This window comes from Mytilus trossulus, chromosome 3, assembly GCF_036588685.1.
Source record: "Mytilus trossulus isolate FHL-02 chromosome 3, PNRI_Mtr1.1.1.hap1, whole genome shotgun sequence".
Lineage (NCBI taxonomy): Eukaryota > Metazoa > Mollusca > Bivalvia > Mytilida > Mytilidae > Mytilus > Mytilus trossulus.
Window position 1 is genome coordinate 56,779,502 of NC_086375.1, and position 288,358 is coordinate 57,067,859.

A 288,358-nucleotide genomic window follows, 5' to 3' on the forward strand; every position below is an offset into this window, starting at 1 on the left:
GATAGTCAACAATAACAACAAACACCTGGATCCTCCTTAAAACAGACCTTGAAAAAAATGAGAAATATGATCCAGATAGACAGAATTTTGATACAGGCACAAAACGTGATGGGGTTAAAGTTAACCAGTTTTATGTTCTCACAAAAATACCCTTATGTTCTCATACAAAAATGACCTTGGATGGTTTATATTGTTCTGCCCTGCTTGTACGACAAAGTTTTATATTTTGGCTTTCCAAACTTTTGGTAAAGAGAGTAAGTTCCAAATGATGCTTATTTCAGAAACTGTACAGTGAGTGACCTTCAGTAGTTAATTTCTGAAATTTGGTCTCTTGTTGAGAGTTGTCTCATTGGCAATCATACAACATCTTCTTAGTTTTATATGGAAATCGTGGAATTCAAATTAGTGGTATATGATCTTTATCTACAAATTATCGTATAAAATCAATTCAATTTTTTAATAAATCCAATCACATTTTTGTATCACTTGTTTACTGTCTGCGCTCTTAGCCATAGTTCAAATTAAATTTTAAAAACTTATTTTGGGTTTTGGTATTAAAGACTTTTAAAGAATAATACCATAAATGCTCTGATCATTTTTCTTTATTTCAGAGAGATAAGATTTTTTTAAAACAAATTAAACCCATCTGTTATAATAAGGCTTAAAATCAATCACTCCTGCATAAAACTTTCTCAATATATTGTACAGTACTTAACAGCACAACTAATTCATATCACAATTGACTTGAATTTTCTGGTATTAATTTCAAAATCCATTCTCTCAACATGCTGATTTCCTTAAAGTTCATTTCATGATAAAAATTAAATTTATGAAACTCTGTTGATATTCCAATGTCTTGTAACTGTTTGCTTGTATTCAGTCCCCATTCTGGTAAAACAAGTTGGTCCAGATCACCATGACAACAAAATAACTTGGGTAATTTTGATTTGTCACTTACAGTTTCTAATGCCTGAAATGAAAATTTAGAGTCATGTGAGGGATAGCATTTTCTATCTTACAAATGCAAAATGTGTCTTACGGCTTGTTACACACATTCTACAACTTAGGCTGTGTTCACATTGACCTTAACTCGGTGTTGTGTTAGTTTAACTCACACATAAACAAAACATAATTTTTAAATGTAGTTTAAATCATGTTTTGTCTACATGCAGTCGATCATTGATGTAGGCCTTGTGAAGGTTAAGTGTACACAAAACTAGTCATTCAGATCTTTAATTTCCCCATGTATATTTAAAAAAGTACTGATTTTTATATAAAATTGATACCTATAACACTTATTAATAAAGTTCTTTACAGAAATATTTGTCTAAACTTGAAATATTTATTTGTTATAAAAACAATTTATGTAGCCTTAGGGCTGTTCCAGAAAATACTACTAGTATGTCCCCCCAGGGAAGGCAATTTTTTTTAAATATTATGTGGGGGTTGTATTTGAAATACAAAAATGCAAAGGGAGTGCTGTTCTAATTAAATTTTATTTCTGTGGGTGGTGGGGGTTAAAAAAAAGTGCTGTCCCTGGGGGGGACATAGTATTTTCTAGAACAGCCCTTATAAACCCCTTATCAAGACTCATCCATCATCATTGTCGAACACATAATTCATTTGAAAGGTTCTTCCCGAATCAACTGAATGCCACTGATTTTTACTCAAACAACGATTCACTCATAAATGCATTACTGAAAAAGGGTGAGGTTAAATGTTTGTTTGTGTAGTATCTCAGATCCGTTAAAATACAATTAGAAATAAAACAAAACATTACCCCCACCCTTTCCAAATATTCCTTGAAGAAAAATACCATTTGAAACAAACAGAAAAGAAAGAAATGTAGTCTTTAACATCACAATTCTTTTTCTTCGTCTGTAAGCTCGCTGATGCAGCCTACGTTTAAAATGCGTAATCAAGACATCTTTAAACTACTGCAAATCATCCAAAATGACTTTTTTAAAGGAGCAACCACTTTAGTAAAAAAAAAATGGCGGGGTTCTGAGTCAGATTTTTTTCTCACACGAAAGTATTTAGTTGGTTTTTTTTCGATGGTATCGATTCAATATTTAACACTATCATGTATGGGGAAACTTGGATTCAGAATATTTGTTCATTCTAATTATCTGTTTTTTTAATCAAATTGTGGAAAAATCCACCCCCCCTTTTTTTTTAAAGTCAAATGATCATTCCCTTACTGCTAGAAAAGTTGTTCGAAAATTTGGTTCTACATAATGAACATTTAAATGACATATAGTTTACAAGTGTGAACAAATCTTATGTACAGGTAGCTAAACCAGGTGTATAGATGTGAACAAATTAAATGTGAAACTAGTGTACATTACATTAAACCAAGGGTAAACATGTTTACTGTACACAGCATTTGGTGTGAACACAGCCTTAGACTTTTTTCTAATGTGATCAGCTGCATGATCATTTTTAAAACAAAAATACAGAGTCTTCCCATAAAAAAATAACATAAATTATGTTTTTTTTACAACTTGTCAGTCATAATAACTTTTTTGTAATAAGCCAATAAAATTGAGAATAGAAATATGGAATGTGTCTATTAATATTTTACATTAGTGTTGTCTTTAAAGTTTTTATTAAGATTTGTTTCTAAGTTTAATATAAGTGTTATTGCTTATTTATATACCTATTTTTGGTACTTCTTTTTACGAAATCTTCAAACAAGGACAGGTCGATAACAACATGCATAATACCCAGGGAAATCAATTTGAAACCTTAGCTATGGGTTCTTTGAAGGTTTTGAACTTAAAAATAAATGTTTAAGTTTATATTTGACATATATGTCTCACCCAAGTTTCGATGGGAATGTCATGAGGTACCATAAAAATAATATGCAGTTAGGGAAACACACCTTAAACACCGAGGATCCATTATTTAGAAAACTGGAAAGGGCAAACACTCCTGGAACTTGTGGAAAATATCTGTATCCCATGTGGTATGACATAGCACCTCCCATTGAAAATCCACCTAAAATAATAAAGTTACAAATCTGTATTTAGACCAGGATGTCAGTTAAATAAAGCACTTTATACAATTGAGTGAATTGACATATCAATAGTACTATACATATATCACGCTAAAAATTAGTCCATCTGTAAATTGTTAGTAACAAACTTTTTTCTTTTCCTTATCAGATTTTTAATCCTATGCTCCTGTCTCAAGAACACTGTTATTTTGTAATGCATTTCTTGAAGACAACAAATTCAAATAAAATCAAAATCACAGGCACTTGTCTCAGAAAAAAAAAATATCCTGTATACCTTATTATAACACTATAAGGTATAAAGGAGGTTTTTTTCTGAGGCAAGTGCCTGTGATCAAAATGCACCAGCTCTATCTCAAAAAGATTTTTACAGTGTAGTTTCTACTTTTGGGACAAATTATATCAGAATTATATAAAAGTCTACCAGCTGTACCTCAAAATATGTACAGTTCAATATTAAGGTCAACTAAAGGGGGTCTATGAATGATTCAGTTTACTTACTTCAGACATACTTATTTTTTGCCATTTTCAACTTGATTAAAGCACTTCTTGATCTAAAAATTCTTCACCCATTTTTTTAGGACATGTAATTTCATCGACCTTCTTAATATTTCATGCATAAAATAGAAATAAATAAATTTGGAAAGTGTATTAAAAGAATAAGCAAGTTTTACTCTGACCACACTAGGAACAATATTTGTAGACAACAAAATATCAAAGGACAATAACTGTGTCCTCAAACCTTCAGTGACAGTGTGATATCTACTCTCTAAACTATGGTCACTGACCTAGATAACTCTGCAAACTTAGTTATATAAGAACACATATTTCTGTCGTTATAAATGCTTTCCTCAATGACTATATTAAGGTGATGTAAGATGGCATCAAGATAGATTATCTTACAAATCAGCTGTTTTTGAAAGTTGTCGGGTGGAAAATACATACTATGCAATCACATCAATTGTTTATTATATATCTTATATGTTTAAATATATGACAATTTTACCACTAACATTTTCCATGGTTAAACAAAGGGATACATGAATCAAAGAATTCAAATTCTTGTAAGGTTTTATGCAACATTCTATTACATGCAGATAACAATGGTACATTATCCCATTTGATTCTCCACAAAGTATTTCTTTCAATAAGCACTTTAAGGGTGCAGTAAACATGATTACTAAGCACTGCCTTCCCACGAAAACATTCTATTGAATAACACAACAACAAAATATTAAATTCTTTGAAAAAGGCTTTATTTGACATTTCTATTTTATATAAACAACAATGGTTAAATTTTGACATGTTTGACATTTTAACTTTTCCTTTATATAAAAATCTTTGAATGTGTAGTGTAGCCATGTGCTAAGCTCCCTCTACTCAGGTAGACAATCTTTTGATTGATAGGTCAAATACTTTTAATGAAAAGTTTTTTGTTGACTATATAACGAATCAATGAAACATGACTGGAGCCCCTTCTTAGGCATTCAGTGGACCCCTCTTGTAAAAATTTCTTGATCCACCACTGATATATAATATACAATTTGTGCAAAGCTCTTCCTACTCAAATGAACAGACTATTGATTGACAGGTTCAAAATACTATCAGGCAATGAAAATCTTCTCCTGAAATACTTTATTTTAACTTCACCAAAATAAAGTATTCAACTTAATTATTAATGAAATTTTGTGGTGTTGTAAAAGCATGCTTGCTAATTTATCTCTTACACTTACACATTAAAAATCTGGCTCCGTATGTTGGTCTAGTACTGAGCATGAGTTTATATTTTTATATTCAATTCACATTATCATGTTCTCTTCCTAAAAATGTATTTATTTTACCATCCATCAGTATCAATGAACATTCTTACAGAAAGTTTTATGATAAACATGTTAGTTTTTATTGATATATTTACCTATAATAATTCTGGATAATGGAATGCCACCGTCTACTTCAGTCTGTATCAACTGAGATAAACTCTTAGCTGTTTCATCTAATGTTTCATGTTCAGATACAAACGGTGAAATATTTTTCCTGTCAAACCATACATAGCTTTTCCCTCCATTATTAGGTGTGTAAGGTCTAGAAATGAAAAAATATTGGTGAAAAAAAAATCTTGCAAATTTCTAATATACAAATGATTTTAAACTGAAATTTTTTGGCAAAAAAATAGTTCAGTTAATTCAAACAAATATGTGCTAAATGTGAACCATTGCTCATTTTGGAAAGCTGTTACTGTAAATTCATTTTTTGTGGGATACCATTTTTCACAGATTAATAGGCTACAGGTCAACTACAAATTTAAGTTTTCAATAAAGTACTAGTTTTCTTTAAGCTTTTTGTAAAATTATGAAATTAAATTACCTGGAAATGATAATTTTCCTTAAACTACAAAGTAGGTTTTTAACAAAAATAAATGAACCCCCAGAAGTTGCTATCAAAATCTACATCATTTGGTGTCTGGTGGACAGTAGTATCATTACACAATAATAATAATAATTTCCACATTTATAATAATGAAGTGCACTGACAAAGAATAACTTATACAGCTCAAAATCAAAATCATAATGATGCAACATTGTAACCTGCACTTTTGAGTGTTGTTAACAGGTTATGTTACTTTTTTTGTTTTACAACTGTAACATTTTTATCAATATTACCTTAAAGGAGCAGTAGGAAAGATAACCTTCAAATGAGGGAATTTAAAGTCATCATCTAGAATTGACCTCAACCAGTCTTGTATTCCTATACCAGTGTCACCTGCAATAAAGTTTGATACATAGATTATACTAAAAATGTGACTGGTTGTTGTTTATTCAAAGGTCAGAATGTATATTATATCTTTATTCATGCTAAATGTGTTTTCAGTATGTTAAAAATTTTAACATTATTGTATTATCATGTGTATTCGATCTACTTAAACTATAGTGTGTGATAACATTGTGTGAGGAAATTCGACGTTTGCTGTACCACTGTTCACTCCAGCGCAATTTATGACAATACCACTGCATCAATCAGAATGAACTTTTTTGCAGTGTTTTAAAAAATGATTTTACTTTGTTATCGCGTATTATTTGTGAAACATTCAATGTTGTAAAAAGGCGAATTTTCTGTATAATGTAAATAATTATGTTGACTTTTGAAGCCCAAACTTTCTACAGCCTTAAATTAGCAAATAAAAGACCCAAAAACTATACCAATACAGAATGAGATGTTTATGGAATTATAGCAAATGTTTTGGTTTACAAATTTTTATTCGTTATTGCAAAATAATGAACTTAAAATATCAGACATTTTCTCCCTTCTTACCCCTAATATGTTTTATGATGTGGACTGGTCATTGTTATTAATTCGTACGCAATTTGATTGGATTAACTTGGTATTAGTTTACCTTCAAACTTGTTTATGCTTTTCATATGATACATGACTATTGATAATAAGAACGTGCATACATGTGTACGGTAACTAAAATTACCTTCAAACTGGACACTGGACGAGTCAATATTATGTTTTATTAATGAAAGTTAAGGTATGAAAGGTAAGAATTGCCACTTCTTCTATTTTCACAAAATTTTCCGAAAACACAGTTGATAGTTTACTTTTTAAAAACCTATTGTGTAGATTACAGAAAAAGTTTACAAATAAGACGTTTTGTTCCATTAAACAAGTCATTTTTTCAGAGAAATGCAGAAACACAATTTACGCAAAGCTACCGCAGGTAAAATTAGTATTTATCATAACAAAAAAAGGCATTTTCAGTCTCATTGGAATAAGTAAATGAAGTCAAAATATGTCAGATCTGCCTAATTTTGGACATCAAAAGTCAATACGATCGTTTTAAAGTCAATTTGTCTACCTCACAAAATCTTGTTAGGCACTATAATAGAAAGTAAGTTAAACTGTAAGCTATTGCTAACTTATGATACCCTTATAATTAGGGAGCTGATGAATGATGAATGTATAAAACACATTACATGGTATAATTTGATAAAAATAAGCTTGCTTCTAAATTTCAATATCTTATTTCCTATTCTTCCTACCAATATTGTAAACTTACTAATATAAACAAAATCTAGTTGGGTTTTTTTGCACTTGCAGAATTATTTTTTTTACTATTTAATAGTGTGTCTTATAATATTTCCAATAGAGCTAGACAAGCAGTAAATTTGTATAACAAACCTGATCCATGTAGAAAGAAAACTGCTCCTTTACAAACATCTTTGGTTTGTGGAACAATTCTTGGCATTAGTGACAATGCCATGTCCTAAAAAAATGATGTGCTAGATTTTGACACCAGACTAGAGTTATCTCCCATCTATTCTTTTTGAATGCTCTCCCTTAGCAAAGTTCCAAATGTCAATTTATTTGAACAAGCTGCACTTAATTCCATGTATTTATATTGTAAGACTTGGAAACTTGAAATTAATGCTACAAAAACAAAAGTTGTTGTATTTAGGAAACGTAAATCCCCTGATAAACCTGTATTTACACTGAATGGGGAGGTTTTGAATATTGTTGATGATTTTGCTTATTTAGGTATTATATTTATGTATAACGGTTCCTTTAAAAATAACCAGAATAAATTGTTAGAACAAGGTAGAAAAGCCATGTACAGTATGTTAAGAAAATGTAGAAGTCTAGGATTGCCTATTGATTTGCAATTACAAATGTTTGACACAATGGTAGCACCTATATTGTTATATGGGTGTGAAGTGTGGGGTTATAGTAACAATAATACTGTTGAATCTTTATTCTTACAATTTTATAAGATTATTTTAAATGTTAAGAAGTCAACTCCAAATTGTATTATATATGGAGAACTAGGTAGATATCCTATTGATGTATTTATTAAAAGTAGGATGATTGGTCTATGGAAAAGATTCATGTGTAGTAAGCAAGATAAGATTTCATCTATTTTGTATAAATTGTTATATACCATGCATAACAGAAATATGTACCATTCAGAATGGATACGTTGTGTCGAAAATACTCTAAATGAATGTGGTTGTTCTGAATATTGGTTAACTCAAAATGTGTTTAAATCTGTCAACCTAGCTAAGATTGTAAAGCAAAGGTTATGTGACCAATTTAAGCAGAAATGGTGTGCTACTGTGTATGAATCACCTAAATGTCTCAATTATAGAATTTTTAAAAGAAAGCATTGTTTTGAAAAATATTTAATAGAACTTCCTACAGATTTAAGGAAATCTTTATGTAATTTTAGATGTGTTAATAATAAACTGCCAGTTGAAAAGGGCAGGTTTTGGGGAATAGCAAGAGATGATAGAATTTGTGATATTTGTGACTGTAACTCATTAGGTGATGAATTTCATTATTTATTCCAATGTTCTTATTTCAAAAACGAGAGGAAAATGTTATTGCCAAAAGAATTCACTACAAATCCAAATGTTGATAAATTTCATGCTTTGTTTAACTCAGAAAATTATAATGTAATATTCAAAGCTGCAAAGTTTTGTAAAATCATACTTTCTTTAGTAAAATGATTGAAGTTACTGTTTATATAATATGTTCGTCTTCCATATATTTGGAAATGTATATCATGTATATATGTTAACTTGTTCATTTAATCAACCTATTTTGTTATATTGTGTTAAATTGTATTCAATTGTATTTGTTCACATACCCTGGTTAAGGGTCTTGAGAAATAAAAACTTGAAACTTGAAACTTGAAACTGGATTATTTTCATTTTCATAGCATATAAATTTTATTCAATGATTATTATTATAGTTCCATTTTATTAACAAGAATGGATTCACCCCAAATTGTTACTTTTGAAGAAATCATCTATATACAGATCTATTAAATGTCGCTTGTTCTGTGACATGCGTCCACAGCACCACAAATAAAAAATAATTTAAGATAGAAATGCCAACACAATCTTTCTTTAAGCAATGTTCTACTATGCTTATTTGCCAAACTATGATTTTGAAAAGGAGGGGGTCTACAGCTTGGTAATATTTGATATGGGACATATAAAAAGTCCTGCAGTAACCGTAAATGTAGCTGCAGAACCGTAGCTCTTAGTTTCTAATTTTTTTTTACTATTTGCAGAACGTTTCTACCATGAATGTAGGTACATAAGGGAAAGTGATCAACCTGATTTGTGTTTCTAACACTTGCTGTATTATTGTTATAATAAATTGTTAAAATAATGAAATCAATCATACCTTTTTTACTGGTATAGATTTATCAAAATCCTTTCTGGAAAAGGGAACAAACTGCATCTGAAAATTTTGCTTTTTTTTTTTATCTCTTTTGAAATCTTTCACATTTTGTCATCCCAATGCCTAATATACTATAGCTTACTATACAGTATGGATTTTTTTCTAATCGTTGTAGGACGTACAGTCACCTTTTATTGTACACATTTTTGTCTTTTATTCTTAATGGAGAGTTGTCACATTGGCAATCATACCACATCTACTCATTTTCATAATGTATGGTAAATACAAGATTTTCAAAGGTGTTGTCTAAGGGCTATTCCATTTAAACATAGATCAACCCCCAGGAAGGCATTTTGAAACCACTTCTAGTGGTGGGTGCCCTTTTCAAAGTTTTGATGAGGACAATCCTTCAAAATTTGTAAAAATGCTTCTCTGGGTGGCTGCCCTATTGTCATAGTGCCTTCCTGGGGGTTGATGTATGTTTAAATGGAATAGCCCTAATTCATAACTAAAGCTTTATTTTCTTTATAAGATTTATTTCAAATTTTAGTCTACATGTTAAAAATTTGACAAAAAAAGAAAGATAAGATAAATTAAAAAAAGTTGTACATATCAATAATTGTTAGCATTTCAAGACATGTTTTATGTACTGCCATATAAAAACGAAAGCTCTATACATTTTTGAACACAGAATAGGTATATTTTGATGTGAATGATATAACACTAAATGCACAACACAGATCATAAAACATCTTAACATATCAATATACTTAATCATAACTTAAAAATCATTAATATAATTTCAAATCAGAAATTCAAATGAAAATGAAATATTGATTATAAAGCAGTTACATTTTGCACTAAATGTGGTTTTCAAAAACCATAGGGTATAAAATATTCTAAGCAAGACTAATTAGTTATTATTTCATCCATGGGTATTAACCATAATGTGTAACTTTACACAAACCACTGTTGTAAATGAATTAGATATTTGTCAAATCTATTTATCTCTTCTTGAAATACCAGAATCATGAAAGCTATAGACATGTTTTTTTTGGAAAGGAAATGTGTTAGAGGAGATGTATTTTTCATGTTTAAAATAATGGAAAAGGATGGGGTAATGAATGTCTCCCCAGTTGCTCACTCCTACCACAAAAGTTTTGTTATTAAAAATCTTATCCTAATTTGGCAAAATATTCAAGTATGGAAAAGTGTACTGTAAATTCAGAAAATATTGCATACAATTATGATTGTTATTTGAAGAATGAGAAAAAAAGAGATAAATAATTGTGATTTCAAAAAAACCTGTGTCAGAGAATATCAAGAATCATATCTTATAATTTGATACTCAACCAGTCACATTATCTACATGGAATTATGTATTCAAAACATTTTAATTAAAAAAACATTCAAATATATTGAGTATGGAAAAGTGATCTCATGACAATTTTAATACATTAAGTATGGCTAATGTACTCTAAACATTTTAATAGATTGAGTATGGAATATTGTACTAAAAACATGTCAATTAAATAAAGTATTGAATAATGTACTGAAGAATATTTATAGATTAAGTATGGAATAATCTTCTCATTACATATTAATAAACAAGAATGTGTCCATAGTACAGGAATGCCCCATTGGCACTATCATTTTCTATGTTCACTGAACCCTGAAATTGGGGTAAACTCAATTATATCATAGGGAACATGTGCACTAAGTTTCAAGTTGATTGGACTTCAACTTCATCAAAAACTACCTTGACCAAAAACTTTAACCTGAAGCAGGACATATTGACGAATGGACAGAAGGAAGAACAAACAGACAAATGAAAAAACACACGCACAGACCAAAAAGATAATTTCAGTATGGAATAGTGTACTCAAAACATTTGATTAATTAAGTATGGAATAGTGTACTCAAAACATTTGATTAATTTTAAGTATGGAATAGTGTACTCAAAACATTTGATTAATTAAGTATGGAATAGTGTACTCAAAACATTTGATTAATTAAGTATGGAATAGTGTACTCAAAACATTTGATTTATTAAGTATGGAATAGTGTACTCAAAACATTTGATTTATTAAGTATGGAATAGTGTACTCAAAACATTTGATTTATTAAGTATGGAATAGTGTACTCAAAACATTTGATTTGTTAGGTGTCGAAACATTTAAATTCTTTAAGCATAAAATTATGATCTTAAAACATGGTAATTCATTAAGTACGGAATAGTGAACTCAAAACTTTTTAATTTATCAAGCATAGAATAATGTACTCAAGAAATCTGAATTTATTAAGTATGGAATAAGGTACTCAAAGCATGTTAATACCATAAGAACGTAATAATGTACTCAAAAATTTGTAAGACTCATATTGAATAGTATACTTAAAAATTTGCACTCAAAAGCTTGTTCAACTTACAAAACACTACTATAAATAATAAATTCATACTGATACAAAAATATGCTACAGATTCTAATTAAAAACCAAATATATATTAGATTTGATCCACAAATTGGAACACTAAAGTCATCAGAGCTCCATATTGTAATTTATAGTTTCCTCACAAAAGCAGCTGCCATTAGAATTGCACATTAAGGATATCTTAACTTGGCTGCTGTCATGATAACTTGCTGCTATCTGATAGTACATCAAGATCTACAGAGTCACAAAGTTTAACAAGATAATTATGTCCTCTTGAAACACTATTTATCTGGTCTTGTACATCTTCTGCTCTGTAAAATAAAGAGAATGCATGTTTTACATAAGTGTTTTGTTGTATACATATTTATTATGTTATTTTTTTTTTAATTTCAATTTGTAAATGCACTCATTATAATATATCAAACAGTTGAATTTGGTCCTGTACTTTTTGCAAATGTAATAATTAAATTATTTCATGTAACTTATAATTAATTTCAATCCCTTAAAAAAATCCTGTTTTTAGACTGTTCGCCATTTTCTACTTGTTATTTGCATTATTATTTTCTAGTGTTTCATTCTATAGGGTTATTGCATGAATATTTGGGAATATTGTCCCGAGTAGAATTTTATATTGCATGAGCTTGCGAGTGCAATATATGTTTTACAAAGGACAATATTCCCCAGTATTCATGCAATAACTCTTTTATTGAATATCTATATAATATTTGAAAGTAAAAATTGGTTCAAACTAAGATTTTGTCGTTGATGACGTGATGAATTTTGAAGATTTATTGCACTAGTGCAATATTACCATTTATTGCACGCTAACTTTTGGTTACTTTCTGTGGGAAATATTTTATTGCTATGCAATAAATCTGTATATTGCACCTTCTTAGTATTCATCATGAGTCTATTTTGTAAGATATGAAGGTGTTATTCATTAAACTAGCAAACTGCATAAGTATTTAGTGATTAGATTATCCAAAAAACATTCTAATTTTGTATTAATTCATGAATTTGTATCTAAGTTAACTATGCCAGATGAGTTCTAACATCACAGCCAAAACTTTGACATTTTCAGTATGTATCTTCTATGCCTAGTTTAGTTTCTTAGCTTTCAACCTACCACATATAGGATATTAATTCTACTTTCAACAACAAAAATAGCTATATAATTACTATGATTATTTACCTTATTCTACCCATTTTTACAGTAACTTCAGGCAATATGTTACAGCAAGTATCCTCCACACTAAACCGTAATTTAATGTTAACTTTTCTTAAAGATTTAAGTGTCCACTTCTCAACCACAATACTGAAAAACAAACATGTATATCAAATATTTAAAAATGGCAATTCCTTAAATAACAAAAACAAGCAAATTATAACCTAATTCTTTATCGCCTACCACTGTCAGACTTGAAACTTTACTAGACTCTGGACCTATAGGTTATGCCATAATAAATAGACATGTGTTTATTGTTGAGGACTGTAAGCTGACCTCAAGATGTCTTTTGGTTTTAAAATTTTGTTGCGTTGCTGTCTCATTGATGTTTTACCCACAGCTTTTTTTATTCAATGGTAAATAAAAAAAGTGTTTTTGTTTTTTTATTTATTGAGAGCATAACTCTTTTCAAATTTTGAAACAAGGATTCATCATCAATTTCACTTGACTTATTACTGAACTAAAGCTTATGAATGATTTCAAATAATAATTTGATAATTAATTATTTCCTAACATACTTATGATGCAGAAAAACCTATAAGGAAGACTGGCATACCCATATACCCTAGTCCATGTTACAGTGCAGGACAATTATGAACTAGGATTTCTGTATTACACTGAATGAAGCCTCAGATTCAGACAATTGTATTCTATCAAACAAAACAAAATAATGAAAACACTTTTTTTTCCATTAAAATAACAGCCACATAAGATACTTACAAGTTGTTATAAACTGTCACTATATAGTTTAAACTAAGAGACGTTATTTGTCGTTTAAGACACCTAGCATTCAAAACAATCTGTGACAGCTTCTGCAACAACTGAAAAAGAAACTACTAACAATGAAAACATAATCTAAATTTTCCATCTATATACATTTCACATGTTTCCACATCGATTGTTATTAGGACATAAAATTTTGCATTTAAATGTTTCTTTAATTTATATTTCAACCTTTCAATAGAATGTTAAATTGGTTCTCTTACGGTTGTTGCTTGTTTTCAGATAACCAGATGTATACAAGCAATTTATACAAGGAGTGAGTCTAATAGGCTGATCCATCATCATGAGACAATATGCCACATTTCACCTATTTCCTAGCATCATGAGACAATATGCCACATTTCACCTATTTCCTAGCATCATGAGACAATATGCCACATTTTACCTATTTCCTAGCATCATGAGACAATACGCCTCATTTCACCTATTTCCTAGCATCATGAGACAATATGCCACATTTCACCTATTTCCTAGCATCATGAGACAATATGCCACATTTCACCTATTTCCTAGCATCATGAGACAATATGCCACATTTCACCTATTTCCTAGCATCATGAGACAATATGCCACATTTCACCTATTTCCTAGCATCATGAGACAATATGCCACATTTCACCTATTTCCAAGCATCATGAGACAATATGCCACGTTTCACCTATTTCCTAGCATCATGACACAATATGCCACATTTCACCTATTTCCTAGCATCATGAGACAATATGCCACATTTTACCTATTTCCTAGTATCATGAGACAATATGCCACATTTCACCTATTTCCTAGCATCATGAGACAATATGCCACATTTCACCTATTTCCTAGCATCATGAGACAATATGCCACATTTCACCTATTTCCTAGCATCATGAAACAATATGCCACGTTTCAGCTATTACTCAGATTTATTAAGGTTCATCATAACCTTTTGGCTAATATGGCCGTATTTACACCCCAAATTTTACTCTGAGTACAGACTAACCTTTGCACCTGCAACAGTTTTAAGGGATGGCAGGAACTAGATATATAAGTTTTAAATGCATTTTATGTTTTAGAAAATTATAAACTTTTGTAGATTTTACCTTCCATTTTTTTTTCGTTCCTGCAGAAGGTGCAAAAATTAACTAAGAAGTGAAAACGATTGAGAAGCTCCCCTCATATAATCAATGTTGTGAGTAGTATTAATTTAAATGGACAATGGATGGACAATAGACACCTATAAACAATAGGTGATTTAAACTGTGTAACTGAGTGGACCCTATCAAATGAAACTCGGGTGTTTGTTTATTTGGCTATCTTCTGCAGACTGAAAAAAACTGGACATGAAAATCCAGGTAAGTTTTTAATTTTCTGAAACTTAGACTTCGTATAACTTTTATATATCTAGTTCCTGCCATGCCTTAAAACTTTCCTGGATGTACCAGTTTGTCTGTACTCATAGTAATTTTTGAGGTGTAAACATGGCCATATTTTTCAATTCCTTATGATGAACCTTAATGAATTTCAAAGGTTACGAGGATGTACATTTCACCCATGGCAACAGAGATATATGCCATTTTTTTCATCAATAATATAGGAAACACTAACACTATATTATTTTTTTTAAATTTAAAAAATCCTTTCAATTTTCCTCACACTGACAAAGCCAATAAAATGCTTCGATGAGCGCAACCTGATATGACTGCAGAGGTGCAACCATGAACAGTTGGGGCAAATATGGACACAATATTCAAGCTTGATACTGTCAGAATTTGGATTGTGATCAAATTTTTTTGACATAATAAAGGTTTTTGACACAAATAGCTGTGTGTGGTTAAAGATCAGAAAAATCTATTGCGCAATACTGTGCAATTGAAGATTTCTTCTTAAAACTTTTCAAAATTTTTGAGAAAAAAAACATGAATCCTTTAAGAAATTATATGGAAATAATTACCCCCCCACACTTTATAAACCCCCCTTGGAGTAATAACCCCAACTCAATCCCAGCCTTTCCTTTATTATATAGATATATGGAACCTTGTGGTACAATGTAAGAAAGATCCATACACTTACACACAAGTTATTACAAGTCTTAAAACAAAGAAAATGCTTGTTTTAGACCCCTTCTTGGCTCTTAATTCCTAAACTGTCGCCTCCATAACCCCTCAAATGAATCCCAACCATCTACTTGTGGTATTAAACAGTGTGGTACAATTTCAGAGCAATGAAAATACTTATACACCAGTTATTATCCTGAAACTAGAAAAATGCTTGTTTTGTTCCCTTTTTGGACCCTTAATTCTTTAACGTTTGGGACCATCACCCCCAAAATCAATCCCAACCTTCCTTTTGTGATATTGAAACTTCTTAAAAATTTTTTTTTATAGAGATTGATTCACTCAAACTTAAGTTATTGTCTGGAAACCAATGTGTCTTTGGATGATGATGACATCATACCATTATATGATCCTAAATTTTTTTTTGCAGTAGTACAAAAAGTCAACTTCTGAAATAATATAACTATAACTTTACCTCTGGTAGGTCTGATATATATCTGAAGGTTTGATGTAAGGAATCTCCATCATTTATTTGTTGTAATATAATAGCCTGTATCAACTTCATGCAGGGACTGGTAGAATCTGAAAATAATAAAGGATATTCATCATTAAGAGATTTAACATCTGATCTCCAGAAAATTGGGAAAACATGGGGTGAAGCAAAGAAACTAGCAAAGGACAGGAAAAGATGGAAAGCTACTGTAGTCGCCCTATGTCCCCCATGGGACGAAGTGGATTAAGTCATCATCAAGCTAACATACCAAAAGCAAATACAATTATTTTTTATAAACTTCTCTGATATTCATACTCAACCAAGGTTCTTTTACACTTGAAGGGTATTTGGCATGAAATAATATACTATCCAGACAACAAAATTCATAACCAAAGTAGAATTCCAAAGTTAAGATAATTTTTTGCAATCTGTATGGATTGCTGTATCTTTAAATGCTGTCTCGTTGGCATACATATCCTTTCATTGATATCATCATTGAATAATGTTAAAACTACTTTGAAATCATGAAAGTCTCTCAATTTGTTGACAATTAAATATTCAAATACCAATACATTAACATTCCAAGTATCAATGGTATATCATAAAGCACTGACATTCTTCATAAATATGTCTCATCAGGAATCTTTAAAAACAAAAGTATAAAAAAGCAGAAAGAAAGAAATTTAACTTATGTGAGGGCACAGTATTCTCTTTATATTTGGCATCCATGTATAGATGCAAAATTGGTGCACCAACTGCTAATGATCTATTGTATAAATTACTTATCCATAAACCCATCTAAAAAAACTAATTGATACAAGACAAACCAACAGACAGATGCACAAACTGTAAAAAAATAATCCCCCCTTACTATGATTGGTGAAATATAAAAAAATAGAATAATAAATCTGACCTTGTAATAATGATTCCACATGGGCTGAAGCTATTTTTGTTTGTCCATTATCTGGTTCTCTTTGTTTATTAATTGACAGTCGCAAGGTTTCATCATAAAATAAAAATGTAATGAAGTCATCTTCATAACTTTCAATATGCCATTCTGTCAAACTGAAATAAATGTAAAATATCTGTTTTAAAATACGCAAGTGAGTCTGCGAGTTACTGCTTACTAATTATATCCCACCCCATCAAGTATAAGGTAAACAGTGATAAATCTGAAAAGGCATCACACTGTATATGTGATGTAAATCCTGAAACCAAATTTAAGAAATCCTTGTAATGTAGTTCCTGAGAAAGATGCCATGATTCATGGGGCGGAGAGACGGATTGACATGCATAGGTAAAACAGCATATAAATATGTTATAGAAAATATAGTAAGACCGAGCAAAACTGATTAAAAACACAATTTACTCAAATTTAACTCCTCTTTTCTGTTCTGAGGCAATTTTAAGTATTAGGTAAAATACTTTCGATTGTAAACTGTATTATGCTATAAAATATCATTCATAAATATATTTTTTTCTTCAAATTTACCAAAAAAATATGGTCTGATAAAACAGTACAATACAAAATAAATTTCTGCAATAGCTTAAAACATTCTTAAAAATTTGCAATATATTTCAGAATTTAGTCATGTTTGTGTATATTTATTACCTTTCAATGGCATCAAGTTTTTCCTCTAGTTCTTGAATTTCCAGTTGTACCATTATATTGTCGTCTGCCTCATCATCATTGTTAATATTTTCTTCCTCTTTCTGTAGTTTGGATTTTTCTGTCTGAAGGTTAAGTTTTTCTCTGTATAATATAAATTTCATTTAATCCTTAAATAACTATAAGATCAGACAATCAAATAAAGTCATTAAACTTTAATGGTACACATCCAACTACATTCAATATGCCAGTAAACTCATCAATACCCTCATCTGGTATACGTGTATGGTGATAATGAAGCAATTTTTTTGGCATTAAATTTCCTGTTGTAAACTCAAATACAGATATTTATAAGTTGCAAAAACTTCAAAAACTCTGGAGTATGCTGATAAAATATTTTATATTCAACTGTAGATCTCTCACAGGATTAAAGAATGCATTTACTTGACTCCCACCAAAATCTCAGAAACACTATATGCACAAATGAATTAAATAAATAATAAACTGTTGTATATGGTTAGATGATACAATTTGTTTAATGTTTGCAGAAATATTATTTGATTGAAATTATGTTTCTCTGCAGAGGTCTGATATTTTGTCTTGGATTTAATTTTCACAAATCACCACAACTAGGTGCTGACCATGGCAAGACCCTCATGAGTTTCTTAGGTCGTTTAACAACCCCCTAGTTGAACTAAGATAGAACTAGAGGCTCCAAAGAGCCTGTGTCGCTCACCTTGGTCTATGTGAATATTAAACAAAGGAAGCAGATGGATTCATGACAAAATTGTGTTTTGGTGATGGTGATGTGTTTGTAAATCTTACTTTACTAGTCTTGCTGCTTACATTTATCTCTATCTATAATGAACTTGGACCAGTAGTTTCAGTGGAAAATGTTTTAATAAAAATTTACAAATTTTATGAAAATTGTTAAAAATTGACTATAAAGGACAATAACTCCTTAGGGGGTCAATTGACAATTTCGGTCTTGTTGACTTATTTGTAAATCTTACTTTGCTGAACATAATTGCTGTTTACAGTTTATCTCTATCTATAATAAAATTTAAGATAATAACCAAAAACAGCAAAATTTCCTTAAAATTACCGACTCAGGGGCAGCAACCCAACAATGGGTTGTCAGATTCATCTGAAAATTATAGGGCAGATAGATTTTGATCTGATTAATAATTTTACCTCGTGTTAGATTTGCTCTAAATGCTTTGGTTTTTGAGTTATAAGCCAAAAACTGCATTTTACCCCTATGTTCTATTTTTAGCTGTGGCGGCCATCTTGATTTGATAGTTGGGTCACCGGACACATTTTTAAAACTAGATACCCCAAAGATGATGATTGCCAAGTTTGGTTCAATTTGGCCCAGTAGTTTCAGAGTAGAAGATTTTTGTAAAAGATAACTAAGATTTACGAAAAATGGTTAAAAATTGACTATAAAGGGCAATAACTCCTAAACGGGTCAACTGACCATTTCGGTCATGTTGACTTATTTGTAAATCCTACTTTACTTAACATTATTGCTGTTTACAGTTTATCTCTAACTATAATAATATTCAAGATAATAACCAAAAACTGCAAAATTTCCACAAAATTACCAATTCAGGGGCAGCAACCCAACAACGGGTTGACCGATTCATCTGAAAATTTCAGGGCAGATTAATCTTGACCTGATAAACATTTTTACCCCATGTCAGATTTCCTCTAAATGCTTTGGTTTTTGAGTTATAAGCCAAAAACTGCATTTTACCCCTATGTTCTATTTTTAGCCGTGGCGGCCATCTTGGTTGGTTGACCGGGTCACGCCACACATTTTTTAAACTAGATACCCCAATGATGATTGTGGCGAAGTTTGGTTCAATTTGGCCAAGTAGTTTCAGAGGAGAAGATTTTTGTAAAAGATAACTAAGATTTACGAAAAATGGTTAAAAATTGACTATAAAGGGCAATAACTCCTAAACGGGTCAACTGACCATTTCGGTCATGTTGACTTATTTGTAAATCCTACTTTACTAAACATTATTGCTGTTTACAGTTTATCTCTAACTATAATAATATTCAAGATAATAACCAAAAACTGCAAAATTTCCACAAAATTACCAATTCAGGGGCAGCAACCCAACAACGGGTTGACCGATTCATCTGAAAATTTCAGGGCAGATAGATCTTGACCTGATAAACATTTTTACCCCATGTCAGATTTCCTCTAAATGCTTTGGTTTTTGAGTTATAAGCCAAAAACTGCATTTTACCCCTATGTTCTATTTTTAGCCGTGGCGGCCATCTTGGTTGGTTGACTGAGTCACGCCACACATTTTTTAAACTAGATACCCCAATGATGATTGTGGCCAAGTTTGGTTCAATTTGGCCCAGTAGTTTCAGAGGAGAAGATTTTTGTAAAAGATAACTAAGATTTACGAAAAATGGTTAAAAATTGACTATAAAGGGCAATAACTCCTAAACGGGTCAACTGACCATTTCAGTCATGTTGACTTATTTGTAAATCCTACTTTACTAAACATTATTGCTGTTTACAGTTTATCTCTAACTATAATAATATTCAAGATAATAACCAAAAACTGCAAAATTTCCACAAAATTACCAATTCAGGGGCAGCAACCCAACAACGGGTTGACCGATTCATCTGAAAATTTCAGGGCAGATAGATCTTGACCTGATAAACATTTTTACCCATGTCAGATTTCCTCTAACTGCTTTGGTTTTTGAGTTATAAGCCAAAAACTGCATTTTACCCCTATGTTCTATTTTTAGCCGTGGCGGCCATCTTGGTTGGTTGACTGAGTCACGCCACACATTTTTTAAACTAGATACCCCAATGATGATTGTGGCCAAGTTTGGTTCAATTTGGCCCAGTAGTTTCAGAGGAGAAGATTTTTGTAAAAGATAACTAAGATTTACGAAAAATGGTTAAAAATTGACTATAAAGGGCAATAACTCCTAAACGGGTCAACTGACCATTTCAGTCATGTTGACTTATTTGTAAATCCTACTTTACTAAACATTATTGCTGTTTACAGTTTATCTCTAACTATAATAATATTCAAGATAATAACCAAAAACTGCAAAATTTCCACAAAATTACCAATTCAGGGGCAGCAACCCAACAACGGGTTGACCGATTCATCTGAAAATTTCAGGGCAGATAGATCTTGACCTGATAAACATTTTTACCCATGTCAGATTTCCTCTAACTGCTTTGGTTTTTGAGTTATAAGCCAAAAACTGCATTTTACCCCTATGTTCTATTTTTAGCCGTGGCGGCCATCTTGGTTGGTTGACTGAGTCACGCCACACATTTTTTAAACTAGATACCCCAATGATGATTGTGGCCAAGTTTGGTTCAATTTGGCCCAGTAGTTTCAGAGGAGAAGATTTTTGTAAAAGATAACTAAGATTTACGAAAAATGGTTAAAAATTGACTATAAAGGGCAATAACTCCTAAACGGGTCAACTGACCATTTCAGTCATGTTGACTTATTTGTAAATCCTACTTTACTAAACATTATTGCTGTTTACAGTTTATCTCTATCTATAATAATATTCAAGATAATAACCAAAAACTGCAAAATTTCCACAAAATTACCAATTCAGGGGCAGCAACCCAACAACGGGTTGACCGATTTATCTGAAAATTTCAGGGCAGATAGATCTTGATCTGATTAACATTTTTACCCCATGTCAGATTTCCTCTAAATGCTTTGGTTTTTGAGTTATAAGCCAAAAACTGCATTTTACCCCTATGTTCTATTTTTAGCCGTGGCGGCCATCTTGGTTGGTTGACCGGGTCACGCCACACATTTTTTAAACTAGATACCCCAATGATGATTGTGGCCAAGTTTGGTTCAATTTGGCCCAGTAGTTTCAGAGGAGAAGATTTTTGTAAAAGTTAACAACGACGACGGACGACGGACGACGGACGCCGGACGCAAAGTGATGGGAAAAGCTCACTTGGCCCTTCGGGCCAGGTGAGCTAAAAAGGAAATAATTAAAATTTGTATACCTCTCTAGATCTACTTGAGTTTCCTTTAATCCTTTCATTTCTGAAATAAATAAGAAATATGTTGAAAAGAAAATTTCATTTTTTATTAAAAGTTAATGCCTTGTTAACAATTTTTGCTGTGTTAGACCTTGTAAGTAATAATTTGATAGGTGAAATTAATGGTAGCGTCTATAGTAAGGTATGATGACTTTGTGTGCAGTCATGAACTTAATCACCATGGTATTTCCATATTTATATATATATAAATTTATTCTTGGAAGTCCAAAAATCATAACAGGATCCCATAACTGTATTTTTCATTACACCTATCTATCATTTAGATATTACTGCAAAAGACTCATATAAATTGTCAATAATTGAATTCTTTTCACACTAACCTTGTTCTTTTTGTTTAACTTCTTGATCTAATGAATTTAAATATTCTATATCTTCTGGTTCTGGTAGAGGTTTCTGCTCTAATTCTAGGATCAATTTATCTAACTGATTTGAAGCTGAAATTGCAATATACAAAGTTTAAAAAGCACATACTAATACTTATTCTAAACCAAACAGTACAAATATTTAGATACGTACATAGTTAGTCATGGTAACAAGCAACCCGATTAAAATTTATACATTGTAAATACTTGGCGGCTTACAGATTACTGTTTGTAGGGCTGGTAACCAACTCAATCATGATCCCATTGATTCCTTTATTAAATCCTGAAATTTCAATCTTCATTACCCTTGTCTTGCATCAAAATAATCCCAGATCAAGGATTGTTTGACATAAAAAACTAGAGGCTCTAAAGAGCCTGTGTCGCTCACCTTGGTCTATGTGAATATTAAACAAAGGAATCAGATGGATTCATGAAAAAGTTGTGTTTTGGTGATGGTGATATGTTTGTACATCTTACTTTACTGAACATTCTTGCTGCTTACAATTATCACTATCTATATTGAACTTGGCCCAGTATTTTCTGTGGAAAATGTTACCGGTAGTAAAAATTTACAAATTTATGAAAATTGTTTAAAATTGACTATAAAGGACAATAACTCCTTAGGGACCCAATTGACCATTTTGGTCATGTTGACTTTTATGTAAATCTTACTTTGCTGAACATTATTGCTGTTTACAGTTTATAATCTCTTTCTATAATAATATTCAAGATAATAGCCAAAAACAGAAAAATTTCCTTAAAATTACCAATTTAGGGACAGCAACCCAACAACAGGTTCTCTGATTCATCTAAAAATTTCAGGGCAGATATATCTTGACCTGATAAACAATTTTACCTCGTGTCAGATTTGCTCTTAATGCTTTGGTTTTTGAGTTATAAGCCAAAAGCTGCATTTCTCCCCATTGTTCTATTTTTTGCCACGGCCACCATCTTGGTTGGTTTGGCGGGTCATGCCACACATTTTTTAAACTAGATACCCCAGAGATGATTGTGGCCAAGTTTGGATTAATTTGGCCCAGTAGTTTCAGAGAAGAAGATTTTTGTAAAAGATATTTAAAATTTATGAAAAATGGTTAAACATTGACTTTAAAGGGCAATAACTCATAAAGGGGTCAACTGACCATTTTGGTCATGTTGACTTATTTGTAAATCTTACTTTGTTGAACATTATTGCTGTTTACAGTTTATCTCTATCTATAATAATATTCAAGATAATAACCAAAAACAGCAAAATTTCCTTAAAATTACCAATTCAGGGGCAGCAACCCAACAATGGGTTCTCTGATTCATCTGAAAATTGTAGAGCAGATAGATCTTGACCTGATAAACAATTTTACCTCATGTCAGATTTGCTCTAAATGCTTTGGTTTTTGAGTTATAAGCCAAAAACTGCTTTTTACCCCTATGTTCTATTTTTAGCCATGGCGGCCATCTTGGTTCGTTTGGAGGGTCACGCCACACATTTTTTAAACAAGATACCCTAAAGATAATTGTGGCCAAGTTTGAATAAATTTGGCCCAGCAGTTTCAGAGGAGAAGATTTTTGTAAAAGATATATAAATTTACTAAAAATGGTTAAAAATTGTCTTTAAAGGGCAATAACTCCTATAGGGGTCAACTGACCATTTTGGTCATAGAGATTTATTTATAAATCTTACTTTGTTTAACATTATTGCTGTGTACAGTTTATCTCTATCTATAATAATATTCAAGATAATAACCAAAAACAGCAAAATTTCCCTAAAATTACCAATTCAGGGGCAGCAACCTAACAAAGAGTTGTCTGATTCATCTGAAAATTTTACAGCAGATAGATCTTGACCTGATAAACAATTTTACCTATGTCAGATTTGCTCTAAATGCTTTGTTTTTTGAGTAATAAGCCAAAAACTGAATTTTACCCCTATGTTCTATTTTTAGCCATGGCGGCCATCTTGGTTGGCGGGTCATGCCACACATTTTTTAAACTAGATACCCCAATGATGATTGTGGCCAAGTTTGGTCTAATTTGGCCCAGTAGTTTCAGAGGAGAAGATTTTTGTAATAGTTAACGACGCCGGACGACGACGCTGGACGCCGACGCCGGACGCCAAGTGATGAGAAAAGCTCACTTTGGTCTTCGGGCCAGGTGAGCTAAAAATCAATTTACCCTCAATTGCATTTCAGAGAGGACATTGCTTGTCTGAAATCCAGAAATAAAGTTATTTTAAGAATGCCCCTGCTAAAGCCCTATAATAGTGCCTTTTATACCTTAAATTACAGAAGATTTAAACACTATTAATAAAACATTGACTGAGAGGAAAATTCCTAGTGAAAAGTATGTCACAGTTGCAGATTGAATTATTTTGTTTTAAATTAGAGTAAAAACATAGTTAGAATCTTTATTAATGCCAAAATCTTAAACAAATGGTCAGGACAAAAATGATCTTTGAACTTATTAATTAAATTACCATTTGACAACACGGTAAGCTCTTCTTGTATTGTATCACTAGCTTGAACCACTTTATTTACTTCTTTGCTCAATTTTTCACGTTTTTCCTGTAAATAATTTAAGTCAAAGTAAATAAAGGTGTCTAGGAACTTGTATTGGTCAACTGGATTTATTTTTTCCATGAAAATTTACTTGAAAAAAGACTTAATAGTTGTTTACTTTTTACAGGTAAATCATGGCTGCAAATGGAAACAATATATTGCATTTCTCAAAGAATATAAATATTCTAAACAATTGAAAACAACCCTTTTTTCACCAGATACTATAACTAATAAATTAAAGGATTTTCAACAATAAAAAAACCAGCAATAAAGCATTTATTGAGAACAAAGGTTTCATCAAATTACAGTACTGAAATATTTCAAACTATACTATACAAATACCTTTATTACATCATAAAATTGTTCATGACATTGTAATTTCATATCTTTCCACCTTTTATCCACTTGTTTTGAACAATATTTTCTCATAATAGTGGCTTTTTCTTTCATTTCATATTTCTAAAATAAATAAAAATAAGGTAATACACAAGACATTCATTAATAAAATATGTTAAATATGCGTTAAATTATAAATCTAGTTTTAAGGACTGTTTTTAAAAGCACAGCATTATCCTAAATCTACAAGAACCATTTGTTGATGAGGTCTTGCCTGTAAGTGATATTCCTTAATTGACTGATTGCATGTTAGTGTTGCCATTAGTAGGTAAATTGGATTCCTAGTAAGTTTAGATCAAAGTTGAAGACACATTCACAGAAGAGAATTTAGGCTGTTTAGGAAATTTTAATGTTTTTACACAAATGCAGTATTCACGATGAAGTATTAAATCTACAGGCCCGAAGTTCAATTCTAAAATATTTTTAGTTATATTCTGTTGGCCTATAGATATGATTTTTACAGGCCTGAGAGCAGTTCTTCTAGCCTGGGCTGCCAGGGCTGCCACTCAGCGTGAAGACTGCAAATGCAATAAAGGGCTGCGCTTTAGCGAATGATACGTCCGTTGCTCTTCTAACTAGTCTTTTATTGGAAAATCCCCCCTTTTTAAGCATAAAAATTCATAACACGGAAATGTAAAATCTGAAATTTATAAAAATTGAAAGGGAGCTTACATCAAAAGATATAAACAATTCACCAAAGTTTCATGGACATTAATTGGTGAAAGCCTTTTTGAGTTATTGTCCAAAGTGTTAAAAATCCCCCTTTTTTTATGAATAAAGCCCCATAAATCCAAAACTTAAAATTTAAAATTTATAAAAATTGAAAGGGAGCTTACATCAATAGATATAAACAATTCACCAAAGTTTCATGGACATTGGTGAAAGCCTATTTGAGTTATTGTCCGAAGTGTTAAAAATCCCCCTTTTTTATGAATAAAGCCCCATAAATCCAAAACTTAAAATCTGAAATTGAAAAAAACCCAAAGGGAGCTTACATCAATAGATATAAACAATTCACCAAAGTTTCATGGACATTGGTGAAAGCCTTTTTGAGTTTTTGTCCGAAGTGTTAAAAATCCCCCCTTTTTTATGAATAAAGCCCCATAAATCCAAAACTTAAAATCTGAAATTAAAAAAAACGAAAGGGAGCTTACATCAATGGATATAAACAATTCACCAAAGTTTCATGGACATTGGTGAAAGCCTTCTTGAGTTATTGTCTGAAGTGTTAAAAATCCCCCCTTTTTTAGAATAAAGCCCCATAAATCCAAAACTTAAAATCTGAAATTAAAAAAAAACGAAAGGGAGCTTACATCAATAGATATCAACAATTCACTTAAGTTTCATGGAAATTGGTGAAAGTGTTTTTGAGTTATTGTCTGAAGTGTGGACGACGGACGGACGGACGGACAGACAGACAGACGGATGGACAGATGGACGGACAACGGTATACCATAATACATCCCGTTAAACAGGCGTATAAAAAGTGTGAATTCCTCATGCCAATATGGAAGACAAATTTACATCAAAAAGTAATCCTCTTCATATCCTGACCTGTCTTAGTGAGTTTTTTGTACAAATGTATGGTCTTACAACTTTATAGTTATAAGAACGTTTTATTGTATACCTGTTCTTCTGATCCCTTCATACCCACATCAAACACTGCTGGCTGCTCCTCCTTAATTGTGTCATGTAATTCTTTTGTCTGGGGTTTTAACCTAAGGAATAGATATTCAACAACAGGTTTTAATACTTTAAATTAACATTGAAAACTGCCAAATTTATTTTAGCTCCCAGAAAAAATTATGTATGTTCCTTACGATATTCCATAATGCTTCTTCTACTTCCTCCAATTTTGGACAACTTACAGCCAAATGATTTTAGTGTGTAGGTTAAATTAATTCTTTTGGTTACCTTGCTTGCTATTAGAACCACAAAGTCATTATTAGGTTAGCTACTACCCTCCTTTAAGAGTAGACCATTGCGATAGATAACCAATCTTTCTGTCTGTTAGACTAGACTACTCCGATAGGGTATTATACCTAAACTAATAACGGTTTAGCTGGCAAGCAAGGTAACCAAAAGAGATAATTGAACCTACACACTCAAATCAATTGGTTATAAGTCCAGGAACAACAAAGTGGAAATCCACATCAGCACTCTTATCAAACAGTCATTTCAGTTAATCACCAACTCCATCAAGAGAGGTTATAAAACCATAGGCATAGATGCCAACCCCCTTTTGACCCATTCAGTAATTAACCATCAAATTTTTTGTATTTTTGAAATGTTTTCAGTAATCACTCAAAAACGTGCATTTACCAATAAAAAATACTGACGAGTGATTGCAAACTGATGTGCACTAACATGTTTCATTAAACATGTTATCTGTAGTATGTATTCTATTCATTAATTGTTCAGATGTTCTCGACTCGTACATTTTCATTTTGTCAAGGATAAGTAGAGGAAGGGCGGAAGCTACTCATAAAATGCAAGTTTGCCTCTTTGGAAGTCAGTTAGTTACCCAACAATAGGTCGATAACTCCTGAAGAACCGGCATATTGGCGTATATTAAATACCGGACCAAGACGGAAAAGCAATGGTAAAAATCCATGTTTTATACAATTGAACAGCGATGATTGGAAATCCGTAACTATTCGACTTTGACCGTAATAGCGTAGTTTTAATCACAGATAGGAAAAATTACGGGAAAATCGTAATGGTTGGCATCTATGCATAGGACTCAGATTGAATGTCTAATAAATTATTATCTAACTTACACAGACAATTTCTCCTTGGCTTGTTCTATCACTGTATTGTATATAGAGATGTATGGTTCATGGACATATTTGGCCTCAATCTGACCTCTGATGCTGTCTTTATCTACTTTCTACAAGTAAAAAAGAATATATATAGAGAGATCTAAAGTAAACATTAACACAACTATCTGCAGATCTTCAACATGTACAAAGATTTGGAATTTCACATACAATAATATATTTGTGTACCTTAAACAGACAGCATTTTCCCCCATATAACTATGGGATGAGAAAAAATAAAATTCTACATAATGATTAAAAATTGTAGAGAAGTATGTAGACCAGCAAATTGGAAAAGCTTTATACTGTTTTTCATTAGGAAAAATTTCTAAGGGTTCCGAGGAACCCAGTGTCTCGCCTACTTTTGCTGAAAATCACAGGCTCAACAAAAGTGAGGAAAAAAATCAATAAAAATTTTCCTATTGATACTATCTTAAGATTGTAAGAAGCTTCTGTCGGAGTTTGGTAAAAATCAAGGATAGTTTATGAATCTAATAAATGTTTAAAAACTTTTACTGCAGACTGTATGTAATGTTATCTGAAAGAAAAACTAAGTCCATTTATAAGTAAAATTCAGATACACAGGTACAAAATATTAACCAAATTTCCTTCTAAATACTAGCTTTTGATCATAAACAAGCTTCTGTCTAAGTTTGGTACAAATTAAAAGTAGTAAAAAAAAGTTATTAATTTTTTTTTAAATTTAACCACCAAGTGAATGTGTTGTTTCCTGGCCAAAAATCTGATATAAAAAAGAAGATGTGGTATGATTGCCAATGAGACAACTATCCACAAAAGACCAAAATGACACAAACATTAACAATTATAGGTCACCGTACGGCCTTCAACAATGAGCAAAGCCCATACCACATATAGTCAGCTATAAAAGGCCCGATAAGACAATGTAAAAAGTCCATTTAAAAGTAAAATACGATAAAAATGGATATATTTTTTTACAAAATTTACTTCTGTATATTCTATCTCATGATAAAAAAGAAGCTTCTGTCCATGTTTGAAAGTAAACCAGTATAGTTTAAGAAAGACATTAAAATTTCAAAAACTTTAACCACAGAGTGAATATTTGTGGTTGCTGCAGACGACAACAGAATGTTGGGTCGCTTAGTCTCGCATTTTCGACAAAGGAAAGGCTAGACAAAAATCAAATTATAGAACAAGACTTAGAAAATATTAAGAACTAGGAATCAGATTAGCGTGGTCAAATGTCTTACTGTCGCATTTTCGACAAAGGAAAGGCTAGACAAAAATCAAATTATAGAACAAGACTTAGAAAATATTAAGAACTAGGAATCAGATTAGCGTGGTCAAATGTCTTACTTTTGATGTTGCAATACTTTGTCTTGCCATCTGAATCCTTTCTTTCAACCAAAATGGTACAAGCATATTGATCCTTTTACAGAAATGTTCTACGGTCATGGATCCATCATCACTGTCGTTCATCTACAAAATAATAACAAATCAACATAGAATCAGCAGGGTGAAACTTGTAAGAATTTCAATCATATATCCTCTGACTAAATCTAAATTACAATTTTTCATCACAGACACGGCTGGTAATCTACACACGCAGAACATTTGGTTCTGCAATGAAAACCGTGAGAGGATTTTCCGGTTGTGCTTGAGTGGAGCAATTGTCACTGCTTCAAAGGGTATAGACATTTCTAAATTGCAATTTTCTTATTCGACTGATCAAAATATTGAAAATCGGAGAATGCTATGCTGTGGTGAATACTTTAACGAAGATATACATGTATCATTTACTGTTGTACGTGGAGTTGAACTCCTACAAAATCAGTTGCCGCACGAAATTTTGCCTAAAAAAGTGACATTTAAATTTTGAAATGGTTCTAATTACAGATCAAACAGTTCAAATTTACTTTTTATTCGGTCAATGGGTATGAATGTCGATTTGGGCAGCGTGTATGCTGTCCCGTGTTGATCGACATCTTAATAAATCTAAAAACCTCATATGTTTATTATGTCATGCGTGAGGGGATCGGTTCTGATTGAGGACATCGTGAATGCGTGAGGGGACTTGTAATCATAATATTATTTCCAAACTATGAGTCTTTGAAAGTTGCCTAAATGTGGTCAGATTGTTCGTGAAAAAACACATTTGTGTGCATAAACAAAATAAATGAAATAGAATTTTGAAATACATTGTGGGAAGATATGTTTTACGAACAATAAAAGGAAAAAATATGTCAACGATTTGTTTCTAGCTACAAATAAAAGTTGAAAAATTTCATATCAGCCCATCAGCCCAGTATATATTTTTTACGAAAAGAGTTTACTCCCCTGATATTGCATATTTTTAAAAAAGAATGGATTGCTTAAACACAAATTTTGATATTTGTTTGAATATTTTGATTTATACAATACATCACAAAGTTTTCTGTATATGAATAAACAGTCTAACCAATAAATTGCAAATATGTTTCCAATAAAGGCAACAGTAGTAAAACTCTGATCGAAATTCATAAATTGATTAAGAAAAACAAATTCGGACTACAAATTAAAACTGAGGAAAACACATCAAATATAAGAGGAAAATTACGACACAACAAAAACACAAGTTAACATTAAACTTTAACACACACAGTTGGCACAGGACATTTTAAGAAAAAATGGTGGGATGAAACCCGGTTTTGAGGCACGCCAAACCTCCTGCTTCTAGGGCAATGGTAAATATATCATGTAAAGACAACATTACATGACAGGACTACAATACAAATAAATGAGAGAACATATATGACAAGAGAAACACGCCAATTATAGCTAACAAAAGGTACCAGGTTAAAAAAAACCTTATACCTCAGATGCGTCTTTCGTCCACACAAGGCTTACCAGTGACGCTCAGATGAAAAAAGTTCGAAAGCCAAGACAAGTACATTGAGAGACAAAAGCTCTAAAAAGTTGTGCCTAATACGGCTTGGGTTTCTGCCTGAAATAAGAACATCTTTTTTTTTCGAATAATTCATAATTTTGCAACCAGTGAAGTTTTATAAAATGACTATATAATAGATATACATGATAAAATCGAAGTGGTGACTAACTATACAATAAAAACGGATACATAAAACAACCTAAACCAGCACATAAAAATTCACAGCCGAGTTACTCAGTTAGCCATACCATCAACGCACAAAGTGACGTCACATGCATTTCTTAAACAATATTCCAAAAATAGGATAGACAAAATTCAGGATTAGATTTGCAATACTGATATAACAATGAAAATTACAACATTAATTAATATCAAATTGTGGGTAGTAAACTATACCGATTATTTGCCCAAATCCACGAATTTGGATGAAATTTATTGGTTAGACTTTTATTCATAAAAAGAAAACTTGATTTATTGTTATTTCAAAATTCTATCTTATAAGTTTTATTTATGTCCAGTAAGACACAAAATATAGCAGTTTTACAAAATTGTTAAAATGTAAACTTATAGTTATTTATTGGATAGAAGCATGCTTCTGCTACATAAATATGGGCTGTTTTTGACAATGCAATGCAAATATATCGGGTAGTAGCACCATTAAGTAATGCTAAATTACTGAAATCTCCACAATTCTAGCATTTTAGTTAAATTTTTGATGGTTCCGTGTAAAACGAAAGTGGCCGCATTCGTGTTTATCCTTAATATTGAAATGTAAGTTGCATTTGATGATAATACATAACATATATAAAGGTTATGGATGAACACGGATGCGGCCACTTTCATTTTTCACGAAAAACATCTGAAAAGTGACATTTTTCGGCATATTTGGTAGTTTTTCATATTTGAGCTTAAATCAGATCGTTTCTTATGACTAAATCAGTTAAAATCTTTCACATAAACTAATTGAACCAAATGAAATAGACACTTAAGTGTTTAAAAAGTGGTCAAATTTTTTCAAAAGATGAACCTGAAATTGAAGGCCAAAACTGGTCCTTACCGGACCTACTCCTTTGTTTCTTCATAAACAATCTAACCATATCAAGGCAACTTTCAATGACTGATAGCTTATATATAAAGATATAATTACAAGTCCCCTCACGCATGACATAACAAACATATGAGGTTTTTAGATTTATTAAGATGTCGATCAACACGGGACAGCGTACACGCTGCCCAAATCGACATTCATACCCATTGACCAAATAAAAGGTAAATTTGAACTGTATGATCTGTAATTAGAACCATTTCAAAATTTAAATGTCACTTTTTTAGGCAAAATTTCGTGCGGCAACTGATTTTGTAGGAGTTCAACTCCACGTACAACAGTAAATGACACATGTCTATCTTCGTTAAAGTATTCACCACAGCATAGCATTCTCCGATTTTCAATATTTTGATCAGTCGAATAAGAAAATTGCGATTTAGAAATGTCTATACCCTTTGAAGCAGTGACATTTGCCCCACTCAAGCACAACCGGAAAATCCTCTCACGGTATTCATTGCAGAACCAAATGTTCTGCGTGTGTAGATTACCAGCCATGCAGAAGAGATGAAATAAATTCAGGTTGACAATTATATAAACATATTGCAGTGAATGAATAACCAGGCATAAAAGATCCATAGATGTGCAGATTTTAACGTTACATATTCACTATAAATCAATTCAGTTTTTTTTTTAATTTGAGTTCAAACCCTGCATCTGGCAGGTACATTTAACTCCACAGTCTCAATTGACTAGGAATGAGTTTTTCATAGAGCCAAGATAGTTGAAAGTGGCATTAATCATCCAATCAATCAATCATTTTTTCTGTTTTGGTTTTTTTTAACTTTTGATTGCTGTCTTATTGGTCATATATTCTACATGCATATTAAATCATATTGTTATATCAAAAAGCCTTCTTACTGTAATAAGTTAAATGTAAGTCATATTCTTTAGATCTACCATAAGACATTGTGACAGATTATTATGCTCTTTTATGTTGCATCAAGATATTAATCAATTATGTGTACTTGTTTCTTGGATTATTTCTAAAAATAATAAACAAACAGTGTGTGAAATATTTAAACTGGAGTGTAAGAAAGTAAGGACTAAAATATTGACCATAGATTGTTTGAGATAGTCCTCCATATTTATCTCCATGATAGATCTGGAACCACTACTACATGTGAGATTAGAGTGGCTACTATCAGACTCCATGATAGCACCACTGCTAGAGGTCAGGTTCAGCTGGTAGTTAGTTGTTTCTGGTGGAACACTTGATATTGTAGTACTGGTCAACAGTTCTGCTGGCATATATATATCTGTTATTCCACCTGGTAACTCTGAAAATAGCAAGGAATGTTTGAATGAATAGTTATGTTTAACATGAAAATTTGAACTGTAACAGAGAATGATGTCATATGAAGTGAATCACTGACAGTGATTTTGCTAGCACTCGTCACTTTCGTAATTTACGAAAGTGTTTTCGCATTGACGAAAGTTTTTCAAATCAATTTCGTCACTTAAATTTAGAGTGTAAAAATATTTTCTCATTAAAATACTATAAATCTACCTGTCTTTATGTTTTTGACAAGTTTATGACCCCCAGGTTATTAACATTTTCAACAGGTGTTACAAGTTGTGATTACAACTAATCTGCTTTTCGCCATCTGATGGGTCACTTATCCATTAATTATTAATAAATCTCATAATTGACCATTATAATTATGTCCTCATGAAAATCAGTCAGTTGGTATTTCAACAACCAGGAGTATAATTTCGTCATTTGATCGAGAAAAAAATTTTAATATTGAATACTCCGGGAAAGTTTGTATTTGAATTTCATTATTTTTCAAAAGATCACAATTTGAATTTGGTTTGTTGTAGATTCGTCATTTTAACGCATTTTTGTCACAAATATAAATTGCCATCAAAAAAAGAACTTTATTGATCTCTTTATTCAAAACGTTTAAATTATCTTCACGAATTAAACAGGTGCTTCCTGTACTTTGAGCTACGCATGCTTGAAAGTAGTCCTATAACTATTTTTAGAACCGGATAAAAAAACGTAAAATACGAAATCATATAGAAGCAACTAAACGAGAGAGACAAATATATATCTCTAACAAAAGGAATTAAAACCGAAAAATGATTATTTCCTGATGAATCCGGACTCGTTTTGAATTTACTATCCACGTGTCACTTCCCGTTTTCGTTTCATTTTAAAACCGAATTCTATTCTTGATTTGCTTACAACATCCTTTCATTCTTTAATACTTGTTCCAAAAAGGATTTTATACAGTTCCAACCTAATAGAAATGATTTCCAGATATCTATTTATACGATTTATAAGGATAATGATTATGCAGTGATAAAATCATTGCAAGTTAATTTCTACTGTGATTCCTTGTTTAAAAAAAATGAATCCAACTTGTGTTGTTCAGGAATGTTCTCTGGAACAAACTGAATAGAAATTGTGAACTAAGTTTCCACATCCCATGTCATAATCTTTCATAATAAGGGCCAATACAGTCAAATCATACAATACTGACTGCCAGTTATGCCTACAAGTCCTTTAAATCTGACAAAGTCAAAGATGAAGCTAGTTTTAAACATACACCCTTGGTTCCTTGCTGTTACACAAAAAAAAAAATGATTTTCATGGTGTGCAAAAGGGACTAAAGCCCTTAAAATCCTAGCTTAAACCCTGATCACTGAGGTGCCTTTAAAATCCTTTTTTCTGGAAAAAGGTTTTAAATTGCTGTTTGCTATATAAAGATATTCAAAATTGTCCTTAATTCATTTCAGGTACTTAAATTTCGTGCATTTGCTTAAAATCTATAAAAACTCAAACCTGCATGATTTCAATACTCATGTTTGTGAAAGTTAATTGTTCATCATCATCCATTAGGACATATCATAAAAAAAGAAAAGAATTATTTAGTCTTTAAAAAACCTTGAATGTTCTCTCAGCTTCTTTTGCAAAATTGATGTTATTTAGGTATACAATGCAATTTCAGGCATGTTGAAGTTAAACAAGCATTAAGGGTGTAAGAAATAAAAAAAAAATATATATAAATTAGGTTAATAAGTACCCAATGAATCATCAGCCCTCCCTTCACTTTTTGATCTTCCTCTAACTGTGATGTTGGTGCTGGATTCTAACAATGGCAAGGGAGATTCTCCATTCTCAAAGTTTGGATCATTATGTGAAAACAACTCCTTTGAACAATGCATTAGTTGATGCTGTCCCATTTCATTAGTTGGTTTATGTTCTGTTTGTATAACTCGTTCAGATATCTTTACGGTACTTCCTCTCAGAGGTGGTCTCATCTCAGAAGAAAAGTCTCTGGCTGTCACAAACATTTTACCACTAGGAGTTCGTGTTTGTAAGCCCAAGCTCTTACATGCATTCTTATCCATTCTTTCTATCATATCTGTTAATTTTAGATTGCCACCATTAAAGTCATTGTTAACATTCTCTGCATTTTTCTTTACACTCTCTAGTTGTGCTTTATACTTAAAGAAGAAACCATCAGTTTTATCTGGACTGGAACTTTCTCTTCTATTTTCAGTGTTATCAGAATTTTTATCTTTTTCTCCATTCATATCCTTTCTTATTTTTTCAATCAAACTTGATATTCCTCCTTTTTTCTTAATTTTCCCACCATTTTCATTGTTTTCAATCTGACTGATTATTTGTACTTCATGCTCTAACATATTCAAACCAGGTGAATGATTTTCACTAATAACTTCTATGTCTTGATGATATTTATTTTTAACAATGTCATTTTCTGTTAAAGATTTTAACCTCTCTGCTCCTGTATTTGTATGTTCCATTTCTTCACCATCTTTGAATTGCTTTGTCTTGTTTTGTGTTGTATCAGAGTCTGCGTCCGACAACCTGTTAATGGCATCTGGCTGATTAGTTTTTTTATCTTCATTATCTGGAGAACTATTGAAACCAACCTCTAATTTTCCAGTCAAGGCTTGAGTTTGTTCCATTTCATTATTATCTTTGAACAACAATGTTTTATCTTTCGAAAGATGAGAGCTAATCTCTAATTTTCCAGTCAAGGCTTGAGTTTGTTCCATTTCATTATTATCTTTGAACAATGTTTTATCTTTTGAAAGATGAGAACCAATCTCTAATTTTCCAGTCAAGGCTTGAGTTTGTTCCATTTCATTATTATCTTTGAACAACAATGTTTTATCTTTCGAAAGATGAGAGCCAATCTCTAATTTTCCAGTCAAGGCTTGAGTTTGTTCCATTTCATTATTATCTTTGAACAACAATGTTTTATCTTTCGAAAGATGAGAGCCAATCTCTAATTTTCCTGTCAAGGCTTGAGTTTGTTCCATTTCATTATTATCTTTGAACAACAATGTTTTATCTTTCGAAAGATGAGAACCAATCTCTAATTTTCCAGTCAAGGCTTGAGTTTGTTCCATTTCATTATCTTTGAACAGCAATGTTTTATTCTTTGAAAGATGAGAACCCATCTCTAATTTTCCAGTCAATGCTTGAGTTTGTTCCATTTCATTACCATCAGGAAATATCACTGTTTTATTTTTCAGTCCATCACTACAAGATTTAGAACTCTGGCTCCTCTCTTTGGAATCTAGTTTTATTGTTGTATTTATTGGTCTGGTTTGCTCCATCTGATTCTCTTCATTAAACACTATGGTATTGTTCCCTTCAAGCGATGATTTATAATTTCTATTTACAGCGGTTCCATCAGCCTGATCAAATATGGTGTTCCCTGTTGTAAGTGATGTTGATCTTTTAACACATGATAGATATTCAACTTTTGATGTTAGTGCACAGGTTTCTTCCATTCCATTGTCTTCGGTAAAAATTGTAGTTTTATTTTCTTTAACATATGAAAGCTCGCTCAACTTGGATGTGACTGTGCATGTTTCTTCAACAAAGTTTGTTTCATTGAATAGTTTTGTTCTATTCTCTCTTTCTTGCTCTTTATCTGATTTATTAATATCAATTTTGCCTGTGACAATTCTTGTTTCTTCCATATCATTACTTTCATGGTACAACAATGTTTTATTGTCAATGTTGACAAGTCTTGATACATCTGTATTTGTTTCTTGTTTAGGCAATTCAATTTTTTGTGTAAGTACATTTGTTTCTTCCATACTATTATCTGATATCTTTGTGTCTTCCTGTTTATTTGATTTTCGTAGGACAGGAAGTTCTATTTTATTTGCCAACACTGTTGTCTGTTCCATATCATTGCCATCAGGGAACAAACATGTTTTGTTCTTTTTTTCAGAACCAAACGACTTTCGATATCCCACAGGATTGATACCAGTTAGTACATTAGTTTCTTCCATATCATCATTCTTATACAAAACAGTTTTATTTTTTTCAAGAAGTTTACTTGAATGGACAAGATCAATTTTACCAGTAAGGAGACCAGTTTCTTCCATGATACTGTCATTTAATTTAGCTTTGTCAATAGTCTTAAGACATTCATTATAATTCAATTTTCCTGTTAACATTTCAGTCTGTTCCATGTCAAGTCCCCTGTCAAATATCTGGGTCTTTTCTGTCTCATCCTTAGCCATGATGTTTTCATTCCCCTTCACACTATTAAATAGAAATGTATTTTTTGATTTCTGATTAGGCAATGCATCAAAATTAATTTGGCTTCGTATAACCTCAGTGTCCTCCATATTGTTATCCTCCCCAAAAAACACTGTATGGTTGCCCATCTCATCACCCTGCCCAAAAAACATATTATTGTTGCTTCTTCCAGATGTCGTCTTTGATTTTAAGAAACACGGAACTTTAACAGACTCTGGAAACAATGGTTCTTTCTCACTATTTTGAATACATTTTGTGAGAACTTCAGTCTCTTCCATGTCATTGCCATCAAACACAATTGTCCTTTCTTCATATTTATCTAGAGGTGACTCAGGTGCTTTGAAGGTCAACTGTTTTAAGAAAGATAATCCATCAACTTTTGACACTGGTCTATCAGCCTCATCAAGTGGATTATATGATTCTGTTGTTATAGGTGTAAATGCTGATCTATCACTGATACTGGTGAGAGGTTTGCGTGATGTGACATTTGTGGTAAATGTTACAGAAGCTCCTGCTATTGTTGTAACACTAGAACTTAACGCTGTGTACTTGTTTATTGAGGTATTAATCAATGTATGGAAATCTGATTCTTGTTCCACTTTATACATGTTGTTGCTGTCAGGACTGGAAAACTTCTTTTCTGGTAAAAATAGCTTCTCTGAAATACTATAAAGAAAAAAAATATATTTTAGTGCAATGTACATATCTGATTGGAGAGAAATAAAGCAAAATGTTCATTTTAAGGATTTATAATTTCACCAATTAAAGTTAATGTTTTATGAAACAGACAGAACATACTACAATGTACTAATCGATAATTGTTTACACAAATAAATACAGTTTACTCTCAGAACAATTGATGGATAAGTTTAAATACACAACTGTACAAATGTACCATTTTAATGGCGCTGCAGATAAATTTTTCTTATTATCATTTTTCAATTATTTTCATAATCTCTGTCAATGCTTTGTCTCAATTGAATAACTATTGACTGATGTATGAGAAAATATAAAAAAAACGTTTGAAAATACGATAATGATTATGTAAGTCAGGGCATTAAATAACCCTCTATATTGTTTTTGTCTTGGATTTTTTTGGTTTCCTGCAACTGTTTTCAATATTCTTTTGACATTCAAAATCTTTGCCTTTGTATCTTACTGTTCACATGTTTAAGGTTTCATGTACTGGTTATTGTATTGTATTTCTACCAGAAAATTCTGTTTTCACACTTTTGTCTGCTCAAATTTAACATTTCAAAGTTTAAAGCTACTAGTTATATTCGTGAGTATATTTACTTTTCCAAATATGGTTTTCCTATGCTTGTAAGAAATGATTTTGCATCCAATTTATTAATGGAAAAAGATGCACCATAGTTGTCACCAAAGTCATCAACAAGAGGTTTTTCTACATTTGACCTTGACTTCTCAAAACAGTCTGTCATGTCCATATCATCAGTTTGCAATATTGTGTGATTAGGACCACTCTGAATGAATGGAACATTCTCATCAGGTAAAGGTAATTCTGAATCCTGTAAATGTAGAAAGAATTGAAAACCAGCCAATAAGTTATTATTAAATGTGGACAAATTAAAGAATTTTCTTTAAAAAAAAAGTATATGTACGTAAGTTTTATAATGAAAACTATTCATTAGTTATAATAAATAAAACATATGCATCATTTTTTTTTAATTTGAGGTTTCATTTGACTTTAAATGAGGCAATGTAAGTCCTATCAATTTTATCAATTAGCAAGTTACTGTCATTTTGAAAAATTCTTAGTATGAAGTAATTATTTTCATGTCTAAGGCATTGCCCTTTAATTTCCCGATAACTTTGAAAGCCTATAGTCAAAAAGTCTAGGGATTAAGATTAGATCGGAAAAAAAACAAATGAAGTCCTGTTTCGTGACAACTTCTGCTTTTTTATAATGAATTCTTTTTCAATATAACAGCTATCTTTGAAACAATACAAATATTCTTCTTGTTAATGAATTATAAGTTAACTTACAATTTGCTCTTCAGAAGGCAAATTGTTCTGTATAGGTCCTGTTAACAACTTATCTAAACCTGAAAACCAAAACATTATCCTATCAATAAAACAATGAATCAATGTTTCATGCTTACAAAATACAGCAGCTTATCTCTCAAAACATCCAATCAGTATCATGAGGGTTTTTTTTAACATATTTGTCTTTCTTTGAAGATTTTTTTGTGCATTTTGAACATTACAAGTCATAATTGTTGAAATTAGAACAATGAGTTTTTATGAAATCATGTTTTTATAACTATAAATTCAGAAATAATTGCGATGTTTTAATATTGCAAAAAAATTGCAATAATTTAAAATAAAAAAAAATATTGTTTTTTTTTAATATGAATTAAACAGGATTTTTCTCAATATCCCAAAAATTCAAATAAGATGTTGGTCTTAAATGACAAAATCACAATAATAAATGCTGAATTCACAATAGTTATTTTTTTTCTTAAGACTGAGTGTACAAATTATATTTTTTGTGTTGTTAGGCCAGGATTTTTTAATTTGTTGGTTTGCCGACCCGATTTTTCCGATTTCCAGAATAAAAATAAAATGGACTTTTAATGCTTTTTTTTCTCGCAGACCCTAACAAATGTATTATCCCTGAAAAATAATTAAAATAACATTTTTTTATGAATGAAATGCATTAATCACTAACAGAAGTGATGACAAATTCTGTTGTGAAAAATGAAACTTCGAGTTAACGTTTCTAAAAATAAATCAATTATTAATGACCTTGAAATGACGTTTGCGCAAATAATTTTGCAGAACGAAACCTGTGTTTATGGCTTATTTTGGTACGATGTTTTTACATTTTTTTTTCTTTATCAGTTTTCGTGCTTATTATTATTCACAAAGTTTTTATTAAGAGCTTCAGACGTTCATCTGTTGTTCTTGTTTGTGAAATGACGATTTAACTTCGTCTTTGATCATGTACCCCCCTTTTTTACGGGAAATTATTAGACAATGTCATTTGATGTTTACAGCTGAGCAATAATATTTCATCAACCTAAAATTGAAGAATGATGACAAAATAGTATGACTAACATATTATTAGAAAGATGAAATATATTTTTATTTTGCATTTCAGGTTTCTGTCTTGAAAGATTTTTTTTCTTTTTTTTCCCCGACCGACCGACCCGACTTTTTCATGGAGAAAATCTGTAAACCAACAAATTAAAAAACCGTGGCCTTAGTGTTGCTTAGTCTTTGGTTTTCTATGTTGTGTGTTGTATAATTTTTTTTGTTAGTTTTTATTTTTATTCTTAACCATTTCTTTGCCAGTTTATTTTGGATCTACAAGTTTGACTGTCCCTCTAGTATCTTTCGCCCCTCTTTTGTATGAGTAACATCATATTAAATAAAACTCAAGATTGGAAAAGCTATATGTATAACTTCAAATGGAGGTGAAAAAAATGATATAACAGCTGCATATAGTTCTTCATTCTGCAAACAATCATTTTCATGTAAGAATCACAAATTGAGGGTATGTCAATGCAAAGTCAACTCTAGGTCTTTTGAAAACAGTGCTTAATTACTTGATTTAAATGAATCATGAATCATTACAAAATGGACTTATAATGTAACAAAAGGTGTCATCTTTAAGGTGGTACCTAACACTACAGGGAGATAACTCTGTAAAATCAGCAGAACGTTTTAATGACGTTGTGTTCATAAGGGAATATTAACCTTCTCAATGATCAAAATAAGTGTTTGCCAAACTGCTATATAACCAGTGTAATTTTTCTGATTAAACGGTTGGTTCAAATTTTTTGAAATTTTTATATTTTTGTCAAAGGGTCAAAGTAAATACTTTAGTCAAAATTTTAAGAAAATTAAACGAGCCAAATTAATTTTAGTTAAAGTCTTAGGTTCCACCTTAAGCACAGTTTGTAAATTAACAGGATGTCTCATATTCTAAAAGATGTTAGCCAATATCCCACATAAACTGTACCTTGAATTTCACTTCTGCTGGTATGCTGTTGAACATCAGGCAGTCTGAAAACATCCATTAAATAGAATACAAATTATAGACTGTGCAAACCATGGAGACAAATACACTTAAAATGACATGTTGATATTGTGTCTACCAGATTTATTAGTGTTTAAACATGTTAAATATATAATACTTTTAGTAAAGTATAGTAAGTAATATTAGATTTAAGACGATTTAAGACAGCAACATTTCTCTGTCTAAAAATACAGTACTCTGAGCTTTTTTTCATGCCACTCAAGCCTTTTTTTTTATTAAGAGTCTGATATGGTATTGGATTTCAAGTTACACTCAGTGTTCTTTGAAATTATGTCATTTCTAGAGTGTGTCAAGACCACACTCATTTTGTTTAAGGAATGACTGTAATATTTTTTCTGTCTATTCGAAATAACATAAAAATTTTGGCCTGTAGCGGGTTATTTACAGTGTGCTCCACAGTTTTCATGTTATTTCAAAAAATATTACAGTCATTTCTTATAATTTAATTCTAAATTCCATTTTAAACTTTAGAAAACCATGAAAAAACGTTGATGACGTCACAGTCACATGACTAAATTATGTCTATGAGCTCATAACAAAATAACGTCAGCCAATCAGAAGACCTGTTACATCCAAAATTAAATTATTCAATAATATGGAATATATGCCCTTTTTCCTAATTTGGCAACCAACATAAGATTGAACAGTTAAATCACACAGGGTGTGTGGTGCATACTGTTAAAAACTATTTATTTCATGGCTCTCAAACAATGTCATGAATGTGTATCGTCTAGTAAGAATTTGACTTAGGTGATAATTCACCAGTTATTGCTTGTCTAAAATAGGGGTGATTCAAAGCTTGACATCTAGAATGGGTACTTGTTTAATATTGACAGTTTTTTTTTACACCTAGTGTCCTATGGTTTGCATGTTTTATAGGATTACTGTATTGTTTATGTTTAGCCTACAATTCAAATTATAGAATAATTTGTTCAATGAAATTTTTTCAAATTTGACAATCTTGTACAAAGTGCTTTAAGGGTAGAGATTGCTTTCATTTTGCAAATTTGTGATTTCAAAAATAAACATTGAATTGTATTTTGCTGAAGGCAAAAAACATTTGAGTAAGAGTTATCTTCCTTTGTTCATGATTATACATTAGTAGTTGAATTCTTTTTTTTATACTTATCATGTAATTTTTAATTAAAAGAATCTTTTCTTACCAAGTATTGTTATTCAAATATAAATCAGATTGTAACTAAGATATCAAGGTACACATAATGTATAACGTATCATCAATAAATCGTATGGTATTGAGTGGATAGGATCTATTTAATCACTTCACTTCACTGCACTTTTTTGCTTGAACTATCAAAGGCAGTGACCAACATTGGAAGATATAGATATCTAGTCAGTACCATAGGGTCTTTATTGCAGTTCATGCAATCATAACCCAAAAACTAGCCTCTTTGGGGTAAGCTTACCTCTCAAGTTCTGGACTAGAATCATCTGAAATATAACAAAAGATGATATTAATCTGGTTTGATTCCTTATAAGATGATATACATTTAACTTTTCATTCACAAACATCTGCTTTTAGTTTTCGTCTTGAAAACTCTATTTTATTCCAACATCTGATAACTTGTAGGATAGTTTTTCAATAAATTACAACATTAGTATATCCTCAAGATACGTTTTTGCCCATTACATTCATTGAATAATTTGATTTCTGGTTTCATTAATTGTGCCAACTTAGGCCACGGTTTTTTAATTTGTTGGTTTACGGATTTTCCCCATGAAAAAGTCGGGTCGGTCGGTCGGGAAAAAAAAGAAAAAAAATATCTTTCAAGACAAAAAAAAAATTCAAAATAAATATACATTTCACCTTTCTAACAAAATGTTTTGTATGCTATTTTGTCAGCATTTCAAATTTTAGTTCGATGAAATATTCTTGCTCAGTTGTCATAAATATCGCATGACATTGTCTATAATGATTTGCCGTAAAAAAAAAAGAAGGGGGGGTGTTCACAGACAAAGACGAAATTGAATCGTCTTTTCACAAACAGGAAAAACAAATTCGCGTAGCTCTTAATCAATTCCAGAAAACTTGGTGAGTAATGATCTTCAAAAACGAAAACTGATTAAAGAAAAAATGTAAACAATGTCGTACGAAAATAAGTTTCAACACACGTGTCAAAAATGTAATAGACTCGTCCACGGAAAAAACGAGAATATCTGCTTAATCTAGTGTCATGCATTCCAGTTTTTAATCCAAATGGACGATATTTTTTTTATTATCCATGAAACAAGAAAATTCTAAATGACTTGTTGATATTCAGAACTTTTACTTCCAATGTGCTTTCCACCTGTCCACATTTGGACAAGTCTATTTCTATGAGATTATGCATCTTACAGACTGATGACAAATAAGGGAAACGAACTTATTGTGTAATGGGTTTTAAACACAGATTTCGTAAACGACATTTCAAGGTCAGTTATAATTGATTTGTCTATTTTTAGAAAACGTAAACTGGAAGTTTTATTTTTTCACAACAGAGAGTGTTGTCAATTTTGTTAGTGATTCATGCATTTCATTTCCTAAAAAAAGAAGAATTTAATTATTTTTCAGGGATAATGTATTTGTTTGGGTCGGCGGGAATAAAAAAGCATGAAAAGTCAATTTTATTTTTATTCTAGGAATCGGCAAAATCGGGTCGGCGGATCCGTAAACCAACAAATTAAAAAATCCTGGCCTTAGTGTGCAAAATATAAGAACTGGACAGACTGCAGTCATTCTAGATGCTTAATCCCAAATATAGCATAAAAATCATAACCTATAATATATGAACAGTTTGAACCCTTAGTAGATATACAATCTAAATGTATGCTAGTTTTAAGATGGAAAAATAATAATCTTAATAGTACCTTCAGATTCAGGGTCTGGTAGCCATCTATGGGGAGAGTCTTTTTGAAATTCTCTGTAATGATATAAATGCTTGGATTTTTGCCTTGTAACTACATGTTAATCATGCCTAGTTACAGTAGAAATATTTTTGTTCAGTCATACCTCAAAAGTCACATTTTTTATGTTCCACATGGTTGCCTTTTGTCACATACTTGTGTTTCTGTAAATTGTGTATAAAACAAGTCCTTGGTTTTCTCAATTGTTTTACATTTTGTTATGCCAGATCATTTATAGCTTTCTATGTTTTAGTTTTTTTTTTCTCATTTTGAAGGTCATAGAGTGACCTATAATTACCTTTATCCACATCATTTGAACTACGGTGTATAGTAGTCTTGTTCTATGTTCAACAATTAGGATGGAATAATTTTTGTCCAGTAAAGTTATTTGTTCTTTGACATATTGTCTTTTCTACAATTTATCTTTTTGTCTGATTGACATTCTTAGATAAACAGAGAGAACAACTGCATCTATCATTAGGCTAAATTTAGAAGGCTTGTTTAGAAAGAACACCTGTCACACCATGTCACACCATGTTACAAAAGATGCATATAAGCAGTTGGACGACTGGTTAAAGGTAGTAGATAAGAGTGGACTCCCAGGAAAGTACAAGGCATGGATTTACCAGCATTGGATATTGCCTCGGCTGCTGTGGCCACTTCTTGTGTATGATTACCCATGACAACGGTATAGGGAATGGAAAGAATATCAAACAGTTACTTATGTAGATGGCTTGGAGTACCACACAGTTTCAGCAGTGAGGGCCTATACAGTTTAGGAAGCAAGTTACAGCTACCACTCAAGTTAATCACTGAGGAATTCAAGGTGACCAAGGTTAGAAAACATCTGACATTAAAAAACAGCAGGGATGAGAAAGTACGGTCAGCAAAAGTAGAAATAAGAACTGGAAGGAAAGAAGACAATAGAAGATGCTGAGTCACGATTAAAACACTGTGAGATAGTTGGCAGAGTCGCAGTTGGAAGACAGGGGCTGGATGTTACACCTACAGCAAAATGGAGAACAGCAACAGTGGAAGAAAAAAGACACCTGGTACAGAAAGAGGTACGATCAATGGAAGAAGAAAGTAGAATGGTAAAGGCAGTGAGTACGAAGAAACAGGGCAGCTGGTTAAACTGGGAAGGAGCAAGACAGCAGAAGTTAGGATGGAATGAGATCTGGAAGATTGAGCCACAAAGGTTGCAATTTAAGCTGAAGTCAGTATATGATGTATTGCCAGGCCCAACAAATCTAGCAACATAGGATTGATAGATGAACCAAAGTGTGTTTTTGTGGTAAGCCAGCAAACTTGGAGCATAAATTATCCTCATACTCGAGTGCTTTGAAAGACGGGAGGTATTCATAGCAACACAACAAGGTATTAGGGACATTAGCAGACACCCTAGAGAGAAACATCAGGAAGCCAAGGAAAAACAAGAAAGTACTTACTTTTGTCAATTTTGTCAAGGAAGGAGAGAAAGGACAGAAGAAGAAGGTGGAAGGAAGTGGTTTACTGGGAACAGCAACTGATTGGCAAATGTTGGTGGATCTCAAACAGAAGTTACAATTCCCACCACAGACTGCAGTAACAAACTCGAGTCCTTACATCATCTGGTCCGCCTCAACAAAACAGGCAATCCTCCTGGAACTAACCGTACCATGGGAAGAAAGAATAGAAGATGCCAACGAAAGAAAGAGACTGAAGTACCAAGACCTACTTGCAGAATGTGGAGACAATGGATGGAGGGTTTGGTTATTTCCAGTGGAAGTGGGAAGCAGAGGGTTTGTTGGACAGCCTATGTGGCGAGCATTGAGAGCACTTGGTATTGTTTGAGGGGAAAGAAGTAAGCTGATTGGGAACTTGTGTAAAGAGGCAGAGACAGCATCGATGTGGTTATGGAGAAAAAAGTCAGAACAGTGGAAGCAGTAAAGTGTAAAGGCAGGGATGGATGGCCATGTGGTTTTGGGCTGGGACTTGATCACCCCAGTCGGCACACCTCTGGAGGTTGTAGTGGACAGCGCCGAAACAGCTGAGGAAGGAGGATTCACCTGAAGACGGAACCACGCATCTTTCCAACAGGATGTATTAAGGTAAAAAAAAAAAAAAAAAAAATTGTATCTACTTATAATTTGATTATAGTAATGTCACAAAAAAAGTTTCCTTGAATGATATTTCCATGATCTATTTATTTTGGTTTGGTGATAACTACAAGCCAGACACATGTTTTCTTCTGACTAGTCAGAGTCTGAGAACCAGAAAATTAACTTTAGATGGCCTAAAGGAATAAGCCAAAATATCATTATAAACTGAGAAAATTAACTTACTTTACTTGATATGTTTCAGCAAAGCTCACTCTCCTTGATGATGAAATTCTTGCTTTTTTCCTTGGTATAATCTCTATCGTCTGTTAAACAAATGCATGAGAAATCATTGTTTATAATGAATATCAATGTGACTATAAATTCAAAGTTATATTTAATAGTCTTTTCATTGAAAATATAGTAACTATTCCCTAAATAATTTTGTCAAGAGTTTGTACTATATCTATATATATATATTCAGTTTTTGGAATGTTGTCTTTTTCTTAGTTTATTAAAAGGACTCTGACACAAAACTTTTTACAAATATCAAGTAGATCAATGGATTGTCTTCAAACAAGCCAGTTTCTCTGCTGCAATCTCAACAGGTGATAGCCCTTAGATAAGTTGTAGCTGATAAACATGGTTCAGAACATGCAGGAAATATTAGCCACTGGACATTAAACAACAGTTAATCAATCATCTCATAGTTTGAGAGACCATTTATTTCGTTTTATCACTATTTTCCAAAGCAAAATCAATCAATGGTGTACACTTATAGTGTCATGAATTATCTTTCTACACAACTGAGAAAAAACATCTCACTTGAGTAGCATGATACAGAAATTATCATACAGAAAATCATGGAATTTCTGTGAAAATAGCAATAAAGTTGTTATAAACATTACATACTGCCTGATTTGTATCAATATCTAACAGAGGAGTTTTTGTCTTCAAGATCTGAAATAAAAAATCAAATTTTAAACATTAAACTCCTATTTCACAGTGTAATCAAATAGATGTTTTTTCAGGAAAACATATTTTCTTTTATACGATTGAGAATGGAAATGGGGAATGTGTCAAAGAGACAAAAACCCAACCAAAGAGCAGGCAGCAGTCGAAGGCCACTAATGGGTCTTCAATGCAGCTAGAAACTCCATCTAGAAATGCAAACCACATCTTTTTCATGTAGGAAATGTTATTTTCTCTTTACATTTGGTAAATAAAATCTACACTAGAATTTAGTGAAAATGTTTGAACAAGTGAAACTGCGAGCTACTGCTCACTGATGATACCCCCACCGCAAGTGGATAATATAAATAGTGTAAAAATATGCAAGTGTTCGGTAAACAGGAAGTTGTCAAGTGATGAATCTGAAAATGCATCACACGGTTATAGCTGACTTATATAAATCCTGAAACCAAATTTCAGAAATCCTTGTATTATAGTTCCTGAGAAAAGTGTGACGAAAATTTTCAACTTGGCTATCATGTGTAAAATCATACAAGTGTTCAGTAAACAGGAAGTTGTCAAGTTATCAATCTGAAAACGCATCACACGGTATAGCTGACTTAGATAAACCCTGAAACCAAATTTCAGAAATCCTTGTATTGTAGTTCCTGAGAAAAATGCGACGAAAAAATAAATAGTGTAAAAATATGCAAGTGTTCGGTAAACAGGAAGTTGTCAAGTGATGAATCTGAAAACGCATCACACGGTATAGCTGACTTATATAAATACTGAAACCAAATTTCAGAAATCCTTGTATTGTAGTTCCTGAGAAAAGTGTGACGAAAATTTTCAACTTGGCTATCATGTGTAAAATCATACAAGTTTTCGGTCAACAGAAAGTTTTCAAGTGATCAATCTGAAAACGCATCACACGGTATAGCTGACTTAGATAAACCCTGAAACCAAATTTCAGAAATCCTTGTATTGTAATTCCTGAGAAAAATGCGACGAAAAATATTCATGGGACAGACTGACTGACGGACTGACGGACGGATGGACGGACAGACAGAGGTAAAACAGTATACCCCCCCCCCCCCTTTTTTTAAAGCGGGGGTATAATAAAAACTTTTTGTGTTGATTTTTTTAGATATCAAGAAATTGAAATGAGTTTGTTCAAATGTTTTGCTGAACAAAGAAGCTGTACATGTATACAAACTTTGTTTTTTTTAACAGGCAAGTTTGATTTTTTTATAGCCTAGATCTGAAATCAAATCTCAATGGTTTATATGATAACAAATGATAAAGTGTTATCCATTGAAAGTACTCTTCCTAAAAGTTCAATTAACATCATCTGTTTATATGTACAATAACATTTATGTTTGGGATCCCCCTATTTCAGTATTGACATATTTAACCCCACCGCATGTGTTACATTTTGTATGCACATTTTTTGTTTGTGTGTCTCAAGTCAGGAACCTCTAATTCAGTGGTTGTCTTTTTTTGATGTGTTACATATTAGTTTTTTGTTCCCTTTTTTGTACATTAATTTGGCCTTTAGTTTTCTCGTTAAAATTATTTTACATTTGTCTGACATTTTGGGGGCCTTCGAATTCTATACAATGTAGCTGACTATGCAGTACAGGCTTTGCTCGTTGTTGAAGGTTGAATAGTAACCTACATGTATAGCTGTTAAATATGGTCTCTTCTGAAGACTTGTTTCATTGGCAATCACACCATATCTTGGTTTTTTTTTTATAAAAACCAACAAAAACATTGTTTGACAATCAGTTGCACTGAAATTATAGTTATAGCTCATTTCTATAAACTATTTAAGCAACATGTTATGTAACTTACAGATGATGATCTTCGTCCAGATTGCCTTCTTCTAAATCTGTGATCTAATGTATCTTCTTCCATTTCTACTATCTAATACATACAGGTAGTACATACAGTATTATTAATTCATCTGGAAAAAAAGTTTCTAAACATCACATAATGGCTATTTCAAGAAAAAACATATTGAAGGTTCTACACAACATGATATTGCAATCAGGGTTTCTGCAGCCACACACCATTATCTATTTTGTAAAACAATAAAATTGTTGCTTTTAAAAATCATTATCATGATCATTGGCGAAATATATTGCAAAGAATTATAAAAGGTCAACATCATCTATCAAGTCAGGATTTTCCCTTATCAGCCAACACTCAGAATATTTACCTTAAACTTATATGTTTCGAATTTGACAGGATTCAGCTGACTGAAATAAGGTACAAACAGTGTTCTCCCCCTGGCCTTATACCACTGTGGTACCCTGGTGCTATATTTTGTACCATGGTGGTATCTTAGAACATTTTCTAATATCAGATTATTACATGGCATTTTTCATATTGCATGTATTATCAGCCCTAGGTTCAATATCGGCCCAAGAGCTGCATGGCTCGATGGCTGATATTGACTGAGGGCTGACAATACATGCGATATGAAAAATGACATGTTATGATCTATTTATCATATGCTTCAACAATGGAGAAAAATGACATATATTGATCCTTTTACATGGTTTCCAAAAAGAAGTTTTAAGAGTGAAAAGTTCACGGACGTCAAACCCCAAATTTAGTATATTCGATATGAAATCGTTTTACCATTTGCCTCAACAGAGAAAAAAACACATTTGAATATGACGAATCGACAAAAAAGTATCAACAATATACACTATGAAGACTGATAGGAAAAGTCAACATTTTCAAACTAACTTTCTAAATTATGTTTGAAACTTATAAAAAAATCATTTATTTAATAATATGTTTGTTTTTTATATTTTTATGCCCTACCTACGATAGTAGAGGGGCATGATGTTATCTGGTCTGTTCGTCTATTTTTTATATTTTTATGTTTGTTTTTATATTTTTGTGCCCCACCTACGATAGTACAGGGGCATTATGTTTGCTGGTCTGTGCATCCGTTTGTCCGTCCGTTCGTTCGTCCGTCCCGCTTCAGGTTAAAGTTTTTGGTCAAGGTAGTTTTTGATGATGTTAAAGTCCAATCAACTTGAAACTTAGTACACATGTTCCTTATGATATGATCTTTCTAATTCTAAAGCCAAATTAAACTTTTTACCCCAATTTCACGGTCCAATGAACATAGAAAATGAAAGTGCATGTTTCAGGTTAAAGTTTTTGGTCAAGGTAGTTTTTGATAAAGTTGAAGTCCAATCAACTTGAAACTTAGTACACATGTTCCCTATGATAGTATCTTTCTAATTTTAAAGCCTAATTATGTTTTTTAACTTGCTTCTACGAAACAGAAAGTTAGTAAAACATCTTATCAATGTCAAAAGGTATTCCAAATACGTTAAAATCCAAGAAATTTGCACAGCATGTGCTTCAAAAACATCACAAATGGCCCTCTTCCGGTATTTAAAACTAATAACGGACTCTGACTTTGGAAAACCATGATAATTTTCCAGATTTCGTTTACAATGTCAAAACAAAAAAAAGAATTCTGACCTACCAACCCTATTTATCAAAATGATGTTACTGGAAACACAGATTTTTTTTTAGGCTTAATTGTTTTGTACACTATTTTGTAATGTTTTTCACTGCAAACGTAGCATTGAGGTATATTTTCTGGAATTTGCCGAATATCACCAGAATGCTATGCTATAACGTTATGGAAAGGCATGTGATAAACTTTTCATATCAGCCAGCTATAACTTATAAGCACCAATTCGAAAAATATGGAATTTACGTAAATTTAATGCTATTATCATACAGTAAAATTCATGTTATTTAGTCTAAGTATATGATAATAGAACCGGGGCCATGGTGCTATATTTTTCTGGTTTTCCAGTGTTATGTAAATTAAATTTCTATGCCTATGCTATGGTGCTATAATTTTCCAAAATCTGGGGAGAACAATAACAAGACTGTCAAGAGTTAATTGAACTTTATAATCTAATAATATGGATTGATAATTTGTTTGTATGTTAAAATGAGAGTTGTGCTAGTTAATGCCATGATTGTAAATTCAGGTATGATCATTCAAATATCCGATTTATTATTTTAAAATATGTACAGTACTAATTAAAATAGGTCACAAGACTAAAACAGAAATCACAAGAATACCCTTTCCGTTGTTTGGTGTACTGTTTTGTACCTTATATATAGAACTATCAAGAAAATTCGAGTTATTGCAAGTGTCATTTGTTTCCTTTTTGGTTTCAAATACAAACAAGCGATGTATTTCTATTTATGTTGACGTTTGAAGTTCGGAATAACCCGCTCAAACAAAAACGCCACCTGGAATTAAAGGGACAATACTCTTCGGTGCGTTCTAAAAATTGTATATAAATGACAGAATTTATGAACTGCTGGATTAAAACACCTTTCCAATGAAGGATTTGTATCACTATTAAAATCCTTGTTCCAACAAAGAAAAAGAATTTAAAACAGTTGAAGACATTCAAAAGCCAGGTTGGTTTAGTTTTATCAAAATTTATCAAATGAACATTGCTAATGAATTATTCACTTGCAAGTTAATAATTCGACCTCATTAAATCCGTATTAACGTGAACCTCTTACCTAAATATTGGTTACTCAAGAACAAGGCGTTTTCAGGTAGTCAAAGAAAAAGAATGTCAATATTGAAAGTGAAACAATTGTAAACCATTTGATTGACTGATACAATATCTCGAGTTTATGCATCGTGAATCGTTTATTTTAGATTTTTTTTAGATATAACTTTAAGTATGTGATACGTCGAATATGAAAATTTTAGTCAAAACGATGAACATAAATTTAACACTGAACTGCTGCCTCTTTACCCTATGAAATAAAGTTGCATTTGCCTGATTGCATTAAAAAAGACTGAGAAATGAGACTTCAACAAATAACAGTTTTAAAAATTGTTTGATTAAAAGGTGGTGCGTATTTCAATATGAAGCCACTTTAAGCTGTTGAGCTTTAAAAAATACTAGAACAGACCCGCGAAATCGCGGGAATTCAGAGCGTAGTTTAAAGTATGTAAAGAGTTGTTGGAAGAATTTTGTAAAAATTTTGAATGACTGCAGAATTTCAGCAAAAGTATCATAGGATTGGGGACAGGAAAATGGTTTTTTTTTTATCCCTCCTCCTTTATTTCCAAAATTCCCAATTTTTTTTTTTCTATCAATTTCAATATGAACATACATTTAGTATGTTATGATTATTTAAGAAAAGAGCCTGTAATTCAGTGGTTGTCGTTTGTTTATGTGTTACATATTTGTTTTTCGCTCATTTTTTGTACATAAATAATTAAGGCTGCTAGTTTTCTCGATTGAATTGTTTTACATTGTTATTTCGGGGCCTTTTACAGTTGAGTATGCGGTATGGGTTTTGCTCGTTGTTGAAGGCCGTACAGTTACCTATAATTGTTAATTTCTGTGTCATTTTGATCTCTTTTGGAGAGTTGTCTCAACATGGCAATCGATCATACCACATTTTCTTTTTTTGTAATCAATGAATTTTGCATAGGCGGAATCAGGGGGTGGGAGTGGGGGTCCTCCCTTTCGTGTGAAAAAAATGATTTATTATATAGGGAATCACTGAAGCGTGACTGGAGCAGGTGGCCCCACTGAGGTCAGTCAGCCCCTCTCCCCCTTTACAAAAAGTTCTGGATCCGCCACTGTTTTGTCAAAGATTTTTAATGACTGGATAATTTCAGAAAAGGTATCAAAAGTTCACATGAATAGAATTTTAGCGCTTTAATATCTGTACTATATTATGAACATTCATTACTATATAAGTAAAGCGTATTTATTTTCAATTCTAAGTTTACTAATAAATCGATCCATGGTGGTCATTAATATGGTAGAAAGACCCTCTTTATTTAATAAACTCTGTGACCGCCGTGAACAGTTAACTTGAAAATACACTTTATTCGTAGTATACATGTATGTTCAAAGTATACAGTAAAAGGCAAACCGGAAGTCTAATCTGACTTAAAATTTCACCCAATGACGGGACAATATCTGAATGCCTTCTCGTTTTTCTCCCAAAATAACTAAATCTGAATAATCATATGAATGGATGACAAATGCGACTATGCACTGTACCTATAAGACACAGAGGCGTGTTGATTAATTTACTCTGGGAAGAAGAGAAGCGACACACGAAATGAGGTCTTCTCGTTTAATAGTCATAGATATAGCATTTGACACAGTGTAAAGAAACACATTTCGTAAGATATTGCAACTATACTGACGATATCTTTGATTTGAGACATAAATCCGTGTCATTAATTTTTCATCCACGCAAGAACTTGTCCCAGAAAAAAACATATCTGAACATTAACATCACTTCCAAGTATAGGGATGAGATTTGTTTTCTGCTTGTCGGACCATCCACAAGACTGATGTTCAGTTCTTTAGTACTTTGATTATCAATAATCTTATTCTGTTTCCTGTCGAGATTGATTTGGCAGCTGGAGGAATTTTGTATAGACGTCAAGTTTTTGTGAATAATTTAAAAAGTTATACAGCAATATAAGCGTAAGGAAACTTTGTGACTTTTGCCGTTGGAAATTTTGGAAACTTTAAAATTTGACAGCACAAGTGCATATATATAGTTACAGTATGCCTATCGGACATAAATAAATGAATATATAACTAATAATTTCAGTCGTTTGCAAAACATACCATTCATTTGAGCAAAAATAATACGTGACATTTCATTTACGTTAATAATACAGGTACATGTAAATGGAAGAATATATTAGATCTATTTTTTAGGAGATACTTTAAACAATCATGAATTAATGTTACGACATATTTTTGATAGAGTTATATAACATATTCTGACTGACATCATAAAAAATAAATCACATTCAGAAAAATAAAAACATTAAAAGACGATGTGAGATCTGAAAAAATAAAGACGCTTTCCTCTTCTATTTGCCTCCGAGTGATGATAACGTCCATTTTGTCACATTTAAACATTTGCTATCTCTACCCATGGAAGTATTATATTGAGTCAATATAATACTTCCATGCTCTACCACAACGAACTACAGATGCTGCAATATATGTTTTGCTTGGAGCAGAATCCATTGAACAACTCATCCACAAGGCAATGATTTCTCTATTTCTTAGAATTTCAAAAGATACAAATTAAATTGAGTACAAAATAGGAATGAGACAATTAGCGACAAAAGATGATAACTCATGCAACCGTCGGATACCAAAATCTCAATTAGTAGCTATAGAAAGAGTCTGCAAAGACTGGGCCATATGCATTACTTACCAAGAGAGTAGAATTACAGCGAAATATATAACATTTATACTCTGCATATCAACTGCAAGAGTACAGAAATTCCGAGTGAAAGATAATGAACAATTAATATCTAAAATGACCCTCAATGTTGTATTTTTAACATAAATAATAATACAAGACAAGACAATTTTTTGTTTTTAATGAGGAACCTCGATTGATGTTAACTTTTTATCATCACTGACATAAATAAATCTTAACAACATTTCTGATAAAAATCTCTTATTGAACCATTAAACCATTTTCGTTATATTTCACAAATGATGATCAATGATGATTTGCGCCGCCGTAAATTCTGTGGCTAATTTGGGCAAGGATTTGTATAGTTAGACTTTACAAATCCTTGATTTGGGGTATTCCTAATTTGGTCGCAAATAGAATACAGCTCTATGGGACAGATGGAATCACTGCATTTCCAAAATAAAAAAAAATCATTATAAAATCAAAGTTCATGAGTTGTTATTGTATTAATTATTGTTCCAAAATATAAATGAACATCGTAACGGGTGCAGAAAACGATTACAACACGGTTATCTGCAACGAGAAACCGAACGCAAAATTCCGGATTTACAATACATTTCTATGCCGGATTTGATTTCTATTGTTTGCAGTGCGCTTGTCCCAACTCGCTCAGAGGGAACTTGTCTGTGGTTCACAGTAAGTTTTATTCAATATACATGGGCAATGTCGAATATTGAAACAGTTAGGAAAAGCTCACAACACAACAAGTAAACTAAAAAGATTCTCTAAGCTGTCAAGACAAAAGACCGACAACAGCGACAGTGTCTGTAGGACACATTTACATTTTTTTTTTCAAATCAAAACCGTCGGAATCATTTTTAAATATAAAATGGTTTACGTTCTAATATTTTATAATCAAATATTTGTCGATTATACAAAGTTAACATTACACAAAGCAATGTAAGCTCTTTTCAACAATGTTTTTTTTCTACTTCCGTTTCAGAGATAGTTGATTGATGCCATGACAACATGAGAATGTCAATATTTTCGTTTTCTTTGATTTCTGCCAGCGACCTAAAATTAAAATAAGAATTTTTCATTGTTTCAAGGATGAAATTGAGATATATTTGCCCAAACTGTGAAAATGTAATGCAGTGAAAATAAGGAATAATTTATCATTTCTGATAATCTTGTAGTGATTTTGGGGTAAATTGTTTGCTTATTACAATAAACCTCTTAAAAGGTTGTTTAGTGTCCTACATGATACATTTTATCACTATCAGCCTACTCGGCCGGCTGACCGACCGCTTGACCTTTTGACGCATACAACAATCACTTTTCCATTGTGGCATCAGATATTTTGTTTTATGACGTAAAAATTTTGCGGGAACCTGTGTGATATCCAGTAATGGCGGACAAATAGCGATAAGGTGTATTTAATAGGAGTTAAAGGAATCAAACAATTTGGTACTTCTTCCGAATACATTGAAATCAAGCGATTTAGTTTCTATAGTCAGTGAAAATTAAGCCTTGTACAACTTTTGGTCTTTCACTTATTTTGCGATTCCACCCTTAGCAGAGTTACATGTACATTATACACATCCTAGCTCTAACCTGGGCTTACCCATACATAATTGTAAAACTAGCTAGTTTTAACCAAAAAACCTATATAAATTCAAACAAATCCTTACCTAAACTGAACTCTTAAATATATTAAGGTTGGAAGTTCTTTTCTGGTACTCTGGCTAAACTACCAGTACAAACTGACTGCCATGAAAAGCAAAATAGTGCTTAATGTGGTATTAAACACCAATCAATCAACCTTAGAGTACAATGACCCTAAGTTAAAATAACCAGAAATTCACCAATCTTTTATTTCAAATACTCTATTGCTATACACAAATATTAAATCAATGGAATGAAAAGCATTCGTACATACATGATTAATTTAAATAGTGAGTCAAACAGCAGTGTTGAAAGACATTTGCCATCTCAATTTCATTTGTTTATTTTTGTCATTCGGTTGCTCTCTCAATGATCCATAACCCACATTAACATGCATACATTAAATTTTTATACATGAAGCTACAAAACCACATTTTTTTGTACATTTAAGAACTGGCATGTAAATGTATTTTAAAGGCTGCTATTAATTAAAAAAAAAAACTTCATTTATCTGTTCTGGCTAGCTCTTCTATAGATCCTTAAGATTTAAAACATTGTACATGTAGGTAGAAAATAATTTTAGATAACTTGCTTGTACTTTCAGTTTTACTTGTAAATTTTACTGTAACACAATCTTATACAGTGTACTGTACCTTAACTTTTTACAACAGATGTACATTTTTTGTGGACAGTTGATGAAAAATGTGGGAAAAGTTTCAATAAATTCATCATATTTGTGATCATTTGAAAAGTAAGTGTAGTAAATGTTCATTTAATTATCAAGTAGTATTTTTTATATAAATGCTATTTCGTTGCAGACAAAACTGAGCGAAAATGTAAGGTATGAGAAATAAGAACTTAATGGGATCATACTGGACTGCCATCGCAAGAAGAAAGATGAACTTGTAATGGAAGATTCCTAATTCAAACTAAAATAAATAAAAATGTCAGACAATGGATCAGGTACACCATCAGAACACAGTGAAGGTAGTGATAACACAGACAGAGATTCAGATTATGAATCTGAAGAAGAAGAGTAAGTCTAGATACTTAACATAATTATTACAAGGTGTTAACACAAGCATGACAAGGTGATATATTCAATGTCATAGTTTAGATTTTGTTCTTGCTTTATTTCTGTACATCTTGTTAAGATTTGAGTTACACTTCACTCAGTTGTTGACCTTGATGATCTCAGATGACCCAAGAACCAGTTTCTACTTTACAACTGCTGTATTAATTAAAATAATGAAAAGTTGTGATACCTTATGTATATACATGTAGTACAATTTCAAGTTTCAAGCTTACAGTTAATATACTTATTCCCCTGCTCAATTGATTGGGGTATATTGCCGCATACATTGTACATGTATGCTCTTCTTATTGAGGGTTGCTGCTCACAAGGAAGCTATTAAACCAAGAGTTCCAAATGGTGAAGTTGAAATCATCCCTTCGTAAATTTTACGGACGCCATCAAGAGTTGGTTGACCACTATGGAATCACCGTTTCACAAATGATACCACTAAAATGTCACCTACTGTACAAGACTATTTACAGGATTTGTTATCACATAAGCAATAGACGGGTGCAACATGTGGAGCAGTGTCTGCTAACCCTTCCAGAGCACCTGAGATCAACCCTATTTTTTTATGCTTATTCTTTAGTTTTCTATGTTGTGTCATGTGTACTTGTGTTTGTCTGTTTGTCTTTTTCACTTTTAGCCATGGGGATTTCAATTTATTTTCGATTTATGAGTTTGACTGTCCCTATGATATCTTTCGTCCCCCTTTTATTGAAATTGATGCATACTGTTATACTGAATTTCATCTGCAACATTGAATCAGAGCTTCTTGATATTTTTGTGACACATTTTCAGATCGGTCACTCACCTACTCTTATGTTTGCTGCATTTATGTATGCTTTACATATTCTATGCACATATTTGCCACTGAAAGTTAAGCAACCATCAATCAATCAATCAATTTAATGCATATTTTAGAATATATATGATGCTTTATGTTTTTATGTATATAATAAACCTGTCAAGATGATTTTACTAAGACACTTTTTGTTAAAAAAAGACTATCTGGTCCTGCAACTTTTTGAATTGTATTTTAGGTATTATAAAAGGTTTGTTACAATAAAATTTGAACTAACAGTAGTGCATGTATCTTACTAGACATTTATTTCTACACAACAAAGTTTGATCTATCACAATGATCACACCTTTTAATTACAAAATAATTTACTTTATCTACCATTAACAGTTTACCAATAAATATTTAACTAGCATCTTTTTCAACATTTTTACTTCCTTCATAGTATGTAGCATCAATTCTGTTATTTTCACAATGCTAAATCATCCTCAAGTTTACAAATCACATTGAAATATAGTGATAGAAACAAAAGCTTTGATCTTTTTGTCTTACCTGTTAAAAAATATTACCAATGTGAAAAAAAGTCATAATTTATAGCAGCTTCTGCAAAATAAAGATAAAATTAAAAGTTTTTTTTTTTTATGAACTGCAAAACCTTTGTTTAATAAATAGTGAAAGAAATCAACAAAGCTTGAATGTGAAAGTTTATTTGTTGCCACTAGATAACTGTTATTCTTCAAAGTTTTATGAAGAAAATGAAGTAAAATTAATTGTTATTGCTGTTTTATCTTGAATTACATTGAATAATGTTTTCATTAGTTTCACATTAAATTAATTTCAGTCAGGCATGTCAGGTAAATGAGTAAATTATAGATTTTTTTTTAATTTAATCGTCTTCTTAATAAATAAACCATTTTTTTTTTTTACAGGAATAAAGAACAATTAAACATACAATGGACAGGGTATGGTAAAAAGACTCCAGTCATTACATTTAATGCAGATGTTGTACTCAATAAAAAGACAAATCAAAGGACAGTTGGAGGTATATTTAATCATTATCAGTTTTGTCATATTTATATCATGTACATTTAAAATGACTACTTATAAAAGATAGCTATAACCAAGAGTGATTTTTTATGCTCCATTTATGGGGGCATTTTGTTTTCTGGTCTGTGCATCTGTCTGTTCATCTGTTCGTTATTCCGTTCGTCTATCCCGCTTCAGATTAAATTTTGGGTGAGGTAGATTTTGATGAAGTTGAAGTCCAATCAACTTGAAATTTAATACATATGTTCCCTATGATATGATCTTTCTCATTTCAATGCCTAATTAGAGATTTTTGCACATTTTCACGTCCATTGAACATAGGAAATGATAGTGCGGATGGGGCATCTGTGTACTTTTCTTGTTACATATAAATTTGCCTTATGTTACTTCATTTACTCACTAAAATTTTTATTTAAATGAAAGGGACAACATCAAAAGCTCAATGTACAGTACACACAGAGAGGATGTAATCTCATACTCCCAACACTGTGAAACACAGATTTTCCCTCCCAAAAAACACCAAGTAATTACTCCCATCTGGGAGGGTTTTATGACCTGTTGATTGCAGGTAAAAGTAATAAAAATCAACAAAGCATGACTGCATGATCTGACAGTGACATATAATATAACTTAATTTATATACCCCCCCTCTTAACCTAAGTTGGGAAAATCGATTGTCCAATAAGGATATATATAAAATTGATGTCAATTAAACATTAAACAAAACTTGCAGCAATTTTGACCCCCACCCCAAAATTGTTGCCCCATAGTTATTGTCCAATGTATATATTAAATGATAAACATGCATACTTTTACAACTTGAAAAAAGGGTAACAATAATTAGTTCCAGGGTTTCCCCTGGATCAATTATTTTTTTCGCCACCTCTTTCGCCAAAACAATATGTTTTTCGCCACTTTATTATTTTTTTCGCCAAGTAACAAAACTATATTTTTTGTTTTCAATTTACCTTTTTTCTACCTCCCTCCCTAAATAAGATGATTTTGCCCACTGTGTCTATGATTATGCTCTCAAACTTATTTTAGTGTCTACATTTTAATGAATAAACACTTAACATTTACTTTAAAACAACAGATTTTTATTTTAAAAAATATTCATTGTCAGTGCTCTAGCTAGAATTCAAAAGGGGCAGGGTGCCAGTGGAGGGCAGGGCACTTTTTTTATGATAGAAGGCACTGCTCATTTTTTTGTCTACGTCCCTGTGTGTATCACGAGTTCACTTATTTTTTTACTGTATATATTGTTAACAAAGATGCATAAGTTGTTGTTTTGATTATTTGTTCTATAAAATTTGCATGAGAAAAGTCATTCATACTACATGTTCATAAAACATGGCAATACACATTCATACTATTATCCAAAAGAGGCAAAATCAACTTACTATTCTCTCCCACCCCCTCTCCTTTTTTCATGTTTACGTCTGCTTGTTGCTCACAAGTTGAGATGGACGATGTTTCTGTGAAGGCATAGTTTTATTTTGATTACTTCAATTCAATTATAAATTCATGAAAGTCTTCATTCATACAATCTTCCATTGTGACTTGAAGATCGAAAAGAAAATGCCGATGCATTCATCATATTTATGACAAAGAGGTACATTGTCTTAATTAAGTTACCTAGTAATTAACCTTTGAAGTCTTATCCACAATAATTGATTGTAATGACATGATTAACCTCGTAACCTGGGGGACAATCACCAAGTGTCATATATGTAATTTAACTTCTGATAAGAAATCGATGAAACAAAAGGCAATTTTACCAAAACGGCACAAGGGTTTTTGGAAAATGGCGTCATGGCAGGAGTGTGCAGCTGAGGGCACACAGGGCGCGGCTCAGGGCACCCAGGGCATGGTGCCCTTCTATTTTCGGATTACGAGACCACTGATTGTATTAAAACAACTTTTCATAATGAGGGGGCCTCTACACTTTTAATAATAAACAAGATAGAAGTCCTGGAATATAACAAAATCAATTGGTATGTTTTGATCATATAATACCAGTATAGTTCGTAGGAAAAGTTTCTTTAAAAAATATACTGATGTGCCCTTTTGTACTAAGAAGTGGTTTGTACAAGATAAAAGCTGTTATCACATGAAATTGATCCCTCATTTCATGTGTAATCATTGCATTGAAGGTTACTCTCATTCGAGGGGTTGTTCCCAAATTTTTGGAAAGATTTTTTCATAATGACAGTTTTCTTTTCTTGACCAACGTAAATGAAAAGGTTGATACGTAAAACTATGCTTGAAACATGTGTGTCACTCAAACGACTTTAAAGCAGTCTCCCTTCTCAATTACCTAAATTAAAGTCGAAGGATAATTAAAGTTTTAAATCGGAGATTTTTTTTGTGTTTGGACATTTTTCATCACAACAACAGCTTTCTTTTCTAAACTTTTTTAAAAAGGAAAGGAGACGTCAAAAATTTGCTCCAAACACGTGCATCGCAAAGTGGATAAAAAATTCGGCATGTGACATTTAGTGGAAGCCATTTAACCATATCATTTTGTCAACACCTTTATTAATTAGTCCTTTGTTGTCACTAGCTATAAAATGCAGTCTAATTATTGATTTTCTGTCCAAATCTTAATGAGGTCAAGGTGAATTCCGAGTATTGTCTAATCGGGTAGAGTCCAAGAAACTTGAAAAAAAAGTAAATAAAAAAGATGGAGGAAAATAAATCGTTATATATATTTCTTTCGCCAAATTCTTTCGCCAATGATGATTTTTTATCGCCACAATTATGATTTTTTCGCAGAAAATGGTGACCGCGATTAGTACACCTACATGTACATGTTTTAATTTGCCTTGCATAGAAAAAAACTACTTTTAATAATGATTGTTTAATTTTCTTAGTAAATTGGTCTTATAAAAGTTACATTGCATTTATATAATTGATTATATGTTTTATTTCAGAGCGATACCATTTAGCCTATAAATTTGGAGGATCAGAAACTAAAGTTGTCAGAAACATTCTGAATTTCCATGGCTTTCATGAGGTATGTAAAATGAGAAGTTTTAGCATTAATTCTTCAACTTTTCAAATGTCAACTTATTTATTTGTAAATTTAATAAGGCCTAGGAATTTGGCATGCAATTAAAATTGTCTTTGACAGACATTTTATTCAAGAATTTTTAGTTATTATTATGTTATTTATACTGTTGGTGAATTTATATGTTTCTTAAAGCTTTTAAGGACACTATTTTCATGAATTCTAATTCTAATAAGGTTTAATACAATGTAGATAATGTGTTAATTGTAGAATATTTCCATTATTTAGGTTCACCCAAACAGTTCTGATTTTAATGTTATGTGGACTGGTTCTCATCTCAAACCATTTACATTAAGAGGTCTCACAGAATTTCAGAAAATCAATCATTTCCCACGCTCATATGAAATCACAAGGAAAGACAGATTGTTCAAAAATGTTCAACGAATGCAGCAAATTAAGGTAAGCTTAACTCATCTTTATAGAGTTTTAGAAAAATTATATTTCCGTTATCATGATTGAAGAAAAATCTTAATTTTGATTTTCAGGATTTATTGAAACAGTTAGTTTTTAATTTGTAATATCAGATTTCCCGGATAACATAAATTATAGCAGTTCTATGGTTGTTTACTGCTGGGTTTTGTAATTCATTTACCTCATGAATCACAGAAGCAAAAAATAAGTACTGTACAAAAGAATATTTTCATAGTGTTAATACATCAGTTATTTGATGCCATTAATCTGTATAATAGTTATATGTTAATTTTCTATTTATACTTTCAGGGTGTGAAACATTTCGATTTCATTCCACCAAGTTTCATTCTTCCCAGTGAATATCAAGACTTTTGTGGTAAGAATTTAAACATAATATTTTATAAGATTAAAAACAAGCTGACATGTCAATCTTCTTGGACTTCATGTAGAAATAATTATCATTCATTTAAATAATACATTAACGAGGGGGGTAGGAGGGATCCTGATCCCGAAATCCCAGGCTTGAAAATACGAAATCCTGAGGTCCCGATAAAGGTCCTGTCACCCCTTATTAACAAGATGAAAAACTTAACGAAATTGGAATAAAAGAAATCCAGAATCCCGGAAGGGTCAATCCTGAAATCCAGAGGGTAAAAACACCCAATCCTGGAGTCCCGATTAAGGTCCTATCCCCCCTCATTAACAAGATGAAAAACTTAACTGAAACAAACAGTGTAGACTGTGTATATTACATGCATAGATAATGACATCATAGATAAAATGCATGAGAATATGACCATCATTGAGAGCAATTCTGTATTTCAGCTTACTTTTTCAACAAAAAATTATTCTATAAATTAGATCACCCTAATTATTTTATTTGTGTATCCTGAATTATAAAGGCAATGACATATGGGATTTCTATTATAGTTTTCTCATTATTGGGAATGATTTTTAAACTGTCAGTCTAAAAAGTAAAAAAAAAAATATGATATTTCTTATTTATTGGAATAAAAAAATATTTTATAAATAAAGTATAGATAATAAGTAAGACTGTTTTACATGGCTAGCCAACAGACTGTCCTTTTTCACAGGTAATACATTTGTACTGGCTTGTCTCATACTACCTTAGAAACACACTTAAAATTGAAAGTCAGTAGATCCTAATTTATATCTCAACAAATTATCTGACTTTAATAAATCACTCATTTGTTTATTTTGGAGTTACTGTAAAATGTGAAAGAATAAATAATTGATAAAAGTTTTAATATGTCTAATCTTGTGAATGTGTTTAACCCTCGATAATTGGATTAAAGGATTGAGATAAAGACATTTAGTCAATTTAAATCGATAATTGTTTGAATAATTATTTTGTACTGTGTAAAGTTAATAAATTATACATTGTAAACATTAAATAACAGATTCTTTCTGGAATGAATTTTGTTTTGAAACATTTTGACATGTACATTTTATAGTTGTTCATTGTGTTAGCTTTTTAAAAAAAATACCATATTTAATTTTTTGGGCTTATATTGAATGACGTATTGGTATCATTGTTCATTTGCTGACATTCGGTTTTTTTTACACAAAAAGAATCTAATTCATTAGTTGGCAGATACTGATCAAATTCTTTACACTGTTTGATTTTAGGAATTGTGGTCCCATTGCTTTAAAAAAAAAACAGGAAAGAAAGGGACAAAATAAACAAAAGTATTTTTCATCAGTTTTAAAAGCTAATTTTGATAAATTTGATTTTTAAAATGGCTTTCTTCTGAAAGCTAGAGATGTAAGAGAACCTACTGTAAGAGATTGTTATGATTTTTTGTGTTATTAAAATTTGCTGTTACAAAATATTAGAAATTATTATAAATTAAGGAATGTATCTCCCTCATGCAAAGCTCTGATTCCTTTCACGAATTTGGTTATACTTTTTGGACCTTTTGGAATATAGCTCTTCATCTTTTATATATGCTTTGGATTTCAAATATTTTGGCCACGAGCATCACTGAAGAGACATGTATTGTCGAAATGCGCATATGGTGCAACAAAATTGGTACCGTTGATTTTATTACTACCACTGGGTCGATGCCTCTGCTGGTGGACTATTAGTCCCCGAGGGTATCACCAGCCCAGTAGCCAGTACTTCGGTACTGGCATGAAAATACGGATTTTTTGTGTTATTAAAATTTGCTGTTACAAAATATTAGAAATTATTATAAATTAAGGAATGTATCTCCCTCATGCAAAGCTCTGATTCCTTTCACGAATTTGGTTATACTTTTTGGACCTTTTGGAATATAGCTCTTCATCTTTTATATATGCTTTGGATTTCAAATATTTTGGCCACGAGCATCACTGAAGAGACATGTATTGTCGAAATGCGCATATGGTGCAACAAAATTGGTACCGTTGATTTTATTATGGCAAATAGAAATTTTGAATTTCAAAATGTATGACTTGTCACTTTGCTTAACACTTCTGATATCATTGTTTAACCTCAATAATGACCTTTAGCCTATGCATGCAGTGGCATGGTTATATGCTTAATCATTTAGGACAATTTATAGGCTTCTTTTTAAAGAAATTCTGTTATTTATGAAGATTTTGAAAAAGTATTCAGTTAAAGAGAGGTGAAAGATACTTTACAATATGCGAACTTATGAATATGAGTTGAAAACAAACTTTAAAATGAAATGACTTATTTTGAGTTTGTTGTTCTAATTAATATCAGTACATGTATTATTATATTTTACATTATAATTTTTTGGACAAAGCACATTTATTTATCTGGTGTAAATATTTTACAGCTTGTTTCCTGAGAGAGAAAGGAACATGGATAGTTAAACCAGTGGCATCATCCAGAGGTCGAGGTATCTTCCTTGTAAATCATGTATGTATAATAAAAGTCTTGTATAGTGTTAAATTAGATATAGTAAATTTTATATATAAAAATAATAGTTTATTTAATAGAGTTAAATCCAAATGCCAGTTCTCTGTATAAGCATTATAAGATAGATGTGGTTCTCCTTTAACATATTGCAGTGTGATGGTCATTTAGATTTTGTATTTTCAGATTTTTAACTCTCTTCTGGAATTATTTTTCTCAAAAGTTCCTACAACAAAAATTTATATTCTGTTGTGCTGAAACATTCATAATATTTTTGTGTCCCCATTGACCGGGGGATTAATTGTATTTATGTCTGTCCTGTCTGTCCGTCACATCTGTCCCAAAAATTGGTTTCAGTTCTGTAACTTTGGTTTGTCTATATCAAATGATATAAGACTAATACACAATGCTTATTACCACAAAACACAGATCAAGTTCTAAATTGGGTGGCAGTGTTTTTATACCATTCATGAGTTATGCCCCTTTAAAAACTTAAAGATCAATGAAATTTCCAATTTGGTTTTTCTAACTTTAATTTGCCTCAACCAAATACTATGAAACTTATCCACAATGCATATTACACACAAAACACAGGTCAGGTTTGAAATTGGGTGGCATCACTTTTACTGTTCTTGAGTTATACCCAGGGGTCCAATTTAAGCTTTTTAGTGTACTGGCCAGCCGGACCAGTGGACTTAAAATCTACTGGTCCGGCTCAAAGTTTACTGGTCCTGAAAAAATGACATTCATTTGATAACCACTAAAAGATATGACAGATGTTTAGTTTTATTTTCCTCAGCTGCTTTCCTCTTCTAATTTCCCTTAGATTGCTGTGCTGTTCTGTTTGTTCATGAGCAAGTACAAAAATCTTACTTAACATTTGAAGATCCCGTTACAAAAATATATTTCTCATCTAGGTCTGTCACTGCAAATTGTTCACATGTTTTACAATGCAATAAATTACGATCAACTTTACAATTAAACTATAACCATTGGAGATTTTTTCCCCAGGATATTTTATATAAATTTACGTTTCCTTTTGTCAGTTAAATCTTCCTTTTGAATGTCGCTTTATTAATTAATTTGTTTTGCCTGCCTTAGTACTCCATCCAAAAATTTCCACATATTGTATTGTTGTGTAGTGCGCTCACCTGGGATATTAATTAAATACTTTTAAAATAGTACCCCCCAGTACCCTAAACATAATTTCTCCTGGTTATTTTTGTAAACAAACCGAGATATAGATGCAATCAGTAATTTAAACAAAATATTGCTACTGGTCCGCTGGACCACCAGCTGACAAAATCTTCTGGTCCGGCACTTATTTTACTGGTCTTGGACCACTCGACCAGCGCCAATTTCGACCATTGGTTATACCCCTTGAGTTATAAATGAAAAAATTGCTAAAACTATCGTTTATTCTTTAATTTTAGTTTGCCTAAATGTTATGAAACTTATACACAATGTTTTTAATCACAAAATAGTCTTAATTTCATGATTCATGCATATTTATAAGCCCTTAAATTAAATTAAAAAGTGCATGCAGATGTTGAAATTCTGATATATTAATACACACCCTTGTATTTTGTATATTAAAACATACTTTACTTGTATTTCTTTCAGCCTGACCAAGTTCCTCTTGATGAGAACTTAATTGTTTGTAAATATTTAGGCAATCCATTACTGATAGATGGTAAGTTTATCTATTGCAACAGTTCTGTTCTGATGATGCCAGTAGCAAAAATAATAATATTTGTTATCTAATATTTTGGAGTATCAAGCACTGTCTATGATCTTGCAAATATTAGGCAGTAAGATTAAAGCAAAACTTTACATATTGTCCAAACAGGAAATGTTACTTATGCAAGAAGAAAAGTTTTATTGCTGCTCTTCATCTCAGATATACAAATGAATCCAACTGTCATACCATTTTCCCTACAGATAGATGAAATAATCTCTGCAACTTACTTTTTAATTGTCTTTAAATTATTTGATGAATTTCATATAGTTGAGAAAAAAAGAAAGAGATGGTCATCATTAATGTACTGCTGAAAATAACAACTGGTTTTGATCTTAAAATCAAAATTATTTAGTTTATTTACTGAGCCAAAAGAGCTTATGAACCCTTCAATGTCAAATCAATTTTGATATAGCATTGTACCTGAAATAAGGAACCATTTAAAAACAATATACTTTTTATCTGAATTTTGCTATTTCTGCACAAAGTTTGAACTATAAATTTAAAAAGAAGAAATGTTAAAGTTCAGTGTATATATCTTTTTTTCCCTTTTTTTGTAGGATTTAAATTTGATGTCCGGTTGTATGTTTGTGTGACTTCGTATGATCCTTTGACTATTTATTTGTTTGAAGAAGGTCTTACAAGGTAAGTTTTTTCATAAATGTATCTTATTGTTACAAGTCATTTTATCTTCCTTGTTAAGATATTAGGTATAAAATATATTCTCTCAAAGACTCAAGCTGGGAAAGAATAGGTTTCGAAAGAATAAAATAATCAAAAAGCCATTCTTTATTCTTTTTAAAATAAAATTGAGAATGGAAATGGGGAATGCATCAAAGAGACAACAACTTGACCAAAGAGCAAATAACAGCTGAAGGCCACTGATGGGTCTTCAATACAGCAAAAAACTCCTGCACCTGGAGGCCTACTTCAGCTGGCCTCTAAACAAAATCTAAAATCCCATTTTCTTGCTGTTTGTGGTGAATAGAAATCCATCAGTAATGCTATCTTTGCATAGGGAAAGGCTCAGGAATTTCTCCATTTCAAAGTGGAACATTATTTTATTCTTTCATGTCTTTAAAAAAAAAGGAATGTGATCAAAAGATATGTAAATTACATCTTATCTAATCTATAAATCAAAGATGACATGACCACTTTTCCTGGATATTGAGATATGATTTTATTTTCAATAATCTATAAAACACATGTATCACCTGTTGATATATGATGTTTATTTTTGACATTTTTTAAAGATTTATGAGGTCATATGATTTTGATGCAAAGACCAGGAAAATTGTTTCAAGGAATATTTTTTCCCATTGGCATGATCATTATTATATTGAAATTAACACCTTGAGTTGATATCCAATTGTCACTTATTATGACACCTTAGTATTCAGACGATAGTAGTTTTATGAATTTTTTTATTAAAGAGAATTTTAATTCTTTCATACTTTAATCTACAACTGGTAAATCCTTATGTCCATGTTTCTGTGGTAATTTCAGATTTGCTACAGTGAAATATGAGAAGAGCAATAGACATATACGCAATCAATGTATGCATTTAACAAACTACAGTGTCAACAAGAAAAGTGATGATTATGTCAAGTAAGTTTGGAAAAAAGCAATATTTCAGTTATCCTATAAAATTCTGTCTATAATATATTGTAGCCACAAGTATAACTATGCAATTAAGGAATAACAGTACTGTAGTTAAAGAGTTGCTTCCCGGACCGTCACTTCGCTTTCCCTGACCCCCAGAAGCGAAGACAAGTCGTCCTGTTGTTTACGATACTCGCTTTCAGTCGCTTCCGTCATCGGACATTTTCAATTTTTACCAAGTTACATCAACTTTTTATTGATAATTAAAGAATTTCAGATATAAACGATTCATTATCTTATAAAAAGAGGTTGAAGCATTGTTTTTGCAGTGTGTAGCAAGTTATTTAAAAAAATACAACTTCTTATCACTTCGTGCACTTCTGAAAGTTCCGGTGCTTGTTACTCGAAAACTTTCGGCTGCAAAATAAGTTTGTTACTTCATTTTAATCTGATAACAGTTGCCTCCAGTAAATGTTCAATCCATTTATTGCATTAAAAACGTCATGATCCTTTCCAAATAACTTATCAAACATCGTTTTTTTTTGTAAATTTTCTTGCAACCATCCGCCATTGACCGATTTCTAAACTATAGATCGGAAATGGACCAGCTATGACCGATATCCGTATTTTTACGAAAATTACCACGAACGCACAGATGGAACAGCTGACAGAAGAATATTGATCCCAAAAGGAAAAATTATGCATTCCACACGCATTAAAAGACTTTTGGTTACATCTAAATAAACTCATCATTGATTGGTGTATATAATTCCCTATAATTTATATGGATTGTTGTAAACTATTGTAAAGTTGCTTAACTCTTAGACTATTACACTAATATCAATATATTATGACCCAGCTTACCTTTATATATCTTTTGATGAGAAACACTGAATTTCATACATAAGATAGTTTTTAATTAAATTGTAAATGATATATTATAATTTCTTTACCTTTTTAAAAAAAAATTTTAGTGCTTGATATTTAGTTGGTAGTTTCTCACAAGGACCTTAGTAAAATTTAAACAACTTTTAATTTGAAATGTTACTTTAATTGTATACTCAGATATGAATTGAACAATATAAAAAGAACATTATTTACAAATGACCGTTTATACTACAGTAAAATCCAAACATTTTAGCGCACCGCACGAATGAGCACTTCTCTTTCAAATCTCACCACTTCTACCTATCAATTTCAAAAAGAGAAGTCACTTCTCCCTATAATTCTGAAGTAGTGTGAGCCCTGTAGATTTGACGGTCGCAAATGCAGTTTTACTGGCGACATAGTTTATATAGTAGTTATCGAACATTTGTTGATTCCACAATTCAAAATGGGGGGTCCATCCTTAGTTACACCTGTCAACTGTGGATTAGACGGCAGCTTTTAGCCAATGAAAAAAATTGTTACATACAAATTGCATTAGAATTAATTTTAACATGTCCGATATATAGTCATATGAATGATGGTTATAAGTTTGTCTGTCTGTCCATCCATCAGTCGGGCAAATAAGTTTCCACACTTTTTATCTTCATTAAAGATATTGATCTGATATTTGGTTAGTTGTTGTATCATGACAAGTTACAAATCAAGTTCTTATACTGACTTTATTTTTGTTATGCCTGCACATCTGCAGCAATTTGATCACTTGAGTATGATTATTACTGATTGTTGTTTGGGGTGTTGATGAATTTTTTTTGTACATGCTATTATGTATTTGTGACCCATTTGTGTCTCATTGTAGAAATGATGATCCAGAAGTTGAAGATTATGGAAACAAATGGTCATTGGGTGCCTTGCTACGATATCTGAGATCTCATGGGAAGGACACTGCAGGTAAGTTACTTGAGATTATAATACAAAGGCAGCAATGCAGTTGAACTATGGAATAAGAATGTAGGCAAAATCTTTCATACTTGAGCAATTATTATTATATGTTGGATACCGTTTTTCATGGATTTGGTTGGTTAATGCAAACACATTTAAATATTCAACAAAGTATGAATTTCCTATAGGTATATATGGAAATTTGGCAAATCAAAAGAAAAGAGTTTCAACAATATTACATTTTATCTTCAATCCACGAAAATTAGTAACCACCAAAATAAATGAATCTCACAAATAGTGACATTCCTGATATCAAACATGTATTTAAGCTTAAAGAAATCAATTCATATCAAATTTCATAAATATGAAATGATAACAGAAGCTAATTGAAAATTACTTAATAGTAATCGTATATCAAGGACATGTAAGGGAGGTACCTGAGATCATTTCCATAGGCAATTTTAGTTCATTATGAAAGATCACATGGAGTTCAATACCTAAATTTCTACAATGTTTTATTTTACAGCATTGATGATGAAGATTGAAGATGTGATCATAAAAACAATAATCTCAGTAGAACTTCCAATAGCCACTGCCTGTAAAATGTTTATGCCTCATAGAGGAAATTGTTTTGGTAAGTTGGTAACAGTTATTATAAATATCTTATCAACCTGTAGGACAATTTAACAGATTGTTTACCTTTATTAACCAGGTAGCTGTAACTTATAAACACTGATTTTTTAGAACATAATTAGAACATGTTGAAGTTTAGATAATTTTTTCTTTACTTTTGTTTAGAGTAAATTGTATAAGAAAAAGATTTTTTTTTTTAAAACTATGATATCTTACTTCTGAAAAAAAAGCAAAATTCAGTTTAACTAAGACAATATTCTTTTAGCAGATGACGATATTTACAATGACAGTGGCTCTGTTCTTCCAGTACTATGCATTTTTATGTTCTTGAATGAATTATTTCTATTTCATCCAATACAACAATTTAAAATTTATTAATTGTCTTCATTAGACATTTTAATACTCACAAACATATATTATTTTCAACTATCATGTCATCTACATGAATGTTTTGTATATATTTTATGACACTGTTTTTCAGAACTATATGGTTTTGATCTTCTTATTGATGATAACATGAAACCTTGGGTGCTAGAAGTCAACTTATCTCCGTCCTTAGCTTGGTATGTATGTTGTTATGTCAACATTCTGTCATCCGCTCTGTAGGAGATGATAAATTATATGCATGTTTGAATTTAAAACAAATTAATGTTAAATTTCCATACAGTTCCAAACACGAAACACAGAAAAACATTGAAGCAAGACAGACAGACAGACAGACAGACAGACAAACAGAGTGGCAAATGAACAATCAAACTGACACACAGACTCACATATGATGTGTAAAATTGTTCAACAGGATTTATTGTTTTATGATTTGATAAAATAAGAATTTCATATTTGTATATAGTTTTATTGGCTTATTTTATATTTTATTGGATTTAACTTACATGTGATCGAGATAAATATTCTTCTTGGCAGTTTTCTACTCATTAACTGACAACTTATCCTTCCTTTGCTTTTATTTCTAGTGATTCCCCTTTGGACTCCAAGATAAAAACAAATATGATCTCAGATTTACTGAGCATGTCAGGTTAGTATAAAACAGTTTAAACTTGAGAATATTACAATAGAAAGATGGGATCTTTTCTTTTTTGTATTCCAGTACCGATCAAGTTCAAAACTAATACTTAATCTATATTGTGTATTACAGTAAAAGGATTACAAACAATATTTGACAGTACAACAGACCACATCAACCCCTAACATCTGACTCAATGGGATATTTCATTACACTGCAATATTTATTTTTAAAAGATGGCTGAAAAATTGTGAATTTTGAACACAAATAGTGAATTTAAACACAGACATATACCTAATATACATGCTTGATTTGAATAGGGAACTTCTGAGAAATTAACTGTATCCTGTATCAATAAAAGTAATGAAAATCTTGAAGGGATTTTATGTCATGAAACATAATTGAAGAAATTTTACATCATGAAGTCATTATCATTAACAAATATTGTCTTTGTAGGGATTGTTTGTCATGATCCTATGATGAGAACTTTACAACAGAGCAGAAGAAATCAAGATGTGTCCTCAAAGATGGGAGCCAGAGCAAAAGTAAGATTATTTTAACACTGACATGCTATCATTTGTAGTAGACACATAATTTTAACCTATGGGTTATACAAACCTTACACTGTACAAGATGAAGTGGTTTGTCACAGATCATTTTAGCGCACATAGCTAGTTCCTAATCAAAATAATTTGATGTTGACAAGTAGGATTTTTAGTCGCAGTCAATTAAAATTACTGAAATTTTATTTTCTGCATGTTTTTTCCTGAAATAATGATATGAGTAATAGTAAGGTTATCATTATAGTTAAAGCTGAATATTTTTGATAGTTAAGAATTTAAAATTGATATTTGAAAAATAAAGTATTAAAATGTTGTTTATATTTGAAATAAATTTGATGTTTTTGAAATGAATTCATTATGAATTGACTTCAGTTATTTGAGGCCTTAAAAGGGTTTGATATGAAATTTCTTTTTTAAATAAATTCATTATGAATTGACTTCAGTTATTTGAGGCCTTAAGGGTAAGTTCTATCAAGCTAAACATTATTGGCTCTAATGGTATAGAATTTCTGTTAATTAAAATGGCTTAGTATTAGCTATATAGAGCCAAGTAACATTTATGCCACAGTAATCAATTTCCTGCTCTCGCTGCATTGATGGGGGAAATCATTAAGTGAATAAAAAATGAGACATGAACTCAATTATATTTTATTGGAACTATAAAATAAAAAAACTGCATACCACTTTACTGTTTCATTTTCAAAATTTTGAAAAATATGCATGCTATTGTATTGATATATTATACTTCATCCTACACCCAACTCCAAAAACATACAATTCCTGCATTTTACTGCGTATAAATGTTTTCTTTTGTAAGTGCTAATTTGAATGGTTTATTTCCTTTATGTTATGATATTTTCCAATTGTAAATTAAGAAGTTTTAAACTTTCATATACAAAGGATAATTAGATGAATATACAAAAAAATGTAATGCTTAGGTCATTTATGTTCAATTGTTCTGAATTACTAGAAAGAAAGAATAACTGGAAAAATAACGGTGAGAGGCCTTTAAAGACTATGTTTCTATATAACTTTTACTCTGACTTGCAAATCAGATATATCAAATTGAAAAACTTACATGCTGCTTTTCAATAGTAGTTCATTCTAATTTTTTAGCTTTTACAATGAAGATTAAAAAGTTAATGTCACAAAATTTAACTTTAAAAAACTATAAAAAGCCAACTGATACATACAACTTATATTACACATTTTGATGTATCTGATTGAGTAACATGTATTTATGTATAATAATTAAGAAGTTCTATTATGTAGCAAGTTTGTTGCACGAAAATGTTCTTTAATTTGTGATATGATTTCAGCACCGTTCCCCCCTTATTTCAACCTCTTTAATTTGAATGTTATTAAATAGTATCTTCTTGATATCCCAAGACCTACTGACATTTATATAACAGTTTATATTTGTAAACATCCTCATGTCTTTTGCATGACTTTCTGTTTCAAATCTTCAACTTAGTTATGATTATGAATTCTTTATTCTCTGGTTAACAGTGCAATTAGTTGTATTTCTAATTTCGTTAACTAAAAACATTATTTTTTTTACATATTTGTGTACATACAAAATGTACCCTGGTCAATAGTTTAACACCCAACTTAATTTACAAAAAGAAGCATTCAATTCCTAAGTGCTTATGGCTGTTGCATTTAACCCACACTGCATGAAGGCGCATATAAATGAATTCTACTGTTGATATCTTTGTATTCATGGCTGTTCCATTTATCCCATACAGAATGAAGGCACATATAAATGACTCCTACTGCTGACTATCTTTAAAGTTTAACCTAAAAAATGCCTTTATCAAAGATATGTTCGAAATTTAATGATGAAAATAGAGTAGTATCATCCAAAACTCTTTTAGTCCAGGTCTAATTTACAATGCCATGGCAAAATGGGACAAACTGGTCTAATTTCTTTGTTTTTCTCAATATTTGCTACTTTTTGCTTAATTGCATTTATTTTTAAAGAATTATTTTTCATAAAAGCCTACTACTACACAATAGCTCACTGACTTCTAAAAACTCAAAAGCAGAAATCTCTTACAAGACATTTAAAACAGATGTAGAAATATATATGTTAATACATAGACATGCATGTTTTATCATTTTTTGCATGCAGAAATATTAGCTTTACTTTTCTATACTTCTTAAACCAGAGCTTAAGTCTTTAATATATATAGATACATGTATTAGGCAGTTTCAAAAGAGTTTTTGTGTTTATAAACAGGATAGAAGGAAGTGGAGACTATCTGCTGATAAGTTATTAGAACCGAAGGAAGATATTAATTCGGTAGACTCATTGATTAAATCTTTGGTACACTGACTAATACTAAGAAACATTTCATAAGTATTGAGAAATTTTGTTGTTAAAATATCCCAATTATATATTTGGAAAGGGCAGATTTAGGATTTCAAAAACTTAAAATACAAAAAATGTAAGAGAGCGTTTATTGATTGACATGTTAAATGAAGGAGTTCTACTTTTTAACAACTAGAGTTTTAAAAACACTTTTATGACATTCTTTGGCAGAAATATTTGAATATTAGAATTTTACAATAAATCACTGTGACTGATTAGATAAACACATTGATATGAAACAATACTTACGAAATAAAAAGTTTCTCAGGATTATTTGGGGTAGAATTTCTTTAAAGCTAAGGCTTTGGTACACAAAACAATTTCTACTAGCTTGATGTTGTGTTCTGAGCTCAAGTATATAGGTATATTATTTATATGAAATGTTTGTCAGCATAGCAGTGTGTTTGCACATGTTTGAGAAATATGTTTTGCCTATTACAGTCAGTGAGAATGGCCAGAGATGCATACAATAGTGTAAATATTGTTTGGTTTTGTGTTTATGATAATAATTGTTTCATGTTAACCAAGTTAACAATGTAAATACATGTAGCATTCTGTTTTCTGTAGCATCATCATGGTATATTACCATGATATTGAAAGTACTGTAGAACAGGCAATATTATTGTTGCTTCCATACTGAATACTTCATACATGGTTAGGTTTATTTAAACAGTTTGTATTTATTGTAATCAGTATAAAGAATAGAACATTAAGCAAACTCTTTAGACAGCCATGAGGATTTGATCGTCAGCCTGAATTCTTGCACATCTTTTAATCTGTTATCCTAAAGCAATTGATTACATAGGAGGTTAAATCAGCAATAATTGATCAATAATAAGGTAGAATTAAGTCTCATCCATCTGTATGTTTTATGGATATAAATTTTGTGCACATGTTCATTATAATATACACTTTTTAAAAATTCATGCTAAAATTAGAGTTGTGACCCAGATCTTATGGCTCTTTACACAAGGAAGTGTTATATTGTGAGTGGAGCATGATGTTATGTAAACATATAGCCCCTTTTAGCTGTAGGCATATAATGAGTTTCTTGGAGAACAGAGGCAGCTGAAGGAACTTTGGCTTGAAATAAATGAGTCGCACTTGATTGATGCTCTGTTAGCCAACAAGACATCTTTTGAGGTGTTTGAGATGTTCATTATACATTCATTTAGGGTGTCATTTGTATTTGTATGTTTATAACTATCTCATTAAAGTTTGTTTTAGTTTTGTTGTTATACAAAAAGTCTTTAAAATGCTTAAAGACATTGCAAAGCTTTTGGGTTACTTTGTTTAAATTGTGGTTATAGATTATTTTTGCTTAATTAATTCACATGCATTATAACAGTTGCTTATTTTAACCCACAATTTATTTCCAGTCAGCACGATATCGCCCTTCATCTGCTACCAATGTGGTAAGTCATGTGACCTCTGGTGTTTTGTAATATCATAAAACGTGTCTCTCTTCATACATATTTTGGTGTTCTCAAACTATTTTGGAAATGTTTTATTCTTTTTAAACAAAATACCACTTATTACTTATAAAATACAATCATGCAGAAATTTTACTGGTATAGTTCAACCAGACATTGATTGTAAATAGTAGGCTATACATGTATCAGAGTAGCATTACAATTTCCCCTTTTCTTTAACCAAACTTTATTTATTTTATCTCTAAATTGATTTATTTTAAAACTTGATTAAATTATGTTGCTTGCTTTAGTAGACATCATCATGAAATTGAATAAGGAACAAACTGACTACAGATTTTCTATTGAAAGACATAGATTCAACAGACTTAATAAGTGTTCTGAATATTTTTAAATATTATTGAGCCCTTAGTTCAAAGTGCCAATTTCAAACATTTTGTTCATGAAATGTTTCTTTTTGAACATATTGAACACAGAAAAATCGATAGTATGAAGAGAGACGATCGTTACCTGAACTAAAACACATGTCATTTCATACTCATAAATCACTGTAATCAGTGGAGCTTTAGAACAAAATAATCAGAATGGTGATTGAATTAATTCTTTATGAAAAATGTTGATTTATAAATCTGATTTTATTTTTATAACTGTTTTGTAAATTTAAGAACGCTGTGAAATAATGAACATTAAGCCTTCAAGGATATTTTGAACCATTACTTCCTATATTTAATTTCAATTGTTGCTTTTCATAGATTGGTATTAACTTTAATTAAGGTGTTTAAAACAGACATCAAAAAACATTTTATGAAAATATATTTTTTATGAAACTAAGCTTAAAAAAGAAAAAATTATATCCCGTTTAATACTGTGAGAATGAATAGTCAAGTTTGAAATATTTTGGGGTTCCAATTAATAATATTACAAATATTACATTAGCTGAAAAAATTTCAAATTTATTACATATGCATTGTCACTGGTTTTTCTCATATCATGAAAATCCCCTCCCTTCACTGATGTTAATAATTGTAAACTATGAACATTTTGATAAAGAAACAATACTTTTTCTTCACTTTTTTAAATTTATTATAAAAAGGTATAAATGAACAAAGTAGTATTGCAATATATCAAAACAATATAAACTAATTAATAGTCATTAATAAAATTCACAAGAAATTTATTAGAATAAAATTTGACTGTTTTTGTACATTTTTTCAAATCAAAGTAAAAATAATTTCTGAAGAATAGAAAAGAATTTGAAATGCATAAAGAACATCTGACTGAATTTTTAAGAGAACGACTGTTAGAGTAGAAGGAAGTGTTATTGAAGTGGAAAGTTATTATATTTCAGGATTCTTGGTATCAGTTACTGAGGGTTTGTACATTGATAGAAGTTCTGTAACATTTGGGCTAATATCTAAGCAGACATGGTGTTATTGGTTTTTTTTTCATAATGATAATTTTAAGGAGAAACAAAAGTTTATTGTTTGTGGTGCATTTATCAAATAATTTGTTTTTAAGGATTCTGGTTGGACATGGATTGAGTGGTGTATTTTATTTTCGTTATTTTGTTATTTCAAAGAGTGATTTTTTTTCATATCAAATATCAAATTTATTCACTTCAAATATACAATTGAAAACACATGGTATATGGCTTATGATCAAATGATGCAGAACTAAAATTAATCAATAAACCTGTGGAGTGAATTATCTAATAGGCTGTTTCCTTCTGCATGCTCTAATAGATGAGTAACACAGACACATTTATTGGTTGATAGGGTCTTAAAATTACAGTGAAAGGTTAAGAGCTGGGCAGACATTTGGAAGGTCGAGCCAATTTAATTAGCAATTTCTAATTTCTTATATATATATTTTTCTTGTCCTTTATCAGAGTTAATAAAATTACATTATGTGCAAATATGGTATTATTTTTTTTTAATGGCAAATAGCTATAGGTTTAAAGCACCATTTTTATATAGATCTTTTAAAGCTTATTTGAAGGCTTTTATAGTACCATTGGAAAATTTCAAGGATTTACATAGAGTTAGACAATTAGTATACATCTATGTCACTTAGCCTGTTAGCAAGATGTTCGCTCGTTGCAGACAGCTACTTATAGGAACTTATAGTACTGTTGTCAAACAGTTGGTTGATATAGTTTATAATTTAGTGACTAACAAGTTGGTGTAAAATGGAGCTTTAACATACCATCAATTTTAGGAAGGCATTGAAACTGTTAAACAGTTTTTATAACTGCATGGTAAATAAGACAATAGTACTCATTCCATTTCAGATGAAAATTTAATGAACTTAGTGTTACATGCCAATTATTGTATCTGTTTCAATATTTTATGATATTTTGACATTTTGCACTTATTTTATGGGTTTATTTTTACATTGAAAAATTATCTTGTTTGTTTTTCAGGGAAGGGTTTTAATATGACAAATTTCCATAATTTTAAACAATCATTGTATTTTCTCTTCAGCAACGACAGCGACCTCAGTCAGCTTCAAGTACTGGAGGAGGAAGTAATAAAGGGGACAAGAATCAAAATAGCAATGCTAACAAAGGAATGGCAGGACTGAATAGTGATGAAATAAAAATTCTCAGAAGAATCAAAGAGGAGGATCAAAGAAAAGGAGGCTATGTGAGAATATTCCCTACAGCAGATTCTTGGGATATCTATACGTAAGTAGCTACTCTTGTGTTAATATATGCAGAACATTGTTTAATGCTTTTTGAAGGAATACATGTAGAGTGATGCTATTTCTCTTAGAAAAAAATATTCAATGCTCATAAATACAGTTGTAAGTTGGTGGTTTTCTCTTTACACAATACTGCTGTTAAAAAAGTGTAAAGACAGAATCTTGTATTGCAATTTTTTAACAATAATAGATAAATAGTTGTCACCATTAGCCAGTGATTTCAGTGTAAATGTCAGCTGCATATAAATTATCACGAAATACTTGAAATGTATGTAACAACGTTTTTATTAAGTCAGCATTTTTTACCAAGTATTGAACTTTGGTGGTTTTTTTTCAGGAATTTCTTGCAGTTTAACACGACCAATAACTTGATGGTTCATCAAAGATTATATCCAGAAAGGTATTTATGATTAGGCCACACCAATTTAATTTCTTGTTCTACGGATTTTTGGACTCCAAAAATTGGGGCGAGCGAGCGATTTGAAAATTTTAATAAAAAAATATTTAATTTGCAAATTTTTGAGGCGAAGCTTAAAAAGTAAAGGCGAGCGATTATAATTTTTTTTTGTAAACATAAAATAGTAGGTTTTGACTATATTAAAACTTGATTTATCATTTGTACCTTGACATTTCTTTAATATATGAAGTATTTTTTCCCTGTTCAACAAGAAATAATTAAATCTGGTATATGTATGTGTGACTGACAATGAGACAATTCTCCATCCAAGTCATAATCAGGTTCAGAACAACCCCTTAATGTTATAAATATCCCTTTTATAAGGGGTTAAAATAAGTTATAATATATTTTTTTTGTAAAAACACTTGTCCAAGAATTTTGTAATATTCCTGGACTTTAACCATGTTAACACATTTACTTTAACAGTTTAATATTATTTTTAAAATAAGTGGACCCATCCCTCTTTTAGAAAAATTGTTTAAAATATAATGTATTTTTCCTCTTTTTGAGTTGTCAAAAGTTTTGTATAGTAGCACTGTACAAATCCTTAGTATTTCTATTTTCTTTTCTACAACATTAAATATGGTAAATTGACCCCTTCAAGGCCCTTGTCTGAGGGAGGGTTGGTCCCAACCTTATAATAACAAACATAGGTCAAAGTACGGCCTTTTACACAGAGCTTTGATCAAGACCAACCAGCAAGCTATAAGGGACCACAACTTAGTATTGTACACAATTCGAACAGGAAAACCAACGATCTAAATTATATTTCCAAAAGGGAAAATACCAATGAACCACATCAACAAACGATAACTGCTGAACGACAGGTCCTTGAATCAACCATGACAGGTGCACAAACCTGCAGCGGGTATGACCGTAACCATACATTATAATTGCAGTTGAAGGCAAATCCTTCAGAAGTTCTTTGTAATTTTAACAACAAACATTTTTTTTCTAGGGAATATAAGTTAGGGGAAAGAAACCAACGTTTTGTTCTGTACTGGTATTTCTATTTATATCGAGCACTCCCGATTGGAATAAATTGGTTTCATGCTGAAACAAATATTCTCGCAGATATTTACAGTGTTGTGGGGTGCTGATAGGTTTAAAATCGTTATATGTCTTATATAAAGTCTAGACTGTGATTTTAAAAAACAAATGTTGAGATCTTTATATAATATTTACAAAAAAACGGTGCGGGAAATGGACATAATTTCATTTCCGGATGCGGGAAGCGGGAATATAATAAAAATTAAAAAAATTTGTTTTGAAAAAAAAAGGTGCGGGCTGGTCCGTCGAACAAGGAATCAAATTGGTGTGGCCTTAGTTTCTTATACAGTAAAAATAAATATAAAACTTTTATACTGTAACATTACATTGATTCTTAGAATTTAGTTGAACTTTTGTGTCCTTACAAATAAGGAGTGTAATTTCAAAATTAAAATGTCAGAACTATTAATTATAAGTTTATATGTGCATTTGTTATTGCAACTGTTATTCAATGGAGAAAACCGTGAGAAAATGTTGTGCATTTTAGAGATATGAAGCAAACAATAATACTATCAAAATAAAAAAATTGTCACAATTTTCTCAATATAAATAAAAACATGGCAAACATTTCTGAAATTACAATAGTATAGTTAGAAATAATCATTTTTTAATAATACTTAAATTCAAATATCTTTTTTTTTTTTAGACATAAGACTAGTGGTGTATCATCCAGTGGTAGATCAGGGACCACTTCTGTTGGTGCTAGAGCTAAGTATGTCTTTTAATTAGATATTACGGCTTGGTCTTTTTTATAACTGAGGAGGTGATTTAAATCTGGATACCAATATTTTCCGATCATTTTCAGATTTATTGTGCTATGGGATATACTTTGTCAAAAATATGATTTTATTAGAGGATTCAAATTCAACTAGGTATTAACTGATTGAAATAAGCATCATTCTGTAAATGTGTAAATACACATAAAAAGACCTGTTGGTGACCTTCTGCTGTTGTTTTTTATTTGGTCGGGTTGTTGTCTCTTTGACACATTCCCCATTTCCATTCTCAATTTTAAATATAATGTTTTATAATATGTGAAAATGGGCCTTTTCACATACATAGAATTTTCAGACAGTACATTTTAAATGGTAGTTAAAGATCGATTTTGGAGATCCTGTCTTGAATTTTATCCAATCGACAATGGGGCGACAAGAAACTGTTTAAAACCTCTAGATATTTAGTATGATAAGAATATATTGGTTTCCAGCCAGTGGTAATAATGTTTTTCACATTTGCACAGTCTGATTTTTTATACAGGAATATACAATTCACAGCATAGTAGTTTTTGCATAACATAGTAAAATGGATATTTTTTTATGTTTTTTTTTTTTTTAATCTATGTGCAACTTTGATTTCTTAACTACCAAGTAATTAAAGAAATAGTTGATTATTTTGTACCCTTTTTTAGCTCACCTAACCTGAAAGGTCAAGTGAGCTTTTCTCATCACTTGGCGTCCATCGTCGGTCGTCCTGCGTCCCTCGTCTTGCGTCCTTCGTCCGTAAACTTTTACAAAAATCTTCTCCTCTGAAACTACTGGGCCAAATTTAACCAAACTTGGCCACAATCATCCTTGGGGTATCTAGTTTGAAAAATGTATCCGGTGACCTGGCCATCCAACCAAGATGGCCACCATGGCTAAAAATAGAACACAGGGGTAAAATGTATATTTTGGCTTATATCTTTGAAACCAAAACATTTAGAGCAAATCTGACAGGGGTAAAATTGTTAATCAGGTCAAGATCTATCTGCCCTAGAATTTTCAGATGAATCGGACAACCCGTTGTTAGGTTGCTGCCCCTGAATTGGTTATTTTAAGGAAATTTTGCAGTTTTTGGTTATTATCTTGAATACTATTATAGATAGAGATAAACTGTAAACTGCAATAATGTTCAGCAAAGTAAAACCTACAAATAAGTCAACATGACCAAAATTGTCAGTCAACCCCTGAAGGAGTTATTGCCCTTTATAGTAAATTTTTAACAAATTTTCGTCAGTTTTTGTAACTTGTACAAAAATCTTCTTCTCTGAAACTACATGGCCAAATTAAACCAAACTTGGCGATAATTATCATTGTGGTATATAGTTTGAAAAATGTGTCCGATGACACCGTCTACCAAACAAAATGGCTGACATAGCTAAAATTAGAACATAGTGGTAAAATGCAGTTTTTGATTTATATCTTTAAAACTAAGACATTTAGGGCAAATCTTTCAAGATTTAAATGTCCATCAGAATAAGATCTATCCCCTCACAAACTTTCAGATGAATCTGACAACTCGTTATTGGGTTGCTGCCCTAAAATTGGTAATTTTAAGGAAATTTTGCAGTTTTTGGTTATTATCTTGAATACTATTATAGATAGAGGTAAACTGAAAACAGCAATTTTGTTCAGCAAAGTAGGATCTACAAATAAGTCAACATGATAAAATTGTAAGAGTACCCCTTAAGGAGTAATTGCCCTTTATAGTCAATTTTGAACAAATTTTTGTCATTTTTGTAACTTGTACAAAAATCTTCTTTTCTAAAACTATGGGCCATATTAAACTAAACGTGGCCACAATCATCACTATGGTATCTATTTAAAAAAAGTGTCTAATGACCCCACCTACCATCCAAGATGACCGACATCAGTAAATACAGTAACAGGTGAGCGACACAGGCTCTTGAGAGCCTCTAGTTTTATGAAATGAAAGCTGCAAGCAATGATTTAACACTCTGATGTCTCAGGTGATGTTAACGGCACTGTCATCATAAACAATACTGAAAGTTAAGGTTTAATGAGATCAGTTTCTGAATAAGTTCTACAATTAATCATTGATATTTAGTATTTTTGGCATTAATATCCAGAATAGAATGTGGGACCCAGTTATTGAAGCAGTTGTTTCCTTTGTTACATTCTGCAAACTACACTTGAGTTCTTATTTTTTGTTCCAAAAGTTGTGTTTTGATTAAATTTTGTTTAAAGGAGCCATTTTATTAACTAATTATATCAGAAAGCTTTTGTGTCTCTAATTGAATTTCTTATTTTTAAGAAAAAAAATCTGATTACCTGAATCCTTCAATCTGACATTTTCTTTTTCAAATTGCTAAGACATATCTCACTCAGAGTGCTAATTTTTTCATAGTGCGATTCTTGATTCATTTAATCTTCGTTGTTTAAGCTGTCAAGGTTGTACTATATGCCACACTATATAAAATTTATACACTAAATATTTGATAATTTATGTTGATTACACACATTCAAAAAAAATATTCTTACAGAATTTACACATGTTACAGAGTCAAACTTTTATAAAACACTAAATTCAAATCAAACTCTATAATTTCAAAAAGTAGTTTTACATCTTTGACCCAATAACCATACATATCAGTTGACTTGCATTTTACCAATGACACTGCATTAGAGGGAAGCTAAAGCAGTATAGTTTAAAGATCTTATAAATAACAGATACCATTGGTACATTTCAGATATGACCCAAGGTAATTACTAGAGCTGAATAGATATTTTGCTAGTAGCATGTCAATCAAAAACTGTATTATGTTGGGGAAATATGTAATGAAAAAAAAATGAGTAAATATCCCAGTTTCACATGTAGAAAAACTCATATTGGTCTAGTGAGAGGGTAACAGTAAACTATTATGACAGATAAAATCAGGCATTATACATTTTGTAATCTGTGCAAGTTTTGTAGTGATAATGGTAATAGATTTTATAATTAAAAAACGAGCACAATGCATTTTTTCTTTCACTGGTATACACCTTATGTCTGCTCAATTACATATTTCCATCATAATATAGTAAGTTTGATCGTTTGAAAGTATAGTAAGAAAGAAAAATTGTGTTCCTTGAACAATTTTTTGTTGTTTGCATGTTATCAGTTCGATGCAGAACATCATAAACCAAATCAATTGGATTTTACTAATGTTAACAGCTTTCCATGATGAACATACAAATTAATTAGGCATGTTGAGTGATTTTTGCAAAATATGAGTATACTTACTTGTGACATACAAGTAAACATGCAGTAGCTTCATCAGTGTGAATTGATTTTCAGAATTTCTTCTATTTTCCGCTCAAAGTAAGTAAAACATTTCCACCAATCAGCAGATCTAAATTTAGACGCATACTCACATTATCTTCTGTTTCATTTATAACTGATTCACATTCTTTCAGCAAACACCATAAATTTCTTGCATGTAATAAGTTGCAGTATTTGCGGTAAATATTTTGAGTTTGTAGTCGAAAGTATATTTAGTTATGACGTGTAGTTGTTTCTTATTATTATGCTTTAGCTTTTTCTCTTGGTGGATATAATTATGTTGTTATATATACATTAGGTGTAATTTTATACTACCATTAAGTTTATATTCCTAGTTGTAGCTATTCTACTCTTAATATGAACTTATTTAAATCGAAAGTAACTGGGTCAATTACTGTATTTACTCACATATTTGTAAAGCAATGTAAATTGAAGTTGACCGAGAAAAGTTTTTCCATACCAAAAAGATTTTATTGTACAGTATTTCCAAACAAGTGAGCATCTTTGATATAAAGGTATTGATTGTTCAGAAATGTTTTAATGTAGACCCTGTAATTATTTTTTTCTAAAAAAAAAATAATGGCCATCAACATGATATTGATAACCATTTATTGCATTGACTAGACAGTCACAACAGCTATCATGCTGATGTCAAGGTTTAGAGAATAGACACATTATTGGTCCTAGCATTTTATAATGGAAAAGAACTGCTAAAGAAACAAGGATAAATGGTATGATTGAAAATGAGACAAATATCCTTATCACATTGAATTTCTCCTTTGAACTCTCATCCAAATATTTATTCACCTGACCTCTTGTGGGTTTATATTTCTGGTTCTTTACTTTTCTATGTTATGAGACTATAAATGTCCTAGCCTACTCTATTATTATTGGTTACTTTCAGATTCTGGTTGTCCCTTTTGTCATGTTCTTCAACTCTGTCTTTTTCATGTATATCATGTTACCATACATAACAAGCTTGTAAGAGAGTTTAATTAAAGAATATGTCTAAAAAAAAAATTATTTAGTATAGTAGTCTTTTAATAGATCTGTCCAGTAGCTACGAAAAGTTCAAATAGTAAATGCATTTATGTTTACGATTAGGCCAGGTATTCTTTTTGCATTATTCCTGTTTCCTCAGTACATTAGACAGTTTAACTGATATTTTTACACAACCCATTTTTTGTCTTACTTATGTCATTTTTTGGGGTTTCCCTAGTTGAAGGTCCATGATTTTTAGTATGCTGCTGTATAAGCCTTGCCACATCTTATATCTATGGATATTATTTTGCTCCTCCCCTCAGTCATGAACTATTAACCTTTAATGTTTTGCATAGTTTCAAAGTTTGTGATTAGATTAGTTTAAATGAACCACTTATGATAAGTAAATGTTATTTAGTATGCAGTTTTATAAGCATTCCCAAGTCTCTTTTCCACAGAGATCATATAGCCCTACCTGTCATCATGGTTCATCCACTTTAACTTTTGCTCACTACACAAATGAAAGTTTTAGTATAGGTCAGTTTAAAGGGAACCACTTATGTAAAGTCAATAGTATTTGGTATGCCGTTTTAAAATTATCGACATTTCTTATTTCCTTGGAGGTTATTGTGCCCTGTCCCTTTAGTCATGGTTCATTGACTTTGAAGGTTATGCATAGTTTCTATATTTAGATATTGCCATTTCACTTTCAACATTTGTGTTTTAGTATCAAAATTTTAAGAACCAAGACATATCTCATTGTTGTTGTGAAGATGCATGAAGAGTTAGTAGTCATTGTACATTTGTAGCATGTAAATATTGTCTGGGAAACTTCTTTGTAAAAGAGTGACTTTGTAAGTTAGCACTACTCCCACCTTGACACATTTCAGCTGAATGACATGAAAAAAGGACAGTAAAAAGTTTGAATTGCATAAGAATGATTCACAATCACATGGCATTTTATATATTTCCCACTCTTTTTTGAAATTATAAGTTTATAACTAGTAAAGCTAACATATTCAAAACCTCAATATGTAACATTTTTAAAGAGAAATTAAACAAATATATGTATAGTTCATATCACATGCTAATGTCTGTTTTAAGGTAGATTGGGGTCATCTAATATTTTGAATTGTAAAATAGTAGAAACAATCTGACTAGATTTTTAATGAAATATGCAAATTTTGAGACAGAAATGTAATTCAGTTGTTTTGATCTTTCATCTTAATCTTTTGACTAGAGCACATTCTAATAACTATCTTTGAATATTTTATTATAAAATTCTGTCTATTAGTTTTCTGCCTTTTCATACAAGTAATTTAACAATTTTGCTCAACCAGTTGCTTGAAAAGAATCCTCAAGACCTGTACATTTTATATTTTTTTCAAACAACATTTAACTACATTTTGGCAAAGTATTTAAAAAAAATTTGTGTTTAATTCAACACCCTTTTCCCCCATCTGCTCAAAATCAAAAGGTCTATGTTAGAAGATTACTTTTGTTCTTTTCTGTTGTTGAACTGCTGCAGTTTCTTTACAAAGTACTATGAATTGGTTTAACTTACCAAACATGCATATGATACATGTTATTGATGCTGAAGAAGAGTTATCCAAAACCAAAGAGAAGAAAAGTTCATGATTTCTTTTTAATATTTCAGTGTCTTTTCATTTTGAAATTGGCATTTGTTATTTGATTTATTTATTTTTACAGAAGTGCCTATTCCTCACTGAGTGGTACATCTATCAAGTCAGATTCTGAGGTAGGATATTTGCAATATCTTTTCAGATCATAAACATATTATCTATTTATTCACTTTGAAATATTCATCAGATAAAAGAACAACATTCAAATGTTCGTGTAGCTGTTTATATAAGTGATCAACATACTAGAATAGGCATACAAATGAACACAAAAAAATGCAGGACTATTAACAACAAAGTCTTAGGTAGAGGCTTTCATGTTTAGTTGTCGTCAAATACCGTAAACAATTAAAAATATTTCAGGGGTCAAATAAAAATAAAGATAATATATATGATACAGCAACCCAACAATATCTTAATATTTGTGTCAATCAGCCATGAGCAGGTAGTTATAACCTTTTATTTGAGGAAGAATCATTTTTATATAACCAATAAAGCTTATTAGGACCAATATGAAAAATTCTGATTTGAATTGTAGTATGCTGAATGTTATGCTCAGGCCATTCTAAGGACTAGACAGTATGAAAGGAAGTTAGGATCTGGCAGACGTGGCAGACGAAGAAGGAGAAAAGGTATTTACAGTTATTGATAGAAATTCATTTCTAGTTTGTGAAAATATTGGCTACCAAATTATGTTCATATTTTTTTTCTCAACTATAAGGCAGATAATAGATATAAGGAGAACCGTAAAGCTAGATTATCAAACCATAGTATAAACCTTGTACATTTATTTTGTTACATCTATATAGATAAATGTTAATATTTAGATAATGTGGGGAATCAACAATTTTAATATCTTTTTATATCTAGCGAGAAGGAGACCCAAATTAGCACAAGGCGTGGCTGAAGAAGACGGCGAAGAAGAGGGAGAAGATGAAAAAGATGAAAAGAAGTCAGATGAAGAAAATGATGTAAATGACAATGAACTTAAAGAGTCTGAATCAAAAGAAGAGGCCAAGAAAGAAAATGTAGTAGAAGTACAGGTAGAGAAATCAGTGTCAAAGTCCGATCAGAGTGATGTAGGTAAACCCCCTAAACCACCAACTACCAAAACAGCCGTCAATCAGGAAGTACAAATAGAAATACCTGTAGAAGAAGAACGACCTCCCACTCCACCTAGAGAACCTAGATATAATGTGGTAGAACTGCTACAGAAAGGCTGTACACTTAGGTAATGAAACAAATATGTCGAAGGATTTGAGGATAGGATATAATGTGTCTAGATAATACCTTAAAACTTTTCTAATGTAATAGTTGAATTACATCCTTAGACTTCCTCATTTATATAGAATACTACTGATCCATAGCTATTCCTTCAGAACCAGCTATTGCTGATTAGTAATTGATACCAGTAATTTTATGAAATAAGAAGTAGATTTTATTTGAGAGGCTGAATTGACATTAACCAAAATAACAGAATAACTGGTATCTGAGAAAACCCAACAAAATGGGGCTCCATTATGTTTTAATCTAATATCTGGTCAAAATTGAGCAATGTTACTTTAAGTGCAACCACAATTGTATGTATTTTTCAGATGCTCCACAGTCAGGTACAAAACAGCACTCTTTTATTAGAGATTGCAAGTGACACACAGTCTATATATTCAGGAGATTTCTCCCTTTTGTTCATTAAGCCTAATTGTATTTTCCTGAAAGCGACGCTTCATATCATATGCTTTTATACTATAAAAATAATTTACTTTTGTATCATCAGATTTTAAAATATAGGGCAATTTTGGCAATAAAGTGCATAATTCTCTTTTGTTTTTTGTTTTACATGCATTTGTTTAATTTATCTAGATGTTATTTTCCTTCTAAAAGATAATTTGTAAAAAAAAATCAAAACTGAGATTAAGATTATTGTATGTATACTCTCTTATCTGTGGACTCTCTTACTTTGTAATATACAATTATAGCACACTCTTATCTGTGCAGAAAATACTTTAGTCTAAACAGTGTAGAACAACTGAGCAAATTTAGAAAAGGCAATTTATTCTTTTCATAAGTATTTGAAAATATTTGTTTTCTGGCACAAAATATAGTGAGTCACTTGCATGATGAAGAGTAGTCTACATGTATTTTCTGTTTGCTGCACATTTCAAAGTGCTGGTAGATTATTTTTCAGTTGTTTTAAAAGTAAAAATACTGGTATCTAATTTATTATGATTTTTTTGTTGTTGTTATTGCATACTCTTGTATCACTCCATATTTAAAGAATTATACTATAGTTCACATATCAGTCAAAGCGCAGCAATAGCTTTTCCCCATGCTTGTGGAATTAAGTTTGTTTAAGTGTTATCTTACTTTCTAAAACCCAATACAAATATTGTGTTCTAATGCAGCTATGTTAGCAATTTTGCTATTATGACAGTTTTCCAAGAATAATTAATTATCAATCAACGACATTAGGCAAGATTCATATCGTGCCTGTCACGGAAACCAGCAAAGCTTCAGGATTATGCACTAGATTGATGATATTCTGTTAGAGCTAACAATGAGGTGGCCACATGAGGAGCAAAGAATTCAAATTCACAAATGGCATTATATGCATATGCTTTACCTGCAATTTGATATGTCCACCCAATATTACATACTTATGCTTCAAGCATTAGAGATATATGATCAAAGTTTATAAAACATTTTAAAAAATTGTTGTGCTGTAATTTTTTGCTTGATCCCATATTAACGAAAATAGGAAACATAAATGAGTTATTCAAGAGTCACCTGAGTAAAGAACAAATGAACAGTCTTAAAGAAGTTAATCCTGTTAGATTTGACAACTTTTATGATTTTTCTCTTATATATGAAAATAAGCGCATCTCTCTTATATCTTTAGTATATATGCATTATAATACACAAATATTACAGAACTTATAATATTAGTAATATGTTTTGTTGACCTTATATCTATGTTCTGCATTGTTCTTAGTTGAAATGTTCCTGTGTATGTTTTCAGTAAAGTACAAGCTAGGTCAGCCTTTGCCATGTATTTAGTGAGGGTACAACAAAGATTGGTGACAGAGGGAAGTCCATCCAGTCAGGATGATTCAGATGCTCTCAATGAACAGATGGTAAGATTATACTGGTAGAAAGGTATATTCATTAAAAAAAAAAATCAAATTCAAACACCATCAGAAGTCTTGAATGAAATTAATTCAATTTAAGAAATTGTATGAATCGGGTCAATCAATAAACCTTATTGCTATTTGTCCATTACTGGTTATTACACAGGTTCCCCATAAATTTTGATGTCATAAAACAAAATATATGACGCCACAATGGAAAAGTGATTGCTGTATTCGTCAAAAGTTCAAGCAGCCGGGATTAGCGATAAGGTGTATTACCAGGACATGCATGCAACAAATATGTACTGGCATTTGTTTCAAAATGTTATCTTCAATAAGGTTGTGTGGTGTTACACACTTAAAACTCAATCAGATAATAAGTATAGATTATTACATGGTATTTTTCATATCAAACCCTTTATCGGCCCACGGTTGTGATATCAGCCCAAGAGCCGCAGGCTCGAGGGCTGATATCATGAACGAGGGCCGATAAAGGGTATGATATGAAAAATGACAGGTAATTATCTTTTTATCATATTCTTCAGCAGAAGATATACAGACAAGAACTATTAAAATTTAATTTTCAGAAAATATTTACAGACAACCAAAACAAATTCTTTACTTTAATTGTTTTATTGATAAAAAAAAAAAAGCATTTTATTTGGTTTTTTTATGTTCTTCAATAATATTGTCACCTCATTTAAGTCTTTCAAAACAAGTTTAACTAAATTCATTTTTGTTCCTCAACTATTTTGGGAAAAGTCTTATCACTCAGTGCCGTTTTCCGCGTTCTGTTGTTTCAATCAAATTTCCGGAAATGCACGAAGTTGCATGTGATAAACGTCACGGAAATTAACAGAAAGGCATGTGATAACATTCCCGAAGCAGTCAATAAAGGTACCTTTATCATATACTTGTATAAAATATTGCTAAAATTTTACAGTTCAATATCATTTGAAAATATCAAAAGGCTATAAAAGGATTACTAGGTTTATTAACCAGATTCCTTAGAATTTCTATAGCTGCTGATAAAGGTACCTTCATTGACTGCTTCCGGGATGTTATCACATGCCTTTCCGTTAATTTCTGTGACGTTTATCACATGCAACTTCGTGCATTTCCGGAAATTTGTTTGAAAATGGCAAGTGATAAGACTTTTCACAGAATGGTTGAGGAGCAAAAATGAATTAAGTTTATTATGTTTTGAAAGACATAGATAAGGTGACAATAATATTGAAGAACATGATAATTGTTGTGACAAGATAAATAAAATGCTTGTTATATCAATAAAAACAATTAAAGTTCGATTTATTTTTGGTTGTCTGTAAATGTTATCTGAAAGTGCAAAGGCAAACAAAATTAAATTTTAATAGTTCTTGTATGTATTTCTTCTGCTGAAGAATATGATAAATAGATTATTACATGGCATTTTTCATATCAGACCCTTTATCGGCCCTCGTTCATGATATTAGCCCTCGAGCCTGGGGCTCGTGGGCTGATATCATTACCTTGGGCCGATAAAGGGTCTGATATGAAAAATGCCATGTAATAATCTATACATATATTATGTAAAGAAAGTTGAAAATTTTGAGATTAGCAGCTTTCTTCATCTCCATTTCTCCTGACAATAAGATATTTTCTCCGGCAAAATAAAAATATTTTTATTGTATGATTAGTTTCATTGATTCCTATTTGAGATTTAGTTTGAATATCCATTTTCCAACTTTGAGTTATGGATGCATTTAATATGGTATGATTGCCAATGAGACAACTGTGCACAAGAGACCAAAATGCCATTTACTCCTTATGAAAGTCAGTTCTACTCCATTAAATGCATCCATTACTCAAAGTTATGATTATTTAGCATCAACTTTCTGAAAATTGATATCTAAATCATGATTTAATGTTTTTTTTTACTGTTTATAAGGTTTCAATTATTTCAGTCATTGTATTTTGATAGCTATATGGTGACCTATAATTGTTAATGTTTGTGTCATTTTGGTCTTTTGTTGATAGTTGTCTCATTGGCAATCATACCACATCTTCTTTTTTATATATGACTGCATCCCCAGCCTTAAAACACAGCTTGAGAGTGGATTACTTTCATGTAATGTTTATGTAAACTGTGCATGTATGTCAACTTTATATTCATTTACAGGACCTTGTCTTAAGATTTTTAAAGAGAGCAGCAGTTAACTTGCAGCAGCCATTCAAAGTTGTAGTTCCAAGTAGAAAACTTCCACTAAATGACAGACGACGAATTCTAGCCAAACAGTTGGGAGATTTTGTTTACATTTACAACAAGGTTTGTTTACTTTACATTCCATTATTTTGCTCTTGTACTTAACTTGTACACATACATAAATCTATATTCAAGAAACACAATTAAAACTCTAATGTTAATTTTTTGTTGAAGTTGTGATAAGTTTCTATGATGAGACCTTCATGTTTTTCTCTTTATAAAGTAGTCTATGGAAAATATTCTTGAAAAGATAGTATAGAGTTTGGATTCATTGTTATTTGTGAGTTACCAATTTTCATGTATTTTCATGAGAATAAATCAGCACCAAATTTCATGGAGGCTTTTATGCAGACTTAGGCAAAACCAAGAAACCGAGTAATTCACAAAAAAACATGATGAATCTACTGTAGAATAAGTAGTAGTAGTTTTATTTTGAAAATTAGGCAAACTTTGAAATGTTTGAATGTCTCTAAATAGTGTTTCCTCATTACTGATCATACTATAATGTTCTTGCATGCTGGAGATATTAAGAACTAACATTCTGATCTGTCTAACAAAAGCTTGCCTAAATCATGTGCATGCATTAGGACTTTCTTGCATGATTTGTTCATTTATAAATAATTCCATATATGCTCTGTTGCTTTGTTGTATTGTGAAAAAATTAATACTTCTAGTAATAGATTTAAAGAAACAGAATTTATGTTAGACTTTGGTTTTATTTGAAGTTTCATATTTACAGTATTTCATTTGGAAAGTGTTTTCGGTGTTATGATAACATTTATAATTCAAAATTTAAAACTTTTACATGTTACTTAAAGAGCGCATGGTGATCCTTATGAATTTTCCAGATTTTTAGTTCAAACAATAATTTACGAGAATTCTACACCGAAATTTTTTTTTTTTAGTTTTAATCTGTAATTGAAAGTAAGTTTGAGTTGGGGTTAGTTAATCAACAGATAGTATTTTAATATGATACTGCATTTCATATTTCTATCAATTCTATATCCTTTATGCCTCCATTTGTAGGACAAAGTAATTTCCACTCAAAAATGATTCATATAAAGAATTCTGCTTGCTATGTATTTTTTTCCATTTTAGTAGAAATATATGGTCAACTTAAGACAACCTGTTATAATTATTGCCAGTTAACTAAAACTCAGTTTACTTGAGAGTACTGAAAGAAATTATATGCATGACTAGAAATAAAGTTTTATATTCAATATGAGTGGAAATTCTTTGTAGATACGACTTCAGAGGACCCATCTTCTATTTTCTATGTAGAAGTAGAGGCTTATAGCTTTGTACTATGCACACAACTTTTCCTATATTTCAGCTGGTCAGGCAAGCTCATCAGGTATGACATGGGTTATGGTTCTTGAACATATAACTGCTACTTCATAATGAGTGTACCCAATTTGTCTGTTATGAAAATATTTGCATGTTTGTAGTTTATCTAAAAAAAATAGTACTAAAACATTGTTTTCTTTTGCTGAAGGGATAGAAAAGTAAACTAAAATTACATTCAGACTAAGTTGAACTTTGAATTAGTTTTTGATAAGTTTGCACTGATAGATATTTAGCTTTAAATTATTGATATAACACTAAAATACTCTGATTATTTAACATGCAAAATATTTTTTTCTGTAACCTTGAATATATCATTTGCTGGCTTTTAGTTTCTGCTTGATGTTCATATTACATGTAGTTAGTGTAAGCTTATTTGTAGCGCTGTCTTAACATTTTGTATATTTGTCTTCCTAAATATTTTTTTTGTGATATTTCATTTTAGATGAGTTACTAATGTATTATGATTTAAGAATTTTCAAGTCAATTACAGGTTGCGTGTTGCACTGAATGCATGCATGAGAAAATATTTGATGTTTTTTACTCTTTTGGTCAAAGGCCAAATTAGTTATACCCCTCACCTGGCATACATCACCCAAGTTGGTTTTTGTTTAGAAATTCCAAAAGGTAACAGGAACATTTCTGAAAAGCCTTTCAAATTTGTTTCCCCCTCCCTTACCTTAACCTGCTAGCTAGCCTCTTGTTTAAAATAACTATTGAATCAGTTGGTACCAAACATTTTTTCTTTCCCTTATTCTGTTTCTGATTGGCTAAAAGTTAAGAACTTTTTCACAATAACCTTTTAGTGTCCTGTCTCATTCTGCATGTGCCTGTTCTACATCAAAAGCCGGTAATTCAGGGTTTTTCGTTGGTTGCTGTATATCATACTATTTGTTTTTAAAGCATTGTTTTATAAATAAAACCTGGTAGTTTGTTTTCTTGTTTGAATTGTTTTATGTGGATGCTAGTTAACATGGACTGGTAGAAATAAGGTACACAATAATGTTTGCTACTGTATTACACATGGTTATAGTTTATTTATTTATAAGCATAAATGTTAAAATCCATACCTTAAATTTATATGTATGATATTTGTCTAGTATATATTATATAAGGCTATCTTTAGAGATTTTATTTTCATTAGCAGATTGTGTTCACCTATTGTTTTAATCCAAGTTATATATTTACCTAAGTGAAACTGGTCTAACAATGCTTCTTGCATTGGAATTACAACTGTTTGAAAAAATAAAGGGGGGGGGGGGATAACTGGTTGTCAGTCAAAAAGAAAAACTGATAAAAAAAAAAGGGTACAGATAGTATTTGAGTTTATAGGTATTGAATTCAGCAAGTGGCTAAGTCTTATAGTTTTGTCACAAAACATATGTGTTCAAGTTGTAATATATATATAGAATAGTATGATGGTAATAAGTATATATGTTTGTTTTCAGGAGACAGAACAATTAAAGGTAAAGAGGCTGCAGGACAAAAAGGCGGGAAAAATAGCAGAAGCCTTTCCTAACCAGAAGGAAGTTCTATGTGAGAAGAAATTTGAAGAGTTTGTCAACACAGCTAGGTAAAATTAACTGTATCCTATCACTTTTACGACTTTGATATCTTATATTATCGCTATTTTGTGCATTTTTCCTTTGATCTTTTTTTGTGATAATTTTCATATCATGCTTCTCGCTTGATATGGAAAAATTATCACTAGAAACTAAGGAGGCCACGTGGGGTTGCTAACAGAATTGACATTGAAATTGACAACGTCGTCATAGGTAAAATAGCGATAAACAGATTATCATTGGTCATCTCAACTCTATTGCTTTTCTCACTTTTGCTGTACCAGCTCAAGCGAGAAAATCAATCTCGTTGAGATAATCAACAATAATCTATAAATATATGATGTTAAGCAACCAACTATTAAACAATCAATCTTACAATATTTTATACAAATGAACATTTAAGTAAATTTTACACTCCATTATCATGAATAGATAAAGGCAATATTAGTATAACACTGTTCAATTGTCATAAATCTATTTAAATGAAACAAGTCAGGCCTGTAGCCAGGAATTTCCAAGGGGGGATTCGTTGGACTCACAAACTCGACTTTAACAGTCACAATTCGAACAGAACATTGACTTTATCAGTGCTTATTTGCTTTCAAATCCTTGTCACAAACCAAAACTGAGGAAACACATCAACCATAAAAGAGGGAAAAACCTAAACAACAGAAACACAGAACTACTGTAAAAAAAACACCAAAAGTGTTGAAGACGGGCATTTTTGCAATGTCCTTAATATGTCTGTAAACACACAAATTATAAGAAGAAAAATATAAAATAAGAACAATTGATATTGCAGTGAAAGTGAATTAGAGGATGTTCTTACTACGTATACAAAGATAAACAAATCAGCCAGTATATTCTTAGGAGGCAATCCTAAGCATAGCAGTAGTGATACATCCAATCACTCCAAAGGAACGTCTGTATCCTCTACAACCGTGGGGGCAGCTAGAAATCCTCAGAATGAAGGATCTAGACAGGTCTTGTCAGGATGGGACGACATTCCTAAAGGTTTGTAATAGGAATTAGTGTTAGGTTAGGGAAATAAATCAAATGAATCAATTATAATTGTATTATCTCCTGTATAGATTTGTAATCAGCTTTTAGTATCGATAGTTAAAGATATGCTATTTTTGCATCTGCATGTATTCACATAAAGTAATGTTTTTTTCATGTTGATAAAAAAAAAAAAAAATGACTAAAATAAATTTTTGAAATAAACTGTTTGTCATTGTAAAGTATTTGGATTCAGTGATGTAATAGAAATTATATAATCTCAGAAAGATATTATATAGATATGTTGAATTTATCTTTCATAGGTTCATTTAAAAGGCAATAACTTTTTTTTTAAATGAAAAAACAACCAGAAAGTCTAAATGTGCGTTGTTTTACTCTCAACATATGACAAATTATATTCTGAAAAACCTATAGTATGATGAAATGCATTGACAGATTTTTATAAGATGGTCTTTGTAACATATTGAAAAGTAATGGTTATCAGTACATCCATAGGGCCAGAGAACACAGTTATTTCGTAGCCCATTTCTATTAGTCAATAAATTCAAATTAAAAAAATGGCACCTGCTCTCTCTCAAAAAGATTTTTACAGTGTAGTGTCTAGTATTAGGACAAATAATATCAAAATTTTAGAAACTTCTACCAGCTCTAACTCAAAATATTGACAATTCTGTGTGGGGTTTTAAAAAAATAGTTTGACAGACATACTAACTTTGAACTTTTTTAATTGGACTAAATCATTGAATATCAAGAAATAAATTGGGAAAGTGTATAAAAAAACGTGCAAGTAATACACTGTTCACACTAGGGACTATATTTGTAGACAATGAAAATCAAAGGAAGATAACTGTGTCTTTGGACCATAGTATTTTAATTCTTTTATACAATTTATTAAATATCAATTGCAAAGTCATTAAAAATATTGATTTGATAAGATTTGTTCCAAAAGTTTGGATCAGCCTTTGTATATACCTTGTTATAGATAGTACAAATATCACTTATCACCAAAGGCTCTGAACAATTATTGCTTCTATAGGACAATTTGATAAGAAGGGAATGTATATATATTTATCAATACTCACAGTTTACAAGAATAAGGAATATGTTTTGGAACTTAACATTTTTTTTTTTGAATATACGGTTTCATATATCAGCTTTCAGTTTTATAGTTCATGTTAAAAGATTGTATATAATAGTCAAACAAAATATATCATCTTCAGTAACAAGAAGTACACAAATGAATCTTGTGTCCTCAAAAAGTGTGTTCTTTAACACCTGTTAAAATATATTTTATAGTACACTGTGAAACATCTATGACCTTTCTTTTACATTTTGAATGATAACTCTCCTTGCTTACAGAGAAAAATTGACATTTGTTCCTCAAATAATTTTATGACAGAGGTTTGTTTTACAAATGGTGGTGGACAGGGAATTTTTTGTCACATGTTTCTTTGCATATTTTTTTATAAATAAATGTCACAGAAACTGTGAAAACTCTTTAAAAAAAAAAGCTGAAATCTGTAAAATTTATGATATTTTTTAAAATATTTTTATAAAAGTTTTGGAATAACTTTGTCATGTTTCTTAGGTTATTTGAGCTTTGAAATTACTTGTAAAATTAAGAGTATTAGACTATTAACAAAGGCAGAGTTTCATTTAAAACTTTTAATAGAAATGCTCCAGCAAATTTAACCTATTATGAAAATATCTGTAGAAACATTTGGATTTACATTGCTTGTCTAGCATTCTTCTGAAATATAAAGTCTAACTAATTAATGCTCATTAGTGTTAAATAGTACACAACTGTGCGACCAGACATTAGTAACTAGTGCTTTATCAATTCAATGTTAAATATAAACTGCAAAGCTTGATCATCCCAAAGACATACTAACAAATAAATCAACTACTAAACATGTTCATTTCTGTACCTGTAGTTAGTGGCACAGTGGCTTCCACATCCACCGGCGGCACAGCACCTACAACCAGTGAATCAAAATATGGTTCATCATTGTCTTTAGCATCAGAACAACCGCATCGGTATCAAACGCCCTCACAATCTTCCTTTGCTAATGCTGTACATTGTTATACTCAGAAACTGACTACAAATAGACCTAGATCAGCTTCTACTAGTGGCCAAAGACCAGGTACATTGAACAGTGTTACATTAGAGAGCAATAGTAGAAATAGTTATAGGTAGCTGCTGTTTTTATTGGCAGATTATCTGAAATTTAGAATAGAACATTATGTATCATTGTTTTATAGCTATTTATTTACTTTTGTTAAACTTGTCCTTACATCACAGAATTATAAATTTAACTACTCTGTTCTTTCTTTACTTTAGTTTGCAATTATATTTGATATTTTAAATTCTGAATTTTGAGCAGTCTAGAAGTTGTTTCATAATCTTTTATTGATGAAGCATAGATTGCTTTAGAATGACTCAAGTTTGTCAAGTAGTAAGAGAAATATATTATTATATGCTAAATATACATGTTTAAATATTGAAATTACTTTCATTCTTATCTTTCTTTGGCATCTGATCAAAAAGCAAGGATAACATATAGATGTATTAAATAGTGAATATATCTTAATGTTCATAAACATTTGAGTCAGTAGTCCAATATATTAAAGACATTAGCCAAACTTTCCTTTAATACACTGCTTCCTTCACAAGCATTTGGATAAGGATGCATTACTCATTGGGTTATGGATTATTTTTCTAGCATGTATAATCTCCACACCTGAAAAAACATTTTATACAATTGAAATATGATGTACCTATAATTTGTAGGATCTGGTGGAATGGGTGTCACAACTAGAGCCCATATGAGACCCATGTCAGCTGCTCATGCGAGACCAGTTTCTGCTTATGCCACAACAGATCCAACTGTAGGTAAGTCATCACAACTTATGTTAGCTGTTACTTTCATCTATCACATTCATTTTTAAACATATGGATCTTTGGAACCCTTTACAACTTTCTGTTAGGAGTTGTACTTGTAAAAAACCATAATATAGAGTTTTCATTCAATCAGACTTTTTTTCAAAATTTGAATAAAGGTTTCCAATCATCAACATCTCAAACAATTCAACAATAAAAACCATACTTGGAGACCTTTTTGTGAGAGGGAGACTTTTTAAAATATCCCATTATTCAGTGCAAGGGGTATTTCAGATTGGTCACTAAAAAATCATTAAAAAAGTAAGTAAGTTTCATGTACGAATTCATCAAGATTCAGATCTGAACAATTACAATATTCTTTACATAGCAATAGTTTAAAAACCTCACGACATGAACTTGAACATCCGTTTTTTCACAGAACACACAGAAAATTATCTTTCATGACAGAAAAGCTATTTATATGTTGCTTATATAATCCATAGTAAAATTTATTCTGTTTCCTTTTTTATACAGATTCCTACAATGATGAGGCAATACAGAATGCATTGCAAAAATTAGCTTTACGACAACAGGCACGACAGTATTCTCCATATAACAGTACTACAATTATTCCCCAAGATGTTGAATCTAAGTCTCGTATTGGTACAGCAAAGGGCCAGAGATCATCTGACATGCTTCAGTACAGAAGTAACTCTGTAGAAGACAATACATATGTACAGACAAACACATACATGCCTGCTGGTAGGACACTAGATAGTGCCCAACGAGCGTTTGTATCAGCTGAAGAAGTTGGAATTAAGTCTCGTCCTTCTTCAGCTGCATATCAAAGACAAACAGGTGATCACACAGGAAATAGTCAAGCTGTTCAGTCTAATGTTAATTTACAAAGTGCTAATGCAACTTTTAATAATTTCATTGATACAAATAGTGGCCATAACTTACAAAATGACTTAGCCATGGCTTATAGTCAAGTGACCGGTGTAGCACCACAAAATTATCACACTGCCTCACAAACAAGTAAACAATTCCAACTGTTACAGCAGCAACAGGCACTTAAACAACAGAGCAGGGTTCTGTTAGAACAGAGTAAAGCTAAACATCAGGCAATGATAGCCCAGGCTGTTCAGAAAACTAATCCTCCAAGACCAACCATGAGGAATATTAATGGAGAAATACATATTGAAAGTGCTATACAAAAGTATGCTCCAAAACCACCAATACAACCCGCCCATCAGAGGAAACCAACAGGGGTGCACAGAGCTCAAAGGTAAGTTGTTGAATAATTTACATATGTATACTTGGATATTGTCTTCATTCCATTTCCCAGAATGCACTTTTAATATGCTTTTGGTATTATGAGCAGTATAAACAGATGTGGTGTTGTTCTCCAACCCTTCACTGCACATATTGATAACTATTGTAAATGTAAAGATAATGTTAATGTTAAGACAAATGCATACATGTTTTATTTATTTTAATGAATTACTTGCAATCATTTCTTTTCTTTGAATTGGAATCTTAATTTTATATGTATTTTATTTTTGTGCATGATTGGAAAAAAAATTAATGAAATTAAAATTATTATTGTTTATGTTTAAATTGCATGATTTGATATTTGGATTATACACAGTTTACTTCAAACCTTATCTTATATAGTCAGGGATGTTCAAATAAAAAGTGCATAATATAACAATATGCTTGTCATTAAAATATATTGTATTCTTAATCCTTAATTTCTTAATATTAATATATTTGGAGAGTACTCAAGAAATCTATACATGGTTTACTACTTATCAGCTCCTAAGGTTGTTTAAATTTAATTCTGTATAAAAACGTGAATCTGCGACAAATGGCAAAATGTAAGAACTAATAATAGAACTCCTGTATAGTACTTTATGTACTGGAAAATTACTTACAAACATAGAACTCCTGTATAGTACTTTATGTGCTAGAAAATTATTTAAAAGCATGAGTTTTTGTTCTTTAGATGTACTTGCAATTACACTTTTGGTCTTAATTGTCAGACAGAGGCAGATAAAGAGGGAAGAGGGACAGGGAGCATATAAAAAGTAGAGCTGAAGTCATGGATAATGCTGACTTTTTACCTTTCTTTTAATTTTGAAAACAATGTGGAAGCTTTTCATTTTAAATTGTCCTGTTTTTAAGAAAAGTATAAGTTTTTAACAGAATGCTTTAGTAAATGCATAAATGCTGTAATTTGTAACTAAAAACAATACCTGACTATATAATATAACACTATATGTATATACAGAAAATGCAATGACTTGTATTACTTTTCCTGCAATGCCAAACTTGTGATATCTGCAAAAAAAGAAGTTCATTCTTAATACAAACTTCCAACATGTTGGTTTGTTTAATGTTTTTATTTACTTTTGCTTCAAACATTTAGACTGTCCAGGAGAATATTTTAATCTGATCACTAATACAAAGAAAGAAATTCTTCTTGAAATACAAAATAATTTGATTGGACTTTACAAAAATTTTACATCAAGTTTATGGCAATGCAGAAAAAACTTGCATACAGACTATTTTGTTTGCATCTTGGCATCACTTAGAAAATATTGGAGCTTTATGGAGCTTATTTATTGGTCATAGATTAGTGCTCAGTAGTTTTCTATAGTCCAAATATACTCAGTAATTTATATTTACTGCTCAACTGTTAAGCAGTATGTTAAGATGAAAGAATTTTCCATTTAATAATAACAATTTAATAAAAAAAATTAAAAAGATGGAAATTAACCAATTTTTAAAATCAAATAATTTGTTCATGCCGTTCTTTATGTTTAACAAGGGTAGACATATTTGTCAGTATTTTACACTTTGTAAACACACCAAGTGTCAAGATATTTGCAAATATAATGCCTACCCATGTGAAAATTAGCACAGCCAGGAGGATATGAAGGAATTATTTGCATTTTGTATCATTTCTGACATGAGATTGGTTTATTTTTTTCTTATGTTGAGTAATTCTCATGTTTATATCAAAACTGTTCAAATTAGATTCACAAAAAAATGCCTACAGAATTTGAAAATGTGTCTTTGGATGACATCTCAAAAACTGCTTGCTCTTTAGTACTGCTATAACCATAAAGCTCTAATATATGTGTGTTGTTTGTGTTTGGCTTGACACCGCATCATGGTGTGCTTCATATATTTTGTTGCTAGGCAACCATTGACAGAGGAATCATTGACTTTTAATTTCTACAACAGCCTCAAGCACAACCCTAATGTTGGATCATCACGACCATCGTCAGCGTCAGGTATTCATGGTGTTATGTATTGTTAGTTATTAATATTTGCATTGCCTTATCAAGGTTTCTCAATATGTTTGAAACTCAAAATTTATTTTGTTTGGTACTTTTTTATCACTGTTACTAGTTTCAAGCTTACGTAAAAAAATAATTATGCATGCTCTTTTCTGTAAAAAAAAAAAGAAATGAATACCAGGAAAATATGATAAACAAAACAATAATGAGAAGCCTTGGAATGTGGCTAGATCAATTCTTATCTTATCCTTTATTGAAAGTTTCGTATGAAGAATCCTTCAGTAACATTGAAGGAGTCTCAATTGTTTTTGATCCTATAAACTATCAACAGCTTTAATAACTTTAACAAGAGTTAACAAATTAATGTCAATGACAGAAAAAGCAATACATGTTACAATTGCTTTAAATTATAGAAAATAAATTTAAAAAAAAAGATTTCAAAATGGTGGGAGATATTATAGATATGGTTTAGGTTGCTAGTACTTGTATAGTAATTAGAAAATGATATTAGATTAAATGAAATCTGTTTTACAAATCATAATTATTCTGAAATTTAAAATGTTCATTCCACAAGGATGGTAAACAGGTTTCATTTAATTTCCTCAAGGGTTCAGATTTCATTTGATTGCAATTAAACTATAAAAAAAACCTATTGGAGCTCTATATCGAAATATTGATTTTTGTTTCACTTGCAAGAAATATTTCCCTATTACCTCTATTTTTACAGAGAATTGATTCTTTATTATTCGATCTAAACAACTACATGTTACATGAGGAGGAGTATTGTGCCGTAGCCATTTATGCTTTAGAAGACTGTGCAAAATTTATCCACTGTGACCTTTACTTTATAATATTTCATGACGTCTTGTCTTGATTCAATATTCTGAAACAGAATTTAGTATTTATCAACCTGAAGATAGTTAACCATGAATTGGTGGTCATGTTAATAGCAAAGTTGGTACACTCTGTCATTAGAATGTATTTTTTCCTCTCATTTTATTTTTATGCCCCACCTACGATAGTAGAGGGGCATTATGTTTTCTGGTCTGTGGCTCCGTTTGTTCGTCTGTCTGTGCGTCCGTTTGTTCAGGTTAAAGTTTTTGGTCAAGGTAGTTTTTGATGACGCTGAAGTCCAATCAACTTGAAACTTAGTACACTTGTTGCTTATGATATGATATTTCTAATTTCAAAGCCAAAGTAGACTTTTGACTTCAATTTCACGGTCCACTGAACATAGAAAATGAAAGTGGAAGTTTCAGGTTAAAGTTTTTGGTCAAGGTAGTTTTTGATATAATTGAAGTCCAATCAACTTGAAACTTAGTACATATGTTCCCTATAGTATAATCTTTCTAATTTTAATGCCAAATTAGATTATTGCCCGATTTCACGGTCCATGGAACATGCAAAAGGATAGTGCGAGTGGGGCATCCGTGTACTTTGGACACATTCTTGTTTAAATATATGCGAAGTATGTTTTTTTTCTCTTCTAAGCCAAGAACAATCTTAATTTGCCAATAGGTTGATTGATTGGTATTTAACACCACTTTCAACACTATCGTGCTGTTTCATGGTGTTTATTTATTTATTGGTGGAGGAAGTGGGAGTGCTCAGAGAGAACCATGCATGACCTTCGGTAGGAAAAATGACAATAATAGTCAATTAAGATTGGAAACTATTCTGTATGAGATTACAACTCACAGCCTCAGTATTGACTGGCTAGTGAAACAATAGTTGGACTTCTTAGATCAATCAGCCACTGAGGCCCCAAAAATAAGGTTGAAGATCCACTAAGTTAGCTTTCTAATTGTATTATTTTCTTGTTTCAAGTTGTCTTTAATGTGCATGAAACAGTATTTGATAATGATGGTTTCAACTCATTTAAAACTGTAGCCAGAAAATTTGTCTTAAAAAGTTATTAATCCCATTATATACGCATAAAAAAGTTATTAATCCTGTTATATACGCATAAAAAAGTTATTAATCCTGTTATATACGCATGTTCTAGACATAATGATAATACTTAACTTTTTGATGGGATTATGTTTAATTTGAAATAATAAATTAAGGATTATTGGTTTTTATGTAATTGGCTTTTGAGAACCGGTAATCGGCAGACAGTATATATTAAATTTCTTTTGTTCCTAAATATTGTTTGGTTGTCAGGATGATGGAGTATAAATTGATTCATTCTTTAGTCTTGTTCAAAATGTCTAAAGTTTAATGTTTAACAGTTTAATTGATTCAGAAATTACATAATTTTTTTCAACAGTGCTCTTTTGGGAAATTAAACATTGGTCTCTTAAATCTATGCTTCATGTTTAATTAGATTTTATGGAAATTTGACAGGTTTTGTTTAAGAAATTCAATCAAGGCAAAAGTAATTTTCAGATTACTTAGTTAATATAAAATGTGGACAACTTGATCAGTCATGTCAGTGTTTTATAAAAATAATATTTCATCATAAATGTGCTAAGTTATTTTATATTGATTTATTCCCACCGAGTTTTAAATGAACAATGAATTATTGAAACAGCAATCATAGTTAATTTTAGTCAAAAGTTGTAAATATTTTATTGCTTGAAATGAAATTGCCATTTAATGTATTTCTGCTTCAGTAAGATCACATAGCTGTATAAAATTCTATGAAATTTCAATGATTTTTTTACAGATACAATCAGAAAATTACAACATTTTATTAATGACATACTTTATGCATTAGAACTAAATATTATCTTTTGACATAATTTTAGCTTTTACTGGTTTAAAAGAAGAATTAAATACAATGTTCTTTGGAAAAGGGAATACATATTATGCTACCAACATTTACTGGATATTTTTGGAAAATTATAATTTAGTTTCAAGTCACGTTGGATTATTGTTAACAAAGTGAACCATGAATAGACGTATTTACACTTGTATGCAAATTTGTCCACCATTACATAAAATCACACAGGTTCCCGTAAACTTTGACATCATAATTTAAAATATTTGACGTCACAATTCAAATTCAAAAAGTGATTGTTGCTTGACGTCAAAAGGTAATTCGGAGTCGATCTAAGGTCTTTCAGAGGCAAGATACAGCTAAATACCAAAAGTGTAAATACGTTTATTGTTACATAGAAACACTATTTAAAGTCAAACACAAAATAAGCAATTCTGTTACTCTAAAAATTTCTTGAAATAAAAGAAAAATATATGTTAAGTTAATATGCACTGAATGCAGAAATATCTAAAATTTCCTGTTGAAAAATTTAAAATTTATTAAAAAAAAAAAAGTTGACTTTGTTTTTTAGAACTCTTTTGGTCATTGACATTATGCTCTTAACATATCTTCATACGTTGTATTTATACAATCCTGGCTTACAAATATTTTTTAATTCCCATTATATCTAAGGGCATAATATATACAAAGTCTAACCAAATTATTTACCACAGTGTTTGTCTATTTGAAAAACTTTCCTCAAAATATTGACTTGGTTGACATCCATGTACTCCATATTTCCCACTAACAGTTATGTGTCAAAATTATGTATTTTCAAATTGATACAGGAACATTAATATTTATGCCGCCCTTATCCTTTAATTTTGTGTGTAGTGTAATTTGTTTGAAGACCTTACAGTATGAACTTCCAGTCAATAACTTTTAGGCAAAAGGGCCCTCTTCCTTTTATTTGAATTAGTTCTCATTGAGTATTCACCCAAATCAATATATTTGATTTATATTTAAAGGTGTTTGGATTTTTTTGTGCCTCAAGTTTTATTTTTGTACTTTCTAATGTTGAGTAAAATAATTTTTGTTCCAGTTATGAATTTCAAAGATAGTATACAGACTACTGTAAGTTGTTGTTTTTAAGACAACTGGTGCTTATTTACAAAAAAAATTCCAAGTGATGTAAACTTAAGGAAAGGTGAGTTAAATTCTTGATGAAACTACTTGTGTCAAATGTAAATATTTGGGGAAGTTTTTTTTAAAAATAAGCTATTGATGAATATGAATTATTTTACATTAATTCAGGCAGAGTTTGAATTAAATGTTTTTCTTTACTTTTTAGGATGGTAGTACCTCATCCTTTGGAAACCATGCTTGAATATTACTAAATACAGAAGAATTGAAAAACGCCATTGTATTCCGTCCATGTAGATGACTTGTCCATTGAGATTTTAATGTGATATGAACAATGTTTTTAATTTTTAAAAGACAGAATAATATTTTATTTGATTTTATCACCATTTTTAGTTCAGATATTTATTGTTTTATTCATTTTATACAATGAGAATATATTCAGTTTATCATGTATTTTGCTGTCAGAAAAGATGGTCCTACAATTTTCTGTATATCTAGTATGAATGTTTATTTTACAGGGTCTGTACACAATAGAACCTTTATTGATATATTGTGTTTTATATAATATATATGTAAAAGGAAGCAAAACACAGTATTGAATTCTTGTTTAGTTTATCTAACTATTAGGTTTTATTATCAATTAGTATCAATCATCCATTAACTTTTGAAAAGTTTCTTTCAATTCTTTGGGGCAGTTTAGAACACTATGTGTTCTGAACCAACCCTAGGGTTTTAAGATTTTATTTAACGGTGCCACTGATCAACCTGAGTAGTCATAATTAGATTATAAATAAAAATATGGAATAACACACCATTGTTCATAATTTTCACTGCAGTTATGTATATTAAGGGGTTTAGATTCAAATATATATTAAAGGTGAAAAGTCCTCGATTTTGGGACTCTTGTATCTTATTTTTCAGGACGCTGGGAAGCAAAATAAGCAGCTTAGAGGTTATGTTTTCAGATGTAAGAAAATAGATTATGTTTATTATAGAGACATTCCAAATATTTAGAGATCCTAACTTTTTGTCAGGCCTGGGACCAACATAGCTTACCAAAGACTTTACATACCTTTTGAAAATGTTATATTTTTTTCTTTCTCATGCTATTTCATTTTTTTTTTACATGTAATATGCTGCTCAGATTAAAGCATGACAGTTTCTATGATTTTTATATTTAAAACTAATATTTTAATTTTTACTTAATAAATATTTTTATTGGAGCTCTCAATTGAGTGAGGCAGGTATGAAATAAAAAAGAAAACAACATTTCAAATTCAAATACATTTGATTTTTTTTTTTTTTATTTAATCCAACAATAAAAAGTTGGAGCCTTTATATTTCAATTACATGTAAAATATCCAACATCCAAATTAAGATATTTGCCGTATTTTGTCAATAAGAGAATTAAAAATAGCAATTATGTGACAACTTCCGACATTAAGTTGTATTAAAAGATAAAAGTCATTAAAGGAAAAGAACATTTTAATTTCAGAAGTAATTCCTTTTTTTGGAGGCCAAAATAATGTGTAGTAATATATGATCATATGTTTTGAAATTGGCAAAACATTCATTCGTTAATGTTAGTTTCATTTGCTTGAAGTAGTTAGCTATGCAACTCATGAATTATACATGTTACAATGTAACAAGCAAGTGAAAACAAATGTACTTTGGACACACTGTTGAAGAAAAACTACAAGGTATAGGGATATATTTATTGAATGTGTTTATGTCAAATATTTTGAATAAATGATTTATTGTTTTTACTGTTTTGACACTGTTGAACTGTGATAGTGTATAACAATATTGTAGAAACTTTACATTTTACTTATCAAATGTCCATGTTAATTTATAATAAAATATAAATATAAATTTTGAGTTCATATTTTTACAAATATAGCTATTGTAACACAAGTGGAAATAGATGATTTACCCAAGTTTTAAGTTATCATTAAGTCTTCAACATTGCGCAAAATACTTATGCATATGCCAAATAGCCTTTGGGATGTTGAGATACTGTCTTTTCACTGCAAAGGAAGTTTACGACTTTCTTATCTCTTTCCTCCATGGCATTTTTTTCTCTTTCATACTTGATTTGCTTAGGATTTTTTCAATAAAAAAAAATCCTCAGGATTAAAGTATTAATGCATTGTGAAAACAAATATTTCATCAATGAAATTCCTGTCAGATATTCTGATGAATATCTTTTTCATATTGGATATTAAAAAAAATTAAGTCTGATGCAGACATTTTGTAGTCAAAGCATTTCAACTGAGGAACTACACAGGCGTCAAAAGGCGTCATTATGGAGGAAAGGGTTATATTCAATAAAACATTGTGTGAAATTGTTACTATGTTATGGATAGGATAGAACTTATTCATACCAAGTGTTTCTTAGTTTAGAACAGTCAAATTCTGCACAATTCTTTTGATAATGTCCACTTAACAAAGACTAATAACAAAAAAAAACAATGGTCATATTAACACCAACATAGAAGCTTTATCAGGGTCATATTGAATGGATCTTTTACTATTTTTGAAGACTCCTATATACCACTTGATGTATTCTCATTTTTGGGGTTATTGTGTTTCAAGCTACTTGATGTACCATATAATTCACATCACCTTTAATTCAGTAAAACGTGGTGGAAATAAACTAGCTCATCTTCACTGAGCTCAAACCCTATTCATTTTGTCATGTCTGCCTTGATCCTTAGTGGCTGCTTGTAAGATGTTATTGTTGCAATTTTTGTTTTCACTTTTAACAAAACAGCTATATTCATTTCGATTAGGGTATATTAGAGAATGCCATTTTTAGAAAATTTAAGCTATAATTTTAGGTCAGCTGGCAACAATTTCTTTACAAAAAAAATTTATTATTTCCAAAACCACTTAACTCCTGTCTATCACATTTGGAATAAGATATGATTCTTATCAAATTACTTTTGATTTGTTTTTGATGTCTCCCAAATGAGCACATAAAAAAAACTTCTTCATGGCTAAAAAAAAATGAAGACTGACAAGTTAATTTGAGGGATTGGTATCTCTGGTAAAGGTAGTATATAAAAAAACAGGAGTAGGAATACCCTCTGTGATAGTATTATACATTAACTATTTCTTTCACATGAGAAAAACGAAAATAGATGACTTTTAGATAAGGAGTAGGAAACTCAACTTTAAAAAAAACGAAAAGTTCTCAGTTTGGAGGATTACTCCCTGGGATCCATCTTTTTGTATAAATAAGAAGTGGTAAAATACCAATGAGACAAACTCAGTCTTGGCTCACACTGAATACCAAGATATACAAAGGATCCCAAAATGATCCACACAGAACGGTCTAACCACTGAGCAACAGACACCTGACTTAGGACAGGTGGATACAAATGGAGTGGGTTTATGCGTGTTTTAACAAGCGCCAAACTTCAACCTTACCTGATATAGAAGTGTAATATTGCAACACAAATACACCATTTGATAAGTATTGAGACAAGAACCAAACAGCAATGACAACATATGAAGCCTTCTATTAGCTTTACATTGTGTATAATTGAAAACCAGACAGGATACATTCAGACCAAGGTTAGGTGGTAACTTGGCATCGAAAACAACTTAACTAAAAGAATTAATTTGTATACCTTAGTCATAATTTACAGTTTCACTTCAAATAGGATTTTGCATAGACAAAAAAAAAATCTTTTTTATATGTGCATATTGTAAAACTCTAAAATAAAATAAAAAAACATTATCAATTTTGCAGTCTGGAATCATGTTTTAGTCTATGACTAGCCTTTCAGATCGCCATTTTTTAATGATTTTTCTTATTGAATCATTTGTTTTAGGTCGATTATAAATATAGGTCTTATCTTAATACAAAAATTAACAGGTTAAATTGTTTTCATGCAATTGTATGTCGATTTTAGCACGACAAAGCTTAGTGTTTTAGTGAAATTAATTGGTTTGTTAAATCACGGTGCCACGCAACTATAGACAACATTTCCATGTTTTTAATTTTGCGTTTCCAAATAAAACTCAGGAAATGGAAAAATCATTGGCACATTCAATGAGAAAATATCATTCTACATCTTTGGATCGAAAAATCAACAACCGGTCTATTGTAGTGCAATCCCAATCAACAATATCAAGACTATATAAACCAACTTGAAATCAATCACCAGCTATTAATCAACAAAAAGTTCTACAATGGATTGAGATACCAAGAAGTGATAACATTGGGTGTTTCCAAGGACTCTCGAGTTCGGCAATTACGCACTTCCGTCTTTTGCTTGTTTCGTACTCAGTTCCACTATAGCTGTCCGTCATATCTGAAGTCAGTGGTGCGAAGAGATAAAGACTTCATTTTCCAATAGTAATTTAGAGTAACTGTAGTAATTGGAATTTATGATTTCAACTTTTCTCGTTGGAGAATAGCGATTTTCAGTATTAAAGTACTAAGGGAATGCTATATAATTGTTTTCAAGCTAAAGTATATATTCTTTCAAAATTTGTTGATATATAATATATCGTGTTAATTTTATACTTCATGCGTCGTGATATGTCAAATAACTAATAGTGTTTGGAGATATTTAAGTAAATAGAAAATGTATTGAAAATTAATTCACTGATGCTATCTTTTTAACGCACATTAAAATGTCAGTTGTTTCGGAAAAGAGAACACCTGCAGCTGCAAGGAGAAATACCGAGGGAAAACTCAAATTAGTGAGGTCTAAATCGAAACTTCCAAGTGACAATTTAAAAGGAAAAGAATTTGAAAAAGGAACGTTTGCTGAACGAAAGAAAGAACATTTGAAAGATGATAAAAATCAAATTAAAGATCAAGATCAAATAAAATTAAATAATATGACTGGGGATAATAAGTGTTTTAACGATTCTTCGACTACTGTAGACATTAACTCTATCATGAAATGTGAAAAAATCGAGCCAAATCAAAATGGAAGAGTACCAAAAGTGTCAGATGTTTCTTTTAAAACAAACCATGTCAAAAAAGAACAAAATGAAATTAAAAAAGCTACCAAAAAGGATTCCGAGAAGAGGATTCTTATTCCAAAAGAAATAACAAGACTTTCAATTGACAACCAATCGGTATTATCAGTCGACGGTGCTATTCAGTCGACATCCGTCCCAGTGCAGATAGAAAACCCGCGATCTATTATAGTTCCTAACGACTCCTGGATAATGTCAGTGATTCCATACCTTCCATTAGGACTTGCCGTTGTTTATTTAATACTCAATATTGTTATACCGGGCTCAGGTTAGTAACACTTCAATAGAAAACTTTAAAAGAACATTTTCATTTGTGTGTGCAAAAAATCGTCCATTTTCAAACTTTTGCATTTCACTTAATCACATTTTTAATGCAATTTAGTTTTTGAACACTTGGAAACTATGCATTTTTTTTCTTTGCCGTATATTTAACACATCATCGTCAGACGCAGAGACATAAACCTGCTACTTTGGTGTGTATTTGTCGGTTTTTTTTATGTGGTCCACAAGTGTTTCTCGTTTTTCGTATTTTTTGTTGATGTATAGATTGGTTTTCTTGTTTGAATTGTTTAAACTAATCATTTTGGGTCCCTTTATAGCTTGCTGTTCGATGAGGGCCAAGGCTCCGTGTTGAAGACCGTACTTTTATCTATAAGGGTTTTCTTTTACACATTGTGACATGGATGGACAGAATTGGTACTCATACCTTATATTCTTATTATAACCAGCATTTTTTAAGTAAACAAGATAATATTTCTTTCTTGACTACTAGTATATTAGTGTTTTTTCACGATAGAGAATAGTTTGTGTAAGGGTTTTGTTATTATTACCAATAAGAATGAAACCATAACTTCATTAGGCGACGATTTTCGTAATTTCTCTACGTTCTATTTTATTTATATGTCATAAAGGAAAGTGAAGTGTTCTTTTCATTGTTTTTTTTTTGCATCTTGTTCTATTGGTAAAAACGCTCTTGAACCTTGTGGTCGTAATTCATGGTGTGTAGACCGTTACAAAACATGTGGTTAAAACACATCATGGGTATTCAATATGTATTTCCTCAGCCAAGATTAATTACAAATTAATCAAAATAGAGGGTGTCGCATGCAAAAAGCTTACTCATCGCTGTTTCGCAGATCCTCATCTTGTGCTATAATAGTATTTTTTGTTTGTTATGCTTCTGTTTTAATGGTAATTTTTTCATTGTTGAAATTTTCAATGTTTAAAAACAAAAGAATTTGACTTATCATTTTTAAAACTCATAAACAGTTTTGTCTTTTCTTTATCCTCAAATATAATCCCACTGCTATGGCCAACCCGGAGTGTATAGAGTATCAATTATAGAGCAAGAACATTTGACTTGTCATAAATTTGACAAGTTCGATTCATATGTTTTCTGTGTAGTATTTTGTAGACCGCTTTTTTCTGTGGTTTTTTTTCATATCTCCGATTTTTTCTTTGATGTTGAATGTCATTCTTTGGCTGAATTTGACTGCTCCCTTCATATCTTTTACTTTTTTTACATCACAGTCTTATATAAGAATAAACATTTCACAACTTAATCAAATCAGTGTGATATGCCACAGCCGTTGATATAGATGATAATTATGGCAAACTTGTATAGTCGATTTAAAAAGAGGTACAGAAGGGACAATCAAAACTCATCGTTCGAAGATAACCGACAAAATCATGGCAAAAATCGACTTTAGACGAAAAAGCAAACAACAGCCCATACAACATTAAAGACTGAGCAACACAAACTCCCCTACAACCGGGGGAATGTCTTCAGATATCCGGAAGGGTTAACCGAAGAGTATAACTACAGTATGTTTTGTACACAAGATACCTGCAGAATCTCAAAACTTTTGTTGCAACAAACACCAAACACCGTTTTAATTCTCCCTAGTCTTGTCATATTTGTTGCATTACGCTCATTGAAAAGCAACGCGCTTGCTAACCCTCAACAGAGAAGTCTGTCTAACCTTTAAAACATGAGGATTCACAGTCTGATAATTACCAAAGTGGTTATCATAACATATTGTTTGCCCAAAACACTCGAGTTCTTATAAGGTTATCGACTTGACATTAAAAATTGATGTATTGTAGAAAATTATTGACTGTTGTTATACTTCTTTTATCTATTGTCACAATTAATGCTTCAGTTATTATAATTAAAAGAAAGGTAACTAAAATTCAATCACCTGTAGTTGTAAACTTGTAATTGTGACAAGATAACAAGTTTATCAGTGACACTTTACAATCGATTTCCAATGCAGCCCTCTTCCAGAAACATGCCTTAATTACTTATTTAATGATTATTGTATGGAAGCAGGACAGGGCGACCAAATAAAAAAAAACTCAGTCGAATAGTGATAAGGCATTTTATATTTTTACAATAATTATATTAAAGGATGGAAACAAGACAATTAAAAAAGACCAAACCAATTTGACCCCCCTCTCAAAAAGTTAATGAAATCATCATGGAAGTAAAGATAATAAAAAAAACTAACCAAGGAAATAGATTCTAGCACACGGCAGTACAGAGTGGCACTGAGTCCATTGCAACAATATGTTCCCTTTTACTTTAAGTACTAAGTTTTCATTTTGATTCATCCACTGAACCAAGGCGTAAGTGAATGTTGTTAGAAAAAGTGCCATGCAACTTCATATAGGTGTTACTTTGTGTCCAGATTTAGTCTGTTGTTTCATGCTCTTGAAATAAAGTTTGAAAATTTGACGATATTTTTTCACCATATAAAAAAGAAGATGTGGTATGATTGCCAATGAGACAACTATTCACAAAAGACCAAAATGACACAAACATAAATAACTATAGGTCACCGTACGGCGTTCAACAATGAGCAAAGCCCATACCGCTATAAAAGGAATCGATAAGACAATGTAAAACAATTCAAACGAGAAAACTAACGGCCTTATTTATGTTAAAAAAAATGAACGAAAAACAAACATGTAACACATAAACAAACGACAACCACTGAATTACAGGCTCCTGACTTAGGGCAGGCACATACAGAAATAATGTGGCGGGGTAAAACATGTTAGCAGGATCCCAACCCTCCCCCTAACCTGGGACAGTGGTATAACGGTACAACATAAGAACGAACTATAAAAATCAGTTGAAAAAGGCTTAACTCATCAGATGGACAAAAAATACAAGTGGACGTGGATAATCCACATCAGCTGACTGAATTAATATCGACATCGTGAAATTCTTATAACAACCAATCAGTGAGTTTGTGCATAGATGTAATACCCATGAGTACTACATCTATGGTTGGTGCTAGTGTATGTAAATCCCAGGATATAAGCCAAGCTTTTTTTAAATATGAAAATAGCAACAGAAGAATATTTACAGCCCTATTTGTTTTATTGTAAGATCACAATTTTTTTCACTCTCTAATTGTAGGAACAATTCTTAGTGGATTTTCAATTCTGTGTTGTGGGAAATGTCGAGTTCAAACTAAAGATGACCAGAGACTTGTAACATTATGTGTCAATGTGTGTGTTGGTGTGTCACAATTGTTTACTGTAACATTTTTATTAGTGGGTTGGTTTTGGAGTATTGCATGGGGAGTCAACATGGTTTTACTTGCTGGTAAGTAAATCATATAAATTATACATCATGGATAGAAAAATCAAACTTCCATTTTATGGAGTCTGCAAAATGTTTATTAGATCATACCGTAAATATGAAATATAAAATTGAGAGTGGAAATGGGGAATGTGTCAAAGAGACAACAACCCGACCATAGAAAAAAAACAACACTGAGCAGAAGGTCACCAATAGGTCTTCAATGTAGCGAGAAATTCCCGCACCCGGAGGCCTTATTTATCTCTTTAACAATTTGCATATTTTCAAAAAAATCAACGACAATGGAAACCAAATATCGAAAACCACACGTCTGAAAATTTAATGCATCTGTTAAATCATGGTTTTCCCCTCTTTACCTGTACTCATAACTTTAACTATTCAGACTTCCTTTAAGAGCATTTGAAAGAGATAATACAAAATTGCTAGATCCTCGAACTCTCATCATTATTTTACTATGAGAAGTAAAGTGATAATACTTTGTGCACTAACACTCTTTCTTTTACATTTCAGTGGAACTTAACAGACAGAAGAAACAAAAAAGAGAACGCGACCTACAAGCTAATGTGCTGAATGCCTTTGGAAATTCAATGCCAGTAAAATCACTCTTTCCTGGAATGAAATGAAAGATTGATTTTAAAATCAACAGCATATAAAATTCAAATGTATTTGTCTGGCGTAATGTTGTATTAAAAAACTATGGATTTGTTATGGTTCGAATGAAATCAGATACTTCATTAAATGTTGAAAATGCAAAACATGACTGTTAACATGTAGCTCTAAGCAGACCATTCAAGCTTATAATATATCGTTCTTGTTTACATTAAGATCTCGGATCTGTATCCAAATTTGCTTGATAAATATATAATAACGATCACTTATACCGTCATGTTTTCTCATATGCAGAAGTAAGCTAGGATAAGTGTTGCTCAATAACCACTATATAAAGATTAAAACATGTGAAGCACTTGTTATTTTCTTTTACATAGATACGGAATTTTAAGTATAGAGAGAACATAGTATAGCGTGCCAATAGATTTATAGTCAAACAAAAGATAACAAGATGCGACAAGGAGCATTGGACATTACTATCGAATTTTACCGTTTTATCTGCTGTAAAATGTAAATATAATCTCAGAAAATCCACTGTCACTGCTTGGTCTTAGTAGATAAAATACAATGGCTAAACATTAAGTGGGATTAGAAAGAAATTCTACCACAATGGTATTTACAATTAAGAACATGAAATTGAGACATCTTAGAAGTTAGAATTGATTTCTTAAAATTTTCTCTAACTTTCTTACTTCTGACAATATACCAACCATAGTTGTCAGTCATTATAAGGAACAAATAATCAGCTTAAATGTTTTCAGAGCTTCCGCTTACATGTTATAAAGAAATTCATAGAGACATTTCACAAACTACTTTATTTCATAACAAGACGGCAATACTGATAAAATAACACATTCTCGAATATCCTGACGAGAAAACATTCAGTATGCCTTCGGAATATACAAAAATTAACATATTGTCAAGAATTTCAATAACGGCCGGCAAACTATATGGCTACCAACTTGCCTATTTGCATGTATTTACAACAGACGTAAAGAATGGTAAACTTCATCCTTTAAGGTTACCAGCCGACAAATTTGTGTACACCGATTTAACTCAAGTTCTCATAGTTGATTTATAACAAACTAAAACATTTATCCAAATTATAAAAAGTCTAAATTAAACGATACATAGGCACGATAATATGTTTCAAAATTTCTTGTGAAGTCAAGTATAGACTCCAACTAATTAACTATCGAGATGGTCATATAAGCGATATAAACATAAATATAGATACAAAAATAGATAGCAAACTCATGCAATTGGATTTTCTATGTCTGTTTAGTTTCAAATTATTGACTACAAATATATGTCAATCGTCGTTTTACCTGTATAAAAATACGTAATTGTGTATTGAATCAGTCAATGAAATGATTTACCTTTGTTTCATTTGCAATATTGACATTCAAGTTTTCCCTTTAATAACTAAAGCGACATCCATCTCTAGCTAAGCGGTCAATTTGAAGTTCATATGAATACGGATTCAATGAGGTTGAATTATTCACTCGCATGTGAATAATCCATCATCTATATTTCGTAGCATATTTTGACAAAATTGCCGGAACCATAAAAGCGAATTATTATTTCACCATTCCATTTTCATTAATGTATTGAAAAACAAATCTTACTTTTTTATATCTCGTAGTTAGTGCCCCTTTTTTACTGACAATTTGGTCATGGTACCTTTTTTTGTAGATTTGGCGTAGCTGGCACTTTTTGCTGATTAAAATATCTTTCCGATTAATGCAGTCTTTAACAATGAGCAAAACTCATAATTTTATAGTCACCCACAACAAGGTCCCAACATCATGACACAAATGAAACACTATAAACGAAATAACCAACGGCCTGATTTATAACAAATCTCTTGAGGTGGCTTACAAAACGTAAATGATTTTGGCAAAACGCAAACATCAAGGTAACCAATAAAAGTATACAAAACAAAACGGAACATCAAGGGAAAGAACTATAATAACATGGAAGGAAAATGTTCTTATTATTTATTAAAATTGTGTTTTAAATGTCGAAGTTTGATCGAGAAATGTGTATATGCTGTAAAAGACACTAGCCACTATTGAATTCAGTAAATGTCAAACGAGGTTGACGAATTCCATTTCTGTGTAAACCTTCAAGTTGATTGATTACGTAGAATGCATGGACTGCATATCTGTAGGTATTATCGGAGGTTTTAAAGAAGGAATCGGAGTGCCCGACCCTTTTGTGAGAACAATTTGGTTAATCATATAGGGAATCACTGAGACATGACTGGAGCGACCCTTTCTTTGGCAGTTTGTGGGCCAAGACCCATTATGAAAATTTCTGGATTCGCCACTGATTATTTAACTGTTTCAACAAGCCGCTGATATACACTTATAATTGTAAAAGTGAAGGAGTAAATCTGCAACAAGTGTATTTCATTCTAAATCGGACATAATATATGTGATTAGCCATGAGATGTCCAGGAACATATATATATATTATTTCCTTGTATAAACTTAGCATATCCAGTACATGAACAAAACAAAACAACACTCGTGGTGTTGTGACATATTTTTTGTGATAACAATAAATTAACTCTTTTTAAGTGTCGGCATAATGAGTCTGTGTGAAATGACGACTTATTATTTAAAAACTCACTTCCACATTATTGTTTTTAATCGGTGCTTAGTAATCTCCCAGTACAAACTTCAAGTGTATTAAATTTATTACGAAACATCCAGTTCGTTGCCCTCTTTCGAAAAATGAAACTAAAACTTGTTGAAGTAAGATACAAAAATGATCTCAATGAAGGCTAAAAATGGTGTTGTTAATGTGTCTTTTAAATTGTTTTCATACTGCATTTCTCACTACAACACATCATGACCATACGGAGCGTAACTCAGCTATGAAATAGCTTACAAAATGACTTTGCATTTGACACAGTACAATATTATGAAATATCATAGATTATATTTACGAAAATCGATAGAGCGTTGAACTTTTTAATGTTTGAATCAAGTTATGCAGTTTCAAATAATATTCACATCAAACAGAAAAAAAAACTCCTTAGTCCGAACTTATGAATCTGCCACCCATAAACTTCCTATATGATCCAACCAACATAGATTGGGATTTTTTATTAATAAGAATCATATCATTATTTCCACACAAAATTTTAAAAGTTGCTATTTCGTCATTAAGTTTATCACATAAAATGACAATGATACATAAATTAAAAAAAACACACTTTTAGTATGCATCAGTAAGCATCACCTGAATATAGGAAGAGGTAGATACCTACATTTAGAAAATACAGACATAAAACATAAACTGTAACTAATGTTATCAAACAGCAGAAGATGAAAGGCATTTTCTATAAGACTTTCATGTGTTCTTCAAAAATGTAGAACGCCATTCATCAATGATCTTATATAAAATTATCAAGCTTTTTCATTAGTCATTATAAAATCATAAAAAAAGTCATTTTTGCCTAATGAACATAATTATCTTATAAAACTTACCATTAAATAAAATATTCTAAGCAAACAGAAAATGGCAAAAACCTCATCTGAAAAAAAGTTAAATCACAAATATTCCGAACTCCGATAAAAAAAAATTATTCCCGTTAGTTGGTAAACTTCATCAACTTGGGCAAAACTTTGATGACATATCTCTATGGATTACATATTATGGATTCGTAATAACTGTTTAAAATAGTACACAGAGGACTCATTTTAAATTAATATATATACATGCATTTGTTCCATAATTTCTCTAACTGGCATTATTATTCCAAGAAACTAGTTCGATATAGGATCTTTTAGCTTACTTGATTTTCTGTTGTTTGAACCGCTTTTGGACTATTTGGTGGCGACCAGTTTTTATTGGTGGAGGAAGCCGGAGTGCTCGGAGAAAACCACCGACCTTCGATAGGAAATCTGACAATCCTAGTCAATATTAAGATCGGAGTCGAGTGCACCCGCATAGAAGTTACTTGAAGTCTGGCGTTGACAGTTTTATACCACCATTACAATTATTATTTATTCTTAATAACATGGACAAATCATGACTGTATAATTCGTTTTTTTTTCTTTATATCAGTTCGGTTAAAAAATGCTGTATCAATGTTTTCACGATTTCTATCACAGGCACTTGTTTCTGTCAATATGGGGTTTACTATCCATACCAGTACAAAAAAAACACTATCTGTATTTTTATTTTAATAGGGAACGTTGGATATCATTATGTAATAACTTGTTGGTATTTATCTCTCTCGTTTTCATTCATGATCATTTGTTAACTGATATTTGATTGGTTAATTTTTGTTATGCAAAAGTTAAATTTAGAAATTTCACATGCTGTACGATGTGACAACACCGTCTTTGAATATATATACTAGTATGTCAGAATATAGAACATTGTCACAATCGTAATGGGTTGAAAGTGAGTTTTTAGCTTGATGTTTGGCTGATCCAAATTTACAGCCGGGAATTATGCCATAATTTAGATTATGGACAATTCTACTTTCTTTTCAAAACCGGAGAATGTCATATTTGTTTCATCCTGTTGTCAACAGGATACATTGTTTACCTGTCAAATAATTTAGACATGATACATGTTTATCATGATACAATAGATATATTTTCTGGTAACTGCAGTCAGTCTTGAAGAAATGCCCTTGTTGTTAAAATGAGGACTTCATGATTATCAGATTGTCATGGTTGCATGTAATCCAAATAATTATGATGTCTGGCAAGGCTAATTTTTTTTCTGGGCGGCTTCCTGAGTAGGAAGTCATAATTAGTTGGACGAGGTTGCATGCAGCTGCTAATGGTAACTCTTATGGTCCTTTTTATGTATTTTTTAGATTTTGCGGACGGTCCGCATATAGTTAGAAAATAAAATCAGATTTACCTGAGTAAAAGCTACTGTTTCGCAGCTAGGTAGCAAGGGGACGACTCATTTCATACAAAAAACTAATAGTTGTTATTGTTTGTGTCATTTTGGTCTTTTGTGGATAGTTGTCTCATTGGCAATTGTACCACATCTTCTTTTTTATAATGTAATTAATGTATTCTAACTAAAGTCTTTAAGACACAAACTAAACAGTAAAATAAAAGATATACTTGCCAACCCTCATGTTTGGCGCAGGAGTACAGAATCTCTGGCTTTTGGATATTTTAACCTTGAATGACAATTCAGCATTTATTAATTTGGTGTCACTGATGAGTGTTTTTGTTACCTGTAAATCACAGACCATGTGAAATTAAATGGCTTCACTAGATAGCTTGGGTGTCAAACATAGTACTGATTAACAATCATTAACGACTTTTGCCTCAAGCTTTGTGTTATTGAAAACAATTGTGCAAGAAAGTTCGGGTTATCTCCCCTGTTTAATCCTGTTTTAAGTTACCCTTCTTGAAATAATGTGAATTGATGAAACAATATAAATTAAACACAAATTGGACAAAGAATATAAATAAAAAGGAAGGCAATTAAATGATTTTGTATGCTTAAGGACCAAAAAAATAATTATAAAGCACTTTTATAAAAGAATTATACTTCTATTCAATGTTTGAATTGAAATTTATAACAAATGTATTGAACTCCATTTAATTAATGAAACGTTAATGTTCATACACATATAACACCATGTGTGACAATATGGTTGAACACTTGAAACAGAGATAAATTATTGAATAGCTGATGGGATGCATATGAGAAAGAAGATGACAAAGGAAAGATACCAACAAACACAACTTGTACAGGATATAACCATATTAAAAGAAATAAAGTATATCTATTAACTTTTATATGTGTTTTTAGATGGATAAATAAACAGGTCATATTTTTCACTTGAAAATGTCATTCATTCAAAATATAATCCCACACAGCTGTCATAGCTGAGTGGGAGATCTCCCTATTTAAAGGTTTCAGAGGTTGGCAGGTATGTCGAAGATATTATAATTATCATTATTTCCTGTATATAGTAATACATTTTTGGTTCTCATGATGGTCAAATGATCTGTATACTTTTTTTTTAAAAAGAGGGGGGGATTCAAAGTTTAAATTTAGAGCTATTGAGTTTTTTGCTGTTATTTCAGGCTGCACTCAGTTAAGCAATTTATTTTGCTTTAGAATTGTGTTTACTTAATGTCTTAAATGTAACAGAATCACATGATTATGTCAGTATTATTTATATTATTATACCGTACATATATATTTTAAACAATTCTATATCAATAACATGGAATAATTCATTTAATTTTCATATAATTGCAAGGATTGATGAATAACCCTAAAAATTCACAACCAATAAACCTATTATTCACAAGCGCTGCATGTGAATACACCTTTTATTTACCAGCAAATTATTACATGTAATAACCTTTTGAGTTCCTTGAGACATGTATGTTCACAAATTATCTCCCATGAATATGACGTCACAGACGTAAATAAACAAAATGGCAACGCCACATTCAGTTGCAGGAAGCCCATCAAGTGAAAAAGAAACAAGACCAAACAAACGATGGGAATTTTTCTAGTGTTGATGATTTCTCTTCTTAAGTCCTCGTGGAATAACCCTTACTCGAGTTGACAATTTTGGATAATCAACTCTTCAGCGGGCCATAATTGTATTATATGCATGTATAATGAAAAAGAAATCATTCCTGCAATATATAATAGAAAAAAACATTCCTGTAATGTATAATAAAATGCACACAATGTGTACAAAATTTGACAACTGGATCCAAGTTAAATGGTGATACTATAACTCTGTCTAATAGTTGTCTTATTGACAGTCACATATCCTGATTTTTGCCTGGCTTTCAGTGGCGGATCTAGGAATTTTCATAAGTTGGGGCCCACTGACTGACCTAAGAGGGGGCCGCTCCAGTCACGCCTCAGTGATTCCTTATATAAGCAACCAAATTTTTTCCCAAAAAGGGGGGGCCCGGGCCCCCTGGGGCCCCTCCCCTAAATCCGCCTCTGGCTTTGATTAAGTAAAACATTGAAACATACATTTAGATAATATCTAATATTATGCTGTTTTTGGTCTTGTGGTCGGTGGCAGTGGCATCAACAATGAACTAGTTTGTGATTAGGTCTAGTTTATGGGAAACCACTAGTGGTAAGTCAAAGGTATTAATAATTTGGTATGCAGTTGTATTAACATCGGCACATCTCATTATTACCATAAAGATTAATTGGCTCCACCTATCAGTCATTGTTTTATTGATTTTAAAACTTTTGTCTAGTTAACATGTATTAGTTTGTGATTAGGTCAGTTCAAGATGATCCATTAGTGATAGGCAAATGTTAATTGGTATGCGATTGTATAAGCACATCTCGTTTCCTTAGAGAATATTGTTCTCCATCCCCTCAATCATGTTTTATTGACCTGTTTAAGGCTGTTAACTTTTGCTTAGTTAATATATATTAGTTTGTAATTATATCAGTTTAAGATGAACCGCTATAGCTAATGTTAAGTCAATAATACAGTACTTGGTATGCAAATTTATTGGCATTTGCAAGTCTCATTTCCATGGAGATTATATATATAGTCCCCTCATCATGGTTCACTGACTTTGAAACTTTTACATAGTTTACAAGTTAATGTTTATGTTTGGGTTTGTTTAAGGGTAACAACATATGATAAGTCCATGGTATTTGGTATGCAGTTGTATTAGCATTTACCCATCTCATTTGAAAGGATATTGTTTAGCCCTGAACCTTCAGTCATGGTTTATTGAATTAAGGTAGATCATAGTTATATTTTCCCTTGGATAGATTTTTTTTATACTTTGCAAAAATAAAGATTTTTCTATGCCTTTTCCAAATATATGATAAAGGTTTGGGGCACCATGCTAGTTTTCAATCTAAGGGACATTCGAAATTTCCAAAATTTGCTTGTATTGTTAATGAAAAAACACTTTTTTCTGCATAAAAAGAGATTTTTTTTATAGAATTTTGAAATAAATTTGAGTCAATACGTTTTATACAGTGCTTTAAGAAAATGAAAATTAAAAAATGATTTCACTGAAGTTGTTTTCTTGTTGCAAGTCAAAAATAAAATTTCTCTATCAGTCCAGTACAATTTTTTTTACTTAAAGAGTTAACTCCCCTCAAATGGCCAAGTTTGAAAAAATTATTTTAAAAACACAAATACTTATTTAAACATTTTGAAATATGCAATTAATCACCAAGTTTTCTTTCTATAGAAAAACAGTCTGGGCTTTGCTCATTGGTGAAGGCCGTAGGGTGACCTATAGTTGTTAATGATTGTGTCATTTTGGTCATTTGTGGATAGTTGTCTCATTGGCAATCATACCACATCTTCTTTTTTATATTATCTTTAAATTGCCAATCTGTTTCCAAATTTGCAGATTTGGGCTAAAGGTCTAGACCAATTGTGAAAGTTCTGTGATTGTACAATCTTAGAGGGCTGCCACTAGTGCCAGTATACATGTACCATGAATTCACTTTAAGATATTAGCATAACTTGTATGTTAAAGTAATGCTATTTTGAAATGGTTTTACGATGTAAAAATGGGTAATTGATTCCGGGATGTACAGCTGGCAGGAGACAGCCAAATGTTTTTGATGCATTCACTCATGAACTGTTCAACCAAAGCTTTTAAAATTTTAATATGTTGTTACGGACAACAAAATGGAAGTTCAGTAATGACAATTTTAACTTTTACCGTTCAGGAGTTATGGTAATTGAAATATTGAAAAATGGAGTTTTGGTCCTTGTGAAATTGATAAATGCCAGGACACAAATAAATGTTGAGAAATCCGGTTTACAGTCATTCTGACAGCTCTTGTTAATTTCAACATTTGCATATCAAAATTACAAAAAAGGTGAGGTCAACCTCTGTGTTAAAAGTTTATTATATATATATATATATTATCTCAACTACTTTATTTAGGTGACTGTGTCATTGTAATTGTAGATACTTTTAAAGAAAATTGTACTTCTGAGACATGTATAACATGACCAGTTCAATCATTTTAACACCACTTCATCAATGAAGACAAGCTGACAGAGGTGTAGTAAAGCAAATCAAAATGGCAGTTAAGCTGAGTATAAAGGAAATTTGGGATATTTACAGTAGTGCTAGAAAACATCCAAATCAGGAACAGGTTGGTGCTTTATTTTCATGTAATATTTAATTTTAATTACTGTAAACAAACTTATTATTGCTAAAACTTTATTTAGTGTTTTCAGTCCATTTCAGAAGACTTTGCCCCAATTTCTTTTCACAATTTTCTTGATCATGTATTTATACATGTGTAAGAGAAGACCCAAGTGTTATATTTTCACGAGTTTTTATTAATACTTTATTTTTGTCCCCTGTGTAATGTGATGTTGGTGACATTAATGTACTGGGCATCCATCCATCCATCTGTGCTTCGGTCTGTCCAGTCTTGTTAGCACTCTCACAGGTACAATTCTTGCCAGTTTTCTACAAAAATTATACATAGGGTATTGAAATCCTGTTCTTTTATTTTAATTTTCAAAAGTACTTTGATTTACAGTATATAATTGTTGAAAAAGTGTTGAGTTAGATACAGTCTGTTTCTTTAATATCTTTATTTTGTTAACTCATGAATTAATTTATGGTCAAATGAAGTGAAGTCCATAATAATTTGTCACAAAATTAATGTTATGTATACATTATTTATTTTAAACTCTTCAACATGATCATATGATTAAATTCTGATGAAATGATTTAATTCAATGTTATTAATATATATTATTACATGTCATCATTCTGAAACAAAGATATTGGAAAATTTTGTTTGCTACATCCATTTCAATTTTCTGTTTATTTGAGATCTATCTAGTAGAAATAATCACTAGATATGACTTAATTTATTTAACAGACATATAAGTTTCGAATATTTCAAGTTCTTGTTAATTATATCAAACTTTGTGTACAGTTTAACTTTTTTCTTCCCAAATATGTAGTCTGAAGGCCTTCTTTTGGGACCAAACATTTTAATGTTGCTTGTATATCAAAAACAAACACACATTATTTTTTGAACTTGAAATTTGAAGAAGAAAAAAATAAACATAAATTTTATTGTGAATTTTTAGGAGCAAATATCATTAAGTCAATGTCACCAATTGATTATTAAAACTACTGTGTTTATTACAGATAAAAAGCTTGGCCTTGGACACCTTCTTAGCACTTTGTTGTAAGGAGATTGATGAGAATGGAGATGTACCTATTATATAGTAAGTCATTGTAAGATAGTGATGAACCCCAATAATTAATGCGTCATTGTACCTGGTCATTATGATCTGTCATTATGGTTTGTCATTATCTCAGGTATTTATTCAGTAACTCATTATTACACCTCATTTCCATTGACATGATCTGAATTCATTAATTTGCATTCATTGACATTATAGTTGATTAAGAAATTAAACCCAGACTTTGACCTATTATTCAGTATTTGCATTTTCCAATGATGTGTTTTGGGCTCTACTTTGTTAAGTGATTTTACATTTTGTTGTTTGTATATATGCAAAGTTACCAGATAGAAATTAAGTATATCTGTTTATCACTAGAACATTTTCCTTCATGGCAAATGTTCAGTTCTTTCCATCTGAAAGGCTCAAGAAGACAAAAGGTCAATTTAAATTAAAACACCTTCCTAAAATTTGAAGGAAGGAGGTATGATTAGGCAACTCTTCAAATAAGGCTTGAACTGAAAATTATAGTGTCATGAACATGCAGTCTTTTACTCACTCCCCAGATAATCACTTTGAAAAAAAGCTGTGAATCATTTATAATATATACTGGTTTACTTATATATATGATATACAATGTATATGTTATTTTGCCCTATAATCATTGAAAACATAACCTCAGTGATTAAAGATCTATGAACAAAATACTTACCCAGGAAGACGATTTGTTGATAACCTGTAATTAAAGTTAGGTTAGGGATAGTTAAATATACTGGTAGTTACACTTCTTTTCAACGTGACATAGAAGCTGGCTACAATCACATACCTAAATTTGAATTTATATGGAGACATTTATGGTATGTCCAAGATGACCCTATTTTTAATCTGTAGAGGTGAGCAAAAGAATTTTTCTCTGAAGAAATGTTCCTGCCAGTTCAAAACTAAGAGTATTTGAATCTATGAAATGAATTAAATTATATAAAAAAAAATAAGAAATGTATCGGAAAAACTAACAAAATGAATGAGGGTTAGTCATGCATGGCTAAGTGGGATTAGATAGTTCATACTGAATTATCAATGAAAGTTAAACCCTCTTTGGTATGGTTAATTTTCATCATACATTTTCTTATCAATTTTCCAGAGTATGAAATTATTCTTGATTCAAATCATTCCCTGTTTCAACAATGTTTTATAATATTTGATGTCTGTAATATTTTTTTTAAGTTGATATGTATCGTTTTGCCATGTCGGAGTCATTCTTATGCCCCTGCCACATCAGTGTTCAAATGGCTTTTGGACTCAAATGATTCCTAATGTTTCAACAATGTTGTATAATATTTGTGGTGTCTGTAATAATTTTACAGTTGCTTTGTACCATTTTGCTATGTCTGAGACATTTTTATGCCCCTTTACAAACGGAAATTGTGTTTGACTTCTCTTAACTTTAGTTCACCACAACCAAATGTTATGAAACTTATAAATAAACAATGCTTATTATTACATAACACAGATCAAGGTTGAATTTGGTTGGCCACACTTGTACCGGTCTAAAGTTATGCTCCTTTACAAATGAAAATCTTGCTGAATTTTTGGTTTCTTTTCCCCAGCTTAGTTTGATACAACCTATTATGTAATGTTATAAATATATATACACAATGCTTATAACCACAAATAAATTATCTAGCTTGAGTTGTGGTGGCATCACATCTACTGTTTTAGAAGTATGACCCTGTACAATTGAAAAAAATGCTGATTTTTTTGTTTCCCTTCTATAACTTTAGTTTACCTCAACCAAATGTTAGGAAGCTTATACACAATGCTTATAACCACAAAACATAGATCAAGTTTGAATTTTGATGGCATCATATTAATTGTTTTAGAGGTATGCCCCTTTACAAATAGAAAAATTGCTGAATTTTTTGTTTCCCTTCTCACTGTAGTTTACCTCTTCCAAATAGTATGAAACTTATAAACAATGCTGATTATTACATAACACAGATCAAGGTTGTATTTAGGTGGCGACACTTTTACTGTTCTAGTAAGACTAGAGTTATACCCCTTTTTAAATGCAAATCTTGCTGAATTTTTAGTTTCCTTTCCCTAACTTAGTTTGCCTCAACCTTACTTTATGAATTTAAATACACAAAAATTATAACCTCAAAACACAGATCAAGTTTAAATTTTGGTGGCATCTTATTAACTGTTTTAAAGGTATGCCCTTTTACAAATTGAAAAATTGCTGAATTTTTGGTTTCCCTTCTCTTACTTTATTTCATCTCTACCAAATATTATTACATAACTCAGATCAGGTTTGTATTTTGGTGGCATCATATTTACGGTTATAGAGGTATGCCCTTTACAAATGAAAAAAAAATGCAGAATATTTTGTTTCTGTTCTCTAACATCAGTTTGAATCAACTATACTATATGAATCTTAAACACAATGCTTTTTATACGACCGCAAAATTTGAAAAAAATTTCGTCGTATATTGCTATCACGTTGGCGTCGTCGTCTGCTTCGTGGTCGTCGTCATCGTCGTTGTCTGCGTCGTCGTCGTCGTCCGAATACTTTTAGTTTTCACACTCTAACTTTAGTAAAAGTGAATAGAAATCTATAAAATTTTAACACAAGGTTTATGACCACAAAAGGAAGGTTGGGATTGATTTTGGGAGTTTTGGTCCCAACATTTTAGGAATTAGGGGCCAAAAAGGGCCCAAATAAGCATTTTCTTGGTTTTCGCACTATAACTTTAGTTTAAGTTAATAGAAATCTATGAAATGTTGACACAAGGTTTATGACCACAAGATGAAGGTTGGGACTGATTTTGGGAGTTTTGGTTCTAACAGTTTAGGAAAAAAGGGCCCAAAGGGTCCAAAATTAAACTTTGTTTGATTTCATCAAAAATTGAATAATTGGGGTTCTTTGATATGCTGAATCTAACTGTGAATGTAGATTCTTAATTTTTGGTCCCTTTTCAAATTGGTCTACATTAAGGTCCAAAGGGTCCAAAATTAAACTTAGTTTGATTTTAACAAAAATTGAATCCTTTGGGTTTTTTGATATGCTGAATCTAAAAATGTACTTAAATTTTTTATTATTGGCCCAGTTTTCAAGTTGGCTCAAATCGGGGTCCAAATTTTTAACTTTGTTTGATTTCATCAAAAATTGAATAATTGGGGTTCTATGATATGCCGAATCTAACTATGAATGTAGATTCTTAATTTTTGGTCCCGTTTCAAATTGGTCTACATTAAGGTCCTAAGGGTCCAAAATTAAACTTAGTTTGATTTTAACAAAAATTGAATCCTTTGGGTTCTTTGATATGCTAAATCTAAAAATGTACTTAGATTTTTTATTATTGGCCCAGTTTTCAAGTTGGCCCAAATCGGGGTCCAAAATTAAACTTTGTTTGATTTCATCAAAAATTGAATAATTGGGGTTCTTTGATAAGTCAAATCTAACTGTGTATGTAGATTCTTAATTTTTGGTCTGGTTTTAAAATTGGTCTACATGTTAAAGTCCAAAGGGTCCAAATTTAAACTAAGTTTGATTTTAACAAAAATTGAATTCTTTGGCCTCTTTGATATGCTGAATCTAAACATGTACATAGATTTTTGATTATGGGCCCAGTTTTCAAGTTGGTCCAAATCAGGATCCAAAATTACTATATTAAGTATTGTGCTATAGCAAGAAATTTTCAATTGCACAGTTATAAATTCAGCAATAGCAAGAAATCTTCGATTGCACAGTATTGTGCAATAGTAAGAAATTTTCAATTGCACAGTATTGTGCAATATCAAATATTTTCAATTGCACAGTATTGCACAATAGCAAGAAATATCTAATTGCACAATATTGTGCAATAGCAAGAAATTCCAATTGGATTTCAATTGGAGTTATCTTTCTTTATCCGGATTAGTAGTTGAATCAACTTAAATCATTGTTTTATACAATATACAATGTATATTCACTTTTACTACCAACTGATAGATTAAAACAATCTTTACCATTCAGTCATTGTCAGTGATAACAAGCACTTTTTTTTACATTTTAATATTTTATGATGTATTTAAATGAGTAGATATTGTTGCAAAAAAAAGAGCTTTTTTCTGGGTAGGTAGCGTTTGGGCAAACAAACCTTTTATTTATTATGGCCCAATGCTTATTACCACAAAACTCAAATCAAGTTTGAATTTTGGTGGCATCACTTTAACTGTTCTCAAGTTATGTCCCTTTATAACTTTGTATACAAGCATGGCCATTATCTGTGTCCAATGGACACATTCCCCATTTATTTCTTCCTGCTAACGGCACACAGGTAATGTCTGTAATTGAAAAGTTTGAAGCCTTTACGTGTACAGTAGCATAATCTTTTTACAGACTTCCTGTTTAGTAGTAAAATTAAGAACACTTTTGTGACTTTGTGACTTAAAAAGTTTACTCTAGCATTTTCAAATAAATTAATGTTCCAAATTTAAGCATTTAAAGTGTATTTAAAACCAGCTACTGTGAAAATTAGATTCACGGATATGACTCTAATTCATATCTGCTTTAGAACATACAAAAGTTTGTTCCAAATTTATTAACTTTTCAATGTCATCATTCTTTTCTCAACCATCTCCAGCTAAGGGTTAAATTGAAGGTTGCATGAATTACAGATTCCAATGAAGTTAGATTATTGACTTGCACACCTATCTAATTAGTCTATGCCTTATACAAAAATTTTGCAATAGTAATTATAAATTCAAAAATAGACTGATTGATTTTTGGTGTTTTAAGCACCACTTCTAAGGGCCACTTTTAAGTGCCACTTTTTGGCTATTGCATGATAATGGAGGAAGCGGGAGTGCCCAAAGAAAACCACTCACCTTAGATAGGAAAACTGACAATCATAGTCAATTAAGATTGGAGTCGAATGCACCAACATGAGTGGGGTTCAAACTCACAACCTCAGTTGACTGGCTAGTGATTACAGTAGTAGACCACTAGTCCATCGAGGCTACTCAAATATGAGTTGAGATCTGTGTGCCTCATAATTAAATAGACTGTCTGTTCACCTTTACATGTCTTTTTTTCATTTTTTTTTTTTATTGGTATGACGTTGTCGTCGTCCGAAGACATTTGGTTTTTGCACTATAACTTTAGTTTAAGTAAATAGAAATCTATGAAATTTAAACCCAAGGTTTATGACCATAAAAATAAGATTAGGATTGATTTTGGGAGTTTTGTTCCGCACAGTTGAGGAATTAGGGGCCAAAAAGGGCCCAAATTAGCTTTTTTCTTGGTTTTCGCGCTATAACTTTAGTATAAATAAACAGAAATGTATGAAATGTTAAAATAAGGTTTATGACCACAGAAGGAAGGTTGGGGTTGATTTTGGGAGTTTTGGTCCTAACAGTTTAGGAATAAGGGTCCAAAAGGGTCTAAAATTTAACTCTGTTTGATTTGATAAAAAAATGAATTATTGGGGTTCTTTGATATGCCAAATCTAACTGTGTATTTAGATTCTTGTTTGATTTCAACAAAAACTAGATATATATGGGGTTCTTCAATATGCTAATCTAACCATGTATCTAGATTTTTGATATGTGGGCTCGCTTATCAAATTGGTCCACATTGAAGTCTTAAGGGTCTAAGATTGAACATTATTTGATTTCATCAAAAAATGAATTCTTGGGGTTTTATGATATGCTGAATCTAATCATGTATTTAGATTTTTGATATTGGACCATAATAGGTAAATGTCCAATTTAAAATTTTTAGGTTTTTAAGTTTAAGTTTTTAGACCACATTAATGATTATGTGTCAGAAACCTATGTTGTGTAAACTATTTAATCACAATCCAAATTCAGAGCTGTATCAAGCTTAAATGTTGTGTCTATTCTTGTCCAACTGTTTAAGGTTCGACCTCTGGGGTCGTATAAATCTGCGCCCTGCGGAGCATCTGGTTTTACACTTGTTAGAAATACTTCTCAATTTGAAAATCTGTTATAAAAAATAATTTAAATTTGAAGGTACACATTTTGTATATAAAGAAAAAATCCCTATACTGTATATATAAAAAAGTTCATTAACAATCAAATAACATACAGTATAACATGCACTGGTTCATGAATAATGGGTTTTTTGTCTGCGTAAAGGATGTTTATGTATGATGTTTGTTGATGATGTAAAAAAGAAATGTATACAAAATATACGTAGATAGCTTATAGATAGACACGTACTTGAATGGCCTTGTTTTTTTAGATCTTATAAAACGTTTGCCATTTAAAATGTTTACATATTTATTATGAATAAATATTTGGGTTATACCTGTGCTACATATATATAAAATCCCTTATACTGTTTCAATTACATGTAGTACAGTATATCAACGTTCAGGGTCACAAAACAGTAAGGAAGGAAAGCATATTTAATTATTTTTTTTAAAGATTTTGATTTCCTGTTTATAATAGTACGGTACATGTATAGGTATATTGACCTGTAATCTGGATGATATCAGACACCACTGACATCTGATAACTGTCTCTGTAAACTTTACCTTTCGGTCAGTAGCTGTTTAATTATTTAAGTTTATAAAAGTGAAGTACACTATATAAAGTGTTATCTATGAGCAGTTAAAAACTACTAGAAACAGGTAAGTTCTTTCAATTCAACCTGTTAAATATATATAGATTGTTATTCATTTGAAAAAATTATGAAAAAAAAAATGCTAAAAATCAGTTTGTAACTTAGTTAAAAAAAGAGAAGAAAAAAATTGTCAGATATTTAATGAGTATATTTTATCAATGAGATAAAAAGGATTTGTATGACAAAACTTTGAAGAAAAGGAAAACAGTCCTATTTCAATGGCAGATATATGTGAAAATATCATCCTGCTTATGGTCACTTCATTCATAAGTATTAAGAGGAAAACTTTTCTATGCTCCACCTACGATAGAAAAGGGGCATTATGTTTTCTGGTTTGTCAATCTGTTTGTTTGTTTATCTGTCCATTAGTCCTCTCGTTTGTTGGTTTGTCCTTTTGTCCCGCTTCAGGTTAAAGTTTTTGATTAAGGTATTTTTTGATGAAGTTGAACTCCAATCAACTTGAAACTGTTCCCAATGATAAGATCTTTCTAATTTTAATGCCAAATCAGATTTTTTACCCCAAATTCAAGGTCCACTGAACATAGAAAATGATAGTGAGAGTGGGGCAGACATGTACTATGGACACATTCTTGTTGCAGGCTTATGATACCAGGTAGATCATACAGTATTATTGTACTATGTTGTCGTAAAATTAGTAACGTTCTCCCTATCATTGATTCATCACATCAGAATTAGGAACAAGAAGGGAAAAGTGTAAACTTCATGTAACAAATAAAAAAAATGTCACAGATAAAAATAGAAAAAGTTGTTACCTCCCTTATTCAGTATTGTTTCTTCAGTGAAGAGCATAGATTTTAGTGTGGTTCCTTTATTTAACTCAGCTTTATTTGAAGGTTTGACTGAACAATTGCTATCACCTGGCCATCATATGTAAGATAGATCATTTACTTTATAAAACTAGGTTTTTTTTTCACTAAAAGTCATCATAAAACAACAGGAAAATAAACCTTTTAACATTTTTTTCAACAACAAAAAATTTAAGAGAAAAAATACATACTGAAATGCATTATAACTGCTAGCTTATATATGCAATTTTAATATAAACTTTTTATGGAAATAATTGAAGGAGATTACCCAAAAATGCCACATATATAGTCAATTAAGAAAACAAAATGATTATTCTTTTTGCATAAAACTATTTCTTTGTTTTTATATGACTGCAAATATTCTTTTGTATTCATATATAATAAATAGAGATTGATATTGGGGGTTATGATACCAACAGCTTAAGAATGAGGGACCAAAAGGGGCCTTTCACAAGCATTTTTGTAGTTTAAGGACAATAACTTGTGTTTAAGTGTATGGATCTCTTTAAGTTATACTGCAAGGGTACAAATCACAAAGGGACTGCTTGAATTGAGATTTGGGGTAATTGGGTTAATCGATCTCTGCAGTCGAATCAGGCTTTGCTCAGCAAAGCATTTTTTTGGGTCTATTATGAAGAGTTATCTTTATCATGTTGGTTAGAAGCATTTATGTCATATTATCATCCTATGTTATCTAAATGGATTGCTGCTGAATATGAATCAATATCTTTATAATATATACCTATTGTACATAAATCAATCTTATTACTACCTAGACCAATAATTTTTAAATATTAAATATTGATGTATTGATGTATTATTTGGAGACATACTTTTTAAATTTTAAATATTAAGTTCAAGGGGTACAATTAATGGAGAGACATATCCTTCTTATGTTTGTGAATGATTTCATCAGTAATTGCAATGTAGAACAACCTGTAAAATTATGCTGACACAGAGTTTCAAAAAGTTGCAATGTGAAACCAACCTTAAACTTTTATATAACTTAGAGTACACAGATAATGTTAAGGTCAATATGCAGATTGTTTCTGGACGAAAATTTATTAAATTTAACTTCTGTGTCAGGGTTTGATTAATTATTTAGAAGGGCAAATACTGTCACAGTAGATAAACTAGTTTGATTATAAATAAATGACAGCTTATTTTTTAGTGATTTGAATTAGTTGCTAAACAAAACATTTTTCAACCTTGAACATTTAGTGATAGTGTCATGGTGTGTTATTTGGCTTAAATTTGTGTTAGTGTTATTTTGGATAAAAAAAATGTTTTATTTTATGAAAGAAAATTTAATGTTTGTATTTTGTAAAAGTTTTAATTAATCTGTTTAATTAACTTTACCTATGCTGTGGCATTAGTACTCGAAATGTCACAGTTTGCTCAAAGCACTTTATTTTAATTGTAATTAGCATATGTCACTAGGATTAGGCTTTGTTAATTAAAGTCTATTTTTACTAATGAGAGTAATATTAACATCTCGTGTCAAGTAGAGCTATTTCAGGTTTTACTATAAATAGCATTGTGAAATTTAGGAAAAGCAGTCACCTTTCGGAAACCTAACCTTGCACTGCTAAAGTCTGTTATACTGGGTCTGTAGGACTGTCGATCAGTCTCCCAGTTGACTTTGTAGTGTTTAGACAAAAATGTATTTTTGACTCACCTTTTATTTTTGGGAATTTTTAAGATAACAATCAGTGTTTCGGAAGCGTAACCTCACACTACTCATGTCATTATACTGGCCCTATAAGACTGTCTACCAGTCTACCAGTTGACTGTGTAGTGTGAGACTAAATTTATCTCTGACTCATAAATTTTAAAATTAGAAAATACTTTTGAGAAGCTTTTATTTTGAGACTTTGCATTTTTGAATTTGAGATTAAGTATATTTTATGATTTAGTAATTTTGGCATTTATTTTATATTTTACATTTTAAAGAGAAATAGTTTTACTTGGGATTTGATATTTAGATTTGATACTTTGTACTTTAATTAGATTATTATTATTCTTTGGAATTGTTTACTAATTGATTTGTTATCATCATTCGTTTAAATTGTTACAGTAATTAAATTATGAAAACCTTCCTTGCGTTTTAGCTATGCCTATCAGAACATTAAGTCTAGCGATAGACTGACCCCCTGTCCCTTGGTTCCAGCACAAACGAGTTAGCTCCCCCTTATCTAACAGTGCTCTGGAGGAACCTTGGTGACAGATATGGCGGAGTTGACCCGAGGCATGATACAAATTAGATTCTGAAACTGCATAGCTAGAATGTAGGTTGGCAAAATTCATTCAAAATTATTTAAAACTTTAAAATTTCAAAATTGAGACAACAGAAGGAGAAACAATGAGAGGAAGAGAGAACCAGTAGCAGGAAAGACAAGTTGCAGATTAAACAACACATAACTAAAAGATAAGTACATCTTGCCTATTATAATACACTTTAATAACTTTTAAGTGAAAAGTATAGATGTATGTTGATTCTTGGTGTGAATCTGTTAACTTTAAATAAATATTTGTTTGTGCAAAAACTTTACAGGAGTTAAAATTCAGTTCAGGAGAAACTGTACTTGTGCAAATAATTTTATACGATCTGGAAATTTGACTCATAGTAGAGAGAATTTAACATTTAGTTCAGGAGAGATTTTATTTGCGTAATTAATAGAATATGATGAGTAACTTAAGGTAGAGAATAGAACATAAACAATATACTGACAAAAATACTTTAAGTTTCAGTTTGGTAATTGGAATAGAAATATCATCATGGGTAGAAAAAGGATTTCAAAAGGATGGTGCTGCCAAAAAGACAGATGTGCCAGGCTATCCAGTGTAATACCAGGAACAGTGGGTTTCCAGTTTACTACAATAGTGGAGAGGAGCTTTGTGTAGATTGGACTGGAGAATCATAGAGTGAGCTGTTTTTTTGACAGTAGACCATCTTGGAGCTGTATCGGTCGACGTCAGTTGCGTCATCTAGCCGCCACTGCAGCAGTGCACGGATCAACGAGCAAGGATGCAATAGGTGTCCTTCGACAGGTGTTTGCAATAATCGGAGAAAAAGTGCTTTAACTTTTGGACATCTTACCAGAAATTAATAATTTTGAACATTACTTGCTAGAGCTTATTTATAGGATTGAACTTTTGTGAAACAACAAAGCAAAAACAGTTTACAAGAACAGAACTTTGACATTACTAACTCAGATCATTTAGAAATTTGTGAATATCATGATGGTGCTTATTATGTAATACCATAGCAACCTTCCAAGACAGCAGGATTTAGAAAAACAATCAGTTTCTATCTTTATTTTTTTGTGGTTCTAGGAATTAGTAGGAGTGCACGCCTGTTGGTTCTTTTCACTACATCAATTTGAATTTTGGATTACTAGAATGTTATTTTATTTTTCATCTGTTAAACACATGGAATATAGGTTGCTGGGAGCTAGCAAGTTGAAATACATAGTTGTTGCTATATATTATAAGTATATATTTTGGCGCCAGGTTATATATAGTTTATTGGAGTGCATAAAGACTATTTTTAAGGTGTTAATATGTGAATGTATATATCATGTTTGGGGACAAACATATTGGAGTAGGGGGGAATATGTCATGGTGTGTTATTTGGCTTAAATTTGTGTTAGTGTTATTTTGGATAAAAAAAATGTTTTATTTTATGAAAGAAAATTTAATGTTTGTATTTTGTAAAAGTTTTAATTAATCTGTTTAATTAACTTTACCTATGCTGTGGCATTAGTACTCGAAATGTCACAGTTTGCTCAAAGCACTTTATTTTAATTGTAATTAGCATATGTCACTAGGATTAGGCTTTGTTAATTAAAGTCTATTTTTACTAATGAGAGTAATATTAACATCTCGTGTCAAGTAGAGCTATTTCAGGTTTTACTATAAATAGCATTGTGAAATTTAGGAAAAGCAGTCACCTTTCGGAAACCTAACCTTGCACTGCTAAAGTCTGTTATACTGGGTCTGTAGGACTGTCGATCAGTCTCCCAGTTGACTTTGTAGTGTTTAGACAAAAATGTATTTTTGACTCACCTTTTATTTTTGGGAATTTTTAAGATAACAATCAGTGTTTCGGAAGCGTAACCTCACACTACTCATGTCATTATACTGGCCCTATAAGACTGTCTACCAGTCTACCAGTTGACTGTGTAGTGTGAGACTAAATTTATCTCTGACTCATAAATTTTAAAATTAGAAAATACTTTTGAGAAGCTTTTATTTTGAGACTTTGCATTTTTGAATTTGAGATTAAGTATATTTTATGATTTAGTAATTTTGGCATTTATTTTATATTTTACATTTTAAAGAGAAATAGTTTTACTTGGGATTTGATATTTAGATTTGATACTTTGTACTTTAATTAGATTATTATTATTCTTTGGAATTGTTTACTAATTGATTTGTTATCATCATTCGTTTAAATTGTTACAGTAATTAAATTATGAAAACCTTCCTTGCGTTTTAGCTATGCCTATCAGAACATTAAGTCTAGCGATAGACTGACCCCCTGTCCCTTGGTTCCAGCACATACGAGTTAGCTCCCCCTTATCTTACAGTGCTCTGGAGGAACCTTGGTGACAATAGTACAATGTACAATAAATATTTCTGTAGCAGTGCAACTTTGAAAAGCTTAAGTATGGGTATTTATGATTTACAGTATGTCCTTGAAGACCCTTTTAGAAAGGTTGCTTTCCGTAAAAGTTTCTGTGCCCGGACTGAGGAGTAAAAATCATACTTAGCTCTTATTATTCTCCATTAAGTCATGCATATATTTATCCACTATGCTTGCATGGCCGTGACTGCTTCCAATAATATTCAAACATAAGTTTTCATATGACCCCAATTTTTTTTGGCGGTTTGTATAATGCTATGATGTTGTGGTTGGCCTTGTCTGTGTTGTCGTCTTTATTGTCTGAAGACATATTTGGTTTCCATACAATAACTTTAGTTTAAGTAAATGGATATCTATGAAAGTTTACAAGAATGGTCAATACCACAAAAGGAGGGTTTGGATTGTATTTGGGGGTTATGGCACCAACAGTTAAGGAATAAGGGGCCAAAAAGGGACTAAAAACAAGCTTTTTTTTGCAGACACACGAATCAATGCATGTGTTTGTAGATAGAAGTTTTTGTGTTCTGTTAAATTGTTCCTTTTAAAATTGTTACACAATGATGACTGCTGTACCCATATTTTGACTATTTTATTTATTATGTCTGTTTAGTTCACGCATCATTGTAAATATAACAGTATTTGATGAGACTGTCATCAAAGTGAGAGGGTTAGTGCTATAAAACCAGATTAAATCCACCATTTTTTACATTTGAAAATGTCTGTACCTAGTCAGGAATATGACAGTTCTTGTCCATTCGTTTTTGATGTGTTTTGTTATTAGATTTTGCCATGTGATTATGGACTTTCCAATCAGATTTTCCTCCAAGTTCAGTATTTTTGTGATTTTACTTTTTTCTGACATTGTACCACAAGGTTCCATATCACAAAGGGAAGGCTTAGATTGAGTTTGGGGGTATTTAATGGCAACAGTATTTGGGAATTGTACATAAACACATTTAATTATCAACAAAGGGGTGATGATTAAAACTTACTGATGCTTTTGACCATTCTCTGAAGGTCGACACAGGGTCAACAAATTTGTTCTTATTTAGAAATAATATTTTGTCAAATTTTTCTTAACCCGAAAAATTCAGTCTTACTAGTCCGCTGATCTACGATTACTTTATTGCAAGTAGGAAAGATTGAAAACAGTGAGGGACTGAATTATTCTGGGACTATTAGATTTCTCAACATTGTTACGTAACTAACAGTTCTGGTGATGAAAATATTTTCTCTGATGTTACAGAGGTAGTGGAATGACTTAGTCACGATTAGCTACATGTAAAAGTGTTACCTTCTTTGGTTTTCAAAAAAACTTGTGTACTCGAGTACTCGTTGATATCCCTAATTACAACTGATCTTACATAAAAACTTATTTTGAAACAATGCAGCTACACAAGATTTAAGAATGCACAGTTCACACTTGATTTAAGGCTGATTTTTAACTCGTCTTAACAGAGTCATAAAGGGAGACTCAGGTATGCTGTTTCCTGCATAGTCCATGGTAACACAAATGTAATATTTTCTACATTTGAAAATGCCTGTACCAAGTCAGGAATATGACAGTTCTTGTCCATTCGTTTTTGATGCGTTTTGTTATTTGATTTTGCCATGTGATTATGGACTTTCCTAATTGATTTTCCTCTGAGTTCAGTATTTTTGTGATTTTACTTTTGGTCAGTTAATGGGGAACAGCCAGTAGGTCAATGATATTTGATATGCAGTTGTATTAGCTTTTGCATATCTCATTTTCATTTTCATTATTTGGCACAGCATCCTCAGTCATGGTCTATTGACTTTGATACTTTTGCTTAGTTTACATGTTTAAGTTTGTGTGATAAGGTCAGTTTATGGAGAACCACAAGTGGCATGTCAATGATATTTGGTATTCAGTTGTATTAGCATTTGCACGTCTGATTTCCATAGATATTATTTGACCCTGCCTCCTCAGTCATTGTCTATTGACTTTGAAACTTTTACTACTGCTTGTAATTAATTAATGACATAAAAAGATACAGGTATAATATAAGATAATTAATCAATATTCATTCAAACAAGTAATTTGGTGCAAATAAATTCCAAATTCTTGCTTGATTGAAATCAAATTAGTTGCAAAGTATATAGCTCTAAATATCTATTGGCTCAAAAGTACTGCAGCCGGGAAAACCATGTTAAATGGAAGATGAATTATTATCTGCCCTTGTTTCTGAATTGTTTGCCCTTATTTATTATCTGGCCGGTATACTAATATGCAGATATTGGGCAAACATTTATTTAACCCACTTTTGATATTGCTAAATTTAGATTTTGGTTACCTTTATAAATTAATTTTAAATAAATTCATCAGATAATGAAATTTAATGTGATTAATATTTGTTGAGTTTGATTTTTAGGTTTAATGAAGAATGAAATATTAAATCAGGTATGATTTATTATTTTCATGAGAAAGGTATATTTTTACTTTTAAAGAAAATATGCCTCATGGATCACATTTCATTTGTTCGGGTGACAGTGGTTATTATTGTTTATTTTTTTAATGTGTTTTTTTTTTTTTTTAAATATTACACATGAGTTTGTATCTGTATTAGATGATCAGTTAGAAAATTGAACATTTAGCACTCAAACTTTATTTATTTGAAATAAGAATGATATATCAAACGATTTTCAATAATTGATTATTTCTTTTTAGTGACATGAAGACCATTGTGAATCAGTTGTGTAATGAGTTTATGAATGATATTATCAGGATCACTAACAAAGCAGACGATGACGGTGACCCAGCAGCACTCGAATCATATCTTGTTAAAGACAGAGGATGGCAGTTACTGTATGTCATATATAAAAATGGTATTCAGGTATGTTTCACAACTAACTAAGGAATATCATGGTGCCAATATATATAGAATGATAGGTAGTTTCGTTTTTGATACTGACTATATCATGTGGAATATCTAGACGAGCCGTTAGGGCGAGTTAAGATATTCCACATGATATAGTCAGTATCAAAATAAAACTACCTATTATTCTGTTTATTGGTAATTATGATGTCACACAATATTTTGCCTAATATTTTCAGTGATACAGCCAGTACGTTGATACCAGAAAATATAAGCAGTAAGATCAAAGGGAAAATATATGAACTACCGATAAACTTTGATTAAAGATATGATGTGCAAGTATCACATTTAAATATGACCATAAAAATCAGATTTGCTTATTAATTTGTCCCCTTTTGAGGAAGAGGAATGGGAACTTTCTGATTGGTTATTTACAAGACTTTTTTCTGTTATACTTGAGTCTTCAATCTATTATTAGTTAATTTCTTGGTATATAGTCGTACCATAAGAAGTTACATTTGAAGTTCTATTTTTGCTTTGCTTTAGCTGTCAGATGGATTTTTGTAATGTTTTGAGAAACTTTTATGCTAATGTTTGAGTGTTTGCAATGTGATATGCAGGCAGGTGTATGAACATTAGCACATCTACTTCCCATTGATTTTATTTTTACCAATCCCCTCAGTTATTGTCCATTGACTGATACCTTGAAACTGGAATGGCATGTTAAAAATCATGCTATGTATATTATACTAGTTCAAAGAAGAGTTCCTATTAATATGGCACTAACATGCTGTAGTGTTGAATATGCATTTAATTTTGAATTTAAATAGCCATCCATCCATTCATCAAAAAGTTGAATAGACCCTAAATAAATGATCACTAGTCTTGAGTTTTGAGGTTTACAGATGAGAGTATGAGAGGTTTTGATTCAAAGTAGATGTAATATTGAGGTGAAATATTGAACAGATATAACATGTTAAGGAGGGGTATTTGCGAAAAACACCAGTCGAGAGAATGTTAAATTTCACGAGCCGTAAGTCGAGGGAAATTCATTCTCAAGACTGGTATTTTTTCGCAAATACCCCTCAAGAACATGATATATCTGTTTAATTACACCGAATGTTAATGTACTAAAACGCATTGATGATCGTGACGTTACAAGCGTGCAGTCGGATAGAGTATTTTTTGGCAAATACCACGGCAGAGAGGGTAAAAAAGGCATATCCTTTAAGCAAATACCCCGGCGTCGTTAAAAATGAACGATATTCAGTAAACAGTAAATTGGTGAAAAATACACTGGCTATCAACCAATCAAAACCCCAGATTCTTACATAAGGTGCAATTATGTCACATAAAGAATGAACTGTTTAAAGTATTTGTCAAAATATTAATAAACAATGTATATTTGGTTGTTGATATTAGTGATAATTTTTATAAAATGAATATGATGTCAGCATCTCATGTTGTCCATAAATAGAAAAAAAGAGGAAATTTTTTAAAATATATATTATTTAGTGAAAATTTTACTAATTCTTCATCAGTTTATTGTAACATTTCCAGTTGATAAGGAAGTTTTCACTCAGACCTTGACTTAAGATCAGATGAATAAGGAAGTAATGCATGATGTCAAATTTTATAATTTACTATTATTAAGTTCAAAGGCCCAATCTTAGGATTGAAAAAATGCTTGCAGTTTATCATATTCACTTTACTTTACAAAATGTTACCTATGTCTGAATGATAGTGGGCATAATTGAAATTTTCATTTCGGAAGAAATTTTTAATTGCAGTGATTTAAATGTAATATCATATATCATAGTAAACTCTTTGGAGACTCAATTACTTGAGCAATTTATGGCCATATTTGTAAATAAAATGAAAATGTATCTGTATTGGCTCCCATTGATAAAACCTTATCTTCATTCTGTCAAATATCCATAGAATTCTGTTTAAACTCAATTTTTTCTGCGAATTGAATATGCATATTTATTATATGCAAATAACAATCTTTCAATCTTAATGTTTATATTGAGAGTTTCGCATATTGAAATTTAAAGAGGAAAATATGTATTGTTAATAAAACATGTAGTTACACACATCAGGAATTTGAGCAGCTAAGTATGATTTAAGTTGGTCAATATAAGCTCAGAAAAATTGATGATGAATTATTCACTTGCTAGTGAATAATTTGACCTCATTAAATCCGTATGCATATGACCTTTAATTTAACCCTTTAGCTAGTGATGGATTATGCATGAATTATGCTTGTTCACTTATTAAAGGGAAAAGTATGTCAACATTGAAATTGAAACAAAGGTAAATCATTTGATTGACTGATTTGATCCACAGAAACTCATACTTATACGGGTAAAAAACAATGATTGATATATATATATATTTTCATCCTTTTATATGAAATTTGACAGACCTAGAAAAATCCAATTGCAGGAGTTCAATATCTTTTTTATATGTATATTTATGTTAATTTTGCTTATATGACCTTGGTAGTCTTTGGAGGTCAACTTGATAGTTAATTAGTTGGCATCAAGTCTTTTGAATACACATGAAACAAGGATACATATTATCTAGTCCATGCCTTGTATATTGTTTATTTTAGTCTTTTAATAATTTGGAAATACATTTTAGTACGTTATAAATCAAATATGAAATTTGAGTCAATTTGGTTCACATGAATTTGACCGCCATTGTTCCTTTAATGTTGATTGTTGAAAATTCATAATCCACAATTTGTTTATAGGTGTATTTGATAATTTTAGATATATGACACAAGACATTTTCTGTATTACAGGGGCTTACAGTTGGAAGAGATTTCAGTAACTTAATTGTATCATTGTTACCATGGTGTTTGAAATTTAAAACTAACTCCAAAGGTAAGTGTAAGATATGAAAGAATATACAAACTTTGTTTTGAAATATGTTACTTTTAAAAGAACATGCTAAATTATTTGTAAGTACTTTTCAACATCTCTAGTTTACACTGGGAACAGTATATCTAACAATATATGTTCCTGGTTTACAGAAACTATCAAGATCAATACTTTTCTATCAGTTTAGCAAAAACGATTTCTGTAAAAAGCCATCAGTCGACAGCTGCACCAGTAAACTTTAATGTTCATATTGAAATGTAACTTCCAATATCCACCCATGTTTAAATTATATATATTATGTGAAATGTTCTCATTTCATATACTTGAAATTATTATACAACATGTATGATAAATGGAATAACTATATTTTATAGATTTGAAATCTGAATCAGAAGAGGATGTTCTTCCATCTATCAGCTCATGCTTCTATAACCTACATAAATCTAACAAATGGATGCAGTCTTGCCAAAGAAGGGATAAAGTTGTTCCTAAAACCAAGCATAGAAAACCAATTAAGAAGCCAGTAAACTATAGACCCAAGAAACAAAGAATAATATCTGAGAAAGAGCTTGAAACCACAGACTCTGAAGAAGATACATTAAATGTTCCAGCTTCACCCCCTAAGTATAGAAAATCTAGAAACATGTTCAGGCATAATCCGTATGTTAGCTTTGGTGGAAAAACTATTCAGGATGAAGAGAATGCCTCAGAAGAAGAAAGCGAGGAAATAGCATTGATTCTATCTAGGATTGATATAGACAAAAAGGAAATGAGCCCGCCAGAAATCTCACAACTTATACTTGATTTATTATTAGAAATTTGTTTGCAAGATTTAAACCAAATATCTCCTTCTAAAGTTCTTTCACCCTCAGTCTTGCCACATCTTACCCATGTATTAACTAGCTTTTATCCTAAGTCAAATATTGACAATGAAAAGATCTTAGCCAGTGAATGGACAAAAACTAGTAATATTCACTTTCAGAGGAAACTTTTACGAGTAATTATAACATTATGTGGGGCCATAGCCGTTCAACAGAATGGAATTAATATTATTGCTGGTCACAGGTGCTTACAAGATTTATTAGATATTGCTCAACAGATTTATAATTTGCAAAATATCAAGAAGGAATTATCAGCAGGAAATCATACAGAAGCAGAAAATGGGAGTCAGAATAATTTTGATTTAGATCTTTGTTTTCTAACAGAGATTGTTCTCAGTTCCACTATTTTGCTTGACATAATATTCCAGTGTTTACCACTAAATCTTGTTTTTATCAGCAATGCTGTCAAACTTGTAAGAGATTTTATAGATGGAAATGGTTTCACCTTGCTCGACTTTGTCCTGTGTCATTTGGACTTTTTGAGAACTCAGTCATATACACATTCTGATTGGTCTCATTCTGAACCAATCAGACTTATTGATTCATTTTTGAATACACTGAAATCAGTAAAAGTTAACTATATACATTCAATGAAGTGTCTGAAGAATAAACACCAAAGGTGTGAATTCAGTGTGTATTTCAATCACCATCACAATATTCTAGGTAGTTCTTACACTGTTTTCCAAGAGATGACATCTGTTGAAAAACAAAATGGTGGAAAATCAGAAGGTGTGTGCCTAATAGCATCATGGTGCACTTTTCTTTTGGACATTTTGTTTAAATTAGAATGTAAGCTATCAAGAATAGAAATATTAAAGACATTAAGTTTGTCTGGTATTTGCTGTTGTATGAATTTAGAAGTAGTAGTTAGTGGGGTACTAAAATGTTTGCCAAAATTTTCACCTCCTGTACAAAACTTTGCTTTAGAAACTATGAATGCTATAATACTGGATAACTTTTCTGGAAGAAAATTGAACCGCAGTGTCTATGTGGAGTCTAAATCTCCACCTTTTGCATGCAGTGTTTGTTTTGATAGAGGAAGCTTTCAGACAAATAATGAATTGGGGAATGCCCATCTTGCTGTTGACAGTGGATTTTCTAGTCATGGAATGAAGATTGAGAAGAAATTCTCTGATTTTGAATTTTCAAAATGGTCAGTATGCAACATGTACAAGAACATCTTATTTTCCCAAAATCAGCAGTTAGCTGAATTGACTTCAAAACAGTTATTAAATCTTGTATTAAATGGAACGGAAGATTTGAAAGAGGAACTTTTCTTTCGAGTCTATACATTTACGTTTAGCTCATTTTTAGGAACATTAAGGTCAAATTCACCCTGTTCATCTGAGGAAGAACAAAACAAAAACATTGAGTTTTCAAAAAAAGTCAAAGTTCATTGCTTGTCAGCTTTACCCAACCTGCTTGAAGTTGAATCTGTTTTGAATGAATTCTTAGAAAACAAAGGCATAGGAAGAATATGTCAACTCTTGGAAGATGAAAGTTTGAGAAATCCAGTTTTAAAGATTTTTGAAGCATTGGTGATTTTAGATCAAGGAAAGTTAACTGATAGTGATATTATATATTCTCAAACAAGCACTTTTTCACAAGTCTTGCCAAAAAATGGCCTAGTCATGAAAGCATTTATTGGTGGTCTTGCCAGTAAGACGGCCAAGGATGCATGTATGAGTGAAGAAACAGTAGATTTAAATGATTTTATTCAAATGTTTGACTGCTGTGATGTCACATTTTGCTGTCAGAATTTTGCCCATGTAATGACTACAAATTTGCATCTGCTTGTAGACATGTGGGAAACATGTGCCAGAATTTGCCTTTACAGCAAAAGATTTGTTTTTCACTTTCAAAACTCTCCATGTCTAAAGATAGCTGAGAATGCCTTGTTAGTGATTATCAAGCAATTACTGTCTTCTAATAAATGTGATTTAACTGAAGGATCTGAGGACTCTGGACTAGACCTGGACATCAGTAAAGTCCCAACAAACTCCAGCCATTGTTATCTTAAACTGATGTTGATGAAGTCTCTACTGATTATATGCAGTGCTTCATATAAAAGTCTTATTAAAAAGGTATGTCAAAAAGCAATTTAAAGTGACCTATATTTAGATTTTGCTTTGTTTAAACAGACCAATCACGTTTGAAAAACATGAGATCAGGAGTAAATATCTTTGAAACAATTATCCTTGATAAAACACAGTAAAAAAAATGTCATCTAAAGTGGAACATACACAATACTCCTGCCAGACTTGCCCATCTTTAACATGTGTTTATGAGGTTTATCTAGTTTAAGTCAGTTATATTGATAATGGTAATCAGCCTTCTTTATATTTTTTAATTCTTGACATGCACATTTTATAGTATTAGCATTATTTCTTTTTAAAAAGTTTACCCATCAATTGATAAAATTACAAATACTGTGAATATTTAAAGTTAAAGAGTATTTAAAGAAATGATTAATAATTAAGATATAGGATGATGTACATGTCATATGACTTTTCTCTCTTACATCACTTTTTTGGGTCAATGTTTACTTTAAGGATACAGTTCCTTAGGTATGGGGTGTTTATGTTTATCTCCTGCACTTCTATTACAGACTGGTTTTGTACACAAATTTTAGTATCATTACATGTCATTGTATCATGCCACTCTGTGTATTGTAATATATAAGTTATCAATGAAAAATCAGTTATCAACGAAAAATCACCTATCAACATTCTGTATCAGTCACTAAATACATTCAAGATTAAATAGTGCACTTTTGTTAAAATTCAGTCAAGTTCAAATTTTGAAAGTTTGTAAACATGAGTTGGACATAATGAATGTAGTGACCACTTGAAATGTTGACACAATGCTATCTGGACAAGAGTTATCTGAGGTAATTCAGTTATACAAGTACATTCAGAAGATAACCTGAAAACCTTGTTTGCAAGTACAAGTACATTATATGTAGATAATTGGTTAATTCAGCATCTGAAATATTTAAATACAATAAATGTGTTCATAATTTTTGTTTTGAAAATTAAAAAAATTACTTGAAACAGAATTTTGAGGACTGTGAGGAAAATACAGTTTGAGACTGAAGACTATAGCAAATTCAACTGTGTAAAAGACATTTTCACAAGAATTACCCCTAACGGACATCCACATGTTCTTTTTCATGTGTTGATAAAGTTTAAAATCAGAATACAACAGTCTTTCAACTTTTATTAGAGGTTTACATAAAAATATATTGAAGTGTTTCTTAAAGTATTTAAGTGAATGTTTCTGTCAGTGTTAAATTGTTTGATAAAGATTTTTTTTGGGCATGAATCTCTACAAAGTAGCAGTCTTTTCATATTGGCTAAAAATAGAAAAGAGATTTGCTGATAACCATTCATATCAACTACTTCAAAAATAAAAAAAATGAAATGTTCTTGGCCTAAATCTTGGGTATAAAATTGTCAATATAGAGATAATTTATGCATTTATTTACATAAGATGAATATCATTATCTGCAAATAATCAGCATAATACTACTAAGAAAGAAAAGAAACATTTTTATAAACGGAAAAATCATTTCACATAACTGATATACATTATTTTTTAGGATGGACAAGAGATTAGCATGTGGTCACGGTTGAAAGAGGCATTCCAAGGATGTTCAAAACTCCCCCCAACCAAAGTAAAGACAGTTTGTGACATCATCTTGTCGTCTGCTATGCCAAAGAAAACCACAGTGTTTGATCACTCTAAACTGGAAAGCTTAAGTGAATTGGTAAAATTTCAAATAAATATTGTAAATATAACGTACGGCCATGCATGGACATATTTTCAATTCAACTGATTAAAGTTGTTTTTAGTCTTAAATAGATACAGATAGATGAAAAAAAATAATCTTTTGTAGGTGGGTCAATGTAAATGTGATTCAAAAATGAGAAAGAAAAAGATGAAAAAAGTTTACACTGCACAGAAAACTGAACATTATGGAACACAAATTCCCACAAAATGGAGGGTAAACTTGGTTAACTGGGAGGGGTGACCAACTTCTTTTCAACTAGAGACATCTGTCAAATTGTTCATCACAATTTCTATTGAAACTTTTTTACGCAAAAAGATAAATACCAAACTAAAAGTATTTGAAATACTGATAAGCTGAAATCCATACATTCAGAGTTTTTTTCAGTGAACTTTTAAAATGTCCCATTTTAAATATATTTTTACATGTTACTGTCCTCATATTTTCATGTAATGTAAAATTGTTCTTTTATATTTCAGTTCATCAAAGATGATGACATTGATGATGATGAGATACGCCAGTATTTACATACAACAAGTGATGAAGACTATGACTCTTTGATGTTTGGTGAAGGTGGTTACTATGGTGACACTGAATGTGGATCAGATGACAATAACATACAAATAAAATCAATGGAGAATGGATATGGAATGGAGATTTACCCGGCTGTTTTCAGGATTCTCGTAGAATTAATGATTAAAATTCAGCATGAAGAGAATATAACAGATGTATTAAGTCAAATTCTTCATAAGTTGTTACAGACATTGAGAGCAAGCCATAAAGCAACACAGGCAGTTTGTCATGAGGTGAGTTTATGTCAATTACTGTTAAAATAACCTGTGTAAACTTTTAGACAATGCTTATTACCACAAAACTCAATCAAGTTTGAATGTTGGTTGAGTCACTTTTACTGTTTTTAGAGTTATGTCCCTTTACAAGTGGAAAAATTACCAAATGGCATGAAACTAATACACAATGCTAATCACCAGAAAATTGCAGATTAAGTTTGAATTTTGGTGGCATCACTTTTATTGATTTAGAGTTATGCCCCTTTACAAATGGAAAAAATGCAGAATTATTCATTTCAGCTCTCATACTGAAGTTAGCATCAACCATATGGTATGAAACTTATAAACAGCGCTTATTATTACTGGGTTACATCTCTTTAACAGTTCTTGAGTTATGTCCCTTTATAACATTATATGTAAGTGAGTGCTTCATCTGTGTCCATGGGTCACATTCGGATTCCCTATTTATTCCTTTGCAAATCAAAACTAATATGTCTGTTATATTGTCTTCAAACTGAATTTTGATCATTAAATTGGTTAATATATTATATTATAGGGACTGCTTGAGGACATACTTACAGGATTTTGGACATTATTGATAGAAGACAATGGAGGAACTTCAGGTATAGAATGAAATAAGACTTTAAATTGGAAATTTGAGTAATTTAAGCAAATTAAATACCTTTAAAAACATACTTATAAATGCAAGCAGCAACTCAGACAAAATAAAAATATTTTTATTCTGATTTAGTTTAAAAGAAAAACAATTCTTTTGCAATAAATTTTCCGAATTTTGCGATACAAATGATATACTGGTCATGTGACTCATGTCTGTTCTTATTATGTTTCAGTAAGGAATTCTCTTCTGTCTCTTATACAACTATTGGCTCAACACAGAGTTACTTCAACAGAGCTGCAGAAAATACTTCAGTTGTTTAATTATGCTAACAGTCCTCAGGTAATGATATTGTTTATGTTCATGAAAACCTCTTAAAGGAAAGGAAGTTAACAAAATAAAATCACTTTTTTACTTGTTCACCTGATTGTTATTTTTCTTCACAGTTTTAATAACAGATAAATATAGGATACATGTATTTGTCAAGTACATAACAACCCAATGACACAAAAATATCATGATGTATTTTGTACTTACTTGAATATAAGAGACTTTTTTTAAATATTATATGTGAAATAACAGAGGTTGACACTAAAAACATTTGATTGTGATATATTAAAAGAAACGACTTTGTGCACACAATCAATTTAATACCTAAAATATGATTTTCCCTTCTATAGGAATTACTGTTATCAACATTTCTATCCATCATTGAGAACTCAAACTCACAGCCACATTGCAGTGTAACATTTCCTTGTAAACGTACGTTTGAGGTGTCACCTAAGTCTGGTCTAGTTCAATCAACACTAAGGATAAAAGATAGAAAGCTGTCTAGTGGTGAGTAACAATTACCTTTTGACCCTCCTGCAAGTGCAGTTACATATGTAAAATTTTATGTCAAAAATGCCACCTCTCAGACCTGTGCCATCCATATCAGTTTTATTTTGTAAAGGAGTATTTTTATCAGTAAAATAAAACCCATAATGTAAATTTTAAGATTAAAGGAACATGATGTTCAAAGTAGCTGTGTTAAATAATTTATTAAAGAAAATGATTGAACTAGTAAAAAACTTTTAAAAAGATTTTTTTTATTCATAGCCATAATCAGACGCAATTTCAAGCAAAGTTCATGCAAAAGTTTCAAAGGTTTTAATGCTCATTTCTGCATTAGAGTGAAAGACTCCTTATATCTTACTTATAAAATTTGTATTTAATTGAACATTTGCTAATTGCAGGATCCTATTCCCCATTCTTTGCCAGTGTATCTTCTGTAATGAGCACCTCTCCAGATGTCAATGAGAATGGCCTAGATTTATTTGATACTACCAGTACACAAGATGTCTGGGATATTGCAGCTATGTTTATTCCAATAAAGGGGTTATCATGGCCACCATTAGAGCAAGGGTTGACAGTTGCATCATGGGTAAAACTATCTGAAGACCAGGAAAATATAGTGAAGATTTCAAAGACAAAAAGCGGAAACCATGTCTATTTTTCAAGTTCAGAAGGTAAGTTGATATTTGTTTGCATGATTATTTTTAGAGACCAATTAAATAGAGAATAGAAATAGGGAATGTATCAAAGAGACTAAAACCGAGCAAAGAGTAAAAAAACACAACCAAAGGCCACTAATGGGTCTTCGAACTACTAAAACAAAGGTTCCTGGTTCGATTCCCATTCCGGGATGAAAATTTCAGGGACTGAATTTCCGTCTCTCCCTTGACACAATTTGCCAGTATGGTCTTGAGGAAATGATGAAAGTCTATTGGAAGGGGATGATAAATGGCTGACCCATGTTAAGAGAGAGCCATATTTCTTGCACGTAAAAGACACCTTGCAGATTTCGAAAAAGAGCAGGCTAATGCCGCTACAAAGCAGCACTCTCACCCAAAAAGTGGAAATGGATTAATATAAGTTTCAAAACTTGTTTCCCAATCCACTATCAATAAATATGTTTAAACTAAACTTACCACAGCCAGAAAATCCTGCACCCGGCGGCTGACTACATCAGACCTCTAAACAAAATATGTACTAGTTCAGAGAAACAATTTTTTTGTAACAAATGTTTGAGAAAAATGAGTAAGACTTGTCATGTACTTCATGAAATTCTGACTTATTAGAAGTCAGTTTTCTTTTATTTTAACATAGTTGAGTTTTTACATGAACTTTTTAAATAAAATTACTACATGTATCACTGTTAGAAATAAGGGTGTTGGTTTCTGATATGAATTAGAACAGAAATTTCTTTTATTTTCACAGTATTTGGTTCTAAAGAGCACCTGTTTCATGGCAAATGTAGCTTTGAAATATCAGACTTCCTTCATCTTGTATCCATTGGTAACACAGAGAAAATGTTAGAAGTATGGGTTCATAGCAATAGTGGTTACATACTTATAAGGTATGTTTTTGTGGAAAAAGTAGCATCTTATATATTTTACTGTACTGTTAAATTTTAAGATAGTGAAATTGTCTTATGTTGATATGGATTTTTGTTTATTTAGTCAATATAAATATATAATTGTGCCTGTTGATTTTTTTTTATTTATCTGTATCATAATTTTTTGGGGGTTATGGTTCATATTATTACATTTCTTATCTTCTAACTTATCATATACATGTATTAACCCTATAGATTAACCACAGAATATGGCAAAAGTGGTCACATACTTCAAGATGTGATATCAAAAGAATGTCTTACGAAAGGACATTGGCACCATGTACTTGTCAGTTATAATGAGAAAGTAGATGCCACTAAAACAGACTCAAAGGATGACATTACTTACTTTGGAAAGGTAAGATTTTTAAGGAACTAATATGATATTGTTTATTCTAATGCAATTTGGATGTAACAACTTTTTTCATTGGCTAATAGTTGCCGTCAAATCCACAGTTGACCAGGCGTAACTAAGGAGGGACCAGCCATTTTGAATTGATGAATCAACAAATGTTCGATTATTACTATATAATCGAAAATAAAGCAACACCTACCTCGAATTCGCCATTTAAATGTAATTTTATCCGAATTTGAAGCGTACAGGTAACGTAATAACGTCCAGTTTGTAAGTTTTCATTTGTATGACGTCAAGTTTAGCTATGACGTCTTTGTGCCAAAATCATAAATGCAATTTCGCGGAATTTTTTTATTTGACATATTTAGACATTTTTTACAAGTTTTATCGTACTTTTTTCTTTTTGTAATGCATTAGAATCGGAATAACAGTACTGTAGTTGAAGAGTTGCCACCGTCAATTTTGATTTGACGGTCGCAAATCTCCGTTTTACTGTCTCCGCTACGCGTCGCCAGTAAAACTGCATTTGCGACCGTCAAATCTACAATTGACGGTGGCAACTCTTCAACTACAGTACTGTTATTCCTTAAGTATATTCTGGACGATCAATATTCACATTATTTTCTACACACTTGTGAAATAAATTGCTTGCAAAAATTAGTTGGTAAACAGTAATTCACTCAGAGTTGAAGAGTATGAACTGAACATTATCTAAGGCAATGAACATGTACGCACTGTAAGTCAAGTATTTCAGAAGGATATGCAATCAGAGAGCATGTAAGAGAATGTGATTGTTTTTTTAGGTAAAACTTGTAATAGACGGATGGAGGTCACAAGAAATCAAATTAGAATATCAACATTCTGTAACTAGAAAACAGATGGACAGGATTCCCTTGCTTTGTATTGGACATTCTTGTACTGATCCTGAACAATCCAGTCAGACACTTACTCTTAGTTCTCTTATGATACTTGAAGGTGAGTACATTACCAGTTAATGCATGATGGGAAATTATGGAAATTAAAGAATTGGTCAGATTACAAACTTCATTTTGACAATTTAGAAAAATATTCAAATATCCCAGTTGATGGTGATTGGGTAATGGCTAACTTAAATGATTCAGCGCCCTTTATTGGTCAGTGTCTTTTGTCGTGATCAATAGTGAGCTGGAATATAAAGACTGGATTTGTCAGGTTAGGTAATGGCATGATTGAACTAGTGCCTTTTTTTCTTCAAATTTTTAGTCGTTTGTCCTGAACAGAGTTTACAATTTCCTCAGAAAAATTTCTCTTTCAACAATTTTAACTGTAACTTACACCATATCAGTTTTACTCTCTCAAATGTCTTTTACATTTTTGTTTCTTTGAATATACTGTGAAAGTACTTTAATTCGTGGGTATCAATTTTCGTGGTTTGAGCAATATTGCCATGTTCGTGGGTTTTTAAATTCGTGGATTTTAGTTTTCATGAAAAAAAAATTGAAAAATTATATAAATGAAGGTTACATACAAAAAGTCAGGATTGAAGGAAATTGCAAAGTAAACATTGATCGTGTAAATCGTAGTGATAACACTAATTAACCTATGATAAAGTAATCAACGGATTAAAGACCATCAAAGGTGTTAATTAGGCCATAAACATGTCACCTTAAGAAAACAGTTACATTAACAAATGCCATAAGCGTACCTTGAATTGTCAAATAATTCTAATCAAAATCAAGCCAAGCATGAAATTATTATTTCCCATATGTACCAGAACAATGAGGATATAAAATGAACAATTTATCATACTAGCATATCAATAACGGAAATCTGACTTTTATCGAAATCTGATTTTTACCGATCAAAATATTTGTTTATGAGAATTAAAAGATCAAAAGTTGTACAGTTTAGGTTATTTAAGATTTATAATAGGGTATACTCTTGCATGCAGTTGTAGTTCTCTGACTGCCATGAAAGTATTCTCAGATTTGGCGTTATTCAATATATTCTCTAGATCGTAACAGTATTAAAACCTTCCGATGGGAATCTGTCCGTGATTATTTGGACAATGGTTGTTTTATTTCGTTGGACACTTAAATTCGTGGATAAAGTCATCCATGAAAACCACGAAAATTGGTACCCCACGAATAAAAGTACTTTCACAGTATTATGTTTTATTCATGTTTGATGAAGGTTTATCCAAAACGTGTTGGAAATCAGTATCATTCATTTAACCACATCTTGGCAGGTACCCCTATTAGTTAATACCAAATTTTGTATTAGATATAGTATGGATAACCCAATTTATAGCTCCAAAGTCAATGTTAAACATGCTATGAAAGCAGCTGTTTGAAGTGCCTAGTCAACAAACACAACTTGTATAAGTTGAGTAAATTTTCTGTTTTTATTTATAATGGAGTTTGGTATGAAAGATTGTAGAAGATCATGCAATTACAATGTTATTGACTGTTATCTTTTTTTAGGGAGCAACCATGGTAGTGATGAAATATTCCATTTGTATGCTTTGGGTCCTAGCTGTGTTACTATAAATAAATGTGATAATGTGAATATGGATATCAGCTATGGGCCTTTACTTACAAAACAGATGGAGCTTCACTCTAAGATGCCATCAGACATTTTGGTGGGATCAAAAAGAGTGGATTTAGATTCATTAAGGGTAAGTGTTATTAAAGAACTAAAACAGATTTAGGTACTAATAATCGTAAATATATTTTATGATATAGACCTCTTTGTATTATGCAAAGTAACTATTTCTCATTTAACTTTTTATTGCCAAAGATCATATTTATTGAAAAAACAAATGGCTTTGTTGTAGTAAAATTATATCCCCTTAGGGAAATCTGATACATTTGATAAATAATTTTTATTTTAATTTCTGTGGAAAACTTTTAAATGAAATGCAAAGGAGTATGTTCGATAAGGTCCTAAAATGGCCCCCTTTTTTAGCGTAAATTTCAAATTCAGATTTATCGACCAATATCACGATAAATTATAGCTAATACATTGACTAGCTAGGATATAAACTATTTTGTTGAAAATTTTACGTTTCTGCGTTTCATTATGACGTCACAAGTTGTACTCATATTGATTTTTCACAAAAACATCAATGAAAATGGGTGAATTTCCATAGATTCTTGGACAGGAAACATAGAGCGCATACGTCGACAACAAAGATCTTTCAAAATATTTTTTGTGAAGACATTTCACATGTCTTATTTGAATCTTAAGCTTGTCGAGGCCTGCGCTCTATGTTTCCTGGTCCTTCATTTGGTTGAAATCTAGCTGATTTTGTCAAATTTCATCAAAATCCTTTATTTTGACCTTTTTTGGATGTAAAAATCAACATGTTAGAATCAAACTTTGACAAAAACAGTTCTGTTTAACTTTCTAACATGTCTTTAAGGCAACTTAAAACATTTATTGTCTTGTAACTATGAACTTTATAATTGGGGCCAAATATGGCACTTACCGAACTTACTCCTTTCTGTTTGATTTATTTTGAAACAAAAGCACGAAATTGCGGACAGATGAAAGGAAATTGTATGTCAAACTTAAGAATTGACACTCCTGAATGTTAATTTTTAGTTTTATGTACTGATCGTACTGAGTTACTGTTTATATTTCAGTCATCTCTGATTTTGACATTCAACCCACTGATGCCTGATATAGCCTGTTTCTACAGAAATACATCATCACAAGATATGCAAATTCTTGGTCCAAATCTGGGTATACCTCAGCGTCAGGACAGTGGTAACCTGCTGATCCAACAGCCAATCACAGCTCAGTTTACATGTCAGGCCAAGCTTGTGACCCACAGACATCATAGTCTAGAGAAAGCTTTAGAGGGAGCTGGAGGGATGGAAGCAATTTTGTTTCTTGTTGCCAAGGTGAATAGATTATAAATAACTAGGTGCATGTGTATCTAAAAGAATAAAGTAAAGTAATTCAAAGAATCATTATCATCATAAATTTCACTGTTTGTGATTTGAAGAAGACAGAATTTTTGAAAAGATAATAATAGCTCCAATATATGTTTACTTCTATTGATTTAATCTGAATTTTGCCTTCAAATTTTAACTATGGATATTTAAAAAAAAAAATTTACATAACATTTTCAGGTTTTTGAACTGAATAATTGTGACAACCATCAGCAAGAATCCGTACATGAGCTGCTGCAGGCCAAGTCTTTACAGATCTTGTTTGCCTTAGTAAATTTTTCTACATATTTATCTAAAGACTTCATGATCATAAATGGAAATCAACTTCTGAATAGGGTTCTTACAAGCTCAAAGGCTGTTCTAGGATTTCATACACTGAAGGTCAGTAGCTGTACTAAAGATGGAGATCTTGACTCATTCAATTTAAGTTGTCTCTATAGTAAAAGCAAACTCACTCAATTGATTTACTTGATTTTGCTGTGGTACAATTGGTTGAATTGACTATGTAACTCATATCCTTAGCCATGGACCCCCCCTTGAAATTAAAAAAGCACTGTTAAAGTCAACGTTCTTTTCAAATTGTTACTGTTAAAGTCGAGTTCATGAGTCCACATAACCCCCCCTTGGAAATTCCTGGCTACGGGCCTGTAACTAGCTACAATTAATGGAGTTTTTAACAAGACAGTTTCCATGCTTGTTTTTTTTTCGGTTCAATTCTTTGTCCAGTGGATAATGGAACATCATACATGTGTATATTAATTTATTTAGGTTTTGCTTGATGCTGCAACATCTGAATCAATGCTGCGTTTTGAACCAGATGGTACGTTAGTTATGAGAAGGAAATCAGAAGCCATGATTACAAACATTTCAGTGATTGTTGACCTTCTGCTAAACTGGAGGATTTGGGAGGGAGCAGACGACACTATACTTGTGATGATATTCCATGTCTTAGCATCATTAGTTAGAGATGATCATCCACATCAATCTTTTAACCTAAAACAATTTCATTCTATAAACCTGATCAGTAAGATTTTTAAGATATATCAGGTAAGTCAAATCTATATGCAAAATGGTTTTTTTTTAAATTGCTTGAGGCTACTGTAGCATTTACCTAATGTTTTCAGGTCTTTAGGTCTATCCAATAGTATGTCCATTATTCAGTTTGTCTATCCTGTTTAAGTTTAAAGATTTTGGTTAAGGTTGTTAATCCGAAACTTGAAACTTAGAAAGAGTGTTCACAATGATATGAACTTATTAAACTATATGCTAGATTATATTTTTGATCCTGATTTTAAAAAGATGCTAAATCAGGTTTGTGGATATAGCGATTGAGAGAGTACCCTAGCTACCAAAAGATGTTTCCAAGATTGACATTCTTTTATTATTAGTTCAATTATTAATGTATTTAACCAAAAATCTAGTTTTTCTCATAGTCTAAACACTGAATCAATGAATATTTGAGGTAACTTATGGCCTGAATTCACACAAAATTACACAATGGGTTAAAGAATAAAAGATAGATTCGTTTTAATGTATGCAACTAATCAAAAGAAGAAAAAAACATGGTTAGGATCAGCTTTATAATTAAATTTTGTGCCTATATTTTTTAATTTTGACATCTTTTATCCAATAGGAAAAAATTCAAGACAACATGAAAGCCTACTCTGCTGAGATTGCCCAGTCTGTCATCAGTATATTACAAAGCATGCTGGGAACACCACCTGACATTCACCTGATCATGTCTATATGTGATTTTCTGTTGTTTGTACATCCTGCAACAAATTCCTATGTCAACCATACAAAAAACAGCTTTTATTTTGTACCATGGTGGAGTAAGTTTTGTTATAGCTAGTTAACTTGTTAGGTCAACAGAAATGTCCATATTAGGTATTGATTAAGCAGAGAAAAGCATAGGATCCTTACATAATTTAAAAAAGAATGAACATTCAAATTAAAACTTTAGAAGATTGACATATAGTTTCATGTTGTCTAACAAAATGAGTATATTTGTACTACAAAATGTAATACTGAAAGAAAAGAGAAACAGATGACTTCGTTCTTCCAAGCTGATAAAAGATTGCTATAAAATTTCAACAAGATCAGCATTTTCTTTGAATTTATTCAACATGTATTGTTAACAATATTTGGAAAACGTCAAAACAGTTTTTGTTCAGAAATCTTTTCATTTTAAAGATAGGAGTATATTTATGTTATGATATTATTTCAGATGAAAAGTCTCCAAGCAAGAGAAAAGACAGTATATTTGTGAAGCATTCTATGAATATTACAAGCACCCCTCATAGTAAAAAGATTGAGAGAACGACTTCGAATGAAAATACAGGTAATTTTTGATATGATAGGGCTAAAACTTAAACATCTTAGATATTCATCTACAGTAATGATAATATTATTTTACTAAAATTTGTATGTCATGAATGCTAGGGATTTTAAAAAAGTGGCAAATAGATTTAAGACCAATTATCAAAGATCTACCGACAACACAGAATTTTCAAAAGAAAAAAATAATAAGCCCAAACTTATTAAGATAGGACATATAAATATCTCTGATAAAGTTTTCTTTACTGGGGACATGCACATGGCCATTGGTGTGGTATGTTTTAATAAGCCTTTAATACCTTTGTCTGTCATACATTTAATGTTTTGATATAGCTACTTAGTTGAAATCTAAAAAATCTATCAACAGTCCCAAATAATGTAATGAACACAGTCTATTATGTCAGATGAGTTACAGTTTGTATACAAGACTTCATAAGTTTACAATAATTTTTTCATACAGAAATGAAGGCTAAAAGAACTTTAGATTGGAATGCAGACAACTCAATTACTAATCCTGAAGATTCTAGTAGTCCAGGTTCTGATATAGATAATACTGTACAGACAACACAAAGTGATGATTTATCTAACGAAGAGACAGTAATGACTAAACTTAATTCATCAGAAGAAAATGAAGAAATGATAGAAACAGTATCCGATTTGGAAAAATCAGATAGTGGAGGCAATATGACACCTACTTCTGAAGATAATAATAAACATAAGGAAAGACAACTTTCAATTGGTTCCTCTGGTGAAGGGAGATTTTCTATTGGCTCTTATGAAGGGACTTCACCTGACAAGATCACTAAGTTATCTTTGTTAAAAAAGATTGGAGCTTATGCCTCATCTGGTTCCCTGTCAAGAGAAATGTCCACAGATGATGAGGAAGGATTGTATGCTCCACGACCAGAGGTGGATTTTGATGAAGATGATGATGAACTAGAAGCAGAAAAGGGACTGGTTGCTCTTTGTGTTGGTAGGTAGTTCAAATGTCGTCTTGTTTAATTGCAAAAAGTTGTATAGTAGAGTTCCTTGTGTAAATATCTAAAATATTGGTAGATCATAAGATTTTAATACTCTGCACATTGAAGTGAGCTCAAATGTACATACAAACTTTGGAGAAATAATTGAAAATTCTGAATATCATGCCCAAAAAGTGAATTTTACTTTGAGGTAGCTATGTTTGTTTGCTCCATTGTTTATCCTATGATATTTTCAGTCCTCAAATAAAACAAGATATTGAACAAACTGAATTATAACTCTTATATGTATCAAATATTTATACCCATGCTCCAAGGAAGGGAGTATACTGGTTGCTCTGTTTGTCAATCCCATAAAAAAGTTTGTTGCATTTTTTAAGGAACTACAATTCAAAGATTCCTGAAATATGGTACCAATGCTCCTATGAGTATGCATAACTGTGCAATTGGTTTTCACCATGAAACTTACTGTTTTTCCCAATTCTTAAAGCTGGGTATCATTAGTGAGCATTATTTCACAGTTCATTGTGTCTATCTGGTACTTATAACTGTAATTTTTTATCTTTATTACAGGTTTACTAGAAACTTTGACAAATGTGATGCTAACACTGCCGGACAACAAGATCAGTAATGTATTTCAGAAAGTTATCAAACCTGACATAGCTCTAGTCCTGGCCCATCATAGTTCTCCTCAGATTAGAACTGCTGTCATACAAGTAAGTAGTGGGGCTTTGATGGTTAACATATGCCCTGAATCATAGCCTTCTTGTAATTTTGAAATTGAGTGATAAGGGTGTCTATACCAGTAAAAATAGATTTACTTTTGTAATAGAAATCTCTTCTTATTGTTTTGACTTGACATTTTTGTTTTTGATACTGACTTTATCAGCAAGAAAATCAAGAGAGCTTGCTTAAGATAAGTAATATTAAGACTATAAAACTCTTTCTTTGTAGGTTATTAAAGCCTATTTATTAAGAGCTGGAGAAAAATTAATTGAAGAGTTTATGCAAAAACAAAGTTTCCATCTACTAGCAGTACAGCTACATAATTACCCAACGCATACAGAACAAATAGAAGAAGTGGTTTCTTTTATTCTTGGAAAACCTTTCACATTTGAAATGAGGTATATTTAGTCATTGCCAAATGAATAGTTTGAAAGTGAAAAGTTAGAAAAGCTAGATTGAAGAATTGACATATTTATTATTTGGAATAAGGCATTGTATGTTTATGTACACAAACTATATTGCATAAGAAAAATTATGGAAAATTATATTTTTGTTATCAAATAATGAATTTTTCATCTGCCAATATACTAGAATATTCACTTACCTACAATTACCTGTTCTGTAATTTATCAACATGGCCAATTACAAAAAAAAGTTAGAACATCAAAACAATGCTTAATAAAATGGAAATATTTCTTTGTTATTGTCACATTATGGAAGAAAGAAAACAATGAAGTTTAATCTTTTTGTATAAACCATTTAATTTAAGATACATATGAACTTAATATCTAGAAAGAAAATAATGACTTAATTTATTTTAAGCAGAAAACTAATCATTATAAAGAATAAACATTTGGATTATTATTTATTGCAGCTCTATTACAATTGAAGAGATAGAGGAGCCCCATGAACTTCAACAAGCTGCTTTTGCTGTTTTCCTGTCCCTTATAGAGAATACATACAGAGATGTAGCCTTGTGTCATAACACCCTTACTCTTGCTATACAGGTAAGGACGGAGCAAGCTACTGATAGAGAATACATATAAAGATCAGTCTTGTGTTCTAATTTTATTACTCTCATATTACAAGTGTGGGCAAGGCTAAGTATTCTGTCCTTCCATCAGTGTGTCTAAAAGAAATAGTTTCTTGATTGCAACATGTGTTTCCTATGCTTGATTAGAATGAAAATTATACAGATTAAAGACATGTGATGAAGGAAAAACCTTTTGATTTTGGCGCCAAAGTTCATTGTAACTGTTACCCAAAATAGAAGATTTTATGAAAAATAGTTACCTGATGATAATTCAATAAAATTGAGAATGGAAATGGGGAATGTGTGAAAGAGACAACAACCGGACCATAGAGCAGACAACAGTAGAGTTTTCTTTCCCTGATAGGATGAAAACTTATACAGATGAAAGATGTGTTGAATGGGAAGAGGCCTATCAATTGTGTGTTCAATATGTCTTTGTTTAAGATCGTTTTTACACAAAAGAAAACAATATTTGTTTTTGTGGATTGTAACTTGAGTTTTCCTTTCTTAGAGATGGAAGATATAGGGTAAGGGAAGGCACCTATTGATTGGGGTCAAAAAGGTCAAATTTCAAGGTACTTGTTACTGAAAAATTTGTTTCCAGATAGCAAGTTGAGTTTCAATTGCCTGATTTAATTTGAACAAATGAAAGATTATATGTGATTCTGGGAACATTTGTTTAAATTTATTTTGTAAAATTTTTCTCTTTTCCATTACAGATGTTTGAGAAAAATGATGTGATAAGTTCATTGATGTTAGAGAACAGAATAATTGAAGTGATAACAAATCTAGTGGCTAGAATTAACAGTATAACAACAAGGTAAAGTTTTGCTAAGATAAAATTTCAAAGAAGCACTAAGATATTAGGATGCAGAGCTGTATGTTTTAAAATATTGTTGAAGTCATGGACTTAAAAAGGCTAGACACGATCAAATTTGATTTTAATATGCCAAATTTTTAGTATATTTGAAGGATGTGTTTATGAAAAATCAACCAATTGACACTAAACAATAACCTAAAGACATGTAGAGGTCAACTTAATAATAAACAAGGTTAATACATTATGTAAAGCTTTTTATGCCCCACCTATAATAGTAGAGGGGCATTAGTATTTCTGGTCTGTGCGTCCATGCCGCCGTTTATCCGTCCGTCCGTTCATTCATTCGTTCATTCTTTTTTTCGTCTGTCCAGTTTCAGGTTAAAGTTTTTGTTCGAGGTAATTTTTGATGAAGCTGAACTGAAGTCCAATCAACCTGAAACTTATTATATATGTTCCTTATGATATGATCTTCCTAATTTTAATGTCAAATTAGAGTTATGACCCCAATTTCATGGTCCACTGAACATAGAAAATATTGTGCAAATGGGGCATCCATGTACTGGGGACACATTCTTGTTTTTTGCTGCTTATGCATTTAACCATATATTTCCAGGTATACTATTTCATTGTTTAATAGTATCATTATATAGATCTAAGAAGATTTGGAATGAGTGCCAATGAGACAACTCTCCATCCAAGTCACAATTTGTTAAAGTAAACCATTATAGGTCAAAGTCTTCAATACAGAGTCTTTGCTCACACAGAACAGCAAGCTATAAAGGGCCCTCAAATGTGACTACTGTAAAACCATTCAAACAGGAAAAACAACAGCATAATCTAAAAAAAAAACAGAAAGAGGAACATTTATAAACCACATCAACAAACAACAACAACTGAAAATCAGGTTCCTGACTTAGGTCAGGTGAAAACAAATGCAGTGGGTTTAAATGTTTTAACCTTCATCCTTACCTGAAACAATACAGAATGTATTTAAAAGGTTAAGTTAAGGATTCTTAATTATACAGTGTAAGAAGAAAACAAAATGAGTACATTGCAAAAACATTACAAATTTTGCAATAACTTCTAATTTATTATAGTTTGGAAGTAAATAAAAAAGTTTAATATTTTGGATAAAAACTAATTAAAATGATTCAGTCGCTAATTTTCAGCACATATACATTTCATAAATATGCAGTAAACTACTGATGGAAATGTTTGACATTGTTGAAACTTTTTGTTTGTGTTATTATTCTTATAAATTCTGCACTAACTGAATCTTTATGCTTACAGATTTACAGATATGGAAGGTATTGATGAATACCAACTAATTCTTGAGGATATTCAGATGCTATTGTGTAAAATTGTTATTAGAGAGTTCAGGTATGAATTTTGTTTTTAAGATTACTAGTTATTACAACTGGATAATCTGTGACCAATTTTCAAGGATTGCAGAACAATTGTATATTCAAGGATATTTGATCTGTTGGTTTTTCTGAGTTCTGTTTATAAACCTTTAGATAATTTGAATTTAATTTTACATCTAATTTTGTGGTTTAACTTTGCCCTTGAAATCCCCCAACATTGAGTCTTTATTATTAAAGAATCCAAGATATAATGTATATATTTATTTCGATGTTTATTTAAAAAAAAATGTGTATCTTGTTTTCTTTACACAATTTTCTACTATATCATGTGATCTATCTTTTTTGCAGGTGTTCAGGAATTAACCATATACAGCAATGTGAAGAAATTTTAGACTTATTAAAGTTGTTAGAACATGTTGAAGAAATTGTATATGGTGTGTATAAACATTTAAGACAGATTTTGTGCTTCTCCTAAAAAACTGATTAGAATTAAATGAAATTTTCTTAGAATCTTAGCAATATACTGCCATTATTCACTTTTTATTTGTTTTTTAATTCAGATTTTTGTTATTGCTTTTCTTAAGAATAATGGACTTTTCCATTGCTTTATATGGTGCTAGTATATTATTTTGTTAGCCTTGCTCACAGTACTTCTACTTTAAATTAATGATAAATAATTGAACGTTTTGCTGTACCATACTTTATGTACCTTCCTAAGTTCAGATTGTAATTCAAACAAGCTTTATGAAAAATGTGTCTAAATACTTTTAACATATTATTTTATTCTTCTTTTTCAGGAAAGAATTCCAAACAGACACAAACTGTGAAGGCTCTTCAGTTTGTTGTTGTTTTGTGTGTATTGACATTTGTTGAAAGTGAAAGTCAAGAAGGAACTACTACTGTTAAAACTAAACCATACAAAAGAACTACTAGTATCAGTACTTATGGTAAATTAAATATAAACACTATATTAAACAAATTAGTCATTTAAGTCATCCCTTATAAAAAAAAAAATGTGCATATGTTATTGTTACTACCCATCAAAGAAATGCAAGTGATATCATTTCTATTTTTGAAGGAATTTATATACTGTTTTCTGAATACATGATAGTTTTATAGTTCCATGTAAAATTTGAATTCTGTAAGATAAGGGACAATTCAGTGAAAATTTTCAGCCATTTTTTACTTAAATAATTCAAATATATGTGAAATATGTTCACTTCTTTTGCTTGTAAAATAAGGACTATTGTTTTTCACTCATTGCCCATTATTATATTTTTATAGCAAATTGAGTATTTTCTTCTGGCCACTCTCTTCTGTATTATTTGGAACACTTTTAAATAAAAATATATCAGCACTATATATCAAACCACCATCCTAATAGAATATATGTGTGCACAAATGGAATATCCTGCATTAATCATCCAATGAAAATAAAACCTTATGTTTTGTCTTATCTCACGAGCAACATATTTTTACTTAAATATGCCACACCTGTTACAATATAATTGGTGTATAGACTCGTATTCTATGTCTGTGTTATCCATTTCAGTCAGCTTAATGTCTGGATTACATAGAACTTAGAATATAATCATGTATCTCTGTAAAGATCACAATAAGTGTTCTGCTTTGTATTACTGCAATTATCATTGCTTTAAATGGATTTATGAAATTTCAGAGTTAACTCAAATAAAAAAAAATGTTTAAAAAAGTTTCAAATTATGAATTGATAGAAAACAAATTCTCACTGCATTTTGAATTGAAATTTGTATCCTGTTCACCTTGTATATATTTCCTTTGCAGGCAGCAAGATCACCATGCTTTTCCCTTCCACCTCAATCCGACCCTACCAATCCTCACCTTCCTTCCAGATTTCAGGTATCAACAAAGTGACTACTTTTGTAGATCAGCCATTTGAAGACAGCGGGGATAAGAAATTTCACATCTCACAGAAACCAAATATGGTTAGCAGGGCATTCTCTGTAGACAGCAAACCGACAGGTTTATTAGGGACTATTTTAGGACTAGGAAAGAAGAAGAAAAATGAGTTCATACCATTTACTCAGTCTGAGTTTATTGATAGACTGAAGAAATGGGTGGTGATATCCGTTGACCTAATTGTTTTATCAAGTAAGTTGAAGTAATAAAGATTTTGCTATCACCATTTGGCTCTTTAAACAGTAACATTGTTTAATCATTCCTTTTTATGCCCCACCTACGATAGAGGAGGGGCATTATGTATTCTGGTCTGTGGGTCCCTTCGTCCGTTCGTCCGTTCGTTCGTTCGTCTGTCCAGTTTCAGGTTAAAGTTTTTGGCCGAGGTAGTTTTTGATGAAGTTGAAGTCCAATCAACCTGAAACTTGGAACATGTATATATGTTCCTTGTGATGTGATCTTTCTAATTGTAATATCAAATTAGAGTTCTGACCCCAATTTCATGGTCCACTGAACATAGAAAATGATAGTGTGAGTGGGGCATCTGTGTACTGGGGACACATTATTGTTTTAAATATTGTTGATTATAAATTTTTTCAAGGGTTTGAGTATTAAAATATGCACATTTTATTAATCTGTACTGAAAAAAAAAGTGTATTTTATATTGAAACAGATCTTTTTAAAGTAACTGCTAAGTGGTAAAGAGTGATGGAAGATACCAAAGGGATAGTCAAACTTGTTAGAACAAAACATACTGACAATGCCATGGCTAAAAAAACAAAAGGACAAAACATTCATTTGTATATTCTTTCTTTACATTAAAAAGATAAAAACAAAAAAAGTACAGCAATAACTTTCAAAAATTGCAGAAAACATTTTCAGTTATGTTGAACATAATGAGTAATGAGTAAATAACATTTCTACTAATTGATTACAGAACTTGAAGAAATAAAAAAGACACCTGGCAAAAAGAAACTAAATTTACTGGAAAAATCTGAGCCTATCACCATAGAAACAAAATATATTCGTCGATTATTTGAGTTTCTATACCGAGCATTGGAAGTAACATTGTCTCAGGTAAGATGGAGTGCATATGTATAAACACTTTGATACTGATTTAACTCCTCAGCAATTGATCTGCTAGAGTTTTCAATTGGATAATGTAAATGAGGTTTTTTTTGGCACAGGTGAAAATGTTTTTTTTTATTTTGACAGGTGCAAATATACTCAAATTTGTTTGTGTGCATCATGGGATAAATGATATTGTATATTTTCCTTGCTCTGCAATTTGTTAAATTCATGATTATGAATTTAACAGACCATAGTAAGAATTTCATTTGAAACAAATCTTGGAATAAAATCTCGATATGAAATTTGAATAATTTTCATTTGAAAATGAGGCATGTGCTACTTCATATTTTATGAATGACATTTTCTTAATGGTTTAAAATTTAAGCTACATTGCAAATCTGAATATGGTGTCATTGATGAGTTTCTTTACTTATATTTTATTCCTAAATTTCAGGACAGGATATTACCAAGAAAAGAGAAGAATTTGATCATGTGGGGAGCTAAAGATATTGTACGAGTTCAGGTACATTTGTTTCTATGTTTTTATGGTTTTATAATAGTACAGTTGTATCAATCTGTGGACACATAGGTATCTTTGTTGTCACATTTGTTGCAGTTGACAAATCTTTGTAGCATTTAAAAGCTGTTTTTTGGTGTTAAAAATAAGGCTAATATATTAAGTTTTGGTAAGTTTTGTATCAGGTTAAGGTTGTGGGCTATCATTGGCGGATCCAGAGGGGTTCAAGGGGTTGGAACCCCCCTTTTTTTGCCAAATCAATGCATTTGAATGGGAGCACATAGTTTGAACCCCCCCCCTTTACTCTGGGTTGGGAACCCCCCCTTTTTCAAATGGCTGGATCCGCCCCTGACTATGGTATTTATCCATGAATTTTGTAGTCAAATCAACTTAAAACTTAAAACTGATGTGCATTATGTAAAATGCTTTTAATTCATGACTTGCAGGGTTCACTGAAAAATGGAAAATATGGTATTGTGGACACAGCGTTGTGTTCTATAAATTTTTGTATTTGAAAAAAAATGATTATCAAGTATAATTATTATAAAAACTAAAATGTTTATTGTTTTTATTTTTGATCATTTGAACTCTGATTGATAGTTGTTCATAGGCAATCATAGTAGATGCATGTATTTTACATTTTACACTTTTATCATTGCATTCATCCAAACATTAACTTTACAGATTGGTCGATTGATGACGTTTATGTTATCACCAAGATGTCAGTTTGACGACAGAACATTCTTGTTATCTTACATCCAAGGAGAACTTAGGGGCAGAGAAATACTCAGAACTGTGTTGTCAACAAACTCAGAAGTGGTGAGTACCAGTGGGCGATCTGAAGAATCTTATTGCCAATATAAAAGTCTTTACTCAGACATTTTAAAACTTATACAAGAAAATCCTTATCAGTTTTGAAACAGAACTAAAAGCTTTTATGGATTGAGTACTGGGTAATAGTTTGGACTGTTTACAATAGATTCAGAATTGGTGAAGTATGAGTAGAGAAATATTCAAGACAGTTTTAGAAATAAACAATTCAAGAAAGAAGGATCAAAAGTATAATAATGACTCAGAAAGGAAATTCTCTTCTTCCATAATTATGAACAAAAGGAGTTTTGATAACGAAGACGGAATAAGTTTTTCCCTATGTTTGTTCATTTTATTTCCATTAATGCATCTAATATGACCTTAGATTAGGATGGTTAAATCTTTATTTAAAAATGAAAAATGGATCCTAATTATAAAATAGGGACATTTAAGTGACGTGTTTATTAGGCCACGGTTTTTTAATTTGTTGGTTTACGGATTTTCTCCATGAAAAAGTCGGGTCGGTCGGTCGGAAAAAAAAAAGAAAAAAAAGATCTTTCAAGACAGAAAACTGATATGCAAAATAAAAATATATTTCACCTTTCTAATATATGTTTGTCATACTATTTTTTCATCGTTCTTGAATTTTAGTTTGATAATTATTATTGCTCAGCTGTAAACATCGCATGACATTGTCTAATAATTTCCCGTAAAAAAAAAGGGGGGGGGGGGGGGGGGGGGTACACTGACAAAGACGAAATTAAATCGTCAAATCACAAACAAGAAAAACAGATTCACGTCAGTTATTTGACTTAGCTTTTAATCAAAACTTGGTGAAAAATAATAAGCACGAAAACTGATAAAGAAAAAAAAAGTAAAAACGTCGTACGAAAATAAGTTTCAACACACGTGTCAAAAACGTAATAGACTCGTCCATTGGAAAAACGAGAATATCAGGTTAAATAATCTGTTGTCATGCATTCCCGTTTTTTATCCAAATGGACGATATTTTTTTTATTATCTATGAAACAAGAAAATATCAAATGATTTGTTAAAATTCAGTATTTTAACTTGATGTCTTGAACTTCCACCTGTCCACATTTGGACAAGTCTATTTATATGAGAACATGCATCTTACGGACTGGTGACAAATAAGGGAAACGAACTTATTGTGTTATTGGTTTTAAACACAGGTTTCGTTCCGCAAAATTATTTGCGCAAACAACATTTCAAGGTCATTAATAATTGATTTGTCTATTTTTAGAAACGTAAACTGAAAGTTTCATTTTTCACAACAGAAAGTGTCATCACTTCTGTTAGTGATTAATGCATTTTATTTCATAAAAAAGGATATTTTAATTTTTTTTCAGGGATAATGCATTTCTTAGGGTCGGCGAGAATAAAAAAAAGCCTGAAAATTCGATTTTATTTTTATTTTGGAAATCGGCAAAATCGGGTCGGCGGATCCGGATCGTAAACCAACAAATTAAAAAATCCTGGCCTTAAATGGCAAATCTTGACAATGTAATATATTTTTAAGATTGACTTAGAAACCTAGAAAAATAATAACATAGTTTATCAAAAAAAGACAATTAATATGATTACAAAAAATTATAATATCTGTAATTTATTTTTAAAGGGAACAGAAATGGGTTTCCATATCTATGACTTGTGCACATCATGGAAAGATTGGTTAATCAGTCAACAAAGGGATTACGCTCTTCAGTTTCTCAATATACTCAAATCAGAGAAATTTACAGTATTCTCACCGAGTGCTGCACTTACAGAAACCCAGATTGTACAACTTAATGATGTGAGTACATTTGTGGTGAATGTAAAACTCATGTAAGATTTGACCTTTGTCACTACCAATTTGAGACTATTTTATATTTTAATGGAAAATATCATTTTCCAACTCAAATAGAGATGTACATTTTAGGATTTTTAATCAGAAAAAAAGATACCAGACCTTGGTGTGTTTATTTTTTTCTTTTTATACAGCAATTATCTTTTGAATCTTTTAAACAGTTGGTAAAATCATTTTATTATTTAAAATGGAAAGAAAAATGAGTCGGTGTTCTTTTTTTCAATGTGTATTTTCATATTCATGATTCAAATATTGTATCTTATATAGTATAAGAGATATAACAATGATATAAACTATTTTGTAGGAGAGACGTTTAATGGCATCAAAATTGGAACTAGGAAGAGAAAACTTAAGAAAGAAGAAGAAACCAATATATGATAGGTATTTTTTTATTTTTCAGTTTTGAGAATACTACTAAAATAAAAAGGTTAAATTGTTATTTTCAATAAGGCCAACAATTAAATAGTAGAAAGTAGTAAAGCAAGTCTATTAGACTTTCTGAAAGTCATTCAAAAATTTCAATGTGGAAAAACTCCATAACATGCCAGTAAAACATGATATTTTTAAGGACAGAAAGCTGATACTTCTGGTCAAAAAATTATGTTTATGTCATTTCCCTACATTCACCATAGTGAATATGTGCCTTATAATGTCATGGAACAGAAATTCTGATAATGAAAGTAACAATATTCTCCACAAGAAAAAATATTACAGAATACAGGGTAAAATATATTTGTTCCAAAAAGAACCTATATTATCACATTGTTATAATAATTTTCCCAGGGATTTTCTATTAAGCGGAGAAAAATATACATAAAGATTACAACATTAAAATGTGAGAATTTTTTTTTCTAATATTGATGTTTATATGCAGATTAAAAACAAAAAATGAAAAGTTATATCAAGAATTGTCAAAGCAAGCCATGGATGTCACACAGAATGTTACTCAGTTACAAACTCATGAAAGAAACAAAATGATTGAGCATGTCAAGAAAAAGATGACAGAAAAAATACAGATAAAGAAAATGTGGCAGGAACTTGTACAGAATCTCACACATGAAAGGTAGCTAGAATTATGATATATATTAAGAACAAATCTGATAATTAACCATTTCTTGTACAAATGTTACATATACTGATGTAATGTTCAAGTGTATGAATCCTCCCTGTATAATCTGAACATTTTAAAACTAATCTGAGAAGCATGAAACACAGGTTGCAGTAAGGAATCATGTTTCAACAAAATGCATATTAATTTTTTTTTAAATTTTCACAGAATGTTTTAAGATTTATATCCTCTCAACTATGTTCTACTTTTTGACACATGATATGCATAATATTATTAAAAGTTAATATCAAACATAATTTTGTGTGTTTTGTGTTCAAATGTTTAAAGAAAGTCAATTAAGAATGTGAACTTTACTTAAAAATTTGTAAATTATTTTTTACCAGGGCAGTATGGCATTGCCAAAAGTCTTATCCAAAATCATGGCAGTTAGATCCAACAGAGGGTCCTGGTCGTGTTAGAAAGAGATTGAAGAGATGTCATCTGGGACTGAACCCAAGATTTCTACTGACACAACAGAGAGAGAAATTAGGTATTAAAACAACTCATTTTATCTGTAAGATTCTAATTTATTTTATGACTGTAGAGTAATTTATTTTGTTAGTTGTTGAAGCATTGGGATTGTTCTCCCTTTCAAAGATTTAATCAAATTTGGTCTTTTTCAGAAGATAGTATCAAAACTGGTAATGTCTATAAAAATTTAAGGCTAATTCTAAGAAGCTTTTGTTAAAACATTTCTTTTGCTAATTTCTTTAAGGCTTTGCCATTAATAGCGATCTTAGATACACGCTTTATTCATTCTGATTTTTCTTATGTCTGCTCAGTTTGTTAGGAAAGTGTACTAGGGCTACACATTTTGCTCTACTACTGCATAGTGATGGCCAGGTTCTATTGGTAGAGTACATGTAAGCTGGAGTACCTCACAATTTTGTTAATTATGATGGGGGTTGAGCTTGCCTCACATGAGAGGGTTTGAACTAATAACCTCAGTGTTGACAGGAAAGTAGTGATAGTGACAATTCATCAGAACAAATGGTTACAGTTTATGATTGAGCCTAAACAAGAATTAGGTTTATTCCTCATATAATCAATGATGATCTTCATGCTTTTATTCAGACTATTTATGCAGACTTATATTAACTATACTAGCTTGCTTAAACTCATTTGTGTTCCAAATAATTGCTTATGGTAATTAATCTGATCCTATGTAAAAAAAAATCTCATAAATCAAATTTGATTTAATGAATGATAATTATTAAAAGAAATCACCTTAATTTTAACACTTTTTGTAGAAGAAAAAAAATGTAATTTATTTCAATAGACTGTGCATAATAAACTTTCAAGGTACAATGTTGAAAACATTAAGGAACATTCTCAATGTAAGTTTATTGTCTACAATTTCTACCACTTTCTACAACCTTTAATATTATTGGTTATTGTTTTACAGAAGCTGAGAATATTGACCCACCATTGATTTATTTGTTTGAAGATGACCATCAAATGTCAGACTCAGCAGCACTTATATATCAGCTCTATAGGAATGAAAAAATACAGTAAGTGTTTAGCAATACTAAAATGTTCAAAATTCAGGTAACGTAAGGGTACCCAAATTGCACCGTGTACCCAAATTGCACCTATTTAGAAAAAAATAGCCACGGAAATCTTACAAGATTTCCTAGAGACTTAAAAATTTGTATTTTTATGATTTGATACTATGCACGTCTTTCAACATAGGTAAACATATTTAGATATACACAAAACGTTCACAGTATTTATCAACAGGTGGACTGTTTACTGAAAAAAACAAAATGTACGAAAACGTCAGCATGCGACGTCATCAAAACGTCATCTTTTTAAAATTAGCAAATACAATATATTATAAGTATTTATTTCGTAAAATATGAAGAGTAAGCATAGACTAATATCCAATTGTTCAAAATATTTGAAGAAATTAAGCAAAAGCTCGGTTATTAGACTTTTGACGATGTGAATTAAAGCATGGATGCAATTTGGGTACTCCTCATTACAGAATCATGGACAGTTTGTATGTTGATTCAAACCCATTTTTTTATGACTCAAAATGGGATTAAAAATTAAATTGGTGTACCTATACAATAAAGAAGGATAGGGCTACAAAATAGACACATTAATGACATTTATTTCTTGATCATACAAAAACGAAGGTGAAAAAACTGTCAAAATAGGTGCAATTTGGGTACCGTCACGTTAAGTTAAATAGTGAAAAATTTCTTTATTTTTTTCAAATTTATTCACAGAGGATCTGAGAAAAAATTAAAATGCATACATTGTGCAAGTTTAAAGATATCTTGTAATTTTATTGAAAGTACCAGTATATAAATAAAATTTACATATCTAGCAAAGATATATTTGTATTTGTATACTTGATGACAAGCAGAGTTTTTGATGTTGATTATTCTGAAGTTTGGGAGCTGAAAACTAATTTTTATGCCCCACCTACGATAGTAGAGGGTCATTATGTTTTTTCTGGTCTGTGGCTCTGTTCATCCATTCGTTCTTCCGTTTGTCCCACGTGAGGTTTAAGTTTTTGGTCAAGGTAGTTTTTGATGAACCTGAAGTCCAATCAACTTGAAACTTAGTACACATGTTTCCTATAGTATAATCTTTCTAATTTCAAGGTCAAATTAGATTTTTACCTGATTTCATGGTCCATTGAACATGCCAAATGATAGTGCGAGTGGGGCATCCATGTACTTTGGACACATTCTTGTTAATCCTCAAATAAAAGGTCTGATAACTGTCTTTTACTTCAAATTATGAGTTGCTGTTGAATTGCTCACCAGATTATTGTGAAATTACTAACCTTGTGAATAAATGTCTATGTTTGTAATAATGGTTCACTCAAGCATAAAAATGTCATTGTTTGTATTTTGATAAAGAGGTTCTATGTTCCACGTCATTGCAACTAAATATATAGTGTATTAATTATATTCAAAGAAACTTGATTCCATTATGGGAACAGCTTTATTTAAAAACAGAGTGGATATTTAAGCTTGATGTAGGCATGTTGACACTTATTGATAAATGTGTTGTGTTGAAATATGCTATCTAAAATTAATAACTACATTTTCATGGGAATTTTTTTTTTTACACAAAATATGATTACTTATGGTAAATGTAAAGATGATATAGTTGAAAGCAAGAATATACTTGTTTAATTTCAGACACACTTGTAAATGTACTGCAGTTGCCCCTAACAGCCAAAGTAAAGGAGAATTACTTGTAGGTAAGGTACCTTACAGTATGTGGTTGTATCCAAAACAATATATTATGATGTGGCATTAAACAATGTTCATTCAATTGAAATGTCTTTATTTTGAGTTGCATTTTTAAAAGTAACAGTTAATCAAAGCCACTTGTATTGTAATTCACTGAACATGGATATTTGATAAGTGTTAGTGGGCATGGTGTCCTATTGAAACATATATTATTGTTTTTTTTAAGTTTTTATCTAAACTAATTTAAATCCTTGCTTGACATTACTATTTTGTGATCTTATCGTAAATTGATCTCTTTATTAGGTGAGAACTCCGTGTTTTTTGTTGCTGATGAAGCCATCACTGATGCAAACTACACACAAGTGTTGCTAGGCAACAAAGACCAGTTATCCATGACCTGGCCTTATGATGAAATCAGAGAGATTCATAAAAGATGGTACCAGTTGAGGGACAGTGCACTTGAAATATTTCATACCAATGGGAAAACTTGTTTACTTGCATGTGAACACAAACAGGTACATTATAAAATCAGAAGAGATCTTTTTGACCATGGAAAAAATAGTAGATAAATTTTCTAAATGATACCTTTCGGGAAAATTAGATTCTATGCAGATTTTAAAATCCTGATCTTCAGAGTTTTAAAAAAACAAGTTAGAATGAATAAAAGGCAGATACATGCAGCATAAGGCTTTCCCCTTTACAAACCACAGATCTTAAATCATTTCTAGGCTCATAATATTTCATTACACAAATGTCTTTACACAGTAAAATATCAAACTTAATCAAATAACTTTCTCTGTATCAATTATCTTGTTGTACAAGAAGTGATTGTTTTATTTTGTGTGGTATTATTGAATAAAATTTGCATATTAAATTGAAATACAAGGGGAAAAAAGAATTTTAATGAATGAAAAAAATTGTGATTTTTTGTTTTGTTTTAGGAGAGAGATGATCTCTATGAGAGGTTTATGAAGTTTGAGTTATCTAACTATGTACAGACAGAAAACATTGAGGATATAACAAGAATGTGGAAGGACAGTCTGATGACAAACTATGATTATCTTACACACCTAAACAAATTAGCTGGAAGATCATTTAATGATTTAATGCAGTACCCTGTATTTCCTTTCATTCTCAAAGATTATGTTAGCGAAAAACTTAATTTACTTAAAGGCGACTGTTATAGGTAAGGAGATTGAAGTCAAATGGTAAAATTGTGAAGATTTCAGTAATTTAGCATGACTTAATTATGCTATCATATGATATATGTGCATTGTATTGTCAAAAAAGCCCATATTTATGTAACAGAAGTATTCTACTTTTTAACAATTAGCTATAAAGTTACGTTTTAACAATTTTGTAAAACTGCTATATTTTTGGGGCCAAAAAGGGGTCTTACTGGACCTACTCCTTTGAAAATCAGAAATAATCAAAAACATGAAAACTACATATAATCGGTTTTCAGTAACTTGCTTTATATTACAGAGATTTTTCTAAGCCAATATCTGTACAAGATGAAAGCAAGGAGAGGAAATATAAAGATAACTATGAGGTATTTTTTTCTTTTTAGATATGTTTAAATGTGTACATGAAATCTTACCTCCCTATCATAGTTACTTACGTTAAAAGTACAAAGTATTAAAACATTTACCCTTTTGCAGAGAATATTCAGTTTTCCACTACTAGTATAGGCAAAAGACTTTCAATAACTGTAGGGAAATTATTTGTGTTTAAGGTGAAACCTGTTTTTCTGAATGTTGTTGTATATTTGAGCTTGCATTCCAGATGTTTTAGGAACTTTTGATGGCATATTCTGAACAAGCTAAGATGTGAAATTTGTCATCATTATTGTCTGACATGCAAACAAACTATAATTATGAAGTTGATATAAAGGATAACCAAGAATTGAGAGTACTTTTTTATCACCTAAAGAGATGAGATATGTACTGAGTGAAGAAACTTTTAGTATTTTATTCCTTTTATATTTTGTTTTAAAACAGGCATTAAAGGCAGAGTTTGAGAGATATGATGATCAGTCTACTATCGGAGTTGGACCATACCATTATGGCAGCCATTATTCCAACAGTGGGATTGTATTACACTTTCTTGTTAGACTACCTCCATACACCAAAATGTTTGTCAGTTATCAAGGTATGTAACAGTACTCGAATGTTAATGTATTTTTATTGCACATTTTTATGCCCCCACTGTAGGGTAGGGGCACATTATGTTTTACCCTTATAAAAATAAAGAGATGTGGTATGATTGCCAATGAGACAACTATCCACCAAAGTTCAAATAAAAATTGTTGTCTATTCTCTAATAACTTACCAAATGTTATGAAAGTAATACACAACTTATTGCCACAAAACACAAATCAAGTTTGAGTTTGAGTGGCGTCACTTTTACCTTTCTAGAGTTATGACCTTTACAAATGCAAAAATTTCTGAATTGTTCTTTCTCATTCTTTATTTTAAGTTTCTCTCAACCAAATGTTATGAAATTTATACACATTGCTTATTACAAAAACACTCAAGTCATGAAGGAACTTAGTAGCATCACTTTTATGGTTCTTGAATTATGTCCCTTTATAAAGTTATATGCAAGTGGGGGCATCATATGTGTCCCATGAACACATTCTCTATTTATTTTTTACAGCTTTTCCAGAAGTCTTCCTAAAGTTTTTACTACAATTATTCTGTTCAAACTATACTATGCTTTTTAATAACAGGAAGAACCCAATATTCTAGTATGAAAATATTCCCACAGATTGTCAACAAAAATAATATTTTATAAGAAAAAAAAGTTTTCTCACATGAATTTTAAGCTTAAACAGTTAATAAGTTCAGAGAGGGTAGTTCTATCTTACAAATGAATCATTGTATTACACAGTTTTAGTATTATTCATTCATTTGTTTCAGTACAAAAGTTAAAAAAAAGAATTATGCTTCTATCTATGTATCACAGGCTTTTAATTATACTAATTTTATGGTTTTTGTTTTCAAGACAATAACTTTGATATACCAGATAGAACATTTCACAACATGGAGACCTGTTGGAGATTAGCTAGCTCTCAGTCAACAACAGACTTTAAAGAAATGATCCCTGAATTCTTCTTTTTCCCAGAGTTTCTCAGGAATTTTGAAGGCATGTTATTTATTTATTACATACTTGATGAATTCTATTCAGTTATTAAAATATGCTATTGATGGTATTTTCAAGAATGAAGAAAATAAATGAATTACCGTAGTGAAAATTTTGAAGTTTTGTTTTGATTGCATCTATTTCATTTTGTAATTTTAAAGATTTAATGGGAACTGAATTTAGTTCAAAGTTGAAAACATATAGACATTCCTATCTAAACAAAATAGAATTGTTAAAACAGTTTAAATCCAAATTCAATAAGCTGGCAAAGTTAAGAATTTGAGAAACTTTAACATAATAGATTTCTTTTTTTAAAGGTTTTGACTTTGGTAAGAGACAGAACAATGAAGAGGTATCAGATGTTACTTTACCGGCCTGGTGTAAAGATAATCCACGATTGTTTATAATGATTTTACGTCAGGCCTTGGAATCAGATTACGTCAGACAAAACCTCCATAACTGGATAGATCTAGTGTTTGGTTATAAACAGCAAGGAGAGGCAGCAATAAAGGCTGTTAATGTATTTCATCCAGCTGTAAGTAGCCATTGTTATAGTGATTATAAAGTATAAGTTTTGTTTTCTTAAACTATGAAAGTTGAGGAACAAAATGCAATTTCTTTTTTTTATGCATGTATGGTTTGTTGAATCAGTTGAAAGCAAATATGACATAAGGTTTATGCATGCTGTTGCTTTCATGCTAACATAACAGTTGCATTTGAGTTTATTGAAAATCAGAATAAAAATCTACTTCTTGAGCCCTACTACTCTTAGTTGAAACCATATACTGGAAGGATTCTTTTAAAGTGTTAACTGAGTGCTGCAGTTTAAATTTTATTTTACCAGCCAGGCTGATAAATAGCAAGGGACAATTGTTTTTTTTTTATTTCTATGAAAACTATACAGAAATAACTTCTTTCAAAAGGATTTCATGACTCAACCCTCCTACCAGATAATTAAGGTTATATCAAGCACATTTACTGTAATTTCAGACATACTTTGGTATCAATGTGGATGGTGTCCAAGATAGACTGAAGAGACAGGCCCTGAAGACCATGGTCAATACATATGGTCAGACCCCTAAACAACTGTTCCGACATCCACATCCACCAGGAAGTATTGTTAGAGAGAGTATGTCGAAAGTAATCTCCCAGTTAGTACAGCAGTCGTATAGTGTCAGTGTTGAGAAAGATTTTGATCATGGCTTTGTCTATGTAGTAAGTAGCAATGCAACAACAATGAACTTTATCATTTATGACTAGTCAGTGAAATATGTATAGCTTATACAAACACGATTAGTTGGTATTTTGATAAGATATATAATGTTGCTACCAATAAGACTTGTCTTTACTATCATATCAAAAATAGATTTAAGGGAGAATAAGTGGTTTCAGTAGAACTTATGGAAATAGTTTATGTTTGATTTAAGCATGATGACAAAAATTTACCTTGCTACTCACTAAATGTTGTAGGTATATACTGCTTATAGTACACATATTGTGCATATATGAACAATTACACCGCAATAAACATTTTTGTGATATTTAACATGCTATTCCTTTTAGATTTTTAATGAATTTTTATTATAAAAGAAAATTCAATACCTCTATATACAATATGTTGTCTTTTTTAAATTCAAAGTGGATATTTAATTCATTGTTATACATTTTATTTAGCCTAGTCCATTAGACACAGTAGAAGGTTTGAAGTGGGGTAATTACATTGGCTCTCCAGCAAATCCACCTCCAAAAGTAGTATGGCAGGAAAAGTATTCACAAGTAGTTGCCTCCCTTTTACCACTTCCTACTGGTGATGTCATCGGTGTAGGTGTTGATACCTGTTGTCTTACAATGCACAGCAAACAGAAAGGTATTTTAAAACATGTATTTGCCATTACAAACTTACAAGCACTAATTATATTTTGATTGTATTAAATTTAAATGGAATACTAATGGATAGAAATTATTTATTAGTGTTGACGAGCATGCTTCAAAATGAACTGATGCATAGAGAGAGCATAACTCCAATGACTACTTTGAGCAGGAATTTTTATTTTGTAATTGCTTTGATACCATGAAATGCAGGTTAACAGTCAGGAAACCATTACTCCTTTTATTTAAAAAAAAAAATGTTTTAATTGTCAAAGCAATCAGATTACAGTTAGTTATTTCAAATTTTAGGGTCCAGCTTGTACAACACAACAGATGTAGTATGGGCAGCCATTGTCACATGGAAGTTTCCAGATGGTATTATTAGAATAAACAACAAACCAGAGCAACCATACCTTAATCTCATACAACACAGTCCTTATGATCAGGTAGGAGCCATTTATAAATAGTTGAAATGTTAATTTATGATATTTATGTAGATTTATATGTTATATAATCTTTCAACCTTATCCGACTGTAGAAAATATTATTAATTTGGTAACAAAATAAACAATGCTGCATAATACACAGATATACTCATCGGGCTAAAATATGTTTGCTATCAAGGTAACAGTCTGCTAGAAAACATATCACTTCAACCTAGCATAATATTAACTCTATAATCTAAGCTATACAGCCATTTCTTGTTACTCTGAAATCCACCTATTAAGGTAGAAGCAGGAAATTTCATTTTTAGAATTACAATATCTGGCAATTCTAAGAGTTTACATTTACCTTTTGAAGGTTTAAATCTTTTGCTCCTTGCTTTGGAAGATACTGTAATGAAACATACATTAGATGCCAACTAATTTACAACATGCCATAGGGAAAGTGCTTTTAAATTAAGATTTCTTAGTAGGATTAGAACAACACTATTTAATATCAAGGTTAAAAGTTGATGGTCATTTGATAGAATTTTAGAAAGTAATTTGTGGAGCTGAATGATTGAGTCCAATAATACTTTAATATTCTAATTTTTTTTTCTCTCAGGTTACCTATATAGCTGCCATAGCAGATTGTCCACATCTGTTTGTTGGTTGTGAAAGTGGATCTATTACTGTTTATCAGACTGTCTTTAACCAAGCCAAGGTATTCAAACATAAAATTAACTCAAGATTGTTTCTACTAATATTGTAGATTGATTGATTTATTATGATTTACTTTATGTCCATTGACAAGTATTTCTTGCATATTCATGATAAGAAGAGTTTACAGAATGAATCAAACAAGTAGTATCTTCAAAACAATGTAAAATTGAGAATGGAAATAGGGAATGTGTCAAAGAGACAACAACCCGACCAAATAAAAAACAACAGCAGAAGGTCACCAACAGGTCTTCAATGTAGCGAGAAATTCACGCACCCGGAGGCGTTCTTCAGCTGGCCCCTAAACAAATATATACTAGTTCAGTGATAATGAACGCCATACTAATTTCCAAATTGTACACAAGAAACTAATATTAAAATAATACAAGACTAACAAAGGCCAGAGGCTCTTGACTTGGGACAGGCGCAAAAATGTGGCGGGGTTAAACATGTTTGTGAGATCTCAACCCTCCCCCTATACCTCTTACCAATGTAGAAAAGTAAACGCATAACAATACGCACATTAAAATTCAGTTCAAGAGAAGTCCGAGTCTGATGTCAGAAGATGAAACCAAAGAAAATAAACAAAATGACAATAATACATAAATAACAACAGACTACTAGCATTTAACTGACATGCCAGCTCTAGACTTCAATTAAACTGACTGAAAGATTATGATTTCATCATATGAACATCAGGCACAATCCTTCCTGTTAGGGGTTGAGTATCATACCATCATAACATATATGAGAACATAACCCGTGTCATGCCAACAACTGTTTTTAGAATAAATGTGTTTATTTCCGATGCAAAGAATTTATCATCACGTGACTCAATATTAACGCCAAAATGTGCATTGATATGTTAAAATAAAACTACCAAAGAAAAAGTTGGTTAGAAATCTTTTAAAACAGTTGTAATGTTGACTTTTGCAATACAATAAAAAAAATGGTATCCATTATAGCAGGGGCCTCTGTTTAGTGGTCTAAGTAGTTCAACTACTGTATTACTAGCCTGTCAACACAGAGGTTGTCAGTTCGAATCAAAAACACAATAGTACTAGTGGTGTTAGGCACAAAACAATCATTTAATCAAGGTAAAACATTAAGATTAACCATTATACTTACAGACAAGTGATATACAGATAAAAGGAGTAAAACATGTGTTATATGGTCACACACGAAGGATTACACAGATAGTCATATGTAAGGCATACAGTATATTTGTTAGTGCCAGTGAAGATAGATCTTGTATTATATGGGACTTAAATAGGTAAGTCTTTATAGAACTAATATACCATACTTATACTAATGGATTTTTATTATTAATTAAAATTGAATATATGGTCTTAAAAATAAAAAAAATAAAGATTTCATTCGTCCCGCTTCAGTTTAAAGTTTTTGGTCAAGGTAGTTTTTGATGAAGTTAAAGTCCAATCAATTTGAAACTTAGTACACATGTTCCCCATGATATGATCTTTCTAATTCTAATGCCAAATTATAGTTTTGACCCCAATTACATGGTCCACTGAACATAGAAAATGATAGTGCGAAGTTCAGGTTAAAGTTTTTGGTCAAGGTAGTTTTTGATGAAGTTAAAGTCCAATCAATTTGAAACTTAGTACACATGTTCCCCATGATATGATCTTTCTAATTCTAATGCCAAATTATAGTTTTGACCCCAATTACATGGTCCACTGAACATAGAAAATGATAGTGCGAAGTTCAGGTTAAAGTTTTTGGTCAAGGTAGTTTTTGATGAAGTTAAAGTTACATCAACTTGAAACTTAGTACACATGTTCCCTATGACATGATTTTTCTAATTTTGATTCCAAATTAAAGTTCTGACCCCAATTTTCATGGTCCACTGAACACAGAAAATGATAGTGCGAGTGGGGCATCCGTGTACTATGGACACATTCTTGTTGTACCTGATATAGGACAAATATATTAAGATTGTACACATTTTGTCAATTACAGATTAAGCTATGTGAGGTCAATTGAAGGTCATAAACATGGAGTAGATGTTGTAGCAATAAGCCCAACAGCTGGAGATATAGCTTCAGCAAGTAGACAAGGTAAAACATAGTGCAAGTACATAGTCTCAATAGAAGTTGCCTGGCAGCTTGTAGGAAGCATGATTCTAATGCAATTCGTTTGTAACGATTTTTTTCATTGGACATTGACATATATTTTGAAGGGGTAAATTCAATGTTCTTACCGTCCATAAGTAAGAAAGCTACCATTTTGAATTCCTATTTATTTTTGTCATGTAAATTCTCACAAAAATAAACATGAAAGTCACATTTTGAGCCTCACTAAGTACTTTTTGTCAACATTGAAACCATTATAAAGGGTACAAAAGGTATATATTCCTTCTAGAGTTTTATGTTTGACATTGTGAGTATACATATGACATCACATTATTTAGTTGCTGTAGACAATGCAACAGTTTCGCAGACTTTTTCATTTGTGTCATTTTACGGCAAAATATTTGTTAAATGGTATCTATTGTCATATGCTGCATGAGAATGCAGATAACTGTATTGTATTTGAAGCTTGGCCTTCGTAAAACTTGATTTTACTGTCGCAAATATCCATTTACCTAGCAGAGCAATTTGCGACAGTAAAATCTACATTTTAAGAAGGCCAAGCTTAAAATACAATTCAGTTATCTCCTAATTTTTGTTTTAAAGAATTTTGTTTAATAGTTGTATTATTTATGTTCACATAGGAAAACTGTTTATCTGTCTATTTATTTTTAGGGCTTGGAAGTTGTTTACTACTACATAGTATAAATGGAGAATACATAGATATTTACACATCTCAGGACCATGTGATCAACTGCCTTGCTTTTTCTACAGCACCAGAAGGACAGTCTATTAATGTGATAGCAGGAGGTCTAGATAATGGTGTAATTAGGTATTTTTTTATTATAATACATTATACCCCAAACAAAAGTTTTCATGGATCAGAATCAATTTTTTTCAGTAGAACTTCAATTTGTCTAGTATAAAGCTGTAATTTATTTCCAGTTATTGTAGGAAGACTTTCAATAGTCAATACATCAACTCATGATATTGTCATTTTGAAACAATTTGTAAATCTAGATCTAGATTATAATTTTTTAAAGAAAATTTAAGAAAATAAACATTTTTCAAAGAAAATGTTTTAGATTTTCTGAAGTGATGAATATTCATTAGTAAAATATTAAGATTCAATTTTTTTTAAAACATGCTGATAATTTAAATACGCTGTCTGTTGAGCAGTTTTACAAGTTCTTGCATTGATGATATTTTCATATGAGTTTGCTTTGATTTTAAATTCTTAAATAAACATGCAAAAAGTATGTGTTACCATGCTTTTTTAAAAGAAACCTCTAAAAATTATTCCTGATAATGTGTCCAAAATTGCCACCTCATATTTTACATTAAAAATCACTACTCAGATTTCAGAAAGTTTAATGGCTTCTCCTACTAGATTCTAAAATACAAAGTGAACTAACTGGCAAACACAGATAATTTGTCTTCTGTTGGTAATTTTGAATATATTTTTGAACTTTTTATAGAAGTCCTTTTTAACGATTCAATTATCTTGGTGTCATCATAAATAAGGGTAGTAAGATGTTCACCTTTTGTTAATCAATTATCTTTCCTCAAACTATATGGACTTTCTGTTAAAAACGACTTCTGTGCTTGAAATAAATATTTTGTTGAACATTGTATTGATAGAACATACATTTCTGTTTAATAGGATATGGAGTACAGTTGATTTAAGACATCTCCGAGATCTACAGACAGAGAATCTCATGTTAAAACCAGTTATCAGGTAATGTAATGATTTTCTATGTATTCTTTCTTTTGCTTTTAAGGTATACTGTGGATTCATTATTATTTGTGGAATACCAACTTTCGTTGATTTTGTGGGCACAAATAAACCACTAAAATAAATGTTCAAAGAATCACAAATTTCATTTAGGCTTGTATAAAGACTTAGCAAAACCATGAATTTAAATATCCACGAACATGTAAGTTTTCCTTAATCAACGAAAATTGATACTGACGAAAATAAATAAATCCACAGTAAATAATTTACACCCATTTATATTTAGACACTTTTCCTTGAGTGTTTTTTTTTTATTTATTAGTTCAAAATCAGTATCCTTTTAGAAGGGCATTAGCTGTCAAATTGATGTTCACCGATTTCACTCAAATGCTAATATTTGATACATAACATGCTTAAGCAATCAACAATGCATGGACTTGATATTATGTATTAATATTTCGTGTGAATTTTTATCTAGACGTCATCTAATTAAATATCTAGATCTGACTCATTGGACTGTAATGATGTCATTATCATGTGATATTGTGCTATCTAATGATGAAAATCAGAAGTTTGATTATTTTTATGCCCTCACCCCAGGTACAGAGGAATTAAGTTTTATTCATGACCATCCGTCCTTCTGTCTTTCTTCTGCCCCATTTTGGTTGCTAAACTTGAGTAGGGGCATGAATGTACATGTTTTGATAACAAATATTTTGCTCAAAGGGTGTGGCAAATGTTTTTTTCAGAAAGAAGTTAAACCTTAAAAATGATTTTTTACAGGAAAATATTGCTTAATCATGTTAAGTATCATACTCTCTAAACAGTCTACTTGATCTTAAACTAATTAAAGATGGAAATCATGTCTGGTTTATTTAAATTTGGAATTTTTAGATCTTAAATAGTTGTTTTCAGATGTGATATTATTTAAGATTTCATGGCCCTACTCCTTTATTGTATTTTCATTTGAAGCATACCTGTTTATTTTTACTTTTTTGTATATTTCAGTGTTGTGTTTACGTATGATTCACATCGTTTGTATTCAACGTTATCAGATGGAACTGTTGCATTGTGGGAATCGCCATCCTCAAGCAAACAACTCTTACCACACAAATTTGTAGCATTTCTGTAACATTAACAACCATAAGAAGGCGACAGCAAAAGTGTTTAGTGATATAGGGACGAATTCAAATGACCGATTGTGCAAGGGCTGTATAGCCAGTCAAAGTTGTTAAAAAAAACTTCCATCATCATCATTGAATTCAAATTACTTACCAGTTTAAACATTGTAAAAATACAAACAAATATTGATGCATAAAATGTGAACTTTTATGATTTTATTGACGAGATGTTGGTTTATTTTTTTAAATTCCTTTGTTTTAATGTTGAGATGTTCTTCCATTGTCAAGTGACATGTACTGCACAGTACACTAAATATTTGTGTATTTTGATGGATACTTTTATTTTGGCTTATGAAATAAGCTCTTTATCTGTATACAGGTAGATATTTATAAAGTTTATAAGTGTGCATTACTTAATATTTATTTCTGTAAATTGCTACCAAGTAACAATTTGGAATTTGATGAATACATTGTATGTCAGAGCTAAAAGGAGGCTGGTGGAGAGAGCCTTTAATTATATTTTCTTTTTTCAAAAGTGTTATTTATTATTAGTTGCATCCAGGGCTTTCATTGCAAATATTGTAAACTATTATGTATACATATGTATATGCATGTTTATATGTTAAGTTGATTTAAAAAAAAAAATGAAAAAGAGTTGTGGTGTTTTATTAATTTAGGCAATATAATTAGAAAAAATAAAGATTATATGATTATTGGTAAGGATTTGTGTCTTTCAATACTCATCTTCTTCTAAAGAGTAAGATTTTCAGTTTCTATGAGAAATTGATTACGTATTTTATATTGTTTTTAAAATGTTTTTTATCATGTTTCTATTTATTCATATGTTCTACACGGTGCAAACTCGTTATTTCTATATTTATGAAGAAATGTAGCAAAGAAATATTTGTAATACATTGTAACTGTAAATATCCTATCAAAGTACTTCAAAAGTTAATATTTTTACAAATGTATAAGAAAAAGTATGTATGTATACATGCATGCATATGTAAGGCAGCATTTCTGACATGTAAATATATTAAACATGAGATCCCCTATACGCTTTTGACCAACCGTGGAAGTTCTGTATAGCCAGTCAAGGTCGTTAAAAACTTCCATTTGCATATGCTTAATTTTATTTATATCTTATTTTGCTATATAACTATATAAAGATTGTTCTGTCTCACTTACTCAATAGTTTTAGTTCTGTTTTTTATCTTTATTTTTTAGATATAATTAGTTATCAAAATTACCAGGATTATAATTTTATACGCCAGACGCGCGTTTCGTCTACATAAGACTCATCAGTGACGCTCAGATCAAAATAGTTAAAAAGCCAAATAAATACAAAGTTGAAGAGCATTGAGGATATAAAGTAGATGCTCTTTAAAATTTTCAAATATGATTATTGCTTGCTTCTGTAGTCTTGGTTTTACAAAATCTTTGAATTTTAATCATCTTTTATCATTAATTATAATTTTGGGACAATACAAGCTGAGATGTTGACATATATTTTACATAGTATTTTGACAATTCAAGATATTAGCCAATGATGATTTGATATGTGTTTTAAAGGATAGTCTTAATCCACAAGGGCAATAAATGATTTTTTTCGATATTTCCCATTTATAGATATGTGTCAAAATTAAACAGTTATTGATTTTTTTAAAGAATAAATATTAAAAAAAAATTGCAATTTTTAGATATTAAGATCTTCATGAACATTTCCAGTTGTAAGAAACCTTTTTGTTGGGACTATCACATACACATAACTATTCAATATTAATTTCCCACAGGCTTTATCTTGATTTTCAAATACTTCAATTTCTATGATATATATGGCCCATTGTATGCCTTTCAAACATATTTAGGTTGGTTTATATGGTCCCAGACCACAATTGTCGTCCCTTGATTTTTTCGTTGTTCACGAATATAGTCCCTAGTGTTAACAGTGGGTTACTTGCCATTAATTTTTATACCCCTTCCAAATTTATTTCTCCATGTTTAATGCCTCAAATTGTAAGTAGGGGGGTGAAATTACACTGTAAAAAATTTTGGGTGCAGGAAAGTAGTGATTTGGTCCAGCTGAAAAAGGTTAAAAATCAGCACTTCGGAAGCTGTCTAAAGATTTCAAGACACCTTAAACACAAAATTGTCCATATTATGAGTTTGAGGTGATGACGTTTTCTATAATTTTGATATAATTTGTCCCAAAAGTAGTACAACACACTGTAAAAATTTCATTGAGAAAGCACAGGTGGGATTATTTTGATTTTCATTTATGTTCTAAAAGAAATGCACTACAAATTAATTGTGGTCTCGGACCATGTGTAATATGAATTAGCCTTTACTTAACTAGACATGAAAAACAAAAACAGTCCAATATGTACCCCAAATGCCAGCTGTTTCAAAACCAAAAGTGTTTTAAATGATCATTTAAAGATTAACACATATTTTTAATAAAGATGAACAACTTTGATAAAATTTTTGTTTCTACATGTATCAAAATACTGTGGATTTAATTATTTTTGTCTTCTGATTTTTGTAGATTGAGGGAAAATTTTATTCTTGTGGATATTGATTTGATGGGTTTGTCAAAGTCTACATGTATATTTAAAATATTGAGCATGTAAATCTGTGTTTACCTATAACCAAAAAGCAAATCAAAATATTGTATCAGTAATGAACCAACAGTATTTTTTTTTATTGCTTTATTTTATAAAGCATACTAGATGTTGTAAAATCTTTAAGTTTGATTATTTATGGGAAATCCTTTTATTTCACACATTTAAAATTGAGTGAATAATAAAGTATTCATTATTTAATATAATATAATGCAAGATTTATTTTATATATTAATATAGGTGTCTGTTAAGCACAGAAATTAAATTTCTTTTAAAGAAATATTTGTGGGTGTCACCTGCTTAGAGTGTTTTAGCTCTGTCTTGTATTCTTGATTTTAGATATTGGAAAGCTACATGTAACCCTATATTGTAACAGTTGTACCATTTTGTTAAAAATGTTATTGTATTCTGTTATATTTGTGAGAAAAATCCAATAAAAATATGATTGTTTATCTTGATCTACATTTATATATTTCCTGAACTTAAAGCTAGATAATTGTACAAATCATATCACTGGCCGTGAACAATATTTCTGTTTCTTTTCAATCACCTAATTCACTTATCAACTTTTCATTCTTTTGATTATTTAAGGATTTTTTAATGAATTTATAGTGTAAAGCAGTTATATAGAATCTTCAGACATTTTGAGATCACCACCTACTATTCATCATTATAAAATGTAATGGTAAATTCAAAGATAGTGAGAATGATAAGTAAGTTCTCACACTGTAAGGTTGTGAAAATATCCATTTCGTTTAATCAACACCTCCTACAGCTCCTTTGAGTACTGTATGGACACATTTATAGATTTTGTTTTTTAAGATATTCTTGATATTCAATTGTCATTTATTCTATTCACGGAGGGTGACCCATTTGTGTAACCTTTTCCATTATTATTTTCTCATAGCAATGAACCCTTGTACAGACAAAATATTTATAAAAAATGGAGTTTACAGTGATAATAATTACATAAACATATATACACACAAGTCATTTGACCAAGCAACATTGGTTTTGTCTCTTGTTTTATTTGCAATGGTCTACCAGACCAGTCCTTAAAACAAGCCTCATTAGATTGCTTGATGGTAAAAAAGTAAAATAACAAAAATACAAAACTCGAAGGAAAATTTAAAAAAGGAAATCCAAAAGCTCGAAAACACATCAAACGAATGGATAAAAACTGTCATATTCCTGACTTGGTACAGGCATTTTCTTAACTAGAAAATGGTGGTTTGAACCTGGTTTTATAGCTAGATAAACCTTTTTAGGAAAAGCAGTTAAAACGACATCAGACTGATCAATTGTTGAAGTTGTTTATAAAAATCTAAAGGTTTTTTTTTGCAAATCCTAATTGAAAACGATGAAAACTTTGTTGAGAAGGAAATATGTAAAAGTACATGACGAAACACCAAAAAGAGTACCACTATTCGAGATGCTAATTTTGCAAAGTAAATAGAGCATTTAAATAGGAAAAGAATCATAGGGAAAGCATGTAGTTTATTGTCTGCTCCTATTTCCTATTGTCTTAATAAAAAAATGTCATGAAGATTATGTTTGGACTATGGAAAACTAAACGAAAAGATCGTACATGATATGTTTCCGGTACTAAGATTGACTATAGTTCGGATGCTTAAGTTCAAATGAAACATTGAAAAGGAAAAAGCGGCGTTTTTTACTCCAGTTGGTGTACTTTCTTAGTATACATTTATGTTAATGGGATATCAATGCTCCATATAATATTAAAGAAGCAGTAAGCATACATAAGTGGCATGTTTCAGTGCTTTTCAAGAAAGATTGAAAATGAGTTAAAATCCTTCTAGCTGGACCTGATGAATTTATGGTAATCAAAAGAAAGATGCAAAATACAATTGCCAAGTTGATGCCCGGAGATAATATATGCTGTACTTTTTCCAGGGCCTGACAACATAATGCCTTTACTATAGTTTTTTATCATATAAACAATTTAGGTTTAATGTTTGTAAATTACATCATATATACTGAATGATAAAGGGAAAACAAATTACGATTCACTTTGAAACAAAACACATAAAGCAACACCACTTACCGAATAGAAACAAAACCAGAATTATTATTCCTGTTTTTTTTGGGTATTTCTCACTTTTCAATTCAAATTATACAAGAAACTGAATCGCCGTTTAAACAATTGGATACACAAATTACGTTAGTGTTTTTTCCAAACAACTTTACATAGCTGATTCTGTCAGATGCTCCACAAACATCTGAATCTATTCTATATATCAATGAACAAAACCGGCCTGGCTTTAATGTTCCCATGAAACTACAAAGTCGGAAGGGGGTCCAGTATGAAGTTGATGGGTTGAATCAAATGATAATACTAAAAAGTTAATTTTCTTTGTTTTTGTTTTATTCACATGAGCCATTAAAGAAAAATGAAAAGAAGGTGAAATTAGAATTTTACTCCATTTACTACTGTATAGATAATCTTCTTTTACTAAATATTGAAAAGTGATGAATATAATGATCGCATTATAATGATCGCATGTATCCCTTGGACTTGAATTAAAGGATACTATAAATGGGAATGCTTCATATTTTGACTTAAATATAGAAATTGACTATAACTTTAAAATGCAAGTGTAAGTTGAGAACTAACTATTAACTTAACGCCAATAGAGATGATTTCAGTGTTCAATTTCCATACCTGGGTAACTACATTTTCACAGCATTTGCATAAGGCGTTTATAACTTGTTTCCCGATGAAGGATTTCTGTGTTCAAGAAGGTATTGAACAAAGTGTTTAGAATAATATTGATGGATTCATCTCGTCCAGCGTTTTATTTATGTCGCCATGATATGTTAAGCAATTTTGGAAAATCTTTGTCGCAGAAGGTGATATCAAAGTATGATAGATTCTCAGAAGTAATCTTGATTACATTTTCATGCTTCAATTATTAAAGAACTTCTACTTCTACTTCTACCGGTAAGGGACCATCGTCATCATGTTGATTATTCTATCACTTTGGGGTGTGTTCAAATATAATTTTACTTGTTGTGTTATATGTTAGGATTTTAAAGATTTTGTGCAGCACAGTAGGCATCACTTCGTTTGTTGACATGAATATCAATTAATTTATATGGTTGTTTTTTTATAAATTTCCTGTTTATAAAAAGAATGAATTTTTCGAAATACCAATACTACAAGACATATATTTCCTTAGCCATATTTGGCACAACATTTTGAAATTTTTAGTCCTCAATGCTCTTCAACTTTGTACTTGTTTGGCTTTTACAACTATTTTGATCTGAATGGGTCTGATGAGTCTCATGTAGACAAACCGCGCGTCTGGCGTATTATAAGCCTGGTACCTTTGATAACTATTATGCTCATATTTTTTAAGATCCTTTCCGGTTTTACAAGTTTGTGGCTTGCTGCAGCGTTGACCTTCTTGTTGTTGATCTTATACAGTATTGATCGTCGTTCGTTTTTCCTTCTATCCCCTTACGGTGTTCACTTTAGTTGTTCAAACAATAAGTAACGGATGATCTGTTACTGTACCGGTTTGTTCCGTATCTGGCCGATCTCCTTTTTATTGTACCATTTCTAGCTTGTGTTTATCTTTTAGACGTATGGATTACATAGAAAGCTGACATATTCGATTGCTTGTCTAACGAGTTAAATGTACAGTAGGCATTTTCTTTGATATCACTGTAAGAGATATTGAGGTTTCTTTTGAGAAATCCGATGGTTTTATTTGCCTCGGCACAGATCATACGGTTTTTGATATGGTTTTCCAATTTAAGGTCTGGTGTTTTGCAGTTGTTACGTGCTTCAAAGTGTGACTATGTAAACGATAATCCTTTATAATAGGTGTTCTGTTCTTTGCTACTGATAGTATCTGACATTTATCTGTATGGAATTTCATCATCCATTTTTCATGGTGTTATCTGCAATTGCCTCATAGTCGATTTAATATTTTCATGCTTATCGTTTATATAGAAGAGCAAGAAAACAATACATCCTGGAATATCAAAGTCTGTTGATTGAAAAAATAAATGATTAAGAGTTATACAATTTCGTATATATGTCAAGAAATGATCATAAAATCAGTTATAACCGTTTTACCCTTTTCTTATACGTTGTTGATATAGACCTAAAAAATTATCATAGTTTGTTTATAGTAATATTCTTTTTTTGCTTTTACATCCGACATTCACCCAAACATGGATGTAACGTTATCTATGTTTAGAAACAGATGCGAGATTGTGGCCGTCTTAAACTTGCGGAGATACGTGTGCCTTTGCTTTGCATTGAAAATATCGTTATGTTGTGACTTCGTGCAGGGTCGGTGAAGAACAACAAAGGCAGCGATGTTCCTATATTTTTTTTTTTAAATGCTTATTTTGGAATTCTTTGCGACCAGTTGATATGCCATTGATCCATTATTTACCATTATGAATTTTTGATAAGTATCGTTGTTTCTCAAGAGGTCGATATATCGTAATATTATCTTCCAAGAACATTGAAATCTGATATCTTTATTCACTGTATTTGGGATTTGAGCTGTTTTGTAACACATCGTGACCAAAAAACCCTAATATGGAGAATAAAGATATTGTTGTTCATTGACTATTTAACTTGAGATTTAGCAATTATATTATAGTTCTTGTTCATATAACTTATTGTTTGCATTGTATTGACTTTTCTTATAAATTCTGGAAATTTCACAAAGAAATTTAACAAAACAGTTGGTATCATTTGTTTTTGGTAACTGAAATTGATTTCAGAAATGATGTTTCGGAATGTCAAATAATACACTAATGCCAGTCGGCACTAAGTTTCTTATATCTGTAGTACTACTTATCTCCTGATACTATACTTTCACATGCAGACAAGACTGTGAAATAGATAAGTCACACTACACATACATTTAAATAGATCGTTATACAATGAATGGAATAGTAAAATTATCATTATTTGTCTTTTTTCAAATTTACTTTTTTTACAGGTAAGAACGTTTACTCAATAGTATTTCTTCAGACCAAAGATACTTTTAAACGTTCACTGTAAATACTTCACAATTAAACATACAAGTAAAATATGAGGAAGACCAGATATTTCTATGACACATGTGTAGTCTCAGAATAGATGCACATGAAACACTACGCAAATTAACTAAATTAAGAATGTCTTTAGCAGTCCAGATTAATTTTCAATAACTACGTAAAACAATAAAAGAAAAACAAAGAATAGTTGAAATTTTGACCAAAATACAAACTCCCGTTCATTTATCATGTTTAATCATTTACCATGCAGGGTTCATTCAATATAGACTATTGTTTGTTCACTGAATGTCGTTCACCTTTCCATTTTCTGTAACTTTAATAATTAGAAACTGTTTATTTCGGGCAATTGTGAGCGTAGTACCATGTAGCTCATGGGTGTAGCTACTTGAAAATAAATTGTAAGCAGGGTGATTTTGTAAAATTATCTAAAATTAATTAGCGAGTGAAGGAAGAGGTGATGTGCATGTAAACAAGTCAGGGAATTTGCATATCTAGGTAACTAGCGTTAAAATTTTTAAAAAAGAGGGTGGATTTGTCCAACTACAGGGTGTGGAGCCACTATTGGTGGGGTATTCATTTTGGATGGTAGACTTGTCCAAGTATATGGTATGATGTGACTATTAGAGTCCTCATTTGAGGGAAGCATTGTCAAACTAAAGGGTGTGACGCCACTGTTGGCGTCTATTCTCCACTTTCGACTAAAGAATAGTCCAATAATAAGGTATGGCGTCACTATTGGCGTCCGATGTCATATTTTGAATGTAGAATGGTTCGAAATAAGGTAAATCGTCACTATTGGTGTCCGGTATCCACTTTCGAGGGTAGAATGGTAAAATAAAAAGGTATGGCGTTCGCGTCCTGTGTCCAGCTTCATGGGGGTCCCTTCGATCAAATATAACTAATTTCTATTTGGAAATAAACATAGTATTTGAATTACGATTAAGCAATAAAAATCATTATATCCTGTGGATAGTTTGAAACACGCTTATCCTGTATAACAACTTAACAAGTAGTATTTGGTTGGGAGCAAACAGCTTAGGGCAGTCGGATAGGCGAAACTACTGATTATCCGTATTATTTATAATCATTTTTATTTTAAAATTTTACATTCGTTTTATTCTATTAGTATTCTGTAACTGTCCCAGCGGATGGTCAAGATACGAACAATCATGTTACCACGTCAGTAGAGATTCAGCATCGTGGGCAGAAGCCATGGTAAGTATGATCACCACGAGCGGTATTGCATACTCAATCATTAGAAAAGTTAACAAAACAATAGAATAAATAAAGTTATACCTTCCAAGGAAAATATACATATATTATATATACAATGTATAGTGGCCGTTTCAACTAGATGCTTAGCACATGCCTACTACAAAATAAGGACAAACGTAATCATTAGTGTGGTGGTATCAATTATTCTGCGATCATATGATTTTAAAATATGCAGAAGTATTTCTGCTGAAATATATATTGTTTTAGTATTTATGAGTCTTTTGTAGACGAAACGCGCGTCTGGCGTATATACAAAATTTAGTCCTGGTATCTATGATGAGTTTAGTTACTACCACTGGGTAAATGCCACTGCTGGTGGAGACTTATTTCCTCGAGGGTATCACCAGCCCAGTAGTCAGACATGAATTATCACTGATTTGGTTATATTTATAAATTTACTGTTCACAAAATTTAGAATTTTTTAAATACTAAGGCTTTTCTACCTCAGGCATATATTTACCTTAGCTATATTTGGCAAAACTTTTGGGAACTTTGGTCCTCAATGCTCTTTATTTACGTTCTTTATTTGGCCTTTATAACTATTTTGGATTCGAGCGTCACTGATGAGTCTTTTGTAGACGAAACGCGCGTCTGGCGTATATGCAGAATTTAGTCCTGGTATCTATGATGATTTTATTTGTTATCGTTTAGAAAATGTGTGAAATACACGGGAGTTTCCTTGCAAGCATTGAAACTGTTGCTGAAGACCAGTACATGAAAACCCTACTTGGAGCTCAACGTCATAGTAAGTACATAATAAGAACATGGAGATCTGATGAGTTAAGCAAATTCCAACTGGTTTGTTCTTATTTTGTCCTGTAACGCAACTGAATGAATGACTCGATTTGTCGATTCTGAAGAAATTTTATTACACTTGTTAACTGAATGAATAACTCGAATTGTCAATTTTCATAAATTATTTCAGTCAAGTATTAACTAAAAAGTTTGTCATCGTAGCTGAATTCAGTGGTCCATATCTGGATTGCATTGTGAAAGTATTATCAACCGATAGATGTAGTTCACCTTGTTTTAAAATACTTTCAGCTTCAAGCTTTTGGTTAGGTGGATCAGATTGGGACAACGAAGGAGAATGGAAATGGGAACCACATGCAATTCAAATGAATTTCACTAACTGGCACAAAGGACAACCAGACAATAGTGGAGGCAAAGAGCATTGTTTATCTGTACACAGATCCTACCGTTACGAGTTTGTCGATAACAACTGTCACGATTCACAACACTATTTGTGTGAAAAAACGTACGTACTTGTGCATATAGCAACTGATTATCCAAAATGTAAGGAGCTATCATTTTATTTTAGTTTAAATTCAGATACTAGTATGTAGGACTCTAAAGTGTAACGGGGACGCTAAAGTACGATATTCACGTCAAAGTGCGATGGTCTGCGTTAATTAAAGTGCGATGCCTCCATACGCGGAAGTCCGATGTTTGCGAAAGTATAGACGTACTTAACGTTGGATTATGACGTTAACAGTCGTTTATACAAACCAATAAGATTTAATCAAAAGCAAAATACTTTTGTAAAGTTTACAGAAATAACCAATAAATTCATTAAAATTGTATAATGACTTTATAAGGACAATGACACATCAGCTACAAAGAAACAACACTTGATTAGAACCTCAAAAGAAACATTCATACCAAGTTTGGTTTCATTCCATTAAGCGGTTTTCTAGAAGAAGACTTTTGTATATATTTCCAATAGGGTCCTTTGTTAAACTAAGTCTCTCGTCGGTAGTCATCTTGGTTGATTGATTTGCTTCAAAGTAACAACACTTGGTTGGCATCTCATAATGAACATTCATGTCATGTTTGGTTTCATTCCATTCAGTGGTTCTTCAAAAGAAGACTTTTGTATGTATATCACATATGGTCCTTTGTTAAACTAAGTTTCCCGCTGGCAACCATCTTGGATGATTGATTGGCGACAAAGAAACAACACTTGGTCAGCACCTCATAAGGATAATTCATGCCATGTTTGGTTTCATTCCATTAAGTGGTTCTCTAGAAGAAGACTTTTGTACCATCGTACTTGGGTTTAGACAATCGTACTTTAGAGTGAACCATTGCACTTTAGCGTGAGACACCGTGGTACTTTAGCTTAAATCATCGCACTTTAGCGAGATCATCGCACTATAGAGTACCATCGCACTTATATATATATATATATCTACTTTCACATTTATCTCAATGAAAATATTACACAGGATAAAATAAAACGCAGGTGGAAGCTATTTGATAATTAAGTGTAAGCTTAACGCCCAACGGCATATGTTTCAAGCACATCTAGTACAAGATAAAAAAAAAAAAAACAACGAAAAAAACATTCACACTATTGTTAAATCATCCCAATTGTCTCATCTTATTAGAATGTGTTCCAAATTTTGAAATAATCTGAATTATTTTGGTTTGCTGACGTCAGTGACCCCCTGCTTAAAATTGAACTCGACTCGATTTAACTCTAAAAAGATGATTTTCGTGTCCTAGAAATAGTTTTAAAATGAGCTCATCATTTGCCAAGTTTTGCTAACAAAATTATAATGTTTACAAGAGAAAACATTTATTAAGATACATTTGTAAGCATCACGTCTAGCAAAGAAGGAGGTCCATTAAAATAACACCCCCAAACCATTTCAAAAACAATATCATATGTATGTTTCATTTTTTTATTATTATTTTAGGGACACCAGTAGCACAGAAACAGAGGTTCTTGGAAAATGATAACATATTATTACTAAATATCTTTTTAATATCTTACTTATTTATTGATAAATCAAGTTGGCTGCTTTTAGAGGCAGATTTTATTTGATGTACCTTGAGTAATACCTCTGGTCTGGGACTGGTTGAGATAAAATAAAACTTACTGGTATTTGAAAATTACCATAGTTAATCTCTGCAAAATGTTTGTGTGCCAGTATTAAGTCAGACACATTATTAGTTAATACCATTTATATATATATATATATACATATAGACGGCTACAGTGCAGGCGATTTGGTGTTACGATATCTCAGTAGCATGGATTCGAATCCCGGGGAGGGAAGCAAATTAACAGATCTAACATTGTTGGGTTAATGTTTAGACAAGTTGTATATACATAATGTACACAGACATGTATTACCATCACTGCTGGTGATCCGATGGATAAATCTGTTGTAGAGTTGTCACTGGCACAGACGTACTATTTTCTATGACTGTATCTTACATTAATTTGTAGGATCCTTTACTATAGATAATTTAGCTGATCTGTAAAAATAACATCTTCATGCCTTATATATCATGTACTGTAGTACGACGCTAGATTAATACTTGACGCATTTTTTTTGTTCTTCCCTCGCCGGGATTCGAACCCATGCTACTGAGATATCGTGACACCAAATCGCCTGCACTTTATCCGGTGCGTTAGACCATACGACCACCTGGGCTTCACAATAATAAAGCTTTCGGTGGCCGGGTGTTACCTTTCCTCGTCAGTTTAAATCTGGGCTTCACAATAATAAAGCTACGGTGACCGTGTGTTACCTTTCCTCGTATATAATATGCATTTAAGAGTCCTTTCAGAATTTTTTAGGGGAAAATATCTCTGGTAGCAACTCTTAATTTTTAGTAGGGTCATGTAATTCCTAGCATTTTATGCAGACACTTCTGGCTAACAGTCAGTCAGATTTGACTTTTACCCAAAATTTGCATGCATAGCAGAAAAGCAGCAATCATTGTTATTAAACACACAACATTAAGCACTCTTTGTTGATAGGCGCACCACCTTCACAATTAACATGTTGCAGCAGATAAAAGATAGGCACAACACCTTCAATATCAAAACATTGCAAAAAAAAAAGTAAAATCACAAAAATACTGAACTTAGAGGAAAATCAATTCGGAAAGTCCATAATCACATGGCAAAATCAAAAATAACAAAACGCATTAAAAACGAATGGACAAGAACTGTCATATTCCTGACTTGGTACAGGCTTTTTCAAATGTAGAAAATGGTGGATTAAACAGATAAAAGACATGCACAATACCTTCGCTATTAACACATTGCATCAGATAAAAGATTCCTTTTGTTTTGTTTTTTTAATCCTTATATGAGATCATTTGCCACGAATTTGTACGCCATATTATCCATATATTTCAGTTTGAAATAATAACTGGTATCGACGTTTCTTAAGTAGCCGCAATATCGTAATATAGTATTTCAAATCAACGACTATATCTTTATCCACCGTATTTAGGATTTTTTGTCACGAGTTGATTTATAATATATCGTGACAAAAAATCCCAAAATATGGTGCATTAAGATAATGAAGTTCTTGGACTACATACCATGAGATACAGTTAGTTTAATCTTGTTCTTCTATATATTTCCAAATGTGTGAATACTATTTACTTTTCTTATAAATATCGGAGGTCCAAAAGAGGCCAGATTTGACATAATCATTTGGTTTCTCTTGTTTTTTTATAAACTGAAATCGTTTAAGAAAATGCCTCTGAATGCCAAGTAATATACTATTGTCAGTCATTGGACTATTTGAACAGCGGTATACTACTATTGCCTTTATTGGCTCTAGGTTTCTTATATCTGCAGTCCTTATCTCCTGATGCTATATTTACACATGCAGATAAGACTGTTTAATGGAATAAGTCACATTTCATACATGTACACGTATAATAGATCGCTGTACAATGAATGGAATAGTTAAATTATCATTATTTGTCTTCTTTCAAATTTACTTTTTTACAGGTAAGAATGTTTGCTCAATAATGTTTCTTCACACGAAGGATTCTTTTAAACCGCTCACTGTAACACTTAAGCATTTTATGTATAAGTATAATAGGAGGAAGATCGGAGACATCTTTTATACACTTATTGTCTCAAAAAAGACAAACATGAAACGCTATTGAAACTTAGACTTGAAGATATCTCGGATAATTTATTTTCAATAACTACATAGAGCAATGAACTCAGTGAAAAGCTAGAAACCCGGTTTACAAATTAACAGAAATTTGACCTTAACCCCCAATCTCAAACATTTATCATGTTTTTGGTTGTTGCTATTCAGGTCTTATTCGATCACTATGATATGTGAATAATAGTTACTTGTAAGTTGACTGAATTGCTATGCAGCTTTTTCGTTTTCTGTAACTAATTCAGAGTTATGTTAATCGTGAATGTAATAAAAAAAAAAACAATCAAAGGTAACGGATGTACAGATCATATTCTGCTTGGACGAATATCATTGTGTCGCTTTCGATTATTTACCCACTTGTTAAACGAGGTTTCATCTGCCCGATCAGGTTTAGTTTTGCGCAAAATTTCAAAACTAAGAAACTACTTACCTTTTTTATATAGAAGAACCAACTGGTGTCAGTTGAAGAAGACCCACATTGAAATGAGATAATTTTGCATTATTTTCACTCATTTAAATGACTTTGATTGACAGGCAATATCTAAGAGCTGAGTACTACTATTGAATTATCAGTCAGTTTGTGTGTATTATTTAGAGATGCATGTACAAATTAATACGTTCATTGGTAATTAAGATTAAACACAAATAAGGGCGATGGAATTCAAAACATTTACAGCGGTCAAAGTTCTTGATTTTTCAAATACAAAAATGTATATACACCTCCTTTTAAAATTATCAACGATTATGTATAACTACCAGAACTCAGGGTAGCAGTAATAATTTTGAGCAAATCATCCTAAAAGGGAACAGCAAATCTTTTAGTCTGAAAATAATTAAATCTCAAGTTATATCACTCTGAAAAGCGAAACTATAGATAAGGGGTCACTGTTATAATTATTCTTACTTTAAAACTACGCTATTGTTTAATTGTATTAGTGTTCTGTAACTGTCCAAGTGGATGGTCAAGGTATGATAAATCATGTTACCACATCAGTAGAGATTCAGCATCGTGGGCCGAAGCTATGGTAAGTTAATCAATAACCGCGAGGGAAAGATGTAAATATTGATAATGTTGTATCTTTTATTTGTGCAGAATAATCACCAGAACAGTTATGAAAACCAAACATTGAAATTAATAAAGTTATAACTTCCAAAACATAAACGCCCGTCGAAAAGTTAACTCATCAATGATGGTCATACAGTAACATTCGTGTTGTCTCTTGAATGGTTTTTGGTATACAGAACCGTAAGACTTCACGCGACCTCTTCTCGTTTACAATATTATGATGATATTTACACACGATATACCAGAACACTAGATCCAAAATGAAAAGGACGAATAGACAAATAACAGCCCACAAAACACCACATAGAAAACTATAATAACGGTAAAATGAACCCCAACAATAAAAATAATAATCTGTGGTAACCACTAACGTCGTCTGGAGGGGAAAGCTACATTGTACTATTGCAAGAATTAAGGCAACACGGAACTTGGTGATGGTGCAGGTAAATACTGACTACAGTATGATGCAGAAGCCTTTGGTATTAGCACAAGAATTTACCGCCTTTTGTCTTGATAAACATTGAATATTTGTTTGTTTTAAGATTGTGACACAGTGATGACTGCTGTGCCATATTTTGACTATTTTACCTATTATTTCTGTTTAGTTCACGCATCGTTGAAAACATAATGGAATTTGATGCGATTGTCATACGAGTGAGAGGTTTAGCGCTATAAAACAGGTTCATTTCACCATTTTCTACGCTTGAAAATGCCTGTTCCAAATCAGGTATATGACAGTTGTTGTCCATTCATTTGATGTGTTTTATCATTTGATTTTGCCATTTTATTAGGGACTTTTTATTTTGAATTTTCCTCAGAGTTCCTTTTTTTTTGTCATTATATTTTGTGATTTTATCATGTTTGAAGGGAATGCTATATTTTGAGTAGATTTCTATTACAAAATAAAGAGTGTGTTGGTGTCAAGTAAACTGCGATCATATGTTAAATACGCACAGAAGTATTTTTTTCTAAATAAGATACTGTTCCGTATCTATTGTTATCTTTTTAGAAAATGTGTGAGATACATGGGAGTTTCCTTGCCAGCATTGAAACGGATGCCGAAGACCAGTACATTAAAACCCTACTTGCAGCTCAACGACATAGTAAGTAAATACTAGTAATAAAAACACAGATAGGAGTGAAAGGTAATAGACGAATTTGAATCAAACCTTTTCCTTATATATTGACTATTATTTTAAATTTCGTATTTATATTGATCTCAATATCTTCAATAGTTGCAGGAAATTTCAGTACATTGGTTTTGGTAATTTAATATGCAGTGGCCAATATTTCAGACAAAGCCATGTCTCAGATCCAACATTACAAAAAAATCAATACAGTCTAGATTCTGAAGAAGGTCGGCTGGTTTTGTTGTTTTTTTAATTCAAAGATTTGTTGATTCAGAGACCTATAATATCTTATGTCTCTGGTTAATTTCATTCACAAATTCTGTCAAGCTGGTTTTTCTTTGTGGCAGTTGTTGCTCATTTATGAAAATTCGTTGTTTTGAACTGTTAGTCATTTATTCAGACAAAAGATGTACATACATTCATCACGATTAGGGATCATGATATCCTACAATTTTTATATCTAAGCATATCAATCATAACAGGATTAAAATGATATAGCTCTAAACGGGAACACACGATGAAGAAGTATTTTTTAGATGACTTCTCAAATCACCCATCCTATAAAAGTAAACGGAATAGTCCTGTACTGTAAGATGACAAAAGAAATCTGAGTACACAGATTAACAGAATAAATAATTCACCCATCCTATAAAAATAAACGAAATAGTCCTGTACTTTTAGCTTACAGAAGAAATCTGAATACACAGATTAACAGAATAAATAATACGAGCGGACGATTTTGATTATTTATTTCTGTCAAAGAATAAGATTTACACTGCTGTTTCTGCGACCCATTGTAGGATTGAAATGAGAAAACGGCAACTGCTAAAAAAGTATATTTACCATCTTGAAAGGATTTGTGCATGCAACCGTCAATTTAGTTTAAAATTTTGAAAACCATTACATACTTTAAAGTTAAAATCAATTGACAGCAGTAGTCCATACAGGACCTTTGGTAGATAAAACAGTAATTTTGCACCCTTTATGTTTGATACATTTAGCTTCAGCCTACTGGTTAGGTGGATCAGACTGGGAGGTCGAAGGTGAATGGAAATGGGAACCACATGCAATTACATTTAATTTCTCCGACTGGCAGAGAGGACAACCAAACAATGGTGGAAATAATGAGCATTGTTTATCTGTTCATAGAGTCCATCATTATGAGTTTACAGATGACAACTGTCACTATTCACAACACTACTTGTGTGAAAAACCGTATGTACTAGTGCATATTATGTGTTATATTACAACTATATAAGTGCTGTCTCCGGTTACATTTGCCCTATTTATAATAGTTTTAAGTCAGATAATCACAATAATCCCAGAAACAACTTTACCCATGTAGGTGGAATGTTATTGATAATTGAATGTTTGCTTAACATCCAATTCACATATTTCATGCACTGCTTAATGTCAAACGACATTATATATTTCATACACATCCAGTCCAAGATAAAAAAAAAAACAAACATTGGCTCTAGTTGAATCATCACTATTGTCTAATCTCAGAGGCCAGCTTGCTTATAATTTAATTCCATCCTATTTATCCTACAATGATTATTATAGTGAGCTAGAAATAGTTTAGAAAATGAGTTCTTCATTCCCAAAAACAAAAGCAAGTTTTAAGATTTTGTTTTACCAAATAAGATAATGTTTACATGAGTTAAGATTAAATGTAATTATATTTGTAAGTAGTATGTATAAAAGTGGTCTTTCAAATAACATCCCAAACCATATCAACCATAGCATCATATTTATGTTTCCTTTGTTTTATTTTAGGGACACCAATAGCACAGAAACAGAGGTTCTTGGAAAATGATAAATTAATACTATAAATTATCATTTCAATATCTTACTCATTTATTTATAAAGCATTGATTTTTTGGGGGACAGGTTTTTAGTGTGTTGTTTTTATGTACCTTAAGCAATTTCCCTGATTGAGGTAAAAATAAAACTTACTGGTATTTTCAAAATAACCACATTTTAACTCTGGAAAATGTGTGTGTGCCTGGCTAGTCAGGAACCTTATTAGTTGATACAATTTATATATATACATGTATTCTTGTCCATTAAAATTTTTCAAATCTAGATTTGGGGTGATAAAATTACTGGCATATTTTATAGACACTTCTAGCTTACAGTCAGTCATATTTTCTTTTACCCAAAATATGCATGATTGGCAAGGAATAGGAAAACATTTGTTATTGAACCAACAGCACCAGGTAGCTTCCACCACTATCACATTGCAGCAGATAAAAGAAATGCACAACACCTTCACTCTTTAACACATTACAGTAGATAAGAGATATGCACGATACCTTTACTATTAATATGTTGCAGGTGATTGAGGACAAATATAACACTATTACAAATCAGATAATATTGCATTGAAGAAAATTAAACTTTGATTGAAATCCCTTGAAAATATAAACAACCTCATGATGTCTTTGGATATACCACTATGTGTACGTTACCTTGATATACTGATATATAAAACCTCCCTGTTTTAATGTAGGCGTTGTCAAAAGATTAAAACATATATTGACTGAGTAGTATTTTATTGATACCCTTTGTAACAACAAATGTATATATAAACTATCAAATCGTAAAATTTATTTTCAAAGTTTTACAACAGTTTCATATCAACAACCTCTCATGTTATTTATCTCTTTTAAATATCAATATTAAGATAATTTCTAATAAACAAACTTGTTCATAATCTGATTTTTTTTTCAATCAGGCAAGTTTGATCTTAGATATTTTTGGTCGTCTTATCAAAGACTTTTTTGTAATTAGATTTTTATGTATTAGATCATAAACAGTTTTTGTAGCAACTGCTTCCAATGCATACATTACAGTATCCTACTGGGAACCAATATCAAATGTATATATAGAACTTATATATAAAATATTCACTGTCAGAAAGCCAGGGTTTGTTCTATAACAAAGAGCTGATAGTATGTTTTTTTTTTGTACTTGTAAAACTATTAAACTATAAAGAAGTCTAGAAAAATGCCATATTATCTGTTTCAAAAACATAACATTTGTTCACAAAAAATATTTGTTCATATTTTAAGTAGAATAACATTCATGTATGTTCACATGCATGGATTTCAATATTACTGCAAGTTGGGACTTTTGAAGCATGATCAAAATACATGAAATAAAAATTAATAAGATGCAATACAATTCAGTTCTCATTTGTAAAAAAAGAATCTAAAAGTACCTAATAAAAAAAGGGAGATGTGGTTTAATTGCCAACAAAATACAATCTGCCAGAGACCAAATGATAGCAACTTTAGGTCACTGTGTCTGTTCCATCTCAGGAGCCTTTACTTTATTGGTTGATAGTTGTTTCTATGTATTGGTAATCATACAACATCTCCTTAGTTTTATAAGGATAGGAATTTAAAGCATGATAATAATAAATGAAATATACTTAATTATAGGGGCAAACATTTGATACTAATGGTAAATTTCATTTTTTTACTGAAATTTATATTTTCTATCATTTTATTTTTGGACAACTTGATTTTGTTAGTCACTATGACAGTTATATTTTTCAAATGTACATTTGCCTTTTGTTTAAAAGATAAATAAAAGGAAGTTATGAAAATAAAAATATCACACAGTTGACTTTCAAATATTAAACACAATTCACACAACATCTAAATAAAAGTAGTCTCTAATTGTTAAATCTATTTTTAGCTACCTTTAGTTGATCTAATTCTATAAACTAGTGTGTTATACAATTACAAGATAATTTAGACAACAATAACAAAATTTATATGCCATTCTATTACAATTATTAAATAACAAATCTTTTTAATTTGTTTTTTATCAATTAAACACAACATAATTTGTATATACTAGAAAAGATATCTGAGTATTATTTGACAACAACTCTGATTTAATCAAATCATGAAACTTTGTATAATAATGAAAAACAGTAATAGCATAAGTTCAAACATATGAATTGTAATTGCTTACAAAATAAATCATGATTTTAAGTATTTTACTTCAATAAAACTCTTGAAGTTTCAAAACTATGGACAGTACAATACTTAAAATGCACAATCTCTTTATGGTGGAAGGATACAAATTGATAATCTTAACATTTCAGGAATTTTTCAAATCACAATGAATTTTCTTATTAATATTACTTTCAATAATTTTTTTTTTATCAACATTGATTGTTAGTATAAAAGAAACAAGGGAGTATTCATTAAAAAATAAGCTGAACAAAATTCAATGAAGCCATCAACTTGAGAATTTTCTTCATGGCAACTCTTAATATGGGACAACTTGAAACTTAAAAAAAATCAAAAAAAACCACACACAAAAAAACTGACAAAAATGTTATAGATAAAACAATTTTAAAGTAATGTAAGAAAATTATCTGATGCAAACTAAATTATGCAAATTTTGAAAAATATATTCTCTCATTTTTAAAGTGGTGTCTCTGGTTTTCTCATTCTAATCCATTGAATTATTGGGGAAAGCTCAAGATCACATGATGCAATAGCAGATACTGAAAAAGACTCTTTTACTAAGGATAACATTAGTCTGTAATGATCAAATTAGACTATCATACAAATACACTTATGTACCCAAATAAATCAGCTTCAGTTCTGTGTGCATCATGAAATACACAAACTGATAATATAAACATTTCAAAAAATTTAAACTTCACAAACAATTTATTTTCTTATTAATATTACTTTCCATAAAAAAAATATATTTTCTTCTCAAAAACAAGTATACAATAAAAACTTATGTTATTAAATGTAATAAAGCTAAATGTATAGAGACATCAAAACAATTATATAACAACAAATCTGAATGATAAATTTCTTGATTGAATTCTCCTGAGATCAAATTAACAATATCAGCCTGCCCTTCACTTTCCTCCATATTTTGCCAGTAATGATTCTATTTCAATTTCTGCTGTCTTGTCCTGTCAAGAAATACACACCAATCAATGACATAATAAGTATATAAGCTTAAAGATTATAAAGTATGGAAGGATTTCTTATAAACCCACACTACAATGAAATAAGGTACTGGTACCTTTGTTATTTCAGAAGCAAAATTTTTGGTCTGTAATAATTTTTTAGAAAACAAATAGAATAACACTTAATACCAATAATCACAATAACCACCATTATCTTCCATCAGCAACCACAAAAAAACATAATTAATTAAATAAGGCTAATTCAAATTCTAATTCATATGTAATTTTATATCAAATATTTTTTGCTAACATGTATGAAGACATTTACCCACTTTAAAGGCCAAGGCAATAGTACAAATTAATAATTACATTAAATTTATGTTTCATTATAATACTTTATTCTGATTTGCTAACTGCACATCAAGTGTTATTTCTTAAGCAATTGCATTACTTAATAAATATTTAAGAAATAATTCATGGGGGCTTGAATATATCGTGATTTTACCACGGGTTGGCCCTTTATGACAAATATTTTACCCTGAGCGATAGCGAGGGGTAAAATATCGGCATAAAGGGACAACCCATGGTAAAATTTAGATATATTCAAGCCCCCATGAATTAATTCGATTCTAATAAGACAAATTCGGCAATTCTTTTGGATCGAAGCGCTCTAGGTGGAGGCAAATATTTGCCGTTCCCATAAATAAACGCACTTTTAGATTGGCGGTAAAGAACGGAGGAAACAGAATTAGTGACATGCTCAAACTATTTACAATAACATATTTAGATAAATTTGGATGAATTTTAATGATAATTTACCAATATATCTTCTATGTATATAAAAAAGGGCTTATACCACATTTTAGCATCGTTTGTTTACGTTTCTTTGTTGTGATGATTTTCGGTATCAGAAGCGTGAATTTTCCCGTAACATGCTTAAATTATTACGTCATTATTCTTTGACGTCGTGTACTTCATTCATAAACAATCATGTGACGTGGGAGTACAATCGGAACAGCCCAAACAATATATCCATATTTTACCACGGGTGTGAACTCAAAGCGTTTGAAGGACGTCATGTTAGAATATCATTTATAACAAGTGGTCTCACAATAAAGTGCACATGTGAATTAAATAAAACAATTATAAAATTTGTGTTTTCATGATCATAGCTAAAAAATGTAATTATAAGAATTGAATGCTTCTTTTTGTAACTTCATAGGGTTGAAAAAGTGTTGACCTTGCGCACATTTTTATAATGAAGTGCTTCTGCGCTTCATACAACATGTACTTCGGTCAACGCTTTTACACTCCAATAAAGTTAAAAAAGAAGCATTCAATTCTTAAATAATGAACATTCTTTAGTATCAACAGAATTTCAAATAATGAGGTGTACAAACAAAATAGATAATTAATAAGAACAAGTGTTAAACTTACATCTTGACTAACTACAGGCAGAAGACTGGCTTTTTCTAACCATTCTACAGCTTCAGGGTACTTGCTTAGTTCTACATAACACTGAAAAGTAAGCAAAAGTTTGATGTAATGATTCTTATTACTTAACTAGATATTGACAATGTCCCCTACTTTAAAAATTTGACACAGGGACTCAAATGAAAAGAAATAACATAAATACTGAGCTTGTACTCAAATTCAAAAAGGGGAATTCCATAAAAACTTACCAAAGTTTTGTTGTGTTTCATTATCATGTTTTCTAACATGCAGTTATATATAGTGTTTCCTTAGATTGATTACTGGTATCTTATCAATTGGGTTTCCTTGAGTTGTGGTTTTACTGAAGACTCATATATTTCTAAGGATAACAAATTTTGAGGATCAATGTAAAATGGGATTTTCAAGGATATTTGATTTCACATTTGATATTTTAAACAAGCTTACAGAAACTTACTTGGTTGAATATTTCAAATCCTGATAATTTACCTCTTCTCATGATTTTTTTTCTCTCAAATAAAAGTGATATTAAAGTGTGTTATATTTTGCAACTTTATATCTGACTAAACAGGGAAAGCATGAATTTGCTGTGAAATTCATTTTTATCAGATTTGCCACTGAGTTATATTGTATTTTCTTTACATTTTCAAATGTTCATTGCAGAAGCTTACCTTTCCAATGTATAATAAATTTTCTTTCCATACACCTGGGTTGAGTCTGTCTGCCTGTAATAAAACATTGTAAAGATTTAATTCTCTAAACATTTTATGTGTATACTGATTCAACATTAAGCATTAGAAAGTAGGTATCAACAACTCAAAGATGTGTTTAAAAGCTAAAGAATTGATGGTGTTTTTATATTTGTAAAACTTTCAGATGAGTTTTACAAAACTAAAAACTCCATTTTAATTTTTATAAACACAATATGTATAGAGGATTTTGTAAAATTAAAAAAAAAACCCTCACATTAATATATGTTGTTGAACAAACACTAAAAAAACACACAAAAAAATCTGCATTTACTGCATTGAAAACTCATTAAGATAACAATTATAACATTGCAGACCACAACTATATAATTAATATAAATACTTCAAGGTCAGTGAACAAAAACATCGATTAAAGCGCTGTAAGCACTGTAGGCAGTTAACCAAAAACCAAGGCAAATATAATAATGAAAACTGTGGCAATGTTGCTTCAACTTTTTTTTAAAGATTTAAAAGAACAAACATTAAACATTCATATTATTCATTTAATGAATTAAACATTAAGGCAAATAATTCATTTTTTATCAAGGTTTTCAATAGCAACGCACATGAGCACGAATGGTCATGAGTCTTTCATGAGTCAGCAGTGGTACAAATTTGCAATGATTGCAATTCTTCTAGTTGAACGTAATTGTTCGTATTAGTTGACTGTTAGTAGTTCAAGTTGACTTTAGTACGAGCTTGCAAAAGTATGAATGGACTTGCTTCCCTGGAAAGAAAACTGAGATTGTGTTTTACAGTACAAAAGTTATGAGACACAAATCAGACATATGTTTACTACTACAGGGATCAATGGTGAGGTCTGACTGACCTGTCCATAGTAAATGTAAATGACTCCCACCTTCACCCCAAGTCCATGATGTCTAAGTTTGGAATAAAATGACAGGTGGTAGGGTCTAGAAAAGTGATATGCATATGTGTGGCTTATGAGATTGACCTTGTATGTCATTCAATCTTTTTGAAATGAAAAACAGGAATGAATATGGTTTAGGCATTGGTATCTAAATCTTTTACAAGTTCTCAAAACACACACAAGAGGGTGTGGGGTGACCCTAGGGACTACCCCTTTTTTTCATTTGATTTTTTATATTGTCCCATACATGAATATACATAGTTGATGGGTGGGGATCTCGACCGTTATCAAGTTTTCAAACAGGAGGGGTGGGGATCTGGACCGTTATCAAGTTTTCAAATAGGAGGGGTGGGGACCCCCATGACTTCCCCTATATTTCATTTGATTTGTTATATTGTCCAATACATGAATATATATTGTTGAGGGTGGGGATCTCATCTGTTTCTAAGTATCAAACAGAAGTGGGTAGGGTGACCCTAAGGACTCTCCCTATATTTCATTTGATTAGTTCTCACACATGAATATATATGGTTTAATTTAAAGGTGGGGATCTCAACTGTTTCCAATTTCTCAATCAGATGACTGCAGGGACTCCCCCAAAATTTCATTTAATTTAGACTGACCTATCAAAATTGAGAAGAAAAAAAAAACCCTTGAAATTGCAGTAATATGTTTAATTTGAAAAGAATTTAACATGCATTACAAACATTTAACACTGATAAAAAAAATTATACTGTTACCAGGAACATATATATTGTTAGATAAACTGTTCCCAGCTGTCACTTGTATTGGATTTTGACATTAAAGTTGGTGTACAAAATAATTTCTGCTTTTCTTTCTTTTAAACAATTTTGGTTTTCAATTCTTATGTTTATATTTATTTACCATGCGTAGCTGTATTTTGTCACCTGTCTGGATTTTTTTAGTTGATAGCCCCAAAACCCCGATTACCCTTATCCGCTTCCGGAATCGAATCCGATATTGTAATCTCACGGCAGCCATTTTGTATACAATGTTGTTTTTGACAGAAAGTGAGATATGATTTTACTTGGATTTACACATTATTTATCAGCGATTTTCTGTATAAAGCTAGCGTATCAAATTGAACATCGCTGTCATGAATAGTAATGATGAAAATAAGTTTGAGATCGTTTTTTAGGAAACTTTGGTAAAAATGTTTGCAAAGTTATTTTTTTATTTTCTTTCAACTCAAGGTCCGTCGGTCATCGTAGCTAGTAATTAAGTAGAAAGTCTGACTGCAAAAGTGGAAGGTCACAGACCCTAGACCACAGCTAATTTGAACCCCTGCGTCCAAATTAAAAAGATTCGAAAATTTCGTCTTCTAATTCAAAATTGCAGCCAATAGCGTGATCAGTTGAACTTATATATGAAGTTGACTACGTATTGACGACAAACAATATTCCTACGAAATCTTAACTCCTTGTCTTTAGAGATTTTCGGCGATTAAATATTTCATACATTTGTTCTTTGACATCTTAGCCAAAAGCTCAACAGTCAGGGTTAGGATGGAAATCCATCCAAACTTAAGATTTAGGTATTTGGATGGATATTCCATCCAAAAGAAAAAGGATGGACTTACCATCCATTTGTTTAACAGTTTTAATGGATGGCTTTCCCTTCCAATTAGAAGATATATGTTTGATGGATAAACCATCCATTTTTTTTCCCTCTGTGCTTGAAAATAGTAGTATACATCTTACACAAATTCAGCAGTTAGAAATGAATACAGAGAGGATCATCAAGATTGAATGGTCAATAAAAGGATACCATGCTTTTCGGATAAAGCCTCACTCACAAATTGAGTTAGATGTGTTGCCCGAGGAAGGAAATCCTTTCAGCCAATATGCAACAAAGGTAGTAATGCCACTGCTTCAAGAGATTTCTCCAGATCTTCACAATGTTTCAACCGACATGAGAGAAGAAAACCACCAAAGGGGACAGCTTATGAAAGATATTGCAGGTTTGTTCATGTTGTTGTTACTCTATTTATATAGTTCATGTACTTTACCATGTTTACATTTACCTTGGTTAAAATTTTACTGACACCTACTCATGACAATGTGTCCCCTAAACATGCTAAATGAGGCTAAGTTATACATGTTATATATTCTTTTAGTCATTTATATATAATAAACACTTTGCAAATTAAAAAGGATTAACCAGTTTTTATCAAAGCTTGGGTAGCTCAATAAAGTCAGTCAGAACATCAGAAATCTATTATTTTTCTTTTTTTTTGCACAGGAAAACAAGTGGGGAGAGTTCCTGCAAATCTTTGCACAGCTTTCAGAAATATGATTTCTCGGAACACTATCAGATGCATTAAGTGTAAAGTCACAGGACCACCAAGACTCTCAGCAAATCCACCATCAAACCAACGATACCGGTCAAACAATAGAGGTCATGACAGACCAGGTGGGGGAGCAGACATTCCTTGTTCTTATTATTTGCATATACGTGACCGGATGTTTGCAGATACAATGCATATTCTTGAAGACTGTGTACCTCTTAGGGAACTTGATGAAAGAGTACACGCATGAACATCATGTAAACAAATTTATTGATATCAATTCATACAGCAAGTTCAAAACAACAAGCATTTGTATTCTTAATCATGTATGATACACAACATATTATGTAATCATGTTAGATATGTAATATTTTTTTAATATGTATATAAAAATACAACAATATGAAGAAAACATACCCCCACTGTAAGGATCACCAAACTTTTATAGAATTTGATAATAATCCAAAAATAATCAGAGCATGAAAATTAAACTTGGTAAAAATGGAAGAGACTACTGCAGCATTCATTTATAATTCTTTATTTCTCGAATGTCTAGTTGCATTGTTTTTACATAGAATGTCTTCTTAACTTGTAAATAGACATTTGTTGCTCTCCTTAAAATTTATATATATACATATCATTAAATCAAATCAATACAGTTTTACATTCCCAAACACAATCATAATACATGTACTGGTGCGTGGATCCTTAAATTAACATGTTTATTTTCTTTTCTTAACACTTTAAATACTGTATGAAAAGCAGGGTGAAAACAAAACAAGTACATGATGAATATTAACAGTAGTAAACATTGTGATTAAGTACAACATATGAATATTAGGATAATCCCAAAGTAAGAATTGGGTGGAGCATATAGAAAATAAATTTATCAAAAATATTGTACACACAGTAAAACAAGTAAACAATGTAAAGTAAAAAACAGTTATCAAAATACATGAAAATCATAGTAATTCAAACAAATGTAAACAAATTTATCAAAATACATGTAGTTTATAACAAATGCAAAATCAAAAACATGGTAAATGGAGGAAGATTATAATATAAACAGCAAATTTGGTACTTCAATCATAAATGAATATGACAATCACATTTATTCAGTACATAAAATACAAATTAAAATATAAAATTGACATCATTGTACAAATGTCTCTTTTGTGATCATGACGTTATCAGACTACAACAAGTTAATTCAAGACAATGTGATTTTTTATTTGAGAGGACTTTTACTCATTATGCTTAAAGTAAGATTAAAACATCATAAACAATTTTTGCAAATACTGCCCTCAATATCAACATGATCAATGAAATATATACGAGATATGGAATATCACTAGGGTTGATGATGATTGGAACATAAAAGACACAAATTGTAAACATTTAACATTGCAATTTGTAATAATTAACATCATGAATGGATGAAAAAAGCCTACACTATCTTGATGTACATAAAAAATGATTATTTGTTTGATTCAGTGCCTTTCTTTCTCCCTCTGCCCTGTCCCCGACCTCTGCCCCTGCCCCTTGTTTCAACTCTTTCTTTTGGATTAACTCTGTTTTTCCTAACCCATATACGTTTTTTTATATCTGCTATTCTGTCTTTGTCCAAAGCAATTGCATTTTCACCAGATACAAAAGCTTCTCCCAATTCCTTCCTTTGGGATTCACCTAAGCCTATACCTGGCAAAAATGAGAACTGCTCTGGTGCTTTCAGGGGAGAAGGTTCTACAGCTTGTTTTTTAACAGTAGATTTGTTCAATTTCAGGAGCAATGATTCTCTTCTTGTCTCTATCATTCCGTCTTTAAAATCAAGAAGACTCTCATTTTCTTTGAATTTTTTGATGAAATCGTCTGTACCTGTATAGTGGACCTCTCCATTTTCCCTTTTTATTAGGCAGAAGTAAGCTAATCTCTCTGCCCCAACTGATGCATTTGTTAACTTGTCAAAAATTTTAAGATTTCGGTCAAAATGCTTCCTTTTTCTATCCTTCTCTCTTCTTTCCATCTGCGTGGGCGTACCATTTTGTTTGCTCATAAACTTGCCCTTTTGGTTTCTTTTTCTTCCTGTCAAATGACAAGAAGTTAAAAGTGTTATCATTCCATCAAAATGGTATCATAATTATTTAAAAAGTTTATATAAACAAATGATAAAATGGACAATACATATACATATTAATTTTATACCAGTTTGTTAAGATTGAGTTGTTGTTTCTACTTATCAAATGTGTTTTTAATAAAGTTATCATCTCTCTAACTTAGTATGTTTTTTTCTAATGAAAAATAAAATAGATTATAGCTACATGTACAACCAACAGATCTGACAGCTACACAAGGTGTTGGTGTAACCATATAGATCTTGAAATGTAATAATTATTCAAATTGGTACTCAGTTCATTTGCAACACTCATAACTAAAAGAAAGTTTAGCGCTTCAATACTGAAAAATTATGTAATCAGTCATGGTTTGCACTATTGTTTAGAACATAAATTGTTGGTTTTCTTGTTTGGAACACATCATTTTGGGGTCTTTCCAGCGTGCTAGGTGGAAGAATCTTTTGCTCCATGTTGAAGGTAGAAGTGACCTATAGCTGTGTACATCATTTGGTCTCTTGCAGAGAGTTGTCTCATTGGCAATCAGACCACATTCTTTTCATTTTTAAAATATGTACTTACTTGGACTTGGTGTTTTTGAGGTTGATGGCACTTCTTCTACTGCATCTAACATAAAGGTTGATGGTGTTGGTATAACTGGACTCAACTCTTCAGGCATTACGTCATCTCCTAAGTCCACCTCATTACTATCAACTATGTCAATAGAAATCGGCATAATGGTAGATTCTCCTCCTAAAGTATCAACAGCCAAGTCATGAAGAGAAGGTGCATCTAGATCTTCGTCATTTACTGTGTCCATAGCTATATTATTTAGGTGGATATCTATAATATTGCCTTCATTTTGTAACCCATCATCTTCTGCAAACACTGTTCATAAAGAAAATAAAAGTACAAAAAGTCAATAAATGTTTTGTCTCAATTTGTAAACATGACGTTTTCCCTGTTTTAGTATTATGGCTTCTTATATTCATATTGTAGTTGCCATTTATCAGGTTGAGGAGGGCCCAAGGCACAGAATATGGACATTTATTATAACTGCAATTAATATGATAAACATGATCAATATCTGAGATTTATACTTTACTAGTCATGATAGTGGCAACATTAATGAAACAGAAAGATGCCATGAATTAAGAACATTTTCATCATAAATTAAATTCAAAAATGTTTAATATTTACTATATATGATAAATTCAAAACAGATTGTATTAGACATTGATAAAGAAGTTGAACTTTCGCAATCTTACCTAAATAATTTTCCTGATTTTCTGCTGCAATCACAAGGTTATAAATAGGGTCATCAATTCCTTCTGAAAACAGTAAAATTTATTAATCAGCTGATTGAAAAAATGGATCAATTATGCATGCTACAGTCAAATTATTTCTTCTAATTCGAAGATGCAATTATTAGTAATTTTTTAAGCATGCAATCAGGCAACTGTACGTGTACAAAAATCATGCAATTATCAATATTTTGTTCCTTAATAAATAAAGTTGTTAAATTATCATACAAATGGTAGTGTCATCTAAATTTAAAAAAAAAATAACGTTCATTTCAAAGTTCTCCCTAGATAAAAGAGTCCAGCAAAGTTCTAAAACACATTTAAATTGGTGTCTCGATTTTAACATGGGATAAAATTTAGTGAGCTTTACATACCACACTAGCATTATAAGTTCTCCAACTCTTCATTTAAGAAATTACTATCCCCATCTACACTGTCAAGATAAGCAGCAGCAGTTGATATTTCCTCCAAAAACTTTATATGATCCTCCTTCCGAGTGGTTTTACTTCTTATCATTTCCCTATATAAATCAAGGAACATGAGCTTATTAATTTCATCAAGATCATCAATTGTATCTAAAATTTTGTTGTCAATCTCTTGAATTGTAAGTGAATCAACAGACAAATATTTTTCTCTCTCTGATGGAAGAATGTAGACAGGATGGTGAATGGATGGATCATTTGGTGGTGGCTGATGTAAAAGCATATCCATTATTCGATAACCTCTCTTTCTATTTGATTCTCTTGTAAAATACAACAGTTCTTGATCTAGAATATCAGCTGAAATTGATGTTAATACTGGTCCATGTTTTTGGTCACTTATATAACCAGTTTGTCGAAGGCGTAGTCTCCACTCATTTATAGGAGCTTCTAAATCTGGTTCTTTTCCATGCAAGTCCTCATATACGCTTCCTACAATACTGGTTACAGATTTTTTAATCTGTTTCAGTGATTGATTATTTCTACAAGTTGACAACCATACTTTTTCAGTTGGAACACCTCGTTTCAACCATGTCTTTACAGATTTATTTTCTTCTTCAAGAATGAAGTCAAACCCTTGACCTTTGCTCTTATTCCCTGATTTGGATAGACTACAGTGAGAGGCAAAATGTGTTTTTAGTTCAACTGGCATTAGCTGATGTACAAAATGATCAAATACTTCAATGTCTTGGTATTTGGGATGGTTCCTTCCATGAAAGAGCTCCTTACTCATAAATTTTCCTGCTTGCAGAAGAATGTAATTGTTGCGTCTCACAGCCATTCTTATATTTATGATAGCTTGAGTATACCTACATACCATTTCAAATAGATACAGATAATTCGCATTGTCACTTTTTGTCTTTACATATGAAATGTAGTCTTGAGGACTAGGATCATGCTTTTCATGTAGACATTTTTCAACATATGGCTTGACCAACTCTAAAATTGTACCTAAATGAAATATCATGATGAGTTGCCATGTCTTGTGGTTGTCAGAACATGCCAATGCTGATTTCTGGGCCTTTTCAGATCTAAATCCCATTACCTCAACTAATGATTTCATGCATACATTCCAGTTCAATTCCATAAAGCTCTTCATAAGGTTCATTTCATAATGACCATCACCACAAATAAGGAATACCCAATCAAATTCTTGAACATATCGTGATCTTGTATTAGGATGTGCTTTGACTTCATGATCTTCAACATTCTTAATACCTAAAAATCCTTCTTCACATTCTAAGCATACAAAGTACTCTTCAACAACTCTTCGTACCAATCCATGCGGAAGCCCATCACAGCAAACGAATGTCCAAAATCTTTTTGGGGTTTCATCATCGTCTTTCAAATATTTAGAAATTCTTCCTTTTTTACCAATATGTCGTAGAACTAATACGATGCTGTCAATAGAATTGGGATTTACAAATACAGGATCCAACAGACAAATTTCAGCTGGAATGTCATTATGTGAAGATTCAACATGGCTATATTTCTGTGGATTTTCAACAACTGGTTTGGAAATACCATACTCATTGACAGTGCTTTTTCTTGAAAAGTGTTTCTGTTTGACACCATCAGTACTTTTAGTAGTCTTTGCTTCTATCAGCGCCTCATGACACTGTGAGCATTTTCTCTTGTTTTTCTCAAATAAGCAGCCACACCTTGGACATTTTTTATATTTCTGTTCTATCTCTAATTCAACAATAGTTTTGTCCACATGATCCTTCCATAGATTATTTTCCTCGTCAAATATAACTTCCTCTGACACTTGTTGGATAGCTAAGTCCAATACATGATACAGTTCATTGTAGTGATTTTGCTTAATATCCGAATAAAAATCTGTACTTGTATCTTGACTATCACCTGACTGACACATACTTTCTATAATGTTCTCTTTTCCTTCAGAAGTTATCCACTTTCCTGGTGTTAAACTTTCATTCTGTTGAAGGTTTTTGTTTTCTGTTACCTTTATTGCAGCAACATTTGTAATTACAGACATTTTGACCTTATTATTAGCATTTATGTTCCAACTTCTCCCTATGACCTGTTCATTATCAAAAACGAATATTACATCCCCACTTGGACAATTGGTCTCTCTTCCAATATTTATATCTGAAACAAAATTATATACTGTGGCATATTTTGCCCCTGGAATAGCAGTTCCCAAAACATTACAAGCCGTTTTGTTTTTGGTAAAGGAATAAACAACTAAGTTCTGCATAAAAGACCAGGCTCCAATGAACTGAGGGTCGCATAAACGATAAATACTTTCAAGTACCGGAATGAAATTTTCTACTTTAATTGTTGTTGTTGTTTTTCCAGTGAGTGCCAAAACACATTGTATAACAAGCTGATCAAACTGATTAATGTACTCATTGATATCGATGCTCTCAAGTGTTTTCAGATTGTTGTAGGGAAAAGACTTTTGATGATTTTGTATAATATTTTTCATTTCCTGATTAGTATGAACATGTCCAATCATTTTAGCTATACATTCAAGTTTTTCAGATATTTCTAACGAGGAAAATAACTGTAATAATTCATCCATAACATTGTCAGTAGAACATCCTGGATTGTTCGAACTGCAAATTTGACAATCAATGGAATGAGCATGGTACTGGTATAGTTTTATATTAACTGTGGTATTGGAGCTTTTTTTCCGAGTAGATCTATATCTAAACAGAATGCTTCTACATGCATTACACAAAAAATCTGGATGAATCAAAGGGTCATCTTCATGCAAACAGATATCAAATATATCCATTAGTTCCTGCGTAAATTTAAATTTTCCTACTCTTTTTTTACACTCAGTCTGCCTGCAACAGAGACGGCACAAATTTTGAAGCCTTTTTACATGCTCTGAAATAAAAAAAGAATATTATAGGACAGTTGATATCAAGTGAACGCAAAAATTTTGAAGTCATTAATTTGTTTCTGAATTTATCACAGCTTAAAATTTACACTAAATATAAAAAATAGAAAATGTGGTATGATATCCAAGGATCCAAGATTGTTAATGTCAGCAATTATATATATATCCGTATTGCCTTCAATGAAGAGCAAAAGCCCACACCTCATAGCAAGTTAAATTTTAAAAAATACTGGCCATGGCCATCTTATTTCTTCAAAAGAAATAACCAATATCATAGATTTAAAACAAACCTTCTGTCTGTAAACTTATAAATTAATAAGAAACTAAGGTCTGGTTTTGTTAAGGGACTAAGGAAAAAAGTATAATTGTCTTGGGGCCGGATTCAGAATAAAAGCAAAACTATCATTTGACTATGTAAAATGTAGGATTTTAAAAAAAAAAAAAATTTCGGGACAGACTATATGTGAACCAAATCTAGTTTAGTTAAAATTCACTACTTAAAATGCCAATAAAACTTAAGGGTCGACGTTTTGAGCATGTTGTTCCATTAAAAAAAATATGGTACGCTTACGGAACACCAGTATACTTATTTTATTTCATCCTCCTTCATCAAAGTTCATTATAAACCATTGAATTTATGTATACTGGAGATAAATGGGCAATCATTCATGTCAGACTGTTAAATCATGACAATTATGTTCTACATCTAAAATCCATGCGGGGTATTTAAGACATCATGCAAAACATGCAACTTGTACTTTCATTTGGTTTGGGGTGGGCTACATGCACTGTTTAAAATTCTGTACACAAAAGTAAATCTTAACAATTCTGACAATATCATACACTGAAAATGATAATTCATACTCACTTTTTAAGTAAAATTGTAAGACATAAATTGTGACAATTATTTGGGTTTCAGTGTGTCATACAATTTTTCTTCAAAATATTGAGGACAGATTATTTATTAAAAATATATAGCTTTCAGACATTAAAGCCAAATTTGTATCTGTAACTTTGTGTATCATGTTTATTATCACATGCCTATTCAGAAAATGATCTGATAAGGACAAAAAACAAAAGTTGTGTTTACCATATGTAATGTAATCTGTTGAAAAAAAGGGATGTCACAGTAAGTCAATTTTTATTTTATTGAACATGTTGAATTGCTATTTAGTTTATTTATTGCATGTTTTAGTGTGTTATTGCAATATCAGATCCAGAACAGGTGAAACTGTTATATATATATAGAAGGGATAGGCAAAGAACCCTTTAAATAAGTGAAATTCCGTTGAAATAAAATTTAAACGTCACGCAAAAAAGGGGGGTCCACCCAATCATGTCAATATAACAGCACATGTGGGTGAAAGACAACCAACAGAATCGTAAAGCAGACGGATGGAATTTCCATCCACTTTATGTATAAAATAATGGATGGATTTCCCATCCACTATTATTAACAAAGTGGATGGATTTTCCATCAAATTTTGTCTATACGCTTTTTTAAAATAGGATGGATTTTCCATCCAAATTTCAACGATCGTTTTCATGTGGCAGAAATGCATCAGACGTTCGGTCAACGTTCGGACATTTCCCGTTGATATTTTGGGTCATTAGGCTATTTTATCATTAAATGTATATCTTATGAATGAAAATATGCCTGTTTTTATCATGAGGAAATATTTTGAGCTCCACAAATAGCTATATTCTTACCAGGTATGCTCGGATCGTTTTCAGGTTCAGTCGCCATTTTTCCGTGTTATTGTTGATACGAAAATCACGTGATCGATGACAAAACCTCGTGATAACCTATGCTATTTTTACCACGGGATTTTCCTCTAAATTAACACCGATATGCAACGTACACGCTTAAAATATTCGATTTTCTTTAATACGCAGTATTGGATGGATTTAACATCCAAATATGAGGGATGGATTTCCATCCTAACCCTGACTGCTCAATGGATAATAAACTACACAAGGATTCATAATGAGCTCTACTTCCTATGGGCAACTTCAAAACTTTTGGGAAAATCAACAATCATTTAAGGTTTTTCTTGTCATATTTTTTGTAATCCAGAATGAAAAGTATGAAAAAAACTGTCCAATAAGTTATAAATAATAAAGTAGCCAGCAAGATGATAACAATGGCACGTATTTCAGCATTTATTGGGTAGCACACAAATCGAGGGTGCTCGCATAAGGCAGCTTAACTGCCTAAAAATGAGAGATATTTTGAATGCATTTTCCTGAAATTTGACCTGTCTTTAAAGTAAGTTATTTGAATTTTGACAAATGAATGTAGTTAAATGTCAATTATTTAAAACTTGTACTAAGATAAATAATTAATCAACAATCAAAACTAATTTTAATACCTATGTGATGTGATATCTGATGAAATTTTAAAACCTTGAGATCTATATAAAAATCTGATGACCTGATGGAAAAGATTTGATTAAGTAAGGTATTGGTTTTGAATTCCTATTAATAGCCTATACACCTATTAGAAGAGTTCCAACAACATTATATCACATGCAATGAATTAGATAATAGTGTCCAACCTGATGACATATTATTTCAACTTTGAAATTTATCAACAACTAAAATAATGCTATACTTCTGTGATTCTCTATCATAATTAACTCAATATAAATCAAGCTTTCTCCTTCTAAATTAGTGGCACAAAAAAATATACAGGACATTACCTCTAAAAAGTGTGTCAAAGCTTCCCCAGCTGTTGAGGTAGGTGGTGTAGCAAATAATGTAGCTGCTGCCTTCCTCTCTAACCAAGATAACATATAAACCTACAATCAAATGTAAACAGTAAGTATCCTTGTCTCAGGGGTTTAAGTGCTATTTTAAGAATAAAATTGAGAATGGAAATAGGGAATGTGTCAAAGAGACAACAACCTGACCATAGAAAAAACAACAGCAGGTCACCAACAGGTCTTCAATGTAGGGAGAAATTACTAGTGTTGTTCCGATGATCGGAATAAGTCGGAAATCAGTTGGTTGGGACTGGCGATGTCGATAATCGATTGGGATTTTGTTCAATCGATTGTCGTTAAAGTTTCCGGACTTTGAGCTTGTCAACTTCCGGTCCGTTTATTGTTTGCATTTCATATGCGCAGTCAAACAATATTAACAAAAAATATCAGTCGATGACAGTAACAATGTCATACATCCTATAATTAAAGAAATAACTAATTTCCTTCGTTATAAACGTGACAAAAAGCATTTGCAGATTGATGGAATGGTATTTAAGATTAATAACTTTGTATGAAATACTTTCTTTCAATTACTTTCGAAATCATGAAAATACATGTATCATAAAAACATTTTATTAGGCTAATGATATGGTATCACACAACACAATTATAGTTCAAATAAAGAAACAATTACAAGAATTATCAAGGTATAAATTCTAAAAATGTAATTGCATACAATTAACCCTAAACTACATGTAGTATATAAAAAATCATCATATAACACTCTTATATTTAGGGTATGGGAGGGCGGGTTTATATTTTTCTCTTAAATCTATCGAAATCGTTGATCGACGCTTCAACTCGAAAATAGATACAATTTATATATAAAAAAGAACTAAGTGTTTACCGTGTGAAAACCAATCTTGAAGTGAAAATTGCAGGTATGTAAATTCTTTCTCAGTAATTAATCATTTTTATTAAAATAAAAATTTCCAAATTCCGGTACTTGTTACTTGAGAGCGTACAAATAATTCTGATTTTAGACAAAATAATTCCGTTGCTTCATTAAAACGTGTTGCAAGTTGCCTTTTATTAATGTGTTATCCATTTGTAGCATCAAAAACGTCATATTCCTTTCCAGATTGCTTGCCAAACATCGTTTACTTTTGTAAATTTTCCGAAATTTGTTCGCCATTTATAAAAATATAACAATCACGAATCGGATACGGTTCAACTATGTAAAAATTCTGCATTCTTGCAATTATAAGTTCAGACACACGAATGACACAATTGAAAGAAAATAATGATTACAAAAGTAATAAAAGCGTTCTACACGAATTAACAGACATTGGCTTAATACCCATGTTTACTGTAAAATGCAAATGCATTGTTTTATTTTTTTCTGGTAATTTTAAATTTCTAAAAGTTAAAAAAAACTTTATATATCTTTTCCTAATTTGAAGCATCCAAATGTTCATACAGCTATGTTATTGAATTTGTTTTGCGAGTTTCACCATTTAAATTTAGAAATGTTAGCGTCACTGTTGGTAATTATGAGATAAAATATGTTCAATATGAATCTTGATTCTTATTAATTCATTGTTTTAACTGCTAAATAGATAATTATCAAATGTACTAGAATTATAATTTAGTAGTAATTATGCCAGAATATGAAATGGAAACAAAAGATCAAATATGAATACTGGTATATAAACTCTACAGTGATATGGATAGACACATTAGACAAGTACAATGAGACTAAATGCATGATTTCCTTTAAAAAAAAGAGGGCAAGGTGTTATGATCCGATTATAACCGATATTCGGTTGGTTGCTGTCAACCAATTGTAATAGATAATCGATTGGTAATTTTTAATTGTACACAAGAAACTAAAATTAAAATAATACCAGACTAACAAAAGCCAGAGGCTCCCGAATTGGGACAGGCGTAAAAATGTCGAGGGGTTAAACATATTTATGAGATCTCAACCCTGCATTGTGACGTCACAATTTCCAATGAAAAAACATGCATATTGCGGTGAAGAGTGTGTTACTTACAAATATTTGTCTTACAATGCATTTCTTCATGTTTTATGCCTCAAATAGCAAGTACAGGAAAGAAATTACATTGTACAAATTTGGGTCATCTTTTTTAAGGTGAAGTACAAATTTGGTTCAGTTGAAAAAAAGGTGAATAATATATGCATGTCACAGAAACAGTATTTAGCCATGTAATTTAAAAGAGTTACATTAACAAGATGTATCACATGCAAGGGAGGTAATATATATATCAGAAGTCGGTATTTTACAATTTATTTACAATGTAAACTATTTCATTATCAACTATCAACAATGTTATAACTTACACCATAGCACCATCTCCCAAGTAAATGATGATTAGAAGGGTCTGTTTTGTTGAGTTCTATGGCTTTTTCTATATGCTCCTACAAAAAGTACAATATACAGCCAAAAGGTTACAATAATTTCAGCAAATATTGATTATTATAAGATGCACATTCACTAAGTTAAACAAAATATTTTTCATTATGAACTGATTGTTTCTATACAGTTATTAATATAAGAAGGATAAAATAAATTACAACAACTCCAACCCACAGTGCTCCAACTAATATAACTAAGATGCAGAATATGGAGTGCAATAAATTTAAACTACTGGTTTATTTCTTTTTAAAACTCATTTTAAACAATTTTAACATGTTAGTATTTTATTACATCTAATATTTAGTCAAAATAGCTATCTCACATGTCAAAACTGTAGTAAATCAAATCAGGTGTAGCTTGACCATGACTTTTTTATTTATCTTATACCTGGTGGTGGACAGCTTTAGCCTACATTGTAAATCACATGTGGGTTTGCCACTTTAATATAATTCAGAAAAAATATTGAGATTTAGAATGAAAAATATATGCTGTACTAAAAACAATCTCTTGAAAAAAGACAAAACTGTAAAGCAACAAACATTTTTATTATATTTCTCTTTTATTCAGATTCCTCCAAAGGCTTACCTTAAATGTATAACCATTCTTTATTTTGTTCTGTGTTCCTTCATAGTCACCAATACTTCCTAATGTTATGGAATACCTTAATAAAACAAAAAACAAACCAAGTGTGTGAGATAGGAAAGGGAAATTATAATTAACTAACTCTTTTCAAACTAATCCTATTTTTTTAAAGTTCCATGTGATGGTTCTTAATTGAATAAAAAAAATATTAAGTACACATTAATTAATCTCAATATGGTAGATCTCAAACTACCGTTATGGAAAGCTAAAAGTGACCACATGTAGTTACTGGAGATACAAACCAAGTTACTGGTCTGGAGATACCAGCCAAATAACCTTTAAGGCTTATAAACATAATAAAATGTTTATAATTCAAAGATAGTTGAAATCAAAGAGCTGAAAGCTCTGAAGAAAAATGACGCCACTGTCTCTAATATTGGGATAGTTTTTATGCAAGTCTTGATTTTCACATACCGTAATTAGTTTAACTTTGCAACATGTATCGTAAGCATATAATTGATATTCGTATATGTGTATGTGTGTGAAGTGAAGGTGACAACAGGCTGGTTTTTTAAGACAAATGAATAGGTCAAGACTAGCTGAATTGTACAAATAAATACCGTAGAAAGGCTTGTATATTTCTCACTGGTACATAGTCTGAATCTGAGTCCGTTCGCTTCCATTCACGTTTGCGCCCACTCATTTTCACCCCTTTCACTTTCACACCCTACATGTTCGCACCCAATCTTAATTGGTTTTGTGTTTAATAACTATGTAAGCAAGTGTTTTCTTATAAGTATAATTGTTGTCATTGTCTCAAAATAAAGTGAGACAGCAATTTTTTTTTTGTGTTGAATAAATCTTAATTATGTTTTGGATAAGGTATTGCTAAAAATAATAATAATCCTTTCTAAATAAAGTGGTATTTTGTCAACGTTTTATTTTGTGTTGAATAACTCTTAATCATGTTTTGGTTAGTGTATTGCTATAACTTGTTTCATTGACTTGTTTCAAAATGAAGTGAGATTCTGACTATGTTTGTTTCTGCGTGTTGAATAAATTTTATCATGTTTTGGTTATATTAGTGGATTGCTATATTTTGGTTTCTATGTTATATTGTTTCGTTGTTTCAGATCAATGGGACCAAGCTGTTAAAAACAATTATCTTTTGTGTTTTTTCCTTTAAAATCTTCAATGTTTTACTCATACCAAGCTATAAATACATTCAGTATTTACACCAAAGCAATTTAAATCAACAACCATAATTTTCCAATTATTCAACTTGAATTTGAATTAAAATTGGGCGTGAATGAGTAGAGTGTGAATGTGCGAACGTGTAGGGTGCGAAAATGTATTGGGCACAAACAGACCTGATGCCACACAGTCTGAACCCCCTTCTCCCACAAAATATTAAGTAAATAATCTTTTTGTAACTGCTATCAAAGGTCTAATGAAACTCAGATAGTTTCAAACATTTGTCAAAGAATTCTAGTCAAACTGGCACCTAGTTAAATTGGCACCTGAACGTCGTAGGAAGGCGTCCCAGAAAAATAATAAAATAGCCTTGCCAGACGTCATAATTATTTGGACTAATACATGAGATATTGTGTATTTTTCTGCATTATTTTAACCAGTTGAGCATTTTACAGGATTGTTGGTTTAATGCTGTTTAAACCTTACTAAAAAAAAAAACCACCTTAAATTTGCTAATTATTTGGCATGAAAGTTTGATTTATTGAAAGGGACTCATAGTTTTCCATTTTATTTTAATAATTGACTTGTTTTTACAATTACACAAATTGTCGAATTGTTAAAACAACAGCTTTGGTAAGGGCTTCGTTGTTTACCTTTATACACTACATATTCACTTTCGTTTCGTGGTTTACCAAAATACACAACAACATATTCACTATGTACTTGGTAACAGTAATTAATTAATTGAATAGAAAATATTATATCAAATATTATTGGATGCCGAATTGACGTCCAATATGTGCCGATTTGACTAGATGCCAATTTAACCAGGTGCCGACTTGACTTGTACGTTTCAATTCCTCTGCGATCGTTTGCGGTATTTTCTTGAGAAAACCTATTTTCCATCATCAAAGAGAAGAAGAAACTGCTTTAAAATGATTCTGGAACGCTTCATGATTGTTAAAATAAGTTTAATTCACTCAAAAACAATTTTAAAACTTGCGATTAAATAGGAAGTTTCCAAAGCACGTGTAAAAGAAGAAATTAACCTGTGAGAGTGGAAATCCGTATATGACAGATATCCCTATAGTACGACTTTGAAAGTAAAACAGTTCAATCCTTTTGTAAAACAATCTTTGATATACCTATCACATTAATGTTTGAATGGTCTTAAGCTTATTCAAACCATATAAGTCGGTATGAAACACCAAAACGGAATGAACAATAACCGATTACGTTTTGTAGTTTACAAATTCTAAAACTGGTTCCCGTCAAACTACAACACTTTGTTCGAGTGTAGTGGAATACAAGCAAAAACCAGTGTAAACTGGGTCCTGGCTGGTTTAATACTACACAATGATGCATAATGATAACACAAGCAGATTCCAGTTTGTTTGGAAAATAGGAAATACGAAACCAAGCGCGGTAGGCAGAGCAATGTAATGAAGTTCAGGTCGGCAGTTATGGAACAATGACTGCGTCATTTTCCAAAAACCCCACAGCACTGTTCATCTAAACTTTAAATGATGTCAGCCTGGAAGTTAACCAGTGCTTTGATAATAAGAAACATTCGACTTACTGCCCATAAGTGCAGTTGCCTCTAGAAAAGGCTTAGAAATCTAGAGGCATTTTGTGAATCCTTAGAACATGTAGAACCCAATAAGTATTACAGACCAAAACACATCTGGTTTACCAGGGCAGGGGTACCACATTACATAAGCAATTTACCATTAATGACTGCTGCACTTACATATACTCTACTCCTAGTAGAATTTAAGACCAAAACAATTCTGTAGATGTGAAGATATTTTTATATCTTTTGGTCTTTTTAGATATTTGTCTCCTCAGCAATCATGCCATTATTTTTTTTTATATTTCAAATATAATGAAAATTCTTTAATAAATGTAATTTTTTGATGCAAAAAACAAGAAATTATCAATGTTTCAATCTTTGAATTGTTTTACATTTGTTATTTGGGGCCATTCATAGCTGACTATGAGGAAGGGGCTTTGCTCTTTGTTGAAGGCTATACAGTGACATATAGTTATTAATTTGTGTGTCATTTGGTCTCTTGTGGAGAAAAGTTTTCATTGGCAATCATACCACATCTTCTTTTTATAGATAAAGATAGATTCAAATTATTGTATTCTGAAATTTTTAATATCCAAACAGTAGCATTATGTATATTTAAAAATGAAACCTTATTAAATAAATTACCATTTGTGTGAATTAGCTGATTTCTGATTGAGATGTAAGGCCCTTTCAGCTGTATCTTTGGCTGTGTAAAGCATTTCTTTTTTCTTTTCAATATTTCCTTTCCCTCCTTCTATCTGTGCTAACTGGTATGTACACTTAGCTAATCTCCAATGGAAATCAGCATCAGTGAGATACTAAAAAAAATTATATGATTAGTGGCATATTTTTTTCACACTTTACCAACATCAATTTCAACAATTATACTTTGAAAAAAAGACCCTTATTGCAATGTTTTAAACAGGTCACATGAGGTGTCATAATGGACCCTCTGAACATTTTTTCCTGCTAGGTATCAAAAGTAATTTCTTAGAGGTACTAATTGGCTCATAACATATTTGAGGCATATCCACTTTTTTTTCTTTTTCTGAGGGGTTTTTCTTGTATTAATTTGTAAATTTGTAAAAATGAGGGGTTGATGGCATCAAAAAGATACGTGGGGTTTAAACCTAAGGGATTGAAAATTGCCTTAAATTTTTCTTCAGTTTTTTTTAACAAGGTATAATAACCATCCACCCCACCCCCTTTCTGATAATAAATGGAATGGCCTAATGCCCCACAGTTGTCATGTAGCACAAAGAAGAAAATATTGTTTTTTTATTTTGTTTTCTTCCTTCCTTGAAATGATGAATAAAATAAGTTGTTAATTGTTATTGAAAACTAAATATTTAATTGTAATGTCATAAAGCATAATAATATTAATTACCAAACAGCCCCATCAAATTTTAATTTTGTTCTTCACATCTTAATATGTGACAAATTGTAAATGTATAAATTTGAAATATATGTGACCATAATGTCTCCATTTTTACATATACAAATACCTTAGTTTTGTTGTTTTGAAGAAGTTCATATGCTTTTAATTTTTCTGTTTCTCCCCCATCTATGAATGTATCAATCTCTGTATAAAGGGCAGGGACATCAGCACTTTGTTCAACTTTTACTATATCTTCAGTATCGGAATCCCCTTCTGTTGGAGTTTCAAATTCACTGGAGCTAAAATATAAAGCATAAATTTATATATTTCACTATCATATCTGTTCAAATGAACTTTTTGTTTTTTGTTTTTAAATCTAAAAAGATTAACTAGCTCAGCTCTAAAGAGCCTGTGCCACTCACGTTCGTTTATATGCATTTTACCTCTATGTTCTATTTTAAGCCATGTCTGCCATCTTGATTGGGTCATCGGTTTATTGTGTTTCCTGCCATTTAAATGTACGCTATTAGTTATAATAAGTGTTGTGAGTTGACATGGTATGTATTTACAATGGTATCAGTTAACTTGTGTTATGTACATGTATGTGTATGGTTGTATTTGTTTTGTAGTTAAATTGTGAGAGTTGTGTCCCTTTGTATATTGATCATGATGATGCATATTTGTCATGTAATTTTATCAGTCTCTTAGGAATAAAGGGGGTCTCATTGGGGTTTTGGATCCCTGATCCTGCTTAGTGTTTTGTCAGATTCCCGTATCCCACTTACACTATGTACTACACAAGCAATTCTCATTTTTTTTGTAATTTCCAGTGTCCAGCTAGACTTCATTTCCCGCTTTCACAGCACAATAATTTGAGTTTTAAGTGTCACGCTTACAAAACAAACGTCAAACCCACATCATGCTTAGAGCCCAATGAGACCCACAATAAACGTGCCATGGCATTAGACTGTTAGATGTTTTTTTGTTGCTTAAGCAAATATAAATTTAACGGCATGCAGACGCAAGTATATGTCTCCAAGTACATATTACTTGCTTCCCCTTTTATCATATTCATAATATTTATAACCATGATAACGTAAACCATCATAAAATCGTACCCTCCTAGAGCATCTTCATAATTGTCAGTTTCATCACCACTACTTGCACTGATAACAGAATAGTATCCAGATCTCTTTTTTCTCCATTTTGACTTTCCTTCAAGTTTCTCATTTAGGATACTGATTTCTGCTTTCAAAGTTTCTATTGACGACGACAATCTATGGATTTCTCTCAAGAAAGCACTCGTTAGTTTGAAATAAAGAATGGTGCCTCCTACACCAACACATAAACCTGTACCTAATACCATCATCAGGTTTGAATTGTGTTTAAAAAAGGTTGACATTGTGTTGGTTTTTATGTTTTTAAGTATTATTTTAGTTCGAAAAAATCGAAACTTAGGAGGGAGGAAAACCGGAAGTTTAAAAGAATTTAGGTGAAAACCAACAACGGTCCTAATTGCATAAACAAACTATATTCATTATTTTAAGACTTTTAAATTTAAAAACTCTAATTAACCTACTATAACGTTTTAAGAAACTAAAAATAACTTAGATGAAAATTGCACCAATCAAGAAGTTGAAATCTCTGAGTTGTTGAAAATCATTGTGACAAGGGAGACAACTAAGACCAGCAACAGATTTTGACATTTAGATTTACAAAGTACAAATATCTTCTCTTTGCAATGCCACATATAATCATCAGTACACAAATACGGCTGGTAATTTTTTTCAAATATACTTATTTCAATCATTCACTTCACAAAATTTGAAGCAACATATTAGAGGGTGATATCCACAGTCTGGTAGTGGTAGGATACAGACAATCTCTAGAGGGTGATAAAGGGGGGGTTACTAAACACGGAAAAACGTGAATTAAAAATCGCAAAAACGTAGAATGAAAAATTAAAATAGGGAAAAACAAAGCACGAGAAATAAAATTGTAAATATTAAGAAAAAAAGTACCAGCAGTTATTACTCAGCCGTTCTTGGAGATCATGTAGACATTGTTAATGGACATAAAGACCTTGTGGTCACCTTTAAGCGTATGCTACATTTGTACTCACATATGATTTGAATTTTTTTTTTTATTATGATGGACTTTATTACGTGTATAGCATACAAATAATTATACAATAGAAAGTAGAATGGTAACAATATACATCAATTTCTATTATTCTCATGTATTGTTTTTTCGACCTACTAACATATTTTTCCGAATTTCCCTGTGATATGTTTGAACGAAGACATACCTAATATTTTGAGAGTCGCTAGTATACTTGTGCATAAAATAATTGTATTGGAAATATATTTCGATCTTTAATTTATTTTTTCATTTGAGTTCATTAGATCGATGGCACCTTTGTTGACAAAAACAAGCGTCTTGTGTTTTCGACCTATTTAAAAAAGGGGTTAAAAGTCAGAAACGACATGTTTATAAATTTGATACTAAAGTTAATATCAAAGTGTTAGAGGCGATCAAACTTATGACTTAAAGAATTTAATGGTTAAATAATATACAACTATAAGATACAAAATATTATTTTTATGTCTTTTTTGGACAATTTAATGTACACATTTCAGAATGAGGCACTTTGAAGCCTTGTATGGTCTTGTATACATTCATGTTTTTGTTAAATACTTTGGTTAATCCACTGGTGAAGTGAGGTTGGTGAGTATTGTCTGTAATTTCTACTGACACTGTTTTTTCTGTAAATAAAATTTAACTGATATTTTATTTTTTCGGTAAAAAGCTGTAAGGAGCATGCGTATTTCCGTATTCAAATTAACTTTAAGTATTACAACTAACCACCTGACAGTCATGTGACTTAATGACCTTGAAGTTAACTTTGCATGCAAAAAGACCTCTGCCATAAGTTTAGAAAATTCGTTTGTTTTAGACCGATTCTTTTGGAAGGTAAAACTAGCATTAGTGAAAAGGGTACAAAAATGTGATATCAAATAAAAAAACGTAAATAATTAATATAATAACTTTATTTGAAAAATCTTCACCACACATAGTATCATTTGCTATTGTTACTATGTATAGCAGCAGAATATGACGTCATGCGGGCATGCGCAGCATACAGGAAGTGGAAGTAGGATTAGGTTGAAAACGTCGGACGGTCGAAAACACAATACGAGACGATATATTAAACAAGTTTTAAAAGGTACTATAACTCCCTGACTTTGAGTTAGTTCCAATTTACTTTTTAATCAATTGTGGAACAATGCAAGAAGTAGAAATTAAGAGCACCGACACGGAACACGGAAAATAAATAAGGGGAAATACGAAGCACGCACATTGAACCAAACATGAGAAAACGAGAAATAAAACATCAAAACACGAAAAACATGTGAAATAAAAAGGCCGAAAACGTTGCACGAAAATAACCCTTTACCACCCTCTCTGTAAACATTTATAAAAATAACTTTTTTGTGTTTTGTTGAGATTCTCATAATTGTGTACTATACCCTTAAATGGGTATTATAATCCCAATCAGGTATCAATTTACATTGACAAATTTTTTTAAAGTGCCAGTAGAAGGTAGTTCTTTGCATGTGTGTCAATGATGTGAATTTGGTCAAAGGCAGAAGAACATCCATTTTATAGTTCTTATTCTTCTTCTGAAGGTGTCTAGCGATCCTTCAATTATTGAAGATTATTCGCCGGGTGTCAACTATAAAATTTATAATTTACACTTTAGCAACTAAATCAAAAATAACAAAATTAAAAAATCAACATAACGTACATGTACATTTGAAAAATTAAATTGTGATAAAACTATATACATTTGATAACAAAATAGTTAGGGATAGAATATAGAACGCTAGTTAAGTTATACTGTAGATTCTTTTATTTTCATGGATACAAAATATTTTTGTTGATTGTTGAAATGTTGTGTTATCATGAATATTTGATTTTGTGGTTTTGCCAATGACGGAATAAAATTGAGACAGGAAATAGGGAAATTGTCAGAGAGACACCAACCTGACCAAAGAGCAGAAAACAGCTAGCTAAATGTCAGCATATATGAGTATTGAAATTCGTAGTTCACCCACGTTTGTGTTATCCCACAAAATCCATGAAAAATTGGTATCCTGTGAATATTATTGAAACCACAGTATGGGACAATTCTAAAGCTCACTGCATTTAATGGAAAGATTCAACCTTAATATCTTGAAAAGGATTCAAACTTTAAAGAATTACTGACCAAGCAGATTAATAATAGATTCTATTAAATTATTCTTGGCTGGTCAGATTTGGAATGTAGTATACATATACAGATCTTATATAATTATGTTTTTAAGCATCACATTTAAGGCAAGGTCTACCATTGACCCACAACAAGAGATCACAATTAACTGAATATTCTTTTGTTCTTTTTGGTTTCTTTTTATCTAGAAAATGGCATACATGTATATTTCCTTTACTTGGTTAAAGTTTCCTTTGATAAATACATGTACTTACTGATTGGCAAGTGACTCTGATTACCATTTGGTTCATGAAAATAAAAGTCTAGGTCAGTAATGAGTAATTTTGGTGTACCATGTTTCTTCTGCTAGATTGTTCAAACCCTGTCTTTTATCCCATTTAAAATGGTTCTGTATGAAGACTTTTAGAACTGCATTACCTCCAAGCTCTACCTACAACTTCTGGATTTTTCATTCTTATATATATATTATTTATTTGTAGGAAAGTGGTCCAACATTTGTTGGTGATGAATGGAGTGAACCTAAGTTGATGGAATATCTTGGTGCTACCAAAATGAAAGCTCTCGGAAATAATTTGTAAGTCTTTATTTAAAATGCTAAACTTTAAAGCTGATTATACTATTTTTGCTCAACTGCAAGAAAATCATGAATCACAAGACACTGGTATTACTTTTTCTAGTACAAAGTTATACACCAGTCCTTTTGTTTCTTTCACAAGGGTATGCATGCAGCTTATGATGTGAACTTGTTAGGAGGTCATTATCACCTGACCTGGATTTCTTTCTTATACTCAAGTGACCATTTTAAAGTTACTTTGATTTGATATATGTACATGTATCTCAATAGATTTATTATTTAACAGTCACAATAAGTCAATACAATTTGGAAAATTATATGAAATTTTATTGAGAAGTACTTGTCTTTTATGACCTATGAATATCAAGTTATTAAAGCCAGCAAATTATCCTGTAAGACCTAATGTTCCATTGACCTAATTAATTATTCTTTATATTTAGACTTTTGAAGGACAAGTACTTCTCTAGATTTAGAATTAAATTATAAAAGCTCACTTAAATGTCTAGGTCAGCTATTATCGATGCTATCCAAATCAATTTATGAAATCAGCTTTGATATTAATAAAGGGACCATACACAGCCTTAAAGAAAAATTAAGTAAATCATATAGAAATACTCCAGTAATTTTATAGTTTTATGGTATGAAAATTTGTAAAGTGGAATAAAATATTATCTTGTAAAGAATTGATAAATGTACCTGAAATGATCCTGCTTTATTTACAGCACAGAGTGGCGAAGTGAAGATTGTGCCAGGGTAGTGCTTAACAAACTAGAAAAGAAAGGTTACAAGGTAGTGTCTATGACTGGGGTTGGACAGACATGTATATGGACTTTAAACAAACCTGAGGAGAGTACAAGTTAACACACATGTATATCTAGTTTTAAAGAAAAGATGTGTGAGATTGAATAGACATTTGATATTGGGTTATATATACATGTAAATGTGAATGTTATGATATTATGATATAATTTTACGGAATGTATGCAACATAAAATGATACTGTAAATTCAGAAATTATGGCTTGAATTTATTTTGGGGATTTTATAACTTTAGACTAAAATGCAATTCTAATTTTTGTGATATTGAGAAAATTCTGTTTAATTCATATGAGATATTTCTTAATGCGAATTTGAATTATTGCTATTATAACCCTGTCACTCTTTTGGTAATAATAAAAACATCGCAATAATTTTTGAATTTAAAGTATGATGTGATTTTAAATTGGCTCTATGTTGTTACACTGGTGTATCATCTGTCAAGAAATTGATTGACAAAACCATGAATTCAAATATCCACAAAAATGCAATTTTTTTCATCGATCCACAAAATTTGATACCCATGAAAATAAATGAATCCACAGTAATGGACCAGTGTGATCTGATGAATGTATCAGAAATAAAAGTTCATAGTATTTCTATGTAAACTTTAACCATTTGCTGTGATTAAAATGAAATTGTGAGGGAATGCATAGAAATTGTATGTTGTGATTTCCCCTGATATTTATAAAGATTATTACATAAATCCATTTACTGTTGATATTTGCTACCAGTATACAATTTTATGACACACACATGTATAAGGGTATTCTATATTTCCATTATATGACAGGGGTATATAATTCTATCGTTCCTAAATCTAACATCTGTACTTGCTGTTTATTTATTATGTCAGACCCTGTCATCATTCAATTGTAGTTTTCTCATAAGTGAATCAGTATCTGTAGCCTTACATTAGGAAAAAGCATTTGTTATATGCTTTAGTGTGGGGACACTTTTTTTGAAAATCATTCCAGTAGAGAATTTTATTATTTTTCAATTTTGTATGCTAGATTTATTGAATAATTGAAAATTTGAGAGCTTATAAAAATGATTCAAACAAACGATATTTCATTTAGTACTCAAGCAGGTTTATATCTGGTTTAATATGGGTCTAATTTTTACATAAATTACAATATTTTATAAATTATGCTGTATTTACAACAAGTTGTGTTTTTGTATGAAATATTAGGGTATGCTTTTTTTATATGTTATTTATGTTATTATTATAATATAATTAAAAGTAAATATGGTTTAACCTCAATAAAATAAAAAACAAAAACACAAATGGAGACTCAAAATTAATTGCTCTAAAAGCATCACAGAGGAGAGAAAAAAATGTGTTATTTTACTAGCTTAAAAAGTACTGGAATGTTTTATACAATTTTTAACCAGGCTTCTCATCAGTTATGCTCAATCAAAATAGTTGGTAGACTAAGAAAATCTGTGCCTTTAGGAAGAAATACTTAATGTTTTGAATAATGCAAACCTTATTTAAACAGTTAATTTATACCTCTAGTCAAAACACAATAGAAACCTAAATGTCAATGAATAAGTTTATAACAGATATCCAACTACAAACAGTTCATATTATTAATACAAAAAAGGAAAAACAGTGATTATTTTTTTCTTTCATTCTTCATTGTGTTATCAGTGGAACCAAGACTAGTTCTAGGGATTAAATTTTATGTGTTTGGATCATACAAGCTATACCCAAAGTGACCATACACGAATTCAAATATCATCTTAAATTTCCAGTTTATATGTAAGCTTTGTTTCATGTATTAACTTCTTATCCTAAACACCTTATTAAACATATTATATTATACGATATTTACTCACTAATTCAAAATACATCATAGCTCTTAATTCTGATATCAGCACACATGAAAAGAATCATGAACCTTCACTAAAGACATCTATATTGTCAAATTGCACACCAATATTCACGATTCAGTCTTAAATATAAAAATAAGGAGATGTTGTAGGATTGCCAATGAGACAACTTTCCATGTAGGTTCAAATGAAGTGGATTTAAGCAATTATAGGCAACTGCAGGGTCTTCAACATTAAGGAAAAACCTACCTTATAGTCGAAATTAAAGGTCCCAACATGAAAAATATGATATAATTCAATAAGGGTCTAATTCAAAATAAAACAGTTTTGTAAAAAAAAATATAACAGACATGCACAAATAACAACAACTGAATTTTAGGCTCATAACTTAAGACAGGCACCTACAGAATCTGGCTGGAAAAGACATGTTTGCGGCTTTAAAGCTTTATATTTTACAAAGTGGAAGACCTAGATCCTGCATACTTAGGATATGGTTGCCTCATGTTAAGAAGTTTCCATCAGTCACATGTCCAATGTCCTTGACCTCATTTTCATGGTTTAGTGACTACTTGAAAAAAAGTAAAGATGTTTTGTAATGTTAAATTCTCTCTTATATTTGGTATGTGCGTACCCTGCATTTCATGGATTAGTGAACAATGTTAAGTTTTTGTGTTCAAGTCCATATCTCAGATACTGTAAGCAATAGGTCTAGTTTATTCAGTGCATGGAAGGACTGTAAGATGTACATGTCCAACTGGCATGTGTCATCTCACCTTGACCTCATTTTCATGGTTCAGTGGTTATAGTTAAGTTTTGTGTTTTGGTCTTTTTCTTATACTGTATGCAATAGGTCTACTATATTTTAAGTAAGGAATTATTTTAAGGTATACATATCTAGCTGGCAGTTGACATCTTACCTTGACCTCATTTTCATGGTTCAGTGATTAAAGTTTCTTCTTTTTTCTAATACTTATGCAATGGGTCAACTATATTTGGTGTATGGAAATATTTAAGATCTATATAGCAGTCGTGCAGGTTTTATTATACCCCCGTTTTAAAAAAGGGGGGTATACTGTTTGACCTCTGTCTGTCCTTCCGTCAGTCCGTCCGTCCCATGAATATTTTTCGTCGCATTTTTCTCAAAAACTACAATACAAGGATTTCTGAAATTTGGTTTCAGGGTTTATCTAAGTCAGCTATACCGTGTGATGTGTTTTCAGATTCATCACTCGACATCTTCCTGTTAACCGAACACTTGCATATTTTGACACTATTTATATTATCCACTTGCGGCGGGGGTATCATCAGTGAGCAGTAGCTCAGTCGCAGTTTCACTTGTTAGACCTTGACCTCATTTACAAGATTCATTGCTCAGTGTTAATTTTTTGTAATTTTCTTAAACTTTAAGCAATAGGTCAATTATATTTGTTGCATGGAATGATTGTTAACTGTACATGCCTGCCTAGCATGGTTCATCTGACCTTGATCTCATTTTCATGGTTCATTAGTTTTTGTGTAGCCTGCAACTTTTGACGCAGAAAGCCTGACATAGGGATAGTGATCTGGCGGCGGCATTAGCTAACTTACTCAAAAGCTTTATATTTTAGAAGGTGGAAGATCTGGATGCTTCATACTTTGTATATAGATGCCTAATGTTAGGAAGTTTCCGTCAGTACCATGTCCAATGTCATTGACCTCATTTTCAAGGTTCAGTGACAACTTGAAAAAAAGTTAAGATTTTTTGTAATGTAAATTCTCGCTGATTATAAGTAATAGGATACCTATAGTTGGTATGTGCGTACTTTGCAAGGTCCCCATGCCCGTCGGACAGTTTTCACTTGAACTCGACATCATTTCAAGGATCAGTGAACAAGGTTAAGTTTTAGTGGTCAAGTCCATATCTCAGATACTATCAGAAATAGGTCTAGTATATTCGGTGTATGGAAGGAGTGTAAGGTATGCATGTCCAACTAGCAGTTGTCATCTGACTTTGGCCTCGTTTTCATGGTTCAGTGGTCAAAGCTAAGTCTTTGAGTGTTTTTTTCTATTACTATATGCAATAGGTCATCTACATTAGGTGTATGGAAATATTTTATGACCTATATGTCAGTTGCATTGGTTTTATTTGACCTTGAACTCATTTTGACGGTTTATTGCTCAGTGTTAAGTTTTTATGTTTGGGTTTGGGTTTTTTAAAAACTACATGCCTAGCATTGTTCATCTGACATTGATCTCATTTTCATGGTACATTAATCAATGGTTTTTTTTCTTGGTTAATGTTAAGTTAATAGTTACTTATAGTTGATTTCCTGTACAGGTTCCTCTTCACCAGACTCATAATTTAGTGTATTTCTATTACTGTTTTGTCCGTGATTTCCGAATATTTCTGCCCTGTAGTCATTTTAATATACCGGTATCTCTTCGTCAAACCAAAATATGTCTTATCGAGTTTTAAAGGCATTTATGGATGGTGATATTGTTATTTTATATGGTAGTTTGTTCCAGGTTTTAGCAATTCTAACAGAGAAATAGTGTTTACGAATATTGGATCGGAATCTTTGATGAATGACTTTATTACTGTTGGTCCTGCTACTATATCTTTGTTGAGAATCGTCTGCCTGTCTTAAAATTGAGCTTTCTTCTTTGTTGTAGTATCCTACATTGTTTTGAATCATATCCTCTCTTATTCTCCTATTAGGTAATGTTGGTATGCCTAGTTTTTTAAGTCTCTCTGGATAGCTGATGTTGTCTTTGAGACCTGATAATTGTTTTGTTACCCTTTTTTGGACACCTTCTATTTTGTCGATTTCTTATTTCTTATGGGTACCAGACTGAGCTGGCATAGTCAAGGTGGGTTATAATCATTGTATAATGGCATGGATGTCTCGATTCAAAGTATTTGAATGTTCTTCTATAAGAACTGCAAATACGGAGTTGGCCTCTTTCACTTTTTCACTTATGTGTTCAAAGGTGAGCTCTGAGTCGATAAGGACTCCTATATCTGTTCCCTCTTTAACCTGTACTTTTAAAGGATTTAGAAGACTATAGTTTGATGGATAGTCAGTGTTATTAAATTTCTTACATATATTTTTCCGGGTGAAATATGAGTAGCCATTTGTCACTCCATGATCCCATCTTGTTTAGATCTTCTTGTAGAATTTGTCTGTCATTCAGGGTTTTATAATTCTAAAGATCTAGGTATCATCTACAAATAGGTATGCATCAGAATCCACGTGGTCTGGAAGTTCGTTTATATATAGAACAAATAGTAGTGGTCCTAGTACTGATCCTTGGGGTATCACAGATGTAACGCTAGCCCAGTCTGATTCTTCACCATTCACTATGATCTTTTGGTCCTATCTTCTAAGAAGCTTGTTACTCACCCTACTATATCTTCGTTGACACCTAGATTCTTGATTTTGACTATTAATCTTTTATGTGGCACCTTATTATAGGCCCTTATAAAGTCGGTATATATGCAGTCTATGTCTAATCCTTGATCTAGTGCCTCTATCCACTTATCGATCACTTCTACTAGTTGAAGATCAGTTAAACTTCCTGCAATAAAACCGTATTGCGATTTAGAGAAAAGGTTGTTCTTTTTCATACGCTCTATGATAAATTCACTTTATTTTGCATACTCCTGATGTCAAACTGACTGGCCTATAGTTTTTGGCTAGTGACTTATTCCTCTTTTTAAATATTGCACTTATCAAAGCATTTTCCCAATCAGTAGTTACTGTCTTACTGTCAAGTGATTAATTATATATATTACATATTACGGTTTTGCCAATAATTCAGTAATCTCTTTAAGCAGCCTGGAGTGTAGTTTGTCCATACCTGGATATTTATCTATTTTAATGCATTTTTAAAAAGTGTTTCAGCACTATTTCCTCCTATAATTTCTGATTTGACATTACATAAGTTACTTATACCGGCGTTGGTGATGGCACTTCTCCATCAGGTTCCTTGGTGAATACAACGGAAAAGTATTCTACTAGTAATTTGGCCTTTTTGCTGTTATTTTCTGTTTTATCTGATTTTGTGTCTTCTGGATCCTGATGTAACTCCCTAATTCCTTCTTTGGTTTTAGTTTTTGACTTGATATAATTCCAGATAGCTTTTGGGTTTCCTTTAGCTTTTTCAGATAGATTTTTCTAATATTCCCTCTTCAACTTATTTACTCTATTTTTTACTTGATTCCTTATCTTATTGTATTCCTTCTTCACCATCGGGTCGTTTTTCCCTTTTAATTTTATCTATGGTGTTTTTATCCATTGGAAAGTTGTTTTCCTTCGTTTGTTGGTATATACTTTTTGTTCATATCTTGAATTATACTTAAAACTGATCTCCAGTTTTCGTTTATATTATTTTCTTTATGTAGTAATTTTTATTTTATCTAATTCTTCTTTTATTTTTATGTATTCCTCTACTGAATAATTTAATTAATTTTGGTTTACTTTTAATATTTCTGTAGCAACTTAATTCAAATTTCATAGTGCAGTGATAACTTTTCCCCAGTGGACTTCGATATTCTAAATTTGATCTAAATTTGTTAAAATCAGATCTAGGGTATTGGAGGTATTGGTACCTCTCCATCTGGTTGGTCTTGTAACATGTTGAAATAAGAAGTTTTCTCGTAAATTCTATAAAAAATTGTATTCCTAACTTTCTGTACTTTTACCTGGTGAATTCCAACTGTCCCAGTTTATTTCTGGAAAATTATAATCTCCCATTATTATAATATGTGAGTAGCCTTTACTACACTCTTTATGTGACATTTCAGCTTTCCAATTGTGAACTTTCCATTTCTAAGTAGCAACATTCCAGCAGCACCTGCATCGGGGTATATATCTCCAAATTGATACGATATTCCCGTTCTTGCATTTCCTATCATGATTTTCATGATTAGAGGGTTACTGCTCACAAGGAAGCTATTTAAAACACAAGAGTTCCAAATGGTGCAGTTGAAATCATCCCTTCGTAAATTTTACGGACGCCATCACGAGTTAGTTGACCGTTATGGAATAACCGTTTCACAAATGATATCGGATATGTTCCTTACGTCGTAACTACAATCCCCCTCCCTTTCATGAATGTGACCTACTGAATTATTATAGACTATTTACCGGATTTGTAATCACATAAGCAACACGACGGGTGCCATATGTGGAGCAGGATCTGCTTACCCTTCCGGAGCACCTGAGATCACCCCTAGTTTTTGGTGGGGTTCGTGTCGTTTCTATGTTGTGTCATGTGTACTATTGTTTTTCTGTTTGACTTTTTTCGTTTTTAGCCATGGCGTTGTCAGTTTGTTTTAGATTTATGAGTTTGACTGTCCCTTTGGTATCTTTCGTCCCTCTTTTGTAATAAAGCTTTATATTTAGGACCATCAACATAATAGTAAAGAAGGTGAGACATTCCACCGTCTGCACTCTTGTCTTGGTTAATGTTAATAGTTTATGTGATAGTTTTAATAAAGCTTTATATTTAGAGCTATCAACCTTATATCGATGATTAGTAAAGAAAACGAGAAATTTTAGTATGTGCACTCTTGTGTTTGCGTTTATGATGTTTTTCGTGATTCAAATGTTTATCATTTCTCATTCAAAAAATGTCAAATTGTTTTACTGGTAATTGTATAATCCGAAATACATTTTTCGTTAACTGGAGGTAGCACAATACAAAGAGTTCAGCTTCTAGTATGAATTCCACGATATTTTTGAGCCGTTTTACTTGTTCAATCTATTGTTTCTATTAAAGTACTTGTAATCATCATTTGTAATAAACCATATGAAAATAATAACATTTACTATTTTTGGACTGTCAAAAGCTCTAATACACAATCTTATCATACATAAGGTCTCTCATTTGATTAAACAGTTCTTGGGAAAATCTGGATGCAGAACTTTTATAAGGGTTTCTTCTGCAATGGAAAACAATATGCTATACCTACCGAAACTGTGATAAAAATAAACACCATCTATATATATACGTTTTATATGCATTTCGGCAATGATATGTTTCGACAATTGATATTCCTATGGGCAGAGGCAAAATAATTGATTTTGTCTTCCATAAATGTTAATTTCTCCTGTTTGGACGGGGATTTTCCTTTTGTCCCTTATTAATGTGCGCATATTTCATATCGTGTTTGCTATGCCAGCGATTTAGTGTTTGATTAACATTATTTATGTAAAAGTGATAAATTATTAAGACAGGATTTCCGTACCACACAATTTCAGGATTGCTCACCTATGTGTTAATCCCCCACATTTTTATGCGCCTGTTCCAAGTTAAGTGCTTGCCGTTCGGTCATGTCTTTTAAACATTTGTTCGTATACTGGTGTGTTTAACTTGGGCTGTTTTATTTTTCGTTTGAATCGTATATTTTATTCCTATCGAGTTCTTTTATAGCTGAATGTACGGCATGTTCAACTTGATGTCCGTACGGTTGACTTTAATTTCTTATATCAGCTTCATTGGAACTATAATGGATCGCTCTATCATTGGCAATCATACCACACATCCTTAATTTTATACAAAGGTTTACAGAATGCATTTGACTCTGTACTTTGCTAATCACCTATCTGGCTGCACAATAAACCTTTTCTACTTGGACCACCTTCTCTATATGACCAGATAAGCTATTGCTATTACTATCACCCGTCGTTATCGTCTGTCCATCGGCGTAATATAAACACTCTTTGAAATTACATGGTCTCAAATAACCAAATCTTTACCTAAATGTGACTTGTATTTATTTATTTGATCTGTAACAAACATGGCCGCTGATACAAAAAGAAAACATACTGGCATTTGTTTTTGTTGATTTTGGAATATATAAAAAAGAACTAAATCAGAAAAACTGACAGAGGTTAACACTTATACGCAGGGTTTCTTCTTAATTCTTTTAACTTAATTTTCTTCATTAGTACCGAATGATATCCGTCAGTACTTTGGCACTTCACATCAAAATACTTGTAAACCTTTCATTTATAAATGTCATTTCTATTCAATATGATTTTCTTGATCAAAAATAGCAGAAAAAACTACATACATTCCTGTAAGAACATTAACTTTAAATGTTTACTGGAATGAAGTTATCTCTCTGATACCTTACATCAATATTTGAAAAGCACGTGTCGTTGATTTAAAATTATTTTACCATAGTAAGTATCGAATATTGACCATTAAAATTTCAACATTAGAGATATATTTACAATATATTGACAATTAACTTAATTGCACAAATAAATCGTATTCAGATTCATCAATGGAGCCATTATTTTAATGTACTGATTTCAAATTTTAAATACTGCATTAGAATAGTTACTCATAAAAATAACCTTTATGAAACAAGCATCCACCATGAGTGATCATATCTTTTATATAACAAGTTTAGTAGAGCCAAGTGGGGCAAGTAGAGTGAAAATGAGTGATTTATTTTGTGAAAGGTTAACTAAAAGAATTTACCTCTCCAAATGTTTCATTGTGAGATTGAATCCTTGTGATACAAGAATACGCTTTAGAATCATTTTGTCCCTAGAGGGTATTAACTTCAATTTAGTATGCACATTGTTTTTGTTATAGCTCCATTGTACATTGACATTTTATAGCAGAGAAACATTAATTTTGGTTATTTTATTCCAATTTTGACTTTGATGATCAATATAAATGAGCCCACACAAATAATAATAAACATTTTTTTTACTATTTTTATACATGTTTTCCAAAAGTTTTCTAAGCTTTCTAATACCTTATAAATCAAGTACTATAGTTTTCCAACCAAGCAATCGTAATTATAATGAAATCACACTATTTATAATGAAATTAGACTATTTATATTTTTTTTGATACTCCTATTTAGACACTATATATTTGTTAAACCAAGCCCATTCATTGTTCGTTAAGGAAGTTGAAGTTGTGATTAACACCTCACATAATAATTATGTGTCAATTATGTACCCAATTTGTTCGTTATATTTTCAATATTTGTTCTTGTCTGGTCTTGTTATATTTTTTTTTATTAGACTCACAATTATATAGTCCTATCTTAAGTGCTTTCGCTTTTTTTTTTACAGGAAAGGACACTTGTACATGTATATGCTATTTAACAATAAACATTTTACACAGGTCCTAGACCTAGTCTAAAAGATTTATAGAAAAAAATGGCAAAGAAGATTGCGTGAGGATGCAATGTTTACAAAAAATTCTTTAATATCACAATGGATAATGGAATTATAAGTAATAAAAAATCATAATAATTATTTTTAAGAAAAGTAATCAACTGTAATCGATTACATTTGAAGTTAGAAGTAATTGTAATGCAATCGATTACAATAAGTAATCGAAGTAATTTTAATCTAATCGATTACATTTTAGAGTAATCGACCCAATACCAGCCTTCCAAATGAGACGGAGTAAAACATCGATGTTAAGTGATGATCACTGTAACCATGCCAGTACTTTCATCAGTGTTCGGAGACCGAGACGATATTATTTCTGGAAGAAGAACAACCAAAAAAAAAATGTTGTTATCAAATAGTTCGTTTCTATCGTTTCTATATATGTTGGCGTTTGTTTTTGTTGCACTTCAGTGTTCATTTTGTTCCTGTGTTTTCCTCTTATAATTTCCCTCGGTTTAAGTTTTTAACCCGGATTTGTTTTTTCTCAATCGATTTATGAATTTTGAACACCAGTACACTACTGTGTTGCCTGTATTTACTTAACTCTGTTCTAAGTATACATGGTGAAGTAAAATGAAAAGAAATAAACTAGAGATATATGAATAAAATAAACAAATATTATACAATTATTAACCGTTTCAAAACTTTTAAATTTAATACTCTAGCGATACAAATTCCCAATTGACTTTATGTTTGTCCAGTTTGTTCATTAGTGAAATCAGTCTAATGTTAATATCGTTGGATTGATTTACTCTCAAAGCTGATAAAAATTCATGAAATATTGGAAGTAACTATTCCCTTGGGTCGAAATTTAGCTAAGTGTTAAGTAAAATCACAATAATACTGAACTATGAGGAACATTCAAAACATAGATTACCTAATCAAATTGTAAAATGTAAAGCTCAAACACATCAAAAGATTGGATAACGATTGTAGGGGATTTTGATAATTAATGAAGGAACATAAACATAAAAAATCAAATTCAGATAAACAGTTAAATACCTAGTAAATATTATTCTTAGGTCAGAAAAGAGGGGCTCTACCAAAGTCACGTCATTTAAGATAACACTTTTGGAATTGCTTTGATTTACTCAAAGGATAATTGCATAACAAATATACACTTATTCTGAAACCAGTTTTTTATAATAATACGGGTTATGTTCTTTTAGTATAATGTATGATAGGATGATAGTGAATTCCTTACAAAAGGGATTGTTGTTGATTTTAATATGAAAAAGACAAAAGCTTTCAATCATTATAACTAAAGTATGAAGCTTGCATGTCAGTAACTGCTTGTATACTTTTGTTAATTTAGGTTTTCATTAATTTTGCTTAATTTCTTCTTCTTCTTTTAACTCTTATAGCATGAGATTCTGAGAGAACATGTTAAACCCTCGCCTCACCCAAGTAGGGAACATCCAGCTTTCATTCAACATTTGTTTTAAAAAAAATCTATGTTTCTGAGTTAAGTGTGTCGCCAATTTCGTTGATCTAGTATACATTAGTGATTAGGGGCCAGCTGAAACATGCCTTCAGATGCATTGAAAATCCATTGGTAGCTTTTTGCTTTTTTCCCCAAAAACTTTGGTCAGGTTGTTGTCTCTTTGACACATTCTCCGTTTCTATAATCCAGTTAACTAAATTGAATATTCAGCAACCCATCCATCTACCCCCCCCCCCCCACAAAAAAAACCCAAACAAACCCAAAACTTTGCCCAAACAAACCCAAAAACTTTGCGGGTAAAGCAAATGTAACACAGCACCTACTAACAGTAAACATTTGTTTAGTTTACACTTATATGAGACTAAGAATTCGATCGAGAAAGCGTTCTGGGAGATTTTTAGTTTATACTGTGGAACAGTTACTGATGACGTCGTTGTGAAATTCTATCTTAATAATTATTCTATTCCCTCGTAAAACTTGTCTAGCACTTGCAATGTCTCAGGACAATAACCTCAACAGTAAGGATAGTAAGTAACAACTCATGGTTAAAACGTCTGTCACCCCTAAAGAGAGGACAATGTATTAAATATTTGTTTTTATAATCAATGATCTTAGGCATTTAATTAAGGGGCACTAGCTGTCAAATTCATGGTCACCGATTTTACTCAAATTTTCATATTTTATTTATAACAATGTAAAACGTTTATCCAAACTATAAAAAGTCTAAAATAAACAGTCTACAGAGCATAGGGTCAATAATATGTAGTTTTGTTTTGTGTGTATTTTAGTCTAGACTCCGTCTAGTTAGATATCGAGTTAAAGCGATGTAAACATAAATATACTAATGATTAGATATAAATAGATTAAGCCACACGTGCATTTGAATTTGTATAGATCTGTTTAATTTTATTTTATAGATTAAAATATATATGTTTCTCGTCGTTTTTAAATGTAGAAGAAAGATTTTTAGTGGATCGAATCAGTCATCAAATGATTTACCTTTGTTTCACTTTCAATGTTGACATTCCTTTCCTTTAAATAAACAGTACATGTACAACGCATGCGTTGGTCCATCTCTTTTAAAGGGGTTAAATTAAAGTTCACATGAATACGGAATTAATGAGGTCGACTCATTCACTTGCTAGTGAAACAGTCATTATCAATATTATTTAGCTTAATTTGACAAAATTAAACCATTTTGGCTGCTAAAAGCGAATTATTAGTTCACTATTTCACTTTTAATATTGATTGAACAAAAACAAATCATAATTTAATTTTTTATGCATCTCGTAGCTAGTGCCCCTTTAAGTAAACTATTTCATGAAATTTTTTATAGAGTTAATATTTATTTCACTTAAATATTCATTACTGTACAGAGAACCGAACTAAAAAAACAACAAATAATTCGTAATTTGTAACATTATGAGATTCAACACATTTTCAAAGGAATTTATTGGTGTATAAACTCGACCAATTCACTTACAACAAATAAAAGTCCAAAGGACTATTATGAAACGTTTGTGGGTGACTTGGTCCAGTTTATACACCAATAAATTCCTTTAAAAAGGCGTTTAATCATAATAAGTCTTTAAAATTGGAGATACGGAATATATCTTCAACACGCGAGACATCTATGATCCTCTATCACACGTAAATTATATATTTGTCCATAGACCTGGCGCACCAGTGCATTTGTTGGTTTACACAAAAGTATGTACTCCGTTAAATTGGATATCTGATAAAAAAAAAATAAAAAAAAAAAATCTTTTTATCATTCAAACAAATGTTTTGTGTTTATTATTTAATTTCATGTTAAATGTGAATTAAAACAAAATTGTTAACGTCGATCCGGATTGTTTTTTTAACGCAGCTTTCTTGTTGTCATTGGTTAGGAAAAGACGTTTGGTCAACGTCGTCTTTAAAAAAAAAACGACGTCAAAAGCAACATCTGGTAGTTCTCTCGACCAATTAAATCAGTTATATATAATATCAATAAGTGTTCCCTAATATTCATATCAAATAAGAATTATTTTATGATTTATCAAGGTGACAATATTTTACTGATGTTCAAGTCTCACAAATCGACTAAGAAGAAAAATATGAGAGTACAAAAAACAAATTGAGGGTATAGAATGAACTCTTAATGTAAAATCACAAAAATACCGAACGCCGACGAAAATCCAAAACGGAAAGTCCCTTATTATCAAAAGGCATAATCAAAAGTTCAAAATTCAAACAAATGGATAATAGTTATCAAAGGTACCAGGATTATAATTTAGTACGCCAGACGTTTGTTTCGTCTTCATAAGACTCATCAGTGACGCTCATATCAAAATATTTATAAAGCCAAACTAGTAAAAAGTTGCAGAGCATTGAGGATCCAAATTTCCAAAAAATTGTGCCAAATACGGCTAAGTGATCTATGCCTGGGATAAAAAAAAATCCTTAGTTTTTCGAAAAATTCATAGTTTTGTAAACAGGAAATTTATAAAAATGACCACATTATTGATATTCATGTCAACACCGAAGTGTAGACTACTGGGCTGGTGATACCCTCGGGGGCGAAACGTCCACCAGCAGTGGCATCAACCCAGTGGTGTAAATAGTTATCAAAGGTACCAGGATTATAATTTTGTATACAGCGATCATGTATGTTCCTGATTTGGTACTTGAAAGGAGCAAAGCTTGTTGCGTATAAATGGGACTTCCCAACGAAGGGAGGCCGGGTTGGTATGTATGACATTAATCCAATATCTAATCAATATATTGACAATAGGGGAATGCAACATTGTAAGTAACTTATTGCAGCCAGATAAAAATGGAAAGCTCATCAAAACTTGTCTCAAAAACTAAAAACAAATGCACTGAGAAGAGTATTTAAAGAAATTCTGTAACGAAGTGATTGTTAAAATAAAAAGTATCTGCAGAACTTTAATACTTACTGTAGAACCCTATCTCCTTATACTTGTTTTATTTACATAAAAATGCTCTTTTATCTTTGAATGTCTAATATCTTACAAGTGAACTTATCTTGTTTGAACTCACAAGACAACGATGAACATGTTTGAAATTGTCCATAGAATATCTACCTCGCCAAAAAAAAACCTAAAAAACAATTTGAAACAGCTGAAATGAAACTGACTTATAATTACGACATTTCAATTGGTAACAATATAATTTGTTTTGCTATTGTCATAACCTATCGTTTATTATTTCAAGACTATCATGGATCAATGGAATATAGATTAAAATGAAAAAAATAAAGTTCAGAAACTATATTGAAATTTTAATGTTAGCAACGAAGATTAAATCTTGATAGTTTACATCAATAATTAAATGGCTACTTTGATTATTGACAATCAAGATTATTCTATTTGATTACGACGGATGACCATTTATATATATATATATAAAAATATTCGGAATAGACAATGCGTTAGTCTTTAGCCAGAAACCTAACATACATTACGATCTTTGGAATTTTTGAATTTTTGAATGAAGATGATATTTTTTTTTATTCATATTTTGTATATTTTTAATGAATCTGCATGCTCTTTTTCATTTCGATCTGACACATATGAGGTATTAAAAGGAATCAAATTGTTGAATACTTATTACACATTATCATTAAATCATAACAGTACGAATACATGCGCAGTGTACTGTTTAGCCGACATAGCATGTGTTTCAGCGAATTACAACATGGTGACAACGCAATGTGAACTAAATTCAAAAGGTCCTCTAGATGAATCAGCCAACATAGAAGAAGATAACGAATGGAGAGTGTTGTATTCAAAAGGGGGTAGGTACAAAATATAGGGTGTGTTAAAGTAAAGCTACAAACATGGACATAGACGATAACTGTTTAGTGTCTTTAAGGTTCATGTGGACCCTATGGCTAAAATGGCCGTATTTTCACCTCAAAATTTTCTCTGAGTACAGGCAAACCTGTGCATCTGGAAAAGTTTTAAGGCATAGCATGCCCTAGATAAATAGAATTCAAATGCATTGTATGATTTAGAAAATTCATAACTTAACTGGATTTTGCCGTACACTTTTTTTCGTCTCTGCAGAAGATGATAAAATTAACAAACAGTTGAGTTTACCTTGATATGGTCCACTCCGGTACACAGTTCATATAACCAATTATTGTCAGGTATCTATTGTCCATCTAATGTCCATGTCAATTAAAAATGCTCACTTTAATTTCTACCTGTGGGGAAGTTCTCAAACCTGTTTCCCAACTTAGTTTATTTTGGCACCTTCTGGAGGAATGAAAAAAAGTGCACGGCAAAATCCTGGTAAGTTTTTATTTTTCTAAAACAAAAAACATACTTAAAATTCATTTATCTAGGGCATGCTATGCCTGAATTTTTTTACAGATGCACAGGTTTGTCTGTACTCAGAGTAAATTTTGAGGTGAAAATACGGCCATTTTAGCCATAGGGTCCACATGAACCTTAAATACCAGCTGTATGTGTACGAGGCTAAGAAACCAGGTGTATGCGAGCTTTAAGCGAGCTATTACACCTGTTTTGAGCCGAGTACAAATACCGCTGATATTTAAAGACACTAAACAGTTATTGTCTTTATCCAACAATAAGTTCTGTATATTATTTGTGTTTTGAAAGACACAAAATCATTTGTTTTGCATTTATTTTCGATTTAAAATCCCTTGAGGCCCGTGTAGTAACACGATACAGTAATCACACATTCAGCTGAGGACGGATTCGCAAAAAAACGAATCTCGAATGGTAAACAATAATACATCGCTCAAGGTAACTAATTATTTATTTTAAGAAAACAACTAACTCAAACAGTAAAAACAAATAACAAAACGTTGTCCAGTTTGAAACAGAAGTGTACGAGTTGTCCTACGTTACAGACTATATAGTCACTAAAATGCATGCTGAAATTGACATGGCTGTTTTTGTTACACAATCATACACATTCAAGTTTTGAAATCGATAGTTGTCATCATAGAAAACACTGCTGCTCATGTGCGTATGTTATCAGAAAATTGGTGTGATTCTTATTGATCTAAAAAAAATTATAAACAAACAGAACGTATAAAAGTTATTGTTAATTCGCAATTAATACGTCATTGGATTGCAACTGCAATACACATTCTGAGGTCACGCAGGGATAACAATACTCAGTCCGGCAGTGTGCGGAGCTTTTAATAATATACAGATACAGCATAGCGATATCTGTAGGGCTGTATCTGTATAGTAGGACACCCAATTGCAGGATAAAACTAAATTCTAGCATAGAACAAAGGACGTATTAATGAAGAAAATTAAATAACGTCATCTGAGTACCTGTTTCTTTTATTTTTTACAAAACATATTAAGGACGATTCTTTTATGCAGTAATCAAAGCAATTTAAGTTTCATTCCTCTAGGAATCCCTTTGAATATTTTTTATTCCTTATCAAATTAGGGTCTCCGACTTCAACTACTACTAAGAAATTTTGAATGATAATGAAAACAACATCTCTTGATTCCGACTAGTATTTCTGTAACAACATTCAACGCCCAAATCAAAACATTTGGTAGCCAAAGATATATAGACCTTATGTTTTCATATCCTCGCAACGAAATTGCCTAAAATAGACTGTTTGGTGGTTACTTTTAGATGTATTAAAGGTTACATTTTTAGAACTTATTTTTAACTCGTATAATATCTAAGTGAGCCATTCAACGGTGTTCAAATTTTACGACGTAACAATATTGTTAAGGTTTGAAATATCATTTAATTCCAAAATAAATTGTATACACCAAAAGGGTATACAGATAAATATATGAAAAAGGACACAGTTAATTGATTTCATACGTGAAGATTCAATCCGACCAAAATTCCAATTGTTTACATTTAATTTTAAATATCATTTAATCAAAATGATGGTATTGGTACAGAGTTACAAAAAGCAAAATAGAATATATGATTGAGATTTTATTTCGATGATAGATTAAGATCTAAATTTCTTTTAAATACACGTCCAGAGTAAAATCACAAAAATAATGAACTTAAGAGGAAAATCAATTCGGAAAGTCCGTAATCACATGGCAAAATGAAATAACAAAACGCATCAAAAACGTATGGACAAGAACTGTCATATTTCTGACCAGGTATAGGCATTTTCAAATGTAGAAAATGGAAGATTCAACCTGGTTTTATAGCGCTAGTTCTCTCACTTTGATGACAGACTCAGCAAATTCCGTTATATATACAATGATGCGTTAACTAAACAGACATTGTTATTTGGATGGAGAGTTGTTTCATTGGCACTCACACCACATCTACCTATATCTATACAATAAATAAAATAGTCAAAATATTGGTACAGAAGTCATCATCGTGTAACAATTTAAAAATAAACAATCTAACAGAACACAAAAACATCCCTGCATCTCCGGCCACTTCGGCTTCCTCCACCAATAAAAACTGACCGCCACAGAATGACCATAAGGCTAAAAAAATGGCACTATTTTCACCTGCGAGTCCTGCGAGCTCTGTATTTTGAATGGAAAATTGTTAATAAAAGAAACAATCATACCCAGCATATACGATAAATCGAAGTATAATGAAAATGAGCCTTTTGAAAGATGTATTTAAAAAAAATAGCTGCAGAATTTCTATTACAAAATTGCATTAATCAATAAATGTAAAAATGAATGATTAGAAGAATCGTCATGTGTTTAGCGAATTACAAATTTTTGAAAAAAATCAAAACAAGTCTAATAAACAGTTTAGCAACTGCATGACAAAATAAAAAAATAGAAATATTGAACTTATCCAGATGAGATGGGTAATTCAGAAAGATTGATTAAAATAACTAAGTACTTGTTTTTGTTTGGGTTCGTGTTGGTTGGTCTTTAGTTTCTATATTGTGTCTTGTGTACTATTATTTGTCTGTTTGTCTTTTTCTTTTTTTAGCCATAGCCTTGTCAGTTTATTTTCGATTAAGGAGTTTGAATGTCCCTCTGAAATCGTTCGCCCCTCTTTAAAAAAAAACATATTAATGAAATCTTGCTGATTACAAAGATTTTTTTAGGGTTGCAAATTTGACAAAAGCATCTGCATTTCGAAATGTCGATTTCAGAGGCAATTCACGTTCATCATATTTTGGGCCGTTAATCCACATTGCATTTTATCTTATCATAATATCATTATCGACATTTCTAAAACTTAATTAATTATGAATGAGAACCGTATTGTGAAAAAAAAAAAAAACTTGAAGGTAATTACAAAATTTCCAATCGACATAATATGCTTTGTATAAATATCATTGGTGCATATATATTACTTTGTTGATTAACTGTAACACACCTCTTCTACATAAAAAACAAAAACAAATCAAATACTGAATTTTGAATAATATTCAAATCCATAAATAATTAGTTTTAATGGCTTTGAAAAGTCATCAAAAATGCTATGCTTTTAATTTGGAAAATCCGACCTACGTTTAGGCTAAACGCACCAGTGACGTTCAAATAAAAACTAAATGACGATGTTGTTCCCCAGAATAGAAAATATCTGGTTTTACGCCATCCACACATTTGAGAAAACAAAGCCTTAGTATTTCAAATAATTCTAACAGTTAGCGTGTAGAAAAAATAGAAATTAATGATAGTTCATATCAGCATTTAAGTGCTTACCACTGGGTTGGTAATAGAAAATTTCAAGAATTAAGCGTCTGTCGTACCAATTTATAAACTTAGTAGTGTTGATGATTTTTTTTTTATTATTATAAAAAGTTATCGAAGGTACAGTGAATATAATTTAATACGCAAGACAAGCGTTTCGTCTACACATGAGTCATCAGTGACGGTCAGATAAAAAAAAAAATCAAATACAAATATAAAAGTTGAAAAACATGAAAAAATTGCAGCTATTTTTAAGAGTTTTTAATAAAAAAAAAACAATTTCGTATGGAAAGTAATAAAAAAATTTAGGACATAGAATCATTCCTTTCCTAGGGTCAAATCATTATTCATAATCAAATATTTATTCAATTGTTTAATTAAACTAGACACTCTCATAACATGTTAAGCCCATCAGTATACCTTGCTATATTCTAATAGGTAAATTTATAACAAAATCATTTTTGTTGTAACCAAGCATTTACAGTATGATTGTGGCAATATAAATAAAAAAAACATAATATATAAAAAAAAAACAACAAAAAAAACCCACCCCAAAACAGATTACAAAAATATATAAGAAATAGAGTTACAATATTACTTTATTCAATAGTTGTATGATAGTCTGGCTTGCAATTTAAAGAAAAATCAGATTCATCTTCGCGATTTTTCAGAGATTTTGTTCTCAAATAATTTTGATGCAATGACCATTTTCTATTTCAAGACCATGGTCACTAACTTATATGAAGTTTTGTTAAAATATTCCTAATAGAAAAATCATTAAACAAGAAGTAAATATTGAGTTCAAGTGAAAGTTTTATTCTTAGTTTTTATACTGAAAAGGTTTACTACTTTCGTCGATTTTCCTTGTTTACTTTTATATAGATCTTTATAATAATAAGTTATTCTTTACTAAATTTCTGATTGTAAACGTTTATCTTTGCAATATTCTTACAGTCGACCAGTTGATCTTATAATTAAGGCCATCAATTTTCTCGTTTGAATTGATTTACATTATCATATCAGGGTCTTTAATAGCTGACTTTGTGGCATGGATTTGCTCATTGTTCAAGGCCGTACGGTGACCTAAAGATGTCAATGCCTGTGTTATTTTGGTCTCTTGTGGACTGCTATCTCATTGGCAATGATACCACATCTTCTTCTATTATATTTGATATTATTTTCTGGATAAACGTTCTAAGCATATGTATACCAAGAATAAACATCGAGTAAAATAAGGAATTTAAAAAGTTTGAAGGCCTCCTTTAAATTATAGGTTTATTTATCTATTTTTAGTCTAGCAAGATATTAAATAAGTTGGGTTGTATTAAAATTTTCAACTGGAAGTTTACTTAGTTCCTATCTCGGATTTATATCTGACTGTGTTGGTTAAAAGATGGTATTTACAATTATGGGGACTATACCTGTGTGTTGTTGGATAAATATTTTAATATGAAAGGATAGTTACCAATCATCACACACACTGTTAGGTTCATCTATTTTATTTTTATCTCCCTAATTTCAGACATAACAAGAAGGTCATCTTCAAATCAAAATGCACCAACATTAGAATCTAATACTTCTGCGGGTCTTCAGTCTCGTTGTTAAAGCTTGGATTTAGCCTGAGGTCACTAATAAACATATTAAATACGGTGGGGTTGATCAAATCCACTTGTTTAATCCCTTTTAGTATGACGACAGAAAATATTGAAGTTATCATCCAATTAACCGCTTTGCATGTTATGTTTCTATATATAATCAATACGAATAGATAATGGATTATATATTTCAGTTTGGATTTCCACGCGTCATGAAAGATGAAACAAACAAAAAAACAAATCAAAAATCAAACAGGCAATTAACGCAAACTAAACATTTCTCGTACTCCGACTTGAACTTCTTTATCCATGTTTTGTCAACTCAATTAATGTTGTTCAAATGATTTTCAAGTGCTTTTTATGCGTGTTTAATTGTCCATTTGATGCTGAAATTAAAACATGAATAGTTTCGTTATATTCCTATAAAACGAGCAATTTAAACATTTGAAATAAGATATAGACTGTGTGGAACACAATGTATATTTAATCTACCATCTCTGTATGAAAGGTAAAATGGTATCCTTGTAAATGACTATATCGTATGTTTTGAATCCATGAAGAATAAATATAGTCGAAATATAATTATTGGTGTAATAGGGCACTCCACGGTTAGTTCAGTCATATTCAATAGGGGCAGATTTTTTTAAAAGAGGTGGAAATAGTATGAAAGTATCGGAAATCCTATGCATGTTTCCAAGCATCTGCTCTGTTTTAATGACTTTTTACCGTATTTTTCACTCCATACTCCATGAAAATCTGTCCCCCATCCAATATGGCCGAACTAACTGTGAAGAGCCCTATTGTATACTGTTGTTTGCCTCTGGTCATTGTTCTTGATTTCGTTAATTTGCCATGCCGTTGTCATTTTGATTTCGACCAAATTGATCTATAGTAATTATACAGTCCGCCATAAGTGAAGCACCACCTATTCTTTTTGTATCGAAAAAATTGTTCATGTTGCAATTTTGCTAACATATACCATAAACAAACCATAAGCTTTTGTAAAACAACAAAGACTTCTAGCTGCCGATATAATTAAAAAGCCAGTACAACTGTGTGGCGAATGACCGAATGACAAAATAAGGATAACGGGAAACTTAATACAACCCGGTAATGACAAAACAAAAATCATCAAGAATATATCAAAAATGAAAACAAATTATAACATTATTAAGTATATTAGTTTAGTCCAAACTCTCTTTCATTTCGTATTACTTTTGATATTTGTTGATTAAGTATTGATTTGTAATTAAGTTCTTGCATCACAAAATGTCTTATTAGTATTTGCTACATGTTGTTTATGTTGTACACACACAAACGACTTTTAATATTGCGAAAAAAGGCTAACAATTTGCTCCAACTAACTGTTTGTCAATAGTTCTTCATTTTAGTGGGCTGAATGATCTGTTTTTTAGTCTTTTCATATTCCGAGTTTTTGATATGCTAGTTTATTTCTATTTCTAATTAAAAAAAAAATACATCAGATATATATTATAATGATTTCTAGATCTACCACCAAGCTCATGGGAGTTGATATTCAGAGGGACTGCAGGAATTGGTGTAAAGATATATGACTCGTACGTCGGTACAATCTCACTCCCCACCCATGAAGTTGGATGTCAGTTACCTGTTACCCATAACTTGACTTGCACTACACATTACCGTGATCCAATTTTAGACATTTGGAGTTCACAAAGCATTCTCAAGGTAAGCTGCTAGAGGATAAATGACACTAAAGATGAAAATTTGTTGTATTGACATTAGTAAGTAGATATAAAAAGATGTGGTAAGTCTTTATCCAAGTCACAGTTCATAAAAGTAAACCATTTTAGGCGAAAGTACGGTCTTCAACACGGAGCCGTGGCCCACACCGACCAACAAGCTATAAAGGCCCCAAAATTTCAAACTGGAAAAACAACGGTATAATCTATATAAAATACGAGAATCGAGAAACACTTATGAAACACACAACAAACGACAGGTACAGAACATTAGATTCCTGATTTAGAACAGGTACAAACAATTGCAGCGGGTTTAAAAGTTTTAATGGTAACAAACCTTCACCCTTATCTGAAACAATATTGTTACATCACAACATAGAAACCCAAACTATAAACTTTCGATCGAAATGACTTAACTCAATCAGAAGACATATGAACACAAATGAACTTACAGTGACCGAATAAATTTAATCTATGATACAATGTAAACACAAAATCAATAAGATAAGGGATGAATAAATAAAATACCATTATTGCATTGGTTTCGATGAATTACATTGGTTTCCCAGTTAAATAAAAACCTAAAAACCGATAATTTCACATGTGAAACAAACGTGATTATTGCAGAAACACTGAAGTGAAACAAAAAAAACCCGACACAGCAACGCACACAAAAAGGACTCTTAGATTACAACCGCCACCTTCCTGGCTTAGTACAGGACATTTTAAGAACAATTGTGTGTTGAACCTGGTTGGTTACTAGCTTGTTAAATATAACTATAAAACACTTACCAAAGCAGTTATGTAGACAATCTATAACCCTGAATAAGTAAACATTGAATAAAAAAAACACCAAAAAAACTACATAAGACATAGTACCAACAGGTCAAATTAACAAGAAAGTACTATTTACGAGTACTCGCAGTTCGTGACAGTTAGTCATAAATAAGTAATAACAAAAAAAAAGAATGCACCAGAGACAAAAACCAATTGAAATACATCCCAGGATATTAACGTCATGGACAGTCAAAGAAGACATGACTTGTGCAATGCCACAAAATAAATGTATCGACAGGCAGTAGGGTAGTTTGTAGATAAAAATGAACATAGGTGTGTCTTTATACATCACGTTTTAAAAGAAAACAATTTAGTTATGTTTTAATTTGCTGATTACAAAATCAATGTTAGTGCCAATGTAAACTCTTTTCAAAGCTCTAATTACAATATTTAAAAGATAACCTTTATTTATACATTTGTTTAAAGGTTCGATGAGTTTACGCTTTTTGTACAATACTACCGTAAAATATAAGATGTGAAATACTGTTTTTATAAAAGTTTTCTACAGGTATCAAGCACTTATGTGTTGTTTACATGTGAGACTTATAAAGAAATGTACCTTTTTATGATCTTGAAGGTAAAAGTAGCCATGTACAAAGATAGTGTAATGGTAATGAACATGGTTTTCAACAATACAGATAATGGATTGAATACAGACTGGTACAGTCCAGATCAACTTATTTATAGTTCGTATACTGACATGACAACAGTTGGAATCACATACAACTACTTCAGTATTCAAGGGTAAGTATTATGACAAGTTTGAGTAATTTGACAACTTGTCCAATATTTAGCATACCTTACACATGCGGCATACTGTATCATCCTTTGTACAGCTTAACATACTGACAACTGTCAGTCATTGAATACTTTGTGCCTGTCGTCGTTATCATTTTGTCTGCAAATTAACTATTTATTTATGACATGTTGCTTTATTCGAAACATTAAGGTTGTTCTACCCCAGATTACTTTGCCTTGCTTTATTTTGGACACCGTTTTGGAAATACATACTCAGTAAATGGTATTCAACCTATTTTTTTTATTAAGCCTTCTTTTTTTGGGGGTTCCCTTTGGAATCTAGTGTAGACGAAACTTGCGGCTGGAATGCAAACGTATTCGCCTGGTTTCTTTTAAGATCATCAACATGAGTGGTGATAATACAGGCAATATAGTAATATATTTATATAGTTTGCCGTAAATTTCAAATGTATTTATAGCTTTTAATAACGTACCTACAAACTTATGACATGTGTTTTTCGTTTATTGTTTTGAACATAAATAAGGCCATTATATTTCATGTTTGAATGATTCAATACCTATCATGTTGGGTTTTTATAGTTTGCTATGCAATATATGTTTTGCTCATTGTGGAAGGCGACTGATATTTGCTAACTTCTACGTCATTTGTTCTATCTTAAGTTGTTGCATAGTCAATTATACCACAACAACTTATTTTTATATAATCATATGATTTTGTACCGCTTGACTCACATTAAATGGTTCATGGCAATTTGTTTTATGGTACATGTTTATGCCCCACATACAACAGAAGGGGTGTTTTGGAAAATTGCGTTTTTTTTTATCTTTGTTCGTACATTCGTTTATCCGGTAGCAGGTATTTGTTTTTAACCTTGAGGTTGCGGTCAAGTCAACATCGTCGCGGTAACAGTTAAGTCTTGATAATCGATTAACATAAGACAAGACCTCTAAATTGTTACAAAATACAATAGGATGAGACTTTCAGCTGTTGTTTTTTGTTGTTATAAAAAAAGTCAGCTTGTTTCTTTTGATTTACAATACAAAAATAATACTCTTTATTTAAGGATGTTCGCTACTCTAGTATTTTTTCAGATATTCGGAATCCTCTCGTCTTACTCATGTATTACCAATACAAAATTTGCTCACTGTCCCCTATTTTTCTTATCATGATTTTATTAAAAAAAGTTTGAAAGCCTTATTTGAACATATCAAAAAGTCTTTGTTATTTGTGTGTTGTTTTTGAAAGAAAAATAGGTACCAGTTTTTAATGTATGAATGATATAGAGAGAATCATTTCCCGCCAAAATTGCAACGACTTATATCTCGAAAACAAGCACACGTACCCTTCAATTTTTCCGGCTTTTTTTTAAATTGAATTCGTGCGTTTAATTTTTTTCTGGACTTAAAGAATTTCACCTTTCTGAATTAACCTTTGACTTTGGTATTTTTATAAATATATTTTTACAATAAAAAAAACTGGAATTGCTAAATAGTTTGCACGTGTACTGTTTAGACTTCAGGAAAAACCATCTAAACAAAGCTACTCCTTTTGCATAAACTATTAATGTTTGCAATGAATTCGATATAGACAATCTTAAGGTTATCAGAAGTCATGTATACATGGATGCTTAACTTAAATGTTTTCTAAAACGATGAACTATTTTGTTTTTTTGTGCCATAACATTTTTTGACATGATATGGTTAACCAAATATTCCCATGCACTGGATTAATTTATAAAATGATGTTTGTCTATATGTAAATTTGCGATGCATTTTTAAGAAAAGACTTTCAGATTCGTTTCACAAATCATTCTTTTTTAAGAAAAGCATAACAAAAATACCAAACTCAGAAATCTAAAAAGGAAAAGAAAAGACTTTCAGATTCGTTTCACAAATCAATTTCTTTGAAGAAAAGCATAACAAAAATACAAAACTCAGAAATCTAAAAAGGAAAAGACCATAAAGACTACAAAATCAAACTTTATAAACCAACGGAACGAGTAAAGACAAATGTCATATTTCTGATGTGATTGATACATTTGCGAGGAATGTAGCCTAGGTGCTAAAAAAGCAACCAAAAAGCAATACGATAGGATGTCTATCAGGTTTTGTTTTTTAACAATTAAAAATCGTAAAAATATAAAAGCTTTGTTTTAGAAATAGAAGTAGCTTTTCAATAAATAAATTCTGTGAAAAGTGTATAGCAAAATTACAAACATAAATTTCCATTAATTCATGTTTAATTAAGCTACACTTAATTTGAAAAATATTATAATTGTTCAAATCTCGATTCATTTCAGTGATGAAGCGGTAGAACGAAGATTTTATATCAACAACAATTACAATGGATGTCCGTTTGATATGGGATGGATAGCAGTGTTTGAATTTGGTTTTACTTGCTCATATGAGATAGGATTGCAGTATCCTGCTTTTGCATACATGCCAAATAATATTATGGGTCAATGGGACCTTAAAGGTAATTATCAATACATCAAATCTTTCATTGATTGTTTTATTACCTTTAAACACCACACATTTTTAACACCTTTCTTACCTGCATGAAAGAACCGATATGTAAATCTAAATGAAACCATGAATATGATCATCTTCATACACCATATACATACTCTTATTTAAAAACATGATTTGTTAAAAAAAAAATATGAGTAAACACCATGGTTTCAAATAAATAAGCTATACAGGTAAACGGACAAAAAATACGAACTGTTGCATATATTTAATATACGTATGAAAGACGGACTTATTTAAAACATAAATAATTGTAAAAATTATAAAATAGTTCAGAAAATTAGTGAACGAATATTTTATAAAAGAAAAGTTTTAAGTAAACGTTCTCAAAGCCCAAAGTTAAAAGTCGGAATGTTCATGACTTTGATAACCAAACAAAAACGATTATTGAAATGTCCTTTTTATGCACTCGGTATACTTGGTTGATAACTACACGACAGTTTTTTATATCTGGTCTTTTGCCATGAGTTGACGTTAAACACATTACATTAGGATTCAACTCATTTGCATAAATAAAGGTAACAGTAGTATACCGCTTTTCGAAATTCACAAATCGATAGAGAAAAAACAAACCCGGACTTACAAACTAAAACTGAAGAAAACTACGACACAACAGAAACACAGCATTGAAATGTAACACCACTGAAACGAACTATATTCTTACAATATAACAAAATAATCGACTGATTGATCTAATATGGAAATTTCTTTACTAATTCATATCTGTAAAACACGATCATGATTTATATGACTATCTCATACTCTATTTGTTAATTAGTGATTGTCATTCACTTAATTTCAGCTTTCCAGTTTGCAGACGCATTAGCAATTTACATACAAAGTAACTAGCCATGTATGAGTCATAGAGGAACAACAGTTTATTTCGAAAACAAATACTAATATATAACCCATATTGTTTAGCTGCACAGAATAGAATAACACAAATATCATAAGATTATTGCTAATAGATTGTACAAAATAACGATAAACGTTGGAAGATAGAGCATACATTCAAAATAACGTTATTCATTACTGATTATCATATGATGTAGTATGTATTTAGTACATTGACTTAATAACTTCGTTTTAACATTGTATTTTTTATCCCTAAATTCGCAGCCATCATTGATTTAAAAGCTGTCTGGCCACATGACTAAGTTATTGTGTTTTTGTATTTTAATTTTTCAAAATATGATGAAACTATGTTTTTACTTTTACTTCCAATTTAATTCATGTTGTGGTGTTACATATAGAATTTGTGATATTCTAACAAATATAAATATTTCAATAATCATGCTTTGCGTTGGTAAACATTTCGATGTTATGGATAGATGCAAAATAATTGTAAAAATAGTATATCAGTTTATAGTAGCTAGCCCTTTCTCTTACGGTTGTGGGTTGTAATTTATTTTTTTAAATGACACTGCACGTGTGTGATACGAAAAAGTGATATGAAAATATGCGTCCATTTGATTGGCTTGTTAGAATCATGAGACGATAAGATGACATATCCATAAGCTATTAACGTCTTTCAAAGGTTAAGACATAGTACATATGATTTCTTCAATGTTATACAACCTACTCAGACATTTCACCTGAAAAACTTCGTTTTGTCAAATTTTAACACATTCTGTAGCGTACAAAAAAAATTAAAATGTATAAATTTAAATTGATACCAGAACAGGACAGATGACGTCATATTGCTATGTACAAAATACTAATCAACGAATTGAGGGACTTTCAATTTAACAGTCAAAGTCTTAACCATAAAAGAAATAGGTTTAAAAAAGTGTAAAATTGGATATCGCTTGATATATACCAACTCTCGTTGTTGAATTTAGATATTAATGATAAACTCGCTGAAGGCTCATTTATCATTATACTCAAATTAAATAACTCAAGTTGATATTACGCGTTAACAAATCCATACACTTTATGAAACCCCTAATAAAATAAAATTCAACATTTTTCACACTTTCCGATGTAGAATTGACCAGGCGATTAATGTTCAAGCATTTTTCATACTTTTTCGATTTAGAATAAACCCAACGATTAAGATTTTTTTTTTTTTTTATATCTTTCTAATTTTGATTTGACGCAACAATAAAAATTCAAACATTTTTTCAAATATTTTTTTTTAGATTTGAAAACGAGTGGTATTGGTTTCTTTATGATGTAACAAATACAATAACAAAATACCGAAATTATAAACGAAAAGTCTTTAAGTAAATGGCCAAAAAACTTACACACATCAAAAGAATGGATAACAAATGTCAGATTCCTGAATTTGACACATACGAACTAAATTTAAATAAATGTAATACAGGCAGCAAAAATGACCTTTTTCAAGATTTACATATTTCAGTTTAACACGAGAAACTACTAGTTTTCAAAAACTTATTACACGATTTTGCGTTCTTATTGTTTATTTTGCAAATTTCGGAAGGAGATGTCCTTTTTGACCCCTATTTTTGTGAATAAATTTTACAACGTTTTTACTTTGCCTATTCTATATTTCAATTGACGTTATTGATGTATAACTGCTAAATTATTAGTCAGGGATTTTACTACCACGCGGTTAGCAGTTACAGCATCGTTTCAGATTAAAGAAAAGAAAAATATCAAAAATACCCAAAACATTACCTTAGCTGTATATTTGGCGAAACAGTTAGGAATTTGTTGTCCCCACTTGAACTTCGAACTTTATTTGACCTTTCTTAATTGTTTTATTCCAGCGGCACTAATGAGTCTTCTGTAGCCGAAACGCTCGAATGAAAAATAATAAACCTGGTACCCCTGATTAATTTATATACTGAACTTCGTGGAAAATTCAGGCTTCAAAATTTATGCTTTAACAGGTTAAAACTTTTGCGCAGGGTTTCTTCTTTAACATATTCAACTTTAATTGTTCCCAATGGTACTGAATGATATATGTCAGTACTTCGGTACATCGTTTAAAGATACTTATGAACCTGTTGTTTATTATGTCTATTCAATATGATTTCACTGATAAAAGATAGATAGAAGATAAAAGCACAAACAATCCCATAAGAATCATAAATTGAAATGTTTATGGGAATAAAGATATCTCTCTGATAGCTAATATCAATATTTGAAAAGAATGCTTCGTTGATTTTAAACTATTTTACTCTAGTTTGTATCGACTGTTTACCATTAAAATCTGAACATGAGAGATATCTTTACAATATATTGACAATTACCTTAATTGCACAAACAAAACCGGACCGATTCAAACTCTACAATGGATGCATATTAATCTGGAACTAAAAGATATTCAATCTTATTTTACTGGAATTGAAAATTAGTAACTAGAAGTTTTAATCCAAAAACAATATCAAGTATTGCAATATCAATGGAAATTTTGAATTTTGGAATAAAAATGAGAAAAATCTTAATTTACATGTTGTACGTTTTAAATGACGCTGTGTGTTCTTCTGCCATTTCATTAAAAACATATGAAGTTTTAAAAGGAGTTAAAATGTTGAATACTTATTACACAGTTTCATTAAATCATAACAGCACTAACAAATGTGCATCGTACTGTTTAGCCGACAATGTATGTGTTTCGGCGAATTACAATTTTGTGACAAAGCAGTGTCAGTTAAGTACAAAAAGTCCGTTAGATGAGTCTGCCAGCGTGGTAGAAGATAATGAATGGAAAGTCTTGTTTTCCAAAAAAGGTAGGTCATCAAAAATATTTTTTGTTGAAAGCCCAAGCTCAAAGGAAGTACAAATGGTGAAACGTTTTATTAGCAGCGTATTCTAACAATTTCACAAGTAAACATAATATATCCAGGATCATTTTCCTTATAGTTCATTCTTCATTAAATCAAAATTGGTACATTTGAAGATACCATTTTACTGAGCATCATTTACTAATATGTTGGTTTTACACACTACCAGTGTCGTTCCAAAAATTTGAACTTAAAATCTCCTTATTCCTTTGAATTTGTTTCAAATGGTTCAAGAAATTCATTACAACAGTAAACAATATCGGGAAAACCAATTTTGAAAGGTTCTAGTATTAGTTGTTTCGTTGTTGGTGAAATGGAGAGCTTTTTTGCTTTCCTTTTCCTATGCAATTACTTGAAAACTCTAGGCCTCGTGTTTCTTGTAACATAAACGAAACCAAAATTGGTACTCTATGTATAGAATAAAACGAAAAAAAAATTATTCGAACATTTTTTTTTCGGCAATATTTGTAAAGCATTCCAAACTTTGTTTGAGGTGTTTAACTATTAAAGAGTTTGGCTTCAAGTATCAATGAATATACATTCATTGTTGAAATTGGTCTGCATGTGGTAACGAATACTATGTTGTTATTGTAAACCATAGAATAACAACGAACATGCTCCATTGTAGACACAAAACAAGGCTTCACAAACAGTGATGTATTTGTGATGGTGTACATACAATTTACAGAGGAAATTTTCAATCTTTTCTCCTCATAACACTGTTTGAGCAGTTTCTGCGTAAGGAGCATATTCCTGTATATGAAGTCTAACATATCAATTCTGATATGTAAATATCGTATAACGGAGCAATTGTTATGTTACTGCTAAGAAATGGGAAATTGATAATTAAGAAGCTGAAATCACCCCGTTTATCATAGGTTTTAGCCTGAGATCAAATAGTGTCTGTAAATTCAGGTTCACTGGAATATACGTGATACAAAACTGACTTAAATATAGGTTATTCAGTGATAGAACATCATCATTATATATCTGAAAGTGAAGTTATTGTAACGATTTAGGGGTAACTATATTATAGATGTGCGTAAATTATGTTGTTATTACGATTTTATGTGTAAATTGTATTGTAGTTATGCTCTTTAAGGGGCTTTACTAGATGAGCATAGTTTTATTTCTTTTAAGTATTTAAAATAAATTGCCAATCATCATATTGTTATGTTTATCAAGACTATTTTGTAGGCCTTTCTTACTTTTTTACATAATAAGACGGTTATATGCAAATGAAATTGAACCAACATTAGTGCTTAATACTTTTACAAGTCTACCCGCATCAGTCTTAGAGCTTTGTTTTTGCTCATTCATGAAGATATTCAACAGGGGAAGGCTTATTAAATTCTTTTATTTTACCCTTCTTAATACAACGACAAAATATATTGAAATTATCGTAAAAATGAATAGCTTTGCCTGTAATGTTTGTACAGCCCGTAACAGAGTAGTGATCTAATTCGCGTTTCTTTCCCGTCAGAATAAGTTACGTTATCGACAAACCTATTTCAGAAGTGACATAATTTAATTTTCTTCGTCAACAAAATATTTCATGTCCAACGTGTAACTTGAATTTTCATTGTTTAAATCGAAGTTTTTTTTTTAACACAGTAAAACATTTTTTTTAATCAACCTCTGTCATTGGCATTTTCATTTTAACGGTAAAGAATCGAATACGGGATCTCCGAAATTTTTATCATTTGTTATTCAGTACTGTAGTAGTTTTTTTCCGTCTGATACAGAATACCCCATATCTTTTCTTTTTCATACCTATTTGTTCATTATGTCGCCGGGATTATGTCTATCATACATTGTTGCAATACCGACATGCTTGTACTTTGTCACAGAAAAAACTGAAATAAATTTCCTTCAAATCGAAGTAAAAAATACAAATATACCCTTTAACATTTAAAATGTTTAAGAAACATTTGCCCTATATCTTAAGTTATTGACGAATATTTGAAATTTAAACCTCTATAAGATGTGATGTACGGCATTTCATTTGATCATTGGTAATGATCCATATCTGACAGAGAAGAAATATTCATAATTCTCAGAAAGTTTTCGTAAATATTGTTAGATACCACCAATCGTTCCAACAATAAAGACAACAGAGACAAACAGAGGGGGGATATAAAAATGAAAAGATATGACTTAAGTGTTAGCATGTTCAGGGAGACGGAACTCAATTTACAGGAACTGTAGAGGTCTCCACAGGTTTTCAACAAGGGTAGAATTCAAAACTTTGAATATGAAAGCCTCGAAATCCATAATACTTTTTCTGTGCGGTAGTTATATCTACAAAATCCAATCATGTACACGACATATAAAACATGTATATTCGTACATGTATATTTATATATTGGGAATTTATTTGTGTTTCCAAACAGAATTATAAGGTTATGTATAAGTGCCTCCGTTCACTGCACAATTGTGAATTGTCTTCCTAAAGACCAGCAAAAATAAATGGCACAAGTTCACGTAGTCATAAAAAAGTCGTATAATTTACGTTATCGAACAAAAAATCAGAAATACGGAATATTATATGTGAATGGTTAGGAAATCCGTTTCCCCTACATGTTTTAAAAGTACAAAAAAAATGTTTTCCCTGATACAAACGTTTTAAGAACCAGCTTTGTGTAACCTATAGACAAATTCGACTGTATATAAGCATGTTGATATGTTTACTCTGATTTGAAATTATCTTTTAGAACTTTTTTTAGTAATTGAGAACCTATGTTGTTTATGGGTAATAGGTGAAATGTTGCATGAACCCTAAAAATGACAGCAAGCGCAGTTTTCCGTACGATTTTCATTTGTACACTGCTAAAAACTGTCAAGTCCTGGCCATGGTATATTTTGGAGAAAATTGTTTTTACTGATTTTTACTTAAAAAAAATATTCTCTGTGTGTGCCATTGCAAGAAATAGTTTTGCTCGTTATTTTGTCATATTAAAAAATATTCTCAACAAAATTTTCTCGTTTAAACTGTCCTAGAAAAAGTTCGGCATGGGAAACGGACGAAGACATATTCTAACAGAAGTACAAATAACAGTCCTCCCTTTTGTGTATACATATGAGAAAACATTTCAAAGTTATTGATTCAATTCAAATCCATCACACATACGGTACACATTGGAGTCCGAAAAAATAAAGGACTTCATTCCTATAAAACACCTTTTTAATTGTTAACCAGTTTATTTCTTTTAGTTTTGGGTAAAATTGTAAATGAAATAATACTATCAAGACGTCCTTCCATAAATCTTTTTTTTCTGTTCTGACTTTTGAAGAAATGACTACTTTTCGCATAATCGAAATGGTGCATGGACATATTTTGTTTCATATTAATAGAATTATTTTCAATATTATCGGTATTAAACTTGATTATCGACACATGAAAGTTTGTCAGCATTATCAATCTTTTTAACGTTAAAGTACCAATAGTTCGGTCACTACTCAATTAAGTATGTCGATTACGTAGCTAATTTTGACGGTAAAGAAACATCAATTCGATCACTTCTTTCTTACGGGCTGTATATTGCATTGAACAAGAATAGACATTTATAATATATATAATTTATGTTAGATTTCCACACGTCAGGATGAGTGTAACGTGCTATAATGTAAATTGACATTTTGTTTTGAATAAATGATTTAAAAAAAACCAGGCAATTAATGCAACTAATAATTTCCTATAACCCCGGCTTGACCATCTTTAACTATGTTTTATCAATTTACTTTATTTAGTGGATCCTATTCAAATAAATGTTCTTGTGTGCTTTATATTCATTCTTTTTATTGCTGAAAGTAAGGCTATTTTCCAATAAAACTAGTAATAAAACATTTAAAATCAGATATAGATTTTTTTTTTAAACGATGCTAATTTCATTTACCATCTCTTTGTGAAAGTAAAGTGTTATCATTGTTTGTCGATGACTTAATCGTCAGTTTTGAATCCATGAAAAGTTTAATTAGTATAAAAATAATTATTTTTGTAATTGTATACCGTTGGTTTTTTTTTATTTTGTCATGGAGTTTTTCAGTATTCGACTAATGAACTCTCATATTGATTTGCAATTATGATCTTTTGTAAGTCAACTAACAAAATTACCCAACTCCAATAAAAATTCAAAACTGAAAGTCCTTATCAAATGGTAAAATAAAGCTCAATCACATCACGATGAACGGACATCAACTGTTTTATTCCTGACTTGGTGCATCCTTTCTTTGTGTAGGAAATAAAAGATTTAGCCTGGTTTTAAAGCTTAACCACTCACTTGTAGGACAGTTGCATGTAATTTAATTATATTGACAAAATGTGTCAACAAAACAAACAGAATTAAAGGTGAAAATGTAAAAAAATGTAATTCAGCAGTCAATATTGTGTTATAATCTTAATCACTATAAATGCAAACAACTATATCAACAAAGGTTATTGAAATGGCATAAAGACAATATATATGCGAGGCACAGAAATAAAGTAGAAATACAAAAATACAAACAAGAACCATATCACAATAACACAATGGCAGGATGTATTCCGAGCCACACGAAGGATAGCATTCAAAGAACTGTTATCCCCTAGGCTCTGTGGTGATGAATGTCGATAATTAACCTCTTCTTAACCACATTAAAAAGAGACATTTCAGTGTTAAACGATTCAGAACCTTTCAATTATTTTTACAAGCTTTGATAACAGATACATCGTATTCAAGATTACATGTTCGGTTTTTTTTTTGTTTTGAAATTATCCCGGAAAAAAATATTTATGGATCTAATCTGAAAAACAAATTCCCGAATGTTATTTAGCTCTAGAAATATTTACAGGGAAGATATATCTAAGCTTTTTGTGTATATATAAAAAAGAAGATATGGTATGATTGCCAATGAGACAAATATCCACAAAAGACCAAAATGACACAAACATATATCTTATATTTCTTTTAAACGTAAATGATTGTTTTGGAGAAGGGAGTTTGCTTTCTAATACTGATGTAATTAATGTACGTTTCTGTATACCTTAAACAAAATGTACATTTTTGCGCCTCTGGCCTTTGTTAGTCTTGTATTATTTCAATTTTAGTTTCTTGTGTACAATTTGGAAATTAGTATGGCGTTCATTATCACTAAACTAGTATATATTTGTTTAAGGGCCAGCTGAATGACGCCTCCGGATGCGGGAATTTCTCGCTACATTGAAGACCTGTTGGTGACCTTCTGCTGTTGTTTTCTTATTTGGTCGGGTTGTTGTCACTTTGACACATTCCCCATTTCCATTCTCAATTTTTTACAGTAGGTGAAAGGTCATTCACTGAACTCAGTTTGTTTTCCAATTGATATGCCATAAATTAATAAATTTATGAAATATCCATTAAGTGTAATGATTGATGCAAATGGTCATGCTCAAAATGAAAGTTTTCAAACATAAAGATGAAAGAGTGTCGACAATCTAAGAAAACATGTAATTTGTAAATATTGATATATACAGATATAAATACACCAGAAATAATTATGTTATAATGATTTCTAGATCTACCACCAAATTCATGGGAGTTGATATTCAGAGGGACTCCGGGAACTGGTGTAAAGCTGTATGACTCATACGTCGGTACAGTCTCACTCCCGACCCATGAAGTCGGATGCCAGTTACCTGTTACCCATAACTTGACTTGCACTACACATTACCGTGATCCAATTTTAGACATTTGGAGTTCACAAAGCATTCTAAAGGTAAGCTACTCGACTGTTACAGACACTTAAGATGAACATTAGTTGTATTGACATGGACTGTTAAACATGTTATCCTGAAAATGTTTTACAATGATTATTGGCAAAACTTTACATGATTGCTTTTCAATGCAATAACGAACAAACTTCTAAATATTAGATTATTGATAGGATCTTAAAATCGTATTCCAGTAAATTATGTAAATTGTAAAACAAATACAAAATTAACTTAAATTTCCATATTTACACACTGATATTAATGATTTACTAGTACAAGTACTGATGCATTTGTATTTTAAACAATTATTTCAAAATGAAAGTGATATTTTTAAAAGTCCTTGATAAAAAATCTGTCACGTTTTTTAATGGTTTTTTTTTTAACACATATGCATGTTATTACAAACAAGATCAAATGTATCATTATGTGGGAGGAAGCAGGCTTGGAAAAGTTAGAAACTATTGTTTGTGATCAACTCATACATTTTACATACGAGTCTATGAACTTTGCAGAAACATTTGGCACTTTGAAATGTTGAAACTGTGCTAGGAAATCTTTTTTTTTATTAATTTCTTTCCCTCTTTCAGACTTTTGACTGTAAATATTCAGAATAAGCTACACATCTTATTGATACTTTGTGATCGAATCCCCATTTAGTTTACTACAATGATTATAGAAACCCCATTGACCAGTTACACACATATAGAAGTTGTATACCTGCCAATACATAACTGCTTATGTTTTTTTTTCGATTCCCCCCCCCCCCCCCCCAGAACTGTCATATTTTCATAAGTTGTTTCAAGACAAATTTGATGTAATCATCCCTTCTCAATTATTTGTAACCTATTGATTTTGTGCAATCTATTCGTTTGATCTTCGTCCATTTGTGATACAGAGTTCCATTGCTCTCTTCTTGGTTTTCAATGTCTAATTTAAAGGAATACCATGGAAGATTTCGAAGTCAAACAGTTTGGACAAAATCCATCGTGCACATTAAAAAACAAAAGTGTGGAAAGGGAAATTTAAAAATACGCTTTTATGAACTCGGAAAACATATAAGTTAAACGATTTTTTTTTTAATTTCGACATAAATAAAAATATTTCACATTTCAAAACCACTAATAGCATGTATTATATCTGGGTAAAGTTCCTAATTATTCAAATTATATTGCACTAGTTTTTGTTATAAACCTTATCATGCGTTCTTATTAAAACACGATTTGGAAGCGTTTTAACTGTTAACAAAAATTCAGATTTTGGAATACTAAGGTTTTTTTTTACCTCAGGAATAAATAACCTTAGCCGTTTGTGGCAAACTATTTATGAATTTTAGGTCCTCGATGTTCTTCAACTTCGTACTTTATATGGCCTTTTAAACATAGTTTGATTTGAACGTCGCTGATGAGTCTTTTGTAGACGAAACGCGCGTCTGGCGTAAATATAAAATTTTAATCCTTGTATCTATGATGAGTTTATTTTGTTGTATTGTATGTTATAGTTATCAAAGGTACCAGGATCATATTTCAATACGCCAGACGCGCGTTTCGTCAACATAAGACTCATCAGTGACGCTCAAATAAAAAAGTTATAATGCCAAACAAGTACAAAGTTGAAGAGCATTAAGGACCCAAAATTCCAAAAAAGTTGTGGCAAATACGGCTAAGGTGATCTATTTTTGGGATAAGAAAATCCTTTTATAATTAAGATATGAGCTACTTTTACCCTTTACCCTAGGATTAAACACATTTTTTCTAGAGGGTATTAATGTGTTAACTGAATAAAAGGACTTTTATGTGGAGTTTGTGAGTAAGAGCCCCGGTTTATATATCAATAACCTCTAGAAAAAAGTGTTTAAACCTTATAATTCTTCAGCCAAACATTTGTGATATTTTATAAACATCCTTTTTATGGCTACTATATATTTACCGTCAAAAGCACAATGGAAAGTCGTAACTAAACTATGGAGTATGCTGCCATCCTGACTTTCTGAAAACCTAAAATTTCCGATAAATACAACGGAATCTTTAATGAAATAGCACCTACCTCAAAAATTTCATTTTAATTAAATGTTAGCCGAATTTGAAGCGTACACGTAACGAAATAATCTTTCCCTTGAAAATTTCCATTCGTATGACGTCGTGTTTCGCCATGACGTAAATTCGCCATATCTTTCATGAAATTTCGCGGAATTTCAAATTTTATTTTTATACATTTTCGAAGCTTTAGTGCATTAAATTTCTTTTATGTTGTTGTATATACAACAGAATAGTCACAACTGTTATGCAATTGTTTTTAAATCGCGATTTGCTGAAAATCCCGGTATCACTGCAAGCTTGTATATCGCGCATGAATAGATTACAAAAGTATAACGAAGTGTAAACTTGAAGAAAAATTATAATTGACCAATCCAATTCAAGTATTTATAGATATGCAAATCATATAAGAATTATAACACAATATTTAATTTATATTTAAAGCTTGGTGTTTTTTCGCTGAAGTAACAGTTAATAATTATTAATTACTTTTTTTGCACTTATTCAAATAATTTTAAGTTATTTTGTTCTGCAATTCAAATATTTATGTACATAACTAAATAACAAAAACTACATACATTAGATATTTATCAACTTTAAGTAACCTGTGCACTAACCCTAAGTTAAGATAAAATTTCATGTTTCATGGACTGTGAGTTAAATCAAACAGCAATATCTTTAATGGGACACTAGCTGTCAAATTCATGATCACCAATTTGACTCAGATTCACATATTTGATTTATTACCATGTAAAACATTTATTCAAATTATGAAAAGACTTGAATAAACAATTAATAGGATATGAGCTCCAAAATATGTAGCGTTAGTTCGTGTGTCATTTAGACTTGAAGCCATCTTATTAACTATCAAGTTGACCACCGAATACCTCCGATGGTGATAATATAAGCTTTATAAACAAAAATATAAAAAGAACTCGAAATCGTGCAATTGGATTTTTCTATGTCTGTTTAATTTCATACTACAGTTTCAAAATATATGTTAATTATCGTTTTTACTATATTGAATTATGTTTTGTGGATCAAATCAGTCAGTCAAATGATTTACCTTTGTTTTACTTCCAATGTTGACATTCTTTTTCTGTAAATAACTTAACACACACAATGCATGAGGTATACGTCTGTAGCTAAGGGGTTGAATTACAGTTAACATGAAAACAGGTCCAAAGAGGTCGATTTATTCACTTGCAAGTGAACAATTCATCATCAATGATCTTAGCTTGATTTGACAAAATTGAACCATTCTGAACAATTTCATTATTTCACTTTCAACAATGGTTGAATGATGAATCATACGAGCAATAAAAATAACAAATCCAAAGTTATAGAATTATAGAATACCTCAAAAAACATTTACATATGACAACAACAAAAAAGTATGAGGTTGGTGTGCAGTCCTTTATATATTTCGCTCTGCTCATCATAGTATAATGTTTCGAACAGCGAGCTGCATTCTATTAAATTATGATAAAGGTTATTGCATTCAACGTTTTTAATAACTCTATTAAGCCTGATTTATTAAATTGATATCTTTCCCCAGCTGTTAAAGCAAAGTTTTCACCATTTTTCTTGTAAAGAATCAAAAATTTCATTCATCAGTAACCTCATTGATATTATTATGTTTGCAGATTTAAGTTTGATATTTTCTCCTAGGAATTGCGATATATAATTTTCTATTTTTAAAATTTATTTTTTAAATTTATTTAAAAAAAAAAATTGGTTTATTTTATGAGTTGTCTATGATAAAATATTAATGTGTTCATAAGTTGATTCAAATCTTAATGATGATTCACTTGTTTATACTGATATTCCACTATACAATATTAATGTGTATTTTATTTGTGTTAGATTTGCTGTCTGCATGTGAGATTTATTAAAATTTAATGTTTTGTAATCTTAAAGGTAAAAGTAGCCATGTATAAAGATAATGTGATGGTAATGAACATGGTTTTCAACAATACAGATACTGGATTGAATACAGACTGGTACAGTCAAGATCAACTTATTTATAGTTCGTATACTGATATGACAACAGTTGGAATCACATACAACTTCTTCAGTATTAAAGGGTAAATATTATGAAAAGGTTCAGATAATCAATTCGTTTCATGTGTTTTATCCTTTGATTCTGCCATTTGATTTGGTCTTTCCGTTTTGAATTTTCTTCAGAGAGTTCAGTATTTTTGTGATTTTACTTTTAGATAACTTGTCGAATACTAAGCATACCCTAGTCGTGAGGTATAATGTTGTTTCCGCTGTACAGGTAATCTATTTACAACTGTTAGTCCTTGACTTCTTGTCGCCGGTCGTCGTTAACATAGACCTTAACCTTTTTAAATTTTACTTCTGTTTAGTCTTCAAGAAAAATAATCTAAAACAAATGTTTTCTCCTTCCATTTGATTTTTGTCATAAATAAGATATTATCAGAAGCCATGCAAACATTTATGTTCAACATGCGAAGGTTTCCTAAAAAGACAAACGAATATGAAGTTCTGTGCTGTACTCTAACATTTTTCTAACATGATGTTGTTTACAAAAATTTCTCGAAACATGCTCTGGATTGAATTATGAGCTTATATTTTTTTCTGTGTATAATCTAAAAACAATTTTAACAATAGACATGAGGTTGTATTTGAATCGGTTTTTATATTTACCAAGTCAAATACACATACATAGTGCTAGACACCTAAATACTGTCCACGAACGATGCTTTATTTGTTAATTAACATCTTTAAATAAAAGATAAATGAAAAAAAATATATAAACAAAATACTGAGTTCCCACGTATATTATAAAAGAGGAAATCAATAATAACGGACAAAATCAAACTGTATCTACCAACGGAACGAGGGTAAATTAAATGTCATATTCCAGACTTTGTACAGACATTTGGTTTATGAATGTAGAAGTTCTACCAAAGCATCTCACATGCAATCTAATAGGAATATTTTTGTTGCGACCATATTTCTAAAATGTCTACCAGGTATTGTTTCTTTAAACTTTAAATTCATTAAAAAACAGCTTTTCACTGAATGACCTTCATTTTCCGTCAAGAATGCATTGCAAAATTACAAACAGAAATTTTCGTAAGTTCGTGTACAATTTAGCGGAACTGAGTTTGAAAATATTATAACCGTTAAAATATCAATTATTTCAGTGATGAACCGATAGGACGAAGATTTTATATCAACAAAAATTATGGTGGGTGTGCTGTTGATGTGGGATGGGTAGCGGTGTTTGATTTTGATCCTGGATGCACATATGGAAATGGATTGCAGTATCCTGCTTTTGCATACATGCCAAATAATATAATGGGTCAATGGGACCTTAAAAGTAATTATCAATGCATCATCATTTTTTTTAACATATCATTCTACATCACATTTTTAAATGCACGGAACACTGGATATGTAATTCTAAATGCAATTTAATCGTGATCATACATTTACATCGTTTAAAATTAAATTTAAGTAAACACTATACTTTCATATCTAAAGGAGGGACGAAAGATACCAAAGAGACAGTCAAACTCTTAAATCCAAAACAAACTGACAACGCCATGGCCAAAAATGAAAAAGACAAACAGAAAAACAATAGCACACATGACACAACATAGAAAACCAAAGAATAAACAACACGAACCCCACCAAAAACTAGGGGTGATCTCATGTGCTCCGGAAGGGTAAGCAGATCCTGCTCCACATGCGGATTGTACTAGTAAATTACACATGCAAATTATACTAGTAAATGGACAAAAATAAAATAAACTGTTTCAAATGTTCAATACACGTTTAATAGGAAGTACACCTCTTATTATGGCCCTGTACTTTCTATGTTACATTCCTCAACTTCAATTAGGCACAGCTTTTTTGTTTGAAGTTCAAATAAAGTGACAATCATTGCATGTAAAAACAAATATGTTATGGTGTTTTGTACAGATAAAAATCAATATACCTTTATCGGCATATGACACAGAACTGGTTCCAAGGAGATCGGATGTACGGATAGGTTCTTCAGATCTGACAAACAAGCAAAATGTGCCGTCTTTTTAAAATATGGTGCATTTTTTTAATATTCAAAACTAGAAGAAAAGGTGTTTAACAATGATAACCTGTCATTCAGCTTTCATTTAATACCAACAATACCTAAATATTCTACATATTTTAAAAGGAACCATTTTGTGTTACATATGTACTATTTTGTTGGTTTTTTTTAGGTATTACAATATCAAGGCTTAAACGGTTGACCAATTTGAAGTTTCAATTTTTGTCTCCCACACACTTATCAACTGGTAAAATATTTGTTCAACTTTCTCGTGTGATAAGGGAGGGCTGTGAAATTTATTTTAAAATACGTATAATCCGGCTTCTGTAAGCTGATGTCTTTGTCATGAATTAGAAAAAAATACTTTAATATGGTTTTGAATGTATAACTTTGACTGGGAAAGTTCTATCATAAATAGATTTTATAAAAATAAATAGTACAAAATTTTGTAAGTCTATAATTTATAGCTCTGAATTCCCACAGCAAACTAGTGCGTAATTGCAAATTTGTTTATTTTGAAAAAAAATACACTATCGTAAAATCAGCTAAATTTTGTCATTTCTCAAAAATACCAAATGTCTTCATTTTATAAGAAATTTGATTATAATGTCATTTCCATGATTAAACTATTATCCTCTGTTCTAAAGAAAAGAATTAAATATTTTTTTAAGATGATTAAATTTTGATTTTTGTTTATGTTAAAACATATTATGGAACACATTTAGTTCTATAAATCATACAAATTCCTCTGTAAATTAAGAAGCCATCAATTCTTCATTGACATGATTTTTTTATTGATATGATAAAATCATAGATTAACCGTTTTGAAAACTTTGCATTGTTCAAAGTACCAATGATTTTCTACCAGTGAGGATTAGATATCTTAAAGCAGTAATTGGCAAAACCTTTCCTATTCGTAATTTTGTTCTCTTCATCTTCTTAATTATTTGCATATTAATTTTTCATATTTAAATCGTATTGATAAATTTTTTGTAGGCAAAATCAGAAACTGGTATCATTGATTAAATTTTTAATATACAATTAACTCAATAAAAATTATTTCTCTTTAATGCCAGCAAATAAGTAATGTTTAAGTTATAGAAAATATTATCCAAATTACAATTAGATAACAACTTTACGGAAGCGTATTAGCGCCACACATTTTTTTAAATTTTTCTTCCTATGTTTGCCTTAAAACGCAAACCTTTGCGTTATAACGCAAAACTTTGCGTTATAACGGAAACATTTTGCGTTATAACGCAAACATTTGCGATATAACGCAAACCTTTATGTTCTAACGCAAATATCTTGATTTCAATTATTCATTAAGTTTTGTATATATGTCCGTCTGTCATTTATTTCGGATGTGATTTACTAGTAGATAAAAAAGAAACATACATACAAGGCCAAATCATTATTATAAATATGCATAGGAATAATGGAATACTTGAAGTGCAATTATACATAATATAAGACTGATTTGTGCATCAGAAAAGTATATAATTTAACAAGAAAATAGATAAAGTTTAGTATATAGTCATATTTAAATTGAAAGATAGAAAATAATATCAGACAATTGTGAAACTTCCAAGTCAAATAGACAAAATAATCTTTCTGCTTTTTTTTTAAATCTCAGAATATGAATAAGATTCTTTGATAGAAAGTCATTGAATTTTCATTTCAATTTAATGAAGTATTTTTAAGATAAGATGCTTGGGTAGCAATTTGAATAGAGAGAACATAATTTTATTAATAAAACATCTTCATTCTATATATTTATTGCCAAAGTGTAGCTTGTTTGAATCCATCCTACTTTACACAGTTCTCAAACGAGAGCTTACTTTGGAAGTATATTTATATTTGGTTACAGTTGTATTAGCAGGCTTGATATTTTTCTTAGGTATAACCTCAATTTACTCAATTTTCTTTGCAATATATATACTAGTAGTAACATGGATATAGTTTGTTGTTCAGTGTGAGCCAATGCTCCGTGTTGAAGACCGTAATTCGGCCTATGATGGTTTACTTTTACGAATAGTGACTAAGATGGAGAGTTTTCTTATTGGCACTCATACCACATCTTCTCATAATATTCTGCTCATTATTAGTCATTGAAATGATCTAATTTTTCAAGCATTTTACTTTGCAATGACTACAAAAATTTTAATATATACAGCCTGATCCATTAATAACTACTGTTCCTTTGAATCTTAAATAAAAAATAAAAGAAAACAAATGTTTGCGTTGTAACGGAAAGGTTTTGCGTTATAACGCAAAGGTTTGCGTTATACGCAAATGTTTGCGTTATATGCAAATGTTTGCGTTTTAACGCAAAGGTTTGCGTTATATCGCAAAGGTTTGCGTTGTAACGCAAAATTTTGCGTTATATCGCAAAGGTTTGCGTTATAACGCATTGGTTTGCGTTATAACGCAAAGGTTTGCGTAACAACACAAACATAGGAAGAAAAATTAAAAAAAAAATGTGTGGCGCTAATAAGCTTCCGTACAACTTCCTCTTCGAAAACAAGACTTTGAAATATTGACCTACAAAACAATGTTTTAAACTATTACTTTATAAAAACTATTTATGATGGGATTTTTAATGTCAAAGTTATACCCTCTAAATTAGTGACTCATATTATAGCAAGATACCGTTATGTTTGAAATTCATGATAGACAACAACTTACAGAAGCTGGATGGTAGGTAATACTGTTTTATTTCACAGCATTCACTTTTTACTTGAGCAATGTGTTCAAATATTTTACCAATTGATCAGTTGGAGGGAGAAGACTTCAAATTTCAATTTGGTAAACTGTTTAAGTCATTGCTATTGTGATACCACATGGCTTACTGGAAAATCATAGTTACCCTAAATCATTGTAGATATTTTAAAATGATTCAGAAAGTAAGTGAACAAATATGCTGTACAAGAAAAAGTTAAAGTATATATCTACTGGGATATACTATCAATTTTAAAGCCGTTATGCCACGTGGTTTAGTTGTCTATCCTTTTCTATCCTCACTCACACTTTTCATGTTAAGTAACTAATTACTAATATTCAATATAATAAGTCGGTTTGTTCATTATTTTGATAACTTAAAACTATGCGATTATTGCAATGTCTCTTTTATGCACGCGGTATACGTTTTTGATCACTACACGACAGTTTTATTATATGATATTTTGCCGTGCGTTAACGCTGAACATTACTCTCTACTTCAGGTCTTGCCTTATGACATCATATTTTAGCTCGTTTGCCAAACTAATATGGAAATATTCTTTACTTATACATATCTGTAAAACACATTCGTGATTTGTATAACTATTTATAACTTTATTTATAAATTAGTAATTGTCATTTACTTGATTTCAGCTTTCCAGCTTGCAGACGCATTAGCAATTTACATACAAAAGTAACTAGCCATGTATGACTCATAGAGGAACAAAAGCGTGGTTTGAAATCAAATATACAACCGATATTGTTTAGCTGGCCAGAATCGACAATAAAACAAATATCACTTGATAGTTTTACTAATCTAATACGTAGTACAAAATAACGAAGTATCATCATAGGATCTTGTTACACTTTATTAAGTATTTATATTTTAAAAATAATCCTGCTTTGTTGTTTGACATCGTATGTTTGATCCCTTAAAACGTAACCACCATAAATTTTAGAGCAGTCATGCCTCGTGGTTTAGTTGTCTATTTTCTATGTTCACAGTTTTCGTGTTAAATCTTAAAGATGTTATAAACATAAATGACGAAAACCAACAGGGCTTCTCTACTGTAAACATTAATCTGATCAGCATGATACTGTATGAATGATTATGTAATTAAAAACCATCCAGCCAAACCATTTCGGTTTCACAGTATCTTCGGTGACTACTGATATGTTCCGATTGTCGCTACCAAAACTTCATCCTCATTTATCCGAGTGTGACATAATCGAATAAAACTTGTAGAAGAAATGTACTCGAACAGCAATATTGTGTTCCACAAGTGGAACTGGACTGCTTATACTTGTTAAACAAATGATCAAATACGAAAGAAATCATGTATTCGTTTTATTGTTTTGTTGTCAGTTTATCAAGTGAAAACCATTTTTTTAAGTAACAAGTTAATTCATGTTGTTACATATAAATGAATATAACACTTTATAAATTTTACGCATCCAAAGCGCTTTAAATGAATTAACTTTCATCAGTAACCTTAAACCCTAAATATATGAATATTTCATGTCAAGTTTTCCTATGGGAGTATGAACCTTATCTTTTCGTTAATTTATTGATTGATAATCGTCGAGCTATCTCTAAATAAAACATATAAATGACATTTGTATCTTTCAATAAATGAGTAATATCATGCAGAATTGTGTGATACTGTAACCATTAGGAGTGAAAGCTTTTATATTATCAACACACTGGAATTTTTTAGCTGATAGTAACACACTTGCATTTTCATTTTAGATTTTACATTTGATTGTAAATTTAGTTAAACGATTTATGTAATAATGACAACCTATCATTCCGGAGTACCTGAGATCACCCCAGTTTTTGGTGGGATTCGTGATGCTTAGTCTTTAAGTTTACTATATCTGGTATTGTGTAATATTAATTGTCTGTTTGTCGTTTCTTTTTTGGCCACGGCTTTGTCAGTTTATTCTGATCTATGAGTTTGATTGTCCTTATGGAATTTTTTCGCTCCTATTTTGTCAGCGGGAATCCAGGAGAGATTCAGAGGAAAAATTTTCTTTATCCCGAAATTAAGAATAAGTTTGAGGAACTTTCTTGTCAAGTTACTGATGTTGATACGTCCTCGTCGTTGTAATCATGCAATCAAGTGGTGTCTAATGCATGTATGTTGTCTGAAGTTAATACGATTTATTTTACCAGTACCATCTTTGTCTATTGAAAAGCTGGGCTTATGTGAAATATACCAAACATGGAAAAGTGTTCATGATCTACTAGTAAATAAAATGTTTTGTATATTTATCTTTCTTTAATGCAATATTTTCTTTCAGAAACAATAAAAAAGTAACAACGATTCTAAGGAAATGTTTTTAATGGTACCGTTATCAGGTCAAGTTATTTGTATCGGAAATAAACACATTTGTTCTGAAACAGTTATTGACAGTATATATAGTTTATGCAATTCTCACATATTTTATGGTGGTATAATACTAAACCCCTAACGGGAGGAAATGTACAGGATTTTCATAAGATGGAGACATAATATCTCAAACAGTTTATATCAGTTCTGGAGCTGAAATGTCAGTAACTCTAGTAGTCCACTGTCAATTCATGTGTCATTGTAATTTCTTTTAAAACTGAGATCAACTTTTGGTATTGTTGTGTGGATGTGTGGTGTTTATTCAATACTGAATAGAGGTATAAGGGATGGTTCAGTGAGATCTCACAATTTTTATTTTTTTTTATCTCCGCCGCATTTAAGAGCAAGTTAGGAGCCTTAGACCTTTGTTAGTCTTGTATATATTTGTTTTCAAATTTTTGTTTATATTTCTATCTTCAACATCCATTTTCGCTGATTAGGTACACATTTTTGTTTAAGGGCTAACTGAAACCTGCCTCCGAATGCAAGATTTTCTCGCTTCCGTTGGTGGCCGTCGGCTATATTTTCTCTTTGGTCGGGTCTGGCGTATTAAATTGTGAACCTGGTACCTTTTGTTGGCTGTTATTCGTGTGTTTCTCTGTTCTATATATGTATTTGATATGTAGTCCTGTCATGTAATAATGTCATTTCAATGTTATATCTAACATTGCCATAAAAGCGGGAGGTTTGGCATGCCACAAGATAAGGTTCAATCCACCATTTCTTTTTCTTAAAATGTCCTGTACAAAGTCAGGAAAATGTCCATTGTTATATTATAGTTCATTTCTGTGGTTGCTACATTTAAATGTTGTGTTTCTGTTGTGTCGTTGTTCTCCTCTTAAATTTATGCCTTCCCCTCATTTTTATATAAAAAAAAAGAAGATGTGGTATGATTGCCAATGAGACACCTGTCCACAAGTGACCAACATGACATAGAAATAAACAACTATAGGTCACCGTGCGGCCTTCAACAATGAGTAATGCCAATACCGCATAGTCAGCTATAAATGGCTCCGAAAGGACAATGTAAAACAATTCAAACGAGAAGACTAGTTTGTAACCCGTTTTTTTTTTATTTGCATCGATTTATGAATTTCGAACAGCTTTTTACTACTGTTGCCTTTATTTTTGTTTCTTTGACACACTCCCTATTTTCATTCTCAAATATTTTTTCCAAACTACATGTTCTACACAATTATGCAGTATAAAGTAAACGATGACATAATTTGTGGATAAATAAAGGCAACCGTAGTATACCACTCTTCGATAGTCATCAATCGATTTAGCGAAAACAAATCCGGGTTAATAACACCTAAAAATTCCGTATATCCGACAAAAATTACAAAAAAAACCAATCAAAAACAAGATCAACGAATATGCTTAGGAATTTACTTTACAGTAAATATATTTGCATGTCTTCAGTCAGTTTTTGATTTCGATAACAGTATTGCAATAGAAAAAAATGACACAACGATAAACAACAGTATAAAAGCCTAGAAGACTAAGCAACACGATTGATACGATTGCTCTTGCCTGACTGATAAATAGGTATATTAAAAACAAACTCATCAGGTTTAAATTCTATTTTCAAAATGTAAACATTTCCGTTATTAGAAGGCAACATTCTAACATAACCTTCACATTGAGTTTATATCTTTAATTTGAAACCATACGCAAAGACTTACTGACGTGCGATTCCTTTACAATGAAGGACACTATAAATAAAGATTAATTATATGAAAGTCTTGATTGATCGTTTTAAAATATAGATGTCCTTGTTTAATCTTTTTATATTTTCCTCGTTCGTGACATTAATAGAATGCGACTTACGAAAATATGTTAACATTAAGGAAAACAGAACCCATAACACTTTTTAGCATCTGAATGCATTTTCTGGTATTTTGAAAGGATTTGTGTTTGTCAATTTTGTTATGTGTAGTGTTTCATATACCGTTGTTTGTCTTTTGTTATATTTTGCCTTAGTAATACTTTGTGCACCCTCTTCGTCTTATGTCTTTGAATTGATTATTTGTACAAGTTTTAAAAATAATGATATGAGTGTCCGCCAGAAACAGAAGTCGTCCAATGGTTTCAAAAGACGGATCTTGCTTTCTGTGTATATGTTACGTGTTTCTGTGTACATGTTACGTGATTCAGTGTACATATTACGTGTTGTTGTGATGCTTCTGCTGGTGGATGTTTCCTTTTCAAGCTATCACCGACCCAGTAGTTACGTGTTTACATGTCATATCATTTATATGGTAATATTTATTATCAGCAGTTTACCAAAAAAATTCGGGGGAAACTAAGGATATTTCACATTTATAAATAGATTACCTCATATATTTTTCAAAACTGATCGGAATTTTTGTGTTCTCAATGCTCTTCAACTTCGTACTAAACTTGTTCTTGTAAAGTTTTCTGATTCGAGCGTCAATTATAACTCATTTGTAGACTGTATTTTCGTCTGACGTACATCTTATAATTCTGGTATGTTTGATGCATTTATTTTCTAAATAACCCTTTCTTACGATTGAGATGATCAGTATGCTGGAGTTTCTTATTGACAACATATTGATTGAATTTGGAGGTAAACTTTTTCAACAATTTTTCGTCATTCTTCATGGAACAAAGTGTGCGCCTTGCTAACCTCTTCGTATGTTCATATTATATCAGTGTTCCTTCATACACTTGTCAACAACTAAATGTTCAAAGAAGCCAGGTCATTTAATACCAAATTCATATATATTGATGATGTTCTTCCCATTAACAATCCTAGTACTAGAAATTAAAGAAACAACAGAAACGGCTTCCTTTGCCTTTTTTGTTTACCTATACCTTGAATTTGACATACACGGTCATCTCAGTACCAGAATCTTTAACAAACAAGACGTTTTTAATTTTGAAATTATCTATTTTCCCCACCTAAGTAGCAATATACCAAACTTAACCTGCAAATGGGATATACATTTTCTAACTTATTCGGTATTCGAGAGCATGCAACAACTACGCAGACTTTGTTAAACGTCCAAGTGTCTAAGAAGAAAGTTGATGAATCAGAGGTATGTCAAAGGACGTCTCGTCTTTTAAAAAAAAAAAAAAACATCAGAAGATATCACAACCTTGTTGATAAGTATCAGCTTCACAAATAATACACGATGATCTTGAAGTATATATTATGGGTATTGACTTTCCTTATCATCTTAAAAACGTGTTATAGAATTTTTTTATTTGTCCTTATGAATATCACTTTTACAGTTTAGTCTTTTTTATGGGTATCCATTTGACGTGGTTCTGTACTTCACCCGTTATTGTGTTATTGTTCAATGATAATTTTTGAATTCTTGTCTTTTATTTTTGTTTATATGTTTGTCAAATTTTTTTTATTGTGATTCTTTTAACAAGTGACTCTGTACTTAAACATCCTTTCATTGTGTTATTGTTCTATTATACTTTCTGTTTTCTTGTCTTTCATTTTTAGTTATATACTTTGTCTAAATGCCTTTTTGTGTTTCTTCCTTACAAATGGCGTGACTCTGTACTTATACATCCAACCATTGTGTAATTTTGTCATGGTTAATGTGTGTTGATATATTTGTTTGTTTCTATGGTGATTAAGATGCTTACACAATGTTTACTGCTGTACCCCTATTATTGACATTTTTACCTATTGTGTCTGTTTGTTTTGTTCGCTCATCGTTGTCAATATAATGGAATTTCATCTGAGTGTCATACTAGTGAAATGTTTAGCTAGCTATAAAACTAGGTCTAATCGACCATTTTCTCTTTTAAAACATACCTGTTCTAAGTCAGGAATATGAAAGTTGTTATCCATTCGTTTGATGTGTTTGAGCTTTTGATTTTGCAAATTGATTAGAAACTTTCCGTATTGAATTTTCCTCGGATTTAAAGGGAAAATTCACTATTTTTTACTTATGGTTTAAATATGTTCATTATGACATAATATATATATTCACAAAGTTTTATCGCTATATGTGCAGTAATAAAGGAGAAATTAATTAATTAATGAAAAAATATCAACTACTTCCTGTAGGTCGTGACGTTTTCTCCTGATTTTTGCATGCCGGGATTTAAAATACAATGTATTTTTGTGATTTTACCTTTTTTCAAAGATCATTAGGCATGTCAATGGGAACCAACTGTGTCTATTTTCATTCAGATTTTCGCCTTTAATCATGAGAGTTATATATTCGATTCAGGACGGTCTATTTTTTATTATATTTTTATTCCAAGTCAGGAACACTAATTCATTGTTTGTCGTGTTTTGACGTGTTACATATTTGTTTTTCGTTATTTTTTTTTACATAAATTTAACAGTTAGTTTTCTCCTTTAAACTGTTTTAGATTTGTTATTTCAGGGCCTTTTATACCTGACTATGCGGTATTGAAGGCCGTACGGTGACATATAGCTGTTAATTTTGTGTTATTTGGTTTCTGGTGGAGATTTGTCTCATTGGCAATCATACCTCATCTTCTTTTATATATTAATCTTAGGTGCCCTAGATTGATTGGCAGATCCTTCTCTACACCTGGCACTTTTCAATCGTCATTATATCAGCAGTACCATACCATATGTGTCATCATATGGCGTTTACAAATATTAGTTAAAACGGTATGCTCGTGCATGTTCACATTTTTGTCGGAATTAATTTTTACGAGTGTGCTCTTTTTATGTATGCAGCTGAAATTGACACTATGGAAATTTGCAAAGTGGATGATTGATTCATAGAAGGAGATGTTACCCTGTCGATGCTGACGGTCGTTCTCCTTCTTGGGTTCATGCGATTACCTCTGTTTTTGTTTGTTACCCTGATTTGTCACTTCTTTTGTTTTTTGTCGCCTTAAATAAAAAGTAAAATCACAAAAATACTGAACTCAGAGGAAATTCAAATTGGAAAGTCCCTAATCACATGGCAAAATCAAATGACAAAACACATCCAAAACGAATGGACAACAACAGTCATATTACTGACTTGGTACAGACATTGTCAAATGTAGAAAATAATGGATTGAACCTGGTTTTGTAGCGCTAAACCTCAATACATTCATAGTACTAAATCAAACTTATTAAGGTCTATAGATATGATCTTACGGAGCCCTGCTAGGGACATGCAAAGAAAAAAAAAATATTGTGCGCACAACTTAAATAAATTGCGCGCACAAAATAATATAGTGTGCGCACACAATAATATAGTGTGCGCACAAAATAATATATTGTGCGCACAATTTAAATATATTGTGCGCACAACTTAAATATATTGTGCGCACAACTTAAATATATTGTGCGCACAAAATAAATATATTGTGCGCACAAATTAAATATATCGTGCGCATGAAATCCTTTGACCTTACACATGGTATGGGTCTTCAATGTCTCCTTTTTAAAGTGACAGAATGAAGAAATGCATAAGGTTTCTTTTGAAATGGGGCTAGAATACATGGAAATATTCATCACTGCATTTGTATCAACTCCTGACAGGAATACTAAAGAAGTTACGTTTATTTCGTCTGACACTTGGTTTACCAACATATGCATTGGAAGCCTCCACTTTATATCAGAGTTTATTGGAACGGTTTGAAACAGACTTGACAAAAGAGCGAGGAAACTATCGAACTTATGTAGACTTTGATACTATGGTTTTACCTGTTTTCTTGTAACATATATAAGAAAAGTACGTTTTGCACTGATGCATTATACTTTATGTCTAAAAATCTCAATATTTTGTTTATGTTGATTGACTCTGTCTCAAGACTGACATGTAACTCAATTCACGACTTTGATTTTGTTACCCTTTTTGACGAAAGAGAGGGTCGTTATATGTAGAAGTCTTTACGTCCGTTCATCCGTCCGTCTCTGTTTATTGTAAATGTTTTGGTTAAAGTTTATGATGAAGTTTTAGTGTCACCAACTTCAATGAAGTATGTGGTTTCTTAAAAGGTATCATTGTAAAAGCGTAGAGTAAGTCAAATCCACTGAAAACTGAATACACGTACACGTTGTTTTGTTGTTTTTTTGTTGTTTTTTTTTATTAAAGGTGACTATGTTTGATCATGGTTAAGTACGGTTCTCATCAAAGATGTACTGTTCGTTATTGAAATATGACGGTGTGTTCAGTCTAAGAAATTCACCATGAAGTTGTGATCAAATAAAGATAAAACTGGATACATACAAAGCAGAAGAATCAATGAGACAGCTCTCCACCCAAGTCATAATTTATTAAAAGACTTTAAGTTAACAATCATTGGTTATATTACGGTCCCTATCACGGAGCGTTGGCTCACACCAAACAGCAAACTATACGGCCCAAAATGACTA

General features: G+C 31.1%; 14 protein-coding genes across 41 annotated transcripts; 9 read left to right on the top strand and 5 right to left on the bottom strand.

The window, feature by feature from the left end:
- Window positions 1-259: 259 nt before the first annotated feature.
- LOC134711924 (lysophospholipase-like protein 1) lies at window positions 260-7,320 on the bottom strand. Its single transcript, XM_063572914.1, has 5 exons — window positions 7,196-7,320; window positions 5,677-5,776; window positions 4,932-5,098; window positions 2,885-3,000; window positions 260-970 (listed from the first exon to the last, which is right to left on the bottom strand). The coding sequence occupies exons 1-5, from the start codon at window positions 7,275-7,277 to the stop codon at window positions 734-736; spliced, it is 702 nt and encodes a 233-aa protein (XP_063428984.1). The 5' UTR covers window positions 7,278-7,320; the 3' UTR covers window positions 260-733.
- A 2,438-nt stretch (window positions 7,321-9,758) lies between these two features.
- Window positions 9,759-51,844, bottom strand: LOC134711925 (uncharacterized). Of its 2 annotated transcripts, none has more exons than XM_063572915.1 (25): window positions 51,696-51,844; window positions 49,391-49,502; window positions 47,498-47,545; window positions 46,832-46,911; window positions 44,472-44,524; window positions 43,031-43,055; window positions 41,529-41,572; window positions 39,548-39,606; window positions 38,837-39,069; window positions 36,486-38,206; window positions 35,034-36,398; window positions 33,061-33,281; window positions 29,330-29,452; window positions 27,956-28,065; window positions 26,803-26,893; window positions 25,122-25,238; window positions 24,698-24,785; window positions 22,186-22,299; window positions 21,809-21,848; window positions 17,782-17,922; window positions 17,083-17,234; window positions 16,152-16,258; window positions 13,578-13,678; window positions 12,825-12,947; window positions 9,759-11,943 (listed from the first exon to the last, which is right to left on the bottom strand). In XM_063572915.1, exons 2-25 carry the CDS (start codon window positions 49,451-49,453, stop codon window positions 11,829-11,831), a joined length of 5,334 nt encoding a protein of 1,777 aa, XP_063428985.1. In that variant the 5' UTR covers window positions 49,454-49,502; window positions 51,696-51,844; the 3' UTR covers window positions 9,759-11,828. The 2 variants fall into 2 exon arrangements, with proteins under 2 accessions (XP_063428985.1, XP_063428986.1); XM_063572916.1 differs by having other exon boundaries at window positions 49,391-49,517.
- A 3,553-nt stretch (window positions 51,845-55,397) lies between these two features.
- LOC134711926 (tubulin polyglutamylase TTLL5-like) lies at window positions 55,398-108,231 on the top strand. 24 transcript variants are annotated; one of them, XM_063572920.1, is made up of 36 exons: window positions 55,398-55,501; window positions 57,289-57,506; window positions 59,277-59,389; window positions 62,328-62,410; window positions 62,693-62,863; window positions 63,185-63,251; window positions 65,683-65,765; window positions 67,386-67,455; window positions 68,061-68,145; window positions 69,007-69,108; window positions 70,847-70,938; window positions 71,456-71,563; window positions 72,044-72,125; window positions 72,534-72,595; window positions 73,040-73,128; window positions 73,590-73,607; window positions 74,117-74,143; window positions 76,900-76,935; window positions 78,299-78,322; window positions 79,434-79,636; window positions 79,991-80,053; window positions 81,807-81,872; window positions 85,217-85,240; window positions 87,893-87,941; window positions 88,361-88,454; window positions 88,693-89,053; window positions 90,839-90,953; window positions 93,106-93,252; window positions 94,523-94,543; window positions 95,982-96,106; window positions 96,898-97,109; window positions 99,050-99,259; window positions 99,907-100,008; window positions 100,531-101,284; window positions 103,204-103,298; window positions 107,357-108,231. In XM_063572920.1, the coding sequence occupies exons 2-36, from the start codon at window positions 57,415-57,417 to the stop codon at window positions 107,362-107,364; spliced, it is 4,053 nt and encodes a 1,350-aa protein (XP_063428990.1). In that variant the 5' UTR covers window positions 55,398-55,501; window positions 57,289-57,414; the 3' UTR covers window positions 107,365-108,231. The 24 variants fall into 24 exon arrangements, with proteins under 24 accessions (XP_063428990.1, XP_063428987.1, XP_063429001.1 ...); XM_063572917.1 differs by lacking the exon at window positions 74,117-74,143 and adding an exon at window positions 75,962-75,994; XM_063572931.1 differs by lacking the exon at window positions 74,117-74,143 and adding an exon at window positions 75,962-75,994 and having other exon boundaries at window positions 103,249-103,298.
- A 2,914-nt stretch (window positions 108,232-111,145) lies between these two features.
- LOC134709572 (uncharacterized) lies at window positions 111,146-116,691 on the top strand. Its single transcript, XM_063569737.1, has 3 exons — window positions 111,146-112,417; window positions 115,577-115,765; window positions 116,273-116,691. Exons 1-3 carry the CDS (start codon window positions 111,796-111,798, stop codon window positions 116,383-116,385), a joined length of 924 nt encoding a protein of 307 aa, XP_063425807.1. The 5' UTR covers window positions 111,146-111,795; the 3' UTR covers window positions 116,386-116,691.
- A 4,002-nt stretch (window positions 116,692-120,693) lies between these two features.
- LOC134711928 (lysosomal-trafficking regulator-like) lies at window positions 120,694-189,141 on the top strand. 4 transcript variants are annotated; one of them, XM_063572943.1, is made up of 55 exons: window positions 120,694-120,793; window positions 125,308-125,497; window positions 126,517-126,596; window positions 141,350-141,515; window positions 144,307-144,388; window positions 144,760-147,350; window positions 148,868-149,035; window positions 149,536-149,862; window positions 150,401-150,467; window positions 150,696-150,802; window positions 151,141-151,297; window positions 151,696-151,968; window positions 152,720-152,858; window positions 153,093-153,252; window positions 154,053-154,224; window positions 155,712-155,905; window positions 156,876-157,136; window positions 157,368-157,568; window positions 157,956-158,234; window positions 158,821-159,019; window positions 159,415-159,528; window positions 159,985-160,497; window positions 161,075-161,217; window positions 161,456-161,625; window positions 162,102-162,234; window positions 162,980-163,080; window positions 164,371-164,460; window positions 164,793-164,878; window positions 165,242-165,391; window positions 166,248-166,574; window positions 167,317-167,456; window positions 167,905-167,973; window positions 168,652-168,786; window positions 170,417-170,590; window positions 170,949-171,025; window positions 171,519-171,707; window positions 172,097-172,242; window positions 172,376-172,393; window positions 173,158-173,263; window positions 174,914-174,975; window positions 175,271-175,482; window positions 175,909-176,153; window positions 176,453-176,519; window positions 176,968-177,118; window positions 177,974-178,114; window positions 178,429-178,646; window positions 179,102-179,326; window positions 179,786-179,978; window positions 180,290-180,426; window positions 181,028-181,126; window positions 182,253-182,395; window positions 183,103-183,200; window positions 183,888-184,044; window positions 184,876-184,950; window positions 185,956-189,141. In XM_063572943.1, the coding sequence occupies exons 2-55, from the start codon at window positions 125,423-125,425 to the stop codon at window positions 186,077-186,079; spliced, it is 10,926 nt and encodes a 3,641-aa protein (XP_063429013.1). In that variant the 5' UTR covers window positions 120,694-120,793; window positions 125,308-125,422; the 3' UTR covers window positions 186,080-189,141. The 4 variants fall into 4 exon arrangements, with proteins under 4 accessions (XP_063429013.1, XP_063429015.1, XP_063429017.1 ...); XM_063572945.1 differs by lacking the exon at window positions 172,376-172,393; XM_063572947.1 differs by lacking the exons at window positions 120,694-120,793; window positions 125,308-125,497; window positions 126,517-126,596 and adding an exon at window positions 133,018-133,102.
- A 2,286-nt stretch (window positions 189,142-191,427) lies between these two features.
- On the top strand, window positions 191,428-197,766 carry LOC134710897 (perlucin-like). Its single transcript, XM_063571305.1, has 5 exons — window positions 191,428-191,452; window positions 194,862-194,950; window positions 195,662-195,755; window positions 196,055-196,268; window positions 197,713-197,766. The coding sequence occupies exons 1-5, from the start codon at window positions 191,428-191,430 to the stop codon at window positions 197,750-197,752; spliced, it is 462 nt and encodes a 153-aa protein (XP_063427375.1). The 3' UTR covers window positions 197,753-197,766.
- A 1,886-nt stretch (window positions 197,767-199,652) lies between these two features.
- On the top strand, window positions 199,653-203,985 carry LOC134709573 (perlucin-like protein). The gene is made up of 5 exons (XM_063569738.1): window positions 199,653-199,775; window positions 200,878-200,966; window positions 202,017-202,110; window positions 203,139-203,352; window positions 203,917-203,985. Exons 1-5 carry the CDS (start codon window positions 199,718-199,720, stop codon window positions 203,954-203,956), a joined length of 495 nt encoding a protein of 164 aa, XP_063425808.1. The 5' UTR covers window positions 199,653-199,717; the 3' UTR covers window positions 203,957-203,985.
- A 693-nt stretch (window positions 203,986-204,678) lies between these two features.
- On the bottom strand, window positions 204,679-230,595 carry LOC134711932 (regulator of microtubule dynamics protein 1-like). The gene is made up of 9 exons (XM_063572950.1): window positions 230,226-230,595; window positions 229,235-229,406; window positions 228,375-228,547; window positions 224,966-225,041; window positions 224,305-224,382; window positions 221,937-222,035; window positions 209,215-209,268; window positions 208,529-208,609; window positions 204,679-207,094 (listed from the first exon to the last, which is right to left on the bottom strand). Exons 1-9 carry the CDS (start codon window positions 230,507-230,509, stop codon window positions 207,038-207,040), a joined length of 1,074 nt encoding a protein of 357 aa, XP_063429020.1. The 5' UTR covers window positions 230,510-230,595; the 3' UTR covers window positions 204,679-207,037.
- LOC134711931 (uncharacterized) lies at window positions 211,739-212,721 on the top strand. Its single transcript, XM_063572949.1, has 2 exons — window positions 211,739-212,144; window positions 212,426-212,721. The coding sequence occupies exons 1-2, from the start codon at window positions 211,754-211,756 to the stop codon at window positions 212,719-212,721; spliced, it is 687 nt and encodes a 228-aa protein (XP_063429019.1). The 5' UTR covers window positions 211,739-211,753.
- LOC134711930 (uncharacterized) lies at window positions 212,723-217,614 on the bottom strand. Its single transcript, XM_063572948.1, has 4 exons — window positions 216,258-217,614; window positions 215,848-215,910; window positions 215,162-215,467; window positions 212,723-214,553 (listed from the first exon to the last, which is right to left on the bottom strand). The coding sequence occupies exons 3-4, from the start codon at window positions 215,397-215,399 to the stop codon at window positions 213,949-213,951; spliced, it is 843 nt and encodes a 280-aa protein (XP_063429018.1). The 5' UTR covers window positions 215,400-215,467; window positions 215,848-215,910; window positions 216,258-217,614; the 3' UTR covers window positions 212,723-213,948.
- Window positions 216,268-221,162, bottom strand: LOC134709537 (uncharacterized). Its single transcript, XM_063569697.1, has 2 exons — window positions 220,945-221,162; window positions 216,268-219,221 (listed from the first exon to the last, which is right to left on the bottom strand). The coding sequence occupies exons 1-2, from the start codon at window positions 220,979-220,981 to the stop codon at window positions 216,268-216,270; spliced, it is 2,991 nt and encodes a 996-aa protein (XP_063425767.1). The 5' UTR covers window positions 220,982-221,162.
- A 153-nt stretch (window positions 230,596-230,748) lies between the features above and the next one.
- LOC134711933 (GTP cyclohydrolase 1 feedback regulatory protein-like) lies at window positions 230,749-236,589 on the top strand. Its single transcript, XM_063572951.1, has 3 exons — window positions 230,749-230,884; window positions 233,860-233,954; window positions 234,677-236,589. Exons 1-3 carry the CDS (start codon window positions 230,849-230,851, stop codon window positions 234,813-234,815), a joined length of 270 nt encoding a protein of 89 aa, XP_063429021.1. The 5' UTR covers window positions 230,749-230,848; the 3' UTR covers window positions 234,816-236,589.
- A 13,098-nt stretch (window positions 236,590-249,687) lies between these two features.
- On the top strand, window positions 249,688-262,259 carry LOC134709574 (uncharacterized). The gene is made up of 5 exons (XM_063569739.1): window positions 249,688-250,040; window positions 256,990-257,189; window positions 258,618-258,784; window positions 261,100-261,275; window positions 262,131-262,259. Exons 1-5 carry the CDS (start codon window positions 249,734-249,736, stop codon window positions 262,175-262,177), a joined length of 897 nt encoding a protein of 298 aa, XP_063425809.1. The 5' UTR covers window positions 249,688-249,733; the 3' UTR covers window positions 262,178-262,259.
- A 2,017-nt stretch (window positions 262,260-264,276) lies between these two features.
- On the top strand, window positions 264,277-281,306 carry LOC134709575 (uncharacterized). The gene is made up of 5 exons (XM_063569740.1): window positions 264,277-265,029; window positions 270,617-270,816; window positions 274,765-274,931; window positions 276,021-276,196; window positions 280,283-281,306. Exons 1-5 carry the CDS (start codon window positions 264,702-264,704, stop codon window positions 280,324-280,326), a joined length of 915 nt encoding a protein of 304 aa, XP_063425810.1. The 5' UTR covers window positions 264,277-264,701; the 3' UTR covers window positions 280,327-281,306.
- The last annotated feature ends 7,052 nt before the right edge of the window (window positions 281,307-288,358 follow it).

Excerpts from the sequence above, each read along its gene's own strand:
- LOC134711924 (XM_063572914.1), bottom strand. The coding sequence starts at position 7,277 with ATGGCATTGTCACTAATGCCAAGAATTGTTCCACAAACCAAAGATGTT. Across the intron at positions 5,099-5,676 it reads TTTCCTACTGCTCCTTTAAG|ACCTTACACACCTAATAATG; the intron begins GTAATATTGATA and ends TTTCATTTCTAG. Across the intron at positions 3,001-4,931 it reads ATTATCCAGAATTATTATAG|GTGGATTTTCAATGGGAGGT; the intron begins GTAAATATATCA and ends TTATTATTTTAG.
- LOC134711925 (XM_063572915.1), bottom strand. The coding sequence starts at position 49,453 with ATGGAAGAAGATACATTAGATCACAGATTTAGAAGAAGGCAATCTGGA. Across the intron at positions 47,546-49,390 it reads CTGGACGAAGATCATCATCT|ATCTTGAAGACAAAAACTCC; the intron begins GTAAGTTACATA and ends TTTTTATTTCAG. Across the intron at positions 13,679-16,151 it reads ATATATCAGACCTACCAGAG|TTGTTGCAGAAGCTGTCACA; the intron begins GTAAAGTTATAG and ends TTTCTTTTTCAG.
- LOC134711926 (XM_063572917.1), top strand. The coding sequence starts at position 57,415 with ATGTCAGACAATGGATCAGGTACACCATCAGAACACAGTGAAGGTAGT. Across the intron at positions 57,507-59,276 it reads TATGAATCTGAAGAAGAAGA|GAATAAAGAACAATTAAACA; the intron begins GTAAGTCTAGAT and ends TTTTTTTTACAG. Across the intron at positions 79,637-79,990 it reads GATTCTTGGGATATCTATAC|GAATTTCTTGCAGTTTAACA; the intron begins GTAAGTAGCTAC and ends GTTTTTTTTCAG.
- LOC134709572 (XM_063569737.1), top strand. The coding sequence starts at position 111,796 with ATGTCAGTTGTTTCGGAAAAGAGAACACCTGCAGCTGCAAGGAGAAAT. Across the intron at positions 112,418-115,576 it reads TATTGTTATACCGGGCTCAG|GAACAATTCTTAGTGGATTT; the intron begins GTTAGTAACACT and ends CTCTAATTGTAG. Across the intron at positions 115,766-116,272 it reads CAACATGGTTTTACTTGCTG|TGGAACTTAACAGACAGAAG; the intron begins GTAAGTAAATCA and ends TTTACATTTCAG.
- LOC134711928 (XM_063572943.1), top strand. The coding sequence starts at position 125,423 with ATGGCAGTTAAGCTGAGTATAAAGGAAATTTGGGATATTTACAGTAGT. Across the intron at positions 144,389-144,759 it reads ATTTAAAACTAACTCCAAAG|ATTTGAAATCTGAATCAGAA; the intron begins GTAAGTGTAAGA and ends TATATTTTATAG. Across the intron at positions 149,036-149,535 it reads TGGAAAGCTTAAGTGAATTG|TTCATCAAAGATGATGACAT; the intron begins GTAAAATTTCAA and ends TTTATATTTCAG.
- LOC134710897 (XM_063571305.1), top strand. The coding sequence starts at position 191,428 with ATGAAGGATTTCTGTGTTCAAGAAG. Across the intron at positions 194,951-195,661 it reads CATCGTGGGCAGAAGCCATG|AAAATGTGTGAAATACACGG; the intron begins GTAAGTATGATC and ends GTTATCGTTTAG. Across the intron at positions 195,756-196,054 it reads ACTTGGAGCTCAACGTCATA|CTTCAAGCTTTTGGTTAGGT; the intron begins GTAAGTACATAA and ends AAATACTTTCAG.
- LOC134709573 (XM_063569738.1), top strand. The coding sequence starts at position 199,718 with ATGAATGGAATAGTTAAATTATCATTATTTGTCTTCTTTCAAATTTAC. Across the intron at positions 200,967-202,016 it reads CATCGTGGGCCGAAGCTATG|AAAATGTGTGAGATACATGG; the intron begins GTAAGTTAATCA and ends TTATCTTTTTAG. Across the intron at positions 202,111-203,138 it reads ACTTGCAGCTCAACGACATA|CTTCAGCCTACTGGTTAGGT; the intron begins GTAAGTAAATAC and ends TGATACATTTAG.
- LOC134711931 (XM_063572949.1), top strand. The coding sequence starts at position 211,754 with ATGGACTTACCATCCATTTGTTTAACAGTTTTAATGGATGGCTTTCCC. Across the intron at positions 212,145-212,425 it reads GCTTATGAAAGATATTGCAG|GAAAACAAGTGGGGAGAGTT; the intron begins GTTTGTTCATGT and ends TTTTTTGCACAG.
- LOC134711930 (XM_063572948.1), bottom strand. The coding sequence starts at position 215,399 with ATGGACACAGTAAATGACGAAGATCTAGATGCACCTTCTCTTCATGAC. Across the intron at positions 214,554-215,161 it reads CTCAAAAACACCAAGTCCAA|GAAGAAAAAGAAACCAAAAG; the intron begins GTAAGTACATAT and ends GTCATTTGACAG.
- LOC134709537 (XM_063569697.1), bottom strand. The coding sequence starts at position 220,981 with ATGGCGACTGAACCTGAAAACGATCCGAGCATACCTG. Across the intron at positions 219,222-220,944 it reads AAACGATCCGAGCATACCTG|AGCATGTAAAAAGGCTTCAA; the intron begins GTAAGAATATAG and ends TTTTTATTTCAG.
- LOC134711932 (XM_063572950.1), bottom strand. The coding sequence starts at position 230,509 with ATGTCAACCTTTTTTAAACACAATTCAAACCTGATGATGGTATTAGGT. Across the intron at positions 229,407-230,225 it reads TATGAAGATGCTCTAGGAGG|CTCCAGTGAATTTGAAACTC; the intron begins GTACGATTTTAT and ends TTTATATTTTAG. Across the intron at positions 207,095-208,528 it reads TGCCTGTAGTTAGTCAAGAT|GACAAGACAGCAGAAATTGA; the intron begins GTAAGTTTAACA and ends ATTTCTTGACAG.
- LOC134711933 (XM_063572951.1), top strand. The coding sequence starts at position 230,849 with ATGCCACATATAATCATCAGTACACAAATACGGCTG. Across the intron at positions 230,885-233,859 it reads TCAGTACACAAATACGGCTG|GAAAGTGGTCCAACATTTGT; the intron begins GTAATTTTTTTC and ends ATTTATTTGTAG. Across the intron at positions 233,955-234,676 it reads AAAGCTCTCGGAAATAATTT|CACAGAGTGGCGAAGTGAAG; the intron begins GTAAGTCTTTAT and ends CTTTATTTACAG.
- LOC134709574 (XM_063569739.1), top strand. The coding sequence starts at position 249,734 with ATGAAGATGATATTTTTTTTTATTCATATTTTGTATATTTTTAATGAA. Across the intron at positions 250,041-256,989 it reads AGTGTTGTATTCAAAAGGGG|ATCTACCACCAAGCTCATGG; the intron begins GTAGGTACAAAA and ends AATGATTTCTAG. Across the intron at positions 261,276-262,130 it reads GGGTCAATGGGACCTTAAAG|CTTTCCAGTTTGCAGACGCA; the intron begins GTAATTATCAAT and ends ACTTAATTTCAG.
- LOC134709575 (XM_063569740.1), top strand. The coding sequence starts at position 264,702 with ATGGAAATTTTGAATTTTGGAATAAAAATGAGAAAAATCTTAATTTAC. Across the intron at positions 270,817-274,764 it reads GTTCACAAAGCATTCTAAAG|GTAAAAGTAGCCATGTATAA; the intron begins GTAAGCTACTCG and ends GTAATCTTAAAG. Across the intron at positions 274,932-276,020 it reads AACTTCTTCAGTATTAAAGG|TGATGAACCGATAGGACGAA; the intron begins GTAAATATTATG and ends CAATTATTTCAG.